Source organism: Panthera onca, chromosome B1 (assembly GCF_046562875.1).
Source record: "Panthera onca isolate mPanOnc1 chromosome B1, mPanOnc1 haplotype 2, whole genome shotgun sequence".
Lineage (NCBI taxonomy): Eukaryota > Metazoa > Chordata > Mammalia > Carnivora > Felidae > Panthera > Panthera onca.
The window spans coordinates 38,612,157-38,855,949 of NC_138342.1; the positions used below are offsets into that span (position 1 = coordinate 38,612,157).

A 243,793-nucleotide genomic window follows, 5' to 3' on the forward strand; every position below is an offset into this window, starting at 1 on the left:
CCATATGCCACTCCCTCAGCTTAAGAGGTCTTTCCTGGGGTGCCTGGGTGGCTCAGTCGGTTGAGAGTCTGACTTCGGTTCAGGTCATGGTCTCAGACTCCGTGAGTTCGAGCCCCCCGTCGGGCTCTGTGCTGACAGCTCGGAGCCCGGAGCCTGTTTTGGATTCTGTGTCTCCCTCTCTCTCTGACCCTCCCTGTTCATGCTCTGTCTCTCTCTGTCTCAAAAATAAACATTTAAAAAAAAAGATGTCTTTCCTCCTTTTCATTTGCCTTCTCTTGTCATTCTTTTCTAGTTAAGTTTCAGTCTTATTTCCCCCACCCCCCAAACCTTTATTGATTCTTCACACCATGCTAGTCTGTTGTATAGTCTGTCCTATAGTAATAGTTAAAATCTACTAAGTATTCACTACGTGTCACCACGCATTATACTTAACAGTTCTATAATACACATAGGTGCAATTGTCTTCTATCACTTAAAGCAACCATTTCATATTCATATCATAGAACATATCACCATTTTTGGAAACTACCTGTATTGCTACCTAAATTCTCAGTTTTATGTTTTTAAATCTTGTATCAAAGAGTTACATAAGTGCTTATCGGAACTCATATTAAATATGTGTATATTTAATATTTGTGTATATTTAATTAGTACCTTTCTGTCCCTAAAATGTAGCATAATGAAGGCAGAGATTTCATTTGTTTTCATCACCCTCTTTGCCAAAAACAGCGGCTAACAAGTACTAGACATTCAATAAATATCTGCAGAATAAATAAGTATTCAATGTATAATTGAATAAATAAACACATGAATGGCTTTAATCCTTTTATATATTTCTGGAGCCCTTAAGGGATCTCTATTCAACAGCACAAGTCTCAAGTGCCCGTCTCTAAGTGGACAAAATCTAAATTTTGTTGCTTGACTTGTTCCTTCCCATTGACCAGGGGAATTAATTATTTTTCTTATTTGCAGGTCAACATGATCAAATTTAACAAACCAAGACATCTTAATTTATGTAATCAAGTTATTATTTAAATCAAACAAGGAGGGAGGGCCAGCACAAAGAGATTTCAAGACTGAAGGCACAGACTCTTTTTTGTCAATCTGTTCAACCTCCTTAAACTTGTTATGTGGCCTCTCCAGTACAGCCAAGAGAGGGAGTTTAGAAGCGGAGCCTTGGTGGAAGACAGCAATGGAACTATAGCTTCCAACTCTGAGTCCATCCCATTTTTTTTGTTTGTTTGTATCTGTATTGTAATTTCTTAATATGGCTTTTTGCTGCTGGTTATCTCTAGTTTTTCTTGTATCTTCCATATTTTCCTTTCTATCTGATTTACCCACCAACATGCAAATATGCTCATATACAACATCAAAATATGCATAGACACACTCTTAACCTCATTTCCCACTCTATCTTCCATTTTTATCACTGACTCCCATTAATAGCCATCCCTCCCTATTCCTTCATCATTCACCACTCACCAAACTCTGTGTTCTGGCTTCTGCCCCCATGACACCAATGCCTCTATGTTGCTAAATCCAGTAGACGTTTCCCCTGGTCATCTTGTATGATCATCCATTCACCTGCATTTCTTCCAGTTGACCATTCCCTCTTTCCCAAAACCCTCCTCCATGCCATGGTACCATGCTTTCCTGGTTTTCCTCAAGTATCTTTAATAACTCTTTTTAGGCTTCTATACATGTTTGTTCCATCTGGCCCCAACATTGTAGAATTACTCAAATATCAGTTCAATTTCTTTTTGCTTCAAACTCTCACATTGAGCAACCTCATCTATTTTCCAAGATTATATATATATGTATATATATATATATATATATATATACATATATATATATATATTTTTTTTAATGGAAATATATCCCTTCAAATCACATTTCAAGTCTGGAATTTCTATTGGACTTTAGATGCATATGTCCAACTAATACCAGCCTAGTCAAACCAGAAACCTCACAGTTTCTCTAGATATATGTATTATCTGATCTATCATAAACTCTTCAGTTTGATTCCCATATGATTGCTATAAAAATTAAGTTAGTCAATTTATATAAAGCTCTTAGATAGTGCCTGGCACATAGTAAGTGCTCAGTTAATCTTAATTCTTGCTATTATTATTACCATTCTCCAATTTCTTTCTATTTCTCCTGCCAATTAATCCAAGCAGCCATCATCTTTTACTTGGACTACCACAACACCCTCCATATCCAATCATGCCTACCTCTAATTTGTTTTTTATATAACTATCAGATGGTCTTTTAACAAATAGACAGCTATGTTCTACTCAAACCATTCAATGATTTCCTATTACATTTAGGACAAAAATGTCATATTATTATTATGGTCTTTGAGACCCTCTAGCTTCTGGCCCCGCCCTCTCTCCCCTACTCCACCTTAGCAGCTATCTCCTTCCTTCAATGTGTTCTAGCTAGAATCACACTCCTTTGTTTTTTTGTTTGTTTGTTTGTTTGTTGTTCTTGTTGTTTATTTTTTATTGTGACTTATTGATACTTTTGGCTTTTGCGGGTGATTTCCCTATACCTTGATCACTGCATTCACCCTTCACCCTTTGTCTGCTATTGTCCTCTTTTCTCAGCTTAACTGGCACATCTTCAAACAAGCCCCAATTCCCCAGTTTAAATTAAGTCCCCCATTGTGTCATCTAATATCACTCAGTACTTTTCCTTCCTTTCTTTTCCTTCCCACGGCACTTTTCCTTTCCTTCCTCAGTACCTTTCATTCTTTCTTTCTTTCTTTCTTTCTTTCTTTCTTTCTTTCTTTCCTTCCTTCCTTCCTCCTCTCTTCCTTCCACTTGCTATATTTCATAATTCACTGATATATTTAGTTTGCGTTAGTTACTAAGCCTTATGGCTTCAAGCATTCTTCTATATACTAAAGATACCAAAATAACCAACAGTTTCATGCTCTTATGGAGCTAGCATTTTATTGAGCTCTCTATGATATAGATTATATATATCTTCATTCTTAAACATATTTTTATAAATATTTGTTTAATTTTTGTCTCTTATCCAGGCTGTCATTCTTTGATAACAAAAGTTTTTGTCTTTTCTTTGTTTCCAATGTCTGGAATAGTGCCCCATCATGTCTGGGATACTGCCCCATCATAGCCATTAACTGAATGAATAAATGAATGAAGGAATGAATTACAAGTACCAGAAGTTGGAATTACATGAGTAAACCCTCATAAGCATCATGCATCATACGATTAATTTATATTTGGAAAAGATGGAATGTAGCGTTAGGTCACATAAATTTAAATCCTGTCTACACTAATTATTTTTTCATGATTTTTAGCAAACCATGACATCTCTCAATTATCTCAGTAATGTCAGGTTTCTCAGTTAGAAAATGGAGATGACAATTACTCCTACCAAAACAGATATGAAGATTAAAAAAATAATTTTAGTATTACTTTTTGTAAACCATTAAATGATGTAGAAATACTAGTTGTTGACATTGTTGTAATTATTTTTTGATAATCAGTACCGAATTGTAGTAAGTAAAGAAAGCATGACAAGGAAATACAAAATATCAAGAGCTAACATTGATGTAGTCCTACAGTTTTCTAAACATTGTATGTCTTAGTTTATTTAGATATCCTAACTTATTGGAAGTCTAAAACAATCGTGGGAGGCAGGTACAATTATAATTCCTTTAGTTTACAGGTGAGAAAACTGAAGAGCAGAGATTTACTTCCCCATATGGCACAGCAAGTAAGTGCTAGAGCTGGGATTTGAATCTAGGGAATTAGGTTCCAGAGCCCATGTTTTGACCTGCCGTGTGATATTGTCTTTTAGATGAGAGATAAAGCATAGTGTCAGCTTCACAGAAAATCATCCATATTTCTTCTAAGACAACTTTCCCCTCTCAGTTTAACCAACACTGTTATTTCAGTGACTACATACCAGGGCATCATTATTGTGAAAACCTTTCATATTTTATTTTAAAAGACCAGCCCATAAAAATGTCAAAGGTGGGAAAGAGTTTTTGAAGAATGACCCTTAAGCAGCCATGTTTCAAAAGAATGTAAGTCCTGTTTAGGATATGAGACACTTACAGGAAAGAGGTCCAGCTCTTGGAGATTCATCAAAGCCTGACATTTAATGGAAAACTTAAAAGGTCTTGATGGAGTTTTATTATATCAATTACTTATATAGTCTAATATATTTTATTTTAAACATACCTTGCTGGCAGGACAGGCATTGAAACAGTAACCCCAGGGCATCTTTGAATGGGCCCTATCCAGTACCTAACTCCCTTAACATCCAGTATATAGTCCTCAATGTGTCTATTTGTGTGGTTTTGACTAGTAGCTAACGAGTAATATAGTTTCCTATGGCCATTAAGGTCCAGACAGAGAGAACATCCTTCACCTTGCTTTGTCCTCCGTCTTCTGTCTCACTGTAGCTCTTGGTCCAGCAAAGAACACAGCAACTACATGTAAATACTGGGAAACCATGGATAGTCTTCAAGTATACTCTTAGACATGTGAGGAAGTGCCATACACATGAAAATAATTGTTTTTAATTACAAAAATCTGGGGAGCCCTTATAAACATAGATTCTAAGCTTATTGGATCAGGGTGGAAGGATTATAATGCTGGATTGTCAAATGTTTTAAATGAGTACATGCACTAAGCAAAGATTCTAGATTCAATATGTTTATTCAAGGGGCTAAGAGTATTTCCACCAGTTTGCTTAAATGGTTGATCATACCTTCACCCAAAGGTAACAAATAATTAAGTTAAAACATTTGTGATACTGAAAAGCAGATATCCAAAGTATGAGGAAGAAAAGGTAGTTGGTATGAATTTGTCTCACTCACCAACTCTAATCTATGCACCTAAATTTGTTCAAGGACACTCCCTTAACTTTAATGTATTAATCATGGAAGCTCCAGCAGCCTTGAAGGATTCTAGGGGGGACTATTATCTGTAGCCTGGGGATGACAGTGGAAAATGCTGCCATTAAATGGAATTCCCAAAATCCAATGAGGATAATGGGATACCAGGGATTCCTTACATTCAATGTGCATGATAAAACCCCAGAACAGCAAGAGCTGAGTGGCAGCACTTAATTACCAAAATAAAGGCGGGCATGGTTACAGAAATTGGCACTATAGGCAGTAACAGTGATCAGCATACTTTGACCTGTGGAGGTCCTCGGTGTTAGTCAACTGATCAAGGTGTCCTTAGAACTAACGTAGATGGTCAATCTATAGACTTCATATTGATTTGTGTATTATGAAAAATACTAGCTCTTGTGAAGAGAGGTGATTTGAATTTCCAGAAGAGCGTCCAAGCACCTCAACCAATTTTTACTCTTGAGTCAGTTTCTGGACCCAAAGTCTCTTAATAAAGGGGATATTCGGTTTCCTTGTAAAAGGTTGTGGCGACACAGACAAAAACTTATTCTGTAAATCTACCTCCTAGCCTTCCTCCCAGAAATTCTGCCAACATTTATCAGAGTGACTGTATTGCAGAAGTTGAATATCTAGACTCTAAGGCAAAAAAGGCCCTGGGTCTGACAGCAGTTCCTGGAGATCCAACATGCAACTGTAGTATAGTAACCACAGTAGAGATCTACAGAGATAACCGATGTATGGTTTGGTTACCACAGTGAGCCTGTGTGCACTTAAACTCATCATGTGATTTTATCCTAGTTAAAAATGCGTGGGTGTGAGGCACACACTCAGAAACCGGCAGAAGACCAGATTAGTTCCTTGACCTGTGGAGAAAAACCCAAGTAAAGGCCACAGAAAGACCTTTATCTATCAACATAATAAACAAAATGCAATACCACATTTCTGCCACATCAAGGACTTCAAAGGAGAAAAAGCAGTACTTCTTGCAACATTTGCATTCAGTTTTTCTGTGGGCATATGCCGAAGGCAGATGGATATAAAAGAATAACAGTGGATTATAAAATATCTAAGTAGTAATGATTCCAATTAGAACTGTTATCCACATTTTTTCATTGCTGGAGTTTCGACAATCCCCTGACACATGGTCTGCAGCAAATATTTTATTGCTGAATCCCATTAGAAGCTTACTTTTTAGTTGAGGTCAACAATACACTGTTGCTGAATTACCTCAGAGCTAAATCTAACATCCGTCCTAAGGACAGAATCTAGTCTAAAGGCACTTCTGTTGCCCTTCTATTGCATAAGGTGTCATAGTGTTCAATTACATTGATGACACCATGCTGGTAGGACTTGGGAAACAAAAAGAAGGAACTATTCTAAACACCTTGGTAAGGTGCATGCTAATGGAAGGCGGAAAAGAATTCCACAAAAATTCAGAGGCTTTCACCTTGATGAACTTTCTAGAGGATCAATGGCCTGTACATGTTCATATATCCCTGTGAAGGTGAAGGGAACTTTGCTGTATCAGGTCTTTCTTATTATTGAGGAAGGAACATAATTCCTCTGGATTTTGGAGACAACAGATTCCTTATTTGGGTTCATTATTCCAACCCATTTGCCAAGTAACAAAGTCTATGCTTTATTAGTGCTTTTATTATTTTTATTGGGATTCTATAAAAGAGAAAATTGTGCACTAAGTTTAGATTATTGCACAAGCTGCTCTACCACTTGGGCCACAGGATACTGTAAATCCAATTATGTTTGACATGATTGTGGCAGATGGGGATACTGTATGGCACTTATGGGCAAACTCTTATTGGTGACTCACAAAGTAGACTTTTAAGATTTTAGAGCAAACCTACGCCATTCTATTCAGATTATTATCTTCTTTTAAGATATACATTCTGGCTTGTAACTGGTCTGTAACATAAAGAATGAACACTTTCCATGGGCCACCAAATTACCATACAATATGCGCTGCCCTTCATGAATTGATATTGTAGGGAACGGACAGAAGTCTATCATCAAATGAAAGCAACACACACGAGATCAGGATTGAGTGAAGCATGAAGCATAGATTAAGTCACATGAGCAAATGGCTCGTATGCCTATGGCCCATACTCCATCTCCATTGCCCTTCTTTCTCAATCATTGTCCTTAGAGCCCCATTAGGAGTTCCCTGAGACTAATTACTGAGGAACAAAAAAAGTCAGGCCTTACTTACAAATGGCTCTGTAGGATCGACGAGAACAATTCCAAAGTAGACAACTGCAGCTCTACAGTTTCACTCCATGACATTTCCAAATAAATTGGTAAAGAAAGGTCATCACAGTAGGAAGAACTTGTGAGTAGTGTACCTGTTTTGTTGTGTTTGTTTTTTTTTTCCTGAAATTAGAGATGGTCAGAGGCAGAATCCACACGGATTCACAGGCTGTGACTAAAGATCAGAGACTTGGAAAAGATACAGTTGGAAAAATAGTGACAAAAGGGTATGGGAAGAGACATCTAGATAAATTTATCTGAATGAACACATAATGCCAGCATATATTTTGATCCATCATCTGTGAATACTCACAAGGAATAGTTTCAGCAGAATAAGATGTTTATACTTTCATGAACAAGATGATGTTGTATGACTGTCAATTAGCCTCTTTCTCCAGCTATCCTCATCCTTACAGACTGTAGTCCTACATAAAGTGGGCACAGCAGCAGGGATGAATGTTGTACATGGTATCAACAACATAGATTCAACAAATATGGTCTGGCTTGCAAATTCCCAGGTTTTCAGTAATAGATAATAATACTTAGCTCCCAGTATGGTACCATTCCCCAAGGACATCAACCATCTACCCAGGAACAAATTGATTAAATTGGATCCTTCCAAGGATGCTGTTTTCTTCTGCAAGTTAGCTGAGGTGTCAAGAGGAGAGGTCGTGAAAAACACCCCAGCTTCCAGTTTTTCTTCACTCTCTATCCTTTTGCTTGTCCCACAATTGATATCCTTGATGACCTGTAATCATTTCAGTCCTGCCACCACCCACAAAACTACACAAGCCTGACTCATTTTTAGCAAAAGTAAAAGGTGACCTGAAAAAAAAGTCCAAATTACAAAGTGTCTAAGAATATTAGTATCTAAATACCTGAAAATAAATAAGGTCTCATGTGTTGGTTCACAGTATTGAAGCCCTTTTACATTAACAGCTTAATGGACAAATCTCAGATAATACAGCAATCATTATCAGATATCTACATCTATTTCTTTGTACTTTTATACCGTATTTGTGTTCCATTTAAAAGAGCAGTTGCTCTTTTATATTATAGTGTTTGTCACTAAATGGTAAAGTGTCTATGGCAAAGGTTCTCTTTTTTTGTCTTTGTATTCCTAATATCTGGCTATAGTGGGCACCCTGTAAAACTGTTGAATGGAAAAGAGTGAATTTATGAATTACCTGCCACTCAGTATGTCCATCTATAGAAATGAGAACAACATTGAAGTCATAACAACGTAATCAAGCATTGGAGATTTGTTATATTTGGGTGCACAAGGTGGAATAAGTATGGGTTAATAAGGGTAGAGTTTTCTCATAAGCAATAGAGACGGTAGAAGGATTTGGTGCAAGCTGAGCCCTTCAGAATTGTGTATACTGCATTTTTGTTGATCAAAACAAGACTTGAAAGTGAATGAGGGAAATTGTGTCTTGAGCACAAAAGAGGAATATATTTGTCTGGATATTCAGGATAGTGGTATATACCAGGAGTATGGATAATCAGTCTCTGAAGCAAATTGTGAGGCAAGGAATATAGAAACAAATTTATATTAAAATATTTGTAGGTAGAGTAGATAGGAAGGATAAAACTTATAAAACATATGAATCATTGGAAGAAACAAAGAAAGAAAGAAAGAGGGGAAGAGAGAGGGAAGGATGGAAAGAAGGAAGGAAGGAAGGAAGGAAGGGAGAAACAGAAAGAAAGAAATCACTAATACCAAATATAATGGCAAAACGCAAGTGATACATATTTGTTTGATGAATATATAAGTAAACTAATTAATGTTTTGCTAAATTTATCACCTTCCTAAGAATGTTAGAATATTTCTAGGAATTTAGCAAACATTTATAAGCCAATATAATAGTGATTCTTCTCTTAGGGTTTGGTGACCTTATAACGAAAGAATGGATGGAATTCATAGTCTTTGAACTCCTTTTTACACAAATAGTATGCATACCCTTTTTTTTTTCTGGGAAGAAGTTCCATCTCATTCTCATTGATTCAGCAAATACATGACTACCTACAGGGATCTGTACTTCCCTCTTTCAAAGGTTGAGAACTATTGCCCTAAAGTACTCATATAGCTGTTGATTTGCATGTGTGCCGATATATCCTCTAGGCCCACCACCAACATCATTTAAATTTTAAATGATCATGAATCCATATATCCTCAGAATAAAAAAGAATACAGTATGATCAAGAAAAAAAGTCAGATAATAAGACTTATCCACATTAATTTACACAGGGAATAGCCTCAGAAGTTTTGGGGGTTTTTTTGGCTTTGTTTTGTTTTGTTTTGTTTTTTTCATAAAGGGATCAAGATAGAGATTGGTGCTTTGAGATAATTTCGTCAATCCTCTTCTTTGGTTCAATTGTCTACATTGCAAGAACTTGCTGCTGACAGGGCGACAGTTCACAGTTTTGATGTCCTTGTAGTCCACATTATTTCAATCTGTCTAGTAGCTGTACTCTTTGTGAGTTTAAAGTTGTTTAGTCAACCAAACAAGGACAGTATAGATTGAATTGATCAATGTCACCTTGAAGGGAGATTAAAAGGCCTTTTTTGTAAGGTAGTGAAACACAGGAGGCTGGGAGAGAAAGCTTCCTAATATGCTGAATGACAGAATTAAGTTTTGAAAAAACCTTGATGCAGAAATGAATGTAAAGAACATCATTTCAGTTGTTTTAAATCATGGTTATTGAAATGTAATCTACAAATGGTAAATTTACCCTGTGTACGTGTACAGTTACATAGGTTTTAACAAATGTATACCACCGTTGCTATGTAACCACTGTTGCTATGAAGATGTAGAATATTCCTATTATTACAAAAGTCTCCCCATAAACTTCATAGTTAGTCATGTCACATCCAGCCCTGGAAATTGTTGACTTGATTTCTATCTCTATACTTTGCCTTTTTCCAGAAAGTAATATAAACAGAACCATAAATTATGCAATCTTTTGTGTCTGTGTCTTTCATTTTGCTTAATAAATTTAAGATTCTGCCTTATCAGGTGTTCATCAATTTATGTTCCTTTGTTGCTAAACAGTATTTAATTTTAGAGCTGTACCAAGACTTATTTATTCATTCAACAGTTTATGTACATTTTTCCCAATGCATGTAGTTGCTGCTATACACATTCGTATATAGGTCCTTTACTGGATACATATATCTTTATTCTGTTAGTTGAATGTCTGGGAGGGTAATTGTTCACCACATATTATATTGTTGTACTACATTATTTATATTATATTATCTATATTATGTTATTTTCATACTATATCTAATTATGTTATATACTAATATTCACATCTTATATATTATATATGAGGTGCTAAATTGCTCTCCAAAGTGGCTGTACCATTTTGTTTTCCTGAATGCGATGTTTAAGAGTGGTTCTGCATCCTTGTCAACACTTGGCATTGCCAATTTTTTTTAGCCATGTTACTAAGTGTGCAATGAAATCTCATTTGGGTTTTAATTTGCATTTCCCTAATAAATAATAACACTGAACTTCTTGAATGTGTTTGCCATCCGTATCTTTTTTTTAAATGTATTTATTTTGAGAGAGAGAGAGAGAGAGAGAGAGAGAGAGAGAGATAGTGTGAGTGGGTGAGGGGCAGAGAGAGAGGGAGACAGAGAATCCCAAGCAGGCTATGCACTGTCAGCACAGAGGCCAATGCAGGGTTCAGACTCATGAACCTTGAGCTCATGACCTGAGCTGACCCCAAGAGTCCGATGCTTAACCAACTGACCCACCTAGGTGCCCCTATATCTCTTTTATAATGAAGAATCTGTTCATTTTTTCTACTTTTAGTGGATGTATTATTATTATTATTATTATTATTGAATTGTGAGAGTTCACACAAGCCTTTTAATTAATACAGGTATATTGTGCTTCACAGATATTGTGTTTTTTAGAGATTGAAGTTTTGTGGCAACTCTGCATTGAGCAAGTCTATTGGTGCCATTTTTCCAACCGCATTTGCTCACTTTACATCTCTGTGATACATTTTGGTAATGCTCACAATATTTCAGACTTTTTCATTATTGTGGTATTTGTTACGGTGGTCTGTGATCAGTGATCTTTAATGTACTATTGTAATTGCTTGAGGGCACCATAAACCATGCCCATATAGGATGGCAAATTTAATTGGTAAATGTATGTGTTCTGACCGCTCCACCAACTGGCTATTCCCCCTCCTTTCTCCCTCTCCTCAGGCTTCCTTATTCCCTGAAATACAGCAATATTAAAATTAGGCCAGCTAATAACCTTACAGTGGCCTCTAAGTGTTCAAGCGAAAGAAAGAGCTACATATCTCTCACTTTAAATCAAAAGCTAGAAATGATTACGCTTAGTGAGGAAGGCATGTCGAAAGCCGAGATCAGTGGAAAGCTAAGACCATTGCACCAAAAACTAGCCAAGTTTTGAAGGCAGAGGAAAAGTTCTTGAAGGAAATTAAAAGTGGTATTCTAGTGAAGACAGGAATGATAAGAGAAACAGCCTTACTGCTCAAATGGAGAAAGTTTGAGTTGTCTGCATAAAAGACCACCAGTCATAACATTCCATGAAGCTAAAGGCTAATCTCATCAATTCTGTGAAGGCTGAGAGAGGTGAGGAAGCTGCAAGAAAAAAGTTTAAAGCTAGCAGAGGTTGGCTCATGAGGTTTAAGGAAAGAAGCCATTCTCCATAACACAAAAGTCCAAGTTGAGGCAGCAAGTGATGTAGAAGCTGCAGCAGTTTTTCAGAAGATCTAGCTAAAATAGTTAATGACCATGACTACACTAAACAACAGATTTTTAATAGAGACGAAATGGCCTTTCATTGGAATAAGATGCTATCTAGGACTTTCATAGCTAGAGAGAAGTCAAGGCCTGGCTTCAAAGCTTCAAAGGGCAGGCTGACTCTCCTGTTGGGGCTAATGCAGCTAGCAACTTTAAGTGGAAGCCAATGCTCATTTACCATTCCAAAAACTTCTAGGGTGTTTAAGAATTATGCTAAGTGCTCTGTAACTGGAACAGCAATGCCTGGATGAAGCACATCTGTTGACAACATGGTTTACTGAGTATTTTAACACCACTGTTGAAATCTACTGCTCAGAAAAAAGATTCCTTTATATTTCTGCTCAGTGGTGCCTGGCTGACTCAGTTGATAGAACATGTGACTCTTGATCTCAGTGTTGTGAGTTTGTCTCACATTGGGAGTGGAGATTACTTAAAACTGATATCCTAAAAAACAGATGTACAACAAGATTAATGTTATTTTCATGCCTGCTAACACAACATCCATCCCGAAGCCTATAGATCAAAGAGTAATTTCAACGTTGAAGTCTGATTATTTAAGAAATATATAATTGGTAAGGCTATAGCTGTCTTAGATAATGATTCCTCTGATGGTGAAGTAAATTGAAAAACTTCTTGAATGATTCGCCATTCTAGATGCCATTAAGTCCATTTGTGATTCACAGGAAAAGGTAAAAATATCAACATGAACAGGAGTTTGGAAGAAGTGGATTCCGACCCTCACGGATGACTTTTAGGAGTTCACAACGACAGTAGAGGAAGTAACTGCAGATGCGGTGGAAATAGCAAGAGAAATAGAATGAGAAATGAAGCCTGAAGATGGGACTTAATTTCTGCCATCTCATGATCAAACTTTAAAGACTGAGGTGTTGCTTCTTAGGGATGAGAAAAAAAAAGTGGTCTCTTAAGATGGAATCTATTCCTGGTGAAAATTCTGTGAAGATTGTTGAAATGACAACAAAGCAATGAGAATATTACATAAATGTAGTTGATAAAGCAGTGACATGATTTGAGAAGATTCCAATGTTGAAAGAAGTTCGACTAGGGTAAAAACTTGTCAAAGAGCATTGCATGTACAGAGAAATTTTTCACAAAAGAAAGAATTGATAAAAGAAAGAATGGATGGATATAGCAAACTTCATTATCGTCTTATTTTTTGCCATTGCTGTTTTATTTTAAGAAATTGCCACAGCCATCCCAACCTTCAGCAACCACCACTGTGATGTCAGCAGGCATCAACATTAAGACAAGACTCTTGGAGCACCTGGGTGGCTCAGTCAGTTAAGTGGTCGACTTCAGCTCAGGTCATGATCTTGTGGTTTCTGAGTTCGAGCCCCGCGACAGGCTCTGTGCTGGCAGCTCAGAGCCTGGAGCCTGCTTCAGACTCTGTGTCTCCTTCTCTCTCTGCCCCTCCCCTGCTCATGCTCTGTCTCTCTCTGTCTCTCAATAATAAATAAACGTTAAAAAAAATTAGAAAAAAAAAAAGACAAGACTCTCCACCAGCAAAAAGTTAACAACTCAGATGAAATCTCAGATGATGGGTAGTGTTTTCAGCAACACAGAATGTTTTGATTAAGGTATGTGCATTGTGTTTTCAAACATAATGATATTACACACTCAATAGACTATAGCATAGTATAAACAGAACTTGTATATGCACTGGGAAACCAAAACACTCATTTAAATCACTTTATTGTGATATTTGTTTTATTGCGGTGGTCTGGAACCAAACCCGGAGTATCTCAGAAGTATGCCTGTATATGATTTGTAAATATTTCCTCCAAGAATGTAGTTTGCATATTTATTTTCTTTAGTTCTTTGAAGACCAAAAGTTTTTAATTTTGATGAAGTACAGTTGTCAATTTGGTTTTCTTTTACGGTTTCTGCTTTGTTTGTACTATCTAAAAACTCTTGCCTAATCCAAAGTCAGAAAGATTTTCTCTTATGACTTCTTTGCAGTTCTAGGTTTTGTGCTTAATTTTATCATTCAGTTTGTGTTGATTTTTATTTATTTTGCAAATGATGCATCAAATCCCCTTTTTTTCATTTATATGTCCAGTTGGTGTATGGACAACCAAATGGTCCAACCATTTGTTGGAAAGACTATCCTTTTTCGACTGAATTGCCTTACCACCTTCTGTTGAAAATTAATTTATAAAATATATGTAGTCATATTTCTGGGCTATCTATTCTGATCTTATGATCTACATGCCTATCCTTATGTCAATATCAAATTATCTGGATTACTATAGATTTAGGAGACCTCAGGAATAATGTATTTTAACAACTGTATTTTCTAGTCTCTTAGGTTCTTGATCTCTGCCGCCATTCAAATTTAGAGACCCACCACCATTTCTGCACCTAACTGCTCCATCGCCGAAACTATAATACCGGTATTTAATACTCAGATAAGAAATATACTTGGTGCTGCTTGTTTACTTTTCTTTGAGTTTGTCATCAGTCTATTCTGCTTGCCATTAAAGTCTTAAGAATTAACATTGAAATTTGTGAGTCCATAAGAAAAGAGCCAAGTATCAACGTGGATACATAATGAAGATCATAGAAAAAAGTATACATTGCCTTCATGATACAAATATGTGGAGTAAAAGCCTGTTGATCAGAGCTCAATGTTCTACACAGAGGTGTGGTGTCAGAGCCCTGTGACGGGATTTGCCAACGTGTTTCACACACAAACACTAATTCCATAAGATTTTAATCATTTCCAAAAATTTATTCCAAAAAGTAGTTATAGGTGACCCTTGAAAAAATGCAGGAGGTAGGGCCAATAACCTTGAAGTCAAAAATCCATGTAAACTTTTGACTCCACAAAAACTTTATTACTAAAAACCAACTGGCGACCATAAGCTGATGTTACAAATTAACAGTCAATTAACACATATTTTGTATGTGTTATGTAGTATATACAGTATTCTTACAATAAAGTAAGCTTATTAAGAAAAGAAAATGTTAAGAGAATCATAAAGAGAAACTACATTTACAGCATTGTACTATATTTATTGAAAAAGTCCACATATAAGTGGACCTGTGCAGTTCAAATCCATGTCGTCCAAGGGTCAACTGTTTCTGATTCAAATAAATATGATAATACTGGACTAAGGAGACTCGGGCTCCCATCCTACAGGGATTCTCAAAGGCTTTCATGTGTTTTGGGAATTTCCAAGAAGGGTAATTAATATTTAGAATTAATTATAAAATCTCCATCTTCATTTTTGTTTTCTTTTGTCTGTTTTCTTGGATTAACTCACAGTTTAAAGATTCTATAGAACGATTTACAAAACGCTCCACTGTAATAAAAAACGACGTTGCTATAGTGTCTTCTTTGCATGTTTCCTTCACAAACATGTGGTAGCTTTGGGACACTGGTTTAGCATTGGGTGGTTTGATTTCCTAGTCAAATATCTTTCATCTGGAGATAAAGAGTTGATTTCACAATTGAGAACGAAGATTGAGATAGGAAAAAAAAACTATATTAGAAAAACTAATTGAAATCTTCTAGAATATTCAAAATAAAAATTAGTTGAAATTAGATACAATATTATTCTAAAATATTTGTATACTTGTATATACAAATACACATGGATTTGTAAAAATACAAATATTTGTATTTTTATTACAATTAAAAATTATATTGGTATATAAAATTAACAATAGGTGCCATTAAATGAACAATTACTTTTTAGTAGGATGTGTGTTAAGTCTTTTTGGATAGATTTTTCATTTCATTTAATCCCTAGAAGAAGTCTTCCACTTTAATATTACTATATCTTTTTTATAGACAAAGTAATGGAAACTCAGAGAAGTTAAATAACTTGCCCAGGGTTACACAGCTACTTAATGGCAGAACTGATATTTAAATCTCAGATCTTCCTAACTGTAAAACCCTGCTGCTTTCTACTATACTTCAAAAGGATTTAAGGTTGCTTAAAGCTAAGAGCATATTTGCTTCATTTAAGTAACATGATGCTAGCAAAACATCAAAGAAGGAAATTGCAAATTAGATACCAATGGTAAAAAAGCATTGATTTCTTTAATCATCAGAGAAACTTGGGACTTGAATACTCAAAGTGACTAAAACTATGTATCCTACCTAAATTTAAAGATGTCCTCTCAATGTTTTTCTTTGTTCGTTCTAATTTATTAGATGCATGGGTTCATTGACAGTACTTGATGATTGTAAATTAAGCTCAGGGTATCAGAATCTGCTAATGAAGAAATCAGTCTCACAACATCAGCTCAAGTGTCTTTATTATAGCATCTCATTAAAGAGATCATAAGCTTACTAAGAGACAAGATTAAATAATCACAATGTTACAGAGGTGAACATAATTTATCAGGTATAGAAGTACAAGCAGTAAATGTGACTACAGAGAAATACTAGAAAATAAAAATCATTCATATAAGCATATGAGCCATGGTCTCTGAATCTTTAAGTCACTGTCTGGTAATAAAATAGGTGCTTGGTAATATCTCAAAGCTATTTGAAGCTAGTATTATATATAACTCAAGGTAGAGAAGAGTTCTGTCAGGTTATGATATTTCCTTGTAGGACCATTTCCAATGAAGTCTGCAGCAAATTCTGATAAATTAAGCCTACACTGAGCTTCACCTCATGCATTACATGTGATATTGACTAGTACACGAATAAAAAGTCAGATCCTGAGCTATCATCCTGATGATGATTTGCTGGGAATGTCATCTGTGCAAACGGAAGCCCTGTTTTATGTTGAACAGAGGAAGTCTTGTAGCCAAAGGGATTTAAAGTACAACCCATCTCTAGCTACCAGACAGAACACTGATACATTTGGGAACTCATGGATTCAGTGGAGACTCAAGAGACACAATTATTCAGATCAGAGATAGAGATCAGTCATTACAGTGACAGGGAGAAAAGCCTTTAGCAACAAGAAGTAAAATATGAACATTCCTGGATTGATTGGAAGATGTGGAAAAGGACAGGGCGAACACCCAGAAGAACAAGCAAAAAAACACCACAGATTCAATAACAGCCTCTCTTTTATAAAAAAGGGTAAATGTTATTTACCTGTTACTTAATGCAGAGAAACTAGAAATCAATAACAAAAGCCACTCCCTTAGAATTCACTGTGTATAATAATGGTACAGTAAATTACATGTAGTTTTCATAAATGAGTGTAGACTTAGTTATGCCTAATAAATCTTTTTGTCAACTTCAAACATTCCTGAGTAAAACAAAAAAGAAAATATCCAAATCCTGTTTCATACACATATATGAACCATGTGGATATTTTCTGAAAGTTAGAATTAACATTTTGGCTCCCAGAATGTACAAAATCAGGAATAAAAGAACTTTCTCAAATATTTCTGCTGTAACAAGCCTTAATTCTATTTGAGTATGATGCGCTTCAGTACCATTTACTTGTGTATTCTGAAAAATCTGTATTCACAGCTTGTCTTCTAAATAAACTGAGATTTTGGAGGGGAGGAAATCGTGTATTATTCATCTTCGTGTCTCTCTAGTGCTTAATGTATGCGTGGAATACAGGAGGGGCATCATAAGTTCACTGAAATAAGCAATAAGGTGGAATGAATAAAGACTAACATAAAGAGAAACAATGTGTCGTTGCATAAAGACGATTGGAGCATGGATTAACAATCGGTCTTGGATGGTGATTTTGGCATTAATCTAAGCATGTTTTAAGGCTTAAATTCCTTCATCCGACATTGAGTCTCAACTAGATCAGTTGTTTTTAAATATTTGTTTATTTGTGTGTGTGTGTTCTCAGAAGAAAACTCACCACAAATCCCAATATACAAAAAGGGTGAAGATCGAGTCGTACTGGATACATCAGGAACATAGGTAATGGAGCCCTGTCTGCTTCTTCCATTCCTATTTGTTCTTATCACGTATCATGCATCAACAATCCTTAATCAACCTCCTAAATGAGAAGTGTAAAGAGTATAGTTGAAAACCATCATTCTACTACATGATCTTCAAGCAATGAGTAGATATGAGAAATGACATATTTATAGAATGCATGTGTAAATAACAATACAGATAAGTATATAATATATTAAAAGATATGGCATATATTAAACATAAATACACAAAGAAATTATAATAAAAGAGTTTTTATAATTAAAGTAACATACCATCTCCATACCCCGTTCTTGGTGCATCTTGCTATATGATTGAGCAATCGTCGGGCTTTCCTATAAACTATTATAATGATCAATAAGTTGTTAGGAATGAAATACTTCTCTACTTATTTTTAAACATATTTGTTCTCATTTTTATAATTGTATGACCCCTTTTAATATACCTAATTTTTTTAAATAAATTTTTAATGTTTATTTATTTTGAGAGAGAGAGCACGCACATGTGGGGGAGGGGCAGCGAGAGGGGGAGAAAAAAAATCCCAAGCAGGCTCCACGTCCCACATGGGGCTCAGCACAGAGCCCGACCTGGGGCTCGATTTCACAAATTATGAGATCATCACCCAAGTCGAAATCAAGAGTTGGATGCTTAACCAACTGAGCCACCCAGGCATCCCTATACACCTGCTTTATAATGTCTAGCCCAGTTGTAGTACTAGAAGTATACAAAATAAGAAAGCAATTCAATATTAAAGATTCTTTCTCATGTGTGGTTCATTTTGAATTCCACGGTTTGCTCTTCAGCTACTTTGTAAAGACTGTTTTCTTAATCTAATCAAATTATTCCCTTACTCATGAATTTAATAAGTGTACAGTTATATAGCAAATATTTTCTCTAAAAATAACTTGAAAATACTAATGAAAAATAATTTTTAAATTGCTATTACAGGTTTGTCATTATTTAAAAGTGGTGTAGGTTGTGTTTTACTTGATAATTACTTTGTAATCTTGACCTAAATATGATCATACATATTGAGTTCCTGCCTATTATTACCCTTTTTATTAATAGTGTGTCCTGATGTATACACTTTATTTTTTCTTTTAGTTTTCTTTTTAATGTTTATCTTATTATTTTTGAGACAGAGAAAGACAGAGCATGAGCGGGGGAGGGGCAGAGAGAGAGGGAGGCACAGAATCAGAAGCAGGCTCCAGACTCTAAGCTGTCAGCACAGAGCCTAACGCGGGGCTTGAACTCGTCAACTGCAAGATCATGACCTGAGCCGAAGTCAGATGCTCAACCCACTGAGGCCACCCAGGCGCCCCGTGATGTATACACTTTAAAATATTGTTTACCTTTTATGAAAATGGAAGATAAGCATTCGTTTGAAGTTATTCACTGCCAAGGAGATAGAATAAAATCTCCTTTGTATGTTTCAAATGCAGAATTTAAACCAAATATAGGTTTTATACATTTGTGAATTTAAAATAATGTTTTGAATAAGTTTTATGTTCCTTTTGTACTTACATATTTAGCAAGGGAACATTAGTGTAGAAGATTCAGCTAAACACAGTCCTTGATTTTGTGGAAGCTATATAGTGAGCAAAAAGCAAAAATCCATTTAATAATAATACTCAAAGTTTTTTGAGTGCTCAGTTTGTGCCTGGCACTGTTCTAATATTTTTGAAAATGTTAAACAGAAAGGAATTTAGGAGCAGACTCAAAACTAAGCCCCTTGGAATGATTCTCTAACCCTCTGTCACCACCGGGAAATTGAAGGGTCAGAAAGCCACCACTGCAATTATTAGCTCCAAGAGCAACTCGTTTGCAGTTATAACCAGGATTTAGGAATTGCCATCTAGAATGTTGGATTCAGAGCCATTTCACTATCTCCTAGCAAAAATAAAATAAAATAAAATAAAAAGTCCTTGGGACGCCTCTCATACCACTTAGCTCATTTCCAAATTCAAATCTCTAATTCATCTGTTTGGCGAAGCTGAAATCAGATCCAAGGTCCCAAATCTAGGAAACTGGGAAAGACAGTTTCGGCACACTTGACGGAGGTTTAAAAAGTGTTTCAAGTGGGCCAATTCACCCCAAGTACTATTTTTGTGTGTTAAGGTTGTGCATTATTTTACAAATTGAGATTTGTTGTTTGAAAAGTTGAATCAAGGCAGAGGATCAAGAAAACCTGTATATTTCCTCCAGGCCTATATCAGGAATTGGCATAAATACTATTTTTTGTTCAGGGAAAACCCCTAATAGCCGTGGAAAACAAAAGTGCACCATTAGTAGGCCATGTATTTTTTAAAACTTTTAGGAGACAGAGGATCTTTAGGATCAAAATGATGAAGAAGTAAGATTGAAGCAAACTCATCACAATTTAAAATACAAACCAAACCACTGCAAAGATTATCGTAATTCCACGACATTCCCAAACTCACATCAAGCAACAAGTGATCAAGGGGGACTCCTTGTCAATTCTCAGAGTTTTTAATTAATTAATTAATTAATTAATTAAGTTACTTAGTTAATAATACACCTTCCCTTGAAGTTAAATTTGCTATAACAGCACAGCTGTCTAAAGAGTTTTAGTGGTGTTGTGTTTTGGAGGTGGGGGCTACTAAAAGATGGCGACTAGAAACTTGGGACTCCTTAAAAAAATCAATATTCCAAGAATAAAAGACTCTTTATTTTGGCAATTAGGAAGGCACATAACCAGACTTTCTGTGTTTCACCCATATAGTGTCAAGTGCAGCCTGCCAGGTAAGACTTCATTTTCTTTAAAAAAAAAAAAAAAAATTAATGTTTATTTATTTTTGACACACACAGAGAGAGAGAGAGACAGAGCATGAGCGGGGGAGGGGCAGAGAGAGAGGGAGACACAGAATCCCAAGCAGGCTCCAGGCTCTGAGCTGTCAGCACAGAGCCCAACGCGGGGCTTGAACCCACAGACTGCGAGATCATGACCTGAGCTGAAGTCGGAAGCTCAACCGACTGAGCCACCCAGGCGCCCCAAGACTTCACTTTCTTATACAAAATATGAAGATGGCCAACATCCTCCCTCCCCAGGCCCCGTTTCTGGGGTGAGACTTGTTTGGGAAATCAACCTATAACACTTGAATGGAAACCTACATTAAGTACCTATATAAATAAATCTGCATTTTCTTTCCTTAATGTAATAAATTTCCTAGAATTTTGAAGATAATAAACCTAAAGAAAAGGGAAAAAAAATGAGTGATCAGAATAACTGAACCCAGAAGCAACAAAATGACTCAAAGAAAATCCTGAGTACTGAAATTCTCAGAGCAGTTTTGGGGGGAAATTAATCCAGGGGGAAAAAATTCTGCTTGGATAAAGGAGAAAGTATTAAATAATATGATACACTTACAATTTAAAAATATAAACTAAGTAAGTGTGGATTTGACTAAAAATAAAATTTATTACCTGAAAGGAAAAATCAGCGAAGTCTTTCAGAACCTGGAGCATCATTCTAAAGGAGATATTTAGAGGCCTATCTAATGTGTTTTCCTTAAGAAGAGAACAAAGAAAATGGAAGAGGAGAAAGATATGCTGCTTTTGTTGTTGCTGTTGTTTGTTGTTGACCTTGTTTTACTTTTTTAGGGGTTAATTTCCCTAGAACTATCCTCAGATTGAAAGAGTCTATCGGGGCGCCTGGGTAGCTCAGCTGGTTGAGCGTCTGACTTTGGCTCAGGTCATGATCTCGCAGAGTTGGTGAGTTCGAGCCCCATGACAGGCTCTGTGCTGACAGCTCAGAGCCTGGAGCCTGCTTGGGATTCTGTGTCTCCCTCTCTCTCTGACCCTCCCCCATTCATGCTCTGTCTCTCTCTCTGTCTTTCAAAAATAAAAACATTTGAAAAAAATTTTTTTCAAAAAGAAAGAGTCTATCAGATGCTGAGAAACCATTATTTCATTTTTTCCTTTAACGCAGACCTATTAACAAACTGGCAAAATTCTGGAAATCTTAAGATGAAAGATTTTAAAACCTTTCAGAGGGAAATAAACTATTAACTGTAAAGGAGTAAGAATAAAATTTGGAGGCGCCTAGGTGGCTCAGTTGGCTAAACGTCCAACTTTGGCTCAGATCATGATCTCATGGTTCGTGGGTTCCAGCCCCACATCAGGCTCACTGCTGTCAGCACAGAACCCGCTTTGGATTCTCTGTCTCTCTCTCTCTCTCTACCCCTCCCCTACATGTGCTCTGTCTCTGTCAAAAGAAATAAATAAAATCTAACAAAAAAAAAGATTAAAGTTTGCATCAAATTCCTCTTTTTTGATGCTAAATATTAGGAATAGAATCATGTCTTTAAATTTCTGAATGAAATTCATCTTCAACTCAAAGCTATATTCTCAGTAATACTTTAACTTTGGAAGATGAAATGTATTTTTTCAGTCAAAAACTACTCTTCAAATAATCATTGTTAGTTCATCAGTTTATCATTTAAAGCATTTTTAAAGAATTCTATGAGAATATAAGGCAGAAATTTTACAAGGCAATTTAAATAAAGAGATAGATGTAGAATACAATAAAAACATTAGGTACAATTTAAAATGGTTGAGCCAGTGTTCCAAATCTAAATTACTTCTAAAGCATAATGAAAGACATTAAGCTATCAATCACAGTTCATATTTTAAAATAGTTGATTATTATGACATAAAATCTAGAACTGATTAAAATAATCATATATTATGAAAATATGATTAATTTCAGGAATGAAAAGAGGGTTAATTTCATTATCCTTCCTGAATACAATGGAAAAATCCCATTATAATCTTTATACACAATGAAAAAGTATTCAAGAAAATCTAACATGCACTTATGATTACAAAGAAATAGTAACAAATTTGGATATAAAAATAAATTTATTTAATAGAAAATATCTATCAGAAATCTATCAAAAACTTCAAATGTAATGGTGAAAAATTAGATACATTTAAATTATAGTCAGACTAGATAAGAATGATGTTATTATTCAGTATCATCCTAGAAGAATTATTTTAATTGGCTTTATATTTTTAGAGCAGTTTAAGGTTCACAGAAAAATTGAGGGGAACTTGGAAGTATTTTGATAAAAAACACATACATTATATCTATTGAAAAGGAAGATTTGTAATTGTCATTAAATACATCATGTAAGTTGATGTGTAAACTCCATAAGAACAAGGACTATTCTGTCCTCAGAGGCTAGAAATTGCATTGCATATAGCAATACTTAATGCTTAAGTATTAAAGTGACGATACAAAATAATGATGTGTAAATGTTGATAGCTTTTCTAAGCAACATAGAAGAAATTAAAATGAAGAAAAAAAACAACAAACTTATGAAAAATCTAGGAATAGAACATAAATGTGTAGGGTCCAGGGGGTCCTGGGTGGCTCAGTCAATTGAGAGTCTAACTGCGGATTTTGGCTTAGGTAAATGATCCCACGTCATGAGACTGGGCCCTGAGCTGGGCTCCATGCTGAGCATGCAGCCTGCTTGGGATTCTCTCTCTCCCTCTCCCTCTGCCCCCTCCCCACTCACTCACATGCACGTACTCTCTCTCTTAAATAAGAAAAAAAAAATTAAATTAAATAAGAGTGTAGGGCCCATGTAAAGATAATGCTGACACTTTCGTTAAGGACCTATAAGACAACTTGACAATAAATTAGAATATTTTATATTCTGGAATAGGAAATCTTTGTAAACATAAAGATGTGAATACTACTAAAATCAATGTTAAACTTTAAACAAAATAAAAAGACAAATGACAGACTCTAAGAAAATACTTGAAATATGCAAAATGCATTAGTAGCAGAATATATAAAGAGTTAAAGAATTTTCAAAAACACATTAACAGACATGGATAGTTCACCAATAAATAACTTATAAGTATTCAGAAATACAATAAAACCTTGACTGTGAGTAACTTGTTCTGCAAATATTCTGCAAGACAAGCAAACATCTGTAAAACATTTTAACTTGATAAATGAGCAATGTCTTACAATATAATCAGTACGTGTTGCTGAACATCACATGATCACAACTGAGCCAATGGTTCTTGAAATTTGCTTTGATATACAAGTGCTTTGAATTCCAAGCATGTTTCTGGAATGAATTATGCTTGCAAAACAAGGTTTTATAGTACTGTCAAATCGAAAGGTAGTAATAAAAGTAAGCAAATGTAAATTAAAATGACAGTGGATATAATGTTTCACAATTTAGATGGGCAACGATTATTTGAAACTTTGTTATATTAAGATGCTTTGCAGGTGAAATTTTGGTAAGAAAGTTCCAGCATGGAACCAACAGGTAAATATGTCAGATGTCATGCATTAAAGGTAAGAAGAACGTTAAAAAAAAAAAAAAAAAAAAAAACTGAGAAAAACAATGGCCAACAGCATGCATGGACCAGAAGGATAGCTGGGTAGAGGTGGAAATGTGGTGGAGGAAGGGCCATATATGCCTAGAAAAGTGAAAACGGACAAAACTAAAAACTGAACACAACAGAAAAAAAAAAAAGAAAAAAGGGTACAGTGAACAAAATTCATTTTTTTCCTAAATAGAAAATCCCTTGCACATTCCAAAGAAGTATTATGTATAATTAATATGGTTTAAGTAAAAAATGATAATATGCCATCAGAACACAAGGAAAAATAGCCTTCCTTTTCTGGATATTATCAACATGGCATAACAGAAGTAAAAATTGACCTAAACCTGAAGGGGAGAATCTCAGGCTAAGGATGAGCAAGTATGAAGCCCAAAGAGAGATAACATGATAATGGCCATCTAGAGATTAGGAATCACTAACGTGAGACCAATGCCTAGGGTAGATTTATGAAAGATAATTAATAGAAATTATGGATGTTTAGGCTGAGAAATAACAAACATTTTGAAAACATATAAAATGCTAATGTTTTTATATTATAAAAAATAGATACATAGCATAAACACACACACATTCACACATACACAACTGAAAACATACTCTGTCGTAAAAAAAGTTTTCCCAAGAATCTGTTTATAAAAAAGACAAAGAAAGGGAGAGAGGAAGAAAGAAGAGCGTGAATGAGAACTTGAAAGAATAAGATCCAAATACAAGTACTTATGTCACAAAGCAATAACTAGGTGGATCAGGGCACTGACAGCATTCTCCACATCATCTGGCATTTAATACACACTATTAAGTGTCGATCTCCCATTTTTACGTATGGGAACTCCAATGAACTTTGCCCAGGTACTATTCGCACAGCTCTAATGACCAGCATTCTTAATGGATTGGATTATCTCCATTTTCTTTAGGGCAAGTGGAAATATTTAAAGTCACATTTACTTGGGAATTTTGGCACATTATTTGCATAAACATTAACCTTACTGCTGACACTACTATTATAGTTAATATTTTTTTTTTCAACGTTTTTTTTTTTTTTTATTTTATTTTTGGGACAGAGAGAGACAGAGCATGAACGGGGGAGGGGCAGAGAGAGAGGGAGACACAGAATCGGAAACAGGCTCCAGGCTCCGAGCCATCAGCCCAGAGCCTGACGCGGGGCTCGAACTCACGGACCGCGAGATCGTGACCTGGCTGAAGTCGGACGCTTAACCGACTGCGCCACCCAGGCGCCCCAATAGTTAATATTTTTTATTGAAGATGAGCTGTGACAATAAGGAAATGTGGAGATCCTTTATAGTAATACATTATTCTTTCCATCTGAAAGAAAGCAAAAAAATAGTGCTGTTATCAAGCACAGTGAACACTGTTATTTGAGCAGTCCACTTGCTGGCTGTTAATCGTCCGTGACAAGACTTAATACTTGACTAGAGACCTGTGTTGTTTGACACGTAAGCCGTCATCTCTAGAATAGGGGCACGGCATGAAGGAACACTTATGGTTGAACGAGACAATGCAATCTAAATTTAGGAGCGTTGTAGACTGGATAGGGGTGGGCGGGGAAAGGGACAGAGAAAATGCTGCGCAGTACAGAAATTTAATCTGGCGTGATGAGGTAAAGCAAAGGCAACAGTTAGGCTTCCAAATACTACGAAGAGCAGGAATTCTGTATACAAACTCTGAAAGCGTGCCATCCTCATGATTGAACACCATCTCTAAGATGAATGATATTTGTTCTCTGTGTGTACTAGACAACGGGAAATCTGGGTCTTCAGCTGATAAACCCCAAGATTCACCAGAACTGAATCCTGTCCTTGTCCTTGGTTAATACCAGGAGAAAGGGAAACGGTAGAGTTGCCTTTATAATTCCTCTCTGGGGGCGCCTGGGTGGCTCAGTCGTTTGAGCGGCCGACTTCGGCTCGGGTCATGATCTCGCGGTCCGTGAGTTCAAGCCCCGCATCGGGCCCTGTGCTGACAGCTTGGAGCCTGGAGCCTGCTTCAGATTCTGTGTCTCCCTCTCTCTGGCCCTCCCCCGTTCATGCTCTGTCTCTCTCTGTCTCAAAAATAAATAAACATTGAAAAAAAAATTTTTTTTTTAATTTTATTTATAATTCCTCTCTGGAAGCATTTACTGTTGTTTTAGATTTAGTTAGCTTTTTTTTCTTTTTTTTTAATTTGTTCTAGTCGTCTCTCTAAAAGTCTCAAAACCAGTTCCATCTTCATGCTGCTAATTTTATAAATATTAACCTGAAATTATTATTTCTTAACATGATCTGGAAAACAGAAGGAAGGTATGTGATCATTTGTAGGACTTACTTTTCAATATCTAGTATTTAAGCAATTGGATAACTATCCTTAACTTTAGCCTTTGAAAACTTGTAGCCTTTGAAAACTGAGACAATTTTCCTTCTTTCCCAGACTCTTAGAGAAGAGAATAGACTGACTTTCTGCTCATAAAACACCTCAGACTTTATAATTTATAATCTGCTGCTTCCTGCTCCCAGCTTTGTGCAAAAGAGTAGGAAAGGCAAGGTCTTTTCCAAGGTGCAATTTTAACTCACCACACACTGGTAAAAATTAGGCTTGAAATTCTGTTTACATTCTTTACATTTTATGAATTCTCATCTTTTTCAATCTTTATTTTTGTGCATAAGTTCACAACACAAACGCTCCATTTGCTCACTAACGAATTCAGTCTTCTCACCACTTTATCTCTCTTGTTTGCTCTGACAACAGCAAACTTTCTTTCTTCCTTCCTTTCTTTCTTTCTTCCTTTCTTTCTTTCTTTCTTTCTTTCTTTCTTTCTCTCTTTGTTTATTTGTTTTTTTATTGTTAATCATATTTCTCTTTTAAACGATATTTGGAGATTTTTTATTGTCTCTATTTTGAGATAGTATCACACTAAAACGGAAGTCACCTTGCTTGGATTATTATTTATAAATGCCAAAAGATGAAGGCTGGACGTTGGAGAGGAAAGACCAATTCTCTCATTTAACTAGTTTCCCCAGAAAGAGATCTTGACACTAGTAAAAGTTTCTGAATATTAAGGAATATAAAATCTCTGATTTTTTTAAGTCTCAGAACATATTTATTTATGTTTATTTATCATTTTTAGGGCAATTCACATGTAAATTCTTGATAATGTGATAATTTTCAATGTTCTTTTCAAAAATTAAAGTATAACAATTTTTAGAATCAAATTGATAATATCCATTAAGCGTCATAGATATTTAGGGAGGATACAAAACAAACTCTGTCTCTCTGAGTTTAAAATTTAGTTATAGAAACAATGTGTGGATACAATACAGAGGAATTCATAATACTAGGCAGTAAATAATAAATACCAAATGAATTTTATTGGTTAAAAGCTATTTAAGGAAACAAATTTGCTTAATAGGGGAACTTAACCTGCATATGGAAAGACGAAAACTTACTAGGACACTGGTCAGCAACTGACCACTCTGGTGAAAAAGTGATGTTTGGCTCATACTACTTGGATATAGAAGTATGGGAGAAAATTGAGGGTCATCTTAGGAGTGCTGTCTCCTGGTATTGCTGTCCTTGTTTTATTTGTACACAGTAGAGACAGGAGATTTACTCTAATGACTGAATGCAGAATTAATAAGAAGAGGGGGACTGACTGCAGTAAACCAGTTAAAAGTTACTGCGGTAATTTCTGTGAAACGATAAAGGTCAAAATTAAAGTGGTGGCAGGTGGAAATGTGGTCGAAATTTGTCAGACTTTGGGCATTTCTTGGATATAAATGGCCACTTACATCAAAAGAAAATGTAAATGTGGAAATAAGTAAAATCCCAATCAGGTTTAGTTTCTTCTTTCTGCCCTTTCTATGTAGCAGACACTATTTTGAATATGAAAATATATAAAATTGTGAACGAAGTCTCTTTTTTGAATAGAGAAAATCAGAATGTTTGGGACAAAATGAACATTTCTGGAAAAGAAACAATTATATCTGATCATAGTATGTGGTAGTTTATTAGGCACTTGGTGAATATGTATTAAACATCGTATGTGTAAGCATGTGGATACGACAAGACATGGCATGTATCATATACCAACACTGACATACCAACCATATATGACACATATACACATATGATTTAGGATTTATATTAATTTTGTGGGATCAATACATACAAATCCACCTAGTATGATGATTTTATTTTAGAAGAAGTAGGTCACTGGTAATTTAGAGCTTTATGCTTTAATGATAGACTATAGCCTATTGATGGGTGGAAGTGTTGAATCACTCTATTGTACACCTGAAATTAATATAATACCGCACGTAAACTATACTGGAAATCAAATAAAATAAAACATAAAGAAAATAAAGAAAAAAGAAAAAAAAACTATAGCCTTTTGGGAGCAAAGGCTGAATTTCTATTAATGCGATAATCTGAGAATTCAATAATTCAAGTTTTGCATGGCTCACGTTGATTTTAGTCAAGTTCAAAATTCTTATTTCAAATAAACTCGTTAGAAACTTACCATGTAAATGCTAAAGAAGGTGGTTCTTTATAAGTGTATCCACTATGCCCCCATGCTGTACCAGCCGTACAATTATTTTCAGATTAAATTCTCTCAACAACCTCGAAGACTAGATTTTAATTAACATAGTCGTAATTCACAATGATTAATCATTTACTCCTAGCTACTATAGCACAAGGCACCATTGTATCTAGGGCTTTTTTTAGATAAAACTACTAACGATCATTTTAATGTGTAACTTTATGCTTTTAAATGCACACAAATGCCATTTATATACATAAAAAATATTTTTCCCAAATGGTGTTTCAGTGATAAAATGCTAAATCCTACTGCAGAAACAAACAATCACAGAACTGGACAAATCTACATGTCTCATGTATGTTCCATGTGCAACAAAAGCCAGCAAAGGAGCTCTGGTCATTGTTAATTCAGAGACCTGGGCTGAGGACTCTGCCTTGACATGTTCTCAAGTTTACTGCAGTGCAAGGAATAACATACAATTAACCACTGGATTTGAAGGCTTTCGTTCAGAAAACAGACACATTACTGTAGCCAAAGCAAGTTGCACAGCCACATCAAACTTGGAAGGAAAACTGTATCTGAAGAACCCTAAAGAACACAACAAAGATATGTAAGAAAATTTTTCTTTTTTTTATTCACAAAGTCTTTTTTTTTAATATATGAAATTTATTGTCAAATTGGTTTCCATACAACACCCAGTGCTCATCCCAAAAGGTGCCCTCCTCAATACCCATCACCCACCCTGCCCTCCCTCCCACCCCCCATCAACCCTCAGTTTGTTCTCAGTTTTTAACAGTCTCTTATGCTTTGGCTCTCTCCCACTCTAACCACTTTTTTTTTTTTTTCCTTCCCCTCCCCCATGGGTTTCTGTTAAGTTTCTCAGGATCCACATAAGAGTGAAACCATATGGTATCTGTCTTTCTCTGTATGGCTTATTTCACTTAGCATCACACTCTCCAGTTCCATCCACGTTGCTACAAAGGGCCACATTTCTCATTCATTCTCATTGCCACGTAGTACTCCATTGTGTATATAAACCACAATTTCTTTATCCATTCATCAGTTGATGGACATTTAGGCTCTTTCCAAAAAGTCTCTTTTTTTTTTTTTTATGCTTATTTATTGTTGATAGAGAGAGAGAGAGACAGAGCACTAGTAGAGGAGGGGCAGAGAGAGAGGAAGACACAGAACCTGAAGCAGGCTCCAGGCTCTTAGCTGTCAGCACAGAGCCCGACATGGGGCTCAAACCCAGGAACCGTGAGATCATGACCTGAGCCAAAGTTGGACATTCAACCGACTGAGCCACCCAGGCGCCCCAAGATATGTAAGATAATTCTTCAACTTGACCTAAAAATGTTTGTGTGTCGGAGTGGCTAAAAATAATAAATAACTTAAATTTAATATTATAAAAATATTTGAAAACATTGTATTATATAAAAAAATAAAATTTCTATATTTTCTGGCTAGTGGTGTAATAGTAAACAGTTTGTGATCAGTCTGAGCAACACACTTTATCTAATGAATCTGTTTCTCTTCTTAAAAATCTGTAATATTTTTTATTGGAAAAATAAAGATGAATCAGATTCTACCTTTGGCCCAATATTTGGCAAAAAGACCCAAAATCTCTTCCAAATGACTACAAATCACAGTGAAGTAGTTGGATTATTTATAAAGAATAAGTTCTGAAAATCATACATTGAGATATTTAAATACGCCTTTCTAAATAATCCCCAAATGAGCAATGTTAAGTTGCCTGAGTTTTATAAGAAAATCTTCTGTATGACTTGATAAATACTTCCTTCAAGTGTACCAGAATTTCAAGTTGTCGTTTTTATGGATGCATTTAACCACTGTTTATGTACTGACCTCATTTTCTCAATAACTTAAAGCCTGTGAACACTACTTCCTTTCCAGAAGTAATTTTACTTCAAGTCTGTGGGGAAAGGTTAGCACAATCAAAATGAATATATTACTTTAAATTTTATATCCCTTTAGCTCCCTGATTCACTGTATCTATCTTTTAAGCTCTTGGCCTTTTGACATCCCTAGACACAAATTCAAATAATGTGAAAAGTATATTACGTTGTAATTTGTGTGAAATATAGAAAAATGTCAAGGTTTTCATGGAAACAAATAAAAGTTCTGAACAAGTAAGGTGGCTATAATTTTTGAGACACAAAAATCTTTTTCTAAGTCATTGGGAAAGAAAGCTAGACAAATCAAATTATTATATATATGAGAAGGAGAAGGAGAGAAAGAGAGAAAGTTTTGCTGTTTAAATCACCTTGTGAACTTATAGTATTATACAGAGCTAAATATTAACTCATTGTAAGATTTTATTTAATCTGCATATTAAATATAGAGCCTTAATAAAATAAATGGAAAAGCAGATTTACATCTATTGAGCACCTACTGTCTTTTAGACATGATGGTAGGCATATGGACAGGTAGGGAAGAGGTAAGATAGCTGATAGACAGGTGCTGCATATATACACACACACCTGTGTAATATACATAATATAATATGTATATAAATTCATATATACAAACTTGGGTGCTGTACATTACACCTGTGCTTGAATTTTCTTATTTATAAAATGAGGGCACTAATATCTACCTCACTGACTTACTATGAGGATTAAGTAAGGTAATTGTCAACATGCAAATACTCTCCTCCTGCATCTATTAAATGTCCCGTTTTATGGTCATTTTTTATTCATTCATTCAGCATCTTATTTTATTTTTTAACACATGTCAGTTTCCAAGTACCATGCAGACACTGGGGATTCTTTGTGTAATAAAACACATTCAAAGTAGCTGCCCTTGTGGAACTCATATTTTATTAACTCTGTACACTTAAAAAGAAAAAAAATCATTTATGAAACTTTTGATTTCCTGATTTTTACCCAACACTTTTGGTGACTAATTCTTTGAAGGTAATGTCTAAATAAATGACCCTTCCTTTGCTGTTTCAATGAAATAATTACCCTATTTACCTTCAGCCTTTCATAATCTTATACTTATAACCTCATTTTAATATTTTAATATTGAGTAGTGCCCAAGCATCCAAAAAAGATATTGTAAAGAAAAAAAAAATACAGAAAAGGGAAGTTCCTACATTTGTCTACAGTTTTGTTCTCTTATTGTTCAATACAGCCATTTTCCCATTGGTTATCTTTGATATCCCCTAGACATAGCCTCTGACTGTGGTCCTTTTTAAATCCTAAAAGTTGGGGCACCTGGGTGGCTCTGTCGGTTAAGCATCTGACTCTTGATTTTGGCTCAGATCATGAGCTTTCAGTTCATGTGTTCAAGCCCCACATAGGGTTTCATGCTGACAGTGCAGAGCCTGCTTGGGACTCCCTGTTTCCCTCGCTTTCTGCCCCTTGCCTGCTTGTACTCTCTCTCTCTCTCAAAAGGAAAGAGAGGAAGAAAGAAAAAAAAAGAAAGAAGAAAGAAAGAAAGAAAGAAAGAGAGAAAGAGAGAAAGAGAGAAAGAAGGAAGGAAGGAAGGAAAGAAAGAAAAAGAAATCCTAAAAGCTACCATTTTGCCTAGGAATCAAATAGCAAAACACAATTCACTGTTGTCTTTACAAAAAGAAATTAAGTTTCCAAATATTCCAGGAAAAAAATCCGTGTTTTCACTACTCAATTTTGAATTAATGAGCCAAAGGCCTACAATTCTAGAATAGAAGTTTGAGGCCAGAAGTTATGATGAGGGCCAATGGCTAGCCTCTGTATTTGTCATCCCTTTTTTCTACTTTAACTCAAATACCCCATTGCCAATATTGTTAAAATAACTATTTTTCATAGGATAAGGTTGAACACTATATACAGGGGTTACAAAAGCAAACAACATAGAGGCTTACTCTATAACTCTAAATCTGATCATATTTCCTTTCTTATTGCAACAAGTTGCTACTCCAGCTGTTCATATTAAAGCTTATCTAGTAAGTCTTAATCTTAACCTTCCTCAGAACAGTAATTTGAACTTTTGAATATCATATGAGAATATTGCTAGCAAAATTATTGCAACGCATGATGTTCTTTTTTTACTATTTTTTTAAAAGTTTATTTATTTATGGTGAGAAAGAGGGAAGGGCAGAGATTGAGTGGGGGAGGGGCAGAGAAAGGGAGAGAGAATCCCAAGCAGACTCTATGCTGTCAGCACAGAGCCCAAAGTGGGGCTAGATCTCCCAAACTGTGAGATCATGACCTAAGCCAAAGCCAAGAGTCAGTCGTTTAACAGACTGTGCCACCCAGGCACCCTTCAATGGACGATGTTCTAATCTTTAGTAGTCTTGATAACGATTTTGATATTTATTGGACCCTAGATTTTTCAGAGTCACATATTTAGACAAAAATCATTTTGCACTTCTTCTCATGTCATTTTTGTGAGAGGCAGAAATTGAGTCGTAAAATGTCCAGGTAAGAAAACCAAAGTTTATAGAACCTGATCATCAAATAATCATAGTTAGTTAAAAGTTAAATTTGAAGAAAATCTCAGGTTCTGAGACCCTCACTGGAAGAGTCAGTCAATTAGTACAGATTCACAGTTTATTCTTCTCAGGCAGAATTTCACTTGTCCTTGGGTTTTCCTTGGTTTCCTTGGGTTTACAAATTATTACTAATTAGTCTTCAGGATATATATCAATTGATGGTGACTCTTATTAATTTCCTCTCCTCCCCTTCCTTGTCTCCAGGAAATCATCTTGCTTCTGATTCCTCAAGCTCATCCAGCAGTGTCAGGCTTTCGAGTTTTTCTCATGAGCTCTCACTGCTCAGTTCTCTCTCTTTGTAGAGCTAACAACTTTTCCTCCTTCACCCTGAGCTCAAATGTGCTTTTTTTCCCCTAGGAAATATTGCCACGATCCCAAAGATGCTTCCTCAAAGTTCCCAAAGCATCTGTGGGTTAAAGCACCCGCCATCAAAGCATAAATATGTTTATAGAGAATTATATGTCAAAATTCTTGTTTCAACCACTATGTTACAACTTACTCAAAGGAAGATTCTGTCTCATTCATTGCTACAATCCTAGCATCAAATTTAATCCCCAACAGGCATGAAATAAATGTTAACATGACTGTTTTGGTGTAGGGATACACCAACACATTTATTCAGATAATCTCTAATAAATAATTACAGAATACCCACCAGGTACCAGGTGCTATTTTGGATAAAAGACTACACACTTTACAAGCAAATAAAATAGTTCAAAATTGCTATGAGGAGGTAAGCTTAAGTCACAAGTAAGAGGTATTTCTGAATCAGTTTTGGAATTCAGGGAAGGCTTTGACAAGAAGGTGATACTGAATCTAAGGTCCAAAGTGTGATATATTCCATGATCCCTTCCTTTTCGGAAATCCTGGAGCCGGATGTGTTTCCAACTTCAGAATTTTTTACATTTTAGTAAGGTAAATATGGTGATTATATAGTAGGTCATGTAATATCCCTAACGGGGAATGGTAGCACTCCAGTATTAAGATATTTCTATTTCAGCAGAGAAATGGAAATGTTCACTTTAATTAGTAAATAATAACATCACATTAGTTCAAGTCAGATCTTGTTTCCAAATAAGCACAGGTCAGGTTAGGTCCAAGTTTCTTGCCAAATAAATTCCAAAACTCTTCTTGTTTCCAGAGCTTTTTGGGTTTTGAAATAGGAAACGGATGCTCTTGAACCTAAAATAAGAGCAAACATTTACTGGGTTCTTACATTTTGTTGGGCAAGGTTACTTTATATGCTTATGATTAAATCATTATTACAGCCCTGTAATGGATGTACTATTTTATGAGGCAGAGAGAGATTAAGTTCACTGAAAGACTTAAAATCACATAGCTGAGTGACTGAATCAGATTTAAAAGAAGGCAGTCTGGTGCTCGAGGCCATGTCTTTAACCACACACTGAAATGTCTTTCTGTAAGCTATGTAAATAAAGACAGTTGACAGCAGGATAGCAGGAAAAGGGAAATGAACGAAGAAGGAAGGGGAGTAGAGTACGTTCTAAACATTCTAAACCAGTATACCCAAAGTACAGAACAAAAAGCCTTATTCCAAACCAGTAACAGAGTTAGTATCTTATGATTTATTTGGCACCAAATGGGCAAAACTTAGGGGATAAGAGGTAGAACTCGGTAAACTCTATTCGGAACATTTTATGTTAAGTGCCTATGTGTTATTCCAAGGGAGATGTTCCTGTACAGTTGCACAAACGTATGGCTTGGTAAAGGGCGTAAGGTGAATATGTTGCCATGAGGTTATTAGCAAAAGAATTGTACTTAAGCCATGTGGATGAATGATATCCAGGCAAAATGTTTTGAAAGAAAGATTGTAAGGAAAAGAATAAATGCATCAAGAAACAAACTATGTAAAAGAAGATCTGAGGAAGGAGAATACTAGAGAAACCCAGAAATAGCACAGAGAGGTAGACAATACCGGAAGACTGTGATGTTCTAGAAGCCTGGGAAATACAATAAATGCAATGAAAATAGAAGTTAATTTAATGCATATGAAACAAAATTCCAAGTATGTAATATGGAGGTATTAAGTATATCTTCTTTCTTAATTAAAAAAAATTGGTCAATGAAAAATAAAGATTACAATTATAAAATAAGTAGAAAGTCCTAACAAAACATTAAGAAAAAAATCGTATGATAAGGTTAAAGAGTACAGTGGAAAATTGGCAGCCAAACACTCCGATTTTTTATGAAAAAGTAGTATTATATTGTGATTGTGAAATATGCTAAAACTGATCTATGGTAATGAAAGCACAATGTGGTAAAATCGATAACTGTTGAAAATATTACACTTGAAATGTGTGAATTGTGTATGTAAAATATACTTCAATAAAATTGTAAAAGAGTAATGTTATGATAAGATAATAACATGATTATTATGAATTAATACTCTTTGAGTTAAAAGTCCAACTCCAGAAATTAGAAAATAGCAAAATTAAATAAATAAATAAATAATATATAAATATATAAATAAAAACAAAAAAATTAAACACACTCAACTGGAAAATAATAAATATAAAAGCATAAATTAATCAATTAGATGAATAAAACCAGCCAACACAAGTAATCTTAGAGACATTTCATTTTTAAAAAATAAAGTAGATGAATATAAAAAAGAAAGCTCAAAGTCACAAAATTATAGAAAGGAGTCAGTAAATCCACAGCGATACAAAATATTTTTTAGAATTTCAAGAATTTGCCCACTATTTTTCTTATAGATGAGAAAATCTGGTATGGAAGGAAAACTTTTTAGAAAATACAATTTCTAAGTTTAACCTTAAAAATTAAAAAAGGAAAACCTGCAACTGCACTGAATTGTCATGAAAATAACAGAGAAAATTCAACATTAACAAACTCTAGATATTGACACTTCAGATGTGTTCTGAAGACAAGCTTCATCAGCATCACCTGGGAGCTTGTTAGAAATTCAAAACCTTGGGACATTTGGTGGCTCAGCGTTTGACTTCGGCTCAGGTCATGATCTCACAGTTTGTGGGTTTGAACCCCGCGTCGGGCTCTGTGCTGACAGTTCAGAGACTGGAAGCTGCTTCGGATTCTGTGTCTTCCTCTCTCTCTGTCCCCACCCTGCTTGCACTCTCTCTTTCTCTTGAAAATAAATACACATTAAAAAAAAATTCATAATCTTGGCCTCAGAATCTTTACACTTACTAACTCAGTCTGTATAGTAACAAAATCTTCAGTAACTCGTATTCACTATGAAGTTCAGTATATATTGTTCTAGAGGTGAAAATACTTCAAAAGTGAGTTGTATCAAACATTCCAGGAGAAGATTATTCTAGTGTCATTTAAGTATTTTAGAGCATAAGGAGATAATGAAAGCTTCTAAGTTATGGAATTCTATGGAAAACTATTTTTAAAAGCAGCATAACTTTCATATGAAAATAAGAAGGATAATAAGAAATAGCCTAATTTCAGGGGCTCCTGGGTGGCTCAGTTGGTTAAGCGTCTGACTTCAGCTCAGGTCATGATCTCACGGTTTGTGGATTCGAGCTCCACATAGGGCTTTACTCTGACAGCAGAGCCTGCTTCAGATTCTCTGTCTCTCTCTCTCTCTGCCCCTCTCCCACTTGTGCTCTCTCTCTCAAAAATAAATAAACATTAAAAAAAGTCTCTATGTATTGTACACTATAAAATTTCACTAATAAGGGCCAAACTGAGAAAGAATTATGTATTTAAACAAAAAAAGGCCTAATCTTTCTTATATATCCTAATGTAAAACTTCAATATATTATTATAAAACAGTAGCACTTTAAAAATATTACACTGTGAAGCACAGAAGTTTAATGATATTATAAAATATTCACTATACTAATATGCTAAAATAAACATATGATCAACTTGATAGAATTTTAAAATGGAATTTCTAAAGCACAATATCAAATTATACTTTAAGAAAATGTTTATTGGGGTTTCTGGGTGGTTCAGTCGGTTACAGGTCCAACTCTTGATTTTGGCTCAGGTCATGATTTCACAGTTGGTAAGATCAAGCCCCACACTGGGCTTCATGCTGACAGTACACAGCCTCCTTGGGATTCTCTCTCTCCCTCTGTCTCTGTCCCTCCCCAACTCAAGCATTCTCTCTCTCTCTCTCTCTGTCTCTCTCTCTCTTTCAAAATCAATAAATAAACTTTAAAAAAAAAAAAAAGAAAAGAAAATGCTTATTATGGTGAAAAACTGAAACCTTTACATTTAAAATTGGCAACAAGACAAGGATGTCCAATCTCCCCACAACATAGTACTGGATATCCTAGCCTCAGCAATCAGACAAGAAAAAATGAAAGGCGTCTAAATTGGTAAAGAAATAAAATCATGACTATTAGCAGGTGACATAATAATATATATGGAAAACCCTAAAGACTGCACCAAAGAACTATTGGAACTTATAAATAAATTCAGTGAAGTTGCAGGACACAAATTTAATATATATAAATCTGTTGCATTTCTATACACTTACGACAAGCAGCAGAAAGGGAAATTAAGAGAACAATCCCATTTACAATTGCATCAAAAAGAATAAAATACCTAGGAATAAATTTAACCAAAGAGGTAGAAGACCTATACTCTGAAAACATAAGACACTGAAGACAACACAAATAGGAAGATGTACCATGCTCATGATTTAGAAGAAATAATATTATTAAAATGTTACTGCCCAAAGCAATGGATACATTCAATGCAATCCCTATCAAAATACCAATAGTCTTGTTCACAGAACTACAACAAAGAATTCTAAAATTTGTTTTGAAGCGCAAAAGATCTCGAATAGCCAAAGCCATCTTGAAAGAAGTACAGAACTGGAGATATCACCATCCCACATTTCAAGATATACTACAAAGCTATAGTAATCAAAATGTGTTGTACTGGCACATATATCAATGGAATAAGATTGAAAACCTAGAAATAAGCCATGCTTATATGGCCAATTAATCTACAACAAGGAGGCAAGTATATATGTAGGGGAAGATGGTATTGGTGTTGGAAACCTGGACGGCTGCATGCAAAAGAATGATGCTGAACAACTTCTTATACTTTACACAACAATAAACTCAAAATTCATTAAAGACCTAAATATGAGTCTTGGAAACATTAAACTTCTGGAAGAAGACAGGCAGGAATCTCTTGGATATTAGCCTTAGTAACAGGTTTATATAAGAATATGCCTCCTCAGGAAAGGGAAACAAAAGCAAAATAAACTATTGGGACTACCCCAAAATAAAAATATTTTCTGCAGCAAAAGTAGCCACTAACAAAACAAAAAGCAACCTACTGAATGGGAGAAGATATATCAACATCAACAAAGAGTTAAAATAATAAAACGTTAACAACTAAAATGTGTAAAGAATTTATACGACTCAACATCAAAAAAAACCCCAATATGATTAAAAAATGGACAGAGGACTTGAATAGCCATTTTTCTGAAATGATAAACAAATGACAAACAGCCATTTTTCTGAAGAAGACAAACAAATGACCAAGGGACACAGGAAAAGATGCTCAGCATCACTAATCATCAGAGAAATGCAAAAAAAAAAAAAAAAAAACAACACATTAAGATATCACCTCACACCAGGCAAAATGACTAGAATCAAAAAGACAAGAAATAACAAGTGTCGGTGAGGATGTGGAGAAAAGGGTTCCACAGTGGTGGGAATGTAAATTGGTACAATCCGGGTTGAAAATGATAAAGAGATTGCTCAAAAACCTAAAAATAGAATTGCCATATGATCCAGTGATTCCACTACTAGATATTTACCCAAAGAAAACAAAAACACTAATTTGAAAAGACATATGTACCCCTATATTTATTACAGCATATTTACAATAGCCATATATGGAAGTGTCCATCAGTCCATGAATGGATGAAGTGAGATATATATATATATATATATATATATATATATATATATATATATAATGTTTCTCAGCCATAAATAAAATAGTATGTAATCTTGCCATTTGTGACAATGGATAGCCCTAGAGGATACTGTGCTAAGTGACATAAGTCAGACAGAGAAAGATAAATGTCATATGATTTCACTCATATGTGGAATCTAAAAAACAAAAAAAACTTACTAAAAGCAAAACAAAATAAAAATACTCATAAATACAGAGAACAAACTGGTGGAGGAGAAGGCGGTAGGGAAGTTGGTGAAATAGGTGAAGGGGATTAAGAGGTACAAACTTACAGTTATAAAATAAATAAGTCATGGAGATGAAAAGTACAACATAGGGAACATAGTCAATAATATTATAATAACACTGTATGGTGACAGATAGTAACTACACTTACCTGGTGAGCATTCTGTAATGTATAGGACTGTAATCCAATAATAAAAATTTAAAAATAAAATAAAATAAGAAAAATGATGAACTACAAAAAGGAAAAAAGAAAGTGCTCATTAAAATAAGCCAAATGATTGGTGTCCCTGGGTGGCTCAGTTGGTTGAGCGTCCAACACCAGCTCAGATCATGATCTCACAGTTTGTGCATTTGAGCCCCCGCATCAGGCTTGCTGCTGCATAGAGCCGCTTCAGATCTTCTGTTCCCCTCTGTCTCTGTCTCTCCTCCACTTGCAATCTGATGTTCAAAAATAAAAAAATAAAAACATTGAAAAAATTTTTTTAAATAAGATGATTATTTATTTGGGTTTTATAATATGTATGTATATATATGTGTGTGTGTATATATATGTGTGTATGTATATATATATGTAATCTATATATAATATGAATGTATGTATATATGTATGTATATACATATATACACATATATGTATATGAACATATATACATATATATAATATGTATGTAACATATATATAATATGTATGTATATATGTGTGTATATATATATATGTGTATATATATATATATATACACACACACACATACATACATATATATAGAGAGAGATATCAAAATTCTAGCATAATGCTTAATTTTTTAAAGTTTATTTATTTATTTTGAGAGAGAGAGAGCACAAGTACGGAGGGGCAGAGGCAGAGGGAGAGAGAGGATCCCAAGCAGACTCTGCACTGCCAGCACAGAGCCCAACAGGGGGCTTGAACCCATGAACTGTGAGATCATGACATGAGCTGAAATCAGGAGTCAGAATTTAACCAATTGAGCCACCTAGTTGCCCCCATAACGCTTAATTTCTAACAAGTAACATGGTTAAAAAAAAAAGTCGAGAAAACTCACTATGATTATCATTATTTAATATTTTGGGGGCTGCATTTTCCAACGTTATTTATAGAAGGGGAAAAATAGAGGACTATATTTGAAAACAAAGAGGCAAAATATCAACACCTTCAATTTATTTGATTATATAATTGGAAAATTCAAAATAATTAGTGAAAAACTATTAAAAATAAAATATTTAAAAATGATTCTTGACACCAGTTATTTTATAGGAATCAGTGGAAATAAACAACTTTTGTTAAAAGTATAAGAAAAAATATTCCATTTATAAAATCAAACATGAAAGTAGAGTGCAGGACCAAATCATAAAGATATCTGAAAGTAAAACTGTTAAAGAACGTAAAAAAATTAACTAAACCAAATCCATTTTTCATCACTATAACATGCAATATTGTTGTAGTATAAATTATTCCTGAATTAATATGGCATATCATGACCCTATCAAAATTACCAATACTATTTTTATTTAGGGAAACTGTTTCTGCAATATACTTGGAAAAATAAACATGTGGAAATATCCAAGAAAATTCTGAGTAAAAGAAAAGGAAATCGTGGATAGTATTTCTCCAAGAGAGTAGATACATGTGTAATGCCACAGAAATAAAAAGTATTTGGTTTAGGGACAGAAAAAAATAGACTCATGAAATAGAATTGAGACTTTAGCAAGAGAATGAACTGCTCACAACATTTATTATGATAAAGGTAGCATTTAAAGGCAGCAAGTAAAAAAAATGCATTAATCCATAAATAGCACTGAGGCAACTGGAAAGATCTTTAAGCAACAGCATTAAAAACAAACAAAAAAAAAAAAAACAAAGAAGGAAAGAAAGAAAGAGAGACAAAGAGGGATAGAGGGAGGGAAGGAGGGAGGGAGGAAGAAAGGGAGGAAGAAAGGAAGAAAAGGAAACATCTGGATATGTCAAAGAATTAATACAAAAAATGCAACACAAAAACATAAAGAAATAAAGCTTTAAAAGCACTTGAAAAAAATCATATATGCCATTTCATAATATTAGGATGGGAAAGATTTACTAATAAGGCATAAACCCAAAAGATAGAAAGAAAAAGACTGATAAAAATAGAGTTTACATAAAATTTTAACACATTTATAGAAAAACCATCATAAATGGTTATATGTATCATAAAAGCAAACATTGCACTGAGGAATCTATGGTAGGCAGAATTTTAATATGGCCCACAAGATTTCTAGCCTCTGAAAATCATAGGAGTGTAAATTCTTTTCTCTTAAATGTAGGAGGAATTTGTGACTTGCTTCTAACTGATAGAATATGGCAAAGGTGAATGGATTTTACAAATTTCATTAAGGTCCAGACGGTCAACTTTGAGTTAACCAAAAAGGGTTTTGAGTCTGTCCTGATCTAAAGGGTGAACCATTTTTAAAAAAGATACAGACATTCCTTGAAAGAACAGACAAAGCACCAGAATTTTTCCTCCCCATCTTGAAGGTTCCAGCCCTCTTGTATAAGAGGGACTGTGAAAGGGCCATGAGGTGGGGGACAATGGGTGGCCTCCAGGACCTGAGATTGACTTTGAACATATTACTTTGGGAAATGAGACTGAGAGACTCTGGATTGTAATTATACATTCTTTTACCTTGAAATGTTTATTATTGCATCTATTACCTTCATAACTGATTTTAAGAAAGTATATTTGAGGAGGGAAGTAAGTAGATCAGTGCAAACTGACAAGTGTGGAGAGACTATCCATAAAAATAAGATATTAGACAAGGCACAGTGACACAGAAATTAGATATTTAAATGCTGGTAGAAAAGACACAGGAATAAAGAGAGTTTGAAAATAAAACAGAATGGCAAATGGTAGAATGAGAAACCCAAGAATGAAGAAATAAAGTAGTGGTTATGAAAATAACTCAATGCTTCATCACTTGGCAACCAGTCTTTTGTTGTTGTTGTTGTTAACACTTACTCATTTTTGAGAGAGAGAGCATGAGTGGGAGAGGGGCAGAGAGAGAGAGCGATATACAGAATCCGAAGCAGGCTTCAGGCTCTGAGCTGTCAGCACAGAGCCTGAGGTGGGACTTAAACCCACGAACCGCGAGACCATGAACTGAGCCCAAGTCAGACCTGAGCTGAGGTCAGATGCTTAACCGACTGAGCCTTCAGGAGTCCCCCCACCTTTTTTTTTTAAGTGAGAGAGAAAGGGAAAGAGTGTGGGAGCAGGCAGTGAGAGAGAGAGAAAAAAAAATCTGAAGCAGGCCTCTCGCAGGGTGCAGAGACTGACTCGGGGCTTGATCTTACGACCTTGAGATCATGACCTGAGCCAAAATCAAGATTAGGCTGCTTAACTGACTGAGGCACTCAGGTGCCCTATTTGGCAATCAGCTTACTACTCAGGGAAGATTCACACACCTGGATGGATTGCACTTTGGGCACATCTTAAAACTATTTTCCAACATTTTTCTGTGTGTCTTCCCCCTCCCCCCTGCCCTAGCAACTTTGTCACTTAAGTCTTCCCCAGAATCATAGCACTGAATCAGAGATTAGCCTAGAAAGTATGTAGTCCAGTGATTCTCCATGCTGTGTTAAAGGAAGCAAAGAGAGCCCCGACTTAGACACAGTGATTCTCAAGTGAGAATGAAGGTCAGAGGGCAGAGTAATAGAACACAGTTATGGGCAAGTGCTCAGCAAGAGAAGATATTTCAAAGAACTGCCACATTTACAATCTAATTTTATCCTTAACATCCACAAGACAGATAAGCTAGGGCTCACTATTTTTGTATTTCAAAGGAGTACCTGAGTGTAAAAAGGTTAAGTGACCATGTTACATGACAATATGTGTGCATATTTTGGTGGTTTCTATCTATAACACCATGTGAAAACTGAAAGTTTTAATGGGTTGTCTAAGGATCAGAACACTTTTTGACTGTTTGGAGAGTTTAAAGTGTTTTATATTCTCTAAAATTTCGTCTCTTTTACTACTAAGTGCAATTTTGTTTTCTGATCTAACGATTTCTTGACAGTAGTTATTTCTGTAAGGAGAGGATTATAGACAACTTTTCCTGGTTTCTTTTTTCATTTTTCTGCAATAAGCATGCATGGGATTTATAATCCCCAATCTATAACTGTTATAAGTTTTCAAAATTTATTTTAGTTCATTTTGAAACTTCCTGGCCATATAGCCCTTAAAAATATATCATGTAACATGAAATAACTTTTTAAAAGAACAAAATATTTCTATTAAAGACCAGAGGAAACATTTAAAACAAGATAGGAATAGCTTAGAATACTGGTTACAAACACGGCTCTGAAATCAAACTATTCGGGTTCATATCCAAACTCTGTATGACATAATAAGACACAATAGACATTTGCTGGTAATGACAATTAGGTGAAATCGCTAAGGCGTGCAAACTTTAGCATCAATACAACTTGTGTTGGAAAAGTGGCCTCATTATTGTTGCATGTATGACCATCTACAGACTACTGAACCTCTCTAACCCTCGGCGTTTTCGTGTGTAAAAGAAATATAAAACTTTGTTTACAAAGTCTGTCGGTGGCATCTGGGTGGCTTAGTTGGTTGAGCATCTGACTCTTGATTTTGGCTCAGGTCACAATCTCATGGTTCATGAATTTGAGCCCCACATTGGACTCTGTGCTGACAGATCAGAGCCTACTTGGGAATGTCTCTCTCTTTCCCTCTCTCTCTGCCTCTCTCTCTCTCTCTCTCTCTCTCTCAAAAATAAAATAAATAAACTTAAAAAATACCCACAAAGTTTGTCAAACTAATAATGATTGCTATTCATTATTAATTAGATTATTGAGAATTATAAATTATTAATTATTACTGCTATCTTTGAGAATTACAAGGCCTAATTATCCTATGTGACATATTGATCTTCATAAGGAATTATTTTGTGCATTATTACCCTGACTAGGTAATTTTATGAACCAGCATTAACAAAATAATTCAGAGATGTCTGACATATAAATATAATTCTACCAAGATCAATTAGTAAAAATATTAGAGGGCAGTTCTCTTGGTAAGCAACCATAAAAAGATGGTGAATGCCTTGCATATTCACTTAGCTTTGATGAGAAGAATCTTTTTGCCCAAATAATATTTCAGGGAAAATGTGCAATTCATTGGTCAGTCTCAGAACCCCCCTACATACTAAGAAGGACAAATATCAACTTCTCTAACCCACTTATCAACACCGACTGTCTTTTTCTTTCAACAAATATTGACTGTATCCTTACTATAGGTCAATCACTGTTCTCAGGTCTAGAAACACATCAGTAATGAACAAGATAGACAAATTTACTTTTCTGGTCAAGCTTAGAATACAAAGAGAAAAATAAGAAATAAATATATAAGTAAAGTCATTTTGGGTAGGTTAAGCACCATGAAGAAAACAAAACAGTGATTTGATAGAGTGACTCAGGAACAGAGAAAAAAGGCAAAATATTACACAGGATAGTCGGGGAAGACCTCTCTAATGTTATTGGATTGGAAATGAGATTTGCATGACAAAAAGGAAAGATGCATGAAAAGACCAGAGGAATGGAAATTGCAAGCAGAAAGAGATACCATGACCATCATTTATGAGATTGAGAATGGAGTAAGGTGAGATTGTAGTGGTAAACAATGGCCAGATCCTTTATTGTCTTGTATATCTGGTTAAGCCTGAAGGTTAACTCTCCTTAGTTTCGGAACAGCTATGTGAACAGTTTGTTACTTCCTGTTAATGGGGTTAACAGTATCTGGGGAACCCCATGTTGGCTGTGATCCAGGAGTGCTGTAGGGATGAGACTTCCTCAAATCAACTGTGATCACATGCACCCACTTGAATCGAAGACTTTGTTTCTTGACTGCTGCGACAACTGGTTTAAAGATGTCAGGCATTTTGCTTTGCTTACACTTTGTTCTAAGCAAAGCCCATTATCTCAAAATCCAATAACTAAGTATTAATCATCTTAAACTAATTTTGTGGATGAATAGTTTCTTTTAAGAGGCTAAAAGGAAGAAAGTTTATTTTGTTCCCTTTAAGTACCACATGATTATACAATAAAAATGATATTAAAAATAGTGTATTACACTATTCTCTCCCATATTAGGGATTAAAATATTTCTTTAACAAGTCCTAAATCTTCTGTTTAACTCTTTAAGGAACAATTGATTTTTCTGGAATGCCCTAGGAATAACTGGAGGAATATAGAAATAAGACGTCATTCCTTCATTCTCTCTTTCCTGATTCACTCATATGTGAGTTTCAAAGTAAGCACTGAGTATCACAGCACTAAGGCAAGGGACCATTCATTTAAATGTTGAGGAAAAACAAGGAAATAGCAGACTGATTCTTTCCCTCCCCACAATTCTCCCAATCTCCCAATCTCCCAAGGCAAGAGCCTCTCCAGAAAAGAGCATTTCCCCCATAATGGCTTTAACTGGCAACAGTTTCTGCGGGTGTGACTCATTTGGACCGTGTTTTGATGGTTGCTAATCTCCCCGTTCATTGGCTTGCTATACATGGATAAGTTTTCCTTCTCTGGTGAGAATAGGAGAGCATGAGTTAATCCTCTTCTAATTCTTTGCCCTTGACCATTTACACCGTAATGGGAGTTCAAGAGTGTGAGAGTGACCGGCAAATCTATCAAGCAAACTTTTACTCCTTTTTCCATGCGTATTGTGAGGCTACATTTCCTGTCTAACACTGCAGACAGATTTAGTGATTTATCTATTGCTAGTCAACATAAGATATGCAAAAGAGGGCTCTATCATCTTCTGAACCCTAAGTATGCCCAGGTGCAAATGATCACATTATTGCCTCACCCGTCAGATTGATGAAGACAAACACTGCAAACCTAAAAGCAAGGTACAGAAGATGGTGGAGCCACAGATGAAGAAACCTCAATCCCCAATCGTTCGGTGGAAAGCCACATTCATCAGGAATGCCCATTTGGAACTTTATGTAAGAAATCCAATTTTCATGTGTGTAAGCCATTTTTTGATGCATTTATTTTAACAATTATTGTCTTGAGGATAAAACAAGTGTTATATTTTATTTTTTTAAAAATTTTTTTAACGTTTATTTATTTTTGAGACAGAGAGAGACAGAGCATGAATGGGGGAGGGTCAGAGAGAGGGAGACACAGAATCTGAAACAGGCTCCGGGCTCTGAGCTGTCAGCACAGGGGCCCGATGCGGGGCTCGAACTCACGGACCGCAAGATCATGACCTGAGCCGAAGTCGGCGCTCAACCGACTGAGCCACCCAGGCGCCCCACAAGTGTTATATTTTAATTCAGAAAAAGAAAATTCGGAAAAGCTGGTTCTTTCCTGAAATACCAAACAAAGTGATGTTAACAAAGTCGTAAAGTATTTCTAAGAGGATCTGAAACATCTGAGTGTTCAGACACACAGCCCTTCAAGGAAAGTCTTCCTTTAGGAAAAATAAATCTTTCGCACTAGCTACACAGCCCTCTTATAATTATCAGACCATTGACTGCCAGAGAGATTTAACAAGAACGGATAAAATTAGATTATCGGAAAATAGAAAGGAGAACAAATTATTAATAACATTTGTTGGAGTAAGAAATATGTTCACATAACTCAGAAAATTATGTTTTACTTTTAACCTACTTCTACACTCTTGGGACACTCATGTCACATGTTGGGATAATAAGAGAAGATTGTCATGTTCATTTCTGCTTATATTCAATAAAAGATCTGCATGCAGTATTACAGTTAGGTTTTGCAAGGGGTGTTTATGGTTCAGTTGGGGGCATTACATGCTCCTCTTATTTGGTCTTTAGATTGACATTTAGTCCCAATATAGCCCATATACAGCCCTATCTAAAAGGTGGCAACTTACATAAAAGCTATGAAATGGTATGAGAAGTCAATAAAGAGAATAAGGGTTACCAGGGAGGCTAAAACAATAGGCTCTAGATTAGTGTTGGAATTGGTCATTGAGAGGATGTGACTACTGATTGGCTGGTGAGCTAGACCTGGGTAATCAGAGGCTCCTTACCCTCTCCCCTGGCCTTGGAATGTACCTCCCATACTAGCAGCTGTTTCAAAGATGTGGCCTTGAAAGAGTAAGGTGTTGTTGAGACCATCTGGACTGAACATGTGACTGAACCCAGGCAAGACCTCTGTGTAAACTTTTAAGATGCTAGTGGATGGGGCTAGAGATCTGCTCTACTGGTGACTGCCAAAGACAAGCCTCTTACGTAGGCTCCCTTGCTTATTAAACCTGCCACTTACCAATCTGCAATGTCCCACCTCCTGTGGTCTCTCTTCACCTGTGTGTGCAAGGACCAGTTTCAGTTTTCACCCAGAAAACTCCTGAGGTTGCAAATGCACACAATTAGGCTTTCTGGTAACATACAGAAGTGATATGGTTACTCTTTTCTAACTTGCTGTCACAATTTAAAAGAACAGTAAAGTAAGTTGAAAAGTAATTTCACTACATCAACGTTATTTACACCACACAGAGCATAATCAGTTCACACAAGATTGTATTATTTGGTGGTGGGGAGAGATTGATGATGGACCCAAAAGGTTGTACAGCATAGTAATCAACAAAGTTTTGAAGTTTGAATGGTCTAGATTTATTCTATCCTTTGCCAACTGTGAGTCCTTGGCCATTTTATTTCACATCTTTGAACTTTGCTAGCCTCATATGTAATGTGACTAGAAATAATAAATACAATACACGTGAGATTTAAATAATATGATATGTTCATGATATTTAACACAGTGTTTGGCACATGACCAGCTTCCAATAAATGTTAAACATCTTTTCTAATAACCTTCATTATTCTTTTCCCCCCTAATTATGAAGTAACACGCAAAACTTCATACAAAATAGGGAATACATAGAAACACAGTAAAATGATAGGAACAAATCCTTGTTGAACATTTTCAAGTTGCTAGACTCCTTTTAAAGAATTTTCTACGTTTAACTCTTGTAACCGTTAAGAGCAATCCAGTTTTCTATCAAAGAGAAAACTTAGGCTCAGAAAAGATGAAGTAAACTAATCAAGATCACAGGACCAGAGTTAAGATAAATTAAAATGATTTCCAAGTGTGAACTTTTTTTTTAATATATGAAATTTATTGTCAAATTGGTTTCCATACAACACCCAGTGCTCATCCCAAAAGGTGCCCTCCTCAATACCCATCCCCCACCCTCCCCTCCCTCCCACCCCCCATCAACCCTCAGTTTGTTCTCAGTTTTTAAGAGTCTCTTACGCTTTGCCTCTCTCCCACTCTAACCTCTTTTTTTTTTTCTTCTTCCTTCCCCTCCCCCATGGGTTTCTGTTAAGTTTCTCAGGATCCACATAAGAGTGAAACCATATGGTATGTCTTTCTCTGTATGGCTTATTTCACTTAGCATCACACTCTCCAGTTCCATCCACGTTGCTACAAACGGCCATATCTCGTTCTTTCTCATTGCCATGTAGTACTCCATTGTGTATATAAACCACAATTTCTTTATCCATTCATCAGCTGATGCACTGTTGGTGGGAATGCAAACTGGTGCAGCCACTCTGGAAAACAGTGTGGAGGTTCCTCAGAAAATTAAAAATAGATCTACCCTATGACCCAGCAATAGCACTGCTAGGAATTTACCCAAGGGATACAGGAGTACTGATGCATAGGGGCACTTGTACCCCAATGTTTATAGCAGCACTCTCAACAATAGCCAAATCATGGAAAGAGCCAAGTGTGAACTTTTAAGTGTCATACTACACAAGGGTCCTCCATGATTCCACTACCCAGAAATCTCACTGCCCACCCATAAACCCTGTGACCAGAAGTAAGCATTGTTATATTCAGGATATGTCTTACCAGTACTTGTTTTGGTCAGATTGTTTATTATGATTTTTAACATATTCTTTATATTAGTTTCTTGGGGTTGCCAGAACAAAGTATCACAAACAAGATGGCTTAAAGCAACATAAATTTATTCTCCCAAGGCTCTGGAGTATAGAAGTCTGAAATTAAGATGTTGGTGGTGCCACACTCCCTCTGAAAGCTGTAGGGGAGGATCATTTCTTGCCTCTTCTAGCTATGGGTAGACCCAGGCATTTGCTACCTGTGGCTGCATAACTTCAAGCTGCCTTGGTCTTTACATGGCTGACTTACCTCTGTGCCTGCTTCTTCATATGGTATTCTCCTTGCATGTTTCTCTCTCCTCTTCTTATAAAGAAAATAGTTCATTGGGCTAAGGGCCCAGCCTAGTCCGATGTGACCTCAATTTAACTAATTACATCTGCAAGGACTCTTTTTCCAAATAAGGTCACTTGCTGAGCAACTGAGGATTAGGACTTCAGCTTATCTTTTTGAAGGACGCAATTCAACTCTTAACAGCCTTATAATAACATATGAAAGTAGATTTTTTCTTAATTTACATATTTTAAAGTACTACAATCAAGTACCTGTCAGGATAGTGAATAAGATGATTATAATTTTTTAGGTGATTTTTTAAGCTAAAAATATACTGGAAAACTATAAACTATTAGTGTATAAATACTTTTATTTCATATTGTCTTGGATTATCTGGATATATAGTTTTGTTTTGTTTTGTTTTTTCACTTGCATTCTCCAAGCCTATAAAGTTTCTCTAACAGAATGGACTAGAAACAAAACCAAAATTGGGCTCATTTCTATCTGATGATATGAAATTAGGAATTAATCATATTAGGAATAAAAGCTCCTGACAACTTTCTTGAGGTAATCCAAGGATGTTGAAAAAAGTGAAAGTAATTTTAAACTTTCTCTATCTGTATAATTAGAAAGTTCTACCATCTGGGTAATCGTGTTGTTCATTCAGCACCAATTAGAGAGTATGCTTTTTCAGATCAGGCACTCTTTCTGCTCTATATTTCCTTTGTATCTTCACTCAATCCCTTCCATCTAATCACTGTAGAACACGAATATTACAATAATTATGGAACCTTGATTTATATCATGATATGCATCTACAGACAAATTGAAGGATCAAGAGTGTTAATTCACTGTCGATTATTTATTGACAGCTATCAAGCATAAAGTATATTGCTAGATACAGTAGGTGATTCCAAAGTGAGGAAACTTTCCATTCCTTAAGGACCTCAGAAACAAACTGAGGCAAATTTCCGACCTGTTGCTATGTAGTTTCAGAACTCCACACCTCTGTTTATTTTTACCCCATTTTATGCCACAAATAATTGATGTGACTCTTAAGATACATATTATGTAATAACATCAAAATTTTTTATTTGAGTATAGTTGGCACACAATGGTACATTAGTTTCAGGTGTACAACATAGTGATTTGACAAGTTTATACATTATGCTATGTTCACGGCAAGTGTAACTACCATCTGGCCCCATTACCACAGTATCACAATATTATTGACTGTTTCCTTATGCTGTGCCTTTTTTATCTATGATTTATTTATCCTATACTGGTGTGTAATAACATTTTAAAAAAATAGTCTTTGGCATGGTGCCTGGTTGGCTCAGTAGGTTCCGCATCCAACTCTTGATTTCGGCTCAGGTCATGATCTCCCGGTGCATGAGACTGAGCCCTGCGTTGGGCACTGTGGTAACAGTGTGGACCCTGCTTGGGATTCTCTCTCTGTCCCTCCCCCCCACTCTCTCTCTCTCTCTCTCTCTCTCTCTCTCAAAATAAATAAATAAACTTAAAAAATAGTCTTTGGAAAAATAATCTAAAGTGATAGACTTTGACTACATCTTAAAATATTGTGAATATTCACATATGAAATATTTCAGAGATATCTATTGTTACAAATTCTAAATGTCTCTTCAACTAAAAGTGAAGCCATGTACACTTTCTCGTTTCTGGAACAACTAATAAAAGTGATCAAGTTTATAAAATGAGCTAGTGCTTAGTGTTATAATATGTATAAAAAACAAAATAGCCTACCAGTGATTTTAGCTTGGGTGAGAATGGCTTATTTGCAAGCATGTTTCTCAAAACACATCAAAATAATTAGTTTTGCCTATTTTTCAAATAAGATCAATACATTCAGGATGTTGAATTTATATGTAATGAAAACATATGTGTGTATATTTCTTTAATATAAACTTTTTATGAAGTAGAATACACATACAGAAACGCATAAATCACAAGTGTGCAAATCAATAAATTTTCACGAATTAAACATGCATATGTAACCAGTAGCCAAGTCAAAAAGAATATGATCTGGATCCAAGAAGACTCCCTCCGACCACCTTCCAATTTACAACTTCACGAGTATAAGTACTTTTAACGTAACGGATTAGTTTAATCAGTTTTTTAACTAATGAAATCACACATATTCATCCATAATATTGGATGTAATTTTTTTATTCTCAGTCCATACACTACTGTACATTATTATTCCCAATCTGTAAATGACTATATATGTATTTTATATGTGTACTATATATATATATACAAAATATGTATACATATATACATATGTATATATATATATACATGTATATGTATACAAAATATATATTATAATACTACTTAATTATTTTATCCAATCTACTCTTGATGCATATTTGAGTAGTGAGCATGTTGGACCACTAGCTAATTATTCCCAATAGTTCTGAGTTTTTAAAATATTTTTTAAATGTTTAAAACATATTTTTGAGTTCTTTAAAAAACACTATGAAAAACCTCATGTACAGTTGAAAAACTATGTCATGCAAACAATCTATTGCAAATAGTGGAATGAGTCTTGGCATATCAATATTCTGACATGTGGAAGTCAGTGTTCTATTGTACAATCTTCTATTTCAAACTTTCAACAAATGTAAAACTTCTTCAACATATTCAACTTAGAAATTGCTTGACCATTAAAGGGCTTATTCTGACATCTTATTCAGAGATGCTATATTATTCATGATATGTGCAGAATTAGTTTCCTTTGCCCTGAGGGATTGTAAAGAATCCAAGATCATGCATCATGATTAAAGAGAAATTGAACAGTTAAATCCTTAAATACATGTGACAAGGAATAAGGCAACCCCTCCATGTTATCCAGGCTATTCTTTGGCCGCCTGCCAATGATGTTCAATCAGATGGGGACTTCCGACCAGATGCACTGCCTCTGAATTAGAAGGTCCATATTATTGCTCTCGATAAAAGCGCAAATGTACGTTGAAATGGCCCAAGTGTTCCAGCCTGCTGAGATTACTTTTCCTTTATAATTCAAATAAAATGAATATCTCTTCATCCACTCAGTTGGACATCTAAGACCCTTCTTGTATCTTCAGATGCCTGGCTGCCTGGTGCAGGCTGAATCAGAGAAACTATTTTTCTTCTCATCACCTCTGGCCCCACGTGTCTCTTCTTTTAGGCCAAACTGAGCCCATGAAAGTATTTTGCTTAAACAAAAGTACATTTAACTTAAAAGGAAATAACACTCTCCACTAGTGGTACCATCAGTGGTAGTTTTAAATTATCATTTTTATTTTTTGCTTCCTTTATTGCATTACTTCGTTGTCATTCTTTATGTTTAAAAAATACATAACACGGTTTAAGTTCTATCATAAATATATTCATTGTTTTTTAAAGTTACTTTAAGACCTACCTCCCAATGCCAGGATCGATGGACTCCTGTGAGTGTTTAGTTCTCGGTAGACTCCAAGAATCAAGAAACTCCTGGAACGTTTTTCAAAATATTGCAGCAAATGTATTATTAAAGATACTCATGATCCCGAAATAACCTATGGGGACTGAATCACAATTTTACCATTTATTTGCTGGATGACATTTGACTGATTATGCTCCCTTCCTTACTTATGAAATGGAAACAATAATGGGATATATTCCATAGGGTTGTTGTGAGATAATTTATGAAAGGCAGTGCCTGGCACATAATTAGAACCATATATGCACTGATTATTGATATTATAATTATTATCAAATGCTTCTAAAATACAATATATAACTATTATCTGTGAAATTCCAAACTAAAAGAAAATCAAAGTAATGTGTTCTTGGAAACGGGAAGGTTTTTGACTTCTACCTCCACTCTTTAACAGCTATGGAGCTTCAAGTTATTACCTAAGCCACCTGGGCTTCAATTTCCTTATCTGTAAAATGGGCACAGTTAATCCTACCTTGAAGTATTGTTCCAGGGATTCAGTGATATGATCAGTGGCATGCTCCAGGAGGTATATACAAAACTTCCAATAAATATGAACCTCCTTTACTTATTCCATTTTTTTTGATACTTGAGCGGGACGTTTTTTTTAATAGCCTACAGTCACTTGACAAGGGTAAAATAACCATTGTTCAAGGTGTTAGATTAGAGGTAGAGAGACAAAATGACTCATCACACCAAAACATGTCACATTTTATTCTACACTCCTGCCCAACAAACCAACAGAAAAGCATACAGTGTGGGATCTTAACACGAATGAAGTCTACTGCACAAATAAAACATGACACGTTCTGTACCTGACAGTTTCTCCATCACAGCAAGAATTATCGTTACACTCAACCGAAGAGAAGGATGTAACTCAGGTGGGTAAGATTTATAAACATTATGAGACTGGATTAAAATAAAATTCAAACAATACCTTGTAATCACAAGGATTAAATTGTTTCCATTTCAGAAAAACATGATCGTAAATATCATTTCATCTTCCAATTATTTTCTTTGCTGATAGTTGTAACCATTGTAAAACATATGATTTGGACAGAGCCAAAAAAATGATCAAAATTCCAAGAAGCATGGTACTTACTTGTTCTACAATACGGCTGTTGACTTTTAAAAATACATTGTTGGAGGGGTGCCTAGGTGGCTCAATCAGTTGGGCGTCCAACTTCATCTCAGGTCATAATCTCATGGTCTGTGAGTTCGACCCCCACATCAGGCTTTGTGCTGACAGCTCAGAACCTGGAGTCTCCTTCCAATTCTGTGTCTCCCTCTCTCTCTGTCCTTCCCCTGCTTATGTTCTGTCTGTCTGTCTGTCTGTCTCTCTCTCTCTCTCTCAGAAAGAAATAAACATTTAAAAAAATTTTTATAATACATTGCTGGAAATTTCATATATAAAATTATTTGTTGATTACTTATTGTAAGGGAAAAGACAGTTAATGATATTAAATTATGTCGAAAAACCTCTTCTAAATATTCACTTTTTTCAACCAGAAACAGAACACAATTTTTCTTTTTTATTTTCTAAAACTGTAGCTAGTGTATTGCTGAAAGAGGAGGAAAAAAGAGCAAGAATAGCTTTTGGAGTCTCAGGTTTCTAAAGTTTTTGACTAATGAGGAATCTTTACGTCTATACCACATCCATACAATGTATCATTTCCTTGTTGTACTTAGTACCAAATATAATTGTTCTTTAGGTATCTTGTGATTGAAAAACTACGTATGGGGCGCCTGGGTGGCTCAGTCGGTTAAGCGGCCGACTTCGGCTCAGGTCATGATCTCGCGGTCTGTGAGTTCGAGCCCCGCGTCGGGCTCTGTGCTGACAGCTCAGAACCTGGAGCCTGTTTCAGATTCTGTGTCTCCCTCTCTCTGACCCTCCCCCATTCATGCTCTGTCTCTCTCTGTCTCAAAAATAAATAAATGTAAAAAAAAAGAAAAAAAAAAAGAAAAAAAAAGAAAAACCACGTATATCAAAATATAGGAATTTGAGTGTCTAATGTAACAGGGATCCAATCTAATCTGTGATTTCAGACAAATGGGACTCTTGTTCCTAAACTTGTTCTAGATCTGGATTCTTTGGGGTTGAACCCAAAGAACAGAAAATTCCATTTTCTGTCTGTCTTCCTGAGACTACCAAGTTAGCATATTTGTATGGTATAATTCTAGACCAAGCCCATCTACCTAAGGGGGAAGGTCAACTCAAGAATGTTGAAGTGGAATAACTTTAATATCTTAAAATTTTTCTACTGAAAGTACATTTGTAAAAGACATAGTGACCCTCTCAGCCTTTTTTTTTTTTTCGGTATTATCTGGAGGCTTTTATATTTATGCTTCTTTTGTAAATGACAATGTTCCTCCATCATGTTAGGGCTTAAGAATTCAGTTCTGTGTCTCAGACACATTTTTTCCTGATGTCATCCACAGCCATTGCTTCAGGAAATACTAACTTTGCTATTACTTCCAAATCTCTAGCTCTGGTTCAGTTTGCTGTAAGTTCCTTCAGATCCTCAAGGACTGCGAACTCAAAAAAACCAAACTCATTATCTTCCTTTCCCAACTTACTCCCCTCTCCAACCAAATGTGTGTCCTCCAATGCTCTCTTCATTTTAGTAAGTGGTGCCATTCTTATTATTCATCCAGTTTTGAAAGCCAGAAACACAATTAACCTTAGATCTTGTTTCTCCCTTTACAACCTATATCTAATCAGTTACTGAGATCTCTTCAACCTCCTAATTGGATCTTAAATCTATATCTATATATATGCCCACATTTCCTGAATCTACTTGAAGAAACACCATCCTCTACTAAGATCACTACAAAAATCTTTTAAGTGATATCCCTGCATTCAGTCTTCCTCCATCTCCTTTTTCCATTGTCTTCACTATAGCCAGAGTGCTTCTAGAATGAAAAATATTGACCTATTGCAACACCTGGGTGGCTCAGTCGGTTAAGCATCTGACTTTGGCTCAGATCATGATCTCACGACTCATGAGTTCGAGCCCCACACTGGGCTCTGTGCTGACAGCTTAGAGCCTGCTTCAGATTCTGTGTCCCCCTCTCTCTTTTCCCCTCCCCTGCTCACACTCTCTCCCCTTCAAAAATAAACATTAAAAAATTTGAAAAACATATTGGCCTCTTATTACCATACATAAACCTTCAATATCTCCTCAAAGTACATAGAATTAAATCCAAACTTCTCCTTAGCTTATAAGACTCTTGATGACTTGCTTTTCCTTATTTGTTGAACATAAAATCCCATTACTTTATCAATTTATAATTCCAGCTACATGGTTCTCTCTTTTTTTCTTTAAATTCACATGCTTTACATACCATCATTCTGAAGCATCCTCTTGTTACTTTCCTACTCATCATTCAACTCTTAGTTTAGCAATCCCTGCCTCTAGAAGCCCCTCCCTGAACACTGTTCACCACTGTTGACCCCAAAATCAGTGTATGAGGGCAGAGCGAGAAAGTCTTAACACACTATGTTCATTATAAGACTTCCGTGGTGAAAAAGTGATAAAACGGCCGCCTAACTTTACTGTTAATTTAATATGACTGAAGAGAAGAAAAACCTTTCTGCAACTTAAATTATGCTTTATCATTAAGGATGATTTTAACAGATAGGAGTCACCATTCGTTTTCACTGCATCAGATAACAGTGCTGTTGTATGATTATTTAAGATGAATCTAATATCAACAAGGCCAAATTGAGGAGGAAAAATGAAAAACACATGTAAACATTTTCGCGGAGAAGTTACGCTCTGTTATTGCCAAATTGCTTAGGTTTAGATCCCCACTTTAACATTTACTAGCTCTACAAATGTGGGATGTAACTTAATTAGTTTGAATTTCGGTGTCTTTGCTTGAAAACAAGTGATAACAATTTCATCTCATAGAGTTGTTATAATAATTAAATAAGAGGCGCCTGGGTGGCTCAGTCAGTAGAGCATCTGACTTCAGCTCAGGTCATGATCTCACAGCTTATGAGTTTGAGCCCCGAGTTGGGCTGTGTGCTGACAGCTCAGAGCCTGGAGCCTGCTTCAGATTCTGTCTCCCTCTCTCTCTCTGCCCCTTCTCTGCTTGTGTGCTCTCTCTCTCTCTCTCTCTCTCTCTCTCTCTCTCTCTCAAAAATGAACATTAAAAAATGTTTAAATAATTAAATAAGTTAAAACACACAAAACAGTTCTTATAACAGTGCCTGGTACATAGTGTTGATCGAATAAATGTTAATAGTAGTAATAGTGTTGTCAGTAGTTTTTAAGATGAGTAAATACCTGTAAATAAGCGCATTTTAGAACATTCAATGTTTTTATAAATGAAGAAAATTCGTTATCTCTGGACAAATGTTTTCTTGAGCCAAAAATGAACAATCGTATAAGCCATCCCTTTCAGAAAAGGCCCTTCAATATTACAAATGAGGCTAATTCTCATTGTCAAGTGGTCTCTATTTCTCATTTTTAAGTAGTTTTTATTTCTTGCTACAAGAAATAAAGTATTTGAGAATTTCACTCAACTTGTAGTTTGAATTGAATCATTCATTGTCTCCAAAATCTTTTTTTTATTGTACAAAATTATGGTATTAGATTTGAAAGACACTTTTTTTCACGTAACAATAATATCAGTACATCTGAGAAACATTAGCTTTAAGTGGAATGGTTACAAAATCAAAAGGCCATTCTTATTTAATATAAAAGTGATTTTTAACACTCCAGCTAAAGCTTCAATAATATTTCATAAAACCTGTTCAGTTATGTGATATAAATCCAAAAGCTTAATTGCGCATTCTAACTGTTCATCTATTTATTAAGTGTTTATTATGAGCTGTAATTATGATGTTTTCTTACCATACGGTGAAGGATCTGACCCCTGACTATGACTTCATCTTCTGCCATCTTTCCCTGTTTTTTTTTTTTTTTAATTTTTTTTTCAACGTTTTTTATTTATTTTTGGGACAGAGAGAGACAGAGCATGAACGGGGGAGGGGCAGAGAGAGAGGGAGACACAGAATCGGAAGCAGGCTCCAGGCTCCGAGCTGTCAGCACAGAGCCCGACGCGGGGCTCGAACTCACGGACCGCGAGATCGTGACCTGGCTGAAGTCGGACGCTTAACCGACTGCGCCACCCAGGCGCCCCCATCTTTCCCTGTTTTAACCATAATGTTTTCTTCCCTTTTCTTTAAGAACCTCAACCCCTCCCCCAGTTTGTACCTGGTGACTGTTCTGTGAGCAGTGCCCTTACTGCTGCAAAATTTCTTCTCATCCTTCCTGCTTTCTTTTCAACATCACCCTATAGAACATGATTTTGACCAAATTTTAGGAAGCAGTTCCCTCCTTCTATTATTCCCATATTTCCCTATTCTCTACCTTTTGTTTTCTTCATGCCATTTCAATTGCAATTTTAATGCTTTCTGTTAGTTTTTCTTTCTGTATGGAAGTTAAACTCCACAAAGGAAAGTATGATTCAGCCTTTGAGTCATTCACTGCTTTATCTCCAGGATCTGGAATGTTACCTAATATCTAGCATGTGCTCAATAAAAACCTGTCAGTGAACAAATTCACACATAAGCTAATGTGATTTCTTCTGAATACAAGAAAAGGAGGCACTGTTGGTGATAGCCAAAAATAGATGGCCTTTTCCATGCTGTTAAAGACATCACAGATGTTTTTCATTATGAAAGAACACCCGAACTGATTAAATGGTAAGATAGAGAAGGAAGGATTAAATGGTAAGATAGCAAAAAATATATATTTGTAAATATTATTTAATTCTTCAATAAGACAATTGTTTCTAAACTTAAAAGCAGAAAGAAGACATAAAATTAAGATCAGTAGGTTGAACTACATACAACTTAAAACTTAGTAGATACAGAGTAATGTAAAACAAAAATTTGAAACAAATAAAAAGAAAAAATATTTACAACACAAGTGGAAGGTGAAAGGTCAATTTTTAAGTCATAAATGTGTCATTCAGATGAGCAAGAACAATATAATTACATCAGAAATGAATAAGTAAACAACCAGAAATATATTTAATATATTAAATAGCCAGCAATAATTGGGTTTGGGTTTTTGCCCTGTGCTCTATTTGAGACACTGTGCATTATACTTTACACACATTGTCTCATTAATTCTTCCAATAATCCTGTGAAGATAGATATTACTATTAACTCTATTTTGTCAAAGAGGAATCTGAGGAACAGAGATAATTAATTTGTTCAACATTAGACACTTCAGAAATAGGATATAGATTTAAACCAAGAACTATCTGGGGGAACAAAAAAAAGGTTTAAGTTGCTAATAACTCTGGTAGATGACAATTCTAAAATAGGGAAGCATACAAAGGAAGAAAATACAATTTTACAATTAAAGAATGGTCCTCTTGTTCCTTATTCCTTTATCACACTTCCTTGAAAATTCACAGCCTAGTTAAACGCCACCTACTCTACTTCTGACTCTGTGCAGCTCAACACATAATTCCTAACAGTGTACAACATGGTGAAATCGCCCCCATCATTAAAAAACTTGCCTTTTCTTTTCCTACTAGTTCCTGTCCCATTTATCGACACTTCTTTTGAATGAAATTCTGCAGTGTTTATAGTCCTTCTATCCAATTTCTTCCTTAATGTTTCTCTCTTAAATTCATTCATCTGGCTTTGACTTTTCTGCTTTTCAAAAACTACTCTTGTCCAGATTGTCAATGACCTTCACTTGGCTAAAATCAGGGGTAAACTTCCAGTTGTCACCATGTTATAGCAAACTGTAGCATTTAACAGAGACAACTACTTATTTTTCCCCATACATTCGTTTTCTTTTTCTTTTTTTTTTTTTAGTTACTTATTTTTGAGAGAGAGACAGAGAGACAGAGAGAGAGAGCAAGTGGGGAAGGGGCAGAGAGAGAGAATTCTAAGCAGGCTCTGCACCACCAGCGCAGAGCTCGATGTAGGGCTTGAACTCACAAACCCCAAGATCATGACCTCAGCCAAAGCCAGTTGCTTAACATACTGAACCACCCAGGTGCCCCTCTATACATTTTCTATATACACATTGGTTTTCAGGATACACCACACTCTTGATTTTTCTATTTCCCCCAACATTATTTCTTCTAATTATTTTTGTTGTTGTATGTTCTCCTCATCAATTGCTTAATAAGTTAATACCCCAGGAGTCAGTTTGGAACGTTTATCTTTTCTATCCAGATTCTGTCCCTTGGATATCCACCCAGTCTCATCATCTATACACTGACTTACTCGGTTTAATACTCAGCTTAAGATTTCCATCCTAGACCTCTGCCCTGGACATTAAATCATATATAACTTCATAACTTCATACTTGATATCTCTACCTAGACATCTGATATCTTTTCAAACTCAAGGTATCTACAACTAAAAACAAAACAAAACAACAACAAAACCCCTCCTCTTTTATCCTCCTTAATTCCCATGTCAGATAAGAGAAATTCTTTCATTTGCTCAGATTTTTAAAAATCATACTTAAGTCATTCTTTTAAAAAAGTTATTCTTTTATTTACCTTATGATCGTAAGAACACTTACCAATAGATCTACTCTCAACAAATTTTTTTCAGTGTATATGTTATTGTTGACTATAGGTACAATGTTGTGCAGCAGATGTCTAGAGCTTAGACATTTCCTTCTCTCATCCCCTGGAAACCATCATTCCACTCTTTGATTCTGTGGATTCAACTATTCTTAATACCTCATCTAACTGGAATTATGCAGTATTTTGTTATTTCTCTAGTTTATTTCACTTAGCATAATATCCTCAAGGTTCATTCATGTTGTCACATATTGCAGAATTTCCTTCCTTTTAAGGACCAGATAATATTGCATTGTATATATCTACCACTTTTTCTTTATCCATTCAGCTGTCAATGGATATTTAGGTTGTTTCCACATCTTAGATATTGTGAATAGTGCTGCAAACATTGTGGAAATGTTCATGTCTCTTCAAGATCTTGATTTCAAATTCTTTGGATAAATACATAGAAAGAAGGAGTATTGCAGGATCATATGGTACTTGACTCCATTTCTCCCAAACACCACATCCAACTTATCAGGTAGTCCAGTTGGCTGCACCTCTGAAATACATCCTAAAATTTCGACCTGTGAATTTATAATTTCCATCAAATTTGGAAAGTTTAAAGCCATACATCTTCAAAATTTTGTCTCACCCCTCTGTTTGAAGTTATCTACAACTCATTTCTGCTCTTTCAGTTAATTTTTATTCCTCTCTTTATTTTGGATAGTTTCAATTCTGATGTCTTCAATTTCACTAAACTTTTCTTTTGTCATGCCTAATTACCCATTTTTACCCATTAATATCATTAATCCCACCCAGTGTATTTTTCATCTCAGTTCTTGTAGTTTTTATTGCTAGATGCTTGATTTGTGTCTTATTTATATCTTTTGTGTTTCTATGTAACGATTTGACCAAATGTAATACAGTTACAATATCCTTTTCTACTGATTCTAAAATACAGGTCAATTTTTATTGATTGATTATTCTCTCCATGGTGGGCTGTGTTTTACTACCTTGAGTAATAGTTGATTGAATATCAGACATTATGAATTTTACCTTCTTGGGTGCTGGATATTTTTGAACTCTTATAAATCTTCTTAACCTTTGCTCTGGGATGTAGTAAATTTAGTTCTAAATGATTTGATCCTTTCAAGTCTTACTTTTGATTTGGTAGGTAGGTCCTGAGCAGGGCTCAGTCTATGGCTAATTATCCCTGAGTATTGAGGCCAGATCACCCTGAGTTCTCTATTCAATGCCTTGTGAATTGTGAATTTCTCTAATCCGGCTCATGAGATGAGGCATTGATATCAGCCTGTGTGAGTGTTGTGTGAGTCCCTCTGTCTCTTTGGATGGTTATTCCTCTAACATTGATTCCTCATACATTTGTTCTAATGAGTAATTTTTCAGAATGCTTATGGTACCCTCTGCAGATTTCCAGAGTTCTCTCCTTCTGTGAAGCTCTCTCATCTCTAGCAGTCTGTCCAATGAACTATAACTGGATTGGTTTTGTTAGCTTCATCTCCTCAATTTATGAAATCCTCCAGGCTCAGCTTTAGTTGCCCCACCCATGCTGTGGATTCTAAACTCTCTCAAAGCTGTGGCCCTCACTTCATCTGTTTCCTGTCTCCCAGGGATCACTGTCTTTCATCCCCTGATATCTAATGTTTAAAAAAAAAATGTTGCTTTATCTATTTTGCCTGATTTTTTTGGAACTTTCAGATGTAACAGCAAATCACATCCCTGTTGCTCCAATTTGAACAGCTGCAAAAGTTGTCCTGTGGATTTTTAAAGGAGGAAAGAAAATAAGAGATGATATTTTCAAATATAGCTACATAACACATATATGTACTTCTTAGTACAATTAGTGTGTTGTGCATTTTTTCTTCTTTTAACTACTTCATAGAGCTTCATTTTCACAGTTACTCTTAAAATATTTATGTAATTTACATTTTGCTAAACTATGAAGAAAGTTTACATTCATTTGAATAAGCTAAAATAAATGGGAAATAAAAACTATTACATTTTCTTATCTTCAGTAGATAGACCAATTACACTCGCTCCTTAGAGACAGAAAGAAAATATATTGTCACTTGCAATCTGACATATAGAAACAGTTTTTGAGTTAATTAAAATTAACTTTCATCAAGAAATGATTCTTGTCACTTAATCTGCATATCTAATACTGAATGCACTTGAGTAATTTACCAAAAGCATGCTCAATTTAAATTATTTCATAAAATCCCAGTTGACACAAATATGGACAAATATGAAAAAGGATGATTAATTTTCAATCAGCAATAATATTCGCATGTCTTACTTCATTTGACAGATTACTGGCTCAGAAAAAATTGAAAAAGACTTCACATAATTTTCTTTTTTTATGTAAACCTTTCTGAAAAATCAGAAAAAAAAATACAAATGGTATAGGCAATACAGATAATGCAGGAAAATGAAAGTTAATGATCTATTTTGATTGGGGTTGAGACAAATTAGTGTTTTATAGACAAAAAAAATAGCTTTTCTGATTCAGTGATTTGTACACTCAATTTGGAACAGAAAAATAAGTTAGTTTGGATTCAGCATGTGTTTGAGCTTGGAAAATTACTTAAATTTTCTGAGTATGAGTATCCTCATCTATAAAATCACAATATTAATTCTATCTGCAAATTTGCTGTGAAAACTAATTTTGCAGAGCTTTATATATGCACACTTATGATATAATCATTCTGCATTATTAAATATTTCAACACCTTTATTGTAATATATAAGATTAACTGGGGTGCATGGGTGGTTCAGTTGGTTAAGTGTCTGACTCTTGATTTCAGCTTAGGTCATGATCTTATGGTTCATGAATTCAAGCCCCACATCAGGGTCTGGGCTGACAGCATGGAGTCTGCTTGGGATTCTCTCTTTCTCTCTCTGCTCCTGTCCCACTCATTCTCTCTCTCTCTCTTTCTCTCTCCTCTCTCTCTCTCTCTCTCACACACACACACAAACACACACCCACCATACATAAATACACATTTAAAAAAGATTAAATGAAATATACTATGAATTGTAGCAAACTGAGAGTGTATCTTCTCAATTAAAGATTTCTTTCAAAAATAATTTCCCCAATTAGAAAAACATTCTTCCTAATATGAAGATTCACGTGTCATTCTGTCAATGAGCACTAAAGAACACATGTGTTTTAGCTTGAAACTGCCATTTTCAATTTAATAAATAAGCAAAAACTATTCAATATTTTGCACATTAGAGCTTATTCATTATATATATATACATATATATATTATAAATACTGCAGACTATGCTATAAGTGATAATATATTTTAAGTTATTGTTGAGTGTTTTTAGAAGCTAAAACTATAAACTTTGTCCAAGTAGTAATAAGGAACTTGAAAAAAGAAATCATTCACAAACAAAAGACAACAAAATACCATGGGACAACATTGTCTGGGGATATAATAAACCAGGAAATCTGAAAAGAATCTTAATATAACTAGATCCTACATAAATCATTATTATTAATATCTTAAATTCAAAGAAGGAAGAAAAATCTCTGTGGAACATTTCCTCTTCTCAAAAAAGCAAACACAAACAAACAAATACCAGTAAGCTAAAAAGTGTGGAAGCCTGAAGGAAATACTAATAATAACTCAGAGACTCAATCTTGAATCCGGGTTAAAGTGATAACACTAAACCTGTGTACCTTGTATTTACAAGGGACAAGGCATCTCAGAAACATAGTACCCTTGGAGCCATGTAAGAACAAATACAGATTTTATCTGGACTAAAAGATACCCAACATGGATTCTCTAGATTCCCACATATTAAAATGAAAAATGTTGAATTCATAAGCAAAAATCATTGAGCATATAAGAGAATATGGAACTATTAGGGTCAGAGAAACAAACATATTGATGAAACATTCCTAATTAACTTAAATCCCCTAAAACATTTTAGATCATAGAAGAGAAAATAGAAAATAAAAGTAATTATTGGGAAAACATTTTTAAAATAAAAGACAAAATCATAAAAAATGACTAGGAAATCAGTGAATATAAAAAATTCCCATAGATATAAAAATGAAACAAGAGAATTTTAGAAACATATACATAATATTGATATACACATCAGTGGATGAATAACAGGTTGGATACAGTTGAAGAAATCTCTAGTGAACTGAAGGACTTGAGGAAATTACCCAGAATGCAATTCAGAGAAACAAAGAGAAGAAATTATGAAGGAAAAAAATGAATCAATGTAAAGGATAGAAGATGATATTCTAATATTTAATCGAACTATTATAAAGGAATTTAGAGAAAATGGGAGAAATCTGATATTGGAAAAAAAAATCACTGAGTAAACTCTACAATGGTGAAGGACACAAATCCACAGACATAAAATCACAGGATATACTAAGCAGGATGAAAAAACAATCTATATAAATTGAAAACATTTGAACACAAAGGGTTGACCCTAAAAGAAATCAATAATATTGAAATCAGACCTCTTAACAGAAACAGTATAAGCCAGAGAACACAGGGATCATTATAAAAAGTTTGAGGATTTTTTTTAAGAAAAACATGTACTAGTAAAGATTGATATTAGTATATTTTTGGAAAAGTGACTATGTGTAGAATTATATGAAAGTGCTTTCTACAAAATGTAGAAAAAGGGGAAATGAGAAAATGAATTTGGAGAAGATGTAAGATTACAAACAGGACAGGTACCAACTAAAAAACAAAAATAGAATGCATAAGAAAACTAAAGGTATAACCTCTAAACATACAAAAAGGAAAAAGTAGAGTATGAAAGAACAAAATGTCAAGTATTGAAAAAAAAAAAAAGAGGGTAGAAAAGAAAATAGAAATTAATCCAAACATAGTTTTAAAAACTCTCGATAAAAATAAATTAAACTTAATATTTAAGGATAAATTGACAATGCAGGTTGAAAATATCCAGCTATATGCTATTTAAAAGCAACTCATGGGGCACCTTGGGTGGCTCAGTCAGTTAAGCGTGTGACCTTTGATTTTGGCTCAGGTTATGATCTCAGTGTTTATGAGATTGAGCCCTGCATCAGGCTCCACACTGTCAGCGTGGGATTCTCTCTCTCTTCCTCTCTTTCTGCCCATCCCTAACTCACACACACTCTCTCTCTCAAAATAAATTTAAAAAACATTTTAAAAATTGTTTTAAAAATGCAACTCATTTAAAGTATATGAATAGTTAAAGGTGTGAAGCAAAAAGATGAGAAAATGTTAAATCAGGAAAAATGTTCACACAAATGAAAATTACATTAAATTTAGATAACATATTTTTAAGATAAAAAGATTAATTAAAAGTAAGTAGGATCACTACAAAATTATAAGATATTTATTTCATCAAGAAGATAAAATAATTCTAAATCCATATGCTCCTAATAAAATTGTCTCAACCATAGAAAGTGAAAATGGATAAAAACTACAGGAAAACATGATAAAGTGACACTCATAATTTTCTCAGTTATTGATTGATAAGACAGAAAATTTTTATAAATATTTCTAAATTTTGAATAATAAAAAATAATTTAAAAACTTTTGCATAGTGAAGGAAACCATCAACAAAATGAAAAGGCAACCTACTGAATGGGAGAAGATATTTGTGAATGACATATTCAATAAGTGGTTAATATCCAGAATGTATAAAGAACTTCCACAACTTGACACCAAAAAAACCCAAATAATTTTATTAAAAAACGACAGAGGATCTAAATAGACATTTCTTTTCCAAAAAGAGACACACAGATGACCACCAGAGACATGAAAAGATGTTCAACCACCACTAATCATCAGAGAAATAAAAATCAAAACCACAATGAGATTTCACCTCCATGAGTCAAAATAGCTAGAATCAAAAAGATAAGAAATGACAAAATACTTTTTTGGTGAGGATGTGGGGAAAAGGGAACCCTCCTGTGCTGTAGATAGGAATGTGAATTGAAACCAGGGTAGAAAACAGTACAGGGATTCCTCAAAAAAATTGAAAACAGAAATGCCATATTATCCAGTAATTATACTACTGGGTATTTACCCAAAGAAAGTGAGAACAGTAATTCAAAACGATATATACACCGCTATGTTTATTGCATCATTATTTACAACAGCCAAGATATGGAAGCAACCTAAGTGCTCATCAGTAGATGAATGGATAGATAAGATGTGGTGTATATACACACAATGAAATATCAGCCATAAAAAAAAAAAAATGTGATATGCCATTTGTGACAACATGGATGGACTTAGAGGGTATAATGCTAAGTAAAATAAATCAGAGAGAGAAAAATAAACACCTTACGCTTTCACTCATATGTGAAATTTAAAAAACAAAACAAATGAAAAAACTAAAAAAAGGGAGAGCAAACAAAAAAACAGATTCTCAAATACAGAAAACAAACTCTGGTTGCCAGAGGGGAGGTGCATGGGGGAATGAATGAAATAGATAATAGAGATTAGGAGGGACAAACTTTCAGTTAAAAAATAAATAAGTCATGGAAATGAAAAGTACACCATGGGAAATATATAGTCAAGAAGATTGCAATAATCTTGTTTGGTGAGAAAAGGCAACTACACTTATTACTGAATAATGTATAGAATTGTTGAATCATTATGTTGTGCACTTAGAAACTACTATGTTAATTATATCTCAGTCAAAACTAAAACAAGATAAAATAAAAAGGAAGAAGTGGAAAATATTTTTAAATAATACAAGTAACAATTTTGTTTGAAAAGTTATATTAGAACTCTCAACCCAGCATTTGAAGAATAAACATTCTCCTCACACAGTAAGCTAATGTCAACAAATTAAAAAGAAATCTGTATCAAACAGAACCTCTTTCCTGAACTTATTAAAAATCAACAAAAAAGAGGGGTGCCTGGGTGGCTCAGTCGGTTGAGCGTCCAGCTTCAGCTCAGGTCATGATCTCACAGTTCGTGAGTTCGAGCCCCGCATCAGGCTCTGTGCTGACGGCTCAGAGCCTGGAGCCTGCTTTGAATTCTGTGTCTCCCTCTCTCTCTGCTCCTCCCCCATTCATGCTCTGTCTCTCTCTTTCAAAAATAATTAAAAACATTTAAAAAAATTTAAAAAAAAGAAATCAACAAAAAAGAAATAAATAAAAATTCCCCCTTATTCTGGAAATTTTTAAAGCATACTTCTTCATAACTATGACTAAGAAAGAAATTTTGAAGGAAATTTAAAATTAAATATAATGGAGTAATGAAAACTATTACACAGAAAATTTGTGAAATACAGTTAAAGCAATATTTTGAAAATAATACGTAGCTATCAATGTTTATATTAGACGAGTAGACTTTTCTTGGGGAACCTGGGTGGGTCAGTCAGTTAAGCCTCTGGTTCTTGATTTCAACTCAGGTTATGAGCTCATGGTTAGTGAGATCAGGCTCTGTGCTCTGTGCTGACAGTGTGGGGCCTGCTTGGGATTCTCTCTCCTTGCCTCTCTGTCCCTTCCCCATTCTCAAAGAAAATAAACTTAAAAAAAAAAAAAAAAAAACAGAAAACCTGACAATTTATTTTTTTCTTTTTTTTGAGAAAGAAAGAGAGAGAGCTCCTGTACACACACAAGCATGGAGAGAGGGACGGGTGGAAGAGGAAGAAGGAGATAGAGAGAATCTTTTGACCATGAGATCATGACCTGAGCTGAAATCAAGAGTTGGATGCTTAACTAACTGAGCCACCCAGGCGCCCCAAAACATGACAAGATTCCAATGATTAAATGAAAAAGTAGCAAAAAACCACAAGAATGAAACCTGAGAATCTAAAGAGAAATAATGAAGATCACAGAAATTAACAAAAAAAGAAATATATGCCTATTAGGGAAATTTTCACCAAAGCCAAAAGTCATGTTTTCTTGTAAAATATTAGTAAAATTAGCAAACTTCCCATTAGATTTCTATAGTAATAGAATCCCTATTATTGGCTAGGCACTTGGTCACCCGAATAATTGCTACATTCTTTAGCATCTCTGGTAGCTGGTTTGCCTATGTGATAAAGTTCTGAACAGTAAGAACTTAAGAATGTTCCTTGAAAAGAAGCATGAAGAATGCTTCCTTGAAAGAAGAATGTTCCTTGAAAGACAGCTGGCACATACCACATGTCCCTTTTGCTTTGGCCTTTTTGCCTTCCTTCTTGCTTACACAAATATGATGGCTGAGAATGACTAGCCATGTTAAGGCAGGAAGTGATTTTGGGAGTAGAGGCTCTGAAATATTGAATAGGCTAGAACAAGATGAAACCCTATAAATCTGTAAAGCAAAGCCTTATATCAGCCCTGGACTGCCCGCCCTCAGACCTAAACAAAAGTAATGTGTTTCGGGGCATCCAGTGCTCAGTCGATTGAGTGTCTGACTTCAGCTCAGGTCATGATCTTGCAGTTGGTGAGTTCTAGCCCCACATGGGGAGCTCTGTGCTGACAGTTCAGAGCCTGGACCCTGCTTTGGATTCTGTGTTTCCCTCTCTCTCTGTCCCTTGCTTGCACTCTCTCCCCCAAAACATCAATAAACATTAAAAATTTTTTTTAAAAGTAATGTACTTCTACCTTACTTAAGCCACTGTTATTTTTAGTCACTATTAACTTGCATCCAAACCTAATCCTGATATAGATAAAATGTAGAAGGAAAAGACTATCACAAGAGATAGCTTCGGGGCGCCTGGGTGGCTCAGCCGGTTGAGCCTCTGGCTTCGGCTCAGGTCATGATCTCACAGTTTGTGAGTTTGAGCCCCGCATCGGGCTCTGTGCTGACAGGTCAGTCTGGAGTCTGCTTCAGATTCTGTGTCTCCCTCTCTCTCTGCTCCTCCCCCGCTCATGCTCTGTCTTGCTCTCTCCTTCAAAAATAAATTAAAAAACATTTAAAAAAATAGATAGCTTCTATTTTTTTCAATTAAAAAATAAAAGGTGACTCATAAATTGAGAATTAATTGGGGAGTGAAGAAGAGATGAAGCTTTAAAGAGAGACGAGATACAAAATAATCACAATCTGGAATACTACTTGGCAATGAGAAAGAATGAAATACGGCCTTTTGTAGCAACATGGATGGAACTGGAGAGTGTTATGCTAAGTGAAATAAGTCATACAGAGGAAGACAGATAACATATGTTTTCACTCTTATGTGGATCCTGAGAAACTTAACAGAAGACCGTGGGGGAGGGGAAGAAAAAAAAAAAAAAGGTTAGAGAGAGAGGGAGCCAAAACATAAGAGACTCAAAAAGAGAACAAACTGAGGATTGATGGGGGGTGGGAAGGAGGGGAAAGCGGGTGATGGGTATTCAGGAGGGCACCTGTTGGAATGAGCAGTGGGTGTTGTATGGAAACCAATTTTATAATAAATTTCATATTAAAAAAAAAATAAAATAATCACAATCATTTCAGAAAGTAAATACATTAGGGAACAAGCTAGTATTAACAGGGAGTTCTCAGGGGCCCCTGACAATCGTGACAGTGATTTAAAATTGCACCAATTTGCCAAGTGGTATAACTTTTCTCCAGCCTGGTTTAGTTGTTTGGGTTGAAGTATAGAGAAGGCAGATGGTTGGAAACAACCAGATACAGGTTTTACTGGGAAAGTATTAAGGAGAGAAAGTATGCCAAAAAGTTGAGAGTGTTTGCCAGGTACTTATTACCATAAATGGTGCACAAGACTGAGACCAGTCCAAAGGAAAAGAAGTGAGGAAATGATGAGGTCGGTAGGTTGTAGGTCTTAATGAAGTTCAAGAACTTTGTGGATACGTGGGAAGAGATGTGGACAATTCAAAGATTGTTGTCTGAGAAAGTATGATTATTGAAATTGAGTTCAAGATTTTCTATCTTCTCTTTCTAATAATTTTTCCCCCTGTCCTGGTAAAAAAAAAAAAAAGAAAGAAAATTGGGACAAGTTGTCTTCTGTATTGCAAATAAATTAAAGTTCTTAATGAAAAAATTTTAAACATTTCAAAAAAAGAAATAAAATGATCTTCAGAGAGACACGATCCCAAGGGCTACACAGAAGGTTTTCTTGAAGTGTAGAACTACTATTGCCCAAAGGATTATTTTAGCAACTAGTGTAAACGTACAATTCTAATAAGAATATAGGCATCCCTCACCATTCGAACTCATGTGAACTGACAAACCTAATAGAATCATATTGTTTCATAGATTCTTGTGGAGGAAACTATATCCTTCCCTATATCTAAATTCTTAGATCTGAACTCTCTTTGATATTTGAAACAGGGAATCAAATATATTTTTTGCAGTAAGAGAATACATTTAGGTATCTATGTTACAATTTTCTTCATATCTTCAAACTAAATAAATTTTCAATTTCAAATTTTTGTACTATATTATTAATAAACCTTAGTAAAATATTTTAATTCTGCTCTTCACATTTTTCTTCACATCTCCACTTAATAAATCTGACGCTTCAATGATATCCTGCTGGCTTCAGTCTTAAAAGTTTTCTACTTCCTCAGACGTTTTTAAACCGTTTTACTTACGTTTTTCATCTGGCTATGTTTTAAAAGACAATCTTGACAAAAACACAAAAAAATACATTAAAAAAATCTATGTTTCTGAAACTTTTTCATGCTAAATGGCTTATAAGATTTCAAACAGCTGCGTATGTCAGAAGCTATTTTCAAAGAGTGGTGTTCAATGTACAGAGGTGGTCAGGCTTGGCTGAGATTGCTGCCGCTAATGGGTATTCACATCTCTTTTGTGTTTCCCAGGTGGGGGAAATAGCATAATAGCATAGTTCATTAGCATCGCCAAGTGATTTAAATTGGATAGGTTATGAGCATAATTTCGGATGCTTGGAAGTCTGCAGACAAAGAAAGATCATAAATTGTAATATATGATTGTGGGAGTCAATTTCATTCCTAGGGGAATGAGGATTCTTGAAACAGACATAAGATTTAACCTCCTTGTTATTTCCATTAAAGAGAGAAATAGAAAAAAATTTCCGTATCAATATAATGTATAGATGGTGAAGAATTATGGACTTTGAGAATTTATGAAAGGCATGATTTAAAATGATCTGTGGAACTCACAGGTTTCCATAGGCTATTAGCCTCAGACACATTGAACAGAGCCTAAAAAAGAGACTGTCAGACACAAAATGAATATACTTTGCTTCAATAGGCATTATTCTTACTCTTGAAACATAATAATTTCTTTAATTTAAAGTTCTAATGAGGCTTAAGTATAAAAACTAACTCTGGGAAATATAAAAGTGACTCATAGAAAGAGAAGAATAAGAATAATTCACAGGTAAAACTGTATCTCGAAGAATTTTCAACAAGCAGAAATGGAGGGAAGATAAGGTATACACCCAGGAAAAGGGAAACACAAAGTCACAAAGAAGGAATAAATACATACAACCCATTTGCAGGTCAGGAAATCCTCCACTGAGGATAGCGGATAAAGTACTCGAAGGAAAAGACAAAGACAACTAGGCTCTATAATTTAGGATATGGTCAGTTATATTATGAAGAACTATCTCTATTTAGTTTGACTTTTATCCTTGTCTAATGATTAGCTATGAAATAGTACCCTGACATGATGAGATCTGGATTTTAGCCGGAAACTCTACTATAGAGAGATGGAAGATGAACAGGAATGGAGAGAGACAAGGTGAGGAAGTCATTCAAGAAGCCAAGGGAGAGAAACAGAGGTTGAGTGAAGGCAGAAACATTGCGATCAAGAAAAGGAGAGAAATAAAAGAGATGTTTCAGGGAAAGAAGCAACAATTTCTTTTTTTCAACTGGACACAAGAGCTGATGAGGGATTGAACATGAGAGTGGAAACAAAAACCAGAGACAACAGTGATGATAAGCATTCTTTTTTGAAACAGATGGTTGCCAACATGGTCAGTACTAGGATGACCTTTCTGAGTGGATGGTTCCACCACTCAGATATTCACATGGTGGTGGTTGCGAGAATTTTCATACATACACATGAAAGTCTTAATAATATGTTTCCACAAAGGCTTTCAGATACCATTCTCTTTGAAATCACTTCTTCACAGAAAACAAGATGAAACAAAACAAACAAAAACCCGTGTAACTAATTGAGAAAAAAAAGGTGAATGTCACTCCACATTCACTAAAGAACCCTGGCAGTCAACTGTATGTTGCTCGGGCAAATCCACTTTGTTAAAATGAGGCGTTGACGATAATAAATATAGATACCTTTAATATACATTTTCCCTAAGTGCCACCACTATTATTTATCCACAAAAAAAATATTACTAAAGCATTCACCTATATATGAAGTGTTGCAGATTGGTCACACAAGTTACACAGACCACATCTTTCAGAGAGTACCAAGGTACAAAGCTTTATGAAGGAACATCACCTCTCTGAAATAGTTCTCCTTGGTGAGTCCTGCATTATCAACACGCCTTTACTAGTGGCTGCTTGGAGATGGGCCTTTGGGGATTGACTCGTAAATAAAAAGCCTCATGAAATCCAAATCAAAGTTTATCAGTCTGAAATAAGGGTGCCAGACCCATTATTACCACCATCCTCACAAAAACAGGGATTAATTCATTTTATGTTATGCCCTTCATTCATCGCAGGAATTCTGGAAATTACCAAAATGATGGTTCTACAAGGTCATGCAAATATCCCTTGAGAAGGAGATGTTAAATGGATGAATCATGTACCTCACGGCAACCACAAATGCCCTTATTTGTCACTTCTTTGTAAGCAGTTGTGTCTCTGCACTTAACAATTATGTTTATTGTGTACTAAAAACGTTTTTCCCTTTACACTGTAAATGATATTAGTGAATATAAACCAAAAATTAAATGATCATATTTGCATTTGTTCCCAGGTTTCCTTGACTACCATACATCTATGCAATTAAATCTTGAGCATCTCCTAAAAAAAACTATTTCCAAGGAAAAGCGTTTTAAGAGTATCACTGTATTTTAAGACAGCTTCCAAAACACGGCTAAATGAGTTCACTCCATTGAACATGAGCAATTTGTCGAGATTTTAGTAAAAAGAAACGTGATGCAAAGATTAAATCTTACTCAGGACTTGGACAAATCAATAAAATTCAGGGTATTTTAATTTATATATCAAAACTATGCAACAAAGAATCCAGTACAATTTGTGGTTGTAAGAATCTAGCAGCATAAGTTGTGGCTGAGGTAACCTGAAGTATTCATCTACGTGATTTTTGTATATCCCTCCTTCTGGGCATTTTCCCCTTGTTCCATTTATAATTCACTAGGTTTCAGATATTCACTTCATGAGCAATCAAAAAGACAATAAATAGACAGAAATGTTATCATACATGTATATCAGCAAGATTTTCCACCCTCAGAAAATAATAAGTCAGCTGGTGCTGCATAATAATAAAGCTGATGCTTATGTCCCTTCTTCCACCTCTTCCTGGTTGTGTGACACTGGGCAAGCGACTTAACTCCACTGTGCCTCAGGCTTCCCACTGGTAAAATTGCCATAGTATTAGTACTTGCCTTGTATTTCCTATGATCCTTAAATAAGTGGATTTATGAAAAATTATGTGTGTAGTGCCTACCAAAGGAAACCTAGCTCAATAAATGTTAGTTATTATTTTCTTTAAAATTTTTTAATGTTTTTATTTATTTTTGTGAGAGAGAGAGAGATACAGAGACAGAGACAGAGAGTGGAGGGGTGGGGAAAGAGAGAGAAGAAAACACAGCATCCGAAGCAGGCTTGAGGCTCTGAGCTGTCAGCACAGAGCCCGACGTGGGGCTTGAACTCAGACCGGAGATCATGACCCGAGCCGAAGTCAGGTGCTCAACAGACTAAGCCACCCAGGGGCCCCTAAATGTTAATTATTATTGGTAAGAATTGAACTGTGCAGAAAGGAAGAGAAAATGAGACAACTTAAAAGGCAAATAAAGAAGTAAATAAATCTGGATCCTGGTAGACTCTATGGTGAGGCTGGTAAGAATGAGGACCTCTCCAGCAAGGGAACCTGGAACCAGGTTCAAGGCCGAGTTACTTGAAGAATTCATTCCCAAGATAGAGTCTGGAAACCAGCTGACGATGGAAGATAATCCCAAATACCTCTGAACATGTGGACATGGCGACTGCATGGGGGATCATGGAACATTGGGTCAGTTTCACCCTATGATCAAGGTAGGACTGGAGATGAGCAGATAGAGATTTCCCTGTGAGTAAGGTCAGCAGTTACACACACTTCTCCCTTTTTAATTTAAACATCTATACATACACACACGTAAAAATTTTAAAGTTCAAACTATTACAATCAAAAGTTCTAACAGTTAACCTACTGCTAGTTCCCATAAGACATTTTTTTTGCTAATTACAAGGATGATGGAAACTTTATTTAAAACAAAACATGGATCATTTATTCATATCTGCCACCTGAAAGTTGAGCAGGACAATTCTTTCTTCCACTCTCTATATATCCTCTGAAATAGAAAGTCCTATAATAGTATATACCAGACCCACTAATTAATACTAATAGTATATATTAATGCTATTCATTCTTAATAACAACTCTTGATCTAGTTGATTGGGACCTGGGAAATGGAAATGACGCTTGAACATTGTACCATGAAAAGCTTAATTCCCAAAACTTAAGTGCTCGGATGAAGAGATAAAGATCTGTGGCAACAGTGTCTTCTGGTGATTGGATTTAGAATAATAATAATGACTAGAAGAATGCCAATGATTTCTAATATTTACGGAACAATCCACTTGTACTGGGCACGGTATGTTATCTAATTCAGGGAATATCTGATAATGAATATAAACAGCATTAAATATATGGAGGAAATATAATAAGGAAGTGATTGTGTTATGGTTAACTATAGCAATAAGCTATGACCCGGGGAAATATAAATGTGTGACTTTTTTCTTCCTAGCACAGTGCTAGAGAGATGGGGAACACAGGCTTCCCTTCAAAAAGACTCTCAGGAGTCCACCTGTGACATTGGTAATTTTACCTAATTACCTGTTCCTAATATCTAATATCTGATTCAGAAATAAGACACTGTCAACAGACTACTGACAGTTCTTCTCTTGGTGACAGACCCATAATAATAAAAATGTGAAGGTAATGTATAAAATCAGAACAATTATGATGGTAATCTATAATAATAACAAAAAACTATTAAAGAAGCAAGAACATTCCAGCGTTCCTGGGTGGCTCAGTCAGCTAAGTGTCCAACTTTGACTCAGGTCATGATCTCACAGTTCGTGAGTTCAAGTCCCACACCGGGCTCTAGTGCTGACAGGTTAGGGCCTGGAGCCTGCTTCGGAGTCTGTGTCTCCCTCTGTCTCTGCCCCTCCTCTGCTCATGCTCTGTCTCTGTCTCTCTCTCTCAAAAACAAACAAATATACAAAAAAAAAAAAAAAAAAAAAAAACAACCCAAAACCAAAACCATTAAAAAATCATTTAAAAAAAAAAAAAGAAGCAAGGACATACTCCATATGTCTTAACACATTATCTCACTGTAGGCAGATCTAAATGAGAAATCAGATACTGGTGAAGAGTTAGCTCAGTGTGTAAGTAATCAGAACAAAGAAATATGATAAATTGAATATTAGTTTAAATTAGGCTTACTTTGCCTGATGCAACCATCTGCCAATAAGGATGATTTTGCCCATATTCAAGGACCAGGATATTCTAATAATGTGTTTGCTAAGTCTCTTCCTCCTCTAGTAGAGCTTAGATGGGCCCTGCAGACATTTGCTTCCAAGGATCTTTGTTAGGCTTCTGCAGCTGACTAACAACACTTGGTGATTTAAATTTTCTATTTTGAAATGTTGAAACTTGGAATCAGGTTATATTCCAGTCCATAAAACCTGGAAGATATTTTGTCACTTAAATGCGAATTTGAAACTTCTTTTTTGACTTTTGTGTTCAACGCTCCGAGACCAAATTTAATTCTTTGATTTCCTGCATTTTGAGATGTTGGGGTGCATACCTAATTGAGCCCTTAAATTTTGAATTATGTAAAAAAAATTCTGATTCTAAAATTTTAAGTCAATTTTCTGATTAGCCAAATTTCTCCCTACCGAAATGTTCAGCGTGCCATATGCGAGTTTACTATGTAATTCTTAGAATAGCCTAAGAATAATAATTGGAACCACATAAAAAGTGAGAACACATGCCGTCGTGATCTGCTTGCTCAGAACCTCGGCAAGACAAATCCCATTCTCCCTGACTTTCAGTCTGCAATTGTTATACCATAAATAACTTCCCTTTCTTTGTACATTAGCTTTAAATATGCATACCCACTCATCCCATTATTCTTAACCTGCGTGAACAGCTGGATTCATTACGGAAACAGAACTTTCTCTCTCTTCTGCAGAGAATGAGATGAGAGAATAATTTAAAACATTTACAACAATGAAGTGGCAAATAGGCACGATGTGGATGCCTTTCCTGGCTTTCTGGGCCAGTAGCTCCTTGTTTCCCTGTCTCCAGAGCACTCTGCTCTTCTTAATGGAGCCCAAGTGTCCTGTATTGCTTGCCCTATAATTTTCTGGACAGAGCGAGCTGGTGTGTGTGCCAAGAGAGAACGACACACTTCATTATCTTTTCAATTGGCCTGAAAATTATTTGTTTAAAAATCTTTCCCACTGTCACTTTTAGAAGTGTTTGCGAGAGTGATTGTTATAGATTTCCCTCTAATTATAATTTTGGAGTTGCCTCACATTCATACTCTCCGATAATTCAGGAAGAAACTGAACTGGAAGTTTAAAATCCACTTGTCTTCCCTGGCTTTGTTTCTTTCCCAAGAGTTGCCCCGTCGTTATTCATCGGTATTTTGGTTCACAAACTGCTCTCTTTTCATGCATTCAGTCATTCCCTTTTCATTCTCCTGAGAGCACTTCACAGTGCATCTTCTGAGGGACAGATTGTACCATGCTCTTAATTTCTCCCTTCACTACCCACAAAATTATCACATAACAGCACCAGAAATTTATCCAGTACAGCACTTCATCGCTGATGTCATTTTAGCTTGAGGAATGCTGTAATTTTAGGGTGTTCTCCTGCCACATTTGCCTAGTGTACATTTCTAAAGCATTTCATCATTTTGTTCTCTAAACATTTCTACAATTTCAAGAGTCTTATAGAGATTCAATTGTGGTCTGTACACAAATTACATTAAAAAAATTCTGACCCAGGGGTGCCTGGGTGGCTCAGTAGGTTAAGTGTCCGACTTCAGCTCAGGTCATGATCTCACAGTCCGTGAGTTCGAGCCCCATGTCAGGCTCAGTGCTGACAGCTCAGAACCTGGAGCCTGCTTTGGATTCTGTGTCTCCCTCTCTCTCTGCCCCTCTCCTGCTCATGCTCTGTCTCTCCCTGTCTGAAAAATAAATAAAAACATTAAAAAAAAAAATTCTGACCCAGACTTCTCAGGCGCCTTATTCTAGGCCTATATAACTACTGATGAACAAACCAATTTGAAAAACTATTGGCTTCTGACATTATCATATTTTAGTGTCTGATACATAATTTTCTTTCTCACCATATAGATTCCACTTCCCACAATTATTCCTCTTTTCCTCATCTTTCTGCAATGTGGCAGATGAAAGTTCTGCCTTAAAGAAAGGGCATTAATCAGCTCAGATCCCTTTGTTTTTCATACTAGTTTACGTTAATGAGATCAAAGGGTAGCTCTAAATCCATCTACCTACATTAGGAGTAGCAGGAAGGCATCAGAAAATGAGAGCTACATGCAATCCTTTCTCTGCTGTTTACCAGGTTGTAATTTTCAAAAAAAAAAAAAAAAAAAAGAAGCAAAACCAAAACCTATTTGCATATCATTGTGATTTTTTTAAATGTTGTGGTTGACTTGGAGCAGAGTTTATTTCTAACACATTAGAAATCAATGCTTTGTCAATAGTTTGATGGAAAAGTTCTTAATATCCATGACATCACACTCTGAGAAGCCAGGCTAGCATCTTCATTTTTCAGACTCCTGTGTGGCAAGAGGTCCAGATTTGATCTAGATTCAGACAAACAGGTAAACTTACACAAGACCTGAAAAGTGAAAGCCAGAAGAATGAAGGGCATCTCCTGCTCCTGTTTATTCTAGTAAAGCATGGTCTAGAAGATTTGGAAGTTTCTCCATCAATATTAGCCATAGCAAATAGCTCTTCTAACTTCACAGGACTTGGAAGCAGGGTACAGGCCTTCTCCTAACTTGGATTGTGGAGAACAGCACTCTTCTGCATCTGGACATAACAGCAGTTACATAACAGCGCTTCCTTGGTTATGATGTTTGATTGTGGCAGTGGGGTTAGTTCTGGAACCTGTGGCTTCCTGATTATAGAGGAGGTACTAGTTTTCTTGGTAGCTGTTCTGTAGCACATCTTTGAGAGACTTTCCTAACCTAGAAGACCTTCTTTTCTAGTCTTCCAAAGAGTCTCTCTACAATTTATATCCTATACGAAATCCATTCTTTTTTTTTTTGGGGGGGGGGTGGTCTACACCTTCACAATGATTGGTAAAATAGCTGGTGGCAAAAGTGTTTGAAAATAATAGATTCTTAAAGAAATGAAAATTTGGAGTTGATCAAGGGATCTGGTTCAGTTTAAAAAGGCAGTGTACTTACTAATATGAGATAGGCCACAGGTAGTCTCTGGTAAAGAAGTTGCTCGAATTCTGAGTTGTAGTGAGATCTTTGCCAAGTTATTTAATTTAAATTACCTGCCTCAATTTCCTCATCTGTATAATAGTACAAACTGGTGGCTTTGTTAGAAAGATAAATAAAATCATATATTTAAAGTGCCTAAAAAGATGTCTGGCAGGAGTGGTTTTGTTATTATTTTTTTAAGTATTGTTATCATTGTTGTTACTATTATTGCTGTGGTGGTTGTTTTTGTCAAGAACTGTGAAGTCTTGTTCACAAGTGAACTAGCCACAATTTTCTGAATACTGGCAGAAGATATGAGATTCCTGGGTCAGAGACAAAAATCAGTTCTATACTCAAAGCAATAACAGTAGCCAGCATAACGTCAAGTTGGCATCCATTTCCTGAGCCCATTTCTTACAGAGCAACAAGAAGAAATTCAGGAGGCACCTGCACACACACAATGGGTTATATTGTAAGAGAAGATCTTCCAGTTCAGGGAAACTACGTTTTTGTGGGTTTTTTTGTATGGAAAATAAGCCTGACTTGTGCCCCAGAGAGAGACATTACCTTTATCATACTGCACCGAAAACAACTTGACTTTGCTACTGTCTTTATCTTCTAGGGCTGTTTACTATACAAACATGTTTGAAAAGATCATTTGAAACAAAGGCAGCCAGTGCCTTTACATATGTGCAGAAACATGAAAGACTCATAGAGAATTGTTTCAAAAAGATCTCCCTCTGACTTGTATACTGCCTTGGCTTCTGGTGAATTTTTCCATGGGTATATGCCACCTTAGTGATTCCTCTGATAAGTCAGACTGATAGAGGCTTGGATTATATCTGTTCACTTTATCTCATATAGCATTTAACTAAGCCTATTATCAAGGCAACTTTAAGAAACAGGATGAAGCAAACCTGCAGTATTGACCACAACGGTGGTCTCCCGGGTTCTCAAACCCAACCAGCTGAGAAAATCCCATAAATCATCAGGGCTTATTTTAGGAAACCAGGAAATCTTCTCTATAAGCTTTCATATAAACCTTTCCACTTGTCCTGACACATTAATCCATGTAGAAAAGAATGCATTAACAATCACAGACTCTGCCCTGGCCCTCAAGAAGGAAGTCTTAGGACTATTCTATCATCCCTAATAACCCCAGCCAGTGAGTTGAGGGTGAGCTGAATGTCTTTATGGGTCAAGGTGGTGTCATTGATCACTTCAGATAAAGTCAGGAAACAAATGTCCTACTACCTTTTCTAATTGGATGACTCCAATTATAGGGATAAACTGCCCTCAGGATGCATATAAATAATGAGTCAGTTATCTCTCCAGGAAGCCCCTTTGAATAATCAAGGATAACCTCATTTTGGAAAGAGTTCTGCAGTCTGAAGTCTAAATGATCTACTGGCAGGCAATGTTTCCTTAAATACTTGAAGGTCTCTAAAGTACAATTTACCATGTTTTAAGGGGAAAAGAAAGTTTGTGCCTAGTTTCCATGCAAAAATGTACTCCTGGAGCACAAGGGATACCCTTGGGGAAAAAAGTGTTATTTGCAATTGTCAGAGATCTCCAGCTGGGACCTATATAAGTTGAGAGAAGCACAGGATGACAGTGCTTCCAATGTGGCTGAGGACAAAATAAACATGAAATGGCCAGAAGAGGAGGGAAGTTACAATTATGAAGCATATTTCATCATCAGTTGGAAAAAAAAACAACGAACAGAAGTATTTATTCGTAATTTCTCTTGCCCTACTCTTATAGCTTTCTTTTTGTTTCTCTCCCACTTTGGTCCATATTTCACATAGCCTATAGTTGTGGAGATGGTTTAATATAATTACGAATATCAACACAGAATTATGACTGTACAAATGAAGGATTGAAATTAAACAGGTTCCAAAGAAAAATTCAAAGGCTTCTAGAATGTTTTTTTTTCCTTTTGGAGCATTGTTGAATATATTTTTTGCTGTTCGGTGATGGTTTCATTATGTTTCAGATAAGCTTATTGTTATTTTTATTTTATTTTATTTTCTAATTTTAAGTATGGGAAGGGTACTCGTCGAAATAGAATAGGCAAATGGGCAAACTGTGGTTAACATGGCAAACTGATGGTAGAGTGACTTCGTACATTTTGGGAGTTTGACAGCTATTAAATATTACATAACCCAAGTTCTGGATGATGTATGTATGACCAATCAGAAGCAATTCTCTGAGATTTGGGAGAATTATGCAAGATGAAGACTGTGCATCTCTTTTCACTAACATGATAGATGTTAAGAGGCAGAACACAGAGTAAGAATTTAGTTGCTAAAAACCGGAAGCACAAGGTGGATCTGGACCAAGCAATATCATACTAGCTTTCTGGTTAGGGGTTTTCTTGACTGTGGCTGTAGTGTATGTGAATTCGGATCAGTGATTTCTTAATCATAGAACAGATAACAGCCTTCTTGGCCCAGTCCTCCAGTGTAGATATTATAAATTTTTCTGAAAAGTCATCCCAAGTTCTGTTTTATTAGCCTTCCTAACAATCCCATGGGCTATTTTTAAAACTCTGTAATAAGTTAGTTCCTGCTTAAAATACCTCGGTAGACTATTTTTGGCAAGTGAGGTATGATTAATATAGTGCCATAGGTTTACTCTATAAAAGTATTTATTTTTTAATGAGGTATATATCTTTAATGCCCTACAAACTATGACAGAGCTCTTATAAGAATATACTTCATGTTCCTATAGTTTTTTTTCTAAAATTATATCCAATAGTTCTGACTCCTTCAAACCTAAAATCAGAATCATTTCGATTTTACTGCTTTGAGTAATTGTCCCCTCCAGGCACTGAATTTTTAAGTAAGTCATATTTCAGTGTTTATGGAGATACTTGCAGTTTTTCTATGAGCTGTTAATTACAAATGAAGTGGCTTTTTTAACAGCAAATACTAAAACGATGGCCCCAGCTGCATCCTGATGTATGCAATCTGAAGATGTTTTCTAGACATTTATCTCTTTAATAACATGAGTCTACTTTGTTATTCAATTGAATAATAGAAGGCACAGCTATCACAGACAATGATGAAAGATCGAATGTTTCCGCATCATTAAGATAAAGTCACTCCCCTTTGAGATTTCAAGTAAAATCTGGCTAAGTCAATCACCAGAATTTCTTTTTAGAGAATTACTCAGTCAAGAAATCTGTTCACGTTTATTGAATATTTAGTATATACAAAGAACTGAAGTCTGCAATAGAGCATAGGAAAAACAATAGACAAAGCATCGTTTTGAAATGATGACATTTAGTTACCCATGCCTGAAACTACATGCAGAAAGAGAAACAAACAAAACTCTAAGGGCTAGGATCTGAGGGCAACCAACTGAGCTGGTTTCCTTGAATACCTTTCCTAGTACTCTGTCACAGATCACAGAGTTTCAGCCTGGAGGTTCTTCATGGGCTAATATGATTTTTGTGAAATGCTATTAAATATGTAAGGTGTTTATATTCATATTAATTCCTTTCAAGCCAAGAGACTTACAGAATGACTGCGTAATTTAATGGCAAGACCAGGGAATTTGAAATTCAAAATATTAAAAATGTGGTTTTAGGCAAGTCATTTAACCTTAGCTCAAAACAAACTATCCAGAATGCAGCACATAGAATTAAAGACATGGAAAACAAAAGTAGAAAGTTTAAGGAACATGGGGGATACAACTATAAGAGTTAACATAATGAATATTCCAGAAAGTGTTGGGAGAAAGGAGAAAGAAGGATTGTTAAAGATACAATGGATGACAATTTTCCAGAACTGATAAAAGAAACAACCCACAGGTTCAAAGACTCTCACTGAATTTCAATCAAACACTTTGATGTCAGATGGCCTTACTGCTTGCCATTAAGAATATTATATGACAGGGATGTCCACTCTCACCACTGTTGTTTAACATAGTGCTGGAAGTCCTAGACTCAGCAATCAGACAACAGAATGAAATAAAAGGATCCAAACTGGCAAAGAAGAAGTCAGACTTTCACTTTTTGCAGATGACATGATACTCTACGTGGAAAACCTGAAAGCCACCACCAAAAAAACTGCCAGAACTGATAAATGAATTCAGCAAAGTCGCAGAATATAGAAAGAGGATATAGAAAGTCAGTATACAGAAATTGGTTGTATTTCTACACACCAATAATGAAGCAACAGAAAGAGATATCAAGTAATCGACCCCATTTAAAACTGCACCATAACCATAAAATGCCTAGGAATAAACCTAACCAAAGAGGTAAAAAGATCTGTATGCTGAAAACTATAGAAAGCTTATGAAGGAAATTGAGGAAGACACAAAGAAATGGAGAAACATTCCATGCTCATTGATTGAAAGAACAAATATTGTTAAAATGTTGATACTACCCAAAGCAATCTACACATTCAATGCAATCCCAATCAAAATAGTACCAGAATTCTTCTCAGAGCTAGAACAAATGATCCCAAAATTTGAATGGAACCACAAAAGACCCTGGATAGCCAAATAATGTTGGAAAAGAAAACTAAAGCTGAAGACATCACAATACCAGACTTTCACCTGGACTACAAAGCTGTAATCATCAAAACAGTATGGTATTGGTGCAAAAACAGACAAATAGACCAAAGGAATAGAATAAGGAACCCAGAGCTGGACCCACAAATGTGTGGCCAACTAATCTTCAACAAAACAGGAAAGAGTATCCAATGGAAAAAAGACAGTCTCTTTAGCAAATGGTGCTGTGAAAACTGGATAGCAACATGCAGAAGAATGAAACTAGACCACTTTCTTACACCATACACAAAAATAAACTCAAAATGGATGAAATACCTAAATGTGAGACAGGAACCCGTTCAAGTTCTAGAAGAGAAGACAGGCAACAACTTCTTCATCCTCAGATGCAGCAACTTCTTACTTATGTCTCTGAAAGCAAGGGAATTAAAAGCAAAAATGAACTATTAGGACTTCATCAAGATAAAAACCATCTGCACAGCAAAGGAAACAATCAAAGACTAAAAGGCAACCGATGGAATGGGAGAAAATATTTGCAATTGACATATTGGATGAAGGGTTATTATCCAAACTCTATAAAGAACTCACCAAACTCAACACCTGAAAAACAATCCAGTGAAGAAATGGGCAGAAGACACGAATAGACATTTTTCCAAAGAAGATATCCAAATGGTTAACAGACACATGAAAAGATGCTCAACATTGTTCATCATCAGGGAAAAAACAAATCAAAAGTACATTGAGATACCACTTCACACATGTCAGAATGGCTAAAATTAACAACTTAGGAAACAACAGATGTTGGAGAGGATGTGGAGAAACAGGAACCCTCTTGCGCTGTTGGTGAGAATGCAAACTGGTGCAGCCACTCTAGAAAACAGTGTGGAGCTTCCTCAAAAAATTAAAAATAGAACTACCCTACAACTCAGCAATAGCACTATTAGGAATTTACACAAAGGATACAAGAGTGCTGATTTACAGGGGCACATGTAGCCCAGTGTTCACAACAGCCAAATTATAGAAAGAGCCCAAATGATCATCAACTGATGAATGGATAAATAATACTACTAGGAGTACTGGAATACTGCTTGGCAGTGGAAAAGAATGAAACCTTGCCATTTGCAACAATGTGGGTGGAACTGAAGGGTATGATGCTAAGGGAAATAAATCAGAGAAATATAGGTATCATATGTTTTCACTCATATGTGGAATTTGAGAAACTTAACAGAAGACCATGGGGGAAGGGAAGGAAAAAAAAAAGTAGTTACAAACGGAGAGGGAGGCAAACCATGACTCTTAAATACAGAGAAAAAACTGAGGGTTGATGGGAGTGGAGGGGAAGGGGGGCGGAGAAAATGGGTGATGGGTGTTGAGGAACCACTTGTTGGGATGAGCCCTGGGTGTTATATGTAAGTGATGAATCACGGGAATCTGCTCCAGAGGCCAAGAGCACACTGTACACACTGTATGTTAGCTAATATGACAATAAATTATATTAAAAAATGAACATTATAGATTAATAGGGAAAACATATATTAGTAAATGTGGGCAACATAGGAGCCCACTGATAAGCACTGGGCCATGCAAGCATAAGTTTTCCACAAAGGTGACTTATGCTTCATGCACAGTCCAGGTCAGTGAGAAGGGCGTGGAAATAGTATGAGCTTCATACATAAACAGAACTCCCCCACTCCAATGCAATGCCTATTTGTGAAATTGCTGAGAAATGCAAACAAAAAAAATGATGTGGAGCCTAATTTTACTTAGTGTAAGCTTAAGAAGTGTTATAAAAGTTGGCTGATGGTGTGCTCAGATCAAAAAAATTATAAATTGTTATCTAGTGTTTCAGTTCTATTGCTATTAAAATATCAGCTATAGCTCCATCAAATTTAAAGTACTAACTGGGATTCAGTATTATAGAAATTATAAAGACCTAAGCTTAATAATGATATATGCTTAACAAGTCATTGATAGTGACACCTTGTATAAACAAAACTTCATTTTTCTGAGTAGAAAGTGAAATGGTAAAATCGTGCCTTCAGAAATTAGTGCTGTACTACCTTGAAATATGCTAATCAAATAAGTTAAGTACATATTAAATTTTAGATGCAACTGTTAGATCTGTATCAAAATTTCTCAAGTGGTATAAAAAGTGCCCTAAGTAATTATGTTTGAATAAAGAAGCAGCAATGTACTCCATGCACATTTTAACTGTAAAATTTAATATTTAAGTAACGGTAAATGGCAAATTTGAGTGTGTGGAAACAGAAAAGACAAAGTCTTCAAATCTTGATGGCTACTTCCCTTTACTGAAATTCTAAGACTAATTATTTAGTCTCTGTTTCTGCCACTAATTGAAATAACATTGTATTCTCTTCTTAAAACTTTTATTTCATCTTACCTATTTTATGTAATATTAGTGTTACCCAGCATGCATTCTGGGGTGATGAAAACAAGGTTTTCTAGCTCACTCTTGGTCATCAATACGGACTCCACTTACAACACATGTTCCAATTCCATTCCGCTCATCTCTTAGCCCTCTAGTTTTGGCATTGTTCCTGCAGTTGAAATGTGTTGTTTGTAATTGTTTTATAATATTTCTTGCCAGAATAATTTCCATTTGACATTCAGCTTTAGTCTCTATTTAGTTCTGGAAATTTTAAGAAAGGAAACAGAAGGCCAAACTTCTAACTCCATAGAAAACGCTTTGATACCTCAGTTCCTCCCTTTCTGAAAACTACTGAGCAAAATAAAAATGTTGTCCTTTTATATATGGAATCTAAAAAGTTAATTTAATTAAAATTTTTATAAAATGTTTATTTATTTTTGAGAGAGAGAGAGAGTGTGAGTGTGGGAGGGGCAGAGAGAGAGGGAGAAACAGAATGCAAAGCAGACTCCAGGCTCTGAGTTGTCCACACAGAGCCTCATGTGGGGCATGAACTCACAAACCATGAGATCATGACCTGAGCTGAAGTTGGTCGTTTGACTGAGCCACCCACGTGCTTCAAAAATTAATTTAATTAAAAAACCTGAATTCATGGGTATGCAAGCTGGTGCAGCCACTCTAGAAAACAGTATGGAGGTTCCTCAAAAAACTAAAAATAGAACTACCCTACGACCCAGCAATTGCACTGCTAGGCATTTATCCAAGGGATACAGGTGTGCTGTTTTGAAGGGACACATGCACCCCCATGTTTATAGCAGCACTATCAACAATAGCCAAAGTATGGAAAGAGCCCAAATGTCCATCGATGGATGAATGGATAAAGAAGATGTGGTATATATATACAGTGGAGTATTACTCGGCAATCAAAAAGAATGAAATCTTGCCATTAGCAACCACGTGAATGGAACTGGAGGGTATTATGCTAAGTGAAATTAGTCAGTCAGAGAAAGACAAAAATCATATGACTTCACTCATATGAGACAAAACAGATGAACATAAGGGAAGGGAAACAAAAATAATATAAAAACAGGGAGGGGGACAAAAGAGAAGAGACTCATAAATATGGAGAACAAACTGAGGGTTATGGGAGGGGTTGTGGGAGGGGGGATGGGCTAAGTGGGTAAGGGGCACTAAGGATTCTACTCCTGAAATCATGGTTGCACTATATGCTGCCTAATTTGGATGTAAACTTAAAAAAATAAAAAATAAAAAAAATAAAAATAAAAAAAGAATTTTAAAAGAGGTAAAAAACCAAAACCTGAATTCATAGTAACAGTAGAATGGGAGTTATCAGAGGCAGGGATGTGGTGGAAAGGCGGGGGGAAAGGTAGGGTGGTAGTTGCCAGGAGCTAAAGGAAAGAGGCTCATGGGGAATAATTGTTTAATGGATACAGAGTTTCAGTTTTGCAAGATGAAAAGAGTTGTGGAGGTGGACGGTGGTGATGGCACAACAATGTAAGTATACTTAACACCACTGACTGTACACTTAAAATGATTAAGGTAGTACATGTAATGTTATATATATTTACCACAATCAAAAAAACTGGAAAACACACTTATGGAATATTTCTCTCCTACATTTTTGTGATGAAAACATAATTCTTTTTCACTCTTCCAACAACAGCAAATTTTTTTCTATCAGAATATAATTTCTAGTAAATTTCTTTTGTGATGAAAAATATGTGTCCTCTAGGAGGACCTGACATCTAAATCACAACCCACTTACCTGAGTCACCAATCACCTCTATACTTCTTGAGGGACCGTGTTGAGATGGGCAGTTGTCAGTATCATACAGTAGACGGCTTGTCATCCCAGTGTAGACTAAGCATGGGTGACTTTGGTAATGGAGACGTATGTGACAAAATCTATGATTTGCATGTGTTGTCTGCTCTCCTACACGTTAATTAGTTGTATTTCTACGTTACATACATTATGCAGACATACACATATTAACAGCTCAAATATAAACTATATCATCCTTAAGTAGTTGATTTGTATCGTTTGGAAAGTACAAAGATATGTATATGAGCATTGAGAACAATAGTATTTTTATTTGTCTCCCTTTTTTACATATTTTTAAATTGCGTCTTCCTTTTTGGAGTTTTCCAAAGGAAAAATAATTGTCTTTGAGTGTAACGGCCAATGTTTGAGGTGTAGGCTGAGCGTCACCCCTCTTCAATGGGCACTGCCTCTCTCTCTGTAGGCGGGGAGAGGGGAAGAGTGGCTGTGTTTATCTTCTTTACTTTAGATGATGCAGCTAATTGAGATTATTTTACTCAAAAATTTGAATCAAGCTACACAAGCACTGAGTTGTTACTCTAACACGTCAATAAAGTCCATAAAAACCCAGTTCTACCTTCCCTCACCTCAGGGGCCTTAATGCTTACTCTGAGACCTCATATATCCTTTTGCTGGGTTCCTTTTGTGCTCATAGTGGTTGGCTTTCATTTTTACATTTATCTGACCTTTCATGTGCATTTTAGTTTGGAATTAAAGTTAGCTTTTAAACAGTAAGTATAAAAGCAACTCAAAACTGGTATGTTTCAGTTACTTTATTTTTTTTTAAGTTTATTTTATTTATTTTGAGGGAGAGAGATAGATGAGAGGAGCATGCACATGAGCGGGGGAGGGGCAGAAATAGAGCGGGAGAGAGAGAATCCCAAGCAGGCTCTGCACTGACCAGGGGCTCAGTCTCAAGAACCGTGAGTTCACGACCTGAGCCGAGATCAAGAGCTGGTCACTTAACCGACTGAGCCACCCACACACCCGTCAGTTATTAGTTCAGATGTTTTTATTATTCCACATATTAAGACATACTTTAGAAATTCTCTATAAGACTATTGATTCATGGAAGAAAGGTGTAAAATCTTAAACCATTAATGGAATAAAGTGTTCCACAGGAGTGAGTTTGGTAAATGGACACCAAGTAATTAAACTCCTTAATGTGCACTAACGAAAGGTTAAAATTTTTAAAAATATTCATTTCCTTGATTTCTTAAACCAAAGACACTGGATATCATTCAACGTTTTCTCAAGGGGCAATTGAAGGATTCAGTGCTATTTTTACTCTTTGCTTCTGGTTGTTGCACTTTTCTAGTTTCCTATCTGCACTGGAAAACCTTCAAGAGTTAGTATGGACTACAGACCTGAGAATATAAACGTTTTTCCGTGTTGTAGTTTAACAATCTTCAGGTATGGCTATTATTTGAGTCTTACTGCTTTCTCAGCAGTTTCTTTGGATTTACATTTTAAAGGGGGGACAAAACTTCTAACTCCATAGAAAGCCCTACAAAACTTCAGTTGCTCCTTTCCTGAATTCTTCAGAGCAAACGTGACAGAAATGCTTCCATTTATAGCATGCTTTCATCTACAAGAATTTGACAGCGCTGAGACTATCTATTGGTACTGGGGAAATGAGCCGAATGTTGTTGAAGAATGTAGCATTTTGCTGGCTATAATTTTACGGAGATGTGAATTTGAGGATGGAAATACTTACCTCAGTATTTAAATTTAGCGTACTTTCCCCTCAGGAAAATAGTAGCAAAAACATGTTAGTCTAAATGACTTTTTAAAAATATTTAAATTAAGAGTAAGAGTGATTTTAATTAATTATTAAATTTCCAGAATGCATACTTTGTTATATAAGGTTTGAAACTGTCACTTAAGGTCACTATATGATGTGAAAAATTAACTCGTAACATTCATTTCGTTTTATGGTTCTTTTTTTTTTTCTTTACTAATACTGACTAAACTAAAAGCTATAGGCAAGCAGTGTAGGACCAATTTTTTTTTTTTTTAACTTCAAGTGATTTTAAAATGTGGATAGAGTTGAGAAATATTGCATGAGAACTTACCATGTTGATAAAAATTGCTTTGCTCTTATATCTTTTTGACTTTTAAAAGTATATCATATCAATGCTACTTGCAATAATAATAAAAAGAGCTCATTTAAATAATATTGCATTATTAAAAGAATAAGAAAGCTGTAATATTTCCCATTTACAAACAGAATGATGAACTTGAGTCTATCTAACAAAAAGAAAATCTTATTTATTTTGTTGAATACTTTTATGTAAATGTGAACTTTTTATGATAGAAGGCAGTCAATTTTCTGGGTGAACTTAGGTTTTCCATAGCACCATTTTCTTAAAGTGTTAAAGGAATTGACATTTGCAATTTATGAACCCCTCCTAAAATTTCAGGGTAGGTTAATACTTTCCTTGTCACCCTGTAATTTTTTATTTTAAAAAGAAATTTAAGAAACTAACAACATTTAAAATCACTATTACAAAATATCAGTGTTATATCCCAATATAAAAAAAGTCACATTTACAATAAGTTCAATTCTTATAAGCAAACATGTAGTGAATGACCAGAGTACAAAAAACACAATTTTCAGATCAAATATATTTAAATTAATTTTAATAAGTACAAAAAGATAATGTTTAGCATTAATTTGCATGGGACTGATTAGTATCTTTTTTTAAACAGCAAGCATAATGACACAGCATATTGAATGACATTCAATAAAGGTCAAATTATCTTACACATGTGAAAAATAGTGACTTTTCCCAATTACAACAAGGTCACAAATTACAAATATTATTAGCTCTCAAATGATTTTCTCAAATGAGAAAAACTACCATACAAGTGTATTGTCACCCAGAAAATTTCAAATTTCACCTAATGTGAATAATTAAAGTTTGGTGTTGGAGCTTTATCATGCATTCCCTATGCATGTAACTTTATTATTAATGTGTAGCAAGGGAAAAACATTTCATTTGTTTTTTTTTTTCAAATTTAGCAACAAATATGAAGCTTTCATAAGTTTTCATGCATGTCAACTCCAAAGGGAATATTTCATGAAAGGTCACATTCTTTGTTTTAGAGCCCACCAAAACCTGAATTTGTATATGCTCAGAAGAATCTTGAAAAAAATTTGGATCCCAATAAACGTGAAATCAATTATGGAGCAGGCACCTAAGATCAATAAGTAATCGAGGATTTATCCATGGATGGTAAAGTTTAATTTGTAAAAACTGGGGCTCAAAGTTCAGTTTCATTTAGACCATTCTAATCATATATCAAATTTCATACATTATGTAGAGTTTAAAACAGTCAAATGCTTCAATTACTATGTGAAAGATTTTTTAAAATAAATAAATGGGAACAAATCTATCAGCCATTATGTCTAAATTAATTCTATACCTAACTTCTTTGTTTTGCTTTCTTAATATGATTTGTTCTCACAAATAAACTTTGTTGGAGACACTCATATTTATTCAATAACATGGGCTGGAATTTGACAGTATGCTATAGGTAAAGTAAGTCTTCTAAAACAAAGCATGAAGAACTGAAATTTTCACACAAACTGAGCTAATTCAACACTGACAATCCCAATTCTGGCATTTATTTGTGGCCACTGTAGACTTCTTTCTATAAATAGTAACTTGCAACAAACTGATGAAGTCAATACATAATCCTTGTAGTCCAATGAGTTTAAATGTCATGAAACCAACGATATGGTAAACAAAAACAAAACCTCTCTGACCCCAACAAAACTGGCAAAAAAAAAAAAAAAAGAAACAAAAAGAAAAAGAAAAAAAAGAGAGAGAGAGAAGAAAATAAAGAAGAAAACAAAATAGTGTTCTTAATCAACTTTAAGCATTTTTATATATTATCATTACCTATGGATCAAAAAATAAAAATGCAACATATTCCTAGAAACTAAATTGTGACTGATAATAATAACTAGTTTCACAAAAATGGATTCTTGGTTGCTGTACAGTTTAGTGTTTGCTGTTTGCTTGGTTTTGTCATATAGAAAACCAGATAGTGGTCTTTTTATTGGATTGGTGCTTTCCAAAATGTATGAATATAAATTTGATTTAAAGCAAAGAAAAATACAGCTTTTTTTTTTTACTTCGTCTAAAATATGTGTTGGGTTGGCATGTTGGTGTCCAGAACTTCAAGAATCACACAGTGATTTACGGTTGTTGCGAGGACTGAATGAGGTAATCTATGTGAAGGGCTTAGAATGAACTCAGAACCATTTCAATTCAAAAAGGTATGAAACTAACCATAATGCATATAGAGGACTTGGCATCTGCATACGATCAACCAGATATTTAATTTAATGAAAGCTTTTACAAACCTTCATTGAGAAACTTGGAATTCAAAGATTTTCTTTCCTACCTTACAAGCAGAATTGTGAAATCATCTGGGCCAACTAGAAATACATCAGAACAATGTTGACAACTTTTATAGGAAGGATATATGTAACCATATGTATGGCTCAAGACTAAATTCCAATTAGTAAGTTTGTTATGGATCTACTGAAAAAACTATTCTATTGACTAAGTTAATTGCTAGTAATAAGAGCTACATTTGGGATTGGGCCCATTAATAAAATAAATTTTATAAATTTGTCTGAATTCCTCAAAATGTTCTTTCATACCTGCAAATACACACACACACACACACACACACACACACACACACACAAACTCACATACACACACTCTTCTAATCAAAGCTAAGAACTTATTAAGGGTTCTTGGGGAAGATTACTATAAACTGAAACATCTATCAGTTGTTCTTCCCATCAGGCAACATATTAAGTGATGTTATGTATAAACTGCAACATAGAGAAAGTGATTTGAAGTGGGGTATATTAGTATGTATATAAGAAAATGTTCTTTACATATACAGACAAATACAGAATACTTCAACTAAATAAAATTGAAAACGGTGGTCCAAATATGTTGGATGATTAAGAATTTTCAAGAAAAACATGAGGATACAAAATTCTGATAAGAAACAGATAGATTTTGAATAATTTTTTGATTACCATTCCCACATGCCTTCACAAGAACTCCATCTATTTTAGCATTTTAATCATGGTGCTTACCATGATAGAATCATAACTGTTAAATGTTTCTGTATATATTTATGCATATTTAATTTCTCCCTTTTCTTGGGCGTTAAAAGGGAAAATGCTTCACTGGGTTTAATTAGTAACAGACTCATTTTTTCCAGGAAGTTTTTCTCTTTGATATTTCTTTCACTATTTTTGAGGTCCTGAATTTGTTCTGAATTTGATGAAAACATGAGTGCTTACACTAATGGAAAACATTATTATCTTTTATACAAATGTTGATTATGAAAGATGGATATTAAAAATTTCATTAAATACTGAATTTCATCTTTTAAGCATGAATTCAATAAAGAAAAAGATTATAATTTGTCTTGTTCACACTGTTGAGTGATTTTTATAAAGTGTCTCTGGTTTCCAAGCATGGATATTAAAAATAACCACAGCCCTTTCCAGTTTAAATGTTATGCTTCTGTATACTCTGGATTAATAAGAGGGAAACCCACGGTTCCCATGAGACCTCAATTACACGGAAAAATGCACTACAGGGTAACAATGAGTTAGCTTGATTCCCTTAAAATTCCAAACCTTTTTATATGAAAAAAAAAAAAAAATCCTGGAAGTTGTTTCAGAAATATGCAGATGGTTGTAAGACTGTTACAAGACGAAGAACAGGATCAACCTATACAGTTTGATGTTTGGTAAAGTTATTAATATTTGGTGTTTGGTGAAGTTATTAATACTAATCAACCTATTGATATGGTCTTGGATCGCAAATTAAATAATAAACATTTCAGTGCTTCATAGGTATTGTCTAAGGTATCAAGAAGGAAGCATTTGAAAAAAGTCTTGATGCTGAAGAAACATGATTTTGCAGAAGGTGACTTGATTTACTTCCCTTGTCCTCCCACTGAAATGATAGGCTATGCCAAATATAGTAGAGACAAATACAGTAGAACAGGTTCCATAGAGCTTTGGTGTCCCTCTACAATCTACGATATCATGGCAGAGTTCAGTTCCCTTAGCCTCAGCCAGGACTATAAAAAGAACCACATCATAAACACATGAGATACACACACACACACACACACACACACACACGTACGTATGTATACATATATATATACATATATGTGTGTATATATACATACACATGTGTGTACATATATATATATACCTATATATATGTACATACACACACCAAAGAAATATATGAGTGAAATAATAGCATCTATGTCCTTTATAAGATAAACTATGAAATATTTAAGAAAAAAATTGGAAATCTCGCTCAAGGGGATCACTTATTCAAACCTGAGATAAATTCGAAAGAGAGAGATCCCTGAAGATTGCTAAGCAGTAACACTGGCATTTTAAAAATCACTGAAGTTTAAAATAATTACTAACCGGTTATATTTGTTCCGTTTTTGTATTTAAAACATAGGAACACGAATAGGAGGAAAAAACAAGACAGACACTATCTTAGCACACTCATGATCTTATAACTTATTAAAACAACTCTCAGTGCTAAATTAATTCACGTGTTCCATTTCGTCTTTGATTTTCAGTCTTTAGAAGAAGGAGATGCACTTTAATTTTCATCTAAATTCTGAGGGTGCAATATGAGTGTTATTAACACATCATGGTGTGACACACAGTACGAGGTAAAAAAAAATTTGTTGAATAAATATTAGCTGAATCAGAGCAGCAGCTATACAAAAATGAGACTTTATCTCTAATATATGTACATGTACTTATCTACATTTTTTACATACCATAACTCTTTATGTCAATGTACAACTGCATAAAATAGGCATAATGTGGGCCAAAGAGACCTCTGATAGTGTATTAAAAATGTAATTCTTGAAAATTTGGTCTTATTTTAATAAATTTGTGTCACTTTTCTTTTGCATCTTTACAATGGTTTATGGAAAGCAGAATAATTTTAAACACTACGGTTCTATGATTTAAAATAATTTTCCATGCAGCATCCTCCCTCTCTCCAGAAACACCAAAAGTTCCCTTTGATGTATAAATTTTAAAAGTTGGAGAAATGTGTAAAAAAATACACCAACATGAGAGAAATAATCAAAAATCCCAATCCACATCATCAGAAAATCTGAACTGTCAGGATGTTCTTAGGTTCAAATAAGATTTTGGCAATTCAAACTAAAAATAAGAATAACAAGAATAACTTTTCTGGCCACTCTACCTTAAATTTTAACGAAACTGGTGTCATCGATGTAGGCGCAGCCCTTTGTCAAAGGTAAAGAGGAGTCTCTTCTGTTGTCTTACAGAAACTGCTATTTACAACTATTTTTACATATGTACATATTTATAAATTTATAATTTAGAGTCAGATATTAAGGGGGAAATGTAGAACTTACAAGCACAATGTTTTTAAAGTGTAAAGTAATGTATACCGTACAAAGCATTTTTATTGCTTGCCTCCAAGCAAGGTGCATGTTCTCAGACTCTTACACACTTCCCTAAACTCTACAGATCCATGTTATATTTAAGTGTGTAGGAAAATAGGGTGTCTTCCATTTCAACGTACAAATAAAGTGTGTGTGTTAAAACTATTTAGATGACAAATAAGCTATAATTGGAAGGGAATTAAAGAAATACATTTATTAGCTCATGTTAACAATTTTATTTTATTAAGGATTATGGATTACCTTTTGTGAGGGAACTTTTAATGTCAAGCCTGTCTTCACGGCAAATTCTGTTAATAAGATGCATTTGTGACCTTGGTATTAATACAGTCATGCAAAGCACATAATAGAATCACACTAAAACAAAGAAAATGAAAAAAATAAATTTAAACGAGGCAAAGGAATAGCAATTTTTGTTGTGATTTTGCTTATTTCCATAAGATACTTCTTTTATTGATTTTATGAACATACTTATTTATGCACTATACTGAAATACTGTACAAAACTGCAGGAAATGCCACTATTTGACTACTTATGTTTCTACAAAAACACCATCATAAAGGTGTATCTATTAGTAAAAGTCAACTAATAACTGCTAATGTAGATGTGAGTCAAAAGGATTTTGGGTTTGCCCAAAATCTTAAATCTAGGCATGAGACACAATTGTTAACTTCTATTAACATATTTCAGGGGCATAGAGAGTATATTTTAAATATTAAAAGAAAAATGAATTTTACCCATTAATATTTAGTAATTATATAAAATTGAAAATTGTGGTTTCTAATTTAGCTATGTGTGTGCACTCTAATTTAGTTAATTAGTGTGTGTGTGTGTGTGTGTGTGTGTGTGTGTATACGTGTGTGCACGTTTATATTTGTGCATGTGAACTAATCCACAATCTGTTGGTGATGCTTTAAAGTTTCTGTTTAAAAATGTTCAACTCTTACCAAAACCTCTTCTGGTATACAAAGCTGTTGTAAATTTGAGTCAATGAAATTTAAAGTTGCAATTTACAAAAGCAGATTTACATAATTCTTATCTGAAAGCACTGCTTCAAGACAGAAAAATGTGCCAATTCACTGCCCTTTCCTTTGTAATTAGCGGCTTCTGAGTCCTGATGAAAAGAAGCCTTAAGGCAGAATTTGCAGTAAACAGGAAAGAAGAGAATCGTATAAGTGCTCATCTAGATACTGTGACACCTATGAATTCTCATCAGTGGGAGTTTTTGGCACAATTTTCTAATCCAATGTGAATGTTGTTCCACAGCAGCCAAACTGGATGCTTTTTCCAGTCTCCAGCACCAAGAAAATTTAGCTGATCAATTTCAATACAACACATACCTGGAAAGAGTAAGACACATTTGTCTTTTTTTTATTTTTATTGTTTTAATTTAAGGTAGTTTCCAATGATTATAATACTCTGTAGGATTTGAATTTTACTTTCAAATAAACTCTGACGCTAAAATGTAATGGCCATGACGTTCTGATAGTTATTAAATTCTAGGCATAATTAACATTCTGTCAGGAGTGACTCTTAACTATTTGAGCTTGTCATGCTGTAATATGTGCTATAGATGCTATACAGAGTAATTAAAAGCTGATTTCAGATCTCTAGTTTTTCTTCTGATGTGTGCTAAGCTTCCAATTACACTAGCAGGGATTCTGAGCACTCATGAAGGGCACTGATGTGGCAGATACAACGAGTTCTGTGATTTAGAAGAATTCCCCTTGGAATGAAAACGTTATCTTACGTTATAGTTAGGCAACAGTACAAAATAGTTCTATTTAAGACTTAAATCAAAAGAGTTCATAAAGTGTGGTATAGGATCCCCATTTTCATCACAATTAGAACAGTAGGAAATAAATCAGGTCACGTGAAATCCACTTTGAACGAGTTCCTAGGGTAAATCTTTAAAAAAGGCAATGGCTCTTTGGGCACGGGGTGCTTTCTGCCTGCGGTTCCGCAAGTTAGCAAATGCGTGTCTCCATTAGAGGTCTACTGGTAAGCTATATAGCTATATACATACTGTACATGTTGGTTCACAAATTAGCAGTTATTAGTCAGACTGTACATAGCAAAACAAAGGTGTATGTTCCTATACATCCCAAAGATCACCTGTGTCTAGATTCAAGGACTGACCCCTAATACAGGCTCTCTGTTTAAATACGTAGCCCAGTAAACTAAATTAAATGTACCAAACAAAACTGGGAAAACTATTCTAGACATTCTGTCAATTTTGCTAACACTGTTGAAGGTTTTCTTGGCTTCTGCTGGCTTGTTTTCCGGCTTCTTGTTGGGTTCTGGTGTGGTTGCACTCTTGGAGATGGTGGAGAGAACTGGGTCTTTTGAAAGATTCGGGGCGTAATTGGCAACAGCCACGGCGTAAGCATTGTTCTGTATCATGACAGAGGCTTTTTCTTTTTTCTATTGAAAAATACAAGAATTAACAGAATGTGGGTTGAGCCTGCCACTTAACATTTTCCAAACTCCAGTTCAAATTCTGCAGAAAAGCATCTTGATAAAAACATCATTATCAATTAGAAAGATGAAATTTAGGAAAATAAATAAAAGGAGTCCTAAAACCATGAGGAAATCCCCAGTGTAAAAATCAATGATACCATTTACCTGGAGAACCATGTTTTTTTGTTGTTGTTTACATGGAAAACAGTCAGAACCATAAATGCAATAAACGATGCAACATTTTGACTCTTACAAGTAGTTATTCAAATATTTGTTGAATGAATGAGTGAATGAATAAATGGAATGTAGAGACATTTTAACAAGAGAAATGATCATCTACAACATATGACCTCAATTTCTGAACAAAGAAATTTATCTTCTTGAACTAGATAACAGTATTTCTCTCCCTGGTGTCAAATGCTTTATTCATATGGTGGTAAACTAACCATATACAGGTGGCAGTGAAATAAATACTAAAAACATAGGACAAAGATAAAATACAAATTCTGCTTTTTGCCTAGCTCAACCACAAACTGTTTCTCCTCATAATCCCCAGTTCAGTTCCCACCCACTCTAATCTGGCTCACAATTATCTCCTGCCTGGACCAAATTAAATGCTTTGTGCTCTCCCAGCTTGGCTTGACCTTGTCCAATCATTAGACACACTGTAGTCACAGGGATTTTTTTCAAGACACAAATGGGATCACGTCACTCCTCAGCTTAAATCCCTTAAATACACTCTCAAGGTCCTGAGAATAAAATCGATACCTCTTACCATGGCTTCTTTTCTTTGTTATATACCAGTCCCAGGAAATAACTTCAGTTTTCAGAATATTTCCTTGTTTGGTACCTTTGGCCATGCCACTTCCTTACTTGAATTGCCTCTCTCCATCCTGCATTTCCTGTTATCAATCCCCTCTCATACTTTGGTCTTGGTTTAGTCTTTGTCCTCAAAAAGACCTTCCCAGCCACTCTATGCAGCACAGTCTTTTTGCCCAAATGCATGCTTCACAGCACTCAGTTTACTTCCATCGTGGCATTTTTCAAAATGTATAAATTCTTTCTAGTGTGATTATTTGATTGACGTTTTCTTTTCTCATTAGAATCTAAGTTCAATAAAGGCTGGTGCTACGTCTGTCTTGTTTACCATTATAAACTTACACTTAGCATGGTGCCTTCTACCTGGTAGGCACATAATATGCAGCTGAATTAATGAACCTGGAAACATAAATAACATTTATCTGCATTTCTATCTAACATAAATGTCTTCTTAGTTATCTAAATGCAAACAAAATTGAGCCAGCTATGAATTATCCAAAATAGTGAAGAGTGTAAATCAACAGATTTAGAGGACGAAGTGGCCTAGAACAGAATTTCAAATATCAATTATTTTCAATTAAGAATTCTCAAAATGTTCGGGGTGCCTGGGTGACTCAGTTAAGTGTCTGACTTCGGCTCAGGTCATGGTCTTGTGGTTCGTGGGTTCGAGCCGCGCATCAGGTTCTGTGCTGATAGGTTGGAGCCTGGAGCCTGCTTCAGATTCTGTGTCTCCCTCTCTCTCTGCCCCTCCCTACTCATGTTCTCTCTCTCTCTCTCTCTCATAAATAAACATTAAAATTTTTTTTAAAGAATTCTCAAAATGTTCAGGTAAAATGAGATAAGAAAGGTCCTCAGGGAGCCCAGAAGATCTAAAAACGGGCCTGGTTTTCCTGTCCTTTAGTGACATCAGGTTTCTCCCTCCTCTCTTTCCCTAGCTGATGAGGCATTCTTCCAGATGTGGCTGGAGTATAAAAGGAAAGGGGTTGAGGGTCTACCACTAGGAAAGCTATAAAACAGCTTTTCTTCTGCAATGGCACACAAAGTTCCCATGTTACAAATGCAGGGGAATTTCCAAGTATGTAACTGACAGCGAGATGGTAACACGTGCTGAATACTAGGATGTGTCAGGTGGAGGGTTAAGACTGACAGTATTATTTGTAAAAAAACATCACTGCTGGGTAGGAGGTAAGTTCAATACTTAACCCCATGTTACAAATTTCAAACTAGAGGCTAAAGAGGTTTCGTGATATAACCAGGTCTCCTGTCTTAAGTGGCTGAAAAAGCACAAAAACTCCCATGTGTGTGACTTCTAAACCTCTGCTTTAAATATCATACTATGTGATATTACTCTTTGGAGAAGGTGTTTGAAACTTGGGAGTACACTCTTTCCTAAATTCCTAGTTTATATCACTAGGTCAATCTTCTAAAAAGACCCTTTAAACCATAAAGTATGTAACATACGGGGTTTATATTATCATTATTTCGAATATACGTAGATATCATTTAAAGTAATCTCAAATGGCACTTATAGAGAATTTGGACTGACCATGAGAATATTCTTTAACCTCTACCTGCTTCAGCTTCTAGTTTGAAAACAGGGAGATAATTATACCAAAGCCATAATGAACCACTGTGAGAATTAAGTGCGCAAATGAATACTCAAACCACATTGAAAAGCACAGTCTCTTAGCGGAGAGTAGGAATGGGTATAACTCAGTTACAAAATCTTGATTACTGGCTTACAAGATCCATTTTATATCTTTGAAAGAAGACATAAACATTGCATGGAGGAACCCAAAAAAGGTATCTTGGAAGAGGGACATTTAAGTTAGGTCAGGATTTATGGTGCAAGGTTTAGACATTTTGACAAAGAAACATAAATGTAAATGTCTTTTGTTGCAAGAAGCGTTTACAGATAGACTTTGTACTCTCACCAGCACCCTTCCTGCCTGACTTAATACCCTTCAACTGTATACAAACCCATAGGTGATGCTAAATTATTTAACAAACTCTGAAGCAGGGGCACTAACAAAACAAAACAGATACTCTGGTCAACCTGAACAAACATTGGCTGTAAATACCCAGAAGGGCTGTGCCAGAATGTACCAGCCAAATATCACCCTCGAATATTTTTGTATGTTGCTGGGTTTTTTTTTTTCCATCCCAATACTGTGGATATTATCATAAGCAGTGTTAAAAATAATTTTAATGTGTATTTGTAACTTCTATTGACTTAACTACGAAGAATAAAATTTCATCTTATTTTTTCTTCATTGTTCAAAGAATGGCTTCAATTTCTGAATATAAGTATGAACTTTGGAGGCAAGCTTAGTACCTGACAAGATGATGGCTTGGCTTCAAAATGCTCTCTAGGAACTTGGAAACTTGATTATTTTCAGAACCAATAGCAAGAAAAAGTGCAAGAGTCCTGAGTACTATGTTTAGTCAAAACCCAGTGGTTGGCACTTGTAATTTCTTACCAATTCACTGAATGAAGCGCAGGGCACTCTCATGGTACTAAAACTTCTCAATTCTTAGCCATAGCCCAGTCAAGCCTTTCTGGCGTAGATCTTACAAAGTCTTACAAAGTTATAAAATAACTCCCCTCAGTCCATTTGAAAGTAATTATCACAAATATACAGTAAAGCAAGTTGCTCCTATCTATTTAAAATTAAAATCATGTATCTAGAGAAAAATACTATTGAATTGATAGCTGACTTACAGTTCTTAGATCTGCTAAAGCAGAGTATACAGATTAAGTCCACATAATATATTCTATTACTATTCTTTGTAATTCATAGATCTACTATTGATAGTACTAAAAAATATTAGTATGCTAGGCCATTACAGAAGATATCACCTTGCTGTATTCACTGCTAACTTCTATCCACTGCTATTTTCTATTAATTTTAAGTGACTCTTGAATGGCTTTGTTACCAATATGCAGATGACTGACATAATACCTCTCACCAGAATTATCACCCATTATGTTTCATTAGACTTCTCTATCTACATATTCCATAGGTAATTAAAATGCAAAATATCCAGAAATGATTATAGGTTACTTTCACTCCCAACCTAATTCTATACACTCTCCTTTATTCCCTAACCTGTGAATGATACCACAATTGAGCCAGGAACTGATTACCAACCCATGCTGTTCCCCTATTTAGATCCATTTTATACAAACTCAGCTCAAAATCACATGTATTGAAACATTACTTCTTATTGCAATAATTACTCTTTCCATGCATGGGCTTCCACGACACCCTAGTGTTTGTCTCTATAGTGGCATGTATACTTCTTCCACTTATTTTTTTCTTCCACTTGACTGTAAGCTCCTTGAGAGCACAGACTGTGCAATGCAGAGCTCCTAGCATAGTTCCTGGCACAGAAGAGGCTCAAAAAATGTTTGCTTTATCATGAATGACATGTACTAGAATGATCACTGTGAGAAAAAATATATATTTAGAAAGTATATGATATATACAAACATATAAAGTTATTTTGTAGAGTATAGTATTTATGAGATTCATAAAATTTAGATTCCCATAGGCTGTTCTATAATTCTATTATGTAATTATCCTGAAAGTCCACAATTTTACCATTCCACATGTTTGTGGAAGCTGTTTTGCTTGTAATTGAGACTTATATTAAGTGGGAAGGGGAAAATGTGGCTAATCACAAAATCAATAGATTATGTGTTTTTACACATTAATTGGGGGGAAAAGAGGAAAATACGCTACTATAGAATTTGTTGATGCTGTAGCTGAAGTGGAATTAAAAGTAAATACAGCACATACTAATTACATTTTCTATTTTTTAAACAATGTTTTATAGGATTCAGAATGTTCTGAGTTTATTACTTCATTAGAATGTAAAATTTCAAGTCTGGAAAATTCTTGATTGTAGAAATCAAAATGTCTTACACCATGGGGCAAACCAGTTTCAGCTTCCTTAGAGTAGTAGATAAAATAACGTGTTAATAACTTGAGCAAATGCTCTTGCTAAAATATAGACATCTGTTAGCATAGTGACCTGGGATATGAATAAAAATAATAATCACATGGTTGCAGAATTGGAAAGAATCGCAGATATTGTCCTTAGAATAAGGAAAGGGAGCGCTCATAAATGTAACACTAGATAAGACAGACTTTGGAAAAAACCCAAGGTTGCCAGAGTGGCAAATCTATGCTCTTTCTATATACCATGTTGCTTTTTTTACAGTCATTGTGGCTACTAGCCAGCCCATTTCTTGTAAAGCAACAACATGCTCCTGGGTCAGATAATGCTATTGTTAACTGTCTGCTAACCATCCTGACTGAGAAAAGTGATACTTACAGAAGATTGTTTGAAGGTTATACAGTCCATCCACTTCTCTAAGTACTCTAAAGTCTTTCCTTGGATTAAATTGGGCCATGAGAAAGCTATATACTTGGACCATATTAGCTTAGCTCCTTGAAGAATTGCCTTCACTGAGTTGTATGTTAATGTAATGCCTTCAGCTTTTATTGAAGGGGACTACAAGAGACATCAATATGAAATTCATTACTGAGTTTATTGGGAAAATGTTGACATTACTTTCAATAGTACCCAGCTTTCCCTAATATAAAACCCATATGATATTGTTTTTAAAGAATTCAATGTAGGAAAATATTTTCTCTAAGAAAATCTATGCTTCCATTTTTTGATTACAAATAAGAGTAACTCCCGCCCCCCACCCCATGGTTTACTTTGGCAGCCAAGAAGCTCAGAATTTAAAACTCAACTCCTCTAGCTATGGACTATAGCTAATGTTCTGGCCCAAACGGTGGACACATTTGCATTGTATTTTCCTTCATCCTGGTATCTTACTTCTATTTATATTTTATTTTATAATAGTTAAGTGCATGCATTCTTTTGGTAAACTGCCTGAAATGCTTTTGGAACAAGGCAGGATGTTGAAAAATGCAAATAAATGAAGAAAACACTTGAAATGTGATGTTTTCTATGAATTGCATGGAGTGAATCACAAAACAATGGCACATTTCATGTTAGTTTGGATACTATGTTGTTAAATCTTTTTTTTTAATTTTTTAGTGTTTATTTATTTTTGAGAGAGAAAGAGAGACAGAATTGGATCTGGTAAAGGGCAGACATAGAAGGAAACATAGAATCAGAAGCAGGCTCCAGGCTCTGAACTGTCAGCACAGAACCCGACATGGGGCTCGAATCCATGCACTGTGAGATCATGACCTGAGCTAAAGTCGGTCACTTAACCGACTGAGCCACCCAGGTGCCCCAACTAAGTCTGTGTTTTAAGTAATTTAATATATGATGTGTTTGCAGAGAATATGCTTTTCTTGGCCAGTGTAGAACCACTGACTCAGATTGAGAAATGGAATCAGTCTCAAGAGATTAGAGTTATTTATTTTTTAAATTTAATTCAAATAAATTATGTGCTATTATTCCAGGTTATAGCAGAGAAAATGATGAGTGTGACAATACTACTATCTTCTTAGACCATGTAACCTACTGTTAGAAACACAAATTTATGATAAAAGTATAATTTACTAAGGTCACATAGAATGAATTTGTGTCAGGTACTGCAGAAAGATAAGAGAGGGCAGTAATTGGATTCACTTAGAAAGTTTCAGTGTTAAGTAAAATCAGATGGGTATTAAGAAAGAAGTAGGAATTCATCAGTTACAGAAGGAAGGAGGGGGCATTTTGGTAAGAGGAATCTAATGTCATGGAGATGTGTAGCAGCATGGATATTGGGGGATGGTTTAATGGCTAGAGGAAGAACCCAAGCATGGACTTCAGATCTGTGTTCAATCTTGGATGTACCACTTATTAGATGTGATCCTGAGTAAGTAACTTTATGGGAACAATCTATGGTTTCTCATTTCTTTTTTTTTTCTTAAGGTTTTTATTTATTTATTTGTTTGTTTATTTGAGAGAGGGATAGAGCATGAGTGGGGGAGGGGCAGAAACAGAGGTAAGGAGAATCCCAAGCAGGCTCTGCTCCATCAGCAGAGTCCACCTGGGGCTGAAATTCAGGAATCGGTGAGATAATGACTGAAGCCAAAACCAAGAGTCGGATGCTTAACCAACTGAGCCACCCACATGTCCCTGCAGTTTCTCATTTCTAACACAGAGATATTCCTAGGCACATGGTGGTAATGCACAATGAATAATAATAGTAATAACTTGAGCAAACGCTCTTGCTAAAATATAGACATCTGTAAAACAACAAGTAACTCAACATGTGAAACAAACTTATGAGAAAGTTATGTACTTGGACGATATCAGCTGACCAACTTGAAGAATTCATGAAAGAGTTCAATAATTAGCATTAAGATTTCAACAATTCACTGAAGAGCTGAAAAATGACCCTAGCACTAATGTAGAGGATGGACTGGAGGGAGACATGATTAGAGACAGTGTTCTCAGAGAACACTGAGCAAGGGCATAGTCCATGACAAGGACAAGAAAATAGGCACCATGTGATGACAGGTTAGATGTTAAGGGGTATTTCCAAATTGTTGGTATGTGAGATTAGGTTTTGCCAGAGATTTAAAAAAGGAAATGTGGGCATGGGAAATATACAAAATCAATTTAGAAGCTTTTATCTTTGTTTGTTGTATTTTTATTTAAAAAAAGATATGTAAAGATTGAGATAGTAGAGTCATATAGAAATGCCTAGGGAATAGGATGGATATATGATCCTAGAACTTAAAAGAAAGGTATAGGGTACAGTTATAGATACTATAAAAGCATGAGCTGTAGATTTGATTGGGCCGTACTTTATTCATTCAGACCATATTTACTGAGCAACTAATACACACAAGACCCAGTGCAAAAGGCCAACAGTGGATGATTTACTGAAATAAACATGGGCAGGTTATAATGATCAGTGAAGGAGATGAGGCATTATATACAATTACAAACTGTAATAAAGGATTTAATGTAAAAAATCAGGGTGCTAGACACACTTAAATGGGACTGAATCATTTCGGGGGGTGCAGGGTTCAGAAATTTCCTGAAGATTGACATTTGTTCTCAGGACGAGTAGGATTATCTATTTGGGGACAGTAAATGGGTGGACACTGTTTAGTGTTGTAGACATTCCCACAAATACTATCTATAAAACCCTTAAAGTGAGAATCACATAGTGAATAGTAAAACCAAAAACAATAAAATAAAGCCAAATGACTGTCTTTAGGGGTAAACAAGAGCAGATGTTAGGGAGACAGTATCTACTGTGAACTCGGGCAAGGACTCTCAGAATAGAATGAATAAAGGCAGCTGCCAGGCCAGGATTTGAGGGCAGGAAGTTGCTATTCGAAGGCTTCTTGTAAAGAAATGCTGCTGACTTGCACCTGAATGGAGTTCTGAAGCCCAACAATATTCAATGGGTTGAATGGGGATCCCTTGAGAAAAATGAAAAATTATTATCTGATCTGAAAACGTGGAGGTTATTGGTGTCCGTCGGTTACAGGACAATACATGAAAAGGAAATCAGATTACAGTGGGCTGAGAATTAAATTGAAAGTGAGAACACAGACATCGTAGCACGGTTTTCAAAAAGCTTGAATGGAGAAGAAGATGGTAGAATCTGAAGGTGGGGGAATGGGTGACCTAGGATCTAGAGAGAGTTCTTGCCTCCATGGTAAATGAAACAGAGTAAGCATACTCCTTACTGAAAGGAAGGAGGCAGCTGGAAAGGAGAAGATGGCCTTGATGAAATGAGAAGAAAACAATAACCGATGCTTCAAGGCTGAGAAAAGAACAAGAGAGAAAGAGATTGAGAGCTGCAGTGGAAGAATTAGTCTTGGGCAAGCGGAAGAATGTTGGTTGTGAGGGAAGCTTCCAGAAGAACTTGGGGCATTTCATAATAAGATACGTTCTGTATATGGAAAGGAATAACAACTGGAGATGGAGCATTTGATCCAGCACTACACTTTTAGAGTGAAAAGTTTTGTATTCTAGTGTCACACCTGAGGCTAAAAGTAGTAAAACATCTCGTCCAAGATCACAGAGCACAGTAGGTAGGCTATGTCTTCTAACAGAGGGCTCAAATGTAGCTTGAATATGAATGGAGTGGATTTATGTATTTGCAAAAACTAACTTTCAAGATCAACAGAGTGCAATCTACATATAAATTGTATGTTAAATGTGTATTTCCTTTTTCAAACATATGCTAGTGGTATGCATCTTTGAGTCATTATTATTCTTATGATGCAAATTAATACTTGCCAGTTTACAAATGTTTAAGAACTTTTCATATGCTCTTTCTATTGACAGATGATTGAACTGCATTGACTTATGATACCAACTTCGAAAGCTGAGGACTTTTTCCAGTCTGATAAAACTGGAAGGACACCAACATGGGCAGTGGACAAAAATTCTATAATTCAAATAAATTATCATTTTCCACATAAAAAAATTTCTTCCTAAGGAAAACTAAAGCAGAGAAGCCTGAAAGTAGACTGCACTGAAATATTTTTTCAGGCAGATGTGCTAGTTTGGGGCACTCGATTTCCTTTCAGTCCTAAGAATGTGATTATTTCCAAGCTAAGTTTAGGGAGCACCTCCCAAAATTCATTTGAATCATGAAATTGGGTTGAGTACCCACTGATAAATTCACCACTGTAAAGACTGAACATTCTTTCCGTGAAGGCAGTGAAGTTTTTCCTTGGTGTTACATGTGCAGACTTCATAAAAGAAACTCTTAGATTCTTTATTCAACAAAAAATTCTCAAGGGCCTAACTATGGAAAAGTAAGAACAAGCAACGTGCCTGATACAATGTTCCCTTTAAATTAACCACTGAATTCCAACCACTTAGAACTGAAATAATATAACATTTGTTAGCTGTTTTCTTGCAGATGAGATGGGAACATCAATGATTTTGTCCTGGATTTATCTTTGCTCTGTGTGATTTGATATGTGGTTTGACTTAATTCCAGCATTCCTCAGTACTAGGTAATTGCTTTTAGAATGCATCATCATGAATGGGTTTTTTTGCATTTATAGGTACTTCTATTTTCCAAGTACAGGGAGAAGGTATTTTATTTGATATGCCAAATCACAATGTCAATTTGATTGGCACCCTCATAGCATTAAAAAGTGATATATCAATGAATATCTATATGGAGAATTTACCACAAACCACTATTTATCTTTTGTGACATATTTATAAACTTGTCTGGCATTTATAAATACATCTGGCATTTCATCTTCAAAAAAAGTTAGTATGAAAGCGCATGTGTAACTAATATAACTAAAAAGAAGTAATTGCATAGATAGCAATGAAAAAGCAGTACATTATATGGAAAATGAAAACATAAATCAATAATAAAATGTAATGGAAATGCTGAAATAACCTAGAAGTTAAGCACAGAAAGCTAATTGGATTCCCTTTAATATTTACTCAGTGGCTGTTAGTATGCAAAATGTTGCTTATAAAATGAAATAAACCAGCACTTACTAAAACTTACAGTTTACAAAATTAGGAAAAAGAGCAAGACTTTTAAATTATAACATCAATCATTTGTATGCTTAAACTGCAATATGGTTCTAGAAATGAGAAAAAATTATATTTAAATAACTGACAAAGAAGTAAAATCACCAAGTATGTTATTCCAAATTTAATGGAAGAAGCATTTTAATAGGTATATTATTAAAAAGAAGCCTTCCAAGTAGAACTTAACTATTAAGAATACTTTATATCTCACTGTGATACAGCCAAAGCTTCCTCTTAATGCAGATGAATAATAATCCATTAAATAAGAAAGGGAACAGATGTTATATTAATGCTCAAAACTTCCACTAGCTTCAGTACTTGAAACCTAAAAATGGACACCAACAATTCCCAAAGAAATTAATCTTAGAAACAAATGAGTCTCATAGACTACATGAGCAACTTAAACTTTCTGAGCATTCCAGCACCTAAGTACTTATTCCATACAACATGGAAGAGATAACAATGTCGCTTGAACCTTTCTATCCAAGCAACAGCGATGAGGGTAGGTGAAGAGTAACTCAACTGCTGATAGAGCCTGAGATTCTACAACAGGTAAATTAAAGTCCACTTTCTTTTCAAATCTCTTTATTATAAAGTAGTGTGGTATTTAAGAGCATGAACTTCATGGTCAGATCTGCCATCACATATAGCTACTAACTAGTTGTGTGAGCTTGGGCAAGTAAATGACTTCACTAAGCCTTAGCTCCTTCATCAGAACAATGAGAATTAAAAAGAGACACTAGTCATAAAGTTGTAAAAATTACATTATAGAACATATGTAAACAACTTAGCACAGTGCCTGACACACAGTCAGAGCTCAGCAGATGCTAGGGAGTGGTTTCAACAGAAGTCATACTCTAACAAGCACTCCTAAAGGATTTCAGGCAAAAGCATACTTTAAAAGAAATATGATTCACACACACACACACACACACACACACACACACACACACACAATTTATATTTGAATGTTTTTAATGTCAATTTTTAGGAACATGTCTGTTATAAACTAAATCTGTTAGGGGATTCTCACTTACCTTGTCATTGACTACACTCTTCCCATCCCAAGCCCATCCTCTTTTGGTGAAGTAGTTAACAGTTGCAAATTCAATTAGGGCAGAGAACACAAATGCATAACAAACAGCAATAAACCAGTCCATGGCGGTTGCATAAGCCACTTTGGGGAGGGAGTTCCGAGCACTGATGCTTAGAGTTGTCATTGTTAGAACAGTTGTGACTCCTGCAGAAAGACAGGAATCAAAAACATCAACAGATACAAGACAGCATTGGAAATATTCTTTTTTCAAAGTTACTTTCACTGCCACTGTATCCACTTAAAAAAAAAACTGGAAGAACAGAGCAAAGTTAATTATCACAAATGGCTGTTATAATTCTTGAAGTAATAACTCTGAAATGCTTTAAGTTTTCATTTTTGTTGCTATGAATCTCCTTTTTCTCTTTTGAATACTGTTAAGGGTACAAAGGTTGGTGATAACTGAAGTAGAATTTCCTATGAGGAAAGTACGTACTTTAAATTGATCCATTGTGCATTAACATTATTTTAAAAAAATCTCACACAAAGCCTCACATGCATTTATTCATCGTTTATTTAAAACATGCTAAGCAATGGACCAATCATCCACACCAGTGATCACAATGGAACTATGATTAAGAAGTTCTTCATTCTAAGTATAGCTACCTAAATATGAAATTAATTCTGGATCGCTTAGCGTCATGAGGACATAATTTCTTTCATAACGAAGCTTAGAATCTATAGAAAATAAAACAAGCAACTAAACCCTAAATCTTATAAAATGCAAATCACTACATTTTAAGGAATATTTTATACTCTGCTCATTTAAAAAATAATTTAGTTCCTTTCACTGCAGAGCTTTTCTGCCAGTAGTCAGGGAAGTCATAATGATTAAGTAAAAAGAAAGCAATAACGCAGGAGGTAAGCTGTAACATCAGCAGTCAAATGTCTGCAATTACCTGTTTTATCAGAGATCCAATAGAAGTTTAATTTCGTACATAGAGGACACATTAAATTAAAAGAGTTAAAATGTTAAAGAAATGTTCATTCATATGTTAAAGTTGTATACTATTGTATTTTTTGCTTTCCCTGAGGATAAATAAAGCAGCCTTTTCTTCTCATCTGCAATAGAGTTAGGAATTCAAAATAGCAGTGAGTCTTTCATTATGAGTGAATGCATCTAGGAATATGATGGTAGTAGTAGGAATAAAAGGTAGAAAAGTAAATTTACTTCACCTACTACTAAGTCAATATTAAAAAACACATTTACAGAAACGCACTGCCCTTTCATGTCTCAAAGTGCAAGGTTTTAGACGACTGTGAAGATGTATTCTTTTGACAACTGGGTACAGGAGAATACTTAAACAGGAAACAAAACAGATAAAACCACACATATCCACAAGCAAAACCACATCTTCCCCAACACATGTGCTTGCACAAACGCATGCATGCGCACACATGTACACACACACATGCAAAATATAGCAATGCAAATGACAAATCAATATAGGAAAATATATTTAACTTCCTTAGCAGTTAAGGAAATATAAACAAAGTGATAATGAGATGCCTTTTTAAATTTTCTTTTTTTTTTTTACATTTATTTATTTTTGAGAAACAGAGTGAGACAAAGTGTAAGCGGGGGAGGGGCAGAGAGAGGAGACACAGAATCTGAAGCAGGCTCCAGGCTCTGAGCAAGCGATCAGCACAGAGCCCGACGTGGGGCTCGAACCCACGAACTGTGAGATCATGACCTGAGCCGAAGTTGGATGCTTAACTGACTGAGCCACGCAGTTGCCCCAAGATGCCTTTTTAAAACAATATAGTCACCAAAATGTTAGCAAACTTCAAAAGATTTATACCACGCTAGTGTTGAAGAGAATGTCGGCAATGGGCATCCTTTCTGAATAGGGATTACAAATTGGTGTCAAACCTAAGAAATTGTTATGTAATTCAAGGTCATAAAGATTTAGGGACGCCTGGGTGGCTCAGTCGGTTAAGCGTCCGACTTCATCTCAGGTCATGATCTTGTGGTTCGTGGGTTCAATCCCTGCATTGGGCTCTGTGCTGACAGCTCAGAGCCTGGAGCCTGCTTTGGATTCTGTGTCTCCCTCTCTCTGCCCCTCCCCCACTCACGCTCTGTGTCTCCCTCTCTCAAAAATAAGCATTAAATTTTTTTTTATTTAAATATATTTATAGGTATTTTATTTTTACTATTTTAATTTTTTTAACGTTTTATTTATTTTTGAGAGAGAGACAGAGTACAAGAGGGGGAGGGGCAGAGAAAGAGGGAGACACAGAGTCCGAAGCAGGCTCTAGGTTCTGAGCTGTCAGGGCAGAGCCAGATGCAGGACTTCAACTTGTGAACCGCGAGATCATGACCTGAGCCGAAATAAACAGTTGTACGCTCAACCGACTGAGCCACCCAGGCACCCCTAGTGACTTTTCTTAACTTATTCTGTAAAGTCTGATTCTTTTTGTTTGGGGCCACTGAGTTCTTTGGGATTTTGCTTGTTTGTTTTAGCGTAGTGGCTATCTGATGACTAGACAGTTTTCCTTAAATACCTGGAACAAAAAATTTCCTCAGTCTTTGCCAAGTGGCTCCGTGTGTAGGTTGGGATATGTCTTCAACTTTCAGCCAGGTAGTTTACAACCCTGCTTTAGCATACATACACCTTCTGCTTCTGTAGGGCCTCAAGAGGTGAAAGTTTAGGGCTTTCTCGGGTCTTTTTTTTTTTTTTAATTTTTTTTTTAATGTTTATTTATTTTTGAGACAGAGAGAGACAGAGCATGAACGGGGGAGGGTCAGAGAGAGAGGGAGACACAGAATCGGAAGCAGGCTCCAGGCTCCGAGCTGTCAGCACAGAGCCCGAAGCGGGGCTCGAACTCACGGACCGTGAGATCATGACCTGAGCCGAAGTCGGACGCTTAACCGACTGTCTCGGGTCTTTATTGAGTATTCACAAAGCTCTGTGTATACACGTGGACTTTTGGATTCCAAAATACATGTCAGTGCTTTTGAAACTACTTTTGTACAATTCTTCCTTAGCCCTTCCTCTCAAACTCTTTGGTTAGACCATTGTTTGTCCCAAATGTTATCCATCACCTCAGGCAGAAGCAACTAAAATATCTGCCTATAAATACTTTCAGTGACATCTTCCTGGTAGCAACTTTTGCACCAGGAGAATTCTGAGTCAGGTAACATACAAAGACAAGCTTTTTGCAAATGTCTTCCAGGGAGGCACCATAAAGTGCTGATAATACTTTCTGAATGAGCCCCATTTCCTCACCCTAATACCAGGAGGCTTTTATTTGGAATTTCGTACTCCACCATTTTTGCTGGTATCTACCCTGATCCCTAGCAATTCTTCTAGATGGGGCAGGGCAGTATAAAATACCGGTTAACTGTACTGTTATGTCCTCCGATGGCCTCCCAGTCACATGGCCTGGGTTTGAATCCTGGCTCCAATACTTGCTGTTTTTCTGTGACTTACAGCAAGTTCCTCAACCATTACTTTCTTCAAATACAAAATAGAATTATAAACTCTACCTTCTTTAGAGGTACGCTGTGACGGTTTAGTATGTATTTGGCATAAAATCTGGCACATCATAAGTGTTCAGGAAATGTCAGCTACTTTAATTCTTTTTTGTTATCACTATTGCTATTAGAAATGTCTCTTACTGAAATGACAGCAGGAAAATATAAAGTGATAAATGATACACAAGGCTCTTTACATGAACACATCTTGTAAAAGTAAAAAGGTGGCAACCATTGGCATATTCATTGATTGGGAAATAGTTTAATAAATTGTTGATTACCTACACTAGTAATACCACAACAATATTACAAAGAGTAAAGCAGGGCTGTTAATTCATTGCAAATGTATCTACCATACATTTTGCTTAAAAATAGTTCATGATTCAATTTTCATGAAAATATCTGCACTTGGATATTTGTATCAATATAGATATACCTGTATGAGCTTAGTAAATAGAACATAAAATGAAAAAGGACACTTCAGTTACCACTTTGGGGAAGAAAGTGTTATGTGGTCTGGATGGATAAAATAGACAATGGACTTGTGACTGATTTTTTGTTGTTTCATTTCTTTGGTATTTTACTAGACAAGCATGAAAGAATAGAATCTGTAAGGATATAATCTAAGATGGTAATATTAGTTTCTTGGGGAATTAACATTGGAGGCAATTCATTTTTTTATTTTTTCCTTTTTTCTTGCAGTGAACTTGCTTTGTTTTTGCGATAAGACAAAAAAAATACAAGATTTTTAATTTAAAGAAGGGATACCTGATGACATTTATCATTTATAATTCAAGTGTGAATTTCTGGGATCGTTACATGAATGTTGACTAATTTAAAGTAGGTTAATCAAAAAATGCAAAGTTCAAATTATGGCAAACCACAAATTTAACTATGATTCTAATTCTACACTGCTAGTTTAAAATTAGATCTGGGTCTAGTCATTCAAACTACTAAAACATTCTAGCAATTCAATGAGTCTACTATGAGGTTATTTTTCACCATATTCAAATCTTCCCTATATCTAATTTTTTCTTTCATCTGACTGTGTAAACTTGACAATAAAATTGGTAACACTGACTATGAGTTTCTACCTTTCCCCCCTTCCCCTTTTTTTTCTTTTCACTGGAAGGGTGTGGTTCTCATATGCTAGTTTTCCTGCCTGCTAGTTCAGCCTCGCCTGTTCCCATGACACTATAAATAGAAGATCTGGGCATTAAAAAAAGAGGTGCACTTACTTGGTAAGCTCAGACCTTCCACATGCCTGTCTGCCAACAATGGGCATTTTTCTATACCTACTAGGGCCTCCAAAAATGAATGTTCCCACATTTTTTACCAGACTGTCTCTTTCTTTATCTCCTCTGTGTGACTACCATAACTCAATGCGTCCTTGGGAGGCCTAAGTTTCTTTCTCAGTAAAACAAAAGGCAAATAACTTACAGTGCTTTTAGCACTAAAATTCGATGCATATATGTGAAATATGTGTCACCATTCCCCACACACAGACAATATCTGACATACAGTTCTTTGATATTCTGGTTTCATTCTATGTTAACATTTCTTATGTAAGGTATAAGTGGCAAGACCTGAACTCAGGAGCTGAACAAATAGCATCAAAGTAAAGGAACACCAAGTGTTGGCTGCAAATATGTGCTGAGAGTATAAAATCAAATCGGGGGGTCGGGGGGGTGGTGATTTCAGCACAGAGACTGACACTGCGAGCTCCACAGCCAGATGCCTAAATCTTAATCTTGTGACCTTGGGGGACATTCCCCAGGCCCTTTGTTCCACAGTATCCTCATTTGTGAAGTGAAGATTATGAATAGTGTTTTCCCATAATGTTGATACAGTGACCAAAGAGTTACTGCATGTGAACCGGTATCTCTATTATAAAAAGGTGCCTCAGTGCATGTGCAGAAAAATATTACCCTGAAAGCAAAGTCAAGACAGATTTAAATCAGAGAAATGAAATGAAATGAAATGAAATGAAATGAAATGAAATGAAATGAAATGAAACAAGATGAAATGAAACAAAATCGATACGATACGATACGATACGATACGATACGATACGATACAGTCCTCCTTTAGACTTTCATCCCCATCAGATGTTGTGTGTGAGTCTTTGTGGTTGGGGTGTGGGGTGGAAGTCTTGGAAACCAAACGGCACAACGCAATAGGACACAAATGTAAAATTGTGTGACACCACCTGCTGGTTACTGGCAGAAATGGCAGAAAAAAAACCCCAGACATTCTGAAAACAAAAGTGCTAGATTTGTTTTTTTTTTTAGCACTTACAAATAGAGTAATAAATGCACTTATTTTATTTTTAAGGTTGCAATTTTAACTCGTGACTGTCCTACATCTGAAGGATAAAAACACTGAAATTTTGTGTTAGGTGCAGAAATGAGAACTTAGATAACATATCTTGTCATAAAGCCTAATGAACTCAAACTCCACTAAATTAAAATTTGTGAGAATTTAGAAACCATCAACTATAATCTAGAAGAACATGTCTGAAAGGACACTTTTAGTGTGCACAATATTGTGAAAGATTATAACTTTTTTTTTTTTTTTGCTTACCTGAATGTATCCTGGACTTAATACATTTAAAACTCACATCCCTCTACCCAATCCTTTTCTTCCTGAAGCCATTTTTCTCGGAGAAAGGCCCCTATGACCTAAAGGAAGCCATTTTCATATTTGAGGTTGAAGCTGCAGTGACATGAATGTTTTCTCAGTTTGAGCAATTTGTCAGTCTAGGCAACATATTATCTCCTCTACCTAGGATCCTTCCCCCTCTTTTTTAAGAATACCTAATTATCTTTCCTTCCCTAAGTACATTACTGAGTGCCTACTCAATGCCAGTTATTTTTGTAGGCACTGGGAACACACCAACGAACACGAGTGCAAAGATTCCTGCACTTCAGAGAGCATACTCCGCTGATGCATTCTGCAGGATTTCACCCCTAAAGGCACCTGTGACCTGGTCCTATGGCTACCTCCATCACGTTGTGTCCTTCTTGAATTTTCTGTTGGTTTACATGACTGTATCCTCCCAGTGAACTACATGGAGTAGAGCCTTGTTCGTTGTCTTCTCCCCCAAAGGTAAAAGGGTGCTCAGCAGAGAGTAGGAGGCCATCAAATAGTTTCTAAATGAATTAATACATATTTACTGAAACTACGTCTCCAATGATCTGCAGCTGATAAGCATTAACTTCATTAGGATACCTGCAAGAAATCTATTCCTTCTTTTATAATGCACATAGGGGTGTCTGGGTTGCTCAGTCGGTTAAGCGGCCGACTTCGGCTCAGGTCATGATCTTGCGGTCCGTGAGTTCGAGCCCCACGTCAGGCTCTGTGCTGACAGCTCAGAGCCTGGAGCCTGTTTCGGATTCTGTGTCTCCCTCTCTCTGCCCCTCCCCCGTTCATGCTCTGTCTCTCTCTGTCTCAAAAATAAATAAACGTTAAAAAAAAATTTTATAATGCACATAAACATTTAGTCCTCATTTTGTGCTACACATGGTAGAGCTGTGAACAGAATGTGAGCAAAGCCACAAAAAGATAAAAGTTAAAATATATATATTTTTAAAAGAGCACAAAGTAACCTAACATCACAACTGGGCAAGGTCTATGATGGACTGTAATCAAGTGATCTACCTAGACTGGGAATTTGAGTTAGGCTTCGCGAGGGAAATAAGGGGAAAAGTTAAAGCGGTCATCAGGCAAGGGAAGATAATGCTAGACTGGGGAAATAGCATGCATAGGAAGCCAGGGACATAAGAAAGCATTTAAGAGAAATGAAAAGAAGCCTGGAAGGCAGGAAGACAGATTAGAGTTTCATGGAAGATGAGGCCAGAGCGGGAGGCAGGAGCCAGATCATTCAGAACCTGTTGGATGGTGTTAAGGTAATCTAACTTCTCATCAAGAGCAATGGGAAACCATTATACTGTTCATTTTAAGCAGGGTAATGGCATGATCACTTCTTATGTAAGATCACTCCTTTTGATTCTTAGAGCTTCCAATTCTTTACTTACATGAGTGATCTCTTCTTGCATGTTGTTTATTTTTTCCATTAGGGACATTAACAGACTTAACAGATTAATCTTAGTTATTTTTAATTCCTTGTTTAATCATTCCAACATCTCTGTCATAACTGAGTCTGGTTCTGTGGTCTGCTTTTCCTCTTCCAACTGGTTTGATTTGTATTTTTTCCTTTTGGCATGCCTTCTATTTTTCTCCATCCGCCCTCCCACCCCCAAGTTTTATTGAGATATAATTGACACACATCCCCGATACTGTTTCGTTGAACTTTGACCATGTTCATTTGGGTAATGGAAACTGAGATAAACAGACGTTTAGTGCAGGATTTATGTCAGTCTGGCTATAGGGTGGCTGTGTTTAGTGTTTGCTATCACTATAGGTGCCACAGGATCCAAGTTCCTTTCATTTTCTTATTGCGGTTTTACCCTCTTGACTTTGGACTTCCCAAAGCACTCTTCCTCCCAGACTTCAGATCTTTCTGCTAAAAGCTATTGCTAGGTCACTCCTGGAGCTTTGCTGGTGTGGCAGGAAGGCGTAAGGGAGGGGGGCTGTTCTATAATCTTCTGATTGAGCCTCAGTCTTCCGGTGGGCCTGTGTCTTAGGCTGTAATCTTCACAACTGTGTCTCCTCTGGTACGTTTTATGCCCCATTCTTCTTACTCCCTTCCCTGGCTGCCGCATGCCCAATCCATTTCCTTGAAGTTCTGATCTCTGTTGAGTTTTCATGAGTTCACACCCCTTAGATGAAGGAGCGAGGCCAGAGGGGCTGGAGTGGGAGGATCGCCCTCCTGTTGGTTGGGATGAGGTTCTGCCCAGTCCCTTCTCTTGGACATGGCTTCAGTTATAGATAAGGCTCTCAGTGTATCATTGCAGTGCATGATGCTTTAGTAGCATCCCTTTCAGGTTAAAAAAAAAAAAAAAAAAAAAAAAAAACAACTTAGCTGCATCCCTCTCAATGTGTCTGCCTCTTCACAGTTTGGGATGGCACTTTGCCTGTCACCTCGATTCTCTTACAAATGCAATAAAAGTCTTTAATTTTCAGTTTGCTCAGCTTTTTCTTGTGGCAAGGATAAGAGTGACAACTTGCAAGCTCTTCACATGTCGGTGCTGAAGCCTGGAGCCCAGTGCCTTGATTTTAATGCATTATTTTGTATAACTTCCCATGTTATTAGTCAGATGTCTATTTTTTCTACTTCTGAATTTCTGGTTGTGTTCTGGGTAGTTGAGCTTGACAGATAATCAGAAACACTGGGGAACATTTAGCAATCAATATAATATAGGCAACCTTCTGGAACTGATGTCAGCAGATGACTGATAGTCATAAGGCAAATTCGGAAATCTCTGAATTCGGCCAGCATAATTAAATTTGAAACATAGATGCTCTGACAGTTCACTGTGTTCCTGCTAACTGAATGTTAAAAGGGGGACTTTGAAAGCATATAAACATGAATCAAAATGAATTATGAGAGTATTGCTATAATATTGCTGTATTTACATCATTTTAAAATAACTTGTGGAAAATAGGAAAATTCAAGAAAAACCAAGTTTTTAATTCTATGCACCTAATTTATTCAATTAGCTTACCTAATATTCCACTCCCCCAACCCCCCACCAAACACACGCATTAACTGCCTTGATTGTATTTTTGGCAAAAAACGTTATGTGTGAAATCTGGCCAATTATTTAATTCTTTCCCCATAATCAAAATTATATTTTAAGATTGAAAGTAAGAACTTCATACAGTAGTGTTACTAACCCTAATTTAACATCTATATACACTGTTAAATTAGCACTATGTTAAAAGCTCATGGCTACAGACTAAAATTTATTTGCAATCACGATGAATGTGAAAGTACATACATGAAAATGTATATGAATATTCAGAGACTCTAGAGAATCAGTAACACAGCCTCAAGCTATGAGGATCAGTTACTATTCCAAATCTGGGTTAAGTGCCCCTTTCATGTTACCAGAGAGCACCCTGCATATTTCCAAAACACAACATTCATAATATATGTTATATATATTGTTTACCCTCCCATCTCCTCAGACAGACTGTAACCTCTGCGAAGAGTAGGAATTATATCTTTCTTGTTTACCTTGTATCTGAAAGGTGTAGCATAGTGCCTGGAACATATTTTTGCATTAAATGAATGAATAAATATAGTTTATGAAGCAAGTACCCTATTTGTTGAGGTACAGAAACAGAAATGAGTGCCTATATTTGTGTGTGTTTGGAGTTAAATACATAAATACATAAAAATAGCCTAATGCAGGGGTGCCTGGGTGGCTCAGTCGGTTAAGCGTCTGACTTCAGCTCAGGTCATGATCTCACGGTCCGTGAGTTCGAGCCCCGCATCGGGCTCTGTGCTGACCGCTCAGAGCCTGGAGCCTGTTTCGGATTCTGTGTCTCCCTCTCTCTCTGACCCTCCCCCGTTCATGCTCTGTCTCTCTCTGTCTCAAAAATAAATAAATGTTAAAAAAAAATTAAAAAAAAATAGCCTAATGCCAGCTATTTTTTCCAGAATTCAATTTCCAAGGAAATGGATGCCTTGTAATATTTAAGATTAGAGAGTATGTATGATCATTGCAACAGAGTTTTTATAGAAACATTTTATGTGTTCAATAACCTCATTCAGAATATTGTATATATAATAGTGTGTACATGGAATATAGAGAATATTTAGTACATAATGTGGAGATATATATGTATATATACATATTACACATATATAATGTTACAGGTAGTTAAGCTTTAGAAAGTTATTAAGCTAAGCACCAGGTAAAGACTATGGTCTGGAACAGGTAGGAAAGTGGACAAAATACACTGAAAGCCCCCACCTCCCAACTTTCCTTTGACAATTTTGGTATAAGACATCCAAGGACATGATGGCCTTGGTACCAAAGACTTAGGCTTCCTCTTTCTTATTTCTTTTCCATTTTTAAAGTGTTGCCCATATTCTGGAGGTTCAAGAGGGCTTGCCAACACCTGATCTGCATTTCAGCAAACAAAAGGGGAAAGGAGGAGAGCCACATCCACTCACTTTAAGGGCAAGTTTCTGAGCCTAAGGCTACAAATGGAAAATTATACTTAATTTTTGCTCCTATGTCTTTGAGAACTAGTCATACGACTACATCGAGCAATAAGAGAGGCAAAGAAAGGTAGTCCTGATTGGGAGTCCACTGGTGGACTCAAGATTTCTAGTATTCTGTAAGTTATTAAAAGACAATTAATCATCTAACAAATGTACACTTGGGACTATCCAGAAATTTTCCTATGAAAATTTAGGAAAGGAAGAAAGGAATGTTTTGTATTGACCCTCTAACGTGCCCAACTACCTGATAAATACATCTAAACTGAACAGACACACACTGGCCTCCGGCTACTCATGCCAATGTAATGGCTGTGCAAATGCAGCTTAAGACAGCCCCAAGGCCCACTTCTAAACAGTGCAGTCCCATTAAGTAGAGACTCCACAGCTACCAGTATTCGATACACATTCTGTCTTTTAACTACTCTTCTTCCATTCTCTTTGTGGGCTGTCCTTCACCACTGATCACTTAATTGTTCACATTCCACAAAGCAACACGCTGCTTTTCTAGTCTTCTTATGTTACTGCTCTCTCTTGACAGTATCATTTATTCCCATTTCCTAACCTCCTTCCATATCATGAAGATCTTCAAGGATATATCTCATGAGCTCCAGTCCCAAATATCTGAACATCTCCTGAATATCTCCACAAAATTTACTGAATCTCCTATACGACATTCATTTCCTCTAAAGATGTATTCAGTCTCCTACATGCCTGTCACTTTGTTAAACATGCCTATATAAAAACATGAATGAAATGCTCAAGGAGAATATAATCTACCAGAAGATGCAGATAATTGGTAGACATGTTACACAGACAGTATAGCAAATGATGGAAAAGTATAGGGTCCTCTAAGACTCCCTATGGATATCTATTCACATTTTGGAGTAAGAGGAGGTTTCCAGGAAGAAGCAAGACATAAAAGGAGATTTGAAAAGTCTGGGAAATATGTTTATTGAAGGAAAAATATGGTACTAGGCCTGATGTAGGTCAACATAGCAAAAGGGGGCTAATAGAGTGGGTTAGGCTAGGGAGGCCTCACAAAGTTGTAATCATGGTAAAAGTTTCAGTCAGTGGTTGCATTGTAAAGCCACAGAAAGGGCTCATGCAGGAGAGGGTTATATAACTAAATTTGAGCTTCAGAAAGATCACTTTTGCTGTACTGCGTAGAATGGAACAGAGGAAGGTAAGATTAGGGACAGGGAGAGCAGAGAAAACTTTTATAGTAATCCGACACAAAGGAGTCCCACAGAAATCTCAAATTTTAAACTGTCACAACTGAACCAAAACCTACGATGTCTTCCATAATTCTCTATTGTAGGGGAGAACAGTACATTTATCTAGTCACTCAGTTGGAAATCTAGGGGTATTCTGCAATGCCTGCATTTCTCAAACCCTTCAGACTCACCAGGTCCTGCATATTCTCCCTCCCTAGTGTCGACATCTCAAGTCTGTAACTCCACCAATATCCATTGTCCTATTTTACGCTTTTATTATTTCTCACCCAGCTGATGTCAGTTACCTCTTAATAATCACCCTGTATCATTCATACCGTTTCAGTCTTTTTATCTGTTATTCCGTATAAGACTCTTCGCCAAGCTCAAATATATCGATCTTACTCCTTTGCTAAAACACCCTTCAAGCAGTTTCCATGGCTTTAGCATGGGATGTAAGGCTGTAGAGGAGCTGGGCTCCATCTGTCTAACTATCGTTACAAATAAATGAATCCCATGCCTAAGGCACACCCATCAATAATTGGTTGTTCTCTATAAGCTTCATGTTGCTTTTGATAACTATGTACCCTCTGCTTAGAATATGTCCTTTTCCAGCATACTAATTTGCAAGGCTTGACTTGATTCTTCTTCCCTTTGGGATTCTCTGAAGTCTTCTTCTTCAGATATAATTGTTTCTACTTTTTGCTCTTACCTTATTTTAACATACTTCTCTCTTGGCACCCATAATTCTTTACTTCTGTCTCACTCCTCCACACTCTGAGCGGCTTGTGGGCATGTGGCTCATTGTGTCTTTTGAAAATGCTGCCACCTAACTCAGATTCTGGCAACAGTGAATACTCATTATCTGTTGGTTCACTGATTGAAAGAACTAATTTTAAAAACTGAACAGTAACAGCGGTGGACCATATTTGTAATTCTATACGAAGGAAAATACAAGTTAAGAATTTAGTAAGCTTTAAAATAAAGTAAGTTTAATCAGAACATTGTAATATAAATGTGATGTAAAGATAGTATACATCTGTTGCACACAAGTCTCATATTCTTATATTACTCCAGATACGACAATAAAATGTGTCACTTAGAAGCACCTACTATAAGTACTATCATCATACTCACTTGCGGTTGAGGAAACTGAGGCTAAGTGAGTTGACTACCTTACTGAAGTTCATACTGTTACCAAGTAGGGGAAGTGGGATACAAAACTAGCAGTCAATCTCAAAAACCCACACTACTACATTACCCTGCCTAATCTATAAATAGAATCCTCTTTCAAAGTCAGTTGTATGACCATATCATGTATTTTTCAAGATCATGAATTCTAACCCTTGCATTTTACTGCTAAAGCCCCTAATATCTTAAGAAATTTTAAAGTTATATCATGCATTAAAGTGTTTATACATTGCTTGAGCAGTGGCTATGCACAGAGAAATGTGCACTAAAATCAGGCAAGAGTTTGGATTCTGCTTCTGACAGAGCAGTTAGGTGACTTTCCTAAGCTTCAGTCCCTCCCCCATCTGCAAAATGGAAATGGTATTTTTAATGGATTTGGGAGGATTGTAGAAGCATCATATATGCCTGGTACACAGAATTGCTCAACAAATATTAGATTCTCCCTTTTTGCTCTCTCTCTCAGCCTCAGTGACTTTATCTCTAAAATGGGAATTATATATTTTATATGCTTGAACATTAAATGATATAAGCGAATGTCCCTTTTAGAACCCGTAAGACAAAGGGTACTAGCTTCTCTGTTATTTCTGAGTTTATTAAGGCCCCCAAAGTTTGGATAAAGAAGCTAAGAATCTAAACCAAGGATGCAAGAGTCCCATCTAGTGGTGGTTTAAGTAAAATCAAAAGACACAGGATTACACTGCTTAAATGGATCTCTAGAAAGCCTTGGGCTATTTTACTTTAGTTATTCATTTCCTATCTTGAGAAACCAAGGGGCTTACAAGTGAAGAGAAAGGAAAGCTTTGAGATTACCCTCCATTCTTCCATTGTTCCAAGAAAGCCCTCAGGTCTTTTCAGAGTGGATCCACAAATTTCTGGTCTTGTTAACCTACCATCTTCATGACTGAACTACTTTCTTCCTAGATTTCTAAAAGGTTATGATTCAGCTCTTTGATTAGGCATATTTTGAGAGCCTTTTGCTGTCACATGGGTTTAGAAGTGTCATGATGACTTAAGACCAATGTCTTGTAAGAATTGCCCATCAACCATAATTTATTATATTTGAGAGGTGACTTATAAGAAGAAACCTAGCATGGTTCACATCTAAGCTCAAATAATAACAGGAAAGAGGTAGACGTTCTGGATGAAAGTAAGGCTGGATGTAAAAATGGTTGAATACAGCTGGTCAGGAGGAGCACTGTGAAATCCCTGACCCTCTATTTCATTACTTAAGAAATAAGAATCTAGTCTGGTGTTACTATAAATGTCACAGTAATTGTTTTGGACAGCACAATTAATATGTCTATGTTCCCCCAAATTCATATGTTGAAATCTAATCCCCAGTGTTAGGGAGGTGGAGCCTTTGGGAGGTGATTTGGTCATATAGGTGGAGCCCTCATGAATGGGACTACTGCCCTTTTAAGAAGAGGCCAGAAAGCAACTCTCTTTCAGCCATGTGAGGACATAATGAGAGATCAACAGTCCACACCTGAGAGGGCCTCACCAGAACCCCATCATGCTAGCATCCGGATCCCAGACTTCCAGTCTCCCAAACCATGCGAGATAAATTTCTCTTGTCTACAAGCCACGCAGTCTATGTACTTCATTGAAGCAGCTTGAATTAAAACAGTAATATTCAGATTTCATGAGTTTAAAAAAATAATATATCCAGTATGATGACAATAAGACAATGAAAGAACAGGAGACTGCATAAAACACCATCTGTATAAACTCTCCATTGTTTTCAAATCCTTTTACTATTTCAGCTTTGTAATTGCATTGCCATAAAATGCAGAGTGACTGTTCAAATGTTAATAGTTTTGGTGACTTCTTATAGCTCCCTGAGGTGATTTAGCTGGGAGATAGTATGTTATTTGTGATGAATAATACATTATTAAAAAAAAAAATTTATCACAAAAAAGTCGCCCAAGTGGAAATCATTTCCTTGAAAGACCAGGATTTTTGAAAATAAATAATAGCTTTTTTTTTTGGCAGTTTAAAAACTAAGGATAAGTATGCAGTCAAAATTTTGCTCTAGTGAAACTAAATATTTAATGACCTAAACCTGTATGAACAGTGAAATACTCAGACTATAAAAGACATTATTTTCCATTTTGTTATTGCAAAGCTTAGAAGGAAGAAAACAAAAATTATATTTACAAAAAAATTGAAGCAAAACACCCTCCTTTTGAAACACCTGAATTCTCCCTCATATATGCTATAAGGGTATCAGCTTTCACGGATGAGTTCCAAAACAAAGTAAATTATAGAGAAATGACTTTATAGACTGCAGTCAAAAGCAGTAATCAAATTCTTCACCTAGGACTAAACAGAAGTTTCTAATGACTACAGTGATGTTATTTCATGGAGCTATACTCTTAAAGACCTGGGTTAACCCAGTTAATTTTGCTAAAAAACGCAGAATATGACACCTGGAAGGACTGAACTTTGAAAAGCCATTTAATATATTAGATGCTGAACCATAATCAGATTGCATCAACTTTGGGGCAAGGAATAGGGCAAGCAAGGAATCTGAAATACCTTAATAGGTAACTACTGATACTAACAGTTAACTAGCAAACTCAAATCTGAAGGTTCACCTCAAGTTCTGATCTATGTTTAGTAAGCCTGACTCTCAAACAGAAATTAGCCCTGTATGAAGAAATCACCCAGGATATTTCTGACTTCAGGCTCTAAAAGAAAAAGGGAAAAAAAGGAAAAAGTAGTTTCACAGCATAACAGTGCAATAGAAAATGTGAAAGCATTGGAATCAAAGAGTTGTAAGGTCAAATTCTTTGTTACTGACCTGCTGTCTGATAATGAAATAGTCGCTTATATCTCCAGGTTTCAATGTTCTTGTCTGAAAAGGGGGATAATTACTTTCCTAACTGGAGTTCTGGTTTTTGTTTTCTTTTCAGAATTAAATAATGAGTAAATCTGAAGTGTCTAAGAGAGTATATGAGGACCAGAAGGTGTACAATAAATGCTATTGTATTTTTTTCCTCATCATTATGATTACACAGATTTCGGTATAGACAATGGGATAGGATAACCTGCCCTCATGATTTGAATGGTTATAACTCTATTGAAGTGATACTTGTACATCCTCGACAAAATCATAGGATACACTTTTAACTCTTTTCCCGTGCCCTTACTAATAAGTCATTCTCATCAATCAAGCTTAACCAGGCCACCTATATTCCCGAAACAGCTTCTAAATCTGCCTCCAGACTAGAACTAGCAAGGCTTTCTAATTTTCCTTGCCATGGTTTATTAATGTATTTTGCCTCAGTCACTTTCCTAATTGGCAGTGGCTGACTGGGATGCGTCGCCGACAGCGGGAAGGAGGGCGGCTGGTGGGCTGGCAGCTTGCTGATTAGCATGTGCTGCCTTGTGCCAAAGTCAATTCTGGGATGCCAGGTGTGCCTCCTGTTAGCACTCTGCAGCCCAAGCCTTGTGGAAGACGGGGATCTGGAATGCGTGTTGCAGAGACTGCTTCTGCCCTGCACGGGCTTTCCTTTCGTTGGTTTCAATTCCTGTAACCACCCAGGCATTCTACTCCCTTGGCCAGCTTCTTGCTGCTTTCCATTTAAAACCATGTACGTCTCCTTCTAAGGCTGCTCCAAGTGACTTTCTGAGTTTCTCTTTTTTGCTTTTAATTAAAAATTTTTTTTCACCTTTCTTGAGGTATAAATTCACAGATAAAATCGTAACATATTTAAAGTGTACCATGTGATGAATTGCTATACATTGTCAAATCCCCACCATAGTTAATAGACCCATCACCTCACATATTTACCTTTCCCCCCTTCTTTTGGCAAAAACATTTGAGTTCCAATCCCTTAGAAAGTTTCAATACAATACAGTATTATCAACCACAGTTACCATGCTATACATTAGATCTTCAAACCTTATTCTTCTTATAACTGAAAGTTTGTGCCCTTTTACCAGCCTTTTCCTATTTTCCTCACCCTCCAGCCCTTGCCAGGCACCATTCCACTGTTTCTGTGAGTTCAACTGTCTCTCTCTTTGCTTTTGATTTTTTGTCCAGTTCTTACGGAATGCTTTTTCCTATCTCTTCGTGGCTTAATCATAGGCTGCAAATTCCTATGTCCATAGGAACTAGGCAGGGAAAATACATAGGTAAGGTGGGCAACAGTGAGGAGTAGTAGGGGCTGTGGCACACCAGAGACTGCATGTCCAAAGGGGTTGTTGCTACTCAGTTCCCGTTCAGTGTTGCCATGCAAGAATATGAGTCCCTGTTTTACCAAATTTTCAGATTTTTTACAATCACCCTTTTTTAACTTTTTTTTTTTTTTTTTTTCAACTTTTTTTTTTTTTTTTTTTTTAAATTTATTTTTGGGACAGAGAGAGACAGAGCATGAACGGGGGAGGGGCAGAGAGAGAGGGAGACACAGAATCGGAAACAGGCTCCAGGCTCCGAGCCATCAGCCCAGAGCCTGACGCGGGGCTCGAACTCACGGACTGTACAATCACCCTTTTTTAAACAATGGAAACGACTAGCATCTACACATATACATATGTTCCCATAATTATATATGCATATATTAAGATAATAAAAGATATATTATATGTAATATCTATCTATTTACCATCTATCTACTATCTTTTCTATCCTATGTAACTCTATGGTATTCAGCAGCCGGTTCAGATAAAGTGAAAGAAATGGTCTTGTATATGAATATGGGAAGTAGTTGAAACTGCAGAACCAGAGATTATAAACTCTAGCTAAAGGAACTTGAATTCAAGAAAGAAACACACACACACACACACACACACACACACACACACACACCCCCCACTTGGATTCACAGAACATTCTACAGTATCCTTGGTTCTCAGGAAATAATCAAAGTTGCTCTTTGTTAAATATATAAAGCAATAAAAGTATCCGTTTACTTTAAGACTTAAGAAACCCTGTGCACATACTGTTTCATGGATCCTCTCAGCACCTCTGTGAGGTAGATGACACACATTTTACATCCATTTACAGTGGAGAAAATCGTGTTTAGAGAGGTTACACACTTGTTTAATCTAGAAGTGGAGACAGGACCTGACAGGAGACAGAAGCTAAGCTCTCTTTGCTCCTGGTGCAATATTTTTTCAAACATGTAGTAAGCACTCAAGAGTATTAGCTGCTTTATAATTAAAGAAAAAGATCTATATTCATTATTTCAGATCACAATTCTCTATTTACTGAACACCAGATACCTCATAATTAAGGAATTTTCTGCCAGAAAGATGACTGGTCTCCCCAAAGTTTTAGTGGAATGTTCTTCTTATGTACCAATTTTATGACCACCTACAGTATGTAGCTCATATGTTCACATACCAGGTGCACAGAGCCCATTTCGTGTATAGCTTTTTAGAACTAAAGGAAGAAACAGGTTTTTCACTAACCAATTCCACTGTAAACAAGATGTTTCTAATATTAAATAACTTGCTGGACATGCTGCTGAGGGGAAAGGAATGCCCCAGAGTAGGACTAAATGTTGAGAGAATCAGACAATGATGAGGGAAACAGGATAAAGGGAAGGTAAGAATGGGGAAGGGAGGAAGAAGACTAGAGACAACATTGATAAAAGTATGAAGAAAGCAGGTATATTGATAACTCAAAATGAAAATCTAATAATTAGATATTTAACATTTGGCTTCATAACATATAGTGTATGTTGAGTAAAGAATTTTAACCTTACCCAAATAGAGGTTTGGCCTTTGCCTTCAGCTTCTGGGAGGAAATCTGTAGGCCTTGGAATAACACACCTGAGAGGAGTGGCTTTGTTTGCCTGAGGGCTATGGGCCAGTCAGCCAGTAACAACTGGATTTAAGGTGGCAGGTTGTTTATGTTTTTTTAATGTTCACTTATTTACTTGGGGGAGAGAGAGAGAGAGAGAGAGAGAGAGAGAGAGAGAGAGAGAGAGAATCCAAAGCAGGCTCCATGCTATCAGCACAGAGCCTGATATGGGGCTTGAACTCACGAACCGTGAGATCATGATCTGAGCCAAAATCAAGAGTCAGATGTTTAAACAAATGAGCCACCCAGGCGCCCCAGGGTGGCATTTTGTTGTTGTTTGTTAGTTTGTTTGTTTGTTTTTACTATGCCACATTAGCTGGTCCTTCTAGGCAATGGAAACTGAGATCAGCCACAAGACCAGTCAACCATACCTATGTGACAGAGCCCCAACAAAGACTCTGGACATTCAAGTGTAGGTGAGCCTTCATGGTGGGCAACGTTCTGTATGTATGGTCACATATCAATGCCAGGAAAGCAATGCTGCCCATGGCTCCATGTGGAAAGGACAAAGCTCTGCATCTGAACTTTGCTCAGACTCTATGCGTTTCTTCCCGCGGCTGATTTTAGTCTGTACCTTTTCCCTGTAATAAACCATAACCGTGAGTATAACAGCATTTAGTGTATTTTATAAGTTCTAGCAGGTTATCAAACCTGAGGGTAGTCTTGGGAACCCCTTGACCTTACAGTTAGTGTCAGAGTGATTGCAGCCCTCTGCACTGTGTTCCTTCTAAACATAATTAGCTGATCAATTGCAATGGATAATTTTTATTAATTGCTTTCCCAATAGCCATTCAATCTTCTTTTGGAAGTAGCCCTCTGACTTCAAAATTTAAAGAATTAAGAAACTACCTTTTAGTTTATATGATTTTAGTTTTGCCAGTCTACCTCTTTTTGAATTCACAAATGTATATGCTTGTCTGTCTACCTATCTCTACCATCTACCTATTTAAAATCAATTTTCATTTGCTTATTGTCTTAATTCAACTTATTTCCTATCCATTTAGAAAGAAACAAAAATAACTGCACTCCTTAAATTTAAATTCCAGAGGGGGAGACAAATTACATAAAAAATATTTTTCTGTAACATACCAAAAGATGATATATGCAATGGAGAAAAAAAATAGAGTAGGCTGGAGGAACAGAAATAGGATTGGGAAGTTGTTTACAAAGTTCAGGTAGACTGTTAGGTGGTTCTCTTTGAGAAGAAGACAGTTTAGAAAAGCCCTAAGGAAATGGAAGGAATGAGCCATACAGGTATCTGCGGTGAGAGAGGTCTGGGCAGTAAGAAGAGACAAAGCTCATAAGTGAATGAGTGGCATGTTCATGGAATAAGGAGGAGGCCAGTCTGGATGTTAGGCTAAGCGTAAGAGATAGGAAGGGTAGCAGAAGTAGAGCTTGGAGGTGGAGCGAGTTCATACTGCACTAAGACTTACTGACTTCTGAAGGGCCTTTCATTTTTACTCTGACTATATTGGTGAGCCAGTGGGTTTAGAGAACAGGCGTGACATGATCTGACTTATGTTTTGAAAGTATCCCTCTGGCTACCATGTTGGGAACAAAGTCCCACCAGAGTGGAAACAAGAAACGACAAAAAGTCTAGTGCAGTGTTATGGATTGAATGTTTGCATTCTTCCAAAATTCATATGTTGAAGCCTCAATGCTTAGTGTGGCTGTATTTAGGGATGGAGTCTCTAAGGAAGTAACTGATATTAATTGAGGTCATAAGGATGGGGTTCTGATTCAATAGGACTCAATAGGATTAATGTCCACCCTGTCTTTCCCTTGTCCCCCCTCAACCCCATGTGAAGGCCAGGTGAGGACATATGAGAAGGTAGCCATCTGTAAGCCAGAAAGAAAACTCTCACCAGAAGCCAACCCTGCTGGGCCTTGATGATGGATATTTAGCCTCCAGGATTGTGACAAAATAAATTTCTGTTGTTCAAGCCTCCCAGTCTGTGGCATTATGTTGTGGCATCCCAAGCAGACTAAGACATTCAGTGATCAAGGAGAGATATGATGGTGGTTCAGTCTAGGGTATAAGCAAGGTTATAGGTTTTAAGGAGAGGAGGAATGAAAGTTCAATTTTGTGCATAGTGAGTTTGAGATGTATACTGAAAATCCAAGGGGAGATGTAAGGAAGACAGTTGGAGGGAGGAGGTCTGGACAGAGATATAAATTTGGTAATTATCCCATCAAAATTGTAGCATACCATGATAAAGGATGAGATTACCCAAAGTAGAAAATATAGAGAAGAGAATGGCTAAATATTGATCCCTCGAGCCCTCTGATATCTAAGTGGTCTGGAAAAGAGTATGGAGCAAAGGAGACTCAGAAAGCATGAAAAGTAAGGGACAGCTCAAGACCATATGCCTATCTTGGAAACCAAATGAAGAAATTGTTTCCAACAAATATCTTCTCATTTAGTAGGAAGAAAGTACCCTTTCAAAGGCTGCTATTAGATCAAGTAAATTGATCTGAGAATTGGCCACTGGATTTAGCAATGATGAGGATTTCGACAGGAATAGTTTTGGTGAAACAGTAGAGACAAGCGTGAGTTGAGTGGGTCTGAGAGATCATGGGAGAAGAAAAATTGAAGATATTAAATAAACATAACTCTTCCAAGTAAAACTACTGAAAAGAAGAGAAATGAAATGAGGTGGCAGAGAGAGGGTTAGTAGAGTCATGGGAATTTGGTTTGAGGATGAGGTAAATAACATCTTATTTGTATTTCTGTTGAGATTATAAAGGATCACAGACACTGCTGATGTTAGAGAGAATGGGCAGGTATTGTTGGAATAATGTCCTTGAAGCAGCTGAGCAGGGATGAGTTATAGTGCACAGGTGAAAGGGTCAGCATTGTATAGAAACATAGTCAAGCAGAGTTTGTGAGTGTAGGCGCTTGAATAGATGAGGCTTTGGGATTCTAGGGAGGTTCTTTCCAGTTGCTTCAGTTTTCTCAGTGAAGCAGAAATCAAGGTCATCATCACAGAGCTAAGTGAGATATAAATGTGATACAAACAGCAGTGTGAGGATGTGTGAGGAATTACTTTTTCTAATAGGAGCCCACAGTTCTTCTTTCCTGTAGGAACTAGTCCTTCTCCATTTGCACAGTGGATCTGACAATACCCACTGGTTCAAAGGGTGGCTTGTAACCCAAGTCCCGCTAATAATTGTGTACCTGCCCACGATTATGCATTAGGACAAGAATGTGAACTGTGTGAAACCAATGAGACGCAGTTATGGAATTTTGAGATGGAATGCACATCTAAGATGTGTTTTTTGTCTACACTTACACAAGCTCATGGTTAATTACAAATGAAGTTAACTAAGGGGTATAAGCCAGCTTGACTTGTGTTTCACGTCACTGTAATTAAAAGAGCCTTGACTAAAATTGAATACACGCTAGCATATATGAAAGATTCTGAAATTCCCTTCAGACAAACAAAACACTGATGATATGATGTCAAAGAAGCTGGATTCCTGCCCAGATCTGTCTTCCCCAGAGGTTTACGGAGTTCATAACTCTCGAAATATGCCACTTGGGAAGTGATTACTGCTACTAAAACTAAAGCAAGATCTGACCATCCTTTATGTATATCCTGACAAGAAGGAGAGAATTAAGTCATAGATAATAAATAGTAACAATAATGCAAATAATTGCATAGCACTTATTATGTGCCAGAATTGTTCTAAGTGTTCCATGTGTGTACAAATATGTGTATGTGTGTGTTTATTCCTTAAACTATGTCATGAGGGAGTTTTTATAATCCTAATTTCACAGAGGGGTGAAACTAAGGTGCAAATAAATTAAAAAAAATAATAAACTGGCCAGAAGTGACCTAAATTGATAGTAACAGAACCAGATTTTGAACCAAGAAACCATGGTTCCAGAATATGTGCTCTTAATAATTTTACGGCCTTTATAGCAAACTACTATATTTTTCTTATGGTAGCAGAAACTACTAGCTACCAATCCAATATTTAGTCAGAGTATAATATTTGAACACTGAATTTATTCCACATGGCAATTTCTCAGATTCTCAGTTATGAGACCAAGTTGGGCTAATGATATATAAATAGAGATTATTGGGTGGGACTACTGGGAAACCTTATGAAGAGGTCTTTTGCCCTTTTTGCTTATTTCTTCCTGTTTCCTGGATATGAATGTGATGGCTGTAGCACCAACAGCCTTTTTGGCCCATGAAGCAAAACTCCATGCTAAGGATATCAAAGAAGAAAGACAGAAAGAAACTGAGTCCCTGATGCCCATAGTATGGCCATACTAGCCTTGGACCATCTACTTGTAGACTTTTATATGGGAAAAAAAAGACCCTCACATATTCAGTCACTATATTTTGGATTCCCTGGTATATACAGTCAAACTGAATCATAGAAATCTGTAGAACTAAGAAGAAAAATGAGCAATCCAAATATATCTTGTTTGGAATTTTAATTATTTCCTAATTCATCATATAAGACAAGCAGCCAAGGCCCTTGTATATGCCATGAATGAAGCATGAAATATAAAGCATTTGACCTCCCTGTACTTTTTTACCCGACAAATTTACACCCTAACAGATGTTTGTTATTGGATTTTAGTTTTTAATAGAGAAAGCCCTCTTTTCCATGCTGAATATAATATTAAGACAAAAATACCAATATATATTTCTTATATATAATCTTATTCATATATTCATATGTTCATATATAAACTTTTATATAAACTTAGTCATATAGGCATAAACTTACCAATAAATCTGAAAAGTGATTTGAATTCAAATATAAAGGTAATAATTGACCAATCTGTTACGATTATTTCTCATTTATATAAAGTTCTGAAGGATGTTAAGCAACTGAAAGGACCAGGGCCACAATTTCACAAAATAAAGAAATGTATAGATATGTTTATACAAACACAAAATGAGGTTGGTATGTTGCAAATGTACTGTCTACTCACAGGAGCTTTGAAAGCACAAAGCCTGAGTTATAAGGTTAAAATCACCCAAGTGCTTTCTTATTCTATTGGCAATAGGGGGCAGTTACCTCATCAGGAAGGGAGCTGTGTTTGATTTTTATTAAGGTACATCCCCCAAAGATCTAGAACAGTGCTGATAAATAGATGCTCAGTAAGTATTTCGCTGGTGTTGAATGAATTGAGCATGAACACTCAGAGAAATATCAAAGAAGGCTTTTATCATTGCAAGATACACGGGCAGTTCCTTTGAAAAAAGATCTTTGAAAAATATCAAGCTGGCTCTACAGTCACAAAATAAATGCAATAGACAAAAACTGAACAGATAAAGCCCAATATAATGGAACAAAGTCTCTAATACCAAGGGATACATATTATACTTTCTTTTTTTTTAACATTTATTTATTATTGAAAGACAGAGACAGGCAGAGCATGAGCATGGCGGGGGGGGGGGGGGGCGCGCAGAGAGAGGGGGAGACACAGAATCTGAAGTGGGCTCCAGGCTCTGAGCCGTCAGCACAGAGCCCAACGCGGGACTCGAACTCGCCGCGAGATCATGACCTGAGCAGAAGTCAGATGCTTTACCGACTGAGCCACCCAGGCACCCCCATATTGTAATTTCTATTCCTATGCCTACTATCTTGTTTGCTCTATTTTCTTTTTTTCTTTTCTTTTTTGTTTTAATGTTTATTTATTTGGCGGGGGGGGGGGGGGGGGGGGAGCGTGGCAGAGAGGGAGACACAGATCCGACTCCAGACTCTGTTCTTATTCTATTCATAGCATGAAGCCAGATCTCAAAGGTTGAAAAATTTGACTTCTGTCTCTCAGGGCATATTAATTTCTTAACTGTGATAGTTTTTAACCTGAGTGGGTTATCCATCACAGAAGGCCTTACAAGCATGAGGAGGGCAGATGATTTAAAGATCTCTCACTAGCTTGTAAACCCGACTATGAATTCAGAGACAGAGATCTGAAGAGGTTAGAGTTTGGCTTAGGTATCTGCTCTGTATCAGTCAGATGATGATGTTCAGATACAGATAGAGGCAGAAAACAGGGAATGGTGGAATGAAGGTGGAGTAGGATGGCTACGCAGCTTTCAAGTTCCACTGAAGCAAGACATCAGATTTTTGTTCATCTTCTACTTGTGCACACGCACATAACACATACACTCACACAGGATTATATTTATTACAAAACTTTACACAGAATAATTTGTAGAGATAATACTAAAAATGTTCTTACCACCTAACGGTTTTAATTGATACGAACATCTGACTTTTGGATGGATCCCTACATCTTTAGTGTAAATAATTCACATAAAGTGTACACATTCAAATATAGCCTGGATTCTTAATATTATACATGTTAACTTTCACAACCAATCTTTAAAAGCTTTGGTACATTTGATATACTCCAACCTAGCAACCTTGACTCTAACACATTCCATTGATTCAAAGTTAAATATTTATTCATGTATATATCTCTCCTGTATATTTAATTAGAGTCCTGTTGGCCTCTTTTAATGTATACATCTATGTCATTTATACTATGAAATGTGTCTTTATTTGCCTCAATTTATTTTCTTCACAACCTCTATTAAACAAATACTTCATCATTCTATTTTATCTGACACATATTTACATATAAATGTAGATCCTTCTGGAATATTAACTCAGTAACAATTATGTAATTTTATCCTAAATTTTTTTTCTGTATTACTTGTGCTCTGAAAATCATGCACCTTTATTGTTTAAACTATCTGAATGGAAGTTTTCTCTTATTTTTTGCCACATCATTTTTTTTCTGCTTTTGACTCAAAAATTTGCAATTTTTGAAATAGATATCTGAGAAGATACTTCTGAGTCTAAATCCTTGGAAATCTTTGATGTGCTCATTCCTTGCTGTTTTTTTTTTAATACGTGACTTTTAAAAATTATTTTACTAAGGTGAAATTCATATATATATATACATATATATATACATGTATATATATGTGTATATATATATAATTAATATATATATATAATAATATATAATTAACCATTTTAAAGTATACAATTCAGCGGCATTTATGCATTCACAGTGTTCTGCAAACCACCACCTCTCTCTAGTTTCAAACCTTTTCATTACCCTAGAGGAACATCCTGTTCCTATTAAGGAACAACCAACCCCCCATTTTCCCTGCCTCCATTTACTGGCAACCACTAAATGTCGTCCATCTCTATGGATTTGCCTATTTGGGTAATTCTTATGAAAGGAATCATACAAAGACGTTTTGTGGCCACCTTCTTTCACTTAGCATGTTTTTCTTTTTTTTTTTTTTTAATTTTTTTTAACGTTTTATTTATTTTTGAGACAGAGAGAGACAGAGCATGAACGGGGGAGGGGCAGAGAGAGAGGGAGACACAGAATCGGAAGTAGGCTCCAGGCTCTGAGCCATCAGCCCAGAGCCCGACACAGGGCTCGAACTCACGGACCGCGAGATCGTGACCTGAGCTGAAGTCGGACGCTTAACCGACTGAGCCACCCAGGCGCCCCACTTAGCATGTTTTTCAAGTTCACCCATGTGGTAGCATGCTATCAGTATTTAGTCACTTTTATCGGTGAATAATGTCCCATTATAAGTGTAAAGCACATTTTGGCTATCCATTCACCTGCTGAAGGAAATCTGTGTTGTTTCTACCTTTTGATTATTACAAACGATGCTGCTATAAACATTTGCATACAAGTTTCCATGGGAACATATGTTTTTGCAATTCTTAGGTATATACCTCAAGGTGGAACCATAGGTCATATGGGAAAAAAATTCTATATTGAACTTTTTAAGGAAGTGCCAAACTACTGCCCACTGAGGTTACATCATTTTACATTCCCACCAGCAATACATAAGGGTTTCTATTTCTCCACAACATCACCAACACTTATTTCTTGTGGTTTTGTTTTATTTTGTTTTGTTGTGATAGTATTATTATTATTACCATCCCAATGTGTGTGAAATGTATTTTATTGTGGTTTTGATTTGTATTTCTTTAATGTCCAATGTTGTTTCACAGCATTTCATGTTCTTGTTTGCCATTTGTATACTTTCTTTATAAAAAAAGTCTATTCAAGTTATTTGTCCATTTTTTAAGTCTGGTTTTAGGGGTTGTTTTTGTTTTTTGTTTTTTGGTTTTTGGTTTTTTTTTTGGAGTCTTAGAGTTCTTTATTAATTCAGGATATTAAATCCTTATCAGATATACAATTTGAAAGTATTTTCTCCCACATGTACGTTGTCTTTTCACATTCTTGATAATGTTCCTTGAGGCACAAAAGTTTTCAAACTTCACAAATCCAATTTATTTAGTTTTTCTTTGTCACTCATGCCTTTGGTGTCAAATCTAAGAATCCATTGCTAGGCTATGGTAAAGATTTATCATATGCTTTCTTTCAATAGCTTTATGGTTTTAGATTTTATGTTAAAGTTTTATATCCATTTGAGTTCACTGCTGTATCTGGAGTGAGGTAGGAGTCCAGCTTCATTTCTTTGTATGTGGTGGTCTTCTAACTGCAGGTACCCTTGCCAGAAGTCCCTAGAGTGGTGTTAATACACTCAATTCACCGTGAATGTTTGTTTCTCTCTTGATTTTATTCTACTGATCTATATGTCTATCCTTATGCCACTACCACACTGTTTTGATTAATGTAGCTTTCTTTGTACTGTTTTGAAACTGGGAAATGTGTAGTAGCCACCTTTGTTTTTCTTTTTCCATATTATTTTGATTATTTGGAGCCTCTTATAATTCCCTATGAATTTGAGGATTGCCTTTTGCCATTTCTGTAAAAGAAGGCCATTGGACTTTTGACAGGTATTGAACTGAATCTATAGACCACTTTGGGGATTATTCCCATTTTAACAGTACTGTCTTCTAATCCATGATCATGTCTTTCCATGTACATGTCTTTCCATTTAATTAGGTATTCTTTAATTTCTCTCAGCAAAGTTTTTTTAGTTTTTCAGTGGACAAGTCCTTCACCTACTTGGTTAAATTTATCCCTAGGTATTTTATTCTTTTTCAAAGCATTGTAAATAGAATCATTGTCTTAATTTCCTTTTGAATGATTAATTGCTGGTGTTGAAAATCAAACCAATTTTTGTGCATTGATAATAAGAATAGCTAATATCATATAGCACGTATTAAATGTCATTGTTCTAAACATTTTGCATGCCTTCAAAATACTAAAATGAGTTGCTGTAGCCTGTTAAGATAGAGATACCTTGTGCTAGCCTGGGTTACAAGGCTCTTGTCATCTAGGCCTCAAACAATACTTCTATGTGTATGTATCCACACTAACACTGAAGAAGTTCACGGCAACTGAACACACTATGTGCTTCCATCCCTTGATGATATGGCACAGACTCCCTTTCTGGTAGGATTCCTGCCTAATTCCATCTGTCTGGGAAACTCCCATCATCCTTCAAGACTTAGCTCAAGTGTTAACTAAACTACTTAACCAGTTCTTTTAGAGAGGGTCCTTGCTGCTTTCTTGTAATAACTTTTATATACCTCTTTTATAATGCCTTAATCTTGTATCACCATTATCTCTTCTGCTTATTCTGTTGCCCTCCGCTATTACTGAACTAGTTGAATGCAGGGACTATATTTTATATGTATTTGAGCTCTAAGGCCTGGTACAATATCCAACAGAGTGTATCCTCAATAAAACGTTAAATGAACGAGGGGAACAAGCACACAAAGGTAATCTACTTTGCACAAGATGTGTTCAGCCTACTTCGATTCATCCAAAAAGCAGTAATTCCCCTGCATCGTTAAAATCAAGAAAATTACTTTATTAAACACACTAGTTGTAGTGAATGAGGGGTCTCTTTCTCTTTCTCTTCTTCCCTTTCTCTGTCTAACCTGAAATACAAAAATCATCTTTGTCCATCTAAAAAGAGAACAAAGCAGAAATAAACATAGAAAACCCAGAAATACAGTACTGTTATACTCCAAGTCAAAGCCTCTAAGAATATTCTCTTTATGCTAACATGGAAACAAATGATGAAAAGCAAAATGAAAAGAAGAGCAAACAGAGACAAAAGGAAGCAAACAATAAGAGACTCTTAAATACTGAGAACAAACTGAGGGTTGATGGGGGGTGGGGGAGAGGGGAAAGTAGGTGATGGGCCTTGAGGAGGGCACCTGTTGGGATGAGCACTGGGTGTTGTATGGAAACCAATTTGACAATAAAAGAAGAGCAAAACAGAAAGAAGACTGAATATATTTCCATAAAATCTGAGTAGTGTTTATATCTCTTATTAACAGGGTGGCACTGACTCTGTATTTAACTCTCTGAGCCTCAGCTTCCTCACCTCTAAAAGGAGCGGATATGCCCAGCCCCACACACCACAAATTATTGGTGTGAGTATCAAGAGAGATAATGCCTTTGAAAGTTTGCTACAAAACATAATGTGCTGTACAAGAAAGTGTGTAGTTATTCACTCACCGAACACAGTTCTTGCAGGAACAGATTCTCTGTTAAGCCAGAATGACACTTGGGAGAGAATGACAGTCATGATGCAAGGCAGATAAGTCTGAATCACAAAATACCCAATTTTTCTTTTCAAGTGGAAATGAGCTGTCATTACGGTATATTCACCTAGAAGAAAAATTTAAGAAGCTTAAGGAACTGTAATAGTCAATAGTTTGAACATTTTGGAAATGGAACGGATTTGAGAAAGAACAGTCCCTGATTTAAAAAAAAAAAAAGAATTTATCACATATACGCCATGAAAAGTATAAACCTTTAAATGCCTCTTTAGCATAGCAAGGATTTTTAAAAGTGAATTTTAATATTACCAAGAAACTTGCACTACATGCCTGAGGTACGGCATTTCTCTTTCTCTCCAGGTCATGCTTGTTGACCAAGAGGATACAGGATGCACAAATGCTCTCTGATCATGAATTATCTTACTTGCTCAGGTCTCTTATCCCCACTGATACCAACTTCCAGTCTCTGCTCTGATTGTTCTAACTCTCCGGCTTTTTAAAGTGCCAGTCTCTGGTCACATCTCCAAAACTGACCTGGTCTTTTGGCCCAAATTTTCCACTTTTGACCCTGTCACCCATTCTGATTGTCTCAATGTTGTATGTGTACTCTAATTCACTACCATTATTTCTATCCAGTCCTGAGAGCTACCTTCCTTCCTGGTCTCTGAGGTTACACCTGACAGATATACAATCATTAGTTCAACGTGACTGCTTTTTCTTAGATGAGTGTGGCCCTTAGAAAAGGCATCAGCTTGGGGCACCTGAGTGGCTCAGTCGGTTAAGTGTCTGACTTCGGCTCAAGCCATGATCTCATGGTTTGTGAGTTCAAGCCCCGCATCAGGCTCTGTGCTGACAGCTCAGAGCCTGGAGACTGCTTCAGATTCCGTGTCTCCCTCTCTCTCTAACCCTACTCTGCTCACGCTCTGTCTCTCTCTCAAAACTGAATAAACGGTAAAAAAAATTTTTTTTTAAAGAAAGAAAAGGCATCAGCTTTCCCATGCAGGCCAGTAGTAGTTATCCAGAAATCGAGAGTTGAATAGTCATAAATTATCCAAAATAGGACGAAAATAATTAGAAAACTGGGGAAATTGTAACACTGTTTGAGGGTAAAATTGTCTTGTCTGAAAAGACATGCACTTTTTGAATTGGCAGTATATTTTAGACCACTGTTTCTAAACTTTGTGCACACCTCCTTGGAATCTCCTTGGAATCTTGTTAAAATGCAGATCCAGACTTAGTAGGAAGTCAGGTCTGAGACTGTAAATATCTAACAAGCTTCTACAATCTGTGCTGCTAGTTCTTGAGCCCAGGAGCAAAAGTTGTTAAGCAAACTAACGTATTTCCAATGACTTCAACCCATCAATTTTATTATAAACGTGCTTTTTTGCAGGGGGCACCTGGGTGGCTCAGTTGGTTAAGCGTCCAACTTCGGCTCAGGTCATGATCTCACAATTTGTGAGTTCCAGCCCTGTGTCGGGCTCTGTGCTGACAGCTCAGAGCCTGGAGCCTGCTTTGGATTCTGTGTCTCCCTCTCTCTCTGCCCCTCCCCCACTCATGCTCTGTCTCTCTGTCTCAAAAATAAATAAACATCAAAAAAAAAGTTGCTCCTTTTTAGGCTCATTTTACTAACCTGTACTGGATTTAATTGTCTCCTTCCCAATTGATTGGCCCAGCAGATCATATTGATTTAGCCTGGAACCATCAGGAGCAACTTGCACTGAATCAGATGCATTGTAAGTCCAAATATAAGTGACCTCTGAAGTGGTATATGCATCTGTAGAAAAAAAAAAAAATTAAGCACTTTAGTTAAGAACCATCAACAAAGTGCAACATCAAAACTTATATATTACATAGAAACACTATTTATTATAAAACTTGATATTTATAGATAATATTTTATAGAGTAAAAAAAAGCCTTTGAAATTTACAACTTTCAATATGAAGAATGTTGAAGCAGATCAAGAGAGAAAATCATGACCGCAGAGTATTTTCATTGCAATCACTTTGAGAAGTGAACAGCAAATATCTCTTCAGAGCTTACAAAAATCACTGAGCCCTGAGATGGTTAAAATATCTTCCATAATTCCAAGGTAGTAGATGAAGACATTGTAATAAATAGCTTTTAAATACCCAAAGTCCATTTAAATGGCTCGCTTCGAAATAGCAATAGCAATCTCTTACAAAATAACATTTATAATTCAAAATGATAGCACTCTCTGGGCATAAAGGTAACTTATTACCATATGAGAATACTGATGAATTGCATTGTATTTAGTTTAAGGACTGTTTTTGTAGTTAGTTTTGTAAGTTTTTCTTCAAAACCTTTCCCTGGTTAAGAACTAAATGACTTGGCTCTCATGATTCAATGCATTTCATTAGAAAATGAGAACTAGTTATTGCAGAACATGTAAAATAAATCAGAATGCCATAATCTCATCAAGATATATGTACTCCTTAAAAGATGTTCATTTTAAAATCAATGCACATAGATCTCACTGGACTATACTTTCATAGCATCCCAGTTAATTTATGGACTGGCAGTAGACAAAACATATACAGACCCGGTATAACCTTCTGATTTATTTGGCCAAAGATACAGAACTTAGCAGAAGTTAGATGATTCTAGTGCTGGAGGGCAGGCAGGATATCTTGTCTTAGCCTTTCTCTGGCCCCAGCATTTCCCCTGTAGCTGTTATGACCTCTCCATGAAGATAGTCTCTCCAGCAGTTGAATTAACAGATAATTCTTGTTATACTACTGACCTGTTGAAGAACTTCTATGTACTTTTGCTCATGGGAATGTTTTAGAAGCATTAGTTACTCCTGGTTCTTGAGCAAACCTCAGCATTAGAGTTACTTGTCAATTGGAAGAGAGAAAGGATTAGCTGTCTCCAGCAATATCCCTGCCCCTAGCTCTCTGGGATTCCGGAAAATTCATTTACATGCCATCGACAAGTTTTCTAGTTTGATAACATTGTTCTGGGATGACCCTGCTACCTACTTTGATCCAAGGTCTGAGATCACAAATAAATTCACACTTAAGCATCAGTAACAATAAAGTGAATGTTTATGAGTTTGCATCTTATTTTCTGTGTGGTCTTTAATAGCATACTACAATGTTGCCTGGTTTCTGAGTGTTACTACTAAATGTTAGTATCAGTGAAATACTCTTTTCACTGTTTCCATATTCACCTATATCCATAATTATATTATATTCTGTGAACCAATATTTGAAATAGGATTCTAAATATATATATAGATATAGATATAGATATAGATATAGATATAGATATATAGACATATATCTGTATATCTTTGTATGTGTGTGTATACACATTTAATAGCACTTATATTCCTATAGTTGGCATATGAATTCTAGTTACTCTAAAGTCTAAGTCTGTATTAATTTCAATTAGTTAATCACTGATGATTCTGCTATTATGATTAAATAAGTAACATTGGTAATGTGGATAACTAGCAATCCATTTGCAGATCATCAAGTGGCTTGTTTTGTTTTCCCCATGAATATACATCAATAGTTGTGAATGTTAATAAATTATGAAGTTTTCTTACGTGTAATCATTCTACTTTTGAATTGTGATGTTTAACATTTAAACATCAATAAGAGAAAATAACACCCTACAAGTGCAGTGACACTTTTGAGGAACTAGTGAGACACTGAAGGGCAGGGACTCTATCTTGCTCATGTCTACACTGCTTGCACCTGGCACAGAGGCTGTCACCCAGAAAAAGTTCTTGGTTCATTCTTGCTAGATTGATCAATAAACTCGTAATATTTTCTTATGTTATTTAATTTTACAGAAGATGGAAATCTGCATAGGAGCCCAAGAATCTGTTAAAGAAAGTGACTGATACTTCCCATGTGTTTCATGAAAAAGCAATGATAGCATTTCATTAGTCAGACAGGAATATGGTTTTTAGAGACTGGTGAGAGAACACAAAGCAGAAAGTTACGAAAGACCAGAAAGGCATTCCTGGCCCACAAACACACATATAAACCAGGAGACCATTGCAGTGTTTATCAGTAAAGTGTAAAAAAGGAGAGAAAGATAGCTTGTTTTACATATTTTACTACAAACTCTATCTCTAAATTGGATTTTCATTAAATAATTACATTTAATTCTGGTAACTAGCCCATTTTTGAGTCCTAATCTGCATTAAACATCAAATGCACATTGACTTGATTCTGAATATTTGATAACCAGAAAAAAATCCCCAAATTATTTTTAATTATTAACTTTTATCCCAGAAGATGATTTACAATCTCCTTTGGACTAATGGACAGAATATATCCAGACTCCCATTCAGGAACTTTTAAATAGCAAGAAAATGTATAAAGAGGTAAGGCAACAGAAATAAGGGAAAACAAAAATGAATTCAAAATTGTACATTTATACAAAAGATGCTTCTTTAATTTGAGGACAATGATAAGTTTCCATAAATTCTATCACTTTAGGGGAGACAAGGGGGCTTGTAAGCAAGAGAGGAATAAATAAATGGCTGTTTCTGCCAAAATCTGTTGTGCCAACATTTTAAGGTTTGGGTTGGTTTGTTATACCATGCTTAATGTCCATACTTTTAACACTTATGGATCAGGCACCTACTATCGTCAAGGATCAGTAAAAGAATATACAAATTGTTCATTCAAAGTGTCAGAAAACAAACATGAAGAAAATGAAATCCAAAAGCAATTACTTAGAGAATGCCTAACAATAAACTTTGCGTGTTGTCAGTATCACTTTGAGATGGAGAACGCCATGTTCTCAAGCATGCAATATTTCACTACTCTGTGGACACACTACAGGGGATTTTTAAATTTCATTTAACATATTTTTAAGCGTATTTATTGCATATTCAAAATGGAGACATCAAATCATTTATATTTGGTGCCTTAATGGTACTGACTTGCCCAGTGAAAAATTCCTTCCCTTCTTGAGCCGTTGCTGCATTTTGAATAAATCCTTTCCTTGGTATCAAGCCTTTTCAATTTTCTCTTTAATGCCATTTATGTAATGCAAATGAGGTTTTCTCTGCTGCATCTGCTGTAGTTTTTTCAGCATCATGTTTATGTTGTATAACATGATTGACTACCTTAAATAATTTTGGAAAAAATGCCAGTATTGAAGTGATGGTTTCCATGACAATAAAAGAAGGCTTTGTACTTAAAGAAGAGAGTCTCAAAGAAAATTGAGAGCTGACACCTTTTGTCAGAATGAACAGAACAAACGAGATTGAACTTCTCAATCCACAAGACTGTGGTCATCAAAATAATTAGAGGAGTTTGCATTCATATTGGCTATCTTTCTTCCCTTTTCTTTCACTTGATACAGTCTGTAGGGTAAAGGCACTTATTCAATCATGCATCTTTTTAACCAGGTGAGAGCACTTCATTTCTATTCAAGGGAATGAAAAATCAAAAGGTGCCCTGAATGGACAAAGATGGGGATACCTGAAAGAGCAAGGTAGGTTTCTGAAAAGCTTAGGTAATGGGACAGGCTAACACAAGAGAGAAGCTGTGACAGTCCTCTCCATGAATTTATCCCAAACCTGCCCTAAATGCTTTGTGGGCCTTGGGAGATGATTTGACCTTCCCTCTTTTCAATTATTCCAGCAGAGTGGATGCTTCTGCTTGACATACAAGATATAACCTCAGTGACCCAGAGAATAGCCAAATACACAGAGCCTTTTCTGAAATATTTCATGTACACAGAAGGTGCCTGCATGCAGCAATCCAACTGCATCATCCCCTTCAAATTTATTTTAGGAAATTAAAAAAAAATCACTTCCATTTAGTTGAAAAGTAGGAAGATAATTGCACAGATCCAGCTTCTGTGCCTGCCATTTGCAACACGCTGATTATTGCTTTAATAAACAACAGAATCTAACCCTTACCATTCATTCCTAGTTATCAAAAAAAAATTATTTTTGCATGTTTAGTGTGCTGGAACTTGGAAAAGAAGGTAAATGATATGGTCTGGACCTTGACAAGGAGCTACTAGACTACCTTTTCCCATGTATAAAAACACATGATGTTCTTTATCAGCAGTAAAACAAGGGATAATTTAAACACCATGATTAAAATATAATGACATTTGAGAGTACAATAGGGCTAGCAAATTAGTTCCTTGAGGGAAATCAGCAAGTCTTTTACTTCTATATCCTTTTGGGTAAATATTAAGCATTTCACAATACTAGAAGAAAAACTCTATAGTTGAGCATTGCAGCAAGCTCTCCTTGATTATATAGACCCAAAATATGTACCTCCATCCCCATACTTACAGCTGCCAAATTTCAGAGGACACGAATGAGCATCCATAGGGAAATCCTCCAAGTGCATTGGACATTCAGCTTGAACTGTAAGCCTAAAAGCGAAAATTTCACTCTTTGTTTAAGTAAATTGGCAAGTGACGACAAATCACTCCCTACTGTTGGGAACAGCATCAGTGATGAGGTGGGATCTTCATTAGAGCATTGTATTAGGCTAATTCACGTTGAAATGTTTTTGTTCTTTCACTTTTAGGTGATCCTTCAGAATACATTAGCATATACAAAATCTGAGCTCAAATAACAATATTTATTTACAAATATTCTTAACCAATTTGTACTCTGTGATTTGTTAATAAGAAGATATATATATATGTATACATATATATATATATTTTTGAAGGGCTATTTGCACAATAACATTCACTATTAACATTTGAAATCCTAGAGAAAAAAAAGAAAAGAATCTGTATTATAAAAAGAACACGACTTTCACCCATCAGCTCCTCAGCAACCACAGAGCAAAACTGATACAAGAATTCAATATCGGCTCACAGGAGCTCCCTTCAAAAATATGTAAAATGAGTATCACATACTACATTTAGGTACATGAATTTAAATGTAGAAGTAGAAAGAGATACATATATAACTGTGCCTCCTAGAAATATCTTGTTGAAATTAGACTATTTGCTAAATTATGGACACATATTGTTAAATATTTTTTTTCTGCATCTACATGATCACATTAAAGAGTAATCACGGCAAACTTGCTATAAAGAAAACTATCAATTATTCCATGTCTCACATAGGTAAAGTGTATAGAAAAGGTATTAAATTGAACTTATAGAAGACTGTTATCACAATAAAAAAATGTGGCCAACAACTTATAGTTTATATACTTCTAAGAGAGTATTTAAGTAGAACTCCATGCAATATTTTCCAAAACTGTGTGTTCTCTGCCAATTATTTGTTTAAAGCCAAAATTTCCAGTCATTGGATTAATCCACAGGAATGATCAAAGTATACGTTCAACAGGGGTAATGCATCTGTATTGCAGGATTAAGAGAGAGAGGCAGAGAATAGCTAGCATCTCTGTGTTAGGCAATGGTCATTTAGTGAGTCCTTAAGAGTTTCTTCTTTAAAGATGAGGACTCTATGATTGCCCCTTCTTAAATAATTTACACAACTGAAATCCACCACTTAACATTTCATATGAAATAATATTACATCAAATGTCTCAAATATATGAATAATCTATATTTATTTAGTTAAGTTTATTTATTTTGAGAAAGAGTGCAAGTTGGGGAGGGGCAAAGAGAGAGGGAGAAAGAATCCTAAGCAGGCTCTGCACGGTCAACACAGAGCCTGACATGGGGCTCGAACTCACGAATTATGAGATCGTGACCTGAGCCAAAATCAAGAGTCAGATGCTTGACCGACTGAGCCACCCAGGCACCCATGACTAATCTGTATTTAATGCTGATAGTTACCAATGCTTCAAAGCCTTTATTAAACATTTACATTTTAGATTATACACCACTTAATTAGATTTGTGATTGTTTTTCTATATAAGTAACTTATTTTAAAAGATTAATTCATGAGAAGAGTTTAATGGAATACTTGCTAAAGTCAACAGCTATATATTTCTTTATATGATTTTTGAAAGGTTGAATCACATAAAATTGATACTACACGATATTATTTGATTTACAAGATGGCAATTCAGATTACTTAATGTATGTGCTTATGGTACCTGTAAGCCTTATTGAATAAAAACTACCTCTTTAAAAAATATTTTTTTCTTTAGAGTAACTTCTATAAGGAGGACCAAAATATTAAGTAAAAGTTTGCTTAAAAAAAATCACTTAAAATTTTGATGGCATATCTGATGAAATATCAAAAATAAAATTACAGGTTGGTATAAAGGAAATTTTAAATCACGATATTTAAATTCCACTTAATTAAAATGTAGTGTCAAAAAGAAATAGCCAAAAATAATCAATTCGTCTTCTTCTTTATTTTTATTTTTATAATTAATTAATTAATTAATTTATTTATTTTGGTGCATGCTGCGGAGGCGCAGGAGAGGGAGAAAGAAAGTCTCAAGCAGGCTCAATGTCTAGTGAGGAGCCTGACCCAGGGCTCGATCTCATAACCATGAGATCGTGACCTGAGCTGAAACAGTCTGACACTTAACTGACTGAGGCACCCAGACACCCCAAAAATAATCAATTCTTAATAATTAAGGTAATGTTTAAGCTTTAACACTAAGATGAGAATCAATCGCATAAATACTATTTTACCTTATTTTAATATCCAGGGATTTACAAAGCATACTATAAGTACTTCCATAATCTGTTATAAAAATGTTCAACTTGTGCTAATACTTGATGACTAGGTTGGTTGGTTGTTAATACATAGATTTCTTAGTATTTAAATTTTTTTTGATGCTTATTTATTTTTGAGAGAGAGAGAGAGAGAGCATGAGTTGGGGAGGAACCGAGAGAGAAGGAGACACAGAATCCGAAGCAGGCTCCAGGCTCTGAGCTGTGAGCACAGAGCCTGATGCGGGGTTTGAACCCACCAACTGCGAGATCATGACATGAGCTGAAGTCAGAGGCTCAACCGACTGAGCCACCCAGGCACCCCTAAATGCAACATATCAAACTTAAAAACATACCTCATTGTGTACAGCAGAGTTCCATCATCCTGGATTCGAAGAAGCTTATTTGGCATTGTCATATTATGAGCTACTGATTTTTTCCCATTATGAAAGAAGGTATCAGGAGTCCAGATTTTGCTAGCCATTAAATTGTTGAGTCGAAGAATGTTCATTGGGCCTTTAAATTTTAACCGTTCATCTTTCCATTTTTGTCGAAAGAAAACATCAATTGTATATTCCTGAAATATAAAGTATAATTCTTTTGAAAATAATAAATGTTTCAGATACAAGGACACTATAAAATTCCACCAAAAATAATATCAATAGTTTATAAAGAGGGAACACTATACTGACAGAAGTTTTGAAAGGTTATTTCTTTATCAATAAATGTTGACACTTCACAATGGGATAAGTATTGTGTTTATACAATTAGCTACATATTACTATTAAAAGAAAAGAATAAATCTATCTGGCTTCTTTAAACTGAACAAGGTTTTAAATGGTGTTACTGCATCCTATAGTTTCCAAGTATAGGAAAGGGGGCATGTTTGGCCAGGGTCTGGGTGATTATTCTAAGTATTTATCTCAAGGAAAAGCGGGTGGCCTTCTTAGTAGCTCCCCCGCCCCCCAAAAAAAGAAGGAAAAAAGAAACAACTATTAAACACACTGTCAAATCTGTATGAGTCATCATCTGCTGTTGCCAAAGGAACTATAAAATATCATATTTCTTTTTTAATCTTAAAAAATGGTGAGATACAGTATTGCTAGCAAGAAGTATTAGGGGATGATTATTTCAACAGAATTTATTTTATAAAATTAGTCATAAAAAACATACATGACAAGTTATTGGAATACTTAAAATACAAATATTTTGGAGATAAACTCCCTCACGTTAAAACGTACTTTTAAATATTCATACAGACCAGCTAGTGATCGATTCCTATATTATGATTCTCTAACACTTTAAGTTAGCTTAATCAATCTCTTTCTTGCCCTCTCTCTTTCTCATTCCTCCACTCCCTGACTTCCTCTCTCTCTCTCTCTCTGTACAAGAGGTACAATTCACAATTGTGATTAATACTGACAATCTTTAGATATTAAAACTTTTGTCAATATATGTTTGTGCAAACTCACATGATAGATCACCAAAGTGTTCAATTACACAGCCGAGACTGGAAAATCAGAAACTGTCTTTTGAGCCCAAAGCCACAGTCATCACATTTGAAATTAACACCTTAGCAATTGGCAGTTTCACAAACTACAATTATGCGTGTAAAAAAGGATAGATGAAAAAGGCCATCTACTTATGAAAATATCAAATCATTTGTACAAATCTTAATCAAACAGATGATTCTCAGTGAACTCTCAAAAACTGAATGGATGAAGACAGTAAGTATCAGCCATAGGTCATGACATACGAACAGAAAATAAGGAGAGGCTCTGGGCTGTGTCCCTGATCCTTAGGAGAAAATTTCACGGTTGAATTGATGCATTCAGTGAGTCCTTTCTTAAAAATATTTAATTTCATATAGGTGTAACTCAATTTTTTTAAGGAAAGATCTAGATTAAGAGATGAGTCTTTGTTATCTTAAGTTTTTCTAAACGTGTTTCTTTCCAACCACGGTTCCATCAAATCCAAGCCTAACGTGAATACATAGGATATTTACTTGTTCAGGCAAACTGAATGCATTTTGTAACTTTTTATAAAACATCAAATTCAGATTTTCCATTTCTGTAAAATTAGGATAGGTTTTATCTGTTTCAGAAGCTATTTCTATGGCAATCATTTCCTGCAGATCTAACACATAGGAGATATGTAAGCTTTATACACAGTAAGTTTCAGGTGAGTTCTTTTTAAAAACTGCTTTCGGGAATACTGTTCGTTCCTGAGCATTCATGGTGTCCCAGGTGTGCCTGCCAACCTCTTAGAGAGAGCAATCTCTGACTCTTTCTCCCCCGCCCCACCCTAACCAGGCGTTCGTGTTATATTGCAGGCAATTTTAATAACCCACACTACCAGGCCTCACCTAAAGCAAGTTTCCTACCTGCCTGAGTGGGGAACTACTCACAACCACATTCCCAGTCCCTTGAACACCTGGAAAATACCCAGTCAGCTATCTGTGTATCTTCATTACTCCTAAAGCTTTCCATTACTTTCAGATCCCATACTGCAACTGTATGTTTCTTCCTCCCAACAAGCTTGCAAATCTTCACAAAAGGCACCATGGCTTTCTTTTGTGTATTATCTTAGCTTGTCTTCAGACATATGCAAGAGTGTAAAGAATATCATAAACATCTTGGAACATCACCAGCAGAAATGCCATCACAAATATTATTGAAGCCTTCTTTCTCGTTTATTCCTCCTCAATCACATTCCCCTACTCCCTGAGGAAATAATTATCTTGGATTTGGTGTTTATCATTCTCCTACACGTGCTTAAAATTTTATTACATAAGTGTATGTTTCTGTATCACATTTTTAACACTTATGTAAATGGTATTATACAGTGCATACATTTCTGACACTGACTTTTTAGTCATATTACTGAAATCCATTCATGGCAATGTATCTTGTACTTGGACTCATTTTCATTGCTACATAGCATGGCTTTTTAAGAATACTTCACAATATTCATCCTGTTTCTATATTCTTTTTTTTTCCATTTCCAAACTGTAACTATTGCAAAGCAATACTGCAAAGAGCCTTATTATACAACACTTTTAGGACAAAGGCCCCAGAGTTACTCTAAGCCAGAGGTTAGCAAACTTTTCCATAAGGGGCCAGTAAGTAAACATTATAGGCTTTATATATGGTATCACAACCACCCAACTTTGCTATTGTAGTGTGAAAGTCCTCACAAATAGTACTTAAATGAGTCAGTGTGGCTATATTCCAGTAAGTCTTTATATATAAAAATAAGTAACTGACAGAATTTGACCCATGGACCATGGTATGCCACCACTATTCTAGAATAAATCTACAAGTAGTATTACTAGAATGTACTATATGTGAATCCTCAACAAGATATTTTCAAGTTGAAATCCTAGAAGTCTTGTTTCTGTACAACCTGGTATAAACAGAAATGTTTCATTTTAGCCATTAAGATTCGTGTGAATGGTTCATAGTGCTACCATTCTCTATTAATAATGAAATTTACCACATTTTCGTATGTTTATTAAGTACTCTAGTTTTCTCTTTTATGAAGTGTTCATTTCATTTACTCAATTTCATTTTAGGTTATCTGTTTCTTATTGAGTTATAGAAATTATTTACATTATATATTTTATTAAATATACTACTCAGTAAGAATTATACTAAGATTATAAAGATATACAAGTATCACAAATATATCCCTGTACATTTCCTCTAAAGATAAAAGTTCTGCTTTTTAAAATTTAGGTCCTGGAATTATTATGTGTCACATGAAACAGATTCTACTTTGTTTGTTTTCAAATAGAAAACAACTTTCTAGTTCATTTAGTGACTGGTCCATCTTTCCCCATAGATCTGCAATGGCATTTCTCTCATGTATATAGTGTGCATATAGGTATGAAAATGTTTCTGAGATTTCTCTTCTTTTCTATTGTTTGTCTATCCAAGCATCAATTCCAAAGCCATGATTGCTATAGCTATCTCGTAAGCATAATTAATAGTATTTTCATTATTATTCAAAGACATTTTATAATTTCCATTATGTCTTTCCTTTTTCTATATGTAGGAGATAATGTGAAGTGTTTTTATGTTTCCAAATGTGTTGGTTTCTTTTATTTATATTTTTTGTCATTGATGTTTAATTTTACTGCATTTGTAACAGGAAACTATGTTCTGAAGATACCATTTCCAATTTATTAACAACATCTTGGGAGATCTTTTATTATTGAATCTGACCATCTCTGTCTTTTAATGGTAATTGAGCTCATTTACATATCACGTGATTATTAATATATCAGACATGTCCCCAGGCTATACTGTTTTGAGCAGTGACAAAATGATAATTATGATGGCACCCCTAATATAGATATTTTTCATGATTGATGAAAATAAATAAGGAAAAAAAACTCTAGAAAATTAACCATAAAAGAATACACATACACACACACACACATACACACGTAGAAGAAAAGAAAATACCAAACTAAGAGAAAACTTAAGAACCATATGGTTCTTTAAGAACTTAAAGAACCACTTTATTTCATGTGACATATAACTTAAGATAAACAGTGTCTAATAGTGCTGAAAGATCTTGAGCTTAGTTTAGAAAAGAGTTCAGAAGCCAGAATGCAATGGGTTGAGAAATGAACAGAAGATACAAATGGGGGAAGCTTAAAGTACTCTCCCTACTCCTGAGTTTGTAAATGCCATTAAGGGAAATCAGTTTAACCATAAAATCTAGAGACTACTTAAGAGCAATTGGCTACTGCTGTGTAAGAAACACCTAAAATGCAGTAGTTTATAACAGCACCTATGTATTATTACCTCAGAAGACATGAGACCGGGAATCAGTTGATCTCACCTGGGCTCTGCTGATCTCAGCTGTTTCTGCTCCTGTGGTAGTGGCCATTGGCTGATCTAGGCTGCCACTGTGTAGGGCCACGGGGCAACTCAGCTCTGCTCCATGTGCCTCTAATCCTCCTGTAGGGGCCACAGGGCTACCTTGGGCTCATCTTTCTCATGACAGTGGCAGAAGTACAAAACGGCAAAACCCAATGCCATTTCAAGTCTTCACTTATGTAAGTAATGTCTCTTAACATCCCATTGGCCAAAGCAAGTCACATGGTTGAATTCAGTGACAAGTGTTATAGCAGGTCACCCTGTTATAGTAGGTCCACTCTCGATGGAAAGGCATTATACAGTTAAATGGAAAAAGATGTGTACATAAAAAGGAGAGTGGGGGCTATGACTGCAACCTATCACACCAGCCCATGTGGGAGAAAATTAAAGGTTTTTATGAATGAATGAAGAATTTGAGAAAATCTGAGACTTTACTTCATTAGGGACTCTAAAGAAAGTTACATGGGCCTAATATCAGGGAGGCAGTTTGGTTTCAAGTCAGTAAATATAATACAATCAGCTGTATTGTAATAAATGAAGAGAGAGACTGTGAGCAGAAACAGGATATTCAGCTTAGAGCAGTGGTTTACAAAGTGGCGTATGTACATTCTTTTAGGTGTAAGAAGAAAATAGAGAATCCTTTTTTTTGTATAAAATTCTTATCCAAATCTAAGAAGTAAATGAAACTTTGTTAATAGTTCACATAGATAATAGCTAATAGATAATATAAGGAATGATATTGGCACTCTCAGTGCACCCATAAGCCATTCTATGGGAAAAGAAGGCACAGAAAATGGTCAAGTGATGTCTCATTCATTTGCTTGTAGTGCACTGTGATTTGGAATTGGGTGAATTTGCAAGTTACAATATCTAGTTTTGATTAAACTAACTCTAATAAAAATATACAAGTGGCTTCAAAAAGTATTGCTACAGGATGCCATGGATTGAAGAAAAGACAAATAATCACACGAGCATAAGTGACAACAACAAAATCAGGGAGGTCAGTTCTGTGCTTAACCTGAGCTCTTCAGTAGCCACATAAAGACTTATGAACAAATCAATTCTAAAAAGAAATCTGCAAAAGCAAATTTATAATTATCAATGAGGCTATTTAAACTATGAGTTTATAGCCACTATTTTTGTTAATATGAAGTTTATTGTCAAACTGGTTTCCATACAACACCCAGTGCTCATCCCAACAGGTGCCTTCCTCAGTACCCATCACCCACCCCCCACCCCCATCAACCCTCAGATTGTTTTCAGTTTTTAAGAGTTTCCTATGGTATACCCACTATTTTTAATGCTAACATTCATCTTAAGCACATGCTGTACCCTGAAATACTGGTTACTGTGCCAAAAGGTTGGAAACAGCAAGTTGTTTTAAAAACTAAACATCCAGAACATAAGGACAAGCATCTAGAATTTCTGGATGAGTTTTTTAAAAATTGGCATAATGGTTCAGTAACTAATAGCTAATGATGTAATTCTTAAGTTTGAATTTATGTATCTTTTTCATTCATGAGTTATCAAAATATATATTAAAATATAAATTTAGAATCAGACTTTGATTGCTATTATTTTAAAGTACTTAAGAGGGGCGCCTGGGTGGCTCAGTCGGTTAAGCGTCCGACTTCAGCTCGGGTCACGATCTCGCGGTCCGCGAGTTCGAGCCCCACGCCGGGCTCTGGGCTGATGGCTCAGAGCCTGGAGCTTGCTTCTGATTCTGTGTCTCCCTCTCTCTCTGCCCCTCCCCCGTTCATGCTGTGTCTCCCTCTGTCTCAAAAATAAATAAACGTTAAAAAAAAATTAAAGAAAAAATAAAGTACTTAAGATACTTAAAAATAATAAAGTCCATTTAAACAGATTGCTAAAATATTATAAACAGCAATCTTAAATGAGAGCAAAAATAAATCTATTTTATTAATAAATATAACTATTTCTGAAATAATATATATTTTAACTTTATATTATTCCAATTTCTACTTTAGTGCTTATCTTACAATATTTCGTATGTTAATATAAAAGCATAAAGGTATATAAATATATAAATAAAAAGTTGATTCACTAGTTTTTGTGGTTTTGTTTTCTAAATTAAAAAGGCAGAGTAAGGAGATATTTCTTTTTTTTTTTAATTTTCTTAATGTTTATTTGTTTTTGAGAGAGAGAGAGAGAGAGAGAGAGCTGGGGAGGGGCAGAGAGAGAGGGAGACACAGAATCTGAAGTAGGCTCCAGGCTCTGAGCTGTCAGCACAGAACTGACACGGGGCTCAAATCCACGAACCTTGAGATCATGACCTAAGCCAAAGTCGGATGTTTAACTAACTAAGCCACACAGGCACCCCAGGAAATATTTCAATCAAATAATATTTATTGCATATCCACTAAGAAAAAAAGGATTTCCAAATTATTTGCATTTGAATATGCATATAAAATGCACATTCTCAATATATGAAAAAAATATTCTTGAAAGATTCCTTAAAATAAACTTCAGGTTTGCCATGAGTATGTGCTAACAGAGTAAATAATTCCTTGATTTGTGTGTACAAGAATATTGCCAGAAATACAAAACAATGCAATTTCTTCATACATCCTAAGACTCAGACCCATGAATTGAGATTCTAAAAGAAATAAACAATAACAAGATCAACTACAAAATCCCTCAAGTAATAAACAAATAACTAAGAAGCAAATTTAGAAAAAAACAAACAATTCACAAAGATGTAGCAGCATGCAGCTGTCCCATGGTCTATGCTCAGGAGACGTGAGTCTGACTGTGACGTGAGACTGAGGAGTTGAAGAATCCACACACTTCAAGTATTGAAAAATTCTTTACAGGAAACTTAATCCAAATTCTTTTTCTTAGAGATGCAGTTATAGATAAATTGAGTCCACTTCCTGTTTCCAAGCTTGGTAGGGGCAGAATGTAGACAAGGATATAATTTCCAGTCCAATATTTTAACTACCAATAAGTATGGCTTCCATAATTTGTATTGCAAACAAGGAAGTCACTCTTTATTGCAGTTCATTGTATAAACATGATTTCAAGACCACGTTAAGTCAGCGGAGGCAGCATATTTTTTAATGCCTGACTACATTAATTATAAGTCAATGCATGTAGCCAATTTCTGAAGAATTATATCTACTCACTGAAATATAACCAAATCGCAAGGCTGCTCTTGGCGTGATTTCTCATTTACTTTGATTTAGTGAACGTATTTTAAAGTAGCAAAATTTATTTTATTTTACCCTTTTTGCTAATAAAGACTAGTCTCTTCTGAGTAAATCCAACCAGTGTATTTCTTCTATAACAAAGAAAAATGTGGTTTATGAAGCAGGTATATAGCTATTAAAGAAACGATACCCTTGGAACATATGGAATGGTTAAGCTCAAACACTTCAAGCTGGTACTCAAAAGGGTGTGAACAACACATGTAGCCCAGTATTAGCATTGCAAAAAATGCAAAAGCAAAACAAAACAAACAAAAAAAAACCACAAAAAAAACCAGAAGCTTAAGAACAGAGCAGCAGAGTGCCAATCAACCCCATTAATACAAGACCATAAAACTCTACTATGCAAGCTCACACAAACAGAGATTGCAGAATATCACAGCTACCGCGTCTTCTGACCACTGTGCAAGGAAGATAGATGTCTGGGATTTCTACTTGGAACCAGAGGTCGGGTAAGTTTCATGAAAAAATTAAAAACTGATACTGAAGATTCAGAATCTGATAGCAGATTGTTAAAATCTATCTAACTGAAATATTCAAAATGATTAATAGTTATAATAGTTAATTGCAATTCACTTTAATATAATGGTTTATTTAAACTTCACAATAACCTTATTAAATATGCTAAATATCCCCATTTCACAGTGGAAAATACTTCAGAAGCCATACTCATTAAAAAAGAGAGAATGGCAATCTTTGCACTCAATTATGCTTTCTAATACCACGCTCTTTTTGTTATACCATATATAAAAATAATCACTGGAGGCAGGACGTCACAGTGAAATTTCCATCTTTTTAGACCAATAAACAGATGAGAGTCACGGATTATGGAAGATTATAGGGAGAATTTAGTTGCAGAGCTGAAAATGAAGCTTTAGAATCTCTGCCAAAGTCTTCTTTCCACATTCAAAACTGACTTAAACATTAGATAAAAAGACAACAAAAATAATAAGTTAGGTAATATAAAATAGATGTTAAGAGCATGGGCTCTGAAGTCAGATTGATTAGGGTTCTTGACCTTGACCAGTTTATTTAATCTTACTATTTCAGTTGACTTATCTATAAAATGGTGATAATAATAAAACCTACTTCTTACAAGGATCAAGTTAAATAATATGTGTGAAGTTCTTAGAAACAGTTTGGACATCAGGAGGGGTAGCCTGATATGAATCACCTTCAAAATCTATTTCTCCCCCCATTCCCCAGACTCAACAAAAGGGCAGCGGGTCAAGTAAGAGACACTCAGCAACAAAAGATCACGAAGTAAAGTGCCAGGGGCACAGGCTGAGCCACAAAAGGTCACAAAAAGCCCATTAAAGAATAAGCTACCTGTGTTTTGGTGTGGGGGGCAATAAAGAAGTAACTGCAAAGAAATCACAACTGTGTCCCATGAGAGAACCTGCATATGTCACCCACACAAATGGCACTAATTGCCAAGAGAGAACCACCAACAGAGTAAGCTATAAGTGAAACATATTTTCCTCCTTTGTATGTCTCTTTCCCTTGCCCCAACTCTGGAAGACTCAGAAAGAAGAGAGGAAGAGCCTTTTGTCCATGGCACATGCCTTAGCTGTGAACATGGCTGAGAAAAGGGGAGATGATCTAACTAGCATAAAAGACTGATGTTTAAATCGGACTGTCTTGGACCCTTTGATATTTGAGTGAATGGAGAGCTACAGGGTACACTCAAGATATTGTCATGATGTGGGAAAAGGAGATCCAAAAATGAAGTGTTGGTGAGTTTGGTCGGTTGAATCTCTAAAGCCCTTGGGGGGATGTCCAGATACTTTCTTCACAGCATCCAAGTCCCAGCATGATTTCTCCCTCCCTCTCCTCTCTAGCCTGGTGTTAAGCAGTCCCTCCTCCAACTGCACTCCGCCTGTAGCAATGCTGGATACTGCCTCTGATGTGCCATGTTCCACCTTACTACCCAAACTCACTGATGTCTGCTGCAGCGGCTTTTCCCTGCCAGTCCCTACATTTGGCCAACTTTGACTCCACACTGAGAACAAGGACTATGAACACATTCTTCAATGCTGTATCACCAGCATCTAACAAACTGCCTGGAACATAGGAAATAAACAACAATTAGTCCATGAATGAGTGAATGAGAGACATCACTAGAAATGATATGTAGTTGAGGCACCTGGGTGGCTCAGTCAGTGAAATGTCCAACTCTTAATTTTGGCTCAGGTCATGACCTCATGGTTCGTGGGTTGGAGCGCAGAGCCTGCTTGGGACGGTCTGTCTGTATCTCTCTCTTTCACTCAAAATAAGTAAATAAGTAAAAATAAGAATAAAAAGAAATTAAAAGTAGCAACAAGGATTCTGGGCAAAAACAACTCTAAATCTATAAAGAGAAAGTCATCAGCAGACAGATGGTAGAAAAGCTCTCAGATATCTTGCAGCAACCAGTTACCTGCATGCGATACCCCAATCCTTAATTTCACAAGTGTGAAGTGTGCATGTTTACATGTGCGTGTCTGTGTAACTATATTAAAATAACCACAGTAGTCCTTTATTGTGTACAATAGTTGCATTTAGTTATGTTGGCACATCTCAAAAAAGCCATGCCATAACAAATGCTCTGGGAAAAGCGATCTACTATGTTTTAAAGTTTCGCTTGTGGATGGTTTTGCAGCTTTCTTTTTTGGGCAATTGGCTATAAGGCCTTCGTGATCTGGCTCTGAGTTCTTTTCTAGCCTCATCTCACCCCAAATCCCTTGAAGCATTCCAAGCTCTAGTCACACTGAATTTTTGCATTTTACTAAATTCAATCGGCCCTTCCAATTTATGCTAAAACTCTCCCCTCATTTGTCCTCTTTGGTTATGTTCTTTTCCTGGAAACCTTCTCAGATAGAGATATCCTATACCCACATCCCCTCTGCTCTATATTAATCCATAAGTACTTCAATAAAAGCGTGATCCCACTGTTCTAGAGTTGATAACTTTTCTTAGCTGTTTCCCCACATCACTGTGAACAACTTGAGGATAAGCACTGGTTATACTTAGGTATTTCAGCTCCCACACTGTGACAGACACAGAGCATGTACTTAGTAAATCTTGCTGAAATGAACAAACACAACTCATGCCTTGTAGTCGCTCTGATGGTGGTAAAGAAGAAAGACATGTAAAGATTTTTATATTGCAGTATATAAAGACATAAAAACGTGTGAACACCCTGTGATAGAACACAAGGACAAAAAGGACTGACCCTACTTGGAGTAGCCGACAGAGACACCAGAGAAGATGAAATTTGAGTTTGGCCTTGAATAAATGAAAGATCTCCAGTTGGCAAAGGAGAAGGGAAGCCTAACAAGAAAAGTGAAAAACATCTCCACGGAGTTGTTAAAGATAATAGCATGTTCAGAAAACAGTGAGAAGTTCAATGTGGTCTTTAAAAATAAAATCCTCACCGATAGTTATAATGCCTTACAGCTACTGCCCTCTGTCTCGCCTCCTCTCCTCAACCATGTTGCTTAAAAATGTTGCCTCCACAATTTCTGCATTTCCTCACCTCCCACACGCTCAACCCACTGCAATCTGGTTGCTTTTACCACGATCAGCAAATACCTCCTTGTTCCTAATCTAATGACACATTTGAATCCTTTTCTTGGCTTTACCACAACACATGACACTGTTGTTCTCTCCCTACTTTTGCACTGATCCTTTGCATTTGGCATTAAACTATTTTCTCCTGGTGTTGTGGGAAACCATTGGGAAAATCTTCACCATGGGATCCGAGACCTTCTGTGTCTGCCAACAATCTACATGCAACGGTAACCCCGGGAAAATGTATGGGAGTAGCCCCAATAGATAATATCCATTATTCTTGGCCAAGGCAAACAAGTTCTACGTGGCTCTCCCCAAAAGACAGATTCCACTCTTGAAACCTGAGGAAAGAATACGCGACCTCAGCGATTTTAATTGAAAAAAATCACTCATTTTCAGCAATCACAGCTGTTGATTATTTGGTTTATAAAAGGAATGGGCAAATATTAAGCAATACCCCTCTACTTAGGAAGCCAAGACACCTGCGACTTGGATGTATTTGGTTCCTGAAACCTCCCTCTTGCAAGAAGATAGGATGGAGTCAAACTAGTCACACCGCCTTTATTTGCCCTCTTTTCTGAAACTTTTGCCACATCCCCGAGGTTTTACTCTGAGCAACACCCTTGGGTTCTTCTCATTACGGAACAAACAATACCACCTTCAGTATACAGAATCCTACCTTGACAGAAGCCTGTAAGTGATACAAATATATGACTATTGCACATCACTGCATCTGAGGAGGAATAAAAGTCAGTAGTTTCTAACTTCTACTGTTAAGGATCAAAACATAGTCTGTTTCAGAGAAGAGAATCCCCCTTCATGTTGACAGATATCCATGGCTGCTTCTCAGTCTCCTTTAATTTTTTTTTTTTTTATTCTCTGGGGTGCCAGGGTGGCTCAGTCAGTTAAGCATCCACTTCCTGATTTCGGTTCAGATCATGATTCACCGTCGTGAGATTGACTCCCATGTCGAACTCCACACTGGAAGTGGGATCTGCTTAAGAGTCTCTCTCTCCATCTCCCTCTGCCCCTCCTCTGCCCCCCCCCTCAAAAATCTTATTTATATTCTTGTATTCTAGAGTTTCTGTGAAAGCATGATGAGCATTTCACTTGAAATCTCTTTCCTTGCCCAATGTTATGCATGCCCATGGTTTCAATTACCATCAAATGGCTTCCCAAACTATCTGCACTCCAGCCCTTCTTCTGAGCTCTGGATATATGCCTGCACTTAGACATCTCCAATTACATTTCGCACAAAGACCCTAACTCGGTGACCAAAGGCATACGTTCTCATTCCCCAAACACCAAAACAAAAGCAAACTAAATTTTTTCCTGCTGTTTGTCATATCCCAGTGAGTGGTACCATCAACCCAATGCCCCAGGCCTTCATCCTGTGCTTTTCCTTCAACTCCTACATCCAACAGATCACCCAGTCTTACAGATTCTATCATGTGGAGATCTAATAAATCTTTTCAGGTTTTCCATCTTTGGGACCACAATTCTGGCCCAGTCCAGAGTCATTCTTGAGCGGAATAAAACAGCTTTCAAACTATCATTTCCTTTCCCTATCCTCTACTACAAATTACTGGATTGAAGAAAATCTGACTCCATCACATGCCTTCTGTATTACCCCAACCCCCCCCCCCCCACCTTAAAATGGCTTGTTGCTGCCTTCAGCATAAAATCAAATACCTTAAACTGTTAAAATGCAGACTGGCATCCCACACAACTAGCAATTATGATCGCACAGATTGTAGAAGGAGCTCAGGAAACAGTCCAATCCAAGTGCCTATTGAATAACATTTTAAGGAACATTATTAAAAACTCTAAGAGGAGGGGCACCTGGGTGGCTCAGTCGGTTGAGCGTTTGACTATTTTGACTCAGGTCATGATCCCAAGGTTGTGGGATTGAGCCCCTTTGTCTGGCTCCGTGCTGGGCCTGGAGCCTGTTTGAGATTCTCTCTTTCTCTCTCTCGCTGCCCCTCTCCCTCTGCCCCTTTCCCCTGCTCTCTCTGTCACACACACACACACACACACACACACACATACACACACTCCCTCCCTCTCTCGCTCTCTAAAAAACAAACATCACACAAACAAACCTTTAAGACGATACTGAAAAATATTGACTGACTAAATGAATGCTCTCAAAGTCTAATTTCTATCCTTCCAAATATCAATACCCTTCCAGTAACCAAATTCTACACGCTAGCTTTGAAGTGAGTAAAGATGATTACTTTACTTGTGATACGGTATACAGAATTCACCACGTTTATAACAGGTCTCCTTATCTAGCTACATTGACAAATAACAAGTTGATAAGGGTTATCACCTAAGTCTGGTGTCAATTTTTGACCAAATGTCAAGATCTAATAACTCTCAACCTCCCTATGATGTTAACTACCAGAATACGTTATATCTCACTAGGTTCTGGGGAGTCTAAGAGATAATGCAGTCTGTTTTCATAGAGACAGAAAAGTATCAACCAAAGGACTTTGAAATGATCAACAAATCAAGGTCAAAGCTTACCTGACTGCTTGCTGCTTAACAGTCTAATGGGAAACTTTGGCTCAGAAACCTGGAGGTGACTTCAAAGTTTGTACTGTTCGATTTCTAACCCTAACACTTAGCACTGCAAGAGATTATTGTTTGGGCTGAGGTTCTAGTCTAGCTTTTAGTGCAGTAATTGGTAGCTCAACCTGAAGAATATGCACATATAGCGAAAATGTTTACTAATATGAAAAAAGACCTATATAGAAACCAAGAAGAAAAGAAAAAACAAAACAACAGAGGAGTGAGTTACAAATTGCTAAAATGCACATGCCTACTACAAACTTTGTCAACTGTCAGCTAGTAGTACATTCCCAACTTTAATTACCTTCTTACTCATGAATTTTTTAAATGTTGAAATAAAAGATTTTTAAACTTAATTGCAGACACTGCAATTAGAATCTTTAATTATAATTAAGATATGCAACTTTCTTTGGACAATTACACTAGTTAATGATTCTGAGCTAGCAGTGTGTATGTGTGTATGTGTGTGTGTGCATGTGTGTTTGTTCTTTTGGTTCTTAATTCTTTTTGCTATGCTGCTTTTTCCTCTCAGGCTAATGTCACAACAAATCTGCATCACTGACCTGAACAGGACGTAAGGGTTTGGGTCTATGCACACTGCATAGAAATAAATGAGTGTATCAGCTAAGCTACTATAAGGGAAATTAGACTTATTCTTTACTTTTTTTTCTCATTACCAAATTGTTCCTATAAGATATGAGTTAAATATCTTCATATCTACCTGTATATATGAGTAATAGTAATATAAGTGCATCTTCCATATATAATAAATGTCTTCCTCTTTAGAGTGTCACATGTAAGTTTCATTTCTTGGCCACCTATACTAACACAAATTCAAAATCTTCCTCATTATATATTGCTTCTCAGGAAAAGTAATATCAATACTGAAAATAATTCCATTTGGTTATCATGAAGACCAAATAATTTCTTTTCATAAAATGTGCATATGTTTTTGAATTCTGTCTTTCCTAATAGGTTTACAATATGCGTGTGTGTGTGTGTGTGTGTGCGCACGTGCATGTGTTATATGTATATAGAGGTCACTCAACTGTAATTTTTCCCACCTTCTTTCTTTAGATTTGAACTAATATCAAACAGCACCTGATGACTGACAAAAATACCTCTTGACTCTCACTCAAAATCCTTCCCATATCACACATTATTATGTACACCAATTATCAGTGTATCAACTCTCAGCTCCCATCCAGGCTCCCCTTTTTTGTGAGAGAGTATGTGTGTACCTGTGCATGTGTGTGTGTGTGGGGGGGGGGTGTGTTCCTTGCCTGTTCATGATGCTTCACCCCTAGAAGTAGATGCTGCTTTCTGAATTTGCTAGTTCTGTGTTGCTTAGAGTCTTCTTTTACCCTGTTTTATTATATATATACATATATATATATTTTTTTTTTTTCTTGAGACAGAGAGAGAGGGAATCTTAAGCAGGATCTATGCCCAGTGCAAAGCCTAACACACAGCTTGATCCCACAACCATGAGATCATGACCTGAGCCAAAACCAAGAGTCGGATGCTCAATCGACTGAGCCACCCAGGCACCCCTACCCTGTTCTATTATTAAAGCACCTGTTCTAGCTAATAATTCATTTTATTAGATTTTGTGTGTTCAAGTTCTGTTATAGCTCCTTTGGTTTGACTGAACTGGTCTGATGACAGAATAAGTACGTACCCACTCAGTGGTCTTGCAATTCATCAGACTTCTTCCAAGCCAACTATTGGTAAGATTAAGTAAGCAAGGTGAATAAAGATGGAAATAATGTAGAAAATCTGACATAACCAAAATAATTCCATAGACCGTAATAGGCTAGGTAATTCAAGGAAAATGTATCATTAGGAAAAAGGTCTAGGGCCTTCAAGTGTCTCAAGAGCCTACTAAGATGTTAAATATGTTCTTCAGTTTAGGGAATATCTCCATATAAAAGTGCAGATGTACACACACACATACATACTCCAAAATAGAAAAGGGAAAGTAAAAAAATAAAAATAAGTAATTTTGTTTAAATGTTGCCAACTTCAATTCCACTCAACTCAATTTAACCTATATCATATGGATCCTGAGTGCATTTTAATGTTTAATACAAAGTGTGGCAGGGCCCCCCATATATGAAGCGTATTTGGAGCCGGCTAGAATTGTTTTAAAGTTCTTGAGCTAGATTCACTGAAGAGGGCAAAATTTTTAATTCAACTCAGATGAAGGAGCTTAAATTTGTTCTGCTGCTAATGACTGCACACCTAACAACAGCTACCAGCTTTTTACTTTTAACTTTTGTGCATCAGCTTGTTAATATGTACCTTATTTTTAAGAATGACCGCAGCAAACAGAACCAAAGGCATGTAACTGCTAGTATTATGATTCCCAGATAATGACTGCTTGACTCACACATGGTCCTGCCCAGTTCTGGGGCATGTTGACCTTAACCTTTCAGTCTTCAACTTCACATGTCAGCACTCCCCGCTCTTGGTTTCAACTTGACATCCGTGGATTCCTAATGTCGAATGCTAAGCTTTAATTCTTGCAGGAGAATCGTAATGCTTTTCCATTTTTTTTTCTTACTTGACTTCAACCAGAATTTAGGATTTGTAAAAAAAAAAAATATATAAATTTCCCAGGGCACCTGGGTGGCTTAGTCGGTTGAGTGTCCGGCTTTGGCTCAGGTCATGATCTTGCGGTTTGTGGGTTCGAGCTCTGCGTCAGGGTCTGTGTTGACAGCTCAGAGCCTGGAGCCTGCTTCCGATTCTGTGTCTCCCTCTCTCTGCCCCTCCCTCATGCATGCTCTGCCTCTCTCCCTCTCTCTCCTTCCCTCTCTCTCTCAAAAATGAATAAACATTAAACAATTAAAAACAAAAAAAACAAAAAGAAAAAACATAAATTTCCCAACAAATGCCTGCAAGGAATTCCTGCATGAAGCACCAAATGATCACAGTTTCTTTTCCTTTTTTCTTTTTTTCCTCTAAATTTCAGCTTAAGTAAGGTATAATTGACAATAAAATTATAAGATAATTAAGGGTACAAAGTAATGACTGATATACATATGCATTGTGAAAGGCTTCCCCCATTTGGTTAATTAACACATCTATCAACTTATATTTCTCTTTGTGTGTGTGTGTGTGTGTGTGTGTGTGTGTGTGTGTGTGTGAAAACATTCAAGCACTACTCTCTTAGCTAATTTCAATTATAAAATATAGTGTTATTAACTACAGTCACCATGTTTTACACTGGATCTTCAGACCTTATTCATCTTGTAGCTGAAAATTTGTACTCTTTCACCAACCTCTCCTTATTTCCTCCACCCCTAGCCCCTAGCAACTACTTATCTATCCTCTGTTTCTGAGGTTGAAATATTTTTATTTTTTTAATTTTTTTTTTACATTTATTTACTTTTGAGAGACAGAGAAAGACAGAGCACAAGTCGGGGAGGGACAGAAAGAGAGAGGAGACACAGAATTTGAAGCAGACTCCAGGTTCTGAGCTGTCAGCACAGAGCCCGACGCGGAGCTTGAACCCGCAAACCACGAGATCGTGACCTGAGCTGAAGTCGGGCGCTCAACCAACTGAGCCACCCAGGCGCCCCGGAGATTTTTTTAAATGTATTCCACATACAAGAGATAGCATGCAGTATTGGTCTTCTTCTGTCTGGCTTATTTCACTTAGCATAATACCCTCAAGGTCCAGATTGTTGCCGCAAATCCAGATTTTTGTTTTTCCCCCATGGCCAAATATTATTCATATACAAATCTATATGAATTACATATGTGTGTATAATATATATAACGTTTCCCTATCTTGGCTCTTGTGAATAATGTTGCAATGAACATGGGAGTGCAGAAATCTCTTTGAAATCCTGTTTTCATTACCTTTGCATATATACCCAGAGGGGGAATTGCTGAATCATACAATAGTTCTCTTTTCAAATTTTGAGAAACCCTCTTATAGTTTTCCACAGTGGCTGCACCAATATACATTTCCACCAACAGTGCACAAGGGTTCCCTTTCCTCCACATCATAAACAACCCTTATCTCTTGTCTTTTTAATGACAGCCATACTAACAGGTGTGAGGTGATACCTGACGGTGGTATTGATTTGCATTTTCCTGATGCTCAGTGATGTCGGGCACTTGTCATGTACCAGTTGGTCATTTGTATGTCTTCTTTGTAAAAATGTCTATTCGGTCTTCCTTTATAAATTGGATTGTTTGTCTTCTTTTCTATTGAGTTGTGTCAGTTCTTTATTTTGGCTATTAACACCTTATCAGATATATCATTTGCGGGTATTTTCTCCCATTGTGTAGGCTGCCTTTCCATTCTGTCGACAGCTTCTTTTGCTATGCAGAAACTTTGTAGTTTGATGTAGTCCCACTTGTTAAGTTTTGCTTTTGTTGTTAGATCCAAAAAACCATTACCAAGACTGATGTCAAAGGGCTTCTCTCCCATGTTTTCTTCTAGGGGCATTATGGTTTCAGGTGTTCTGTTCAAGTCTTTAATCCATTTTGAGTTGAAGCTCCCTGCTTTCTAAATGTATGTTAGTAGTCCCACAGTATGGTCAGAAGAAAAAGAAGGAGGATTAGTCTAATCCATTGTCACCACTGGAAAAAAGTCAACTTAAACATTTTGCCAAAAATATATGAGTGAGTGTGTCTAAAACCTCCAGGAAATAGGGGCGCTTGGGGTGGCTCAGTCGGTTAAGTGTCTGACTTCGGCTCAGGTCATGATCTCACCGTTCGTGGGTTCAAGCCCCGCTTCGGGCTCTGTGCTGACAGCTCAGAGCCTGGAGCCTGTTTCAGATTCTGTGTCTTCCCTCTCTCTCTGCCCCTCCCCTGTTCACGCTCTGTCTCTGTCTCAAGAGTAAATAAACATTAAAAAAAATTATAAAACCTCCAGAAAATAAACATTTCATATGTCTAAAAGAAGTATATATTTTTCTATTTTTGATTTTTTTAGTTAGAATAATAAACTTTGCAAAAATACAAACACAAAAAAGCAAAAACATTAAAAGTAACTGTAAGCACCAATATTCACAACAAAAAATCCACAACATTGAAAAATTTGATATTTGGGGTCCTATCTTATTTGCCTTTCTGATCTGGCTGGTAATAAGACATCAAAAGTAACATTAAAAGAACCTCCATTTATATACTATCCTGCTGGTTTTTCAGTGTAGTGCTTGACGAAATTCTGACTCTGATTCCACATAGAGGTCAGGTGCTCATTCTCTCTCTTTCTAATATTTGAGAGCATCTACCGAGACCAAGTGTACAGATATATTGTCTTTATAGCCAACCAGTAATGTTTGGAAGATGTATTCAGGCTAAATAGGTCTCCGTCATCTTTTCAAGTTCCTGTACACTTAAAATTGACCTGTAGAAAGAGGCAGATTAATATTTCAGATCACAATAGAGATACTGCAAGGGAGGGAGGAGGATTATGTTGAAGAGTAGTATTTTTTTCTGTTGCTGTACAATTGTGGCTTAGGCCTGGAGTTAAGAGGGAAAAAAGCACTTAAATCTGCACATTATATAATACGAAAGAACCTCAAAGACTTGCCAGTGTTCGGTATCAACCCCATCCCCAAAGCTGGGGATCATTACCCCTCTGCCGCCTTTCATTTTCAGGTGTCCAAGTCAATTTATGAAAAGGCCCATGAGGGGTACCTGGGTGGCTCAGTCGGCTAAGCGTCTCACTTCAGCTCAGGTTATGATCTTGATCTCACAGTTCCTGAGTTCCAGTCCCAGGGCTCTCTGCTGTCAGGGCAGAACCCACTTTGGATCCTCTCTATGCCCCTCCCCCAAGTGCATGTGGGTGAAAGTGTGTGCTCTTTCTCTCTCAAAAGTAAATAAACATTAAAAATTTTTAAACGTACTGTGAGGTCAAACAAGTGATTCTGGTGGAAGACAAAGCAAATTTCTTAAAGGACAGAAGTAACATATCTGCTTCCTGAAGGAAAGGTAGAGAGGTCCCAACGAATTGGCTAACGTTTATAATTGTCCGCATTAAAGGAAAACTTTGTTTTTGTGTTTATTCCAATGAAAAACCTCCACATTTGGCATCCCTCCCCATGGGTTATCCGAGAAAGAAGTCAGGGAAGGGTGACATGGTGGAGGGTAACCAGACAAAGAAGGGATAAGGGCATTTCCTCTAATTCTCACTTCCTGGGCCATAAGGAAGGTGGATGAAAAGTATTTCAACAAAAATTTCTATAACTGAGCACTATAGTTAGCAGTAGAAATGGAAGAGTTAATACTAAAATTTTTATGCTTAATCAATAATTATCTATGATGTGTCTAGCCCACCAGTTTCTACCCCAACTTAACAATTTCCCTCTTACACTCATCTCATTAAAAATAAATAAATAGACAGTGGTCTACAAAACTGTCCAGATTTTACTTATCAAACTCCAAGCAGGTCCTTGAATCCTAGAAAATGGTCCTCAGTAATATAATTATTTTTATTTAACTAATTGTTTACCACACTGTAGCTAGGTAGACAAGCTATGAAAAGAATATGAAATACAAAGTGTTAATATAAACACTCAAGCAGGGGTAGTGTATTGATATAAACAAGTATCTTTAATTCTCCAAGTATTGGGATAGACTAAATAGGCAGACACATAATTCTACAACACTAAAATTGCCTGTTTATTTTAACTTCCCCCCATATAACGGGAACATTTTATGAAGTAAAAATACTATTTAATGAAAAACTCACCATATCTGTATCTGAGACAGGGCCAAAACTGGTCACGTAGATGTTAGTGAAGACTTCAGTAATACTGTCTGGCATGAGAAAAAGAGATTAAACATAGATAATACATAATGAGAGCCATGGAAAGAGAAGGGGTCAAGTACATGGAATGATTAGAAGGCTGTGTGATACTTAGGAATATTGCTCTTTACTTTCTTTTCAACCTTCACAAACAACAAACATTTCTACATTGCTCAATTATTTTATAGGTTCTCACAATCATAAATGCTAAACGCCCAGAAGTATTATGACATTCTTACTTGGAAACTACACTGGATTTAGAGCATTTCGTTTTAAACATAGTTCTGAGAATTAGTAATGTCTTAGAATCTATCTTCGATGAACTAGTTTACAATAAATTTACTATCAGTGCTAAAAATAAAGTATGGTTCGTATGGTTACTGTTTGATATAGTCCTAAATTTTATTTTTAAAGTAAATATTTCAGATGGTATTTCATGATGGTACAGGTTTAGTTTGTAGATTGTAAACTAGTATATCTTCTCAGTAAAGCATAAAAATGAATTATTAATCATTAGAAGTAGTTCAAATTAATATAAAAAGCATAATTATTCAGTGCCTTAAAAATAAAAGCAAATAACACATTAATCACAATGGATTACTTCCAAACAAACTTGCCTTTACACGTCCTTAGGAATGTATGAAATGCTAAGATTGAATTGAATTAGATTCAAAAGTTATGCAACTTATTAACTATAACACAATTAACTAGACTGCTCTTTTAACCAGGTGATTTAGATCTTTGGTTTTAAATAAGCCAAATGGTGATGGGGGAAAGGCTCAAAGAAAAGATTTCAAAAGAAAAATTCTTCCAAGGTACTTATATTAAAAAAAAACAACAACAATAAATCCCTAATTTTTATTATCGTGAATTGAGTGTCTCCTCTCCTGTCAAATCTGTAATTCCACGCAAACAATATCACAGACTATTTTTAATATTATGCTGGACACTAATTCACCACCATGAAAGAGAGAGTAAACAAAGTTTGGGGTATTGTTTCTACTGAGGCAAAAATTAAAAGTAAAAAGGGTTTTGAAGTAACAGAGGAGGCTTTGAATGTTTACGCTTCAAAAGGCTTGAAAGATAATAACCTGCATGACAGACCTACGAGGTAGTATCTCTGTTACCATCTCACTATACACGTACACTGATGTGCACACATAAAGGTAAGGAAATGTGCCCAGTGACCCCACATGGTAGAGTGAAAACAGCCAGGTTTTAGAACCCAAGCAATCAGGCTCCTAAGCCGTCAGGGTAAATAAACCAAAGCACTAACCACAGTCAATAATACATTTGAAACTAAAAATGTTTTCTCATTAACTTTCTGTTCGCTGTAATACTCTGCACCAAAAACATGTAGTGTTCTAAATAAAGGCATTTATTCAACTTTATTATTTTTCTATCCTAGTTGATTCCCAAAACTGTTTTCATGAAATTTTACCATAAAACTCACATGAGACACAAATATATTTATAAAGTTAATTCTCAGCCGCCAGATACCCCAAAGACCTGAACAGGGTCAAGTTCATGGGCATGCAGCTCCTACAGTGTCATACAGCCCTGTGCTCAGAAAAGCCCACTTGGGTTTAATGTCCTGTTTTTGCTCTCCTGAAATTTCTTACTCATCTTTTGAATAAAGGGCCCTTCATTTTCATCTTGGACTAGGCCTCACAAATTACGTAGCTGGTCCTAGACGTGAATTATATGTGCTATTAGAAAGAACTTACGGAAATGAGACTCAGGTTTCTTTGCTTTTTCCTCTTATTCATACCGAATCAATACTGTCACATTTATTCAATAAGCAATTGAATACAACTTTAGTCACTATAGATATCGATTTAAAATGTTCCAGAGACGAAAAACGTAAATGCTGAGGTAGTCTTCAGCCAAATAGAGGCAAATGAAATTACTCTCCTTAGTCTGGAGTAGTAAAGTTAGAGAAGAGAGATGACAAAATGTGTGAATATATTCATGCTAAGGATATGAGGAATATTCCCTATATGCCAAATGGCAAGGAAAGAGTACAGAAGAGTGTTATCAGTACCTCGTGGCTGCAGGAAAGTGCCAGCTAAGAATCCAAAGAGAGAAAAATAAGATTACCCTCAAAGCTCTAAGCAGTAAGAGCAACACCTAAAGACACAGATATGCAAAATTACCTTAAATAAATGATTTCATGGTTTATTAACTTCATAAGCAGAGTTAAAGAACGTATGCATTGCAGGGAATATTCTCCTGCTAGAGAAGTTCAAAAGAAGGAATATCAGCAAGGCAAACACGGACCATGAATACCCAAGAGCTGTCTGAGATCGAGAACGTGATTCTTGGTTGTGGGAAAAGAGTTGTAAACAACAAAAGTGAAACAATAAAACATCTTGCTGTGATGACTACAGATATCTAATACATCTAACACAGCTTTCTAAGGTTCTACATTCAAAATGCTGTTGTTGAGGGGCGCCTGGGTGGCTCAGTCAGTTGAGCGTCCTGACTTCAGCTCAGGTCATGATCTCATGGTCAGTGAGTTCGAGCCCCGCATCCGGCACTGTGCTGACAGCTCAGAGCCTGGAGCCTGCTTCGAATTCTGTGTCTCCCTCTCTCTCTGCCCCTCCCCCGCTCATGTTCTGTCTCTCTGTTTCTCAAAAAAATGAATAAACTTTAAAAAAAAAAAAAATGCTGTTGTTGATTATAATTTGCCTTTCCATAAGAGAAGAGAAGGGAAAGGAAGGAAGGGGAGGGGAGAAGAGGAGCAAAGAAATGAGATTTTGTGAGTATAAGTTAGTTTGATATCTTGTGACACTAATATGTCAAGGTCCATAGTATCTTCTGGTTAATTTTTGTTCCCCCATATGGATTTAGAACAGGGTTGAATTGTGTTGTTAATACCTGCTATAATATTCTGATTCTCGTGGACAGTTGTCTATTAGAGTAAGCAAATGAACTGAAAATCTGGTGGCAACCCCTGTCTCTTCAGTTTAAGGACTATGAAGATCTTCACCTTGACTCTCCTGACTCACTGCTTTCACATTGACTATTATCTCTTTCTCTTCCCTTCTTAGTTGATTGCTTATCTGCCTCTAAGTCTCTATTTAAATGTTCTCTCCTCCGAGAGAGGTCCACTCTGCCCCCTGTATAATGTAAGTCTACTTCCCTCATTTTTTCCCTCTTACACTTAATTTTTTCATAAGATATTTTAGAATTTGTCATTATTTTTATTCCTTAATTTTTGTATTCATTTTTTAGGGTTTTTGTTTGTTTGTTTGGTTGGTTGGTTTATCTCCCCAACCCAATTCAGATTCACAAAAAGACAAGGACTATGTCATTTCTGTCCACTGTTCTATCACCAGTGCTTAGCACAATGCCTGCCACATATTAGGTGCTTTATGTTTGAATTAACAAATAATTTCTAATTATAGTTCATGTAGATTATACACCTTTCTCCCAAATATCTCATCAACATTACAAATGGCTATGAATAGCTAAATGAGCACTGTCATTAGTGAAGACAGAGCCCAAACTATCCACTGACAGAGGGGGGTTGAAAGCATATGAAATTGCATCCCAGTGAAGAAAATTTAAATCTAGGAAAAGGGAAGAATAGACCTAGAGAAAGCACTATTTTAGTGGAAACAAAGACTTAACTGCTGATCAGTAAGCGACTTTTAACAGAAATGTATACCATGAGTTACCTCAAAATAATTATTTATAAGCTAAATTCTTGGCCTTAGAAATGCCAACAGCATAATATGCCAAAGAGGATCTTCTATATAGATTTTTCCAAAGGCAAAACAACACGAGGTTAATATTAGGTACTTGAGGAGAAATAATGAATGCACGCAGTAAACGTTAACGAAGGTGTGATCCTTAGGAACAATCATCAAATTCAGGATTTGAAAGGCACCTATCACTGGGGAGAGAGAAGGGAATAATCTGCACAAGGTTACAGAGGGGGTTTCTAATATATTCTGTTGTTTTCCTTCTTTTAAAATTCATCTTAATTTTGGCAAATTCTAAGATTTGATGAAGCTTGACATGAAATAAATGATACTATTCTCTATACTCTACTGAATGTTTGAAATACTTCATAAAAAACAGCAAAAATGGCCCTGAAGGCTATCCAAAATGAACATATCAATAGTTTTAAGAAGGGCTTAAATTCATTGATAAAATTGTTCTTCATTGAGTAATGCAGCATACAATAAAAACCAAACTCACTTTTTAAAAATCCTTTGCAAATAGCTAAGTTTGGTTCCTGAAGACAGTTAACATGTGTAGGAATGTGGGGTATCAGTTGCAAAGAAAGACAGATGTTGTATCAAAAGAGATACAATGTGCCACAAAGATGAGAATATTCTCTCTACATATATGGCAGCAGGGAATTCACTGAAGGACTCTGGGAGAATGTTAGTTGCAAGGCTATTATACTGGAAATGTTATGTTACATTTTTAATGTGGTTCTCCTGAATCAATGGAGATTGAAGACAATGTATCCAGTTTGGAAGATGGTGCAGTAGCTAAAGAAAGAAAACACAAAACAAAGCAAAACAAAACATGACACAAAACATGACATTGAGAAAAGGAAAGTGTAGAAGAAATCAAGAGAATAAAGTTGGGGTTTTGTAAAGTAGTACTGTTTTTTTTTGTGTTTTTTTTTTTTAAATCTTTATTTCTGGGAGAGTGCAATCAGGGGAGGGGCAGAGAGAGGGGGACAGAGGATCTGAAGCAGGCTCTGTGCTGACAGCATTGAGCCTGATGTGGGGCTAGAACTCAAGAACCGCAAGACCATGACCTGAGCAGAAGTCACATGCTCACCGACTAAGCCACCCAGGTGCCCCACTAGTATTGTTAAAAGATGCTGAAATAGGACCTTTTGTTTGGTACAAAGGACCTGTAGAACCTGAAAACGAGCAGTTGCCATAGAATTGTAGGGCATAAAACAAATGAGAGAGGACTGGAAATCATTACATCCTCAATGAGGTCCCTCTTACCATCCTATTTTAAAGTGCAAGTGTCCACAATGTTTCTCCCTGGCTTTACATGTTCACCGCCTTATGTTCACTGTTTACTGTCTATATCCATTAATAGGGTAGACACAAGCTAAATGTGGCTATCTAAATTTAATTTCAATTAGTTAAAATATTTGGTTCCTCAGTTGTACTTGCTACATTTCATCCACATGTAACTATTGCTACCGCATTGCACAGCCCAGATGAACATTTCTATTGTTGCAGGAAGTTCTATCAGATAATACTGGTTTACATCCTCCCACTAGAAGCTAAACTCCATGAAGACAGGGACTTCTGCTTGTTTAGAAAAGTAAAGCCCTAGCACAGAACAACCCCTGGCATAGTGCATTTTCTTAATACATTTTTCTCAAATAAATTAATACATGAATTATCATTCTTAGTTCCGAGTCATTTAAAGCAGACATTGCATCTGCTATCATAATGCAATAGCCTATTGAGGAGAGATACTATGCAAAATCAAATAAATACACAATTACTGACATGATAATATGCTATAAGAGCATATAAGACTCCTGGAAATACCCAATTCACCTGGTGTCTGAAAATCCATGATCTTTTGATCATGCTTAACCTTAGAACATTTTTATCATCATAAAGAAGCCTTGCACACATCCCCTATCCTACTTCCTCCAGGCTCTCAAAACTAATAATTCAGTTTCAGTTTCCATGGATTTGCCTACTGTGGACATATCATATGAACAGAATCCCTTCTATTCCTATTCCTAGTTCATAGAAAGGTTTTGTTTTTTTTTTTTTTAAACTGAAGAAACGGTGTTGGATTTTGCCAAATACTTTTTATGGAATATGCAGATAAATTATTTGCCCTTTTTATGCTATTAATATGGCATATTACACCAATTTATTCTCATGTATTAAAGCAAATTTACATTCATGGAATAAGTTTCACTTGTTTTGGGTGCATAATTTTTTATATGTTGCTGGATTTAATTTGCTACTATTTTGTTGAGCATTTCAATGTCTATGTTCATAATGGATACTGGTCTGTAGTTTTCTTTTCATGTAATGCCTTTGTCTTATTTTAGTATCAGAGTAATACTGGAGTAAAAGAATGAGCTGATAAGTATTCTCTTATTTTTAAAGAAGAATTTATGAAGTATTGGTGTTAATGTTCCTACAAATGTTTAGCAAGATTCATCAGTGAAGCCATATAAACCTGTAATTTGCTAAGACAGAAGCTGTATATTATTATTATTATTATTATTATTAATTCTATCTCTTTATTTAGGTCTATTCAGATTTTCAATTTTTTTGAGTGAGTGTTGGTAGTTTGAATCTTTCTAGGAATTTGTCCAATTCATCTAGGTTATTTAATTTCATGTCCTATAAATGCAATACAAATATATTCCTCTAGAGTATTTTTGTAAGACCATTGAAGCATTATTTACAACAGCCAAGATATGAAAGCAACCCAAGTGCTCAATGACTGATGAATGGAGAAAGAAGATGTGGTGTATATAAAGAATGGAATATTACTCATCCGTAAAAAAAGAAAGATGTTGCCATTTGCAACAACATGGATGGACCTAGAGGGTATTACGCTAAGTGAAATAGGTCAGAGAGGAAAAAAACAAATTCTGTATGATTTCATTTATATGTGGAATCTAAAAACAAAACGAACAAACGAAGAAAACAAACAGACTTTCAAATACAGAGAACAAACTGGTAGTTGTCTGGGGGAATGGTGGGTGGAAGGATAGGCAATATAGAAAAAGGAGATTAAGAGGCACCAAAAAAAAAAAAAAAAAAATCCCACAACAACAAGAACAAAACACTCCACCTAAAAGAAAATGATTAGCCAGGAAGGAGAATCCAGAGAAGCATTGGAATCAAAAGTAGAGAAGAATATGGTGTCTGAAAGATTAGAGATAGGAGTGTTAGAAAGGCAATTTACATCCCTATGAAGAAGGGAGTGATAGACAGTCACTGTTGGTGAAAGACGAAGCAATCTGAGGTCTAGAATTTTCACTGCATTTGGCGACATGGGGGCCATTCATGGAGGAAAGAATATGCACAGAGGCCAACATGGAGTAGGAGAAATGGGAGAGAAGAAGAAAAAGCTGGAGTGATTTTAAGCAACTCTTAAGACGTTTGACTGTAAAGGGGAAGAGAACTCTAGCAACAGAGGAAGGTGCAGGGGGAAGACAGTTCTTTGTTTGCTTGTTTAAGGTGGAAGATGTTTGAGCAGATGGCAATACAGATGGAGGGACTGAGGTAGAGAGAAAAGATCAGTGATAGAGGAACATTTCTGAGTAAGCAGGCAGTGCATGCATTAAAAGAGACTGACAACGCATACACAGAAAGAAGGAGGAGGAGGGAATATCCTTGATTACATTGGGAGTGAACAGAGTGTGGAAATAAATGGAAGTAGGTTTTTAGGTCTGGTGGCAGGAGGGTAAAGTAAGTTACTGGAGAAAAGAGAAATGTTATGTGCAAAACATCTGTACCTCATTCTCAGTATAATAGATAAAGATTCCAGCAAAAAGTTTGATATTTCAGCAATTATAGTAACAACATTTAAAACAGGACCTATGCATTGAAGACCACAGTGATGTCTGCTGCCAGTTCTTTGTCCATACTCCCTTGACAATGACAATTCTCCTAAGAGCTAAGGTATTCTGACACGAGCACCTTTGATTCTCTGCCTCACGGCTCTCCCTGGCTGTGCAGGCCAGACTGGAATTGCAGGGAAGTTGGGAACAACCATCAATCACTGATTGATGGGAGTGGGAGGACATAGAACGCAGCTTTCACTCTTCCTCACTGGAGACAACTCTCAGTCCTGTCCCACACCATTTCCTAGAAAACTCAGCGGGCGAGAGGGAATTAAACCCCAGTTGCCCTCAGCAGTAACCTGCTCAGTAGCATACCCTGTTTTGGGTCCTTTCTCTTCCCTGTGTTGCTTAGCTGTCTCCTCTTCTAGTACCTCCTGATACTAATTCCAAAGTTAATGCTCACCTGAGAGTCTGCTTCTGAGAGGAACCAAAGCTAAATGCAAAATTATTCAGTTACTCTAAGAAGAAAAAAATGATAATAATGAAAGACATGGGAAAGATATTAATTGTATTCACTGGAGCTAACCATCCAAACAATAAGCTATACTGTCTTTACGTCTGTAGTTTGGATATTAACGGTGATATTAATAAGGACACGAACTTACAATACTGGCAGAAAAATCAAACCGTGGATGAAATTAGATCATACTAATAATTTTGCTTACCATGTATCATAAATAGAATGTCACGCATATATTTTAAAACAAGTTAGTCACTGCTGTGTTTTACTTGAACTCTCTCAGCAACAACAAAGACACTTTGCTTCCTGGGATGATTCCCATCACACCTACATGTGCCATTTGTCATCATTCAATTTCCTTAAAGTCAACAAATACTAAGTGACTTGGGTATAAGGCATTTAGTGTTCTCTATTAAAAGCTGTAAACTTTGCATTTGATAATACAATATGTTGCCATTCTACCTCAAAGGAACTTTTGCACCTTGTCCAACATCTTCCTCCCAGTAGACACTCAATACATGTTTTTTAAAAAGGAATGATGACCTGTACATGCGGTGCCTGGGTGGCTCACTTGGTTAAGCCTCCAACTCTTGGTTTTGGCTCAGGTCATGATCTCATGGTTTTTTGGGTTCAAGCCCTGCATCAGGCTCTGCACTGAAAACAAGGAACCTGTTTGGGATTCTCTCTCTCTCTCTCTCTCTCTCTCCCTCTCTCTGCACCTCCCTGCTCACTTGTTCTCTCTCTCAAAATAAAGAAATAAACATTAAAAAAAGTGGTGCACCTAGGTGGCTCAGTTGGTTAAGTATCTGACTTCAACTCAGGTCATGATCTCATAGCTCATGAGTTCGAGCCCCATGTCGGGCTCTGTGCTGACAGCTCAGAGCCTGGGGCCTGCTTCGGATTCCGTGTTTCCCTCTCTCTCTGCCCCTTCCCCACTCATGCTCTATCTCTCTCTCTCAAAAATAAACATTAACAAAATTAATAAAAAATTTAAAAAAAAGAAATCATGACCAGTACAGTGCTGCATTTAAATGGTCAGCAAAAATGCCTTTAAAAGCAGGAAGATTAAGAACAATAATAAAACCAGTATGTACTGTTTCAATACAATCATTTTTCATTATAGCTTTACATTTTGGTCTTTGATTCTTTGTGAGGATTTGGAAATTTTAAATTATCAACATATATTAAATATATAAAATTTCTTCTCAGTGTTAAGATCCCTGGTGCTTTTAAACTGTTGCTTCTTTATATATTGTTTGTTTTTGTAGTTTTGTTTACTGTGATCTTTTCCTACTAATGAAAATGCATTAGTTTAATAGGTAATTTTTAAATTACCTATTTAAGAATCGCCTATTTCAGAATCCTGAACAAGAAGCAAGATGACTATATGCTTATGAAGAGGACACAAAAAGTCCTTAAGCAATAAACTAAATACATCCAATCATGACAGTCACTGATTATGGGTTACAAATGAACCTGAATTAAGATCCCTGTAGGTACGGTCTGTCCCCAACAGAGTCTGGGACTCTTCTGGCCAGGTAGAACATTTGTGGTGCCTTCTCCCTCTTTGAAATGTCTTTTCTTTAATACTTAATGATCCCGCTTTACTCTGGTGAGGAAGCTGAAGCCACACTTCTCTCCCCAAAGCACTACTAAAAGAAATCACATAGGAAAGGGAAGGAGACACTGAAGACACCTGATTCCCATCAGTTTAGTGGTCCCATTTGGTCCAACTAACAAACAGCTACTAAGGGTTTACTAACTACAGTTCAGAGACATCCACAGCCTGACAGACAAGTGAGAGAATGTTTCCGAAGGGAGGTTGTATGTGGCACCAGAAGCAATTTACATTCTTCAAGGTAATGTTTCATCAAGCAATTGCTACATTCTCAGCCTGGGACCCTGACAAGCAAAAGACAGAAGATGTGCTCCAAAATATCACTGCTACTACTCCCACTTATTCCCTTGTGAAAAAGATCTAGTGACCCCCATCCTTTCAGATTGTAAAAGATGACATACACAGCACATGGGATGTCCATATTCCAGGGGCACCTGGGTGGCTCAGTCGGTTAAGCATCAGACTCTTGATTTTGGCTCAGCTCATGATCTCAGGGTTGTGGGATCGAACCCCATTCCAGGCTCCCTGCTGACCACAGAGTCTGCTTGGGATTCATTCTCTCTCTCTCTCTCTCTCTCTCCCTCTCCCTCTCCCTCTCCCTCTTTCTCTCTCTCCTTCTGCCCCTCTCTCCCAGCTCTCTGTAAAATAAAAAAAAATGAAATAAAATAAAGAGTCCATAAAATAGAGTCTGGGCACAGGATGTTACAAATCTAGTATTCCTGAGTTAGTAACCTGGAGCTTTTTAGTTGTTTTCTAAGTACTGATAGAAACGAGATTAACAACTAAGCTGTGAGAATTTAAAAATAAAAACTGTGCTCATATAAATTTATACTTTGCTCCCCAAATATACATTAATAAGGATTCTCATATCCAATATACAATAAGGATAAACTTTTATCTTTTTAAGAGTGAATTATTTTATAAGCCAAAATGAATTGAAAATTCTTAATGCACTAAGAAATATAATTCATATATATTACTATCATGGAATTGAAAAAATCTTACTATATTCATTTTCTTTATTATAAAATGGTACATAAGTTAAAGCATGCTGACAGTTTTTTTTATGATCTTTTCACCATCCCCGTAGAATACTGCTGTCAACAGCAAAATAATATTCACCTTGAAAAATAACTTTTCTGTTCTTTCTTCACTATTTTGTAAAAGGGAAGCGTTTAAATGTAATACAAGAATAACTATTGAAAAATACAATCCGAACAATTTCAAAAGCTTATATTGAACATGGCTTTCAAATATTCAAATTCTGCCTCCTCTATTTCCAGTCTTGGTGAAAGGTACCATGTCAATCGTCACTCTCTTAGACTCAGTCTGACCTTCTTACACATATTCTACATCTTCATCATTCGCCAGCCTCTGTCAGTTACATTTCCTACAGATTTCTTGAATTTTCCTTTCATCCACATCTCACTGGCAATGACCTCCGGAATGGCCTCTTGGGCATTTTGCTAACTCCTATCAACCCTCCGTGATACTAGTAGAGTATTCCCGCCCAAGTAGAAATTGTGATGTTTCTTCTCTGATCATCTGATCAATCTTTTTCTCAATGACTCTCCTTTACCTAAGGGTCAAGTTTGAAGATTATAGCATGGCACATAAGACCATTCATGATCTGTCTTTGTCCACATTTCCATTCTCACCCATTGCTGTTCTATAATGAGTACCTTAACCATACAACACTCCATGTCATTCTCCTTCATTTCTTTTCTTTGTTTTTTTTTTTTACACTTGCAATTTCCTCTATATAAAATGTCCTCTCAATTAATGCTTGTTCTTAAAAATTGAGCTCAGATAACAGTTCAAGTGAAGCTGCCCTTACCATCCCTGGGGTATTTAATTAGTCTTTCTCTTGGTTCCAGGAGTTTTTACTCCTTCAAATGAAGTAATCAAATCACCTTGCAACTTTTAATGCATGAGAAGTTATCAGATCGTCCTGTGTTCCATACTCTAATTCACCACTCTACAACTCCCAGAACTTTGTTTTATAGGAGTACCATAGAGTGTCATAGATAATCATAGAATGATATAAAGCAACATCCTAACAACAGTCATTTAAGTCATTTATCATTCACTGTTTTCTATCATGCAATTTACATTTTCTTTAGAGATACGGCTTAAGTAGGAAATTCATTTTGATCTTCCTGTTCAACTCTAAGTGGATAGCAGATTATGATCAAGGATAAGGCCAATACCAATCCTGACACACTTAAATATGAAACAAATCAAGTAATATCTTTATAACTTAGATAACTTTTTTCTGAAATAAATTACACATAGGAAGGAGTATTATGATGATGCTAAAATTGCTGAATTACATTAATCATATTTGGAAAAAAATTTAAGGCAAACTTTTGGATTTAGATGCTAAAAGCATCTCATTTTCTTCTTTTCTTTTCAAGTAGAATGCAGTTCTCACATTCAAAAATCCAACATTTTCCATCTACAACATTCCAGAGTTAAATGCATGGGGAGCCTTGTTGGCAATATTACAAACCCTTGCTATCTTTCCCTGAATCTCCTGGATCAGCCTCGAAAGAAACTGTACTTATAACATAGAGCTTATTGATATTCTAATTTGATGATAGTATCACTTTTCTTCTTAAAACTAAATTTGGCTTAAAGTAGAATGGAAGGAAAAAGAAATCTTTTGAAGTAATTAACTTTATCACCCATTACTGGATGCTGTTTCCTGATGGCATGTGCATTGAAAAATATTATGATTACTCTACATTTAACCTATAATTAGAAACTTTTAGAAACTTACATAGCAACTCTTAAATACTTGTCCTATCTGTTGAATTCTCCTTGTGTGATAATAAAAGGAACTTACTGTCTATTAAGCATTTACTGTATGCCTGGACTAGGTTAAATTTTTATATATAGTTGATTAAAATTTATTTTCAGGATCACCCTATGAACTATACATAATTATATTCAATTTATTCTTCATCTAAATTCAATAGCTAATAAGACACAGAGCTGCACTAAAACATTTTTCTCTAGCTTAAATCTCATGCTCGTAACTACTCAATAATAAAATGTCATTCAAAAATTCAAAGATTTTTCATTTAGTTTCAGACTGTTTGGTATCATGAGTAGTGCCAGTATAATCAAACCATATACATTTACTACACATCTGTCAAACATGAGCCTCAGGGTATACATATATAGAAAGATATAATAATATAGAAATAACAGTAAAGAAACCTGCTGTCCAGTTCAGTAATCAGTGCTAGTTTTATGCAAAACATAATGTCATTTAAAGTTCAGTATGAAAAGTTTATATGGATATGCATGGGACACACACAGAAGTTTTTCATCTTATCATATATATCATATATGTATTTTATCATGTATATACACAATACATGCTATATGCGGGTGTTATATAATGGTATATATAACATATACATGTTGGTGTATATATAATTATATACATATATATATATTAACATGTGTTATATGTACATTTGTGTGTACACATACCAATATATAACTTTTGGTGCTGAACTGCCCCCATATTGAAATCAAAACACATATCATTCTAGCTTAAATCTGGAACTTCTGAAGACAGCTATATGTAGAAAGTCACAGAGAAATGGATACATGAATTTTCTTCTTGCCTTGTTTCTTTCTTCCTATTTTTCTTCCTTCAAAATAAAACATAATTGAGTGCCTGTTACACTATAATTCTCTTAGATAAAAGACAAGGAACATAGTATGTGGCCACTGTGATCTTGGAGGGAAAAGAATCAAATAAACAGATTATTGTCCATGAAGTGTGCACAAACGATAAAGATGGTCAAACATGCTAAGGTGCGGCGTGAGGATGTGGGAAACGTGATGGTGAGGAGACAGGAAGCAGTGCAGTCAGAGCTGGGGAGTCGGAGGAGGCTTCTTAAGCTATCCTTTTTCATCTTTTAATTTTTTTAATGCTTATTTTTGAGAGAGAGGGGGGGCTGGGGAGGGGCAGAGGGAGAGAGAGACACAGAATTGGAAGCAGGCTCCAGGCTCTGAGCTGTCACAGAGCCCGATAGAGGGCTCGAACTTTGAATAGTGAGATCATGATCTGAGCTGAAGTCGGATGCTTAACCGACTGAGCCACCCAGGTGCCCCAGCCATCCTTCTATCTACAAAGCATGCTTCTTTTTACTCATTTTTTTTTTCTTTTGGTCTCAGAGCCTTTCCCTCTATCACTTCACCTCATTTGATTACAGGGCTTCACAGCTGCAAGCTAAGAAGAAAGGGGAGGGGTACCTATTACCTTTACTAAAATATTTATACTTGTAATAGGCCCCTTGGGTGAAATTTTAGGAGACCTGGATTTTTCCCGAGGAAGAAAATATTAGGCAAGTAGATTATGGAATTATAGAATTTGTGCCTCAAAAATGAGTGCAAAAACCTGTAGTAGAAGAAGCTCAAATGATTCACTAGATGCAAGAGAGAAATGGGAGGATTTTTAAAAATTAACTATGAAATTAAAGTGATCTAGAACTTTCTGGTGGTCTTTATAACTGTTTTGGATGCTGCACCTAGATATGGTCAGGAATGCTCATTTTCATTTAATTCAAGCTCCCAAATTCATCATTCTTTGTGATTCGCAACACTATTTTACTTTGATCTGTCCTAGATCTATCCCTGAATACTAATTAAATCTGCATATTTTTTAGAACAAGCAAAATATTTTTATTTTAGACAACTGCAATGTAGAGATGCCAGAATTTTTTTACAACCAAAATTTTTTAAAGTCAGAATACTTGGGAAGATATACATATGTAATAACACGTAAGACTTATGTATGAAAAACTGACATTTTAAAATAGTGATTTATTAGTCTATAGCATGCTTTTAGTTTCTCAGCTCTGATCATATGTCTCACATAAAATATTTCAATGTAAATATTCCAGTTGCTTTATACCTTTTGTATTTGCACTTAAATTTTATCCTTTTTCCTTCTGCGCTCTGATACAATGTTATCGACAGGAGATCCCCACCCCACCCTAAAGTCAGACTCCAGCACTAAAAGTATTTGTTATATAAATTTGTCAGTTGATACATTTGGGGTTTTCCCAGAAAATCATTCTCCCTGTTCCCCCTTACTTATTCCAGTCGTTCCTGGTAGTCTTTTAAACTGCTGTTTCAACTCTCCAGACAGTTTTAAAAGGCAGCTGTGGTACAACCCCAGCTAACAGATCAAAGATATTCACCCCATGTTTGCCTTCACTGAGCTCAGAATGTGGGACTCTCAGCCCTTTGCTGGAAGGGCAGAGAATCACTGACAAATGAGCCTTTGCACCTCATGCAATAAAAACACAGACGGTTTATTTTCACAGGGACAGTTACAGCTAAATCAAGGTATTTCATTTGTGCCCTGATATGCTTCTTCACCCACAGCTCTCCTGGTCGGAACGGACACTACATCTCTGAACTCTATTTACAACTGTTAAGCTTCAACATTCTGCTCATATTTGTGACTCACTGATTACGATGAAAAAACAGAAATAGTAAGTGAGCTACAGAATTTATTTTTCCTTTGGTCCTCCCAGAAATAATGTTTGCTTCTCCTCTCAGTGTGAAAGTTTTTATGTATCCCATCTGTAAGTATTCACAAGAATATAAATCCAATGCAGAGAGAAAATACATCATTTCCAGAAAATATTGTGGCAGTTCTCTTTAGTTCCTAAGGATGTATCACCACATAAAGAGAAGAGCTAAGGTCCCCTTTTGCCCATGTGGGAGGAAATTTAGATAGACTTTTTTAGGACTTATTTAGTCAGGTAATTTCATCCATTGTCCTTTTCCACTGACTGCATAGTACTTGCCTCTATGTGGCCATAAAAAAATGAGGCCAGATCACTACCAAGGCTCTTAACAAGGGAGACTATTTTCTGCAATCAAGAAGGCTGTGGGCATCCATATTGATTTTGGAGAATGTCTGTAGCAAGTGCCTGGATCAGACAACTTGATAGGGGATGAATAGGCAGGGCTGGACCTAGATCAAGCTATAAAGAAATTTTCTCCAAAAGGCCTTGTTATTTTTTCATGCATACTGCTTTCTCTGAGTAATAGAGCTGCCCCCATACATCTCAAGGGTTCAACAATTATTCAGCACCAACTTTGTGCATATCATTTTCATGGTGCTGTGAAATGCAGCAAAGAAGATGCAAAGAAGCACAGGTGAGTTCACTGTTTTTTAAGTGTGTAAAACGAGAAGCTACAAATTTTAAGATAATAATAATCATTGTATTTATTGTTAACCATTCCAGATGCTTAGGCCAAGACCTTGTAATTATCCTTGACTTTCATTTTCCATACCCACATCCAGCCATGAGGAAATCTGTTGGCTCTGTCATCAAAATATATCCCAAATCCTACCACCTGTCCACCTGTGATCCACTCCATCATTGTCTCTCACCTTGATAACGATAATGCCCTCTTAACCGGTCCCCCAGCTTCTATCTTTGCCCTCATAGAGTCTCCTTTCATCACATCACACTGAGTAGATCTTATAAAACATAAGAAAATGGAATCTTGCCATGTTTCTCCTGGAACTCTGAGATTTATTACCCATTTCACTTAGAGTAATTGCCAAGGCTCATAGGATGGCCAACAAAGCCCTAAGTGATGTGAGCCATCCTGCCCATTACATATCTAACTTTGTCTCCTAGTAATTTCCCCCTTTATCAATTTGGCCTCCTTGCTCTAGGCACACTTTCACCTTACAGGCTTTGAACTGACTGCACCCTCCCCCATCCTAAAGTTGCTCTTTTCCCAGCTGTACACATAGATGACTTCTTTGACCTTCTTGATATCCTCATGGAAATGTCAATATCTCAATGTGGCCTATATTGACTCTGTATAAACTGGAAAAGGCTCTCTTACTCCCAGTTTTCTCACTATTCATGTCCCTGCTCTACTTTGTATTCGTTTTTAATTTTCTCCATAGTATTCATCACTTATAGCCAGACTATATATTGTACTTATTTTCTATGTTTATTTATTTCTGCTCAATTCACAAAAATATAAGCAGGCGCAGGAATCTGTTTTGCCACTGATGTATGCCAATGGATTAAAACAACTGCTGGTAATAAATACTAGGCACCCAATAAATACTTATTAAATGAATGACTAAATTTATGAAAGAATGAATAAAAATAGCTTTTACTGAATGCATACTCTATGCCAGTGCTCTGCTTAGTATTTTGCATACATTATCTTGCCTCCTCTCATAAAACCCCGTGAGGTAGGTACTATTCCTCCTCTTGGCAAATGCAGAAACTGACATGTAGAAAAGTTTGTTACTTGGGGCACCTGGGTGGCTCAGTTGGTTGGGCATCCAACTTTGCCTCAGGTCATGATCTCGTGGTCTGTGGGTTTGAGCCCCGCATCAGGCTCTGTGCTGTCAGCTCAGAGCCCGGAGCCTGCTTTGGATTCTGTGTCTCCTTCTCTCTCTGCCCCTCCCCACTCTCTCTCTCTCCCTCAAAAATAAGTAAACTTTAAACATTTTTTTAAAAATTAAAAAAAAAAAGGTTTGTTACTTGTCCAAGGTTACACAGCAGGTAAGTGGCAGAGCCGGGATTGAAACTCATGCCCAACTCTGAGACTTTGGATGTTAGCACTGTGACATGCTGAAAATAGCAACTTGATTCACTACTCAGTTCTGCATAATCATAAGCTCTGTTAGATTAGGAAAGGATTTAAGCTTTGTAGACTGGGAAGAGGAAAGTAATTATCAAGAGAAAGGTTATTCCCAGAGTCTAATCCTAATTTACAACAATTTTCAAAACAAGATACTGGCTCACAATGTTTCATAGAAAAAGGCAAGAAAAACACTGGGAACATGAATTATTTTTAATTTGTTATCCTTTTAATTCATTTCCTTATATCTTGATTCTCAGTTTTCTCCTGGGAATTATTCCTAACTTTCTCTAATGCTTGACCTCTGCTCTTGACCTTCAGTGAATCCCATACCTATCTATACCTTCCCTCTTCTTGTGCACATGATCTCATTTCAGATTTGAATCTGCCATCCAGTTTTGCCCCATCCATGCCAGACCTGGCACCACTTGTGTCTTAGATCCCAAAATTCCTTGGAGGAGGAGAGGCCTAACTATAATTATGCACACTAACTCACTTGATACATCCCTTACAGGCAGCCATCAACGGAGCAGATTCTTAATATGTGCATTCTGATAAAAATATCCTGGTCTACTCCCTTCGGAGGCACCCTCCACCCACACCAACACTTCACTTTCTTTCTCATTTGCCTGGTGAGTCACATCAGTGCTGGCAATTTATATTAAATGCTTCAATCCCAATTTCTTGCTTTCTTTTTTTGCCAGTATTTCCTTAACTTGAATAGTCCTTATAACTGCAATTGTTCACTTCCTACAGTAGAAACAGGGAGGAATGTATGGCAGTCAATAGACTCCTACTATTTTCAATGCGCTAAACAATATTTTTTTTAGGATTAAACATCCATCATGCTTTAAAAATACTTCAACAGATTGTCTTTCTAAATGGTGCCTTAAACAGCAGTTGTCCCTTTCTTCACAAGCTCAGTGAAGAGATAATACATCCTTTGGGGTCAGGCTATGCTCCATTTTCTCCCCAGTAGACCCTTTAATTGCAAATAACTTTTCTTAAATGGATTCTCAAATTTCTTTTTAAATCAAAGTTATTATTATATTAAAGAAAATAAGAGATGAATTGTTACATGTACAAAGCATTCACGACAGCACTTCCTGCAGGGTGGCTCATTTAAATATGCAGGATTCCTGATTTTCCCACTGCCAAACATGCCCCCTTGAGCATAAGAGCCCTCCAACAATCAGGACTATGTTCGGCATAGCACTACCAGAACACCACTGGAAGAAACTACATCACAGTCTAATATGCTACAAGTTTTCTGCCTTGTTTTCATTTCTTTATAATTTTCTGCATCACTTTAAAATATAACTAGGTCAATCAAGAATGGCAGTTCAACAGTAAGACTCATTACGGCTCTTTCTAAATATATGCTTCATCAGCTTATTAGACCACTTGGAACTAAATGTGGTTACACTTTTGTTTACGTCGCTCTTCCATTATTCTCATAATGGCACCGATGCATTGTCTATTCCAAGAGTCATGAGCACTTCTCTCCAGCTTCATTGAAACTGCTCGAATGTAACATCTCTTGCTTCCTGTAAATCTTCAACGTCATGTCCCTGTTCGCTGCTGGCTGGACCACACCTCCCAGTGCTCCAGACCACATCAATCCTCATGAAAGTATACCACTTACTTCCAAATTCACCTTTTAAGCTCCTAAAATCGATTTCCTCGACCACTGTTCTACTATGCTTCTCGCAAAACGTTAACAATTCTGAAGTTCTCTAAAAATCAAAATCTGCTTTCCTTTGCTCAGTTGTAATCTCTTTTCCCAAGACCTCTGATTTCTGATTTTATCTTGTCCAGTCCTTCTCTATGAAACTGCCAGAGCCAGGCAGCTAGTCAATTTTGTGACTTTCTTGAAATCTCCCATTCAAGAATCTGTTTGCTACAGATTCTTTACATGCTTGCCCAGGTACAAAGCATCCTCACAATTACCTGGGGGATACGACCAAACCCACTGAGCAGAAAGTGGCCACTGCTTTCCAGCTTCCCAAATTTATGAAATCGACCAGCTCCTCTCCTTGATGTTTATCAGGCAGTCACAGGGGCTGGTGGCAGCTGTATCAGAATAAGTATGCCTTTGAGGGATCTGGAATCTGCATATCCAAATCACCAAGATTTACGTGAACCCTGGGTCTGCAGAGATTGTCACAGGACAATCAGGGACAAATCTAATGGTTTCTATATTAGCATATTCTAATTTCCTAAGGAGGCAGGAGGATCAAGACAAAACTGCTGCCCTGCGGTGGTTTGATCTAGTGTTAGACGGAACCCCTATCTCTCATTCCTCACATTTTCATGGACGTTCCCCTCCCGAGTGGGAGTAATATTGAAATACCACTTTTAGCTCCACTTCTGGTGAGGATAGCAGGGTAGAGATGCTGAATCACTATGCTCTATACCTGAAACTAATATAACATGGGTGTCAACTATACTCAAATATGATGATGATGACGATATCCAAAGAAGCATACTGGGCGGGGAAGGAAATGACATTTCCAGCCCCATTCACTACGTGTTCATACCTCCCTGAGAGACAAGTAACTTTTATGGCAAGTGAGGTTGGGAGCAAGAACTGAAGATATCAGCTCTGCCACCTTCTCTGGTTTACCATCTACCTGCCCCGGGACAGCCACATCCTGTGTTCTTTTTTTCTTCCCATGACAAGCATACATCAGGCATAAGCCTGTCATCTAGAGACACAGCTGACAGTGTCCCCTTCCGGTTCTACTTTTGGTGGTTCTACACACCTGGAACGGTGACCGGGGTATGTGTGTGCCTCCTCAGGCCCAAATACTCCTTAGGGTGGAGTATTAGGGAGACTGAGGATGACCAACACCTAAACGATATTCTCCAATCTAGACTTGCCGGTAACAAAACTGATATTCTGTGCTCTTTATGTCTCGGGATTTAGGATGGGGAAAAAAGAGTCTTCATACTGGCCTTACAAACCCTCAACAGCTGGCAAGGAGCAATTACACGTACTTTTCACCCCAAATGTGAAACTTCACTTAATTAGTGCCTCAGTTTCCTCAATTGTGCATTCAACTAATATTTAATGAACACATAACAAGTGCCAGGCACTGTTTCAGGGTCTGAGCACAAACAATGAACAACCAGACTAAAATGTCTGCATTCACAGAGCTTTCATTCTGTAAAATGGAAATAGCTGTATGACTTATGGTCGGTACGAGGATTAACTGGGTTAGTATATAAGATGCACCTACAGGGGCACCTGGGTGGCTCAGTCAGTCATGCTTCTGGCTCTGGATTTTGGCTCAGGTCATGATCTCATGGTTGGTGAGATCAAGCCCCATATTGGTCTCTGCACTGACCCCGTGGAGCCTGCTTGGGATTCTTTTTTGATGATGATGATATTCTTTCCTCCAGTTAGGGAAGCAATGCCAACCCTAACTGAGCAATTCTTGCTACTAATGCATTCTTCTTTCTCTGTGATTATCTCTGAGTTTCAGAGCCCCAGGATGTAATGATGCTTCTCAGGTGAAAATATCTTCTAACTCCTGATTTCTCAACTACACTTGCAAACCCTATGCTTGGCTGCTTAGAGGACACTGTTGATTAATATACCATGCTGGGTCAGGGGAAATATTTTTCTGACTTTGAAAATACAGGACTTTCATTTGGCGTGCGTTTTGTTTTGCAACATTCAAGTAAAACACCCTCTGTATATCATACTTTTAATTGGATTGTGGTGGCAATACTGAAAAAATTATTCTCTCATAGTCTTCTTAGGACAGTAGGGCACTGCTAAATAAACACACAACCATGCAGTCAAAGTGGATGTTGACAAACAGAGCTGGCATTTCTTTTTTTTAAACTCATGATCTAGGATTTTATTTAACTGTCAAAGGAACCAGGCAGAAGTGTAGAGAAAGAAGGAGGGGAGAGGAAGGGAAGGGAAAGGAGAGAGAGAAGGAAGGAAGATGTTTGGTGGGTGGGGGGTGGTGAAGATCTCAGAGGCCTTTGTACAATTACTGGCTCATTCAAGTTGTTTTTGCTATTGCAGAGACAGGTCATTAAGCTTCAATGGATTTTCTCCTCTTCCTTCTCAAAAGCTTCATCCCAATCACAGAGCTCAGCAGCCCCTAGGCCTCCCGCCATCCCGCCCAGCACTTTTGCACACAGAACTGGCATTTCTTTAAGAGTATTCTAATTATTATCTCAGTTACACACATTGGCCAGTGAGGGATTCCAGACTTACATATATGCTGGGTTGGTTCTGGTATAGAAATGGCTACACTAACACACTCCTGACCTTAGGTCCACGTACAGCCATGTTCTCCCATGCAACTGGTCTAGATTTGTCTCAGATGGAACTCTCTGCATACTTTTCTCTCAGAGTCCTTTTATCTACACGCCATGACAGTTATGAGGATCTTATGTAGTAGCTTGGTTACTTGTTAGAATTTGTCCATTTGGATTCCTGTTTAACCATCTGTGACAGATCTATTCATCAGCCACACTAATGTTCTATACAGAAGGACTGATGAATTGTTTTCACAGGTAATGTATTAACTATCAAACACAGCTCATTTCTTCATGCATCCGTTCAACCACCGAGACTCGTGTTGTTATTTCCAAATGTTGTGATTTGCAATTTTGTCTTCATTTTGAAACAGGAAATCAGAACTTGGAGAACTTGAATATTGTAGTGTACATGGGGTCATAAAGATAATAAGTAGCTGACACATTCACTAAAATATGTTCCTCCTGACCCAAAGTCTATCAAAGTACAGACACTGGTCTGAAGAATTTTGTCAAAAGCTGGCCATTCATGTTTTAAAATCTAATGAAAATAATTCACTGAAAATTTAAGAAGATATTGTGGAACAAATTCCTTATGATACCTAACATTCTTTTATACATTGTCTCCACTTACACTTCAAGTTTAAGGAGATATTCTTAAACTACCACTTAATGGGACTTAACATTTCTGACACTTTAGAGCCCACTTTTTATAGTGGCCACTAATGATATTCATTATTCTTAACTCCGTAGGACCCACACAAAGGCAGTAGCAGTCCTGTCACATATAACCGCTAAGTGTCCTATCCTCTACCTGGTTTTGTGTTGTATATGTTAAACAACGTATCTACAATTGCCTGTTTCTAATATATTTTTAATAAACCAAGAAATATTTGGAAAACATTTGATGAGTTTTCTGCTGTTGGGAATTCTTTTTTTTTTTTTTAAAGTAATTACTTTCAGCATGGAAGGACTCCTCACATAGTGACTTTTATTTTTACGTTACAATGCAACGATAAGTGACCTCAAGAGCAGTAGGATCTCTATTCACATCCCTGAAAAGACAGGGGTGGAAAGAAGAAAAACTGGGGAAAACAAGAGTCCCCTCTCCTGTCCTACCAGTTGTGAATGAATGAAACTGGAGCAATGAAACTAGATACAGTGCCTCAGAGCTCTTTGGGAATGTCATACATTCAGGAAATCCAAAAATAATAAAGATTGCATTCCTTGAAGCTCGAAAAAAGAAACTTCATTAAAAAATAAAAAAGGTTTTGTATGGTAAAGGTTAACTTATATTCCATCCAACAAGAAAACACAGTTTAGAAACAGAACTAGATTCAAAAAATCTTTAGATGGTATCATCACAACAAAACCATAAAAAGCTACTAAGCAAATGATTTGGGATTCTTTCTAAAGTTTTAATGACTGGTTATAAGCATCTACCATATGGTTGCTGGTCATTATTAAGAAGACAGAAATTCAAGTCTTAGCAGACTCACATGCAGCAAAGCTATGGTTTGCCAACGGACAAAGATGATGAAGTTAAACCGGCTTATTCAATTATTAAACATTTGCTGAGTGACACTCTATGCAGGGTGTTGTGGTCAGTGCTGTAAGGATGAAACAATCAAGAAGACTTAGCTCCTACAGTCAAGAAAGTCATAATCTTCTCAGGAAGCTAAGGCATGTACAAAAATAACAATAATTCAGATCTTCCCTATTTAAGTAAAAGTCAGCAATTTTTTTCCACCAAATTTGCCTAAGTCAAAATCCTTTGAGCCATCCTTGGCTTGTCTAGTCTAACAAGTTATATATGCACTAACTGCAAGACACATCCATAATCAGGTGTTTTTGAAAATGGGTGAAGCAGCAATGGATACGATAAATGATAAAGCATGGATAATGAATATAAGGAATTAAAGAATAAAGTATTTCAAAAGGCCAGAAAGGAGACAGGTGGCAAGGAGAGTGTTAAAAATTAGTGGAGATAGCTAATAGGTAAGCATTAATGGGCAGAGCTAGGAGATGTTTACACCTGCAGAGGTACAGAAGGCATGAAGTCTCCAAGTTAAGAAAAGACTTTAGAAACATGAACACACAAGAGCAGCTAAGTCCCTGGGAATAGACGAGACCACCATCAAGAATGAAAATGAGAGCAAGAAATATCTACATGGATGGAAGGAGAAAGAGAAGTAAGTGGTCATCAGAGAGAAAAGAGGAAGAAACACACGAATAATAATAACACGACAAGATAATGGCCTACTGGAGAATATATAATGACTTTTAACTAATTTAAAGATCAATTTAGCAATGGAATGCTTAAAGAAAAAAATGCACTTTATTATATACAATTTCTAATGTGCATTAGTTTAGCCTTTCAACTGTAAAATTAATATTCTGAGATTTCATAAAATATTTAATAAAGATGCAAAACCATTAACAATCTTAAACTGGTTTCCAAAGACATTTATTCAATATAGGCAAGGGTGATAAAAATAAAAATAATTACTATGAATTATCAATAATGCACTTTAAAACTCAGTCATTTAAGAATATGTCATTTTATTCAGATGAATGTCAATTCTCAGCAACAACAGACATCTAAAAAACATTATTAAACCTAATTCAACTTTTCCAGAACAATTTTAAGAGAAAAATGCATTCACATATAATGGCTTAAAACTACAACACCTACAGCTGGTAATCTTGTCACATAAAAAAATAAAATGGAATTTCTTTATCTCTTGCTAAGGCTTAATAAAGAAGATATTTTGAAGATCATGCATCACATCAATGCTGTATCTCATCCTATCCATGGCATGTTACCACCTCCATGAAATGTCCATTCCTACACAATCAGTGGACATATATAGTATCCCAAAACTTAGAATCAGAGAAATCTAAGTTCAAATCAGAGTTATATACTAATAATTTTATAGACCTGTGCACATTACTTAAATTGTACGTGTTAACAATTTTCTTACAGATAGGTTTTAGAATGTTAACCTCACCGTGTTTTTGTAAGAATTAACTGAAGTGGTGTTTGTAAAGTATACCGTCTAGCACAGTTTAAACAATTCTTAAAAATGGTATGTTTTAATTAGCAATAGGAATTGTATTAATTTTATATTGCATAACAAATTATTCCAGCTTGAAACAACACACATTTCCTAGCTCTGTAGGTCAGTAGCCCAGCTTGGTGCAATTGTGTTCTCTGCTCAGTGTATGGAGCAGAAATCAGGCTGGGCTGTGTTCCTTTCTGGAGTTGGGGGACAAACAGATCAGCTTACAGGCTCATTCAAATTGTTCACCAAATTCAGTTCCTTGCAGTTGTAAAGTTAAGGTCCCCATATCCTCGCCGGCTGCCATGTCTCATCCCCTAGTGGCTGTCCATGCTCCTTGCTGTGTGCTCCACTCCATCAGTGGAGAATCTCCTTCACATTAACTCCCTATCCAGTTTGAATTCTCCCTGACTTCTCCACCTCTGGCCTCCAGAACCTGATTTAAAGGGCTTATAAAATTAGGTCAAGTCCACCCGAATAATCTGTCTTTTCTTAAAGATAAAGTGCCATATAACAAAGTCTACTCATGAGACTGGTAAGTTCACAGTCCCAGGGATTTTAAAGGACTTGTAAAACATGCTACAGGAATAATGAGGGACATCTTAGAATTCTATCTATCACCATGGTTGTGGTAACAGTCCTAATAACTGTCTATTGGATAACACTTTCAATCTTTTTAAAAAGTTACCTTTCTTTAAGTTTCGAAGAAATAGGTAATTAGGATGAGAAGCCTAATAAAGCCCCTTATGTTGTCATGCCAATTTAATGTTTACGTATATTTATACACAGGAGATACAACATATTTATGGGAGTTTGAATTTCTAAAGAAAATCCAGAAGAAACTACCTTTTACCTGCCAGCTCATGTTTTCCCAGAAACACCTTCTTCTCCTGTTTTGTTCTACACTTCCATAGACATAATCTTGAAAGCCAGAAATTCCCTTTCATTTGGTTACAATGTGTGGCAAGAAATACCATGTGATTCACAGATTCTGACAAACCTCTGAAGTTTAATTCTGTAACAAACTTTTACTGGAAAGGTATACCATAAAGGAAAAGTTTAATCACAAGTAACCCTAGGGTAACTAGTTAAAGATCATCCAACTTCATGAATTCTCTTTAAAAAATAGCTACTCATGCCCTATTTTTAAAGGATCTCTCATTTAAATTTGTTATTTCCTAAGCTGTGAACAAATCTCCATGGGATGACATATTAGCAAAAACCAAAGGGCAACTGGGAAGTTGGCCACCAAGGAACACCTACCTACCTCACACCAGACACTCTTATGGGATCATTACACACATAATTTCATTTAATCCTTTTAACATTGCTGTGAATGGTAGTTTTTTTTTTAAGGTAATTGATTTATTTTGAGAGAGAGATAGAGGGAGAGCACGAGTGGGAGAGGGGCAGAGACAGAATACCAAGCAGATTGTGTCCGGTCCACGCGGTCAGCGCAAGAGCCGGACCTGGGGCTCCATCTCATGAACTGAGATCATGACCTTAGTTGATCTCAAGATCAGACGTTTAACCAACTGAATCACTAAGCCACCCAATGGCAGGCACCTATTTTAATACCTATTTTACCCATGAAGAAACTGGGGCTCGGAGAAGGTAACTAATGTGTACAAAAACCACATAAATAGAACATTCTAAAGCCAGAATAGAAATCTAGGTTTATCAGACTCCAAAGCCTGATCTCTTTCCAAAGTACACTGCACTGCCTCATAAGGTTAACATGAGTCAAATAGTGGCAAAAGAAAATGCATCTAAGAAAAAGGCTTCTTGCATGTAATAATCCTTCATTCCTTTGGCTTTCATAGACTTACACCTTCTTCACATGTCATATTCTTTAAATTTAACTTACAATAAGCCAATAAAAGTGGAAATTTGTATGAATGATTGCATTAATTGCACAAATAATCTAAGTACCACTATACTATGTATCAGATAACGTTTGAATTATCTACCTAAACCACATGTTTTTCTCGTGTCATCATTAGCTACTCTTGAGCACAGAAACAGGAAAAATTCTGACTCACATCAAGTAAGGGGTAAAAGCAGCAGAGTGAAATCAAAGATTCTGGCTTTAATTCACCAATGCCCTAAGAGATTTTCTACTAATAAATGTTCTTTCTGTCTCTTCGTATCTAAAGCCAAATCCAAGTCCAGGATGTATGTCAATGTCAAGGCTAAGAAATGTGATAATAAGAACCCCCAAGCAAATAGATGAGTAGTGTTGCAAACCATCCTTCTCTTTCCAGAGGTACTTATCCAGAAGCTAATGGTTACATGATTGTAATAAACAATGACCTCCCGACTTCCAGAGCAGAGATATTCTCATTGCTATTCAGCACCTTTGTTGGATTAAGGAGTTCTTTTTTTTTTTAATTTTTTTTTAACATTTATTTTTTTTTGAGAGAGCAACAGAGCATGAGTGGGAGATGATCAGAGAGAGAGGGAGGCACAGAATCTGAAGTAGGCTCCAGGCTCCGAGCTGTCAGCACAGAGCCCGACACAGGGCTTGAACTCACAAACTGTGAGATCATGACCTGGGCCAAAGTTGGATGCTTAATGGACTGAGCCACCCAGGCGCCCAGGATTTGGGAGTGCTTGATTTCTGATTTATCAAAGGCTGTGGAGAAAGATGTATCTATTGGAATGTCCACACTATCTCAACATAATTATGTGACAAAGGGCAAACACTTGGCCTCTGGTTCTCTTTTTCTTACTAGGAAGGTAAGGGTCACCAAATTACCTACCTCGTGGGACTAATAAAGAGCATTAAATCACAGGTAAAGTGCTTAGCATATTACCTATTACCCAAAACATGTTAGATATTAGTAGTAATTTATTATGATTAGCAATATTTTATAATATTTAATTAACCTCCACAAGACAATTGAGAAATCTGAATAGGCTGCATAATGTTAATAATGGTTGTTGCATAATCTTAACACAAAAAACATTTTAGAATTTGGCTACCCAGGTTTTTGAAATACATTTCTGCAGTTTTGTTTCTGTTTCTTTCTTATGGAACTAGTGGCTCTTCCAGAGCTTTGGTTTCAGACTTAGAATGCAGCGCCCCAAGCACTACAGAAAACAGAATCCACGCCGTCTTCTGTCCATGACCATCGCTCATATGGTCCCCAATTCAGTAACAGCAAGGGCCACTACATTAGTCTACTTTACCGTATTAAGTACAAGCTCATCCTAATGGTTCTAATTTCATGTGCTACTGAATTCAAAGTTTGGCATAGCCACCGAACCTATTTTATGCCAGCCCCTGAGGACCTAGTAATGAACTGGAATGACGTGGCCTCTGCTCCTTGCCCATTTAATTGCACTCTCCCTGGCAATTACTGTCACAGAGGTTTGAGAATTCAGGCTAACACTTCAATGACTAGCTCCTCTTAAACACCTGCAATTCAGGTTACGGTTTTACAGCCCAAGTGGCAGAACTCTTTATTCCTGGGATCTGGCAGGGGCCCTGAAGGCATATCAAGTCAATACATCAAAAAAGTATTAACAATTAACTAATAAACATACTGTGTATGTTATACACAAAACACAGTTCATAAATTATACATCTTGAAAGAAGATATGACCTGTGCCACCAAATGGTGTATTGTGTGTCACGACTGAAGATAGCTGAGCCCTGAGAAATGGGTACTTCTTGCAAGTTATGGTAAATATGAAGCTGCCAAGGATCTTCGATTCTACTTCTGAGTTGTACTTCCCCTCCTCCTTGAAGTTAAGCATGTCTACATGCCTGCCTTTGAGCAAAGGATCTGAGCAGAGGTGATACAGTGTCACATCTGGGCACAACCTCTAAGTAACAATATGGACCACACGTCCTTTCCCTGACACAGCGTCCAGCAATATTTTAGGTGGCGTAAGTCCAGCAGCCTGAGACCTTAAGTGAGGCTGACGTCTTGGACGGCTCAGGCCCTACAGACCCATCACCCTCAGTGAACAGCGGTAGGTCCTGAGCAAGGTAAATGGGAGAGAAATAACACCTGATGTTTTAAGCTAAGCGTTGTTAATGACGCCTAAGCCAGTTAATTCAGACTCGTACACTTAGGAAACAAAAGGACGTCTCTGACCCTATAAAACAGAGCTGGCTCAGAACAGTCGTGCAAAAAAGCCCCTCTTGAAAGTTACTGAGGAAAATGCTGGTAACAGACTGATCCTCCTATACACATTGACTTCTCACTTTTCACTAAGAGGGCACAAAAAAGTACTATGAGAGAAAAGAAAGAGATACCATCATTTTTAAACAGACACTTGAAGACGCATGATTCAGTCCAGTGAGTCCACACAGACCACCTGCGCCAGAATCAAGAACATTTCATGAAATGCAGATTCCTGGACCCAAGCCAAAACTGATTAAATCTTTGAGGATTTGCTAAATTGGTACTTAACAAATTCCCCAACTGATTCCTTCATAACCTTTATAAAAAATCCTGGTGTGTGGCCAGAGGCTGTAAACTAATAACGCTCAGGTGCGTTTTGTTTGCGATGCACCAAGATTTTATTTGTTTTGATTTGAATTAGAACTGGTTGGCCTTTAAGTATTAAGAAACTTCTCAAAAAACTGGTATTTCCAGCTTTTGAAAACTAATTAGAATATCCGGCAGCTCTTACCTAAAACACTTACGTAAAACTCAGCCACCTTTGCACAAGACATGCACGTGCCTCAGTTCTCTCAGTTCTCGGCTCCGTAATGTCAACTCATTCTTTTATTTGACCTGCCCAAGGGAATAATGGAGTTTGGTCCCTTGATTCTGATTTCTGACTGCCGTGTTTATAGATTGGAAATTGTATTCCGGAAAGTGAGAAAAAGGAAAATCACTGAAGAATGTTGAGCGAAAGAATTCCATAATCAAATTTAACTAAAAAATAAAAAGCTGGAAATATAGAAGATAGACTAGGGCTAGGTTTACATACTCAAGTGTTTGGGGTTGGGGGGACAGCACATGATTTACTGGCCAGGCAGGTGACCTGACTAAGTGACATGGACTAAATGAGATCTCTGGCTAAACGTGAGGGACATACCTCCTCCATTTGGAAAGCTGTTACTTAGTTTCAATTGCTATCATCAATTCAATTTCTATTTCAGTTTCTGTCATCAGGAATTTCAGCCTGGGCTCACCAGCTCTGCGATTATTAAAAGAGAAGACAGAAATCCACATTTTTATTGGAAATGTCCTGATTTCTAAATGCTTTAAGTTGATTATTTATTTTAAACAAAAAAATAAGCCAATCAATTTGGTTTATATCTATGTATTAGGGGACAGCAGAATTGGAGCCGGGAGACTGGAAAGAAGTCAAGAGCATTTGAAAAATTGTTCTCAATGGATTTTTAGCCCTTGTAGATTGACAAATATGGACTCCATTAAGAACTACAGGATGAAAACCAGTTTTAGGTGACAAAATTTCGCATTTCGTTTCTGGAAGTTTAAGAAATTCATACAAAAGGACACAGTTTATCAGTTCCTCATTAGTTCATCATCTATGCAACAGGTACTATGATTACTATCTCCCTCCTCGAAGCTCTACATGTGGTACTGGGGCTAGAACAAGAGGCAAGGGGTCACAAATCTTTGCCTGTAGAAATCTTAGATTCTAATAGGTGGGGCACCGAGTTACAAAACAGTACATTCATGTTGTGCCAAATATAGTAATGGATGACTTGTTCCATAGATATGTGTTGTATGACAGGGTGAGTCATGTAAGCAGTGACATCTACGCTCGAGCCTGAAGAAAGGAAAATGTATGTCCCAAGAGAAGTAACAGCCTGTGTAAAGGTCCACAGACTCAGGAAAGCCAAATGTATTAAAACATAAAAACTGAAACAAGGAGAGTGAATCTAAACCACTTTGTGAAAGGTAGTGATTAGTAGTGAGAAATGAGGACAGAAAGGTGACCAGAGGCCAGAGTCTGGAGGGACTGACTACCCTACGTGCTCTAGACTTGCTCCTGAAAGTGGTGGGTGGACACAGATGGGAGTCCATCTGGACAATGACAAGCAAATCCACGTCAGAAAACAGCGTCAGAACCAGAGAAAAATCTACATATGGGTCAATATTTGAGGATATGGAATTTAATGAGAATGTTCCGAGAAAATCATTAAAGTGCTAATCAGTAGGTGTTGAAAGTAAAGAACCTCAGGGAGCACATTTAAGAAGAGAATAAAGAGAAACCAAAGAATGAGACAGATCCAGAAGGGTAAAGAGACCAAGAGGAAAGAGTTTCAAGACAGGGCAGATCTATGATATCAAGCAGAGCACAGAAGTCACAGAGGGTGAGCTCTGAAAAGGAGCCGCGGTTCGTATCACTGACACAAAGCGTGCAGAGCAATGTGTAGGAACGTAAACACCAGTATCGGTAAATATAATTTTGTACACTTATCGCTACCTCACTGTGGCAGTCACTTACTTCCTCATCAAACCGTACCCAGCTTTAAGAGAAGCTCTTGATTGAAATTTTTATGCAATGGAACTACCGAGTTTTGTGCAAACTCCTAATTGCTGGCAGTGGGAAAACCCAACAGCCTTTGTACTTTCCTTGGCAGGCCAGACTGGAGCCGTTTAGCAGCCTTATTGGGCTAGCTTGTATGCAGGCTCGTACTCTAGTTCTCTACCATAAAGAAAACAATTGGTTTTAGACTTCTGTTCCAAGAACCTTATTTTCTACTCTATTTGCCTTGAAACAAGCCACAAAAGATGAGAGAAATTTCAGATGGTGGGGCCACTGCCGTTCTCAGCTACAGTCTCTCCCTCTTCATGTTGGGGAAACTGAGACACAGAGATGATGACTGGCTTGCTCAAGGTCATAGAGCTTTTATTTTAGAAAATGGGGCTTTTCATATATAAATAGTGGTTTTTATGCTTTTATACACTGCTTTGCCATCACAGCCTCTTCTGATCAAGGCAGAGGCCCTTCCCCTCTCAGTGTCTTTAAAATTAAAATATAAACAGTTATTTAAGAATTTAGGATCCTCCAGGTTTATAACCTTGTCTCTGTCAGGCACTAGAATACAAACCATGTATAATATTTTTTAAAGGAAATCTCACTTTTTATCTGTCCAAAGAGAAAAATTTGAAGCATCTTAAATAGAACATACAACAAGGAGAGGGTTCTATTATATTTTTACCCTGGAGATTACACACGTAGTAAAATTTTATTTACCACAATTCTATATTAAGGATTAAATTAGTTCTTTTATAATCAATTATTTACACTAGCTTAGTTTACAACCTTCATGTTAATAATATTTTTTCCACAACTAGTGAGTGCTGCAATATCCAACACATTTTAATGAAGCAGAGTTCAAATATCATCATGGCATTACCAGAGATTAGTGTTAATTTTTCAATAAATATAAGGATACGTTCTTACTTATAGACTATGGTAGAATTAAGGTATACTCATAGCTGATAAAGAAACTTCACTTAATATTATGCAGCATATTCACAGAAATCAGTGGTCAATCTAATAATTTACTAGGAATCTTATGAAAGCATATGATAAGGAATAAATCGGTCTATGATTATACTTTTGATAAAAGTAAGGTTTATCACCACAACCTTTAGAAACAGAAATTATGAATTTCTAATTGTCAGAGTGAAGCATGAAAATAGTAATAGTAGTAATAATAACAACAACAAAACAACATTTAATGGGCACTTAAAGAATCTCCACCTTGCATTATATTCTTTATGAACGCCCCTAATGTTGTACAACACGGTAGCCATAACTGAGTACCTCCTGGCTACTCAAAGTGCAGCCCAGGGACCAGCAGCATTGGTATCATTTAGGAGCTTGTTACAAATGCAGCATCTTGAGCTCCACAGGGACATATGGAATCAAAATCTGCATTCTTAACAATCACTATCCAAGTTATTCATATGCAAATTAAAGTTTTTAAATACTTCAGGAAAATCCACTCATTGGAACTCATGTTTTCCATTTTACAGAGCAGGAAATTGAGGCACAAAGAGATTAATTTTTCTATTAGCATCAGTAGATGTGACAGCCATTGCTAGATACATACTGAATATCCAACGCATCTTTCTAATAAATCTCCAATTTTCCCAGATGCTCTCCTAGCTTGAAATAGCAATGAGATAAATGTGGAAATCAGCTGCAAGACCTGGGAAGCTTTACTTTTCTAATGAAAGGAACTAACAGAGATAGTGCCATCCCCTCCTTTTATTCCAGCCTTTACCATGGATATGATAGCTGGAGCTGCAGCAGCCATCTTGGGACCATGAGGTGACAGCATAAGGACAGAAGCCAACCCTAAGGAAGAGGAAGTGGTAAAATAAAAACAATCTGGGTTCTTGAGGCTCTTGATGCCATCACTTAAGAACTCAGTCTTCATTTGGAGCCACCTACTTACAGACCTTTGTGAGGAAAAACTGACTCCCACTGAAATCACCATAGATAGAGTTTTCTGTTAGTTTCCGACAAACACATCCCTAACTGATAAAGGCCATAATAATATTGTTTCACCTATATTTTATTGTTTTATTCCAACACTAGGAAGCAAGGTTTCCTTTATTTCCAACTGGCATTAAATCTGCACCCTAAAAAGCCACTCGGAATTACTATATCCTCCTCTAACGTCTTCAAGCAGAAGCACATAAAGTGTCATCCACCCTCTCTGACCGGGTGGGGGAAATGATAGAAACGACAGGCCATAAAACAGTTCCCTAAAAGGAAGGGATGTGATGAAGACACATGTGCTTTCCACTCCACTAACTTTCATATCCACTCACTTAAACACGCACCTGCCCACTTTGCTTAACCTCCCAGCTGGTCCAAGGCAACAGCAACAGCAGCAGAAATTGCAGCTGCCCTCTGCACCTGGTGGCAATCAGATGTCTGAGAGGAAGATGCCCGTATTAGAAGCTGTCGCCAAAAATGACAAGGTCTAGATTGGGTGTGGCAGCAGTCAAAGGAGAGTGACAAAGGCGGGCAACAGCAGTGTAACACACAGAACTGCATCGAAATGTATGCATTTCTGAGTCAGCAGCTGGGTCCCAGGGGACTTGCCATCACCCCCGTATTTCACGGAGAGTAATGTAAATCTTAAATGACCCACCCTGCCTGCTAGAGTTATGTATGAGTCATTCCATCAGCTTGGTGGCAGCCAAAAATACCTCCAAGAGCCCTTCAGATTATCTGGGAACCTTGAAACAAGGAAAGTTGAAAAGAAGTCGGCTGCACCAACAGTCCCCTCACTCCTTTATCTGCCTGGTCCTCTCCTTTAAGAATTCAGACACTGTTACTCGAATTTATCTGTTTCAAGGATAATGAGTCCATTTTTTTTTATGTTTAATCTATTTTAAAGGGTGACATATTCTAATATAAGCACTGCTAATCATATGGTTCCAAATATAGCTTTCTTGTTAGTTATCTTTGATCCTACAATTCTGTTATCCTTATTAAGGCAAAAGCTACTCAAAATGATGAAAGGATAGCTTAGTTTTAATTCTTAGTATCGAGGGACTTGCTGTTCTCCCAGCAATGCCCTAATGATGACTTCTTTTTAAATGGGTCTACATTCACCCCCATTCTTTTATAACATTTTCACCACCTAAAACCAGCCCACTTACTCTCCTAAGAGTGTAAAGTTTCTCTTCTTCTGATATCTGCTGGACAGATTCTTTTGCTGTTCTACAAAGCACGATCATCAGCCTCACATTTTTTGCTTCAATGATTATCTTCTCACATGTCCTAGATAACTAATTAAATCTACCCTCCCATATTCCCCTCTACCCGACCTGAACACCAGCCTTGTGATTCCATTTTCTTTTAATTAAGACTTCCTCTCTCTTGGTATCCAAACTTTAATCTTCCTTGTAAATCTAGCTGGCATTTTAGCCCACTCTGTCCTTTCTTGAGAAATTGGAGAGTTTATGTAATCTTGGTAACAAAAATGAATTTGTTCTATGTACCCTAATTTTCTGACTATGGCTGATTTGCTTAATTTCCACTGTAAAGGCTTCTAAAGAATTCATATAATTGAATATATTTGGACTCTCCAACCCAAATATATGAGTAGGAAGTCAGCATCTTGCTTCAAATGCTGAAATCTTCTTATGAGGAATTAGAGGTAAAATGGACCTTTCATCTTTTTCTAAAAGCCCCCCAGTGACACTCTCTTCCTCTCCAAACCACTCCTCCAGTTCAAGTCTGGAGATCTTTTAGGTCCCAGAAAACTTTTTAACATATACCATTCTAAAACCACCTGATCCTTTTACCTTCTTAATGAAAATCAAATGGTTCCCAAATACTTGCTAAAATACCATAGGCATCCCAAAAAACATAATCTAAATATGGGCTTGGGGATGCTATTAAAAGATACTGTATATGTGTATATATATAAATTTATATATTTTTTTAATTTACTATTTTATGAGAGAGAGAGTGAGAGCATGTGCCAGGAGAGGGACAGAGGGAGACAGAGAGAGAACCTTAAGCAGGCTCAACACTCAGTGCAGAGCCCAACATGGCCTTGAGATCATGACCTAGGCCAAAATCAAGAGTCAGATGCTCAACTGACTGAGCCACCCTGGCGCCCCAACGTTTATAATTTTTATCCTTTCTTCAACCTTCCTTAACCTTGTGACATAACTCTATTCTTCTATTCAGACACAAAATTCAATTGTACTACTCATTATATCATAATCATGAAATATCCCCCAAATCGATTACAATTTACTAACCACCTCCACAAAATAGTTGAAATAGCAGTTATCTTCTTTTTGACATATATTTTTCCTATGGCTACTATATCAAAAGAAGAACCATACTTTTTCTTTTATTGTGTTTTAAATCAAATTAACAATGCCCTAACTGAACATATCCTTGAAGAATGCTGAAATACTTTTATGCAGAAAGAATGTCACCACACATGTTCCTGGAACAATCTTTGTACTACATTTTGCATTCATTCCCCTAAAAAAGAACTAAGATCCCAAATGTTAATAAAGATACTTTTGAAAATGATGCTTTTATAAGAGTACTATTTTTTTAATTTTATGTGAAAACTTTTTTTTTTGTTTTGACATACTTTAAATATTGAAATAAACAAGAAGGAACATAAAAGGATAAAATAAAAACCAACATCACAACTTAGGTCAAGTTAAGACCTCATATGAACTCATATTTTTCTACATGCTAGTTTTTCAGTTTATTAAAAAGGTAAAATGAAAACATACAAAGATATCAAATTACTACTTAATCGAAGTTACTAAAAATGCAATAAACTAGTGGAAATTTGAGAGATCTACATTTTATGGTAAGTGATATCCTTAATTTTACAAGCTTCTATATGAAATACTTTTAGATTTAAACATTAATTATATTCTTATACATTACTTTTAAATGATAAGTTCTGTACCTCAAGGGATGAGGGTATTTCAAGTTAAAAACAAGTTTTCAGAATTCTGTGTTGGGTCGGGACCATTAAAAATTCAAAAGAAATAAACTGAATACTCATCACATTACACATCATGTGATTTATTTTTTTTATTTCACAGGAAATGTCTAGTTATTATTTAACTCATCTCTAGCTCAAAAGAAATTAAAATAAGGCAGAAAGAAAAGTTTTCTTTACAAAGAGAACTGAGAAGGGACCCCTGGGTGGCTCAGTTGGTTAAAAGCGTCCGACTTCGGCTAGCTCATTATCTCATAGTTCGTGGGTTCGAACCCCACATCAGGCTCTGTGCTGACAGCTCAGAGCCTGGAGACTGCTTTGGATCCTGTGTCTCCCTCTCTTTCTGCCTCTCCCCCACTTGTACTGTTTCTCTCTCTCTCAAAAATAAATAGACATTAAAAAATTAAAAAAAAGAGAGAGAACTGACAATTGTCCAGAAATTTCAACCGGAATTAACACTTACCTTACTACCTCTGAGAAAGCTTTTCTTAACATAGATACCCTCAACACCTCTGCTACATACGCAGAAAGACATGCTTTCTGGATGTTATACTCTTCTACAGATAAAATTCTCAGTCTGACAGTAAATATACCCCAAATCACTCTTGCCACTATGAGAAAAGACAATAATGTCCAATAAAGAAAACACAGGGTAGTTATACAGTATTTTTAATTAGGCAGGGAAAGAAGAAACCAATGTCTACAACACTTGAAAGGCAGAAAGCCCCCAAATATGGTGTGAAATGAATTTCCGCAAAGTCTAGGTCTTATTCATCAAAATATTTCCAGCATTTCAAATAAAACCCAGAAAATACTTGGCCGTTAGCAAGAAATAGTTGAATGCATGAATCATGTTATAGACATAGAACTTGGCCAACTCCAGTTATAGTACAAGAAAAGTGATTTCTTACATCTCTAAATTTCAATAGCATGTTCTTATAATGAAACATATGTTGTACTATTTCAAGCTATTTCGAGAGTCATAGTATATCTACCTTATCTGTCCTCCAAGGGACTTCAACCACCGGAGACCAATACCTCACCCTGTACATCTTTATATTCTGCAGAATGTCTGACACATCATCAGCCTTCAATAGACATGGATTAAGAAACAGAATACTAGAATAATTTAATTTGACTCTTTCCATGTTAACACACTGAAAAGTAATGATTTGCTGACTGGCCAAGCTGTTCACTTGGCCACCTCCACTACCAATATAGATTTCTACAATATGATTGAGCTGTAGCAATCAAAAAATAACACCAAAACAAATGGATCGGTCATGCTTATGGTCCAATTTATCCACTGTGTTAAGGGGGTACAAAGAGAAACACTGATTGCACCTGAGCTTAAATGCTAGTGAGAGGCATGCTTGTGCCTGAAAAAACAAAAATAACAGTCCCTCAAAATTATGACTGAGAGCAATGCTTTTCCAGCAGTGATGGTTGAGAGAACAAACTGCTATTAACCAAGTACGTTTTAAGTTGAAAACAAAGCCTTGGTTTACGAAAACATGAGCAGTATTCTCTTGGTCATGCACTTCAGTGATGTCACCATGAGTTTTGCTGGAGAGATGCTGTTTGGGAAGAAAATGCCACCATCTAATCCAATGCATACCTCTGCTGTCGTGTATCCAGTTTGCCTTTCCTATCAAATAAATCACAAGCTGTGTACCTAGTTCAAATAACGGACCAAGAAAGAGTTCTGCAAAACTACCTCAATCTAACCATTTCTGAAGAAGCCTGTCTTGGTAGCATTCTCTGCCGGGGAGTGGACAAGCAGCACAGCGTTAGGGAGGGTGTGCAGAAATGCTAAGATGTTCCTCGGTCTTGCCTCGAAATACTGAGAAGAATACAGAAACCTGTACATAACATTACCATGCTTCCAGTTTAAGGTAGCATGCATTGTGGCGAAGCCCATACTATGTCCACACCAGAAGGAGAACACTGCAAACAGACCCCAGACAAAATTGAAGGAACTGATTTTGGAAGTCAGACCCAGAGTTTCCAGCCTCCCAATAGCACCCCACTTCAAGCAGCCGAGTACCTTTCTGCTTTTTTGTGTTTCGTGCCTCCGATAACTTTACACAGGAAATGACAATTGATAATGGCCCTCTGCACTTTTAGCATAAATTCTTTTCCACACTTGTGTGAAATCTCCCCAACTTATTTCTATTTTCTCATTCATGAAATAATCAAATGCACTGTTCCCTGTGACCTTTAGGCAAACTTAAGTGAGTGGAGAAGACAGTAGCCGAGAGCACTGAAAGACTGAAATCTTCTTTTGCCTACAGCTTATTCTGAAGGATATCCTACTCCAGCACTGCAGGGAACCCCAGGAGCCTGAGTTAGAAGGGAAGAGAGATAAGATTCTCAGCTGCCGCAGGCCTCTTTGGGAACGTCGGTCCCAACCACAGCCGCTGAATGAGGAGAATGCCAAACATCACAGCTTTACAGAGAGCAGAGACCCCAGTAATGGTGTTTACTCTGTCTCCATCTGAGACAAGAACTTCTTAACAGGCAATCTCTCTTTTCCTGCTCATCTCGCAATCCACTTTTTCCCCCTCCCCCACTTCCAATTCTACCTAGAGATTTCAGACTATTCTTCGTGCGTTCCTTCAGTCCCAGTGGCTCCACTGCCCGTCACTTCCTAAGACACTGTCAAGCATCAGACATATACTCTGTGGCTGCAAGACCCACTCGAGAGCAATTGCCATCCAAGTACCTAGCACATCCCAGGTTAGATTGATGGACATGCTTTCAGTTTTATGTCCCTAAAATCATCATTAATGTTATATAGCAAAGTTTTACTCTGTAAAATATATCTTTTTCTCCTACAGGCAAATTCATCACCATGAGTTGATGATGCCAAATTATTACATGTCACGATAATAATTATAAAGAGCAATACATATGTCATACCTCTTCTGTGAGTGCTTTTGTTTTCAGAGATTCTGTACATACACAAAGGTGTGTCTACAAAAATGAAACTAATCACGTAAGAAATATACAACCTCTCCTGTCTTTAAAACTGGGTTATGTGTGCCACAAACTTATCATTTTATTATGAAGCCATAGCTTTTATAGATTAAGTGAAACAGAGTGATGCCCTGTATTGCATTCTATTATAACAACGGCAGCAATAACACTTACAAGTATTGAGTTGCTACTCTGCTTGCCATATACTGTCCAAAGGATTTAAATGTTAAAGAAAAAAAGTCTCTAACAAAACGAGAAGTCACATATTTTTACTCCTATTTTACAAATAAAGAAACCAAAGCAAGGAGAGATTGAGTAGCATCCTGAAAGTTTTGTAGTTATTTTACAGTGGCAACAGAATTCAAATCCAAAGGTGTTGGTCTCTAGAGGCATTGATCTTAAGCATTACTTTATAAAGTAATAATACCATGCTGTTTTGAGGACAGAACCCCTCTTAGGTTCTGGGACAGATCAGATTTTTATTTATTAATTTCTCCCACTGAATAGCCTATATTTTATTTTTTATAAATTGGAGAGTAGTAAAATCCATAGAAACATGTTGTCATCCATCTGTCTACAGCCTGAAGTAAATATCCATGAGCAAAGCTGGAAACCGACCCTCAGACCCTAAGCCTACGATCTGACATCATATTTTTCATAGCTTTGAGCATAAAGTTTCTTCAAGGTTTCAGAGTATAAAACAAGAACGTGGAAAGAAAAAATCTATCTAGACGACCTCTTCGAAAGAGCTTTTCAAAATGCAGTTAAGCATGGTACTCAATCTAGATTTTCCAGATTGGATCTATAATTTAGATACCAAGCCTTGTCATTTCTAATAGTTGTCACTATTGAGCATTGTGGATGCTAGCTGTCATAAATGTCCAAGGCCTGTCTACACATTCATTTTTCCAATGACCCCATAAAATTGGTCCAAAACACAAATGCTGCTTTTTATTTAGTTAACAATTTGAAAGCTTCTTATGGAATATAAAAATATATGTGTTATACTCCAAGTTGTTAGCTCTAATGACTAAAACGAAGAGGAAAAACTGATTCAGTTATTAGTTCTAGCTAATCTAAATGCATGGTCTCAACAGATAAGATATCAAGGCAAACCCATCTCAGGTTTCCAGGCTCACAAAGAAGTAAGCCTACCAAATGTACAAGAACTACCAATATTTCCTTGGCACGTTTTCAAAGAACACTACCTCCTAAGATGTTTTTCTTGAAGAATTCTCCTCGTACTCCTAGCAACACTAACACTTATCAATTGTATGTCACATTACGCTCTCTTAAGAATTTTAATTTACTTGAACCACATCACATTTCTGTGAGATATAAACAGACTAAGTGGATCCTCTCTTACCATTTCATAGATGAGTAAATTAAGTCACATATGGGATAAATGAATCACCCCAAATCACACAGTTCAAAGGCAGAATCACAACTAACATAAGTCAGGCTTTGAGTAACTGGGGTTATAATAGCTCTAATTCACCAAGATGTCATCCCAAAATATGCTGATGCTAATAGTGGAAGGTCAGTGTGTGAATTAAATGATAACTGCTCCACCAATTTTAAGGATAAGGTAAGTTCTATAGTTGATTCTTTTCATGGCAGCACAGTATAAATAATAATAATGATGATGATGATGATGATGATGATAATAATGATAATAAAGTACATGAATAAAATTAAAATCTTTCAAGAAATATTTCAGTGCTTACTATATGCCAGGTCCTGTTCTAGATGCTGGGAACAGATGATGCACCAGTGAATAAAGCAACAAAATAGACAAGAATCCCTGACCTCAATGAGCCTACATTCTAGCAAAAGAGACAAAAATAAGCAATTGCCACTAAAGTAATAAAGAAATAAATTATTCTATATATTAAAATAAGGGGGAAAAATAAGCTGGTTAAGGGAGATTAGAATTATTAAGAGGTAGCCAGGTTATAGTATTTATTTGTTTGGTCAGGGTAGGCCTCATTGAGGAGGAGAGATCAAAGGATACCCAGGGAAGAGAGAATAGTCAGAGGAAAAGCTCCAAAGAGTATCCTGGTGTGTTCAAAGAACAGAAAGGAAGCCAATGTGACTGCAGCAGGATAAGCAAGAAGGTGAGTTGTTGTGAGGTCAAAGAAAGAATGAGGAGACAGATCATCATGCACGGCCTTGGAGACCACCACAAGAAACCCAATTTTTATTCTGAATGAAGTAGAAACGATTGCAGAATTTTGAGCAGTTGAATGGCATGATACAACTTAAATTTTAAAGAAACTCCATTGTTAATCATAAAATATCTTAAAATTTTATCACTCAATGTATTTTTAATTTTTTTATGTTTATTTATTTTGAGAGAGAGAGAGAGACAGCACAAGCAGGGAAGAGACAGAGAGAGAGGGAGAGAGACAGAGAGAGAGAGAATCCCAAGCAGGCACCACTCTGTCAGTGCAGAGCCCCATGTGGGGCTCGATCTCATGAACCACCAGATCATGCATGACCTGAGCCAAAATCAAGAGCCAGATGCTTAACCGACTGAAGCACCCAGGTGCCTCTTTCATTCACTCAATGGATTGTATGACCTTCATCATATATATGAATCTCAATTTACCTTCCTCCGTTCAGCATAAAAAACCATTATTTCCATTTTCCCAAAGGAAATCCCAAGGCTCAGAATGTCTAAGGAACTTGGCCAGGGTAAAATCTAGTAAGTGGTCGAGCCAAGTGAAAAGAACAATTTTTTTTTAACTCGCAGTCCAAAACCGAGTGTGCTTTCCTATATAGTGATTTGTATTAGTTATAAAGGAAAGAAATGATAATTGAAATTAATTATCCAGATTTTTCATCAATAGAGATGTTCTGTTTGATATATTAAAACTCAATCAAATACATATTTTCCTTCTTATTAATTTCTGGGACATAATGACACAAGTAATTTTCTTGGACTTTCTATGTGAAATGACATATGAACAAGCAGGAGAAGAATTTTGGATGCAGAAGTAATCACAATAATGATGTAAATTTACAACAGTACATTTAGAAAGTTTCTGAAAGTCTTTTAGGTACTGTTATTTATTAATTCTCTACCATATGCCAGGCACTGTGCTAACTTCTTAGCATATATCATCGTACTTAATATTCATCAAATGCTCTAAGAACAGTATGAGTAATCACACTCTATAGATGACAGATGTGGACCTAAAGAGGCAAAGTATTGAAAGGTCATTGGACCGCTCAGGACCAGAGCTGGGATTTTACCTAAATCTCCAAAATCTAAAGCTAGGTCTTTACTAAGCCTCGTTACCTTCCTGTAGCATGCTGCCCAACATATCACTCAACATTCCTAACCAAAAGGTCAGCCAAATATGGATAACCCCATTTTACAGATGATGAACTGGTCGTAGAAAAGTTAGTCAAGCAATCAACATTTATTTGATGGCCACAATATGCAAATCAATATTTAGTTGCTGAGAGCATAGAGGACTTATGATACAATGCCTTGCCTCAACGAGCTTACAATCTTGTTAAGGTAACAAGAGGCACACAAAAAGGTAATAAATTATCCAAGATAGCACATAATAAGTTTCAGATGAGATATAGAGCCAACAACTGCTAAAGAAATTCAACAGAGAGAAAATTGAATCTGGGTGTTTCAATTCACAAGAAAGATCTTTACTAGAGGACCAGTGTTGAGGTGGTCTTTATAGAAAAAGGGTTTCCATCATCAAAGATGATGAGAAAAACACTTCCAGTGAGAGGAAATAATACGACCAAAGGCCAAGGGAACAGATGTGAATGGATTATCAAGAGAAGATGAACAAATGCATCTGAAGTGCAGGATGAAAGGGAGGCAAAATACAAACGAAATCAGGAAGTAGAATGTAGAAAACCTTACTTGGCAAACTAGGAATCTAAGGGAGGAGGGACGAACTAGATCTTTGTTGAATTCCTACTATGGGGCACCGGCTTTGTATGTACTTTTTGTTTATAGAATTCTCTCAACAATCCTGTAAGGCAGAAAGGTAGCTGTGTCATGGCCCTTTTAGATGAAAAACAGTTGATCTGGTGCAGAAAACATGGGGGATCAAGAAAAGATGATCAAGAAAAGAGAGGGATATGTAGAAAGCATTGTAAGAATAAAAGAAAACTATCTGAATGGGAGATATTAGCATATGCCCAATATCAGAGAAGGATTGAGGAAGACCCTAGACAAGAAGAGCTGCTTAGTCTATTGCATTAATGCAAATAATACAGTGACAAGGATCTATGCTTCAGTGGTGACAATGGAAGTAAAAAAGAATGTAAGAGATATTACAGAAAAAAATATGAAGAGCTAAGTGGCAATAGCCACGTCCTGAAACAGGTAGTTTCTACTCCTCAACCACACACCCACAAGGTAGGTATTTCCCCTAAGAACTCACAGAGACAAAACTCAAGGTCTTGCTCAAATACTGAGATTTTTGACAGCACATAATTTATTTTAAAAAATAAAATCTATGATTTAGGACAAATGCCTGCCTTAGTGTAATCTTCCTCATAAACCACCAGCTTGGCAATATTTCATTTCCATATGCTAACATGGAGACTGATTCCTTATATTCATGCTCATTAGAGATATTAATTACTAAAGAAGCATTATTTTCCTTTTAGTTTTTTTTTTCCTTTTAGAAAACCAAGTGTATAATAAACAACTGAGTTTGCTCTGAAAAATACAATAGGCCTTATTTCTGAACATTATTCCTCCCTGTACTTCTCCTAAAATGAGAGGTACCTCTCAGGGATTCCAAGAAAAATTAACTGCATTAAATAGTATACTATTTAACAACAAGTTGGGTCTTTTCTGACTTTTTCTGACTCCTGGACAATCCAAACCATACACTGGCAAATATATATAGAATTAACAACAACCTAGATTTTTCAAAGAAAGTATTTACATAAACACCTAGGCATTAATCAATATGCATCTTTACAAGCAATTTAATATTACAAAGTTGTCAGCCTCATAATAAACTAGCTAACTATATGACTATATAAATCTTTGATTAGTACCAATTGTCCAACTAATTTTCCTTTATTTTTAATTAACAGTTAACCTGAACATCCAAATAAGTATAACATACACGTGTGAAATGTGTGTATGTATAATTGAAGAGTAACAATATTTTGAGTTAGAATCCTTTAGAAATTACACACCTACTTTACTTTTACCTAATTTCCTTAGTATCACCTAAGGATAAATAGAAGTTAATTAAAATTTAACATATTTTAAAAAATTAATATATTAGCCAAGCCTAATTTCCTTTATCTTTATGGATTAAAACAGATTTGTTTTTCTGAATTGAAAGTTAATGTTTAAATCTGAAATCAAACTATGCCAGTCCAATAAATTTAGGCCTACAGCCAATGTATACCTGAAATGTCTTTGAGAGTTGCAAGAACGCCAAACCTGTGCTGTACTTTAGAAATACCATAAGCATGGATAAAGAAATATCATCATAGAATCCTAAGTTGTGTATTTGTTAAAATATAACCCTAACATACTTTTTATTATGTGCCTCATTTCTTCATAGCTGTACTGCTGTGAAAATAAACGTCTGTAAAATGTGAAGATACTACACGAGCATGTCTGCCCAACAATGTTTCATTTTAATATACTTTAAGTTTTAAAAACTTAGCCATTATATATAAACTAATTTAAAAACCTCATGCAGAAAGTCTGGGCTCTATATGACTTTAGGCATTCTACAAAAATATGTTAAACACATTGTGTGTGTAGAAAAGGAAACACAAATAATGTTTATTTCATATACCTTACTTTCTATTATTCAGTTATTTAATACATGCATTCATATATAGAGTGTATTAAAATATGTATATTACTCTTAACTTTTAGAAGCATTATTTTGTAAGAGTTTAAAAAAAGTAAAACTACTTTTACCTCCCAGTCCTGGTCTAAGCCGATTATCGTAACCATCCAGAAGTCTGTCTAGAATTCTTGTAAAGATGGTAATGTTATTTTTAGCTTCATCTTCTTGGATGTTAGCCAGCACCAACCTAAACAGATAATTTTAGAAGCTGATATATATATATATATGTACATATATATATACATATATATACGTATGTGTGTTGTACCAGTACCAACATGCTCTACTTCCTTGATTTGAATTTTAAGTCTCTCTAAGCTATTAGGGCCACCCATTTTCCTTCTTTGGTCACTTCTATAAATACCAGCATGTCTATGGAGAAGATAAATATGTTGTTGAAAATGGATACTAAATACTAGATTATCAGAAAGACTGACGTCAAACTTATTTCAGGTTTCTGCCACTTAGCACCCAGTGTGGAATATTCATTTTCTAAAATCCATCCCCTAGAATATATTATGATTGTAGATGGCCACATGCTGACACTGTTAGTAATGTGACTCTGCATTAAGAAAGGTACAATAACAAAACGACTCCTGAAATACTACTGCAGCGATTTGAATATTAATTGGAGAATAAATTGCCTCCTTGGAGGCAGAAAATTTCTCTATCTTCCTCATAAGTGCCTTTCCTTTTTTCTTTATGTCGTTTTTCTCTTTCAAACAGAGATTATTTCCTTACTTTGGGTATACCGCCACCCAATGGCCAAGTGCAATATAGACATCAGGGAAACTCCACTGGTTGTGTTCCAGGCTCCACTGTAGCCAGGTGGTGGAAGTGGGCTCTGAAAGGAGCAGGGGCACATACAGGGGTACAGACAACCCTGGAGGCATACCCCTCCTGACTGGTCTCTGAGGAGAGCGCTAAGGGTTACCTAAAGATTAAAAATCTTGCTACTTGTGTGTGTGTGTGTGCGTGTGTGTGTGTGTGTGTGTGTGTGTGATAAATTTGCAGAGAAAACAAATGGTCTTAAAATATCACCAGAAAAGGGTCAGAAACAGTGATTTTCTCCATTATTTCTCCATCAGAAAGCCAGAGACCTGATTTTGTGACATCCAGCAATTTGGCGCATAAAACAGAATGTCCCTTTTCACTGCCATTTTTTTTCCCCTAGAATGATTCAGAGATTTAAATTACTGGCCCCAAAAAAGAATCATTTATATAATAGAATAAAATACTGGCATGAGCATTACTGGTCAAATATAGAACAGAAAACTAGTAGAGGGAAATAATGGTTAAGCACTGAGGACCTTCAGTGATTGCTAATTGACCATGGTAGGTTCACTCCTTTAAAATCAAAGACTATATGTGAGAGCTGTCTGATCAAGGTGTACCGTGTAAAGTATCATTGACAGAGTCAATTTGCATTTAAATGATTACACAGCTAGAAACAGTCATAACACATTAAAAAAATGGTAACCAACTTCAAACAAATATTGTCTTGAGAGCACGGAAAATACTGAAACACTGATATACAGGTAAACATTTAAAAATTATGTCAGCAAACGAGTTTATCAAAATTCCAGCATCAAAAGTTTCTATGTTACCTTAAGCTAATTCTAAAACCAATCACTACAATAATTGTAAAGTTCCACACAGAGGTTTTCACTGAAAAGTGGTATTTAATCATATGTCAAATTCTTTTTCTAAATTCAGTATTAAGCTGTTAAATGAGGAGCTACTTTCAAACTAAAAATAAGCCTTTATGAAGAGATTTCTTCTCAATTCCACAAAATATTTTCATTCTTTGACAATTACTTGACAGGGAAATGAAAAATTAAAAGGCAAATAAAGATATAATAAAGACATTATTTTTTAAAAGGAATGATTAGATGAACATTCTTATCATTTATATTTCAGACCCTCTAATATTTTGAAAATCATATCCTAAGTTTAGACAAAATAAAAAATGCCCATTGATAATACAAAATCAGAAAAGACTACAACTAAGATGATGTTATGGAAAGCAATAAGAATTAATTTTATGTTTGTAGAACACAGGCAAAGCAAAATTAGTTACATGTTTAAAATAAGTACTGTTTATGACAGTGACCACTTTAGCAATAAAAGATCTCTAAATCAGTAATATGAAAAGTTGATGAATAAATCAAGCTTTGTTTTATTGTATACTACCTCTACCTAGAGGTTAAAGACTCACACATCCTTTGGGTTTTCTATGTTGACTAAAGAGCACAGACCACTAAAAAAAAAAAAGAAGAAGGAAGAAAGAAAAGAAAAAAGGAAGGAAGGAAGGAAGGAAGGAAAGAAGGAAGGAAAGAAGGAAGGAAAGAAGGAAGGAAGGAAGGAAGGAAGGAAGGAAGGAAGGAAAAAAAAATCAACTTAACAACCAAACCATTTTAGCTTGTGCTTTTCTGTTTGGCTTAAAGAAACACTGTTGGCTTCTTTACTGAATGTTGGTGTCATTATAAACGCATACAACTTAACCACTTCAAAACTTGCAAGAATATGCCATCCAAAAGATATTCTTTTCTTTGGTGATTTTCTTTTCTTTTTGTAAGAAAATGTTCCTGATCACTTGCGTATTTTATCACTAAAATCCAGAAGCAGTGAACTTTTGATAGTCTCTCCCACTTCATAGTTCAATTTCTTGATACAAGCTTTTTTTTTTCTTCCCTTCATTAGAATTGATTCTTCAAAATACTTCGGCTTCTCAAAGGCCAGCCCTGCGTTGATGACATTCAAGAAACACACCTTTACCCCGAATCTAAAAAGTCAAATACAATAAATAAATGTCTCACCTGGCTGGGTCCCACACCAAGAAAACAAGAAGAAGCAAATGCATGTTGTAGGTGTTTAATTTCGTCTTCATTGTCGCTCTTTGGAAAGCCATGGAAAAAAAAAATACACTTAAAATTACATTCAGTCCCAGAAAGCCCAAAAGAATGTCAATTGGTGTGAGAACTGGAGTTAAAGCTATTGAATTATTCCACTGGAGCAGTGTGGGGTGTGATGAATGGGTTGGGGGGGGGGGTAGTCTTTTCTCTCTTTCTTTTTTTTTTTTTTTTTTTTTATCTTGGCAGTAAGATGACCAAATAATCAGACTGCTCTGCCAGGAACTTCCCCCAGCCCCATCGTCAGCAAACACTGTTTTGTGCTCGCGCACACACACACACACACACGTAACAACAACACACGGGACCCTGAACTGACTGACATAGGAGCTAGAGAAGAGAACGGGTCCGGAGGGGGAGGGGGGGAGTGAAAAGGGGGAGGAGAGATGGGTCCCCCATGCCACAGCCCCCTCAGCCAAGACCACCCCCGCAACCCCAACGGGAAAAGCAAGGGGCAGGCAGCCCACTTTTTTCGATTATTATTCTTTTCGTTACAGGGAACTGCAGCCCTCGCGTCTTCACTTCTTCGCTCCCTCTAAAATAATAGAAAATAAAATAAAAGAAGCTCCCTCCCCGCCCGTGCACAGTTGCCCGAGACCACGTCTCGGAGGCAGCCGGGTTCGGCTCAACTGCTGCGAAACGACGCGTTGGACAGCTGTTCCGGAGCCGAGACCACAATCGGAGCAGGAGCGTGAGGCTCCCGGATCCAGCACCGGCAGGCAGGCAGCGGCAATCACAGTGTGCAAAGTTGCAGACTATAAAAGAGCCAGGCTAACGCGCTGCCTGCCGGGCGGGCGGGCCGGCGTCTAGGATCTTATTGTAGTTGCAGATGCGCTTCTGGTGATGAGTATCGAAATTATGTTTAAAACGTGTTGGGGAGGAGGAGGCGAGCTGAACCGCCTCGGGTTGCAGGGAGCATCGGAGAGTGGGGTGGGGAAGACGAGGCAGGCACGCGAGGCAAAGGCAGGCGCCAAGGGGTCCCTGCTGGGGCCAACGTGCGCGACCTTACCTGAGACAGCAGGCAGAATCGGGTGTTTTCCTCCCTTTGCCCTGATCTGAGGAGACGGGAAACTTGAGGGAGAGCGAGAGAGAGCGCGAGTGAGAGAGAGAGAGAGAGAGAGAGAGAGAAGAGAGCGACTGCAGCAGCCGAGCGAGCGGGCAGCGATGGGCTGGTGGAAGCCGGAGGGAGCGCGGAGAGCGACGGCCGCGGCGCGGGGAGTAGATGGAGGCGAAGGCGTCCGTAGTGGCGGTGATGGGCGGAGGAGGAGGAAGAGGAGGAGGGGAAGCGTTGGCAGGAGCGGGCGGGGGGCGGGGCGGGGGGGAAGCGAGCCCAGGCGCGGTGCGCGCCGGCAGTGGCGGGCACGAGCCCCACGCCTGGAGGAGGAGGAGCCAGGCCCGGGAGGAGGGCTAGCGAGGTTCCCGGGAACGCAGGTCCCCCCACCCCACCCCCGCCCCAGTCCAAGGTAACCGCCCCGTCGCCCGCCGGGCACCTGCAGCGGCACAGCCCGGGGCGGCGGCGAGCTCCCCGGTGCGCCCCGAGCGCTGCTGCCCGCGCCCACGCCGCGCCGGAGGAACGGAGCCCACGCTCCACCCGGGACTGCTCCCGGCGGCAGCCCGCTGGGGCTCCCCCCGAGGCCCCTGGGTTCCTGGGGGGGGGGGGGGGGCTGCCGGTGGGTGTTGGTGCAGAGTCGGGAACGCAATGTGTCTGCGCGGCCCTAGATCCCCGGGGCCTCGCCCTGCCGCCCGCCCCCCAACATCCCCTGGCTCTGGAGCGACGTGGCTGCTGAGGAGAGGTAAAGAGATACCACTCCCGCTGGAGGGCGAGGGGACTCTAATCAGCCTGTACTTAGTCATCAGCGCATCCACGCAGGAGCAAGTTCAACGCATGTTGCGTGGAATCAGACAGCAGGAAGTTTCTTTGATTTCCTGAGCCGTCTTGATACACCACTCATTCCTTCACACTCCTGCAGTCAGCACCAGTTTCCCTACAAAGCCCTGAGGGCTGGAGACCTCCCTCCAGCCGGTCGGGAAAGTCCGTCTGCAGATTATGCACCTGGGGAAACCTCCCGCTCACTCTCAACCATTCTTTTCCCCAACGTCTATTCACAGGCGTCCTCCCTTCGTGGTGATCAAATTCAATCCACAGCTCTAAAAAAGTTTACATTCTGCAACCCCGCACCACCACCACCCCAAGCAAAAAGGTACCTGTTGTGCTTCTACTACGTCTGCAATTCTTTTGGGGGGGGGGGGGGTAAGGGGGCGGGAAGGAGATGTAGTGTAGTGGGGTTTGAGTTTTTCCCCCTGTAGGGCTTTTTGGTGGTGGAGGGACCTGTTGTAATTCCAGTCCTACAGTGCACTTTAAGCGTTGTGTTTCATCTGTCTCCTTTCTCTTGTTTTATCTGAGGCGATAAAATCCAAACGTGCAACTTGAACCAAAAACCAAAAAAAAAAGAAAAAAAAGAGAGAGAGAGAGAGAGAGAGAAAGACATTTTCCTTTTTGTACTGCACATAACAATGTTATGCTTGTATCTTACTAAGGCAAAACAGAGCGGGTGTTTATCTCTTCAAGAAGTTGTTATAAACGTTAGACACTTTAAAAGGGGAGAAAAGAGAAGTATGCTGATACGTTTTTCTCATATTACACTTGGAGTCAATATGTACCAAACACTTCAATTTCGTTAGTTATGAACCAGAAATTCAGACGTTTTTCCTAGATGGTGCAGTTTTCATAACAACGGGCACTGCTAATCTACAGTCAATTTTAGCTTTGCCTTGAAGATATGTGAGGAGAGTAAAACCTTTACCTTGTAAATATTTCAAGCTGTTCTCTTTAACCTATTAATCACCACTTTCTGAATGAGCATTGAATATGCTACCGCCTAAACAAACATTTGCTCTCTTATGTAGCTGGCTCTGTGAAGAATGGAACACCACCCAGCTTTCTCCTCCATCATTAATATTCCCTTCCTGACTTTCCCTTGCAGAATCTAATTGAAATTCACAAAGATAAAAAGCTTGCCATTTAAAACCTTGCAACTAGGGAATCTAAACATCTACTGGTGTGAACACTTTACTTCCTGCTGTATTTTCCCATTTTCCATTTCTGTAAGTCAGTCTTCATTAAGATCTCTATCACTTTGCCATTTACATTACTACTAAATTGTTTATATTTTGATAATGGAAGTTGAACAGCTCGTGGTTTCTTCCTGACCTTAATTGCTATGCTCCAACAAAACTTCTCTTTTATCAATGTCACAATTTTTATAAATATCTTCATAGATTATTTTCATATTTACCACTGTAGTATTCCCCCCCGACCCCCGGATTCTAATGCTGAGTTACAGCATTTAGGTTTGTTTTATCTCAAAATCTGTATCTATTTGAATGATTTGTTCTAAAAAATTAGCCTTTCCCTTTAGCGCCCTTAATAAATTTGTAATCTCATTGCCATATGACCCATTTACATGGAACTTGACAAAGTTCGTGCTATTTGGGATGATTTTCACCATTTGTTTACTTTTTTAACTGTATGTTAGAACTGGCTATAGATTTGACTATGCACTTGAGACAGACTCAGTAAAAACTAGATTCCAAAATTTCATTATAAACCGTAATTTTTAGGGACACCTAGGTGGCTCAGTCGGTTAAGCATCTGACTTCGGCCCAGGTTGTGATCTCGTGGTTCATGAGTTCCAGCCCAGGCTCTGTGCTGATAGCTCAGAGCCTGGAGCCTGCTTGGGATTCTGTGTCTCCCTCTCTGTCTGCCCCTACCCCTCTGGCGCTCTCTCTCTCTCTCTCTCTCTCTCTCTCTCTCTCTCTTTCAAAAATAAATATTTTAAAAATTAAAATACAAAAAAAACATAATTTTTAGTTCTTCCCCACAAAATGTTTTGCAATTTTACTGAAGTTGGGTAGCTGTGATTTAAACTTCAAAGCACCTTAAAGGAAATGAAAATCAGAAAAGCTGATTGCAGGCAGTGGACCTCTACTTTTACTGCTGCATCTTTACTGGTATTTCACTGTGTTGCTAGTCCAGCTGAATATCTTCTAGGATTGTCCCACAAATATCTAATAAATCCAGTCTGATTTTTTTCTCCTCTTTGTGATGGAGCACAGTGAACTGTGATTTGAGAGCCAGCCTGGGTAGGTCGTGACTAAGCTCTTCCTACCCACTCCTTCTGGAGCATGTCTTAAGGCAACCAATCCTGTAGAAGAATTGACAACTAATTGGTTGCCAGTAAATCTAAATTCGTTCCTGCCCAGGCTAGGGCAGTGCAAAACCTCCTGTTTGAATTTGTTTGAATTACCCTCCCACAGATTAGATTGGGAGGTACGGGTCACTTCTTAGATATTCCTCATCTTTAACTCCCAAATCTGAAAGAGGATTTCCCCATGAGGAACAAGAATAAAAGAAAGGCAAGGAATTAGCGAGATCTTGGTTTTGTTTGATTTTTCTTTCCTGATATCTTATAATATTGTACAGTTTAAAAATTCATTATAAAACCATTTGTGCTCTTGAACAGACATTTTGTAGAGTTTTCCCTTTTAGGGCCCAGCTATATAGACTTTGCACTACTGTTCCAGGGAACTACCACTCTATATGCCCTAGGCGACCTCATAAATCTTTAAGTTCCATAAGGTAATATGTGTATATTATATATAATGCACACACACATATATGTAATATACACAAATACATGCATACAGATATACAGATATTTATCTGGAGGAAGATAGGTATCTAAACTCATAAAAATAGGCATAAGCATTTTAATGAGAATAGCATTTATATAATGCATTTGTACAAAATGCATTTAGTCTCACTAACATAACTTAATCAGGGTGATTTTAACATACTTTGAAAAGAAGTACCAGAATTCAACAAGAATAGCCTCTCACTATATTTACAAATTTTAAAATATAAGCATGTATTCCACAATAAATTTATTCTATTCTAAGCATGTATTCTAATAAATTTATGTACACTTTAACTACACCTTCCCATCTGTGTCATCCTTTTGAATGAGAATATAAGTTTGTGAAAAATTAAGAACCAAAGCATAAATTTTCCTGTTTTCACAGAATTAAATACTATCCTGTACTTTTCCCCAGAATGCTTTACTAATTTCAAAGTTTGCTTGGAGTACTAGTCTGTTCTCATATATTGGCCACATTATCATTAAAAACAAAACAAGCAGACAAACAAACAAAAGCTAGAGCAAATACCAATTTGGTAATTCTTAGGTCAAAACTATGGTTTGGTCAAGCTCCATTTTTTCCCTGTAAGTTGAATTTAGATGAACGGTTCTAATGTGTGCACTAGACTCCAAGCTTCTGAAAGAAGAAACAGCTGGAAAGGGGGAGTAACCAGCCTTATAAACAAATAATTCCAAAACTACTCTCTTACACCAATGCATTTAGATCACATTTCATTAGAACTAAATATATCATGTATACTAGCTTGGATATAGTATGCATATCACCTTCTTCAAGCAGAGTAACTCTGTTAATAAAGTAAGTTTGCAGATCCTTACCTAAGTTGCAAATCAAGTATATAATGCATTCAGGACATCCTGGTGGTTTCTGAGATTTTGAAAACTACTTACATCAAACACTTATAAAGAGTATTTTGTAAGGAAATCGTTTACATTCATTTTGTGAAATTGTAGATAAAATTTATTTTCAAGTTATTCAACTACTTCCTAAAACAAAGATAACATTCCAGTAACGCAAAACAAAAATTTACTGTGCCTTTCCTGAAGCTATGTGATTGGCAGCTTTTCCCTCTGAGGCATGTTTTATAAAAATTACAGTAATGAATAATAAAAATAAACTAAAAATATCTTCACTTGTAAAATAAATAGATCCCATTCCAAATATTTTGCATGTATTTACTTATTTAATCTTAACAAGTAAGGATTAGGTTTTTATTATTCCCATTTCACTGATGAAAAATTGAGGCACAGAAAGCTTAATCTGGCTGAAAGTCTCCTCCTGGTAAAGTCCAGTAATATGGCTCCATAGTCTCCATGCTTAACTACCATACCATTGAAGCTTTGGGCAAGATATTTAACTGTTAACATGGTGGTGTTATGAAGGCAGTGTAAATCTGTGAATAATAGCCAAATATTCATTCAACAATTCTTGCTGAGTATCTGCAATTTACCAGACACTCTATTCTGTACTACTCTGGATATAATAATGATTAAGGCATGGTCTCTACCCTCAGAGAGCTTACAGCAAATTGGAAAGCATGAAGTAACATAAGACCAAGGCTTCTACATATACTCTAAAAACTCACACTATCTTCACTAAGGAGTAACATGCAGCTTAAGAAAAAGAATGCGAGACTGGAAGCTTTACATTTAATTAATGATTTACAAATTTAGTTGTTCCCATATAATAATTAATAAATGGATTATTACTAAGAACATAAGTAAGCATTTTCTAGGACACTTAAGAACTCCCAGGACTGGGAAAGTTCATGTCCAGAATGAAAACAATTCCCATTTTATATGGATGTTTTCTTTTCTTTTCTTTTCTTTTTTCTTTTTTTAGTTTTTTAATCTTTATTTTTGAGAGAGAGAGACAGAGTGTGAGAGGGGGAAGAACAGAGAGAGAGGGAGACACAGAACCCAAAGTAGGCTCCAGGCTCAGAGCTGTCAGCATAGAACTGGTCTCAAAGTGACAAACCACAAGTTCATGACCTGAGCCAAAGTCAGAAGCTCAACCGACTGAGCTAACCAGGGGCCCCTGTATGATATGGATATTTTCTGAATAATACCTCATCAGCCAAAATTATGCAGAAGAAGCTAATAACAAAAACAACAAAATCAGAGGATAGAAGGAATCCAGGACCCTATTTGAGCCCATTTACATACATTTCAAGTGGGCTAGGATTGGTCCCAAATGAAGGATTATTTCAATATCATTATTTTTAGCATCAAAAGTATTCCATCTTGAGAGGAAGAGAGAGTATATGAATTGCAAAGAAATAAATTAAAAATATAATCAGGCTATGAGTATTTAGTGGTCAGTTAAAAAGACATGAAAGAGAAAATAGAAACCAATTACTTCTAAGAAAAAGTGAATCATGCCATGGCAAATTAATTATGGATATCAAGTGATTTTAAATAATAATATGGAGATCATTTCTTCTTGCTACAAACCTCTTTGTATTTGCCAAAGGGACTTGCTCATAGATGCACAATAAATAATTGCTGATTTCTTTGTAGAGTTAAGCACTTTAGAATACAAATTGGGAGTCTTGGTACCAGAGGCATGACCTTGGGTAGCCTCGGCTATAATATCTACTGAAAAGTCTCAAAGCTCTCTATCTCTAAAAGCTCACTATGCATCACCAATAGACATTTTTTTTTTCTCAAAAAGAATCTCCACTGGTGTTCTCTATCTTAGCACCATCCTGCCACCAAAATCCTGAAAACTGAGAGTCATTCTAGACTCTTTTTTGTCAACAGACACACACACACACACACACACACACAGCCACCACCACCACCACCACCACCACCACTCATTTGCTGTTGCTGAGAAAATGCCTCCTATCTATCCATTGTCTCTGATCCATTCCCTTTATTACCAATTCCATAGCCTTAGCCCCTTCCTTGCTTGAACTACTGCATTACAAGTAAGCAGTAGCTTGCTAACTAGTTTCTCTCCTCCAATCTCTGCTTTCTCTAATTGGCTTTCTATAGGGCCAACATGAGTCTTCCTAAACCAATTTGATAGTGTCATTTGATCATCTAAAATTCTTTCTTGATAAAAGTATAAGGTGTGAGCTCCTTTGCATATCACCAGTGTACTGTTTATATCTCCAGCCTCAACTCTGCTCTTTCTGCACACATCTTGTTAGACATGTGCACGTGTGTATACACATACACCCTCCATAATCACCATTATTTTTTTTTAATTATTTTAATGTTTATTATTTTTGAGAGAGAAAGACAGAGTGCAAGCAGGGGAGGGACAGAGAGAGAGAGGGAGACACGGAATCCCAAGCAGGCTCCAGGCTCTGAGCTCTTAGCACAGAGCCCGATGCGGGACTCGAACTCACAAACTGCGAGATCGTGACCTGAACTGAAGCCAGGCACTCGACGGAGCCCCCCAGGCACCCCAGCATTAATTTTTCAACATCAATCACTCTGTCCTCTTTGCTCCCTGCAAAGGAAAATGTCTATGTTTCTCTCAACAACTAAATATTTCATGCCTCTATGCTCTTGGTTCCCATTCCCCCTTTCAACTGGAATATGCCACCGTCTGCATGGTGACACTTCAGGCCTCAGCCCTACAAACTACTTCTTACCCTTCCAGATAAAATTGTCCACCACATCCTTTGTACTCCTGCTGGACTTAGTACAGGCATTTAACATGAAACCTAAAGACCACCCCATTGAACTTATTTACTAACTTTTCTATCTTACCCTATTAGCCTGTAAGCCCTTTTAAAGCAATGAACTCATCTCAATTATCTTTACCTACCAAGTGTCTAGCACAGAACTGGGCATATATCATCTCTCAAGAGATTCTTGAGGAATCAGTGAATGAGTGAACAACCGAATGAATAAATAAGTGCCTATGTGAGCATCTGTGCCTTCATATGGACATGAGAACCATGGTACTTTCTTCCAAGGAAATGAGATGCAGTACAAAAAGCAGTTATCGTTAAGAATTCTGATCCTGGTGCGAGGTTCACATCCTAGTTCACATCCTAGTTCTACTACTTACCCACCATGCAACCTTGGATTAATTCCTTCACTTTGCTACGCCTTAGTTTTCTTACCTGTAGAGTAAGAGTAATTGTGAGTCCGCCTCACATGATCTTTGTGAATACTCTGCAAGTTGATATTTGTGCACAGGACAGCATCTGGATCATAGACAATACTACACAGTGTTTGCTGATGTTACTGAAGTATTTGAAAGCTGTTAGTTCACTGCCTCGACATGTAGTAGATGAGATGAGATGCTATTAAATTTATTGAATCTTCTGACTCATCTTTTTCCATCTGTTCCCGTCCGCTCTTTCCCAGTGACATTCACGTGCCCACCTTTGCAGAGCAGTCAGTCAAAACCCTCATCTCCCCACATTCTCTTATGGTGTCTTTTATTTTCTCATGAATGCATTATTTCCCTCATTCTCTCTCTCTCTTTTTTTTTTCCTGCGCTTTTTTCCTCATCCTCTTTTTAGTATACCATGCCCTCCTTTTCATTCCAGCTTGGCCGGCACGTCCCTCTTTTATTAGTTCTCTATCGTTCCCTTTTCCTCTCCGTTTCTCAGTAAGATTCATGCACAGCATAAGTCTGCATTTGCGTGTACACTTGTCTTTTGGCATATGGAAGAAGGTGTGTTAGAAGAATAGATATGGATAAGGAAGTGTCTTTTTAGGCATAGAAATGTGAATGCCGGCCCTGCCAAGGCATGGGTATCCCTGTCTGTGTTTTGGTGTGTAGGTCTCTGTGTAAGTCATGTATCAAATCTGCTCAAGTGTATTTTATTGATTCGCTGTATGAATTGAATAGAAAAGTCAGGTGACTTTCTCTTTTGAATTGGCTCCTGGTTTGCCTGCAACAAAGAAATTGCTATATGTTGAATCTTCAGTTTGAAAGAGATCCATATCTGTAATATGCAGAGAGCCATAGTCAGTAATCAACATAGAAGCTTCCTGATATCGTCCTAGTCATACCCTCGATTAAAATATGGTTACAAGCTGCTCTTCCTTTTTGTGTATGTGTAACTTCTCGGTAGCTGTATCTTTATGCTACTCATTTGGAAGCAAGAAATAAAGGAACTCGGCATTATGAGTTAGGAGATAACAAATTAATACTTAAAATGATTTCCTTTTGAAGAGAGATATTTTCAAAAAGACTTACAACAGACATTAGTGCCACCCAGCAAACAGTGCCATTTTGCAGCCTAGGTGTATGAACAGATTGAATTACTTCACTCTCCTTGAAATTACAGGTGGCAATGAAACTTGCTTCTCTGATCAATGAAAAGCAGGAGACATGGGGCATTTCTAGATGGAGGCTGAATGAGCCAGTGTCAGATTCACCGTGCTGCCTCCTGCCCTACTGTCTGCTTGTGGCCAGTGAGAACTCTATATGTCGGTCACTAAGTGGGACCTTGAGTGAGGACAACAAAGATCAAAGGCCTAGCTGACCTTCATTGGATTATAGTGTGAACTACAAATAAACATTTGTTTTAAGTCTCTAAAATTTGGGGTGATATATAATCACAAAATAACTTGGTCTGACTTTTGAAAGATGAAAAGGAAATTTCGTTGTGTGTCTTTTTACTTCTTCTTTTTGAATTGTCCATTTATTTATTTTGAGAGAGAGAGAGAGCGAGCAAGCAGGGGAAGAGCAGAGAGAGAGAGAGAGAGAGAATCCCAAGCAGACTTCATGCTGTCAGTGCAGAGCCTGATGTGGGGCTTGATCCCACGAACCATGAGATCATGACCTGATTCTAAACCATGAGTCGGATGCTTAACCAATTGAGCAACTTAGGTGCCCCTATGTATCTTTTTAAAATACCAACTATGGAATGATGGAGTGGCACATAAAATATTTTCAGGCAGAGGAGACTTTCTTAAAGATCTTGAAATCACAGCATATAAATGGTCACTTGCTTAAGTCTGAACCAATTGATCTTTGGTAATATCTGTGATTTGTTTCCATCTCTTAATGGTCCTTTGCTGTCTTTCTGTATCTAAGCACTCAGAGGGATTGAGACAAAGTCTGAGGTTATTTTTGACAAATAGTTCAAAATAGTTCATTATCCCCATGGTGGCCAGACATTGAAAGTGGTGGCAATGGGAGTTTGGGGGGAGAGGGGTGGTGGCAGGAGAAAGGGGTGGTGGTATTCATTAAATTCCAACAGGAACTCACATTGCCAAACATCCAACAGGTCCTATAAATGGAGTGAAAAATGATAAAAAGAGAAGGTGAAAAAAGACATCTAACTGGCCCAGCAAGTGCTAGATGTTCAAGTTGAAGAGAGATGGGTAAGAAGACTGGTTCTGAATAGAAATTCATGTTAGGAATATACTTCCCTATCTCTATTTCATAAAGAAAAACAAAAGAAATTGACTCTGACCTAAATATAGAGTGTGCAAATTTCAAAGCCATTGTCAGAGATTTTTTCAACAAGGTAGGAAAGGCTAGTTAGTCATGGATTTTAATACGAATTATGCTATTGTCATTACACAACTCACTGGACCAAAAATTTCTAGGTTCAAACTGCTTTTAGATAGTCCATCAACATCATTCAAATACAAACCACTATAACAATTTAACATTCACATCGTGAGAAGAAAACTATATAAGTTTTTAATAAGCTCTTGAGGGACTAGAGATGGGACTATGATTTGTCTCTTTTTTTTTCTATCCCTTACCACACTTCTCATATTGTAGGGATTCAGTAAATGTTAATAGAAGAATAAATGAATGGATAAATAATTGAATAAATTAATAAATTAATGCAAGTATGTGTCAAAGAGTTCATAAATGTTCACTGTAGCTCCTGTTCTCCCCTTATTCATGTTGATGTTCCAGGCTGGCCTCCATGCAGTGGTCTGAGTGATCTTTCCAAAATACAGACCTGTTCATATCACTGCAAAACTTAAAATCCTTTAGGTATTTCCTATTTCTTGTAAGGTCAAGATGAAGATCCTTATCATGGCCTTTGTCCTGGATGCCTTGACTCCTGCCTGGCCTTGAACCGTTGTTTTCTTTGCTCCATAAACACCAGCCTTTCAGTTCCTGGAATGTACTTGGCTTCCTACTGTCATTTCTTCTCCTGCCATAAGGCATTGTAGCACAAGTTCTCTCTGCTGGAAAGCTCCTGGCCCATCTACACACCTGTTCATCCTTCATATAAAAAATTAGGAAGCACTTACTCAAGAAGTCTCCCTGACATATCCTCTACCCGCCAGTCTCCATTAGATTCTTTTATTATATGTACTTTCTGTTGGGGATTTGTCTCTGTCTTTCATGTCTCTGTTTATCATTGTGTGTGATTATTAACATCTGTTAACCAACTATGCTATATGTTACAGGAGTTCAGAGACCATGCTTATTTTTACTTAACATTGTATCCCCTGCAATTAGTGCACTGCCTGACTTAGAGTACACACTCAATAAATAGCTGTTGTGAAAAAAAATCAAGGAATGAATGAATGTATAGCACACATAGGTTTAAATGTGTAATGTTACTTTTAAAACATTTCAGGGGTGCCTGGGTGGTTAAGCGTCCGACTTTGGCTCAGGTCATGATCTCACAGTTCAGTAGTTCGAGCCCTGCATGAGGCTCTGTGCTGACAGCTCAGAGCCTGGAGCCTGCTTCGAATTCTGTGTCTCCCTCTCTCTCTGCTCCTCCCCCGCTCATGCTGTCATGCTGTCTCTCTCTCTCTCTCTCTCTCTCCCCTTCAAAAATAAATAAAAACATTTAAAAATTTTTCATATCTCTGAAAATAAATACTGCAATTCAGTCACTTGGATTGTTGCCACATTCATAGAGTCTATGGAGAATTAATGGCTGAAGACATGTCATGAGAAATGAGAAGAAAGTACATGTTATTGATAGCAAGGTGCTGGAAAGTAGTTTGATCAAGGTAGACCCGCAAAAGAAAATGATAAGAAAGTTAACAATGTATTGGTTCACAACACGGAAGGCTGTTTCTGCTTATCCAGTGGTGTTTGGTAATTATAGAGGTCAATGGATTCTCGACTTCAAAGGATAAGACCATATACATGTGTTTTCCAGTGTTCAAGAATAGAGAATTCCAATAAACCTTGCCTTAGTATTCTCTGCCTAGAATGGGATGATGCATTCTTATTTAGCTGGGATATAGGATTAATTAGCTGCCCTATAGCTGAACCATGTGGATGCAAAATCAACAATTATTCTATAAGATCTTTGTCATGAAGGAGTTGCAGTGGATGAACTATAAGATGCCTTTTATCACTTATATATTCTTATTTTATAAAAATTCTCCTTATCTGCTAAGAGACTAATTTTCTTAGGAATTTTATTACAAATGATAATTATCCTTTCAAATCACTTATTGCTATATCTTAAGGTCTTGAGTCAAATGAACTGTTCATCTGTTCTTTATCCCTATAAATCCAAGTGTATGTTCAGAGAAATGTTTTCTACTTAAATATATAACTAAAGGAATATTTATATATCTGTATATGCACACATTTATAGCATGATAAGTACTATAGTAATTACCATAGGACTAGTTAGTTAAGACAGGAGCCAGTAAATAGCTGTTGCACAAATATGTTCTGCCACCTGCTTTTGTGTATGAAAGTTTACTGGGTCATAGCCACGCGCATTTATTTATGTATTATCTAATAGCTCCTTTGTGCTATAATGGCAGAACCCAGTAGTTGCAATAGAATCCATGTGCCCACAAAGCCTGAAACATTTCCATCTGATCCTTTAAGACAAAAAATTTTCCAGCCTCTGAACTAAGTGAACTAAGTGAAAGAGTTGTTCATTGAACTGCATAAACAGATGGTTCTTTTATATCTTCCTTTGACAATTACTATTTAAAAGGCTTCTTTCTAGCTAGCTCCTATGGAAATATTGTTCAGTCAGTATCAAAAAAATGATTTGGATAATTAAGTAGTTATCTTTTTGTTTTCCAAAAGAAGAATTGAAAAATATTTTTGCGTATAATTTATAAAATGTAAAGCACTATGGTAGGCCTTATTTTAAATTAAAAACAGAAAAAAAACAGTCACCGCCTCTTCAACAAACAGTTTGATGAAAGAATGTGTGATTTGTACCAAAAAACTAAAATAAAAGGTCTGTATACATCCTCCGTATTGGTGCATGCCCTTCCCCTCTGTGCCCATACCACCCTCTGCTCAAATTATCACACTACATTGGCAAAATACGTTCACCCATCTCCCCAAGTGGAATGATTTATTTCTGTGTCCCCTTCTGTATAGCACAGTAATGAGTTCTCAATAAAAATTTGTTGAAAAAATGGATAAATGGGTATATGGATGGATGACTAGGTCAAATGAACATTGATATTCTGTATGATTATACCAGCCATCAGTCATATCCTGAAACAAGTTGGCCTGAAGAGGTGGAAAAATATGTTTTGTACAGATAAACATCTTCCTACCTGATAATTCTATAAATACTTGTGTTGATGTCAGCTGTGCATTGTTACCTACACTCAATGTAGGAATGTCCTGGTGTTTTAGCACAGTTTTTCTTTTGTCACAGAATTGTCCTAAAACATTTCTACTATTTAACTTACCAAATGCAGTCAACAGAACAACAACCATCATTCACATGGACTGAAGTTTTACCAAAGTACCTGAAAGCAGAGATAAAACTAAGTTGAATTAAACAAGAGCAGATTGAATTCTTTATTCAGGTATCATTTCCTGCCAATTGTCAAACAATTGATTCTTTTCAAAATCAAATTCTAGTATGCTGGTCTCTCTACAGATGAATATGAACTCTTGAGCTTTGACTTTTCTACCATTATTTGGTGGAAGTTATAGATATCTAAATAAAACATGGAGGCAGCAATAGAGAGAGAGATTTCCTTCAAATATACAGTAGGAACATTGAATGACTACATGAAAATATTAGTGTAATGATCTAACTATTCTTAACGCAGACAAAGTTAAGAATCGACAGAACTTTGGGGGGAAAGCAAGGAGGTGCTATTTTGTTCCTGTAAAATTTTTGTAGGTCATTTAACGGCTCCCAAGGATGGATCCCACCCTAGGCTCAGAAAATAACTAGAGCAAAATAATGTAGAATATCCTGGAACTAGAATTTGATGACCAGACCTCAAGTCAACCTACTTGGGGTTCCATTCTGATCTGTCCTTATAGTTGTAGTAAGTAATAGAGTTCTTCGGTTGAGATTAATTCCCAACTAATACTTGGTTCTGGTAAGCAGGATCCCACTTTATTACTTCACACCTGACTCTGGCTTTGGATCCTTCTTTAATATCCCCTCTCTTTAAAGAATCAGTTACCATTTTGTTCTTTTTTGTCCTCTGGGAGCTCAAATCACAGTCTTGAACTGTGTGTCTCCCTAGCTCTGTTCCTATTTTTTGTTGTTGTTGTTTATTCTGTTCCTTTGTCTTTTCTTAGGGTTTTATGTAACGGTGAAAAAGGGTCTGGCCCATAAAATAGCACAATCCTAGAAAAGGCTGACAAAGCCTAATGGATAAAGAAAAACACTGACTTTAGAGAATCATAGACTTAAGTGTTGCAAGAAACCTATACCTATTCTACTAACCTCTTCTACCTAGGAGTATGTCTGATCTGTAAAGCTGAATAACCTCAAATTCCATTGACTTTATTTATTAAGTCATGGAGGACATTACTGAAGAATCCTCTCACCAGCTAGTTTGTTTGCTTTATTTTCTGGGTGTGATTAACTTTAAATATTTCAGTATAAGTAGTATGACATATGTGTATGGACAAATTAAATTTAACTAACAGTCTAGAGAGAGTTAATTAGCCTAAGAAATGTCTCACTATCAATCAACCCCTTTGGGTTAATTAATTTACATGAGACCTATAGGAAATAACCTTTTGTTGGTAATAGTAATGGGATTTGGTATATATGAAAAGTAAAGAGGAGTTTAAGATCCTTGCATGAATAAAGTATGAGAAAACTGAACTCAATAACAATCAACACCCAGAGTGCAACACTCCATCTTTAGGATGTTTTATCCAGAGACATTTTGCCACTGGTTCCAGTTACAAAGCCTGCATATCCTGCCATTAGAACCTCTTGTGCCTTACTCAGAGTTGAGTGTTTTTCATGGACGATGCTCATCTGTGAACCTGAGAGGGCAGAAGAACAAACCTTTCTTAATTAAGCTTAAAAAGTTCTGTGATTATGTCTGCTTGTTAATAAATGTCTTTTATAGGGCAGGCAGATTTTGGCCTAAGATTTGTTTTCACTGTGACTAACATCTGCCAGAGAGGTTGCAGGGTGGGGATTGCCTCTAACCAGAGGTGGTTACTGATGTTTACCTAGAAAACCTGACATTCACTGAAGGACTGAATTGGTTTTGGCACACTTGAGTAATTTGGAACTGTTCAAAGGAACTGTAGAGTTTGAAAATGAGAAAACAAGGAGTGAGCAGCTGGTGTTTAAGAAAATGTTGCCAGGGCTTTATAGTTGGCATAGGGCTAAAGGTAGCAATAGTGACACAAGTTGGCTGGAGTGGGTACAGAAAGGGAAGGCTTACTCACATCTGAGCCTAGGCTCTTAAATTTGCACAGGGCTTCCCTGGGGAAAGAAACTTACAACATAAGTAGGAGAGTTTGGGGCAGAAAAGGTGTTTTATTTCTAGAACACTTGCAGATAATATGGAAAGCAACTCTTGAACATGGTGGTTGGTACATAAGTCAGAGCCAAAGATATTTTAAGTCTTAGTATCTTTCCCCAAAGAAGCCTCACCATGGCACATGCTAGCATGAGTAGGATTGAAATCGAAAGATAACAGATTTATAGCCACAAATCAGAGCTCAAGAAAACGATGAAAAGTTAGTAAGTCTAAGCTGCTGGCCAAGAAACCATTTGATACTATTAGTATTAGCTTCTCTACTTGGAGGAGGGCATGATTAATGAGTTAGTAACCAGAATTGGGAAGGTTAGAAACAGGAACAGAAATTGCAGGAACAGAAAACTACACAGAGTCTTAAACCATCTGACCTTGAGGTCTACATTGTCCCCATGTGCAGATTGACATTTATATCAGAGTCTATTTGGAGAAGATTAATGTTCAGGTCACTCTTTCCCTTCACTTTCCATCATCTTTTTATCAAAAAAGCAGCAAATAAAATTAGGAATGTTTCGGTTTTTTTCTATTTGGCCCAAACTCTGGCTGCCAGGGAAGGAAAGATATACTATGATTTTATTTTCTTCAATTACTTTTCACAAGAATTCTAGCATACTTCATATGGTAGATGTAAGGTTTATACACAATCCTTTTTCAAATTAAAATAAATTGTCTGTAGTCGCTTTTTTAGGAATTTGGTCAAAAATTTAGTTTTTCACTCATTTATCAATCATCAAAACAAAAAATTAATGTAAATTGACACACAGTTCATAAAGTACATGGGCTTCGTATAAGCTAAGGAACCTGATTGTGTAGCACAAGACATTTCAGTTTAATGCCATCAGTTATCTTTATAAAGAACTCTTCTGATTGAGTTTACCTACCCTCTCAATCAGCTTCATCCAGCAGCAATGTAGTGTTAAAAGGAAGAAATGGAGACAGAGAAATGGAGCTCTTTAGCCATTTTACTATGGAGGCAAATGCCCCGTTTTTACTAAAACAATACTATTTCACACATACTGAGCATCAACACTGTGCATGACACTATATGAAGAACTTTATATATAGCATCTCACCAGTTTCTTGTAATAGCCCTCTCAGATGTTAGCTCTGCCTTAAAGATTAGGAGAATAAGGTTCAACCTGGTTAAGCTATTCATTCACGGTGATAGAGCCACTCAGATACATATTATAACTTCATAAGCCCCAGGCTGTTTTACCTTTGTGGACCCCTTCCTCTGTAAATAAATGATATATAGATAGATAGATAGATAGATAGATAGATAGATAGAAAATAAAAGCAATATTTTGTTAATTGCCTAAGTATAAAGACTTATTATCCAGGCTAGGTCTGCTTTTATTTCTGTTTTTAAGAAAAACTAAAATCGGGGTGCCTGGGTGACTCAGTCTGTTAAGCATTCAACTTTGGCTCAGGTCATGATCTCACAATTTGTGGGTTTGAGCCTTGCATCGGGCTCTGTGCTGACAGCTCAAAGCCTGGAGCCTGCTTCAGATTCTGTGTCTCCCTCTCTCTCTCTGCCCCTCCCCTGCTTGTGCTCTGCCTCTCTCTGTCTCTCAAAAATAAATAAACATTAAAAATATTTTTAAGAGAAACTAAAATCAAAATATTTTGTGAATCACTAAAAAGAAACAATTAAAAAATTTAAAAAAGCATGGGCCCAAGTACCATGCCTGCAGTGCCTCAGAGGTATGCTGGCCATACAGCCACAGGATTCAAACTCAGTCCTATGAAGTGAATTCAGAAGCCATGTTCTTCCACTTGCTTTTCTCAGTTTGACCATCAAATCACCAATCTCACATTTTTTCCCACTTCTCCCAAATTAAAAATGATAATAATATAACAAACTCATCTGCCTGAATTTTATGAGAGGTAGAACTCTGGTTTCTTTGCTTCCAAAGAACAACACTCCAGAATCAATTCAAGAATTTACAAAGAAAGTTGTCACAGTGTTTGCAATGCTGCAAAGTGAAAGGAAATGTTCTGTTCATAATCGCTTGAACTCTTAAAGCCATAAAGAACAAAGACGCCTAACCTATCTTTATCATTCATTTCTGTATTATTGAACTGCCTGCAGGTGCATGTGGCTATTTAAAGTGAATTGTAAATCGCTTTCATATCTTACCAATGTAGTGAGGATGTATAAATAGTTGCACATGGCAGATAATTAGTTTATGCCAACACATCATTGTGCTTACGAGCATCTGGATGTCAACTACTTGGCAAAGGAGCCAAAGGCAGTTATTGCTAACAAAATACGCTGAAGTCGTTTGCAAAGCGCTGAGTGGCGAATAATTAAGTGACAAAAAGAATATTTAAACTTGAGCTAACGTAGAAGATATAAGTTAACAAAATTCAAAGAAAGTAGCCTGACAGTCAAGTAATGGTGTGCGTAATATATTAATGTTTCTTGAAACCTGTTTTGTTTTCCTTTTATTCTTGTAAAATAACAGAGAACAAGCGTAAAGATACACATATAAGTTACACTTTGTCTACTTTACATTATTAGAAAATATTACAAGTCCTTATTTCTACAAGAGATATATATATAGTATAGCACACTTTTTAAAAATTAGAAACTAGGATAAATTAGCACTCTTTTTCTTGGGAGGCAGTCTGAAATCTGTCTATCCACGGAGGGCTAAATTGCCTGTAGTCCTCAGAAACTGGGGCCCGTTTTTCTGTTATGTCCCATGTACCACTAAGCCATTACTTTGTCTCCTGTGCTAGATCCTTCTCACCATCCCTACCTCTAAACTTCGGAGTGACTAAGACTCCACCCTCAGACAGTATATCTTTACTCTCTAAGCTCACTCCTTAGGTGACCTCATTCATTCATGGCTTTAAATGCCATCTATACACTGACTCTCCAGTCTGTATCTCTATCTTAGAACTATTCCCAAATTCCAGACTCCTATGTCTAAAGACTTACTTGACATTTCCGTTGAGATGTTTGTTAGGTCCAGCACGTTTCTCATGTCCAATGCAGAACTGCTGGTTTTAATCCCCCAGATATGTTCCTCATACAGTCTTCTCCATAAATGGCAATTAAATTATTTATGTTATACAGATCCAAACTGTAAAGTCCTTGTTGATTCCCCTCTTTTTCTCAGAGTCAATATCCAGTCCATCTGCAAGTCTGTTGTTTCTGCCTTTGAAACTAGAGTCCTTCCCATGCTCACTGATTCTATTGTTTAGTCGAGGCTTAAGCTCTGTTGCTTAGACTATGAAAGTCACTGCTGAATGTTCTCTCAGCATCTCTTCATGACTCCCTACAGCCTAGTCCCTATATGTCTGCATTTCTGTATAAGAAGTGCTTTTACCACTTCTAGCCCCAGCCATGGGATCGAAGCCAACTGTACCACCTGTCCTCCTGGGAGAAGAAGTGGATGCCAGATCTATAAATATATATCATTCTGACTAGTATTAAGTATTTCTCATTTCTTAAATCACTTAAAATAAATGTTATTTCTAATTCAAGTGATATATATGTGTGATTAAAACTTCCAGTATTACAGAGATGTATACTGAGAATCTAAACCCTGCTTCCCATTCATAAGTTGCACCACGTCAGAGGCAACAAGGTTTAACCCTTCCCACTGGTTTCCTCTGGCAGCTGTTTCTCTTCATACAAGCAACATGCACAGACTGATGTTTTCTGATTGTTTGATTTCAAACATTATCCACAGAGTTCCTGCTGGGAAGATTTAGACTTCTTACAACTCAGCCTCACCTTTCTATCTCACAGGCCCTATTTGGTTTTATCACTATATCTAGTTGAATGAATAAATAGTACATACACGATTATGGCTAGGTAAATATTTTGCTCTAGAGAGCCAAGTAAGGTAATTCTTATTCCATTTTCTTTCTTTCACAGTATTTTCTTTTTCCCTAAAGTTTTAATTATTTTTCACTTTGCTGGCTATATCCTCAAATGTTGCCTCAAACACTCAATGATGTCAGGTATTCTACTGAGACTCTCTCTTTACTTCTTCCTTTCCCTTGTAAGGACCTTCTTGCTGGAGTCGTCATTCTCCTAAACTGAATAATAAAATTTGCAACAAAAATATTTAGTTAAGATTCATTTGATTACATATAACACAGAGATAGGAAAAATCTTCTATATACCATGTATAGTTATTATGAAGCTTAAATATAAGAAAACACCTGATCGACTATAAACCACTAAAAATACATGATGGTATTATTATTTTTTAATGTTAACTTATTTTTGAGAGAGAGAGAGAGAGAGAGAGAGAGCATGCTCACGCATGCGCGCTCAAGTGGGGGAGGGGCAGAGAGAGAGGGAGCCACAGAATCCCAAGCAGGCTCCAGGCTCTGAGCTGTCAGCACAGAGCCTGACACAGGGCTCAGACCCACAAACTGTGAGATCATGACCTGAGCCAAAGTCAGACACTTAACTGACTGAGCCACCCAGGCGCCCCATTATTATTATCATTATTAAAATTACTATTCTCATGTTGAGTTGTCAAATCAACTTCATGAATGCAAGATACTAAGTTCAAGACATCAGAAAGAAGGGGCTCCTCTACCAGTAACCCTGCCTAGCCAACACCAGTTAGTTGTTTAGCTGGGAGGCAGCATAGACTATTCAAAGGAGCACAGCCTTTGTATTGAAAAGACCTGGGTTGGAAACAGGTTTTTCATGAATTGACTTTAATTAAGTCATTTAACTTTTCCACATTTCACCTTCTATAACATACTAGAGTAGAAATAGCTGTTTTTATTTCATCAGGGTAACTATTGAAAAATAGTCCCAGCCAAATAAGAGCGAAGGGGGTCCTGTGTAGATAGTCACTCTTCAGCAACTACTTTATGTTACAAATGAAGAAATAGAAATTTCGTGGGCAGCTAGCCATCTTCTCTGCATTCTTTCACAGATGTTTATGGACATAAAAGCTGATAATACACCTTAAACTATTGTGTAAACTCCAACCTGTGATTAAAATATGAGCTCCACGTGTGAGTATGCATGTGCGTGTGCGTGAAGTGTGAATATTTCATTATTAGGACCACATGCCTGACTAAATATCAATCAAGGAATACCCTGCCTTGTTCAAGTCCATTCAACAGATATTCCTTGAGCATCTATTATATGCTAGGCACTGTACTAGGTGGCAAACATATATGAGGAGATAGAAGGCATTCCCTGCCATATAGCACCTACAGGGAAGAATGCAAGGAGAGATACGATGAATGAGTTCCAATGCATGACAACCATATCTGTAGGTATTCAGGAAGCTGTTATTTAGTGTTTTATTTAGAAAATTTTTTTAAGTGTACTATAGGGAAATAAAATAGAAAATAGCGGTACTAACAAAGCTAGACTGATTTCTTTACAGCACAGCTTCTCATGCACTGTGAATCACCAAAATAAAACAAAAATACAAATTCCTAAGCGTGTCTGATCACTGACATGTGCTCCCACTAAAATCTGACAGAACATTGCCATTTGAGAATTTGACAAGTAGAGCATTTTCTTTCACAATCGTATCACAGTCCTCATGTGTCAAGCACATAAAAAAAGTTCACCTGTAAATATTGTTTCTATTTTCTTTGGTGATTTGACTTGAATTTCAGATGGAAAACTCCGATTTTTTTTTCAGCTAAGTATTTTGAAAACTTTCCCATTTAGGACACGGTGGGAAACTAGAAGAAACACCATCTGTTGATACCGTGAAATCAGGCCCCCAAGGATGGGAATTTGAACAGTTCTCTTTTCTGTTTTTTATTATTTATTTAATATATATCTTAACCCTCCCTTCGCCGCCTTCTAGCCCCTCTGCTTCCTGAGGTGTCAAGTCAAAACTAACACATTATGTTCAAAAAAATAATGACGAGTTTCTGAAAGGACATGCTACTGAAAATACTTTACATAATACTATCACCTAAACACTATATTGTTCACACTGTCTGCCCTAAAACTCACTCCTGGGGTACATCGTCTTAAACCCTGTTCAGTAAAATCTCAATTATAATTACCCCCACGCCACTTCTATCTGGCCATTCATTTTAACTTGTAATCTCTGGATGGTTGTTTTTTTTGTTTGTTTGTTTTGTTTTGTTTTTCTGCTGATATAATCAAGAACCATTTATTTCAGTGACAAATTTTTAAAACCTGATTTATTAAACTGCATTGAAAAAGACACTAAATTTTTGTCATCTCTCAGGATTTTTTGTTTCCTAAGTAATTCGAGGGGGGATTTTTGGTTTTGTTTGTGTTTTTAGGAAGATTACAAAGATGTCATCATTGAGGGCACATTTTAATAAAGCCAGGCATGTGTTCAAATGTATTCTAAAATTAGTATTCATAACTTTTACTCAACAGACAGTAAAATAAGTCTCTGCAGTGTTCATTTTATCATTTCTTTTCATCGGGAGCAGCCACCCTTGCTGAAAGCTGGTCACTGACTCCTGTTAAAAAGGGAACTTGGCGGGGAGGGGGGCGGTGCCTGGGTGGCTCAGTTGTTTAAGCATCAGATTCTTGGTTTCGGCTCAGAGCATGGTCTCATGGTTCATGAGATTGAGCCCCACATTGGACTCTGTGCAGGTAATGTGGAGTCTGCTTGAGATTCTCTTTCTCTCCACCCCTCCCCCACTCATGCTTGCTTGAGCACTCTCTCTCTCTCAAAATAAATAAATAAACTTAAAAAAAAAAAAAAAGGAAACTGGGACTTACACAACCTCCAGTTCTTCCTTGTTATGAAAGGAAGTTGTTGGGGGAGTTAATCTGACAACTCCCTGAGCCATTGATAGGTAGCAGAAAAAATGCAGGGTCCAGCCCAACAGAGCCCTTGCTGGGAGCATGGGAGTGACAAGCCAAGGCAGATTGGAAGCACTAACCAAGACTGAGAGCTAAACACACTAAGACAAGCCCGTCCACTCTGTTTTCTCCAACTGTTTTCCAGCTTTCTTTGAGAGATCATAATCATAATAAACATTACCTGACATTTGCAAAACACCAAGAATTTTTTTTTCCTCTTTCATTTCATTTGACCTACTCTGGGGAAGGCAGATGATTTTACCCACAGTTTTATAGAAGATGATATTGAGACCTGAACAGATGAAATGAGACAGTTTGGGGTGTGGTGAAATAGGCAGGCTTTGTTATCAGGCAGAGGTTAGCTCACATCCCTATTCGGCCATTGATTGTGTGTTTTGCCTCTTTCCAAGCCTCTAATTCTCATGTAGAAAATGATGACATTATTTATCTGGAAGGATTGTTAGAAGGATTAAATGGGTTACTTATAGTGCCTGACTTAGAGTAAATACTCGAAAATGGAAGCTATCTCAAAGGGGACTCACAATAAAACTAAGCTTGGAACTGGGCTATTCTTTCTTTACTAAATCACATAAAAGTTGGTTAACACAGATTTGCAAATTAGAAAAAATCATGAAAGTCTGCACAATTCTCTACCCAACTAGATACAAATGCATTCTACTCTGAGAATTCGAAAATGACACAGGAAGCATGTTTTCTTTGTAGTTCTTCCATTTCTTCTTCTGAATCAATTTTCTCGCCTTTTATTTTTTGGAAGACTCGGCTGTTTTACTACATGTTTTCCAAATAAGCATTTTCAATTATATTATTTATGTAATATTTTTCAAAATTAACAAATAAGAAACTGATAAATCTTGATGATTTTATACTGTTAAAGCCAAATTTGTAAAGAGTACCTCACATATTTCAAATTTAAATTTAAACTTTATTTACATGAATATATAATGACAAGAATAAATGCATATGCAATGAAAAGAATAGGATGAAAGGTTCTAAGACGCAGGTCAACTGATTCTTAAATTCTTTCATCATAAACTATTTTTGCCTGAGTTGTTTTGCAGCAACATTGGACCCTTTAAAATAAAACTAATCTGTTATTAGGGTGCCTGGCTGGCTCAGTAGAAAGAGCCTGAGACCCTTATTCTCAGAGTTGTGAGTTTGAGCCCCACATTGAGTGTGGAGCCTACTGAAAAAACACTAATCAGTCATTCTAAGCCAGAAATAAATACATACACATAAATACGAATACAATAAGAAAATCAGTGGTAGGTATAAAAGTTTTACAGTGCATCCAATAAAAATGATACAAACAATTCTTAAACATTTTAGTTTTAACTTTGAAAACATACATGTGCATTTATTGGTGAATATTTGATATAGAGATGCAGAAATATGGCGTTTTCTCTGGATTTAATTAAAGTTTTACATTGTCTCTCTTACATGAATCACATCCCAAATACATCATTTTAGTTCCAATTTGCTTCTTTTTTGTTTTTTTCTTTCTTTTTTTTTTTTCACTTTCTTCACAGATTTCTGTTTGCAACCTTCCATTCCTCCTTTTGGACCTCCTCCCTCCACTCTTTCCAGTTTAATGAGAGCTTGAAAAGTCAGGTGAAACAATCTGGATTCCAAACTTGATTACAACTCAGGACTTGGTTATAATCCTTCATTAATCTTTATAATTCCATCCTAGTTTTTAGTTATCTCTCCAACACCAAATCCTCAGACTTATTTTAGCAACCCTTATTCATCCACACTTAACAGTGCACTACATTGTTTTCATGTAATATCAGTTTACAAATATCTCATCAAGTTAAGTATTGCCTTGATAAGTACAATTGGCAGATACGGATTGGGAACAAAGACAGTCTTGAGGAACATCCTAATCCTAGAGGGAGTAGAAGAGCACAGACATTGAAGAGAGAAGCCTATGTGTGGGAGCAATTGGCAACTATTGTTATCAGTCAGTGCATTTTTTTTTTTTTCAATTTAAATTCAAGTTAGTTAATATACAGTGTAGTCTTGGCTTTAGGAGTAGAACCCAGTGATTCATCTCTTACGTATGACACCCAGTGCTCATCCTGAAAAGTGCCATTCTTAATGCCCATCACCCATTTAAACCATCCCCACCCCCATTCCCCTCCAGCAACCCTCAGTTTGTTCTCTGTATTTAAAAGTCTTTTATGGTTTATGGCCAACTAATCTTCAACAAAGCAGGAAAGAGTATCCAGTGGAAAAAAGGCAGTCTCTTCAGCAAATGGTGCTGGGAAAACTGGACAGCAACATGCAGAAGAATGAAACTGGACCACTTTCTTACAACATAGACAAAAATAAACTCAAAATGGAGGAAAGACCTAAATGTGAGATAGGAAACCATCAAAATCCTCCAGGAGAAAACAGGAAGTAACCTCTTTGACCTTGGCCACAGCAACTTCTTACTTGACATGTCTCCAGAGGCAAGGGAAATAAGAGCAAAAATGAACTATTGGGACCTCATCAAGATAAAAAGCTTCTGCATAAGAAAGGAAACAATCAACAAGACTAAAAGGCAACCGATTGAATGGGAGAATGTGTTTGTAAATGACGTATCAGATAAAGGGTTACTATCCAACTCTATAAAGAACTTACCAAACTCAAAACCGAAAAAATAAATAATCCAGTGAAGAAATGAGCAGAAGACACGAATAGACACTTTTCCAAAGAAGACATGCAAATGGCTAACAGACACATGAAAAGATGTTCAATATTTCTCATCATAAGGGAAATACACATCAAAACCACATTGAGATACCACCTCAAACCAGTCAGAGTGGCTAAAATGAACAACTCAGGAAACAACAGATGTTGGTGAAGATGTGGAGAAATGGGAAGCCTCTTGCACTGTTGGTGGGAATGCAACCTGGTGCAGCCACTCTGGAAAACAGTGTGGAGCTTCCTCGAAAAATTAAAAATAGGGTTACCCTACAACCCAGCAATAGCATTACTAGGAATTTCTCAGAGAATACAGGAGTGCTGATTCATAGGGGCACCCCAATGTTTATAGCAGCACTATCAACAATAGCCAAATTGTGGAAAGAGCCCAAATGCCCACTGATGAATGGATAAAGAAGATGTGGTATATATATATGTGTGTGTGTGTGTGTGTGTGTGTGTGTGTGTGTGTGTGTATGTATACAATGGAATACTCCTCAGCAAAGAGAAAGAATGGAATCTTTCAATTTGCAACAATGTGGATGGAACTGGAGGTATTCTGCTACGTGAAATAAGTCAATCAGAGAAAGACAGATATCATATGTTTTCACTCATATGTGGAATTTGAGAAACTTAACAGAAGACCATGGGGGAAGGGAAGGGAAAAAAAAGTAGCTAAAAACAGAGAGGGAGGCAAACCATAAGAGACTCTTAAATACAGAGAACAAACTGAGGGTTGATGGGGGTAGAGGGGAAAGGGAGTGGGGAAAATGAGTGATGGGCAATGAGAAAGGCACTTGTTAGGATGAGGAGTGGGTATTGTATGTAAGTGATGTATCACGGGAATCTACTCCCCAAGCCAAGAGCACACTGTACACTATATGTTAGCTTGACAATAAATTATATATATAAAAAAACAAAGTAAGGAGCCAAACATGAGTGATGCGTCTCTTTTTTTTAATTTTTAATTTAATTTAATAATTGAATTTAATTTAATTTTTATTTTTAGAAGGAGAGATTGAGAGAGCATGCGCAGGGGAGAGAAACAGAGGGAGAGAGAGAATCCCAAACAGGCTCCATGCCAAGTATGGAGTGTGATGTGGGGCTGGACCCACCACTCTGGATTTATGACCCCAGCAGAAACCAAGGGTTGGACACTTAACCGACTGAGCCACCCAGGTGCCCCAAGTGATGCATTTTTAATGGGAATTGAGCACTTAGTGTAAGCTGGGTACTTGGCTGAGTATTGAACACTCAGAGATGATTTAGAGATGGTCCCTGGGTCACCTGTGGAGACTGCTTAAGATTATCTCTCTCCCTCTGCCTCCTCTCCTGCTCTCTCTCTCTCACTCTAAGAAAGCAAGAAAGCAAGAAAAAAGAAAAAAAGAAACCCTCCTTGAGTTTCAAAGGTTTGAAGTGGAGGAAAACACTGAAATAAATATAGTGCACTGTGGTAAGTAAAATAGATGTATGAACCCTGTATATATTTCGTGGAACCCAAATCGGGAAGGGCTCATACTATGCTCGATAGAGCTGAGTTGCGGAAGACTTCACAAAGGATTCTTGTGCCAAATTAATCTTTTAGCTAAAATCCTGTGTATA

At 36.5% G+C, this 243,793-nt stretch overlaps 1 protein-coding gene and 1 long non-coding RNA gene across 6 annotated transcripts; one reads left to right on the top strand and one right to left on the bottom strand.

Moving 5' to 3' along the window:
- Positions 1-90,706: 90,706 nt before the first annotated feature.
- On the bottom strand, positions 90,707-217,599 carry GABRA2 (gamma-aminobutyric acid type A receptor subunit alpha2). 4 transcript variants are annotated; one of them, XM_060655125.3, is made up of 11 exons: positions 217,332-217,599; positions 216,230-216,307; positions 213,482-213,597; positions 168,385-168,452; positions 147,784-148,004; positions 145,119-145,201; positions 140,450-140,593; positions 138,776-138,928; positions 109,434-109,636; positions 103,228-103,407; positions 90,707-98,031 (listed from the first exon to the last, which is right to left on the bottom strand). In XM_060655125.3, exons 2-11 carry the CDS (start codon positions 216,298-216,300, stop codon positions 97,735-97,737), a joined length of 1,536 nt encoding a protein of 511 aa, XP_060511108.1. In that variant the 5' UTR covers positions 216,301-216,307; positions 217,332-217,599; the 3' UTR covers positions 90,707-97,734. The 4 variants fall into 4 exon arrangements, with proteins under 4 accessions (XP_060511108.1, XP_060511109.1, XP_060511111.1 ...); XM_060655126.3 differs by lacking the exon at positions 217,332-217,599 and adding an exon at positions 216,790-217,126; XM_060655128.3 differs by lacking the exon at positions 213,482-213,597.
- Positions 217,600-217,778: 179 nt separating this feature from the next.
- LOC132692559 (uncharacterized) lies at positions 217,779-228,592 on the top strand. 2 transcript variants are annotated; one of them, XR_009616431.3, is made up of 3 exons: positions 217,779-218,115; positions 218,432-218,523; positions 227,996-228,592. It is a non-coding gene; the product is annotated as an uncharacterized LOC132692559 (long non-coding RNA). The 2 variants fall into 2 exon arrangements; XR_009616432.3 differs by lacking the exon at positions 227,996-228,592 and adding an exon at positions 224,826-226,556.
- The last annotated feature ends 15,201 nt before the right edge of the window (positions 228,593-243,793 follow it).

Bases quoted from the DNA above. Each gene is read 5' to 3' on its own strand.
- GABRA2 (XM_060655125.3), bottom strand. From the start codon at position 216,300: ATGAAGACGAAATTAAACACCTACAACATGCATTTGCTTCTTCTTGTT. The intron at 213,598-216,229 runs GTGAGACATTTA...TTATCTGTTTAG, and splicing joins TTGGTGTGGGACCCAGCCAG to GTTGGTGCTGGCTAACATCC. The intron at 138,929-140,449 runs GTTAGTAAAATG...TTTTTCTTCTAG, and splicing joins GACAATTAAATCCAGTACAG to GTGAATATACCGTAATGACA.